Source organism: Girardinichthys multiradiatus, chromosome 2, assembly GCF_021462225.1.
Source record: "Girardinichthys multiradiatus isolate DD_20200921_A chromosome 2, DD_fGirMul_XY1, whole genome shotgun sequence".
Taxonomy (NCBI): Eukaryota; Metazoa; Chordata; class Actinopteri; order Cyprinodontiformes; family Goodeidae; genus Girardinichthys; species Girardinichthys multiradiatus.
In genome coordinates, this window is record NC_061795.1 from 44,359,024 (window position 1) to 44,640,715 (window position 281,692).

General features: G+C 41.3%; 18 protein-coding genes, 4 long non-coding RNA genes and 2 other non-coding genes across 38 annotated transcripts in view; 11 read left to right on the forward strand and 13 right to left on the reverse strand.

Annotated features, from left to right (window-relative positions):
• The first annotated feature begins 17,832 nt into the window (after positions 1–17,832).
• Positions 17,833–40,844, forward strand: rbl2 (retinoblastoma-like 2 (p130)). The gene is made up of 22 exons (XM_047349065.1): positions 17,833–18,147; positions 19,915–20,045; positions 20,136–20,336; positions 22,388–22,452; positions 22,723–22,851; positions 25,361–25,521; positions 27,090–27,154; positions 27,239–27,410; positions 27,492–27,655; positions 28,541–28,653; positions 28,736–28,839; positions 29,318–29,455; positions 33,651–33,809; positions 33,915–34,023; positions 34,129–34,374; positions 34,450–34,634; positions 34,705–34,881; positions 35,444–35,515; positions 35,644–35,740; positions 38,091–38,317; positions 39,522–39,692; positions 39,795–40,844. Exons 1-22 carry the CDS (start codon positions 18,010–18,012, stop codon positions 39,960–39,962), a joined length of 3,192 nt encoding a protein of 1,063 aa, XP_047205021.1. The 5' UTR covers positions 17,833–18,009; the 3' UTR covers positions 39,963–40,844.
• On the reverse strand, positions 22,863–39,535 carry LOC124857702. The gene is made up of 3 exons (XR_007035658.1): positions 38,828–39,535; positions 29,303–29,448; positions 22,863–23,403 (listed from the first exon to the last, which is right to left on the reverse strand). It is a non-coding gene; the product is annotated as an uncharacterized LOC124857702 (long non-coding RNA).
• A 2,190-nt stretch (positions 40,845–43,034) lies between the features above and the next one.
• actr6 (actin related protein 6) lies at positions 43,035–67,423 on the forward strand. Its single transcript, XM_047385923.1, has 11 exons — positions 43,035–43,242; positions 53,041–53,158; positions 53,248–53,316; positions 53,412–53,535; positions 54,709–54,844; positions 54,938–54,994; positions 55,081–55,179; positions 55,273–55,351; positions 56,612–56,783; positions 56,954–57,092; positions 67,092–67,423. Exons 1-11 carry the CDS (start codon positions 43,175–43,177, stop codon positions 67,219–67,221), a joined length of 1,191 nt encoding a protein of 396 aa, XP_047241879.1. The 5' UTR covers positions 43,035–43,174; the 3' UTR covers positions 67,222–67,423.
• Positions 67,424–68,368: 945 nt separating this feature from the next.
• LOC124880620 (L-fucose kinase) lies at positions 68,369–87,398 on the reverse strand. The gene is made up of 23 exons (XM_047385899.1): positions 86,616–87,398; positions 83,951–84,102; positions 83,508–83,558; positions 83,308–83,433; positions 83,098–83,170; positions 82,391–82,488; positions 82,218–82,298; positions 81,838–81,957; positions 79,954–80,125; positions 79,699–79,805; positions 79,456–79,557; positions 78,486–78,659; positions 78,185–78,258; positions 75,896–76,251; positions 75,408–75,642; positions 75,172–75,338; positions 74,817–75,044; positions 74,590–74,733; positions 74,389–74,508; positions 74,127–74,314; positions 73,809–73,908; positions 73,356–73,579; positions 68,369–68,776 (listed from the first exon to the last, which is right to left on the reverse strand). The coding sequence occupies exons 1-23, from the start codon at positions 86,695–86,697 to the stop codon at positions 68,699–68,701; spliced, it is 3,252 nt and encodes a 1,083-aa protein (XP_047241855.1). The 5' UTR covers positions 86,698–87,398; the 3' UTR covers positions 68,369–68,698.
• Positions 87,399–87,530: 132 nt separating this feature from the next.
• On the reverse strand, positions 87,531–92,936 carry pclaf (PCNA clamp associated factor). Of its 2 annotated transcripts, XR_007041427.1 has the most exons (5): positions 92,779–92,936; positions 89,581–89,667; positions 89,320–89,497; positions 88,613–88,767; positions 87,531–88,302 (listed from the first exon to the last, which is right to left on the reverse strand). XR_007041427.1 is itself a non-coding variant. In XM_047385939.1 (4 exons), the coding sequence occupies exons 1-4, from the start codon at positions 92,822–92,824 to the stop codon at positions 88,260–88,262; spliced, it is 354 nt and encodes a 117-aa protein (XP_047241895.1). In that variant the 5' UTR covers positions 92,825–92,936; the 3' UTR covers positions 87,531–88,259. The 2 variants fall into 2 exon arrangements, 1 of the variants encoding a protein (XP_047241895.1); XM_047385939.1 differs by lacking the exon at positions 88,613–88,767.
• A 7-nt stretch (positions 92,937–92,943) lies between these two features.
• Positions 92,944–109,657, forward strand: nedd1 (NEDD1 gamma-tubulin ring complex targeting factor). 5 transcript variants are annotated; one of them, XM_047385908.1, is made up of 16 exons: positions 92,944–93,028; positions 97,912–98,055; positions 99,182–99,276; positions 99,539–99,655; positions 99,731–99,871; positions 100,517–100,746; positions 100,931–101,132; positions 101,283–101,406; positions 102,531–102,674; positions 103,702–103,755; positions 103,829–103,918; positions 104,076–104,239; positions 104,325–104,520; positions 104,600–104,747; positions 104,880–104,946; positions 109,222–109,657. In XM_047385908.1, exons 2-16 carry the CDS (start codon positions 97,920–97,922, stop codon positions 109,324–109,326), a joined length of 2,013 nt encoding a protein of 670 aa, XP_047241864.1. In that variant the 5' UTR covers positions 92,944–93,028; positions 97,912–97,919; the 3' UTR covers positions 109,327–109,657. The 5 variants fall into 5 exon arrangements, with proteins under 5 accessions (XP_047241864.1, XP_047241862.1, XP_047241866.1 ...); XM_047385906.1 differs by lacking the exon at positions 92,944–93,028 and adding an exon at positions 93,608–93,790; XM_047385910.1 differs by lacking the exon at positions 92,944–93,028 and adding an exon at positions 93,608–93,790 and having other exon boundaries at positions 104,088–104,239.
• Positions 109,658–110,673: 1,016 nt separating this feature from the next.
• On the forward strand, positions 110,674–112,303 carry lyrm5b (LYR motif containing 5b). 4 transcript variants are annotated; one of them, XM_047354843.1, is made up of 3 exons: positions 110,674–111,008; positions 111,514–111,569; positions 111,933–112,303. In XM_047354843.1, exons 2-3 carry the CDS (start codon positions 111,522–111,524, stop codon positions 112,164–112,166), a joined length of 282 nt encoding a protein of 93 aa, XP_047210799.1. In that variant the 5' UTR covers positions 110,674–111,008; positions 111,514–111,521; the 3' UTR covers positions 112,167–112,303. The 4 variants fall into 4 exon arrangements, with proteins under 4 accessions (XP_047210799.1, XP_047210812.1, XP_047210822.1 ...); XM_047354856.1 differs by having other exon boundaries at positions 110,903–111,008; positions 111,960–112,303; XM_047354866.1 differs by lacking the exon at positions 110,674–111,008 and adding an exon at positions 111,049–111,147 and having other exon boundaries at positions 111,960–112,303.
• si:ch211-59o9.10 (uncharacterized protein LOC561841 homolog) lies at positions 112,184–117,645 on the reverse strand. The gene is given in 12 exon segments (XM_047354833.1): positions 112,184–112,419; positions 113,195–113,294; positions 113,375–113,493; positions 113,652–113,743; positions 114,136–114,211; positions 115,228–115,324; positions 115,326–115,376; positions 115,378–115,486; positions 115,586–115,937; positions 116,018–116,072; positions 117,025–117,261; positions 117,516–117,645. Coding segments are annotated over 11 exon segments (1,257 nt in total). The 5' UTR covers positions 117,159–117,261; positions 117,516–117,645; the 3' UTR covers positions 112,184–112,347.
• A 2,736-nt stretch (positions 117,646–120,381) lies between these two features.
• LOC124855291 lies at positions 120,382–124,048 on the reverse strand. Its single transcript, XR_007035056.1, has 3 exons — positions 123,891–124,048; positions 121,430–121,631; positions 120,382–121,303 (listed from the first exon to the last, which is right to left on the reverse strand). It is a non-coding gene; the product is annotated as an uncharacterized LOC124855291 (long non-coding RNA).
• A 2,224-nt stretch (positions 124,049–126,272) lies between these two features.
• sycp3 (synaptonemal complex protein 3) lies at positions 126,273–135,722 on the reverse strand. The gene is made up of 8 exons (XM_047344910.1): positions 135,321–135,722; positions 132,328–132,403; positions 132,052–132,086; positions 130,996–131,113; positions 130,304–130,403; positions 129,794–129,892; positions 128,704–128,808; positions 126,273–126,578 (listed from the first exon to the last, which is right to left on the reverse strand). Exons 1-8 carry the CDS (start codon positions 135,445–135,447, stop codon positions 126,525–126,527), a joined length of 714 nt encoding a protein of 237 aa, XP_047200866.1. The 5' UTR covers positions 135,448–135,722; the 3' UTR covers positions 126,273–126,524.
• Positions 135,723–137,845: 2,123 nt separating this feature from the next.
• On the reverse strand, positions 137,846–139,357 carry LOC124855257 (COMM domain-containing protein 9-like). The gene is made up of 3 exons (XM_047344980.1): positions 138,850–139,357; positions 138,479–138,582; positions 137,846–138,361 (listed from the first exon to the last, which is right to left on the reverse strand). Exons 1-3 carry the CDS (start codon positions 138,914–138,916, stop codon positions 138,224–138,226), a joined length of 309 nt encoding a protein of 102 aa, XP_047200936.1. The 5' UTR covers positions 138,917–139,357; the 3' UTR covers positions 137,846–138,223.
• Positions 139,358–141,320: 1,963 nt separating this feature from the next.
• LOC124855226 (COMM domain-containing protein 9-like) lies at positions 141,321–144,743 on the reverse strand. Its single transcript, XM_047344923.1, has 6 exons — positions 144,607–144,743; positions 144,051–144,167; positions 143,282–143,421; positions 142,325–142,359; positions 141,954–142,057; positions 141,321–141,836 (listed from the first exon to the last, which is right to left on the reverse strand). The coding sequence occupies exons 1-6, from the start codon at positions 144,688–144,690 to the stop codon at positions 141,699–141,701; spliced, it is 618 nt and encodes a 205-aa protein (XP_047200879.1). The 5' UTR covers positions 144,691–144,743; the 3' UTR covers positions 141,321–141,698.
• Positions 144,744–145,483: 740 nt separating this feature from the next.
• On the forward strand, positions 145,484–157,906 carry sh3gl3b (SH3-domain GRB2-like 3b). The gene is made up of 10 exons (XM_047344852.1): positions 145,484–145,738; positions 147,501–147,569; positions 147,653–147,725; positions 148,953–149,096; positions 149,304–149,437; positions 149,649–149,807; positions 152,725–152,828; positions 153,273–153,397; positions 155,020–155,073; positions 155,276–157,906. The coding sequence occupies exons 1-10, from the start codon at positions 145,694–145,696 to the stop codon at positions 155,485–155,487; spliced, it is 1,119 nt and encodes a 372-aa protein (XP_047200808.1). The 5' UTR covers positions 145,484–145,693; the 3' UTR covers positions 155,488–157,906.
• Positions 157,907–158,720: 814 nt separating this feature from the next.
• On the forward strand, positions 158,721–163,532 carry zgc:114188 (40S ribosomal protein S17-like). The gene is made up of 5 exons (XM_047344954.1): positions 158,721–158,851; positions 160,028–160,179; positions 160,259–160,364; positions 162,120–162,185; positions 163,410–163,532. The coding sequence occupies exons 1-5, from the start codon at positions 158,849–158,851 to the stop codon at positions 163,485–163,487; spliced, it is 405 nt and encodes a 134-aa protein (XP_047200910.1). The 5' UTR covers positions 158,721–158,848; the 3' UTR covers positions 163,488–163,532.
• On the forward strand, positions 161,696–161,822 carry LOC124861673. Its single transcript, XR_007036710.1, has one exon. It is a non-coding gene; the product is annotated as a small nucleolar RNA SNORA71 (small nucleolar RNA).
• LOC124861676 lies at positions 163,194–163,321 on the forward strand. The gene has a single exon (XR_007036712.1). It is a non-coding gene; the product is annotated as a small nucleolar RNA SNORA71 (small nucleolar RNA).
• A 272-nt stretch (positions 163,533–163,804) lies between the features above and the next one.
• Positions 163,805–168,222, reverse strand: cart2 (cocaine- and amphetamine-regulated transcript 2). Its single transcript, XM_047344968.1, has 3 exons — positions 167,964–168,222; positions 167,002–167,085; positions 163,805–164,018 (listed from the first exon to the last, which is right to left on the reverse strand). Exons 1-3 carry the CDS (start codon positions 168,081–168,083, stop codon positions 163,911–163,913), a joined length of 312 nt encoding a protein of 103 aa, XP_047200924.1. The 5' UTR covers positions 168,084–168,222; the 3' UTR covers positions 163,805–163,910.
• Positions 168,223–168,595: 373 nt separating this feature from the next.
• LOC124855290 lies at positions 168,596–170,381 on the forward strand. Of its 2 annotated transcripts, XR_007035050.1 has the most exons (3): positions 168,596–169,550; positions 169,693–170,216; positions 170,299–170,381. It is a non-coding gene; the product is annotated as an uncharacterized LOC124855290 (long non-coding RNA). The 2 variants fall into 2 exon arrangements; XR_007035049.1 differs by having other exon boundaries at positions 168,596–170,216.
• A 9,690-nt stretch (positions 170,382–180,071) lies between these two features.
• On the reverse strand, positions 180,072–183,486 carry c2h15orf40 (chromosome 2 C15orf40 homolog). Of its 2 annotated transcripts, XM_047344943.1 has the most exons (5): positions 183,291–183,486; positions 181,074–181,209; positions 180,869–180,996; positions 180,624–180,761; positions 180,072–180,512 (listed from the first exon to the last, which is right to left on the reverse strand). In XM_047344943.1, exons 1-4 carry the CDS (start codon positions 183,453–183,455, stop codon positions 180,672–180,674), a joined length of 519 nt encoding a protein of 172 aa, XP_047200899.1. In that variant the 5' UTR covers positions 183,456–183,486; the 3' UTR covers positions 180,072–180,512; positions 180,624–180,671. The 2 variants fall into 2 exon arrangements, with proteins under 2 accessions (XP_047200899.1, XP_047200891.1); XM_047344935.1 differs by having other exon boundaries at positions 180,072–180,761.
• A 4,978-nt stretch (positions 183,487–188,464) lies between these two features.
• Positions 188,465–236,733, forward strand: LOC124855159 (synaptic vesicle glycoprotein 2B-like). 4 transcript variants are annotated; one of them, XM_047344775.1, is made up of 16 exons: positions 188,465–188,710; positions 192,413–192,503; positions 205,833–206,347; positions 209,404–209,630; positions 213,577–213,757; positions 217,255–217,406; positions 218,854–218,987; positions 219,978–220,067; positions 221,202–221,315; positions 224,033–224,121; positions 224,307–224,382; positions 225,693–225,781; positions 228,686–228,819; positions 230,725–230,925; positions 231,006–231,165; positions 233,177–236,733. In XM_047344775.1, the coding sequence occupies exons 3-16, from the start codon at positions 206,112–206,114 to the stop codon at positions 233,358–233,360; spliced, it is 2,067 nt and encodes a 688-aa protein (XP_047200731.1). In that variant the 5' UTR covers positions 188,465–188,710; positions 192,413–192,503; positions 205,833–206,111; the 3' UTR covers positions 233,361–236,733. The 4 variants fall into 4 exon arrangements, 3 of the variants coding, with proteins under 3 accessions (XP_047200731.1, XP_047200741.1, XP_047200723.1); XR_007035022.1 differs by lacking the exons at positions 188,465–188,710; positions 192,413–192,503 and adding an exon at positions 193,809–194,024 and having other exon boundaries at positions 233,177–233,438; positions 233,519–236,733; XM_047344785.1 differs by lacking the exon at positions 192,413–192,503 and having other exon boundaries at positions 188,614–188,710.
• LOC124855296 lies at positions 192,639–197,038 on the reverse strand. Its single transcript, XR_007035057.1, has 3 exons — positions 196,832–197,038; positions 195,969–196,055; positions 192,639–193,259 (listed from the first exon to the last, which is right to left on the reverse strand). It is a non-coding gene; the product is annotated as an uncharacterized LOC124855296 (long non-coding RNA).
• Positions 236,734–237,085: 352 nt separating the features above from the next.
• Positions 237,086–267,036, reverse strand: LOC124855143 (aminopeptidase N-like). 2 transcript variants are annotated; one of them, XM_047344740.1, is made up of 24 exons: positions 266,742–267,036; positions 266,147–266,244; positions 263,430–263,546; positions 262,717–262,903; positions 262,505–262,647; positions 260,249–260,385; positions 259,970–260,096; positions 257,936–258,090; positions 257,748–257,861; positions 256,088–256,231; positions 253,749–253,814; positions 253,572–253,637; positions 253,188–253,360; positions 251,887–251,966; positions 251,671–251,801; positions 251,481–251,536; positions 247,498–247,645; positions 247,317–247,408; positions 245,887–245,997; positions 244,893–245,060; positions 244,503–244,643; positions 244,252–244,333; positions 243,923–244,017; positions 237,086–237,614 (listed from the first exon to the last, which is right to left on the reverse strand). In XM_047344740.1, exons 1-24 carry the CDS (start codon positions 266,879–266,881, stop codon positions 237,608–237,610), a joined length of 2,778 nt encoding a protein of 925 aa, XP_047200696.1. In that variant the 5' UTR covers positions 266,882–267,036; the 3' UTR covers positions 237,086–237,607. The 2 variants fall into 2 exon arrangements, with proteins under 2 accessions (XP_047200696.1, XP_047200687.1); XM_047344731.1 differs by having other exon boundaries at positions 243,813–244,017; positions 266,742–267,035.
• Positions 267,037–268,238: 1,202 nt separating this feature from the next.
• Positions 268,239–269,067, forward strand: LOC124855263 (COMM domain-containing protein 9-like). The gene is made up of 2 exons (XM_047344992.1): positions 268,239–268,427; positions 268,554–269,067. Exons 1-2 carry the CDS (start codon positions 268,308–268,310, stop codon positions 268,689–268,691), a joined length of 258 nt encoding a protein of 85 aa, XP_047200948.1. The 5' UTR covers positions 268,239–268,307; the 3' UTR covers positions 268,692–269,067.
• A 4,971-nt stretch (positions 269,068–274,038) lies between these two features.
• Positions 274,039–281,692, reverse strand: part of LOC124855136 (aminopeptidase N-like) — a 17,202-nt gene continuing 9,548 nt past the window's right edge. Inside the window, exons 13-21 of the mRNA XM_047344718.1 lie at positions 281,406–281,542; positions 281,270–281,325; positions 280,589–280,736; positions 280,408–280,499; positions 277,104–277,211; positions 276,850–277,017; positions 276,633–276,773; positions 276,052–276,133; positions 274,039–274,845 (exon numbers count right to left, since the gene is read on the reverse strand). Coding sequence (XP_047200674.1) covers positions 274,684–274,845; positions 276,052–276,133; positions 276,633–276,773; positions 276,850–277,017; positions 277,104–277,211; positions 280,408–280,499; positions 280,589–280,736; positions 281,270–281,325; positions 281,406–281,542 — 1,094 coding nt within the window. The 3' untranslated portion in view covers positions 274,039–274,683. The remainder of the gene's footprint in view (positions 274,846–276,051; positions 276,134–276,632; positions 276,774–276,849; positions 277,018–277,103; positions 277,212–280,407; positions 280,500–280,588; positions 280,737–281,269; positions 281,326–281,405; positions 281,543–281,692) is intronic.

The following is a 281,692-nucleotide window of genomic DNA, read 5'->3' on the forward strand; positions in this document are numbered from 1 at the left end:
TTTAGGGTGTTCTCTGATTTCCATGTGACAATAAATTCTACTGTAATGACACAAAGATTACTAAATTATTAACAGCTTACTGCACCTGAGCTATTAACTGGTTCCATGTTGCCGCTAAACTGTTATTTTCTTCCACTGAAAAACTGAACAGAAATAAAACAGACAGAAAGAAGCCTTTAATCAATAAAAAACGGCTTCAGTTTTTCCAAAAAATTAAAAAGAATCTCACAAATTTTACATTTTGTTGCTATTTTTCATGATTTAATCACAACAATATAAAAATCACTTTCCTGTAATTTCTTTACGGTTTTGATAACTGAAATAATACATCATCCTCAACTTAAATTTGCCCTCCTGCATGGAGAAAACGTTTCTGTATACCCACCACACCAGGAATTAAAGTAAATTATTTTTTTGCTCCTAATAACCTGTAAATATTTTTATAATCTGCCATATAAAAATCTCTCATAAAAAAAGACAAATAAAATAAACTTTCTTGTCTCGGATTCGACATTTTGTTTCTATAGCAGCTTTCCAGGATTTCCTAAAATCATCTGTTTAGTTCGTTGAAACCATGTTTATTTTTTATTTTTTTAAGATTTCAGCTTCTTTTACACAACTGGTAAAGCAGGTCATGAGATACTCTGAGATCTTCACAAGAATATTAAATGTTTTACGGACCCATGCAGTGATAGATCAGGACTAACAAGGCTTCAGTGTGTCGCTTGATGGATTCCCAGCTCCCAACGACTCTCCAGTGCAGGGTGTCAGTCTGAAGCTGTGAATGAAGGCAGATCATCCTGCAGGCTGCTGACAGATGGTGACCCTGACAGCTGAATATTGCACAGTAGGAGGCTGCTCTGTGGGCTTCCTGCTAGTGTCATGCTTCTTGATTATATATGCACATCATCCCACATCCAGATCTCCAGTCAGCTGCAAACACACAGTCCATGGTTGGAAAAATGTATTAACACATAAATCTTTAACGAATCTGCTGAGTTTCAGTTTTATACGGATACAGTTTGGTGCTGCTGAGTGTGTGTCTTCATATGCAGAGATTGGAGATCTGATCTGTGTACCTCTGAGGACAATGCAATTTAAAAGTCCAACCCTGCCTCTGCCTCTGTCCCATGTTATGATCAGCTATAGGTTCCAATATTTCTGCAGCACCATACAGCTTATTGTTTCAGTTGAAATGGATCCACTGCTCGGGTATCACCAGAGCCAAAGGGACGATAAACAACTCCAGCTTATAAAACCTAGAGAAAAGTTAGAAGCAAAACGCTCTACAGACACTCTGCTGGCTTCAGTAGGAGCTCACAGACATCCTGCAAAGCATTAACTGCCAGCGGTGCAATGAGGGAGGCCAGGGAGGCTCAGCGCTGTAGAAATCTCTGCTGGCTAAAGCCCCACCTTTAAAAAGCAGCATCCTTCAAGCTGCAGGCTGCAGCACAAACCGAACTCTAGATTCAGCATGAGTAGCATCACCGACAACAAAATACCACCGAAACAACCAAAACCTGGCAAACTATCTCTGTTTGGTTCATATTTAACATTCAGACATTTTCTGTTAATGAGCTGCAACAACTAACACTACATCCTGAATAACTTGCATTTTATTTTCTCTTTTAAAACATTGTTGATTCCATTAAACGACAGAACAGGGAATTAATAATGAAACATCAGCATAATAATGCCAACTAAAACTGCGCAGGTTTCTGAAGCATCCTCGTGTATTTAGATCAGTGAATATTGCATGGAGTATATCTCATCAATGGAAGTAATTTGCACTGTACAGACCTACATCCTGTACTTATTTTAGGTTTAGGTTTACAAAGCTTTGTAAAAACAGTGCAATTTAAAAATTTGTTTCTTGTCCTTGAATTTGTTATTTTGTCCCAATGGTGATTATTATTTCTCAGAATTGTTTTTAACTTTTGAAAATACCAAACTTGTGCATAATTTTCCATTTTTTCCTGTCTGATTTCATCATTTGTAGAAAACGTGAATCAGGCATATATTGTGATTAAAGTAATTACGGAGTACTTGAGAAGTCTTGCCACATAAATGCTTTTTAACTCAGTCGTGATTTTTATTTTGGATGGCAACTTTTTATTTCTGCTTTAGTATAAATATCAATATCAACAATCACATTTCACTTTGGGTGCATGTTACACAAACCTGCTGAAGCCACAAGTCAAGCTTCATCTTATTAAAGGTGCAGCAACAAACAGCAAGTAGTTGTGTTTGTATATATCCCTGCCAACCTCGGACATGAACTTCCTTATGTTGTAAATTGTTTTTTAACTGTACAGTCTACTGTTATTAGTTCGGCTGTTTCTTTGACTTTCCCTTACTTTCACCAGAAAGTAAGGGAAAGTCAAAGAAACGTAAAGGATATTTCTGATGCCCCCCTAATTCTAGCATTAGTGGAGAAATGCATTATATTTTGCCCAACAAGCTATAATTACATTTTTCTTGTCAGTAATGTGATTTAATCTGTTATTGCATTAGTGCTAAACACTGTTTGTGGTGGTTTTCTCTCCATAAAATCCACATGCACATATTTCCAGCCTTGACAACCACCATGTAAGATCAATGAGGAAATAGGTAAAAAGTGAAATAACCATTGGGCCCCTGTCTTATCCCTGATTAATGGAATTGTTGGTGTTTTAACTCTCCGCAAGTTATGACCATTCCCACACCCCAGCGGTCCCCGGTTTAATCAATAACGACCCAGTTTGCTTTGCTTCATTCACAAGACCCGTAGGTTATTACATAGATATGAACACATGGCCCTTGGAGCCCCGTGTTTATATCTATGGGTTTTCATTTCTTACGTCATAAGCGTGCGCCGTAGTTTCTTTATGTGTGTGTAGTTTATGGAATAGTAATGGAGTCAGAGGGGGGCCCAGGTCTCTCCACCCTGTGCTCCATCCTCTCCCTGAACAATCCTCCTCTGCTCAGCGGGCACATGTTGCACCTGTGGCGGCTGCAGACGGCCCTGGTGCAGCGGACCATCTTCTTGTCCTCCATCACCGCTGTCCTGAGCCTGGTCGCCTCTACCCGAAGATCCGTGTGGACCACAAGTTCTGGTGAGGGCCGAATCAGTACCCACAATAATTCTGATCTTAATTCCAAGCCACAGACGTGATATCCTGATCCCAACCCACAGAAATTCTGATCCTAATCCAAAAATTACACAAATCCTGATCCTGATCCCAAACTACATAAATCCCGATCCCAACCCACAGAGGTTCTGAACCTGATCCTGAGTGGAAACTCAACACAGAGGTTCTGGTCTAACTAAGGGTTTCCTTAGATAGAAAAACGTTTTATCCAATTTGAATAAATAACTGAATCTGACTGCACTGTTCAATGGTTAGGATTAATTGGAATTTATGTACCTAACTGTTGTGAATTGGTGCTATATAAATAAAACTGAATTGAATTGAATTAACCCACAAAAGTTCAGCAGCGGCTTGCAACCCACAGAAGTTCTGGTCCAAATCCAGACCCACAGAAGTTCTAAACCTGTTCTCTACTCACAGAAGTTGTGTTCCCGATCCGAACCCACAGTGGTTCTTATCCAGATCCCATCTCAAAGTTTTTCTTTTTGTTTCCTTTTCCAATCATCTAGTCGCTTATTAATTTAAGGAGAAATTATTAAGGTGAACTGAGAGAAAACAGGTTCTGGGTTTTTTAAACTGTAAAAGTCCAGAACATCAGGAGCAGGCAGAATAAGTTTAGGTTTCTTTTATGCAATATGTGTTTATGACCAACTTTGAAAGCTGAATTTCAGAGTACCTGTCCCACAGAATGCCTAAACCTGCCTGTTCAGGGTAAATTAATGGAAAGGACGACCTACTGACAACAAATCCCGATGAAGATGGACTGTTTTGTTCCAATGAATCAAAATGTATCTTCAATTTTGCTCCTTGTTTGAGCTAAAATCATCTTTTCTGTCAAACTGTGTTTTTTGGGGAGATTTATAAAAATAGATTTAACTAAACAAATAAGAATAAATTGTGTATAGTTGGGAAACCTTTCCGATCTGGGAATCTGTTTATTATCATCGCAGACTCTGGAATGTGTTCAGGAATCTTTTCAAAAACTCTGCTCCCACCCAGGAATCTATTCAGCAGAGTTTAGAAGCAGCAATCGGATCAAAATCAGTCTGTTTAAAGACGCGCCTCGGTTTAAATTCAGGAATCTTTTCAGAATTATGTTCAGATAGAATTATTTCCTGAGTCAGGAATCTGTTCAGAATCGTTCCTTCCATTCCTAATGTTCCTTCTTTCCATTCTCTCTTCTGTCTGTCCTACCTTACTTACTGTTCCTACCCTCACACTCACCCACCCATTACATACAGGTCCTTCTCAAAATATTAGCATATTGTGATAAAGTTCATTATTTTCCATAATGTAATGATGAAAATGTAACATTCATATATTTTAGATTCATTGCACACTAACTGAAATATTTCAGGTCTTTTATTGTCTTAATACGGATGATTTTGGCATACAGCTCATGAAAACCCAAAATTCCTATCTCACAAAATTAGCATATCATTAAAAGGGTCTCTAAACGAGCTATGAACCTAATCATCTGAATCAACGAGTTAACTCTAAACACCTGCAAAAGATTCCTGAGGCCTTTAAAACTCCCAGCCTGGTTCATCACTCAAAACCCCAATCATGGGTAAGACTGCCGACCTGACTGCTGTCCAGAAGGCCACTATTGACACCTTCAAGCAAGAGGGTAAGACACAGAAAGAAATTTCTGAATGAATAGGCTGTTCCCAGAGTGCTGTATCAAGGCACCTCAGTGGGAAGTCTGTGGGAAGGAAAAAGTGTGGCAGAAAACGCTGCACAACGAGAAGAGGTGACCAGACCCTGAGGAAGATTGTGGAGAAGGGCCAATTCCAGACTTTGGGGGACCTGCGGAACCAGTGGACTGAGTCTGGAGTAGAAACATCCAGAGCCACCGTGCACAGGCGTGTGCAGGAAATGGGCTACAGGTGCCGCATTCCCCAGGTCAAGCCACTTTTGAACCAGAAACAGCAGCAGAAGCGCCTGACCTGGGCTACAGAAAAGCAGCACTGGACTGTTGCTCAGTGGTCCAAAGTACTTTTTTCGGATGAAAGCAAATTCTGCATGTCATTCGGAAATCAAGGTGCCAGAGTCTGGAGGAAGACTGGGGAGAAGGAAATGCCAAAATGCCAGAAGTCCAGTGTCAAGTACCCACAGTCAGTGATGGTCTGGGGTGCCGTGTCAGCTGCTGGTGTTGGTCCACTGTGTTTTATCAAGGGCAGGGTCAATGCAGCTAGCTATCAGGAGATTTTGGAGCACTTCATGCTTCCATCTGCTGAAAAGCTTTATGGAGATGAAGATTTCATTTTTCAGCACGACCTGGCACCTGCTCACAGTGCCAAAACCACTGGTAAATGGTTTACTGACCATGGTATCACTGTGCTCAATTGGCCTGCCAACTCTCCTGATCTGAACCCCATAGAGAATCTGTGGGATATTGTGAAGAGAACGTTGAGAGACTCAAGACCCAACACTCTGGATGAGCTAAAGGCCGCTATCGAAGCATCCTGGGCCTCCATAAGACCTCAGCAGTGCCACAGGCTGATTGCCTCCATGCCACGCCGCATTGAAGCAGTCATTTCTGCCAAAGGATTCCCGACCAAGTATTGAGTGCATAACTGTACATGATTATTTGAAGGTTGACGTTTTTTGTATTAAAAACACTTTTCTTTTATTGGTCGGATGAAATATGCTAATTTTGTGAGATAGGAATTTTGGGTTTTCATGAGCTGTATGCCAAAATCATCCGTATTAAGACAATAAAAGACCTGAAATATTTCAGTTAGTGTGCAATGAATCTAAAATATATGAATGTTAAATTTTCATCATGACATTATGGAAAGTAATGAACTTTATCACAATATGCTAATATTTTGAGAAGGACCTGTATTTACACTATGACTCTTTCTAACATAACAAACCTTTATTTAAGAACCAGTCAAATATTCTGTGAGATGGGATGATTTTAGTTCTGGATTCAGAACAAGATGCCGCTCCCCTGCTGCCTCATTACCTAACACTCAGTTACACTGTGAAGGAGGAAAAGTGATATCTGAATATAACTGTGAGTTTAGATCATGTTTTGTTTTATATAATAAGAATTATAAATTTAATGCACAGCCTCCCCTGGCACTGAAGCAGCCTTTATTGATTGTGTTTCAGTTTCACAGACATGTACACTGGCTGGCCCGGAAGCACAAGCAGCGCCGTGGTTGTCAAATCTGTACCACTTTGTTTGGTCATGTGATAGTGAGAGCAATGCAGTACCGGATTATGGGATTTTTAACTAAAGCACAGGAGCATTGTCCAAAAGGGTAGGGCAATATACATATATATATAACATCGGTAATTATCAGTCATCTGCCATAACAGCAATATTAATATCGGATATTGATATCAGCCCTAATTTTCATATCAGTGCATCCCTAATTAAGGATACTACAGAGTCCTCATTGGTCCAGGGAAAGTTGGCCAAGTTCACAGTTGATCAAACGTGACACCAATCACCAGCCAATCTGTTAGGTATTATTTAGTCAACTCAGAGGTAAGAACGATACAGTCATAGTTACTTGTGACAAGGGTAGCCCACTTTGCAGTGAAACTACAAAGTTTTGACACCCTATCTCTTTATTTATATGCACAGTTCAACAGACAGTTCAGACAGGGTGTATGTGTGTGAGACAGAAAGGAGGCTGGTTCTCACAAAGATAACAATGATCTCACACACACAGGGAGGAAGGCATAGTGCAGGTGCCTTGCAACCCAAGGTTTTTACATGAGTGATAACAAGTTTTTGCACCCATCCAACAGTCCCTCCTTTTATCACAAGTAAAAACATTTAATATAAAAACGAGTAAGAAAAATACTTTGTATGAGCGAAAACCCACGGACGGTAAACAGATTATATTTTGTGGGAAATACTCATACGGCCCCGCCGCCCTCGGCGACCATTAAAAGTTAAATGTTGATTAATACTTGAAATCATAAAAATAAAATAATGATACTTGAAATCATAAAAATAAAAGAATAATACTTGAAATCATAAAAATAAAAGAATAATACTTGAAATCATAAAAATAAAAGAATAAAGAAATCTGCCCTGTTTATGTCATCATTGTACTTTTTCTCATTTCACTTAAGCAACAACTTCTTCCGATTTTCTGCTGTAAGGTTATTTTATGAAATACAATGTATGAGTACACTCAGGCTTTTGATGTGATTTATTTACAACATGTCATCATAATCGTCCCCTTCATTTTTGTGCATTTCTACCTAGTTCAGTGTTGCATATGCCACCATGAACAATACCAGAAATTCTGTAGGAATGGATGTGCGTCATGTTCTTCCGTCAGTGTTCTGAGATGGGTCCAGTCTGATGTCCATCTCTTCTGGTTCGGCATCACCTATTGTGGATCCTGCTTTAGATAGAGAAAGAGTCCTGCTACCAGAATTAAGCTCAGGCTTATCAGTCCTGTCCACATGTTACAGAGAGCCATTTTATAATTGGGCGCAGATCAGCTGTTTTCTTCACCGGTTTGAGACGCCGGGCCATCTTTGAACCCGGACTTCCTCTGCTACCCCGTCGGTTGGTTTGGCTCCTGTAACGGCAAAACTGGCTTACAGTGGCTTTTATGGATCCAGGAAGGCCTCTCTGCTATTTTCAGAACTGTGGGCGTTGTCAGGAGTATTTGAAACGGCCCTTTCCACCAAGGAGTGCTCCAATCCTTCCGGTGGAGTGTCTTAATCAGGACCAGGTCTCCAGGCCTCATTCTGTGGGATAGGAGCAGAGATTATCGGCAGACCACTGGACATTTGTTCTTCTTTTGTCTGCAACATTTTATTCATCCACTCAGCTAATGAAGGTTCCTGTTGTGCTTTCTCTATTTCATTCATGTCAGAGGGCAGAGAAAACGGTCTGCCATGTACTATTTCTTTGAGAATACAAATTCACATCAGCAACTTGGTGTCACGTGATCTCAGACTCAGAATATAGTGGGTGGAGCCATACAATGATGTACAGTAGGTGGCAAATGGAGTAAGACCAGTTTGATTTGGAGTTATTCTCATCCATAATTAACCAGGGATAGGCATTCGGGCCATGGCCTCCCTGTTTCTTCCATTGTTTTCCTTAATCTTTAACTGAAACCCTAATGCATTAGAACTTAGATCTATTAATTTATTTACAAAATGAGTTCCATTATCTGACCTTATAATCTGTGGGATACCATATGTGGGGAAGAAATGTGTCACTAGGTTCATCTATTACAACTAGGCAATATTTCTTCCCCCGTGTTTGCAACAAATTATGCATGATCTGCAAAAATGATTTGCATAGTCAGAAATATTTATAGTGTAGCATTAATGCTTTACCAGATGTGACATATTCCCCCCTTGACACGTGGGTCTTCCCAATGTGTCACTGTAGCCGCTGTGTTGTATAAATATTTTGGGAGGATTGGTTTATCTTCTATCTGATTGATGTCATCTTTTTTCTGTGCTCCTCTCTTTAGCCAGGCCTTTATTTCTGTCTTGGGTGCTGACTGTTGGGCGTCTTTCAGCACGTCTGTGTCTATAAATAGCAGATCTGACATTTTCTCTTTAATAGGTTGAAATGAGTTAGTTCTGTCCCTGATGATGTTTTAAAACCTCTATTTTGCCAAATCTTAGCATGGTGATGTACTGATCCGAAAACGTATTGGCTGTCTGTGTATATAGTAAGTATTTGTCCCTCATGTAATTCACATGCTCTTACTACAGCATATAATTCTGCTGTTTGGGCTGAGCATGTATTGGGTAGAGATTTAGCTTATATTATCCTATCGATGGTTGTTACTGCATAACCAACTCTATTCTTTCCATATTCATCTTTAGATGATGAGCCATCTACAAACACAACACATGAATCTGGTATAAGGGTTTGAGAAATGTCTTGTCTGGGTTTGGTGTCTTCTTCAACTTTTGCTTTATAAGAATGTGGTTTTCCATCTTCTGCAGTAGGTATTAGAGTACTTGGATTTAAAGGGCACATCTTTTTAGAGTTATGTTTGGCTGTGATAATAATAGCGATGTCAGTGTGATATGCCTTGCATGTAGCGTCAGGTGCTTCTCTTAATATTCCTGACTTCAACATATCTTGTATTACTGGCTTAGTATCTTCTTCAGCTTCTGGCTTTAAGGGGTATTGGCGGACTAATGGCCTTTTTTCAGATATTAGTTTAACCTTGTATGGTGGGAACCCCTTTATAAGCCCTACATCAGTTGATGATTGGGACCACAGTTCAGGTGGGACAGCAGATAGGGCAGGATGCATGTTGCTCTCAGCTAAGCCCTGTATTTGTCCCTCTGCCTCATCTAAATGTGTCCTTGGATGGACTTTGACTATCCACGCCAGAATGAGCTTCCAGATTCCTGTATGAGGATCTACCTTTGACAGTGTCAGTGCTGTTCCTGCAGAGGTTTAAAGCCTCTGTTTTTCCAAATTCTTATTATTCTTTTTTATCATATATTATAAAGTAAGTCCTTATTACATTTAAAAATGAGATCACTATTTTTGGTAATTGCTATTATTATAAATAATGCTTGGTTTAGTTCTTATTAAAAATACAAATAAAAACTCACTCACTGATGAACACAAAAAATGAAGGGCATATTATATCTTATAATCTTAGTTTGTTTTACCCTGTTTTATAGATACAACATACAGTTTCAGTCAGCTTTGTATTTAGTTCAAGTAACTAAAGTTTGTTTCAATTAACTCAAGTTTTCTCTATTTCAGTCCAGTTCAGTAATTCTGTTAAGGTTCATTTCATCTTATGTTAAGTTTGAGTCTAATTCAATCATTTTGAACCTGACTGGAAAAAGTCTAAACATCTGTTAAAATCTTTTTGTTTTACCATAGAGAACTGACCTAATATTATTATGGTAATGTTGAGGACTCTAATTTTTACATAACATGAAACAGACATTTATTTCACAAAAACAGAAAGTCAAATACAGACATTTGGCCACATGAAAGTTTAAATAACCTGTTTGTAAAAGAATTAGGAAAAATTCAAGACGGGTCTATGAACTTTCTTATGGTTATCAGTATTTTCAGTAGAGGTAGAACCTTTGCCATCTTTAAATGATTTTTTGAAAAAGATTCTGGAAACCTTATTAAGATATAAATTTGGCAAAGATCATCAGAACATCAGACCTTTATTAGCGCTTTTAAGGTCCCTCAAAGATGCATTACAATGAAATCAGTCATTCCCATTCACACACATTCACACACATTCACACACTACTTACTTATTTCTCTGTCAGAGTAATTTTATTTGCAAAAATTTGAACATAATTTGACTTCTATTATTCTTAAAATGCACATTGTTTCCTCATAACCCCTTTTGTTTCCACTAGGTCTGTTTTGAACGCTTCAATTCTTTTTTTTTTTTTATTCACCAAGAATCAATAAGGTGGTCTTAGTGGGGTCCACCTTAAAGGTGTTATCTGTTGGGTGTCATGTTATCATTGTCAGGTCAGTGAGGTTCATAAGTCAGTCAGAACCTTGGTCATTTGGTCTGTGCTCATAATGTTTCATAGATCCAGCCTATGATTAGTCAGCAAAACTTCCACCTATAGGAGAAAAATTGATTGTTAATGAATGAGCTGCATTTCCTAGGAACACTGTCTTCCTCCTGGATGAGCATCACCTGTTGGAAAACTTTCATCATTGTTTGTTTCACATATTCAATCAGATCTTTATATTATATCAGTAGGTGAAGTTGTTAGTATCTCATGTAGACTGACATATACTGTTGCATTTGGAGAGGATCTCAGATTAAATAAACATAGTTAGAGCTTCAATCCAGGTTCATTTTGTGTCTGCAGACTTTAGCCAATTTTTCTTTTCTTTCTTTTTTTTTTTATACATAAAGAGCAAGATTCAAAACATTTTCAAAAGGCAGATTGTGGCAGAATGTAGACAAAACTGCTTATTGATTGACAAAATAACATTCAAGCACACAATCACCATATTAAAAGGCTCTACTTCTAGAGAATCACTAAACTTCTGAGGTCCGGTTTTGGCCCGCGGACCTTGAGTTTGACACATGCAGGGTAGAGTTACAATTTCTTTTTTTTTCAGACCTTTCAGCAGAGACAGGCTTAGTTTTATCTTTGTTTTCAGGCAGCTGCATCTCTTTGTCAAGGTCGTTTCACAGAGCTGAAATTTAACTTCTCTCAAAGAGGAAAAATCAAGAATGCACACAATCTGAGCCAAATATGGAATTATTTCCCTGTAAAATGAATCTTTTGCATTTTATCATGATATTGTTAGTAGTATAACACCATAGAATGATTTTTAAAGCACCTGTTTCTCACTAATGCTTGCCTACAAAATCTTTTACTCTCAGATTACTTCTTTAACAACTCTAGTCATTGTTCACTGGGTTGTCCAGTTGGACAGTTTCCATGTTGTCCACATTGTCACCTCCTCTTTTAACTTCTTTTACCACGTCCTCTAAAACCACCTCTTAGTCTTTATAATTTGGGGCTACCTTGGTATTCTAAACTGGGATGAGTGGCAGTCCGCCCCCCTTTATTTGTTTTCAGTTAAGCTGAAAGTTTTTTCCTGTGCTTTTCTTAAGGCCTCAGTATTATGGCTATGTCAGTTAAAAGCTGCTCTTATTGTTGTTTTTTTAATTCATCTTTTTGTTTTAATCTGTTTATCAACTGTGAGCACTCAGGGACTGAAAAGTCCCCTTTGAAATTATAATCTGGCAAGGTTTTTTATTGTCTCTTGAATCTTTTGAATGCATAATCTCCAGTTTAAGATCCCCGTGTAGTTTTAGGATTTCAGTGATAATTAAGTTACCTGAAAATCCGTATTTTTATGCCATCGTGTACATATTTCTGTTAAATCAGAGCTTTTTCTCTGTTCTTCCCCATTGTTCTTTGTTATTTTCTCTTTTTAGTTTTCATTATTGCTAATTTTAGATCCCCTTGTAATTTTAAGACATCCTTTGTATCTAATTTGCCCAAAAACCCATGTTTTTTATTTTTTATTCCATCTATGACAGATCATACCTGCTCCTTTTACATAGTTCTCCATAAACTTTACCTCCCATTCTAAGTCAATTAGTTTACTTTGTTTCTTCCCCATTATGTTTTATGTTAGTTTAATTGTAGTATAAATGTCCCAGATAAAAGGTCACTGACATGAGACTTTAAGGAGAGGACATTAACACGGCCTTCTACTGCGACTAATTCACAGCGGTGTTAATTTTCTGGAATGAAATCCGACCTGAATCTCCAAAGTCACCAGTACGTAGTTTTAATCTGGGCAAAAGAAAACACAGGACTAGCAGAATCCTGCTGATTCTATTAAAATGCTTAGTCCTCCAAACACACACAACACAGTCACACAGTTAGTTTCAGGTACCTTGTAATTTTTCTAAGTTAACTTGGTGTTATTTTATGAGCTCAATTTACTCCGTTCTTTTTACTTTTATAGCGCTTATTCTATTCCCTCGCAGGGGAATAACCCTTAGTCGTTTTATTTGGCCCTACCTTAATTTGTCACTATTCCTTTCACGGTGGAATAAAACCATCCCAATGCAGCGTCCTTACCGGCGACGCACTACCAACGACTGTTAAGTACTTTTCTTCTTTTATTTATATAGCGCTTACTCTATTCCCTCGCAGGGGAATAATCCTCAGTCGTTTTCTTTAATCCCCTTCACGGCGGAATTGTACCTTAATTTGTCACTATTCCTTTCACGGTGGAATAAAACCATCCGAATGCAGCGTCCTTACCGGCGACGCACTACCAACGACTGTTAAGTACTTTTCCTATGAACTGTATTTTAAAACTGTCTCACCTCGGAGTTGACTTCTTGGTGACTCTTTGGACCCTGTGAGAGTCACCCCGCGCCGAGGAAGGCAATAACCCACTGGCCAGGTGTGAATTCACACACACCGGGACTTTCAGCCACTCCGGCTAAAGGAGGCTGTGCAGCGGTGCTTCGCTCGACGTCAGGCTTCCCCCACGGATCCCAGAGTCACTGTTAAAGCAAAGAGAAATAAGGTTATTGAATTAATCCGGCTTCGAAGGACCAATAAATGTTAGGTATTATTTAGTCAACTCAGAGGTAAGAACGATACAGTCATAGTTACTTGTGACAAGGGTAGCCCACTTTGCAGTGAAACTACAAAGTTTTGACACCCTATCTCTTTATTTATATACACAATTCAACAGACAGTTCAGACAGGGTGTATGTGTGAGACGGAAAGGAGGCTGGTTCACACAGAGATAACAATGATCTCACACACACAGGGAGGAAGGCATAGTGCAGGTGCCTTGCAACCCAAGGTTTTTACATGAGTGATAACAAGTTTTTGCACCCATCCAACACAATCTATCTCTGATCGGGTTTTACTCGGACATCTATTCCCATTCCCCAGAAAGTTTTTACAGCACCCTCATTACTGCCATATTAAAAATACTTCCTTCAGAGCTACAGTGGCTCTCTAAAGTGTACACACCCCCGGTGAAATACCAGGTTTTTGGGTTGTAAAATAACGGGACTTTGATTAATCATTTCAATGCCACCTTAAATAGGATCTATATCTTAAACAATTTAGATGAAAAGCCAATCCTTTACAAGGAAAAAATTAAAAGGTTCAGATAAGCTGATTGCATACAGATTTGCATACACATTTAAACCAATACTTAGTTGAAGCTCATTTTCTACTTCATCCAGTCTTTGGTAGGAGTTTATCAGCCTCCTACGTCTTGCCTTGGAAATATTTGCCCACTCTACCTTCCCAGGGTTCTCCGAATGTCTCAGATTGCGAGGACATGTCTTCTCCACAGCCTTACTCAGGCGACGCCACAGATTTTCTATCCGATTTAGTTCTGAACTCTGGCTAAGGCTTTCAAGAACATTTTTCCTGCTCATTAAGTCATTCTCTTGTCTATATAGATTTTGTAAGGACTCACTGTGATGCTTAAACTAAAATTCATCTTCTTCATTAACTTGGGTCAAAACTGACCAGTATGTAGAGAAGCTTATAGTTTCATCCATATTCTATACCTGCTTATCCTTGCATGAACACTCTGGACACACGGGACAGAAAACCATGCACGCACTCAATACAATTTAGTGTAATCAGTTAACCTAACAGTCATGTTTTTGGACTGTGGGAGGAAGTCAGAGTACCCTGACAGAACCCATGCATGCATGGGTAGAAAATGCAATCTACATGCATAAAGACCCCAGGCTGGGCTTCTCTTGACTGATACATTTATGCAAGATGATACCTTTAGCTAAAGGGTGCAAATGGGCCTCCTTCAGGAAAAGAAGCTTAATTCCAATTCATACATTTCCACATAATTAATTGAAGCCGTGACCTAAATAGGACTGAATGCCGAAACTGAATCCAAAGGTGCTTCAACAAAATATAAGTTTAAGGTTATGCACATTTATGGTATACAACCAGATTATTGCAGCTTTTATTTTTTTTTAGATTTTTTCTTTAATTTAGGTTTTTTACAATGTAATGTACTGCATTTTTTTTCTGTCGCAGTGAGAAGTTTTGTATTATTTTTAAAAAGGAGAAGTGGTCCTCATGTTTGTAATCAGTAGGGTTTTTTGCTGTCAAGGTGGTGGTAGCATCATGCTCTGGGGCTGTTTCACTGCCAGTTGCCTGGAAAACAGCACTTGCAGTAAAGTTCGGTGAAGGTAGGACTGGGGTGTACAGTTGTTTCTCAGGAGTTGGACTCAGTCCCTTAATTCCAGTGAGAGGAACTTCTAACGCTTCATCATACCAAGACATTTTGGACAATTTCATGCTCCTAACTTTGTAAGGGTAGTTCAGGGATGACCACTTGTCATGTTCCAACATGACCTGCACAGAGTCACGATTTCAACTCAACAGAACATCATGAATTCCTCTGTGCTCTGCTGTTCTATTCATATGCAACAAATGGCAATACAAGAAAACATGCTGTACATATTTTACCAAATAAGATGACATTGGATATGTGAAGCCTTATCTTACCAAACCAAGTGAGAATATAGAAAATTACAAAGCCCCTAGATTGGTACCTTGAGGAACACCAGATGTAGTTTTGTTTGGTAAACTGAAGTTGAAATTCCAAATGGAGGATAGGAAAATGTTCTTTTATTTAGTGTTAATCCAGTCGGTTGAAAATCATTTGTCATTCCTAGTTTCAAACACAATGTACCGATGAATGAGCTGTATGTTTCAGAAGTCTCTGCTGTACGACGGTGTGGAGATCCCCGTCCACCTGATTGGTGACGCCTCATTTCATCTGAAGCCCTGGCTGATGAAGGACTACAACGAGGAACACCGGCTATTCCCAGAGCAGCAGCGCTTCACCTTCACACTGGCCTCGATGCGCTCTGCGGTCAACACGGCCTTAATGCAGCTGAAGGGACGCTGGAGGTGTCTGCTGAAGAAGAGCGACATCAATGTGTCCGTGATGCCGCGGGTGGTGGCCGCCTGCTGCATCCTTCGCAACATCTGTGAGCAGAGAGGAGATGCCTTCCTGCCCGAGTGGGGCTTCAACATGGCACCTTGTGGATCCTGCCCGATCCAGCCAGAGATGGAGTCATATGGAGGAGACACATACGACACTGCAGAGGAGATCCCAAGCACCATCGCCTACAACTTGCTCACCATCCTGCAGTAAAAGACTGAATTTCCAGCTGCAGCTCCAGCAAATTAAGAGAACATCGGTTTAATTTCTTACTTGTTGTTTTATAATTTTGTTTTTATTTTTATTATTTTTATTTCTAAGACGGTTTACTCTTCTCATTTTTTTGTAAAAGGCAACCAGTTTCTGTTAAGCTTTTTTATTAAGTGAGACCAGTTGGATGTTTTTATTTCATAAACCAGCAAGTGTTTGTGAGGATCCATTTTTAAGAAGATTTTTCAGAAGGAGTCTTTAGTTTTCTGCAGCTGAACATTTCTCCAGAATAACTTTAAGTTCTTCTGGCCTTAAAAGGCCGAAAGAACAGGTTGGTCTCTGCTGATGTTTCTGCAGAGTTAGATCTGTTTTATAAATGCATTTCAAAGCCCCTCAGTATTCCTGCTTTTTGTTCTGATTTAGGTTCTGTCATCCTGTGAAGGTGATGCGCCACTGCTCTGGGGACAGCTGGTGCTCCTGTCATGGATTTTGTTTTCCACAATTTTCTTTTTTTTGTTATTTATTACTGTCTTTGTATTGAATCAATACTGAATAGTTTTTTCCTGTTAGAAACGATGGGACAGAACTCATAGTTAAAGCTTATTTTGTCAGTCTGGCGATTCAGTAACAAAAGTATTTTAAACTTTGCCATTATTGTATGGCTTTGCATTTACTAACTTATGATTATAAACGTTTTCCTATATTACAAAAATGTTGGGTATTTGTCAAAGCTCTCCACAGCTCTGCTTTATTCATGCTAGCAATTTCAGCAAAGAATTCTTATCTCAAATTCTCCTTTACATCAACGTAAATGATGGCTGTTTCAAAATGAAAAGGCCTCATCAAACATTAAAGATTTACTTGGGTGAACCCCAGTCTACTTTAAATTAATTTATTTAGCAAAGTTTAGCTAAATATAGAAAGTGTTTTCAAAGTAAGACCCAAATCCAGTTCTTAATGAAATGGCAAACTTGCAAAACCATCTGGATCTACAATATTTACACACTGCTTTCCTAAAAGATGTGACTGATTGTTTAATTAAAATATTGCTTGCTTAGTTTCTTGTTGAGTAGGTAAAACAGTCAAAATATATTTTTTTAATTCTATTTTTTTGTTATATTTTTTGCCCCACGAGTAATTTAGACTTGATCATTTTGGACTACGTGACAAAATGTTTGGATACAACTACCCGACAGAAAGCTAATTTGAGCTGCTTCTCTCCAGGATCTTGTCATATCTCAGGACCATAGATGAGGGTTTTAACGTAGATGGAGCAGTAAATCCAGAGTTTGAGGCAGACCTGAAGGGAGCACCTTCACCTTTTTTCCTGATGTAAAATGATCTTTCATTGATCCTTCATTTTAACCATTGCATTAATAGTTCCGTTATTATGAACGGCTTAATTTTTGATCCCACTGTGTGTTAGCTTTAATCTTCCACTTTAGCCAATTCTTCAGGTTAAAAACTTAATTTAGTATGCTGGGTCAGTCCCACAATCCAACCTGGTAAATCAACCTAGGTCTGGGCTGACAAATAACTCAGATTGAGCCATTTCTTTCTCACTTTATTTTCTCTTTAAGGGGGTAAAGACAGAATGAGGCACTGAAACGAGAGTGGCCATCAGAAAATTGAAACTAAATAAATCCAACCCATAGCGTGATTTTTTGGTGGAATAACGGGAGGAACCGTGTTTCTGGTGTTGTTTTTCATATATATACAGTTTTATATACAGAAGTAGGTATTTTAGTGTTTAAACTCAGCCGTAAATAGAGCTGAAGCCAGAGCTGCCATATGAGTGTCAATGAACATGTAATAAATATATAATATTGATGACTTCATGCGTTAAGAACAAAACATTTACAATTTTGTAATGGACTTCCGGAAGAACAGCCGTCAGAGAAAACAAAAATAACCGGAAGTAGTAGTAGTAGTCGGCTTTTCTACGTACTTTTAGTGGGCTGGGGTGAGATACGCTGTTCATGCTATTCTTCAATCGACATGCGCACAGATGTGACGTCCCCTGCTATGTAGCTGCGGGCTGTACGCCAGCAGCGTCTGGGCTTCTGTTTGTGTAAGAGGACATTTAAATGGCCACACCGTGAAGTCACGGAGCTCCGTAATAACGCATCTATTCAGGCAAACAGCCCCGAAAACAGCGCCTCAGTCTGCACTCGGCATCGTCTCTACGCTTAAGCCGCTCAGTTTGTCCGCAGAGCTTTAAAAATGAGCGACGAAGAGGACGTAATACAGAAAGCCCGAACCAGGTTCGATGATCTGTGCCGAGCCCTGAACATGGACGAAGAGGCGAGTACCGAGGCATGGAGGAGCTACGAGAGCATGAGCAGGAACTTTACTCTGGAGGTAAGCACTCAGACGCAGAGCAGGTGAACCGTTTTCGGCCCGCAGACCACCACCCCTGGGTTGCAGGGGCTGTCAGTGGGTCCGCCATATTGTGAGTGGCAGGTCCACCTTAGAAACCAGTAACAAATTTGCTGGAACCTGGGTTTTCCAAGACTGTAAAGTTCCAAAGTTTATGTTCGAGAAGCTTAGATTTTTATGCACAACAATGTATCTTCACCTTAGTGCAAATCATGGTTATACTTATGTAACAGTTGCTTACCCGTCCCTTCATAAACACTCTCAAAGACCAATAGGTTGGATGATGAGGTATTTTACTGAAAATGTGTGGTTCAGAGCACAAACATGATGTGGTTAGCTCCTCTACTGGCATAGACATCACAACAGGAAGTTAAACAGTGTAGGAGAATTTCGGGTTTCCTGTTACATTTATAGCCTACCAGTAGGGGGTGCTAAAAACCACCCATCACAGGACAACCATAACACCTATTTTAGCAGGAATTTCACTACAATAATTGAAGTATTTGTTATACCCGTTACACTTAAGAAAAAATAATTTAGATCTGTACACCAAACAGTCCAACCAATACGAAACACAGTGTGCTTAAAATGCTGTTAAACTAACCTTAATTCACCTTTGAAACTGATATTTACAAATTTTAATAATAGTAACATGTCCTCTAATTGTTATTAATATTATTATTACAAATAATAATAGGATTATTGATATAATAATATATATAATAATATAGGATGTACCCTGCCTCTCGCCCATAGACTGCTGGAGATAGACACCAGCTCCCCCCGCGACCCACTATGGAATAAGCGGTAGAAAATGACTGACTGACTGACTGAATATAGGATTATTGATGTAATTATAAACATGACATCTGTTGGTATGCCCTCCCCTAGTTTTGTTTGAGATTTCGTATTTATAATTTTTTTTTAATTTACTATCTAATATGTATGGGCTTTCCTGTTTTGCTACAGTAATGTCACAATTTATTTTTATCTGACCTTTTTTTAACCAGGTAAAATAACCTCATAAAGAATAAAATATCTTTTTCAAGAGGGACCGAACAAGACAGCAGACCTATAGTTCCAATAAAAGGTAAATATGGGGGCGACGCTGACAGACAGTCTTGAGCTCATATGGCTTCTATTGCACTGTCTGTGTCTGTCTGTGTGCTGCACCATAGGTTTGTATCTAAAGGTTCTGACTCACAGGGTTAGGAGGACGTGAATGAGATGTTAAAAGCTCCTGGAAAACCGAACTTATCTTCTGAAATCAGCATTCAACAGAAACTGGACAACTTCAGCTCCTGCTGTGGAGACACATCCCTGTTCAAACTTCCCAGCTGCTCTCACACTAGTAAAACTTTAGAAGATCAGACTAGATCAGGTCTACATCTAAAACCTGCATGAAGTACTTGATCATCTGGACAGAAAGAACCAAGGAGGCATGTATAAAGTAAAGAAAACCATAGTTTGACATTAATGAGAGTAGTGATCAGTTGGATTAGGCCATCTTCAATACTTTCACCAGTCACATCTGGACTGAAACAAAAGATATAGAACAGGTTTTTACATTTAGACCATGTTCTGATTAAAAACCGGTCCACTTACATATGTCGGTTTGGCACAGTTTTAAGCTGGTGTCTATTTTGGGTTCTAGCTTAACAAAAATAAAAATCCTGCCCACACTTCTGGTTTTACGGAGCTTTTAACAGTGATGATAATCAGTAAATCAATACTCCCTCTCTGGTGCAGGGCAACGAGCTGCACTGGTTGGGGTGTGCTCTGTACGTGGCTTGCAGGTCTTCAGTGCCGACGGTGGGGAAAGGTACGGCTGAGGGGAACTACGTCTCTCTGACCAGGATCCTCCGCTGCTCAGAAATGAGGTTGGTGTGTTTGTGTGAGTTTGGTGTCTGACTAATAAATCAGAGCATAGAGGCAGCTGCTGTGATCTGATCCGAGTGATTCTCCTCCAGTCTGATCGAGTTCTTCAGCAAGCTGAGGAAGTGGCAGGATATGACCAACCTGCCCCAGGACTTTCGTCAGAGTACAGACAGGTTGGAGCGGAACTTCACCGTGTCAGCCGTCATCTTCAAGAAGTACGTCCCCATCTTCAAATCCATCTTCAAGGCACCATCAGAGGAGCCGCCTCGGGTTCACCGCAGCCGCAAACAGAGGTGGGACCCTGTAACCTCTGACCTCTCCTCTGTTACTGTCACTGCGTCATCAGAGTTACAGTCAGACATGTAGCTGCAGAACTTAAGTTTTAGCTTTATTCTCCTTTATGAGACAAGCTGAAATATACATGAAATTTGCAACTCATTCAGGAACAGTGATTTTTAGCAGTCGTGTGTCAAACATTTTTTCTAAAATTTGCCAGAAACTAAAGAAATTCCTTGTATATAATAATAGAATCTGGGTGAAGGGAGTGGGAAAATCCAGCCTTGTTTTGAGCTCTACAGTTTAGCCGAACGTACAAGCAGAAATGCTATTCAAAGTTTAACCGGCTCACTTTCATGCCTAGAGTTTTTATCTCTACATGTACAGTTTATAAATCAAAACACAGGTATTTTGGTGTACTTTCACCCAGTTTGTCTCTCACTGCTATAGTAAGTAAATTGTATTTATATAGTTCTTTACAATGTGGCTGTATGGTGGCGCAGTTGGTAGCACTGTTGCCTTGCAGCAAGAAGGTCCTGGGTTCAATTCCCGGCCAGGGGTCTTTCTGCATGGAGTTTGCATGTTCTCCCTGTGCATGTGTGCGTTCTCACCAGGTACTCTGGCTTCCCCCCACAGTCCAAAGACATGCCTGTTAGGTTAATTGGTCACTCTAAATTGCCCTTAGGTGTGTGAATGAGTGTGTGCTTGGTTGTTTGTTGTGTTGCCCTGCGATGGACTGGCAACTTGTCCAGGGTGTACCCCACCTCCCACCCATAGACTGCTGGAGATAGGCACCAGCTCCCCTGCGACCCACTATGGAATAAGCAGTAGAAAATGACTGACTCTTTACAATGTGCTTTTTAAGTTAAAACATTAAAACAACACAAAACAATAAAGGAGAGTAAATTGAAAGTAGTATTACCATATCTATCTAAAAGCCTGTTTAAAATGTAAGGTCTTTCTGTCAGGTTTTGTGGGGTTGGAGCTTAAATAAAACAGACAATAACTTGAGATGAGCTTGGTGAAGATTTTAATACTAAAAATGGAAACGTTACAGATGTAGCACTAGAAAAACAGGATACAAAGCTCAGAGTATCGTGAGGATCCACTAAAGATCAATGGCAACCAGTAAGCTTAAATACTGAGGGAAGTGTGGATAATGACATTGAATGCAGGTGAGTTAATCAGGGGAAAATGTGGAGCAGCTGAGGCAGAAGGCAAGCAGGGAGTCTGATTAATACAGAGAGAGCTGAACAGATACATCTAACCAAGGGGAAAAACCAACATTGAACAAAGAGAAATAAATCTAAATGCACAAAGAATAAAACAGAAAAATAAACAAAATACAAAGAAATGAACAAATATGGTAACAATATTCAATTCATAAAAAGAAAAACACAAATGAAAATCCAAGCACCTGTGGATCATGAGTGTTTTTTAAAACTATCAAGTGTTAAGACAGCGAAAGGAGAAGGGAAGGACTTTTCTGTCAGATCAGCTCAGAGTGCAGATAACGCACACCCAAACTTGAATTCACTCCCATTATATTTCAGCTCTTAATTTTGTCTTTCAACCTGTCATTTAAAACAACATCGCTGCACCAAAACTCATTGGCCTAATAGACTTACAAAGTCTATTACGCCAGTGACAAGTAAGAACTTGTCCCCGAAAAAACGTCTGCATATATTCGAAAAAGGAAGAAAGGCAGTTTGTTTCTTAGATTGATTTACAGTGTTTTACTCAATCAGCTCCAAGCTTCTGTGGCTGCATTGATGGACAGTTTGATTCAGAACAGGCTGACGGTTAAGCTTCAAGCCACTGCCTGTATTGTTTTAGATTAGGTGAAGGATGAGGGAATTCTGGCTTGAGTAATGAAGGAATGTTTAAACTATGATTTTTCTCTATGATTTTTTTAGCTCATTAAATTAACATTGAAATGTTTTTATGCTGATAACTTTGTAACAAACTGTTTTTTGCCTCCATCAGTAACCCTGAAGGTATTACAGAGAAGATTTTCAGACTTGTTCCAGTTTTACATTTAATTATCTCATATTTCTGTTTTTTACAGACGCCATCCATGCACTGTGAGCGAAGTCTTTAACTTTTGCTGGGTGCTGTTTGTCCACGCTAAAGGTAAAGGAAGTCCTGTTTAATCTGCAGTTTGGAAATGTGCTTTACAGAACTGCACAGACAGTCTGGGCATTTGCAGTTATGCTGTAATGTTGAAACTAAAATCTGGAGTGGAAACTGCCTTCCCATTTCTCTTATTTCTCTCCAGAGATGAGTCTGAGCGTGTCCATTCAGTCTTGGCAGTGTTTCTGAGATGGTCATCCGTGCCAACTTTGCCTGCAGACATGATTTTTCCCTCATATTTGGTCGTGTTGTTGCTTGTTTCCTGCGCAGGGAACTTCCCCATGATCAGTGACGACCTGGTGAACTCTTACCACCTGCTGCTGTGTGCCTTCGACCTTGTCCTTACTAACGCGCTAATGTGCAATGCCAGGAAAGACCTGCTCAACCCTGACTTTAAAGGTAATGTACATAAAGGAGAAATTTTGGCTGAAAGCTCAGTGAAATCAGTCATCTCAGCAGGGGACAATAGCCATTGTTAAAACTTTGTTTAATATCCTAATATTTTTTACAACTTTAAATAAATATTCAGCATGACTCTTAAAGAAAAGCAAATTGACACATTTAATATAAGACACAGACTTTCAAACTATACTGCAGAAGACTAAATATTTTAATGGCTGTGTTGAGACTCGTGTTTTTACCAACTATATAACTATATCATCAGCATACACTTGCAACTTTGCATAAGGACACGAATCATTTAATCTAAACAGTGGGCCAAGAACTGAGGTACACCTGTGATAATTTAAAAAAATTATGATTTCTCACCAGGATAATTCAATGTTCAAGGTAAGGTAGACATAGATGCGGCGCTGGTGGTGTAGGGGTGAACCGCGCGACCATGTGCAGAGGATATCGTCCTTGGTGTGGCTGTCCTGGGTTTGAGTACCCGACTTGGCGATCTTTGCCGAATATCTCCCTCTCTCTTTGCCCCTCTTTCCTGTCTCCCTACTATCAAAAAATGAAAAAATAAAGGCTTATAGTGCTGCAAAACAATATTGAGAAAAAACGATATATTTACAAACTAATAAACGTATTCTAGGAATATCGAAATTTGCTGTTTTCGTAGGAGAAACATCATGCTTTGTTGCATAAAATGACTTTCTTTTGTCTAAAAACAACCTATAAAAAATCTAACTTTGTTTCAGTTTTTGGTCAGTTAGGACACAAAAATAAGTTATTCTATTCATTAAACAAGACAGTAAAATACCTCCTCCACCCAACGTACGGTCTGATGTCATCCTTGGCAAAGTCAGCCACTCCAATTCAGTGAAAGAACAAAAAAGGCTAAATTCTTCACTTTCCAGTGTTTTTAAATCTGATTTCTTTGAGTGTGAGAACATACTACTAGCACTTGGATTCACAATTAAATCACTACTAGTTCAAAAGTAACAAATCTGTTAACACCTCACCGAACCAGTAGAGCATCAGCTACAACTGAGTGTTAGTTGTACATCTCTAGCTGTTTGTTATCTTACACGAACAGATTTTCTACTGGCCCCATATTTTTCTACATTTTTCATCCCCAGATCCAGAATTCTGCTGCGATCAGCAAGAAACGTTGCCACCCAATAGACCATGTGATTATGTTTTACCTTAATTTATGTCAAGCCTTTGTGCTTTGCTTTTGTGGATGCAAAAATTTAAAAAATGGCCCTATCCCAACATGGTGAAGAATCCTGTAATACAAATCCTGCATCCGGATCAGCACAAAAATGTAATGGATTCTTCCTTGGGCAGAGACACACCTATGGTAAAAGATTTCGAGGATTTGTCTGTAATCTTATTCATAAAGTTGCTAATACACACACACTTGGGCTTTTTTGTCCTTATGGGGGCTTTGCATTGACTTCCATTAATTTTTTATTCAGTTATATGGTCTAACCCTCACCCTAAACCTAACCTAAACTCAATTCACAACTTACTCCTAACCCCTAACCCAACAGCAGGGGGTCCTCACAGGGGGTTCTTGACAAAATGACTCTGGAAATGGGTTTCCAGATGTGGTAACATTGACTCATTTGAAATGCATCTGGAAGGTACAGTATGTCCAGACATTTAGCTGATTCTTATTATTGAGTTCATGTGAATATTTGACTGAGCATTTGGCTGTTTTCAGACTAAAACTATTATTGTTCTCAGAGTCAGAACATTTTGCTCTCTGAGTTGAGAAATATGAGTTTGAAGGCTCATAAACCTAAATCTTTGCTTCGGCAAAGGAAGTCTGCTTATCGGTCCGTGTTTAACACATAAATATGTCAAAAAGTGAAAGGATTTGAGCCGACCGACTCACAGAAACCCTGCAGCTTAGTCTATCAGCTCTGTCCCCACTTCCCGTTGACTCCTGTGTTTCCTGTAGCCGGCAGACCCACCTCTGTCTCTGAACCCAGCGTTTAATGTGTGTCTGAATCTTCAGTGTGGAAACTGCTCCACCCTTTGTAGGAAAAACAATTTCATGCTGAAGGACAGGCACAATTAGTCCTACAACACTTGGTGACAACAAACTGACCAGTGGGTTGAACCTTTTTTGGACCTGTTTCTTCCATCAGGAGAATGGTCCTAAACTCACATCCAAACATGTCCGGGAATGTGTTATGAGCTATAATATAAATTTTCTATCTAACAGTGTTATCTTTGGTATTCTTTAGAGATTCAACTGAAGAAATGAGAATAAATATTGTGTTTGTGACAGGCTGCCTGTAACAAGTAGCCTGAAGCTCTTTCCTACGGTGTCTGTTGTACGGCTCATCCATTTAGCAGCGTTTTCTACCTGAATGAGTAAAAGATCAGACTTAAGTGGCTAACAAACAATGAAACAGACCATTCAGAGGTGATCCTAACAAAAACTTTATCATGTGCTGGTCATTTCAGTCTCCTCTGAGCTTTCTCTGTTTCCTGCATCCTTCAGGTCTTCCTGAGGATTTCAACAATAAGGATTACAGACCGTCTGCAGGTCATTTCTGTTTCATCCAGCAGCTGTGTGAGCTGCATGATGGCCTGGTGTTAGAGGCTAAAGGAGTCAAAGAGCATTTTTGGAAACCATTCATCCGGAAGCTGTTCCACAAGCGGGTAGGTCCCACCTCCTTTCACTCCAGGCTCATGGTGTTTCTTTTGTTCTACCTTAGAAAGTGTTTAACGAGACTTCATGAAAACGTCCTGCAACAATAATCTCTGTGACCGTTGTTTGGAAATGTGCTCCGATCCACTCAACTTCATCCACAGAACATATTCTGAAATAAAAAAATGCCAAAGCAGAGGCACTTTATTTAGTGTATAATCTTCCCTTAGAGAAAAGGGAACTTGCTGCGAAAAAGACAAAAATACACTTTAATATGGAATTGAAAATGTTTCAGCCCGTTGTTTCCAGTTATTACTTTTGATGAAATGTTGTGAGAATGGATCTTGTAGAAAAACACGTGTTAAATGTTTTCAGTCTTGCTGAAAGGAAACAGAGAAATTAGCAGCCAAGAGTGAATTTTAAGGATGGAGATGTCTATTGAAATTACTTTAGTAACTCCAAAACAGCATATTACCTGTCACTCCTTGTCCAGTTTAAAGCTCTGCTTACAAACACAAATACATTTAAATATCTAAAAAAAAAACTTAACTGAAATGAGAAATTCATTTCAGAACTGAAATCTGTATTATATTGATACTTTAAACACAGATTTGTCTTTTGTTTCATTTTGATTATTATGGCTTACAGGTAATGGAAAAAGTTAAAAGAGTAACCAAGACCAATAAAAAACTATGTTTAATGCAAAAGTGGTATTTTCTGACCCACACAATGATGCTAACTTGTCAGTTGTCTAGCGGCAATCATTGACAACCCCTTGTTGTAATTATTATTATGATTCTATTATTTAATATTTAATAATATTTTACCATTTTATTAAATAATAATTCAGTCTGTTAAGTGTTGTCCGGTGAATACCAGCCCACCATGGCGGTGGTATTAGGTGGTATTGTTCAACAGGTTATTCCACGGGCAATCAGCTGTGACTCCTCCTCCTTCTGCTGACAAGCTTTATGGAGATGCTCATTTCATTTTCAGCAGATCTTGGTACTGGCCCACACTGCCAAAGGTGCCAAAACCTGGTTCCATCACCATGGTGAACCTGTGCTTGATTGGCCAGCAAACTAGCCTGACCTGAAGAGAATATATGGAGCATTTTAAAGAGGAAGATGAGAAATACCAGACCCAACAATGCAGATGACCTGAAGGCCGTTATCATAGCAACCTGGGCTTCCATTACACCTCAGCAGAGCCACATGAATATACAGCATTTTTCACTAGACCCACATTTCTGTATCAAAAATCTTTTTTTCATTAATTTTGTCATTTTCAGCTTTCTGACAAACTGAACTTTGTTTTTATTATTATCTGTAAGCCAGAACCTTAACAAATGAATGAATGAATGTGATGTGTTTTAATTTTTGAATTGAATTACTGAAATAAATTAACTGTTCGGTGATATTGCTGAAAGCTTGATATTTTCGATGATTTGTTGAGATGTGCCTGTATGATTGAGGAATTTCTGTCATGCTGCAGTTTGGATATTTCCTAGAGGAACAACAGGAAATCCTGCTGTATGTTTTTGTGAATCTGAAATTCAGTTTTCTTCTTTTCTGCACAGATTCTCAGGGGAAAGGAAGACAGTCTGACTGGTTTTCTGGACCCTATGAATTTTGGAGACAGTTTGTGAGTGTCGTCAAACAGAGGTCAAAGTACTGTACGTTAATCAGACGTCTGAATAATGTGTGTTATCACTGATCCCTTCCTCAGCCTGTCGCTCAGTCGCCTCTATGAGGAACATGTTCTGGCTACAGGGAGTCTGGATGAGAGGATCTTCACTGGAGAAGGGGCGAATGAGAATATCGGGACCCCTGGTCCCTGCCTCTGTGAAGGGATGGAGAACCAGGACAGCACCACCTACAGACTGAGCACAAACATCCCTGTAGGACTCACCCTCGCTTATTCTGTTTCCTCTTTTCTTCTCTTGCAAAAATGATAAATACGCCATCTTTGCTCACACCAGGCCTTGGCTCTGAAGGTCTCCACTCCTCTGACGGGGAGGAGGTACATCCAGGAGGTCAGACTGTCATCTCCGCTCTCATCCGCCATGAAGAGCTTGGGACGTCTTCACACTCTGCTGTCAGGGACCAAACATGGGCCGAGTGCTAAGCTGACAGAAACTTTGAGGTATGTTTAAGGAGACCTGAATTTGATCCAAGACAAGTTCACGCCTGCTTTGTGTGCATGTTACCTCAGCAAATATTGCGGTTCTGTTAAACTGCATTACAACACACACAGTCGTGATGAAAGTAAGTAAAACTACTTGGCAGCAACAACTCCCAGAAGTGCATCGCTGTGCAAGGATTTTAACCCACTCTTCTTTCCAGTGTTGCCTCAGTTCATTGAGGTTTGCAGATATTTATTTCTGCACAGCTCTCTGAGAGGTTCCCACCAAAGCATTTCAATCAGGTTGAGATATGGACATTGCAAGCCCAGATCATCAGTCAGGTACCCTCTTACTTAGTATGAGGTGTTTATGCTATGGTGCTGTGTTTAGTTTTATCCACAATGGAGCTGTGCATTATGGTTAGACATCTCTGACCTCCTCTGTTCACCAGACAAGAAGATTTGTGGTTCATTCAGATGCAGCTTTGCAAACCTATGTCATGCCATATTGGTTTTTTTAGAGTAAAGACCCTTCCTCCTGAGACGAAGCTCCGGGGTTTTTGTCCTTTCCCTGACCTAAGGGTAAATTTGTAGGACGTTTATTCTTGGGAAGTCTGGTAACAGTTTAAAATGTTTTCCACTTGTGTAGATTTTGTTTTCTGTGGAGAGTGGTCCTAATACTTGTGGAAAGAATTACCTGGGAATTTACGCTGCTGTACTTTGACTCTGTGAAAAAAAGGCTGAGGTATTTACAGGAGCTTAATGAAGCTCTAACAGAGCTCTTTTAGAAGGTAGGTTTTGTTCTTGTGTTGAATACTTGAATCCCAATATTTTTAGGTTGACGTGTGTTTCATTGAATTTCTGGTGTAATCACAAAAACGTTCCCCCTGTGTATTTTAACCCTAGGGGCTGTGCCAGAGACCCCAGCGGTGTTATCAGCCAGCGCCTGAAGGAGATGTTTGACATCTATTCACAGCATTATGAAGACAGTGGAGCTGACAGCAAAGTGATGGAAAAAGGTGGAAACACAAGTTCTCATCAGTCAACAACTGATCTGCTGTCTTCGTCTGCCTGTTTGTATTAATAAAGTTTTCCCAACAGAGTTGGCAGTAAAGTATTTCCACCTGGCAGAGGCTCTCTACTACAGGATCCTGGAGTCCATCATAGAGAGAGAGAAGATGATCCTGGGAGATACTGACCTGTCCGTGAGTACAGAGCTAATCTGATCATTCCTCCTAGTTTGAGAAAGACTGACAACAGATTGACACCCTAGATTTACAGCCTGCACTGAAGACAGAGCGATTATTGCATAGAATAGTTCAGTGAGGTGTTTAAAACCTGACAGTGGCTTATTTTAACCAACTTGTAAAATGACCTGTGAAAAATCTTCAAGAACCTTATTTATTGTGCACATTTCTTAATCCATCCCTCATTGGTTGTGTTTTACTTGTTCAAATGTTTAAAGTGGTATAAATAAATACTCCTCCAGACTTTCTGAGTGATTTTAGTTTTTTTTTTTTTTGCTATATTCACACTCACGTTTCTGTGTAGCTGCACCTGCTTGCTGGAAGCCAGATATAAAGAAATTAGGAATATTCAGTTCTTCTTGTTTCTTCTTTGACTGGAAAAAGAATAAACGTGTGAAAGACTGGAGTTAACTGTCTTTACCTGTGTGTGCTGTAGTGTATTCTTGAGCAAGACATCTTTCACCGCTCTCTGCTGGCCTGCTGCTTGGAGATCGTCACTTTCTCCTACAGACCTCCAGGAGACTTCCCCAATGTGATCAACATCTTCCAACTCCCTGCTTATCATTTCTATAAGGTACCAACATGTAAAACAAATGAAGAACAATTGTTAAAAAAGAACAAATGCTAAAAACTAAAGGATTGGCTAGATGGCCATAAATGAGCTGAAAGCTGACCTTACTTTATCTGAAAACTAAATTTAGATTATTTCACATAAGGTAGCTGATGCTGAACCTAGCTTATTTTAACATACTGTAGAAATTACTAAAAACTACTTAAAATCTGACAATATTTTATGTTGGCATACCTTAGCTAAAATCTGATGTTAACATATATTAGCATAACCTAGATTAAGGTGTCCAGATTTCTAAAATCTAAACATTTCCCACTTGGCTATGCAAAGAATTAAATGTTATCAAGATATAATGGAAACATTGGTACAGTTATTTTAAAATATCTATGATTAAACAACAAAAATCAAGTGTAATAGCAGGAAAATGTATATCCACACTGTTGTTAGCATTTCCTAAGAGTAATAAAATTAATAAAGTAATAGTAGTAGTAATATCTGTCTTCTTTCTCCTCTTCCTTTTTCTAACACTCTTTCTTTCTCTCCTCTAGCTTTACTTTTCTTTCTATCAGTCTATTTTCCTCCTCTCTCTTTAACTCTTCCAATTATTCTCTGCTCCTTCATTCCTTTTTTCTGTCTTTCTACTTTACTCTCCCTTCTTCTATCAGTCTTTCACTTTTCTGAAACAGAGACATAATATAATCACAATCCTCTCCAAAAACATTATATTTTGTTTCAGATACCCTTTAGAAGTTGGTTATGTTTAGATGAGAAACTAGGATAATCCTAATATAGTCATAAATATTAACGTTTCTTGAATTCTTTGACCAGTTTACTCAGCTGATGAAAGGTCAAAATTGCTATATTTAGCAAAGAAACCCCTCTGTTGTTACTTGGAGCTACAAGCTAATACAGCTGAAGAGATGCACATTTAACCAGGTGATTATCTCTCCCTCTTCATCATTATCAGTTCATGCAATTCTTACCTCATTCAGTTTCCCTGTTATTGACTGCTTTAGTTTCATATGGTAAATGGCCGGCACTTGTATAGCACTTTATCAAGTCCCAAAACACCCCAAAACCCTTTACAGTACAATCAGTCATCCCCCCATTCATACACACATTCACGCTGACAGTGGTGAGCTACATTGAAGCCACAGCTGCCTTGGGGCAGACTGAGAGAAGTGAGGCTGCCATACACAGGCGCCACCAAGCCCTCTGACCACCATCAGGAGTTAAGAAGGTTGAAGTGTCTTGCCCAAGGACACGACTGAGACAGACTGAGCGGAGGTTCGAACCGGCAACCCACCGGTTACAGGACAAACCTCTACAACTGTCGCTACCGTCGCCCAAACTGATATGTGTCCAAAATGAGTAGACAAACTCAGCCTGAAAGTCTGTGTTCACATATTACAACAATAAATTAACAAAACAACTTATAAGTATATCTGAAAACATAAACTAAAGGTCACCAATGAATTCTTGAACATCTTACTTTGGACAAACCTTTGTTGACAATGTAGCTCCACTTTCCTAAAAAGTGATTTCTCCCTCTCTCAGCAGCAGCTCCTCCCTGTGTTCTCAACCCAGTGCATTTTGTTGTTCTGTTCGTTCATAAAAGATTGGTTCATTTGCATTTGGGTCCTCTTCTTAAGTAAAACAACACTAGTAATGTTTCCTACAATGAACCAAACCTTCTTCACAGCAAGGATCAGCCCAGTCCAAGGCAGCGCGCTCAGTGCTTCTTCTACTCAGTCTGTAACCTCAAAGTGCCTGTGACATGCTTTTCCCACAAATGCAGAAATTGAAAACATCTAGACATTGAAGGAATTGGGCAGTCATTGACATTATATTAGGATTAAAGACGTGATAAAAGATAATTGAGACACAAAATAAGCATATTTCAAAGAATATTTCAATGTTAAATTTTGCAAGTCCAAAGTCGCCCAGAAATTACTTCAAAGGGGAAGTCTCCAGTCATTTATTGTGTGAGCGTCAATGATAAACGGTTCGGATAGAAGACAAGTTGCGTTAAAAACCGCATTAATATGGTGAAACGGTGCATTGCCGGTGGTGGCAGCAATACTACGACAGCAGCCATTAGTCTGCACTACTTTCCTGCAGCGAAGAGGATCAGAGCTGCCTGGATCAGAGCTGGAAAACTGAGGAGGGACAGATGGGCTGGTCCCACAAAGAACAGCCAGGTGTGATCGGAGGACTATTCAGAAAACTGCTTCGAACAAGAAACCTCTGAATTCACCAGAGAAATTACGTCAGATGTCAGGATATCTGACAGACGGAGAATGTTGATGCAGAGTCTATAGCTGCGATGTCCAGAGCATCTTATGTGAAAAGATCGCCAAAAAAAAGGCTGTTGTTGCTGTTGGTAAACGGATCAAGACTCAGCAGCTAAGAACACTTCCTTGTTGCAACATACATTTAGATATCGGCAGTTATTGTTAATAATTCAAAATCAGAAATTATTATTTTTATTGTTAATTCATAATAGTTTGAAATTATTATTATTAAAATAAGATCAGTCAGTCATTTTCTACCGCTTATTCCATAGTGGGTCGCGGGGGAGCTGGTGCCTATCATAAATGTTTCTCTAAAGATACTAATATGACGTAAAAAAATGACCCACCGGGTAGTATCTTCAGATCTTGAATCATCTCTAGTGTCTGTTGCTGCTGCTCCGTGCTGCTCACTTCGACTCCGGTTGTTTCACTCAATGCCATATTTACTGTAACCCAGCACTGTATCTGCTCCGGTCCGTTCTGGCCTGCTGCGAAGCCCGAAGGAGCTCCAAGAACCATACACAGATTGTGCAATAAAAGCCAGTGATAAATGTGGTAGCAAGTCCAAAACAACTAATTCTGTGAAAGTTAAACCAGTTCAACTGCTTCATTTTTCGTTTTATGCATCCAGATATTATTATATGTGTTTTGTTCTACAATGGGTGAGTTCACTGAGTTCATTTGTTGCCGAATGTGGTGCATTTAATTTTTAATTACTCAGTTTATAATATCTTAGTTAACCCAGTAACTGATCTAATTGATCTAATGTTAACTGCTAATATATACAAGTGTATATATAAATTTGTGTGTATCTATTAATATAGCGAATTCTAGTCCATCTTTAGTGAATTATTTAGAAAATCCAGATGTTGTGCTGGTTCTGTTTCCTGGTGGTGTGGTATGATTCATGCATATTGACTCCGGCCGTGTTCTGACATCCGGCAAAAATAGACTCTGGTGAAATTAGATGGCTGTCAGCACGCCGCAGCACTTGTGCTCTGCCATCTGCTGAAAGCTGACTGAAAAATATCTACAGAAACATCTGATTCTACGCTGCTGTTTGTGTTGCTGCCATTGCAGCAGCAGTCAGTTTACCTGCAGGGGTTCCCCTCCGACGTCATAAAAGAGCATAACAAAATCATAAAGGAGTGGTCTGGAAATGCCTTTTTAGTTAAATTTATGACCATCTATCACAACAACCGATCATTTCAGTAGCATGAATTTACTTTTTAAAATATTTTATCAGTGTTTCCTTTCTATAAATGTAATTGGATTTATAATGAAAATTCGATGTTACAGACACTTTAATAGCAGCTCGACCAGCTCCTGTAACAGCTGTTGTTGCACGCAACATGCTTACTCTCGCTTTCTACACCCGGCTACATTAGCATAATTGAGATAAAACCTGGACTTATTTTATCTTAGCATAGCTCATCTGAAGCATTTAGCTTGTCTTATCTTAATGGAGTTTTGTCTTGAGTTAATTTTATTCTGCCTTGCTTATAACTTGTCTTAGCTTACCACTGGTTTATTTAACCTATTTATCCTAAGATATTATAGTATTATACAAATTTTACTGTATTCATGTTTGCTTACCTTTTTGGAAAACCTATAAATTGTAGAAGAAAAAAAAGCAAAACTTACTCTACGTATTAAAAAGCGGTTGTTTTATAAATGTGGTATTTTAAGTGCCTTGTTTATGATCTGATTACCTAATGAAAGTATTCACACTTCAATTAAGCTGAATGAGTGACGATTATCAGTCTCTTCCTTTGTTAAATATGAATTTTCCACAATAATGGTTAAGCTTAAGATGGATCAAAACAAACCAGCATGCTGAAAGTTAAATATAAAGACAATACTTTAATTACTATATTATTTTAATTATATCTATCTGTGTGTAGGTGATCGAGGTCTTGGTGCGTTCAGAGCAGGGTCTGTTTCGGGAGGTGGTGAAGCACCTGAACCAGGTGGAAGAGCAAGTTCTGGAAAGTCTGGCTTGGACCAGCGACTCCCCACTGTGGCAAAGCCTCCAATCAGCCAAAGTGCCTTCATGTCAGGAGGTCAGTAAACGGCAAGACAGAAACGTTAGCTGCGCAGTCATCTTTTACTAGACAGACAAATAATTCCTCCATGGTGTTTTAATTAGCTATCAATTTATGTTTCAGGTGATGCCTCCTCAGTATCTGGAACAAAATGAGGAAACCAACACAGGGAGCATTCCCCTCACACCTGTCAAGTCCGGACCTGATCTGAGAACCAACAGCATCGTCAAAGGTGACCGTTTCTGTTGTTTTCTGTTCCACAGATACTCTCAGAATCCATCCATCCATCCATCAGGACCTCAGTGTGTAAACTAATTGGCCCCTCACCCTCCTACAGGTGTGTCTCCCTCCCCCACCAGCCTGCAGGACAGGTACAGCTCCCCTCCCACTGGTGGCTTTCGTCGCCGTCTGTTTGTTGACCCAGTGGAAGGTGAGACCAGTGTCACCTCCACCAGCTCCAGCGCTCCACAGACCAGCATCCCAAAAACGGCTCAGGCGAACATCGTCACTGCCATCCCAGCAGGACAGACTGTGTTCACCGTCACCACCAACAATGGGCAGACGATGACCATACCTTTGCAGGGTTAGGGACTGAGAGAAATGACTTTACCTATGCCAGGTTGAAATACCTGACCACTGACCTTTGACCTCTTTGCAGGGATAGCCAATGAGAGTGGAAGCATCACTTTGATCCCTGTACAGATGGGTGGAGCCACACTGCAGTCACTCTCTGCACAGACTCTGACTGGCACCCTCGCCATCCAATCACCCATCACCAGACCAGCCGCCAAACCAGCTAGCAGCTCGCTTAGGAAAGGCTCTCTGTCTCTGTTCTTCAGGAAGGTGAGTCTCCCCTGTCTGCACTTGCTTACTGGTTACTGTCATGCCGACTGAGTCACATGTCATCTCTCAGGTGTATCACATGGCCAGCGTTCGTCTCAGGGACCTCTGTGCCAAACTGGACATCTCATCAGAATTGAGGAGGAGGATCTGGACGTGTTTCGAATATTCTGTGGTTCACTGCACCAACATGATAAAGGACCGTCACATGGACCAGCTGCTCATGTGTGCTGTTTATGTCGTGGCAAAGGTGTGTCTATAAGGTTAACACACATAAATGAAAGTCTTCACATGTTAGACGTTTGACATTTGGTTAGAAATAAGGTGATCTGTCCTAAATAAATTTCACAGAAACAAAATGTAAAGACCTGAACAGATTTTGAATGGATTTTCTGAAGATAATTAGGGTCCAAAAAAAAATCAAATCCGAATCAGTGACTGGTTCTTCATTTGGAAACTGTGATATGTAATTATATTTCTAGTTTGAGCTTTTTATGTATTTTTTGCAGCTTGATTCAAAATAAGAAGAACCTACTAGAGCTTATTAGTGTCTTACATGCTGATGTGTACAGATAACAGAGTCACTGTGGTTCTTCTGCACAGATTAGTGATGACTGGCTGAGAACTCTGCATTGAAATAGCTGGAAAGAGGAAACTGAAGCCAGTTGCATGTTTTGCTTTAGCAGACTGTGGCAGGGAATTTTCGAGTATTTTTCTTGATGCAAAAGTCTTCATCCAGCCCTTGATGTTTACTTCCAGGGTTGATGTGTGATCTTGTGGACAAACGTGAAGTAACGATTTGTTTCTATCAGGTGACCAAAGAAGACAGGTCCTTCCAGAACATCATGAAGTGTTACCGTTCTCAGCCTCAGGCCAGCAGCGATGTAAGAGCCCAAGGCCTGAGTCGTAATTCCACACCAAGCTTGCATTTACGTCCACACTCTGAGAAAACAACTGATCAGCAGCTGGAGCTGCTTTTATACGCACTGACTCCTATGTGTGTGCGTTTTAGGTATACAGGAGCGTGTTGATTTCAGGGAGAAGTCAAGCCTCCGTTACCAGTGACCCGAACAAACAGAGCTCAGCAGCTGATAGCAGCCAGGATCCAGGTAGGACACAGACCAGTCTGTTGTCTGTTTTAATTCTCGTACTCGTCGTCTTCCGCTTTATCCCGGACCGGGTCGCAGGGGCAGCAGACTCAGCAGAGACGTCCCTCTCCCCAGACACCTCCTCCAGCTCCTCCGGGGGGAGCCCAAGGTGTTCCCAGGCCAGCCGAGAGACATAGTCCCTCCAGCGTGTCCTGGGCCGTCCCCTGGGCCTCCTCCCAGTGGGACGTGCCTGGAACACCTCCCAAGGAAGGCGTCCACGAGGCATCCGGTATAGATGCCCGAGCCACCTCAAATGGCTCCTCTCGATGTGGAGGAGCGGCGGCTCTACTACGAGCCCCTCCTGGATGGCCGAGCTCCTCACCCTATCTCTAAGGGAGTGCCTGGTCACCCTACGGAGGAAGCTCATTTCAGCCGCTTGTATCCGGGATCTCGTTCTTTCAGTCATGACCCAAAGTTCATGGCCATAGGTGAGGGTAGGAACGTAGACCGACCGGTAAATCGAGAGCTTTGCTTTTCGGCTCAGCTCTCTCTTCACCACAACGGACCGGCACAGTGCCCCCATTACTGTGGCAGCCGCACCGATCCGTCTGTCGATCTCCTGCTCCATTCTTCCCTCACTCGTGAACAGACCCGAGATACTTAAACTCCTCCACTTGAGGCCTGGAACTTCCTCCAACCGAAGAGACAAGCCACCCTTTTTCGGTCCGAGAACCATGGTCCCTCGGACTTGGAGGAGCTGATTTTCATCCTGCTGCCCGCTTCACATTCTGCCTGCTGCAACCACCCAGCGCATGCTGTAGATCTTGGCGAGAGGGGGGCCAGGCCGGACCATGTCATCTGCAAAAAGAAAGGACGAAAATCCACTGGCCCCAAACCCGAACCCACCCTGCTGGCGTCAAAATGCATAAGTTATGAACAGGACGTAAAGGCCCCTGCTGAGTGCACATGCGACCGGAACAGTCCGACAAGGCCGCATGCGAACCAACTCCTGCTCCACTTGTACAGAGACCGGACAGGGCATCACAAGGGACACAGTCGAATGCTTTCTCCAGGTCCACAAAACACATGTGGACCGGTTGGGCAAACTCCCATGAACCCTCGAGTACCCTATAGAGGGTATAGAGCTGGTCCAGTGTTCCACGGCCGGAACGAAAACCACACTGTTCCTCCTGAAGCTGAGGTTCGACTATCGGCCGGACTCTCCTCTCCAATACCCTGGCGTAGGCCTTACCAGGGAGACTGAGGAGTGTGATCCCCCTGTAGTTGGAACACACCCTCCGGTGACCCTTCTTATGAAGGGGGACCACCACCCTAGTCTGCCAGTCCAGAGGCACTGACCCCGACCGCCACGCAATGTTGAAGAGGCGTGTCAACCATGACAGCCCCACAACATCCAGAGACTTGAGATACTCAGAGCTCTTTACCCACCTCGGTGACATCAGACTGGGTGATGAAAGAGTCTAACCCCGAGTCCCCAGCCTCTGTTTCCATCAGGGAATACATGATGGCAGGATTGAGGAGATTCTCTTCTTAAATTGATTCATGAATTCATATTTCAGTTTATTCTCTTATTGCTCTAACATACAAAGTTCCTACAAGTATCTGCTCTTGTTAAAGGTCCTTTAGTGACGTCTTCATGTCAGAATTAATTCTCACTGCTGAGGGGATTTAATTTTCAGTTAGAATGAAGACAAATCAGTTAACAGAAACAGATTCTTCTTTTGTTTCTGGGTCTGTTTGTTGTAGACTGATTATTTCTTTTTTTAACCTCATTGTTTTGATGGAAAGATATCTTTGTTTTTTAACATAAAAAGTGTTTTCTGCTGTCCTTCCACTTCTGCTCTGAGCTTCTGATTCCCATCTTCTCTGCATGAATAATTTTCTAAAGCTAAATGATTTATGGTTCTGATCATATTCACTCTTTTTCATTTACCCTCTGCCACATTGAAATGTTTTAAATAAAATTTCTGATATTTCTTTAATTTTCAACTATAGGTTTTGTCAGTCCAGAATTGCAGCTCTCTTTGGAAAAAAAGCAAATTACATTATTTGACTCACTGCTTTTGGTACTTTGCCTGAATATATTTAATGCATCATAAACTCATGTGAACCTGCGGTCATGGAGCTACTATACACAGCTGAAAGAATGCTGTCTGCATTTCAGTTTATCCTCTGATCCAACAGTCAGATTGTTTTGACTGTTTACCAGTCAGAAGTATAATCTTACAGCTCTTTTAGCTAGGATTTTTTTTATTTTTTAGCAGATGAACATTCTGACACCATAAAACCAATGAAATTGTGCTTTAATTTGAATCCGGCCTAACTTAGTGTCCCTCTGACGTTTTGGCAGCAGGTGGAGATATCAGCCCACTTCCTGTCCGCTCCAACAGCACCTTGCCGACACCCAAGTCCGGCAGCACCCTCTCCATGCCCGCCAGCGCCTCCAACAGAATCTCCTCCTCTGTGGGTGAGGGTGAGGACGAGCGAGGAGATCTGATCCTCTTCTACAACAACGTCTACATTAAGCACATGAGAAACTTCGCTCTGAGATACTCGCCAAGCTCGCCGTCTACAGGGGTACATGTTCACTCACAGGTTTTATAGGAAGACATTGACGCTGCTGTAGAAAGATACAAATCATTAAGATGTTTTTGGAATTAAAATGGTTTAAAATAGGTGCCTAACTGTGGGTTTTAGCAATATTCTAACACCATGTTTGGATCACATCACATTTCTCAATGTTTCAAAAAGTTTTGAATATTTCTTGTTTTGTCAGTGATAACTGTTGGATGTCGGTGTTTAGATTGTGGTCATCTGGAGATTCCTGAGAACATCTACAGAACCATCTTGGCCAGAAGTTTCTACAGTGACACAAACATTGTCTTTTAGGTTTAACATTGTTTTAAAATCTTTTTCCAATCATCCACAGGTTACCGTAGAGCAGTTCAAACATTTCATCCACCTCATATGTTTTTTGTTTTCAAAATCTACAAGATTGTTTTCTCAGGGTGACCATTTCCAGTGTTGGTCCATCTTCTTCCTAATTCTCTCTGACTTGCTGGATATCAACAAATCCTGATCACTTACCTATTCTTGTCTTCTGGTGGTTAAAGTTGATCCCAGTTTGGCTTCTGTTTTTCCACTTGATTTTTGAGACCACAGGTTCTCAGTGGGGGTAAGATCTGGGCATTTTTCTGACCACAAGTCCACAATTTTAATTTTCCAATCTTTGAGCCACTTCATTGGGAGGATATTTGGTCTCACTCTATATAATTGGAAGAGTTCTTGGAAGGGGAATAAACTCCCCACATGGTTTGGATCAGGAGGATGGTTAGCTGTTGGCACCACAAATGTCCCAATCAGAAGGAGGATTCATCTGAGAAAATAACGCTGCACCAGTCTTCTTACTTACATGCTGGATTTCGTTCTGTCCTTGATTGACTTCTTGATCAGATAGGCTTCTTGCTGCCTTTTTTGTGCAGTCCTGCACTCAGACTCGTGCAGTGCAGTGCAGCAAGCTCTGTGACCTGACCTGTGTCTCACCTGTGCTGCTGGCTCCAAACCTCCTTATTTTTGTTTTGTGGCATTAGTTACCTTTTATTTTTTCAGAGTAAGCAGACAGGAAGAAAGGAGGAAAACATGCAGGAGAGGTCTCCGGGTCGGGACTCGAACCCAGGACAGCTGCGTTGAGGACTGAGGCCCCTCTACCGCTATGAAACACAACGTGCCATGGCTCCAAATCTTAAAGTGATGATGTGTTAATCTTGTATGTTGTCTGTAGACGGAGACCCCCCCTCTATGTCCCTACCCCACCTTAAGGACGGGCTCTCCTCGTCGGATGCTGCTCTCCAGCAAACACTCCATTTACATCTCGCCTCACAAGACAAGCTCCTCCCCCTCGCCGACCCCCCGGGATCGGCTTTCTTACTATATCTGCACCAGCCCTCCACATGTAAGACCCTGCAGAGACCCTCATGGAGTCACATGATGCAGATTCACTGCTCAGTCCTTCATCTCAAATGTGTGTTTGTCCCGTTTCCGTGTGTACCTGCAGCGTCTCCAGGAAATCAACAGCATGATCCGGACCGGAGAGACTCCCACCAGGAAGCGCAGCATTCCCCTAGATGAGGAGACCTCCCCTAAACGGGTTTGTCCCGACAACCACACAACTCTGCTGCGCCGCCTGCAGGATATCGCCAATGACCGCAGCTCCTCCCACTGACATTATCACCATGGTAACATGCAGATAAACCGGTGACCCCTCACTCACGATCAGCTGCGTTTGGTCTCCATCAGTGAGAAGATTGTGAGGACATGTGGATTTTTGAGAGCAGCCGTTCTGCTAAATGTTTTAAGAAATATACCGATTTTTTTTTTTCTCTGAATCGATCTGAACATTCTTGTTTGTGTTCAGTTTCGCAGACTGTTCTGTTTGTTCTAACCAGAAAATGTTCTCAGAGGCACAAAACAGCAACCTATTTTATGTCTTTTATTGATTATTTTAATCACTGAGTGACTAACACCTCCACCTAGGAACTGCAGATCTAGTTTTTCTGTAAAAGAAAGCGTCATAAATAACCTCGTCCAGCAGAGCTGCTTTGTTCGTTTTGGCCTGGGTTAGCTGTTAGCTTAAAACATCTTTTTTTTTAAATTATTATTATTATTATTATGTGATGAAGCCATTTGAGCATTTAGTTGGTTTATTTTGAGTGAAGAACAGCAGTTTCCAGCCATATTTAATCAATTTATTCTGATAAACAAAGATCTTTCTAGATTTCTTTGTAGATTTAATTACTTTTTTTGTTTTTGTGTATTGTTTTCTTATACATCTGGTACTAGATTATAAACAACAGAAGTATAATTGCATTTTGTTCCATTTAACTCCAGGTAAAATGAAAGTAAAACTTGAGATTTAGTTTCTGCTTGTATCTGCTTACCATCACCTCCGCTGTCAGAGAGAGAAACATGTAAATATTCTGTAAATAAGAAGAAAAGAAAGCTATTTAAAGGAGGTGATGTAAAATAAGTGCCTTCTTTTTTTTTTTTTACACCCTGTAAGTTTTTTGGAGTGTTCAAAAAAAGTTTAATAAAATATTCCAACAGACCTGATTAGAAAAAACTATTTTATTGTGGCATCTCTAAAAATCTCTATTACAATGTCGTTTATGTAAACATAAGGATGAAAGGTAAAAAGGGACAGGAGTAATTTAAAAAAGAAACGCAACACATTTAAATGTGAAGAAACATTTTTGATTTAGCCAAAAAGATTTAAGAGTGATAAACGTATTTATCATACCTATTTTTTTTCTAAAGTGGCAGTTTACAAACTTTACAAACTGTAATTCTTTTTTTTTTTTTTTACAAAAACACAAGTACTGGAACTGGCCAGATGTATTTTCAGCTGTAAGCAAAAAACAGATCCTAAAGGTAATGGCAGGCAGCAGTTATTGCAGATAATACAATAATGGGGAGTAGTAGGAGAAAGTAGCATAGTGAGGAACAGCTATCTCAGCACAACTACAGAGATAGCTCAGGAAAACCTAAGCCACTTTAACTACAAGCTTTACCTAAAAAGAAAGTTTTAAACCTAGCCTTAAAAGTAGACAGGGTGTCTGCCTCACAGAATAAAAATGGGAGCTGGTTCCACAGGAGAGGAGCCTGATAACTAAAGGATCTGCCTCCCTATATGGAAAAATAGGTATATAGGTAATTCTTTAATTACCTGGAAGTCCCCCCCAAAACAAATTTGTAGAAAAAGCCTTGAAATTAATGTCTCATTTATTGCAGTAGCATATTCTCACTCTTTAGGATCTAGAAAAGTCCAAATTTTGTTGTGAGAACATCTATTCAGTTGGAAAAATATATATTTTTAGCACAAATAACTGTTCTGATGCATATTATCACACCTGCTGTTCCTCTTTTTGAAAACGTGAATCAGAATCAGAAAAGCTTTATTGCCAAGTACGTTTTTGGACATACAAAGAATTTGTTTTGGCGTAGTCGGTGCAATACAATACAAATTAAACAGTATAAACATATCTACAATATAATATAAATATATGTGCACAGTTTTAAGTGAGTGAGAGTAAATGTAAAGCAGTATTGGGTGCGAGAGCGGTACAACAGTGCAGATGATCATTGTGCAAGTAAAGCAGGAGTCTATGCTGAGCGTTAATGTAACGCATAGAGTTGCAGGTTACAGGTGTCCTGTCAGCAAAAAAGGGTGGGTGTGGGGGAAAGGGAGAGTGTCAGGGTGGTTTCCGGGCTTTGTTAACCAGGCTGGTGGCAGATGGGAAAAAACTGTTCTTGTGGCGTGAGGTTTTGGTCCGGATGGACCGCAGCCTCCTGCCAGAGGGGAGAGTTTCAAAGGGTCTGTGACCGGGGTGGGAGGGATCAGCCAGAATCTTCCCTGCCCGCTTCAGGGTCCTGGAGGTGTACAGTTCCTGGAGCGACAGTAGACTGCAGCCAATCACCTTCTCAGCAGACCGAATGACACGCTGCAGCCTGCCCTTATCCTTGGCTGTAGCAGCGGCGTACCAGATGGTGATGGAGGAGGTGAGGATGGACTCAATGATGGCTGTGTAGAAGTGCGCCATCATAGTCTTTGGCAGGTTGAATTTCTTCAGCTGCCACAGGAAGAACATCCTCTGCTGGGCTTTCTTGGTTGAGGCCAGTAGCGATGTCAACAGATATCTGTCTTATCTGAATGACATGTTCTCTTGTCTTTCCAATTTTGAGGTGTAGCTGAGAGAAATTGACCTCTGTCTTAAGTTATATTTCATCAGGAAAACACAAAGTTAAATATTACTAATTTAAGTTTCCAGAAACTATTGTGTCTTTCTTTTTCAATTTATATTGAATCATTGTCTTTTCTTTGTGTTCGAATTTACGCCTGGGGTCTATCAATGTGGAGTTTGCATGTTCTTCCTATGCATGCATGGGTTATCTCCAGGTACTCTGGCTTCCTCCCAGCACAAACATGACCGTTAATTGATTAATTGATTATTAATTACTTGGTTAATTGATTACTGTAAATTGCCTTTAGGTATTAGTGTGTACGAGCATGTTTCTCCATCATGTTTTGCCCTGCAAGGTTAAACCGGGGTATGATGGACAATTGATGGATGAATTATTTTGTATTAGTTCAATGTTCTATTTAATCATATTTAAAGGGATTTAGAAAATAAAGTCATATAAAAATAAAGCTTATGCCTCACTTATTTAAAGGCACTGATAAGGGTGCCAATAGATGTGCCCCCAGTGATTGTTTAATGGATGGGTGAGATAAAAACGGAACCAGTGAAGAGTCGTGTTTCCACCCGGACCCATTTCTTAGCTGGAAACAGGAGATGTGTCGCGGTCAGTAAATTTGCCGATAAATATTGATAAAGTGATGCTTTATTAAATTAGAGGCCATCAGTTCAGGTTTCCAGGATGGCCACGCTGGTTCTGGATAACGGAGCTTACTGGGCGAAGATCGGTTACAGTCAGGAGAAAGTCAGGTGAGCACACAGGCAACACAATGTAACAGAAATAAATCCTTCATGGACGAATCTAGCTTGGAAAATATGAATACCGGACGGCATAAAATACAGCAAATTATGATTTAGCTCATTTATTGAATAATAATAACTTCTATTGCTTCTAATGTATAAAAACGGACACAAACAAAGATAAAGAGAGAGTTTCCTTGTTCTTTTATTTTTTTTAGTTGCCAGAAAATCATGCAGTATTCATAAGCATGCGAGTTCCATATAAACATAAAAAATAAAATTATTCTTTTAATGACTTATGTGAAAACTTAGTATACAAAGCAAAATAAATTAATAGGATACGAGTTTTCCCTTTTATTTTGCAGGGGAGTTGATTATAGATTAGAGAAATGCTTCAAAACAATTGCAATAAAATTTAGGGAAGGTATATCCCAAGGTGATCCCAGATCAGAAGGACTCCTAAAAGTATTATTATTATTTTTTACAAATAAAACAATTTAAGTATTTATTTTTACTATAAATGACCCATAAAAACCCCAGCGCAACCAATTTTCTTAAGAAGTTATCTAATCAGTAAATAGAGTCAATCTGTTTGTAATTTAATCTCAGTATAAATGCATCTGTCCTGTGAAGGCCTTTAGAGGTTTGTTAGAGAACATCAATGAAGAAACAGCATCATGAAGACCAAGGACCACAGCAGATAGGTCAGGGAAGAATTTGTGGAGAGACTTAAAGCAGGGTTAGGTGGTGAAACAATATCCCAACATATCACAGAGCTCTGTTCAGTCTATCACATGAAAATTTAAATACATGGCCGTCCACATAAACTGAGAGGATGAGATTTAATGAGAGAAACAGCCAATAGGTCCATGTTAACTCTGGAAGAGCTGCGGAAGTCCTCAGCTCAGGTGGGAGAATCTGACAACTGGAAGATTATTAGTCACAGCATGAACACACTGTCTCCACAGAAATGTATGAAACGTGGTGGTGGCAGCATCATCCTGTGGGAATGCCTTTCTCAGAGCTGATAAGAAGATGGATAGAGCTAAAGTTAGGACAATCATGAAAGAAAACCTGTCAGGCAAAAGACTTGAAACTAGGGTGGTGGTTCCCCTTCCAGCAAGACGCTGACCCTGAACATACAGTCAGAGCTACAATAGAATAGTTTAGATCAAAACATATTCATTTGTTAGAATGGCCTAGTCAAAGCCCAGACCTAAACCAATCTAAAAATATGTAGCAAGAATTGGAGACTGATGTTCACAAATGCCCTTAAACCAATTTCTGACTAAACTTGATTTATCTAGCATCTTTTTGACTGTGCAGAAATCTCAGTCTCTAGACCTTCATCCAAAAACCTTTGAAAAGTATTACTTATTTCTTCCCAATTCAAAACTATGCACTACTTTGTTTTGATGTAGCACATAAAAGCCCAGTAAAATACATTTGAGTTTGTGGCTGTAATGTGACAAAATATTGATCTTTTTTGGAAGTCACTGTAGAGTCCCTCAGTCATGTTCTAGGTCTTAATCAGTTCATCCTTGTAGTTTGATATCTCTGAAAAACCTGTTCAGATGAACCTCCTGTCTCCTTTTAATATTGAGGAGTAGCAGCTTTACAGGTCCTTCTCAAAATATTAGCATATTGTGATAAAGTTCATTATTTTCCATAATGTCATGATGAAAATTTAACATTCATATATTTTAGATTCATTGCACACTAACTGAAATATTTCAGGTCTTTTATTGTCTTAATACGGATGATTTTGGCATACAGCTCATGAAAACCCAAAATTCCTATCTCACAAAATTAGCATATCATTAAAAGGGTCTCTAAACGAGCTATGAACCTAATCATCTGAATCAACGAGTTAACTCTAAACACCTGCAAAAGATTCCTGAGGCCTTTAAAACTCCCAGCCTGGTTCATCACTCAAAACCCCAATCATGGGTAAGACTGCCGACCTGACTGCTGTCCAGAAGGCCACTATTGACACCCTCAAGCAAGAGGGTAAGACACAGAAAGACATTTCTGAACGAATAGGCTGTTCCCAGAGTGCTGTATCAAGGCACCTCAGTGTCTGTGGGAAGGAAAAAGTGTGGCAGAAAACGCTGCACAACGAGAAGAGGTGACCGCACCCTGAGGAAGATTGTGGAGAAGGGCCGATTCCAGACCTTGGGGGACCTGCGGAAGCAGTGGACTGAGTCTGGAGTAGAAACATCCAGAGCCACCGTGCACAGGCGTGTGCAGGAAATGGGCTACAGGTGCCGCATTCCCCAGGTCAAGCCACCTTTGAACCAGAAACAGCGGCAGAAGCGCCTGACCTGTGCTACAGAGAAGCAGCACTGGACTGTTGCTCAGTGGTCCAAAGTATTTTTTTTGGATGAAAGCAAATTCTGCATGTCATTCGGAAATCAAGGTGCCAGAGTCTGGAGGAAGACTGGGGAGAAGGAAATGCCAAAATGCCAGAAGTCCAGTGTCAAGTACCCACAGTCAGTGATGGTCTGGGGTGCCGTGTCAGCTGCTGGTGTTGGTCCACTGTGTTTTATCAAGGGCAGGGTCAATGCAGCTAGCTATCAGGAGATTTTGGAGCACTTCATGCTTCCATCTGCTGACAAGCTTTATGGAGATGAAGATTTCATTTTTCAGCACAACCTGGCACCTGCTCACAGTGCCAAAACCACTGGTAAATGGTTTACTGACCATGGTATCACTGTGCTCAATTGGCCTGCCAACTCTCCTGACCTGAACCCCATAGAGAATCTGTGGGATATTGTGAAGAGAACGTTGAGAGACTCAAGACCCAACACTCTGGATGAGCTAAAGGCCGCTATCGAAGCATCCTGGGCCTCCATAAGACCTCAGCAGTGCCACAGGCTGATTGCCTCCATGCCACGCCGCATTGAAGCAGTCATTTCTGCAAAGGATTCCCGACCAAGTATTGAGTGCATAACTGTACATGATTATTTGAAGGTTGACGTTTTTTGTATTAAAAACACTTTTCTTTTATTGGTCGGATGAAATATGCTAATTTTGTGAGATAGGAATTTTGGGTTTTCATGAGCTGTATGCCACAATCATCCGTATTAAGACAATAAAAGACCTGAAATATTTCAGTTAGAGTGCAATGAATCTAAAATATATGAATGTTAAATTTTCATCATGACATTATGGAAAATAATGAACTTTATCACAATATGTTAATATTTTGAGAAGGACCTGTACTTAGAGCTCTTCCTGGATGATGGAACTCCTCACCATATATTTTAGGCAGATCTGGCCACACTACAAAGGAAGTTCATTTGATGGTTGGAATGTAGATGGAGCAGTAAATTAAGAGCTTCACCTTTCAGATCAGTTCCATCATGTATGCATCCAAAAACAATGGTTTCTATCTTTTCTGCATTACTCTGGAGGAAATGTTGACCCAACCACTTACAGGGGTTGGACAATGAAACTGAAACACCTGGTTTTAGACCACAATAATTTATTAGTATGGTGTAGGGCCTCCTTTTGCGGCCAATACAGCATCAATTCGTCTTGGGAATGACATATACAAGTCCTGCACAGTGGTCAGAGGGATTTTAAGCCATTCTTCTTGCAGGCTAGTGGCCAGGTCACTACGTGATACTGGTGGAGAAAAACGTTTCCTGACTCGCTCCTCCAAAACACCCCAAAGTGTCTCAATAATATTTAGATCTGGTGACTGTGCAGGCCATGGGAGATGTTCAACTTCACTTTCATGTTCATCAAACCAATCTTTCACCAGTCTTGCTGTGTGTATTGGTGCATTGTCATCCTGATACACGGCACCACCTTCAGGATACAATGTTTGAACCATTGGATGCACATGGTCCTCAAGAATGGTTCGGTAGTCCTTGGCAGTGACGCGTCCATCTAGCACAAGTATTGGGCCAAGGGAATGCCATGATAAGGCAGCCCAAACCATCACTGATCCACCCCCATGCTTCACTCTGGACATGCAACAGTCTGGGTGGTACGCTTCTTTGGGGCTTCTCCACACCGTAACTCTCCCGGATGTGGGGAAAACAGTAAAGGTGGACTCATCAGAGAACAATACATGTTTCACATTGTCCACAGCCCAAGATTTGCGCTCCTTGCACCATTGAAACCGACGTTTGGCATTGGCAAGAGTGACCAAAGGTATGGCTATAGCAGCCCGGCCGTGTATATTGACCCTGTGGAGCTCCAGACAGACAGTTCTGGTGGAAACAGGAGAGTTGAGGTGCACATTTAATTCTGCTGTGATTTGGGCAGCCGTGGTTTTATGTTTTTTGGATACAATCCGGGTTAGCATTCCTTTCAGACCACTTCCTCTTGCGTCCACAGTTAATCCTGTTGGATGTGGTTCGTCCTTCTTGGTGGTATGCTGACATTACCCTGGATACCGTGGCTCTTGATACATCACAAAGACTTGCTGTCTTGGTCACAGATGCGCCAGCAAGACATGCACCAACAATTTGTCCTCTTTTGAACTCTGGTATGTCACCCATAACGTTGTGTGCATTTCAATATTTTGAGCAAAACTGTGCTCTTACCCTGCTAATTGAACCTTCACACTCTGCTCTTACCGGTGCAATGTGCAATCAATGAAGACTGGCTACCAGGCTGGTCCAATTTAGCCATGAAACCTCCCACACTAAAATGACAGGTGTTTCAGTTTCATTGTCCAACCCCTATATTTATATTATAGACACACACTTATTGACTGTAGTTCTATTTCATCCCTACTGACCGCCAGAGGCGGTGCTTCAAGCACTGAATGATTATTCTTGCGCATGTGCAGGTCGAGAAATTAATAACAACATGGTCACATGTGACCTACAGGTGGCTCACGTGAGTCTATATAGTCACATGACACCGGGAGCCCAGTCCCTTCTTTCTTCTCGCGCGCAGGTTGATGAATGCAGGTGTATACGTTGCTATTCCTGGTTGTCTGACTCGCCGGTAGCGTTTTCTGCTGATTCTTTCTGATTACTTTCTTCGGGAGAGGTTTTGCTGCTCTCTTTGATTTGGCTCGCCAGTGGCATTTTCTGTTCGTGCTGAGTCCGTTTAGTTTCGGCAGTAGTTTACTGCTCGCTTTTGTGTATTCCTGTTTGTCCGCCCAGCCGGTGGCGTTTCTGCTCGTGCTGAGTCCTACGGCTTGTTGTTGTGACAGGGTCTTGACGGCGTTTTTTCTGCCCGTTCGACCCCATCGGTCCACTGGGTCATGGACAATCTTTGTTGTACGTCCTGTTCGGCTCCCCTACAGCCGGAGGACGGTCATGACATGTGCCCTCCCTGCCTTGGTGTTGACCATCTCAGGGAGGCGCTTTCAGATTATGCCGGCTTTAATTGCAGCGTTCTGCCCCGAGCGGTGCGGTTGGCCCGGCTGTCCTCAGTGGAGCAGCTTGTTGACTGGACGGTCTCTGTCCAGCAGGATCCGTTGCCGCTTGGACAGGGTGCGGCCTCCACAAAACGGTCTGCTGAGGATGTGCCCTTGGCGTCTGGGAGGAGAGCCAAGCGGCGAGGGCCCCCGGGACTGTCCTCTAGAGTGGACCAACTTTCTACAGAGTTGGCCCAGATGAACCCTCCTTTAGTCTCTCTGGGGGAATGGTGACCGCAGTGAGTCTTCCCCTCCTCAACAGGCCGGGTCCTCGCATTGCAAGGATGATGTTATTTCGGTTGCGGCCTCGGGTACCCTCTTTCGAGAGGCCTTTCCGGAATTGGGCTCCCGGACCTCAGGTTTGGGCTCTGGTGCCACCCTGGGAGGTGCGGGGGAACCGGTGTCTGCAGCTATTAAAACGGCTCTGGGCCGTTTGCAGCTGGACGTTCCCCTGGCCCAGCCTGCTCCATCTAGCGCCTTCTTTAGGCGCCGTGATGCCGAGGCTGCCTTTGTTGTTCCTCCTTCAGCAGAATACGTCCAGGAGCTGCATGCTTGCTGGACGGACACAAGGGCCTTTTCCCGCCCGACAGCGGATGGCAGGGCCCTGGCTGTCATGCACGAGGCACCCAAGTTCGGGTTGGGCTGCATGCCCCCTGTCGAGTCTGCCATTGCCTCCTTCATCGTTCCTCCCGATGAGGCGTTGAGGACTAATGCCCGTTGTCCACGACTGCAATGCCGTTTCACGGACGATTTGCTGTGTAGGGCCTACGACTCAGGTGCCCGGATGGGCCGCATGGGGAACTCACTCTCCCATCTGATGTTGGGCCTCTCTTCTTTGTTGGAGTCGGTTCCCTTGGACCAGTCAACTCAGGGCTTGTTGGACGCCTCTCTGCAGGCCTTCGCCCTGATGACACGTGAGCTTGGACGCACGCTCTCTACATTGATCCATGTTCGGCGCCAGGTGTGGCTGGCGCAATCGCCCCTGACCGAGCCTTGCAGGAGAACGCTGGGGCTCTTCCTGTGGTTCCGGGGGACCTCTTTGGTTCTGCCGCGCTGGAGGCCTTGGAGCGTACATCCCAGGCCTCAAGAACACGGCAGCAGCTGGCGGGTCTCCATAGACTTCCCCGCCGGCCAGTTGCTGCTGGGGCAGCTAGGGACTCGTTCCGGGGTTCCCTCCCCCCTCCTGTCCCTTTCTTGGGGTCCACAAGCACGGCTCCTAGACCGAGACTGACTAGGGCCCAAAGGGACCATGGTCTCCCCGGACCAGCTCAGTTATTGGGCTGTTCACGCCCCGGACTCGTGGGTGTTGTCTACTCTGTCCCGAGGATACCGTCTTCAGTTCCACCGCCGGCCCCCTACCCCCAGCCGGGCAAGATGACGGTCATATGCAACCCGATGAAGGCTGGGGCCCTGGACCGGGAGATCTGCACCTTGCTGGACAAGGGTGCGATTGTTCCGGTGGACCCCCTGCAGGATCCCGGGGGTTTTTATCCAGTTTATTTTCTGGTTCCCAAGAAGACCAGCGGTCTTCGTCCAATTCTGGACCTCCGGGGTATGAACACTTTTCTCAAGGTTCTACCTTTCCATATGTTGACCACCCGGGAGGTTCTGTAGGCGATCTCCCCGGGAGACTGGTTCACGGCTATTGACCTGAAAGACGCCTATTTTCATGTCCCCATTGCTCCGGACCGTTGGCGTTTTCTCCGCTTTGCCTTTCACGGGAGGCACTTCCATTTCCGGGTTCTTCCCTTTGGTCTTTCCCTTTCTCCTCGGGTGTTCACCCGGTGTGTGGCAGCGGCCCTTTCCCCCCTGCGGGCACGGGGACTGCGGATCCTGCCCTATTTGGACGACTGGCTCATTTGTGCTGCAACTGGCGATCAGGCGATCCGAGACACCCGGACGGTGCTCGCCCACGTATGTCAGCTGGGTTTGAGGGTTAACCTGGAGAAGAGCAGCCTGCTCCCCTCCCAGGTGACTATTTTCTTAGGCATGGTTCTAGATTCTGGTCCCATGATCGCCTGTCCTTCTTCTCGGCGCGTCGGCGATATCCTGGCCATGCTTCCGAGCTTCCGTCTTGGCAGGGCTCCACGGTGTGTGGAGTGGCTGCATCTTCTGGGCATACTCACTGCTGCGTCCAGCGTGGTGCCTCTGGGGCTTCTTTCATTGCGGCCCCTGCAGATGTGGCTGAACGGGGTCAGCCTGGACCCCTCCCGGCGTACTCACCGGCTCTGACGGCTTCGGGTTGTGCCTCGGTTCCCACAGTCTCTGTCCCAGTGGCAGAACGGGTCCTACATCATGGCGGGTGTCCCGCTCAGCCCCCTTCCGTGTCGGAGGGAAGTCGTCCATACGGATGCTTCCTCCAAGGGTTGGGGACCAACCTGGCAACACCGTGTGGCTCAGGGGGTGTGGTCCCCGCGGCAGTGCGGGGTCCATATCAATGTTCTGGAGCTGATGGCTGTGTTCCTGGCGCTCCGTGCTTTCCTTCCAGGGCTGCTGGGACGACATGTGTTGGTCCGGTCGGACAACGCCACGGTTGTCTTCCATATAAATCACCAAGGGGGGTCCAGCTCTCTGAGACTACTGTCCCTGGCCCGGCGGCTCCTGGTCTGAGCGGCGCCACGCCTTGCCAGCCTCAGGGCAGCCCATATTCCGCGTCCGCGGAATGTATCCGCGGACTTTCTGTCTCGGCAGGTGCCACTTCCAGGGGAGTGGCGACTTCACCCGGAGGTGGTGGATCGCATTTGGGCCACCTTTGGCAGGGCGGAGGTGGACCTGTTTGCCTCCAGAGATGCAGTTCACTGTCCCCTCTGGTTTTCCCTGATGGACAATGCCAGTCCTCTGGACTATGGCGCACGAGTGGCCCCGGACCCTTCTCTACGCCTTTCTCCCGTTTCCCCGGATCCCCCAGATGCTTCTGAGGGTTCTTCAGGACAGGCACGAGCTTTTGCTGGTAGCCCCCTTTTGGCCAGGGAGGACCTGGTTTCCTCTGCTCCAGCTTGCCGATGCGCCTCCCCTCCAGGAGAGACCTCCTCTCCCAGATGGGAGGCCGGATTCTCCACCCCGATCCGGGCCGCCTGAAACTCTGGCTTTGGCCTCTACAGGTGCAGGCTCTGCCTTCTCCCATTATGGAAGCAGGGTTGGACAGACCATGTCTGGTGCATGGGCCCCGTCCACGCGAGCTGCCTATGGTGCTAAATGGGCGGTCTTTGCCGGCTGGTGCCGAGGTAAGGAACTGGACCCTATTCGCTGTCCTGTTTCCCATTTGCTGTCCTTCCTTCAGGAGTTGCTGGATCTAGGGCAATCCCCTTCCACCTTGAAGGTGTATGTAGCAGCCATTTCCCGTTGGCATGTTGGGTTTGGTGGTTGCTCTGTTGGCCGGCATGGGGATGTCGCGCTGTTCCTGAAGGGTGCCAGGCGCTTGTGTCCGCCCAGGCGCCCTGTGGCCACTACGTGGGATTTGTCGCTAGTGCTTGCGGCTCTTCAGTCCCCCCCTTTTGAGCCCGTTACAAGGGCGGACCTCAAGTGGCTCTCCCTGAAAACCGCCTTCCTGTTGGCCATAGTTTCTGCCAAACGGGTGGGGGAATTGCATGCTCTGTCTGTGTCTGAACCATGTTCTCGATGGAACCTGGATGGCTCCGGTGTTACGCTGTGGACTAATGCTTCCTTTGTGCCAAAGGTGCCTGCAGTGGCTGGCAGTGTGCTGCCGCTCTGGCTTTCCCGATTTAATCCTGGTGCCCCCTCCGAGCCTCTTTGCCCTGTCCGAGCGCTTGAGGCGTATGTCCGCTCCACAGCACCCATTCGTCGGACTGACTGTCTCTTCGTTTGTTATGCTGGCTCTCGGAAGGGTCAGGCCCTTTCTAGACAGCGGTTGGCACGTTGGATTGTGGAGATGATCTCTGTGGATTACTCCATGCAGGATCAGCCCCTGCCGGGCGGTGTGCGATATCACTCCACTAGGAGCCTCTCCACCTCATGGGCTGCCATGAGCGGGGTACCTCTGGAGGCCATTTGTGAAGCTGCTTCCTGGACGGCGCCAAGCACCTTTGCCAGAAACATGGTGAACGTCGTCATGCCGCATCCCCTGCAGGGAATACTGGAGCAACCGCCTTCTGCGTCCCGCTGAGGTTAATGGTGTTGCTGTGTTCCTTGGGGCCTCCGTAGGATCCCTCGGGACCCTGTTGGTATGCGTCATCCAGTGCTTGAAGCACCGCCTCTGGCGTTCAGTAGGGATGAAATAGAACGAAAGTTACGTATGTAACTACGGTTCTATGAATCCCGGATGACCGTAGTTACATACGTAACTTTCGTTATGTGCTGACCCAGAAGAGGGTATAGAAAATGGATGGATGGAGTCCCAGGAGTCTTTTCTTTGTAGCAGCCATGTAAACAGTTATTTCCTGACTTCTTTCCTTCCCTCTCAGTGTCATCCCAAACTGTCAGTTTCGCTCAAAGACATCCAGATTAAAAACGTTCACCGCCAACCAGCTGGATGAGATCAAGGATCCCTCAGGTCTCTTCTACATCTTGCCCTTTCAGAAGGTGAGCGTTACCTTATGTTCATATGTGAAAAACTCTGTTACTACTTCAAAATTAACAAAATAAGCGCAATATGTTCTCTGCATATGCAGGGTTACTTGGTCAACTGGGATGTTCAGAGGAAAGTGTGGGACCACCTGTTTGGAAAGGAGATGTTCAAGGTGCCGTTGCTGCCTGTGTTTACCCTCAAACAGGAAAATATCTGAATGAGTTCTCAGTTTTAGAAGCTGTAGCTGAGCGTGTTTTCTCTGAGCAGGTGGAGTTTGCAGACACGAGCATCATCATCACGGAGCCTTACTTCAACTTCACATCCATTCAGGAATCCATGAATGAGATCCTGTTTGAAGAATACCAGTTCCAGTCGGCTCTGAGGATCAACAGTAAGTCTCAGCAGGAGACGTTGTGGCAGCAGCAACCGAACGATCTGGGGATGATCTAATCTTATCCAAACCTTCAGTTTCTGTACAGTTAATAACTGTTTATCTTCAAAGGTTTGCTATATAACAAAAATGGAATTTCTCTGTATTTTAGCCCGAACTGATGAGGTAACTTCATGTCAGTGCATTCCAGTTATGATCACGGGCGAAGCTGTGAATGAGTCCATCTGAAATCACTCCACCAATCTAATCAGCAGAATGATTGCTATTAAAGTAGGGCAGATGAGCTGAAAACCATTGTCTTGTCCAATTAGTTTGTCTGCAAAGAAAAGCTGCAGCCATCATCATTTTGCATCAATGTTGTGCCTCAAAGAACTTCAAGCTTAGAGATTCAGGTTCTGATACTAAGGATTCATAACATCAAAGAGGGTCCAATAAGATCTAGGACCATCTCCTGCTGAGGGTCGTGCTGCAGAAACATGTTACCACCAGTGCAGAGCTTGCTCTAGCAGATGGTTGTGAGTTCCTCTGAGCGCACTGTGAGGGCAGCAAACCAGCCACTTCTCTCTACGAAAACCCTTAATGACGGACTGATATTGTGCAGGAAGTACAGAAGGATGGACAACAGAAGATCGGTGCTAGTTATTTATCATCCTTTCTGATTGTTTGGGACATCTGAAGAAGAAAAGCTACCATGAGTACCATTAGTGAAGCATTTTGATCCAATCCGTATGTGGCGTTGCTTCTGGTGGGCTTTCTTCCAACTCTGCCATCAAATGTCCTCCAAGAGGAACCTCTTCCAATAGTCTGGGAACAATTTAGGGGAGCAGCTGAAGAAACGGATGCTAACAAAGTATGATCAGTTCAAAACAAGTAAGAAGATGAGAATGGGTAACTATCACCAGGCAGATATAGATCCATCTATTGGAAAGGAAGACCACATCTGGGAGTATTCACAGCAGTATTCATTACCACAGAAACCTGGTGAAATTAAAATGTGCAGAAAAATTTGGTCATGATGTTTTAAAGAGGTTTATGGTTATATCAGCGTGTTAGTCTGTTTACAGCCAGAATGATGGTTGTCATTGCAAATGTTTGGAGATTACATATTTTTATTAGTTTGCTGTATTTGTTGTCTGTGTCTATTTTGGCTGAAAACTCCTTATTGTCCTCCAGCCGGGTCGCTCGGCGCTCATCACTACTTCCACTCGAAGCCATCGGAGCTCTGCTGCCTGGTTGTTGACTCGGGGTTCTCCTTTACCCACATCGCCCCCTACTGTCGCAGTAAGAAGCTGAAGGAGGGCATCCGCAGGTCAGAGAGCAACGACCTTTAGAGAGAAATGACTCTGAGAGCAGCAGCAGGGACACTAACAGCAACCTGTTGCTTTGTTTTGTTACCTTTCAGGATCAATGTGGGAGGGAAACTTCTCACCAACCACCTGAAGGAGATCATCTCGTATCGGTACGGAGCTCCCTGCGTCCTGATGGGATTCTTACGGCATCTATTTGTGCTATATATGCTTTATGTCTTTATTCTTTTAATTTCAGTCAGTTACATGTGATGGACGAAACATATGTGATCAACCAGGTGAAAGAAGATGTTTGCTACGTCTCTCAGCAGTTCTACAAGGACATGGAGATTGCACAGTGAGACACACTGATGTTCTGCCTTATTTTACTACTACCTGAGCGTAATGAGTAGATCCATGTCACCATCTGAGCAACGGTTCCTGTTTTCAGGATGAAAGGGGAGGAGAACCCGATAATGAGGGATTATGTTCTTCCAGATTTCAGCGCCATCAAAAAAGGTTTCTGTAAGGTGAGACTGATCGTCTTCTCCTTAGTGAGAAACACTTTGTTCTTAAAAGATGAGAATTTACTGTTTACTGAAAAACAAAAACTTAACTCTCAAACTAATGCATGCCGTCTGTTAGTTCTACAGTTTATATGTATGTGGACTTAATAAAGCTCATTTAGTTCTTACCATTTCTTGTTTGAAGACATTAATTTCTACACAACTCTCTGAAGGTCCCACCACAGTATTTCAGCCAGGTTGAGGTCTGAACTTTAACTAGGCCACTGCAACACATTGATTGCTTTCTTTTTCAGCCATTCAGTTGTAGATTTGCTGCTGTGTTTGGGATCGTTGTTCTGTTGATGACCCAGTTTGGGCCAAGCTTGAGCTGTCAGACAAATGACCTCACATTTGACTCTAGTATAGTTGAGCCCATGGTCGACACTGTGACTGCAAGATGCCCAGGAACTGGGGCTGCGAGAAAAGCCCAAATCACCACCCTTCCACCACCATGCTTGCATTATGGCCAAACATCGCTATTTCTGTCTCATCCAGAGGACATTGTTTCAGACGTCTTGTGGTTTATTCAGATACATCTTTGCAAACCTATTTCAAGATGCCATGTTATTTTCAGAGAAAAGAGGCTTCATCCCTTCCTAACAAACCATACTTATTCACTTGTATGTTTAGACACGCAAGAGATGTTCTGTAGAGGGATTTCTAAATGACAAGGTATTTATCCTGTTATGAACTTTAACATTTAACCTGCAAACTAAGGTCTGTAGAGTCTGAGATGGAGCTCTTGGGCTTTTGGTCATTTTGCTCTGAGCATTGCACGCTCTGACCTTCAGGTGAATTTGCTGGTAGGTCCACCCCCGGGGATTTTTCCTAAATGTTTTCCACTTGTCAGATACTCTTTCTCTCTGCTGAATTTCAGATTGTTTGGAAAAGACCTTCCCTGATTGATGAGCAGCAACAGTTGCTTCTCTGAGGTCATTGCTGATGCTTTTCTGTTTTGGCATCGTGTTGACACACACCTGTCTGCTGCAAACCAGCAAAAAGCTACAACTCCTTTTTTTGTAGAGCTGAGCTCCTGGATTTAGGATTTCACTCTTTGGATTTGGATTTTTTGTTTATCAGAGTTAGTAATTTAAAAAATCATAATATATTTAATTTTGATGGCTAAAACCGCATGTTTGTTTGGTGTTCTGATCTCTATTGGACCTTCATAATGTTTCTGTGAGAGCAGTTAAGGGCTGATTCCACATCTTCTCTGCCCTGCAGCCGCGAGAGGAGATGGTCTTCAGTGGAAAGTACAAGACGGGCGAACAGATACTGAGGTTGGTCAACGAGCGCTTCGCTGTTCCTGAGATGCTCTTCCATCCGTCAGACATCGGCATCCAGGAGATGGGAATTCCAGAGGCCATTGTTCACTCAGTCCAGTCACTGCCAGAAGGTTTGTTCTTCAAACCCAATGTCTCGGTGTGTTCAGATGTTGGAAAAGAGGGTTCGGTCTCTATTAAAATTCAAATCAAGATCCATCACAGCGAGGTTTCCAGAAGTGTCGGAGCTGAGCTTTAGGTTGTAAAGCTTAGAGGTATGAACATGTGGTTATCTGTCTTTTAGAGATGCAGCCTCACTTCTACCAGAACATCGTCCTAACTGGAGGGAACTCGCTGTTTCAAGGCTTTAGAGAGCGTCTGGAGGCAGAGCTTCGATCCCTTGTCCCCGCCCACCTTCCAGTGTCAGTGTTTCTACCTGAAAAGTAAGACCTGGTTCTGATTATCTCTCTGTAAAAATCTGTTCCAGCTTATTGATTCAGGTCTACCGTCTGAGTGTCAGAAAAGCTCAGACTGGAGTTAGTTAGCCTGCACAGATGTCAGAGTTTTCCTGCAGCTTCAGGCCCGAATAGAACTAGACATTAGAGAGGAACCCTGCTGCAGTCTGCAGCCGGAGTTTATGATGCTGAGCAGCCTGATGGAGACATTAAAACCCTCATGAAGGTGATCCAGGTGCCTCGTCCAGACAATCTGTGGTGTATAAGCATGTTTCCTTTCATCTGTGCTGAAATAATTATAGACAATGTATTTAATATTCAGCTTAAACAGTAACGGGTAACCTCCCGCTGTGTATGTAAATCTCATAAAATTGTATATTTGTATAGTGAAAATAAAGGTTGTCTATTCTTTAAGAATTTAGCTGATAGATGTGATCGGACTGAAACTTTAAAAACCTCAAATCAGCTGCCTGATTACTGTTCCCAGACAAAATGATTGGATTTGGTCAACATCCAGTGTGTAGAATGGCCACCAGAGGGCAGTAGTGGCATCACAACCCTGAGGAAAGGTAGTCATTTTCATTCCCATCACTGGTCTGGACGTGGACCAGTTTATATCCCTCTGGGTGATTAACTGCTTGTGTCAGCATATTTGTACCCCAAAAATTCATTGCAAATGTTGTATTTTAGCCTCCATATATACAAATTGGCTTAAAAATGCTGCTTGGGGGAGCAAATGGAGTTGATGGGTGCGTCAGAGCCTCTCTCCCACCTTAATATCAAAAGATCCCGTTCAAAACTTGTTAATCTGCTCACTGTTTCGAAAAAATAACTTATGAACTGGAGGAGAAACATGTGGAGCCATAAAAAAATCGATAACGATGCCCAAAGCTCAGGACAAAAGTGCCCAGATCACTAAAGCTAACACATGTCTGAATCAAGCTAGCGACAGCATGGCTAGCTTGGAGGCTGAGAGCACTGGAACGAACCTGGACTCGGAAGGAATACTTAACTTAAGGCTATCGACGATTTGAAGAGTGTCTTGAAGGGGGATAATGCAAAAGGACAACAGAATATTGACCCTCTGGGACATGAGATCAACGGTAAGCTGGACAGTATAGCCACTGAGGTACAGGGCCTGGCAGAGCGGGTTGACGAGGCGGAGGCCCGCGTTCACCAAGTGGAGAATTGGGCAAAGGAGGCAACTGAGGCGCTGTGCTTCTGCATCGAACAACAGAGGAAAACACAGCTTAAAGTGCTTGATTTAGAGTCCCGTTCCAGAAGAAACAACGAACGTATCTTTGGGGTGCCAGAAGGTCAGGAGGGGAACTCCACTACACAGTACAGGTCCTTCTCAAAATATTAGCATATTGTGATAAAGTTCATTATTTTCCATAATGTCATGATGAAAATTTAACAGTCAGTCAGTCATTTTCTACCGCTTATTCCATAGTGGGTCGCGGGGGAGCTGGTGCCTATCTCCAGCAGTCTATGGGCGAAAGGCAGGGTACGCCCTGGACAAGTCGCCAGTCCATCGCAGGGCAACACACAAACAACCATGCACACACTCATTCATACACCTAAGGGCAATTTAGAGTGACCAATTAACCTAACAGGCATGTCTTTGGACTGTGGGAGGAAGCCGGAGTACCCGGTGAGAACCCACGCATGCACGGGGAGAACATGCAAACTCCATGCAGAAAGACCCCTGGTCGGGAATTGAACCCAGGACCTTCTTGCTGCAAGGCAACAGTGCTATCAACTGCGCCACCATTGCAGCCCCAAAAATTTAACATTCATATATTTTAGATTCATTGCACACTAACTGAAATATTTCAGGTCTTTTATTGTCTTAATACGGATGATTTTGGCATACAGCTCATGAAAACCCAAAATTCCTATCTCACAAAATTAGCATATTTCCTCCGACCAATAAAAGAAAAGTGTTTTTAATACAAAAAACGTCAACCTTCAAATAATCATGTACAGTTATGCACTCAATACTTGGTCGGGAATCCTTTGGCAGAAATGACTGCTTCAATGCGGCGTGGCATGGAGGCAATCAGCCTGTGGCACTGCTGAGGTCTTATGGAGGCCCAGGATGCTTCGATAGCGGCCTTTAGCTCATCCAGAGTGTTGGGTCTTGAGTCTCTCAACGTTCTCTTCACAATATCCCACAGATTCTCTATGGGGTTCAGGTCAGGAGAGTTGGCAGGCCAATTGAGCACAGTGATACCATGGTCAGTAAACCATTTACCAGTGGTTTTGACACTGTGAGCAGGTGCCAGGTCGTGCTGAAAAATGAAATCTTCATCTCCATAAAGCTTTTCAGCAGATGGAAGCATGAAGTGCTCCAAAATCTCCTGATAGCTAGCTGCATTGACCCTGAACTTGATAAAACACAGTGGACCAACACCAGCAGCTGACACGGCACCCGAGACATCACTGACTGTGGGTACTTGACACTGGACTTCTGGCATTTTGGCATTTCCTTCTCCCCAGTCTTCCTCCAGACTCTGGCACCTTGATTTCAGAATGACATGCAGAATTTGCTTTCATCCGAAAAAAGTACTTTGGACCACTGAGCAACAGTCCAGTGCTGCTTCTCTGTAGCCCAGGTCTGGGGAATGCGGAATGTAAACGGATTGAGTAGTCCAGCCAAATTGAAAAAAGATGGGATACAAATTGCTCTTTTACAAGAGACACATATGTCTAAACAAGAACATGACAAGTTTAAGTCATTTGGTTACTCAAATACATTTTATAGCTCTTGTAGAAATAGTAGAAAGAGGGGGGTAGTCACCCTAATTTCTAATTCACTGAACTTGAATTTATATCTGAGAAGGGAGACAAAGAGGGCAGATTTGTTATTATAAAGGGGAGAATTGATAATGTTGTCACGATTGCTAATATATATGTACCGCGAGAGAGTGACAGGACTTTCTTAAAAACTTTCTTTGACACCATTATCTCATTTAGTGAAGGAGTTCTTGTTTACGCTGGAGACTGGAATACAATCCCTAATTATGCTCTAGATACAACAAGCTATAAGAAACAAAAAACTGGTAGGTCAAAAGATCTAAATATTCTGATCAGGGAGATGGGCCTGTTTGATGTCTGGAGGGGTCTCCATATTAAAGAAAGAGAATTTACACATTACTCTCCTGCCCACAAGGTTCACTCCAGGATCGACCTGTTTCTGATGAGCACCATTGATAGATCTAAAGTGAAGGAATGCTTAATTGGTTCGTTCGTTCGTTCGTTCGTTCGTTCGTTCGTTCGTCGTCTTCCGCTTATCCAGGACCGGGTCGCGGGGGCAGCAGACTCAGCAGGGACGCCCAGACGTCCCTCTCTCCAGACACTTCCTCCAGCTCCTCCAGGGGGAGCCCAAGGCGTTCCCAGGCCAGCCGAGAGACATAGTCCCCTCCAGCGTGTCCTGGGCCATCCCCTGGGCTCTTCCCGGTGGGACGTGCCTGGAACACCTCCCGAGGAAGGCGTCCAGGAGGCATCCGGTATAGATGCCCGAGCCACCTCAACTGGCTCCTCTCGATGTGGAGGAGCAGCGGCTCTACTCCGAGCTCCTCCCGGATGGCCGAGCTCCTCACCCTATCTCTAAGGGAGTGCCCGGCCACCCTACGGAGGAAGCTCATTTCAGCCGCTTGTATCCGTGATCTCGTTCTTTTGGTCATGACCCAAAGTTCATGGCCATAGGTGAGGGTAGGAACGTAGACCGACCAGTAAATTGAGAGCTTTGCTTTTCGGCTCAGCTCTCTCTTCACCACAATGGACCGGCACAGCGCCCCCATTACTGTGGCAGCTGCACCGATCCGTCTGTCGATCTCCCGCTCCATTCTTCCCTCACTCGTGAACAAGACCCCGAGATACTTAAACTCCTCCACTTGAGGCAGGAACTCCCCTCCAACCTGAAGAGGACAAGCCACCCTTTTCTGGTCGAGTACCATGGCCTCGGACTTGGAGGAGCTGATCCTCATCCCAGCCGCTTCACACTCGGCTGCGAACCGCCACAGCGCATGCTGTAGGTCTTGGCTAGAGGGGGCCAGCAGGACCACGTCATCCGCAAAAAGAAGAGACGAAATCCACTGGTCCCCAAACCAGACCCCCTCCGGCCCTTGGCTGCGTCTAGAAATCCTGTCCATAAAAGTTATGAACAGGACCGGCGACAAAGGGCAGCCCTGCCGGAGTCCAACATGCACCGGGAACAGGTCCGACTTAGTGCCGGCAATGCGGACCAAACTCCTGCTCCGCTCGTACAGGGACCGGATGGCCCCTAATAAAGGGCCCCCGATTCCATACTCCTGGAGCACCCCCCACAGGGCATCACGAGGGACACAGTTGAATGCCTTCTCCAGGTCCACAAAACACATGTGAACCGGTTGGGCAAACTCCCATGAACCCTCGAGCACCCTGTAGAGGGTATAGAGCTGGTCCAGTGTTCCACGGCTGGGACGAAAACCACACTGTTCCTCCTGAAGCCGAGGTTCGACTATCGGTCGGACTCTCCTCTCCAATACCCTGGCGTAGGCCTTACCAGGGAGGCTGAGGAGTGTGATCCCCCTGTAGTTGGAACACACCCTCCGGTCCCCCTTCTTATAAAGGGGGACCACCACCCCAGTCTGCCAATCCAGAGGCACTGTCCCCGACCGCCACACAATGTTGAAGAGGCGTGTCAACCATGACAGCCCTACAACATCCAGACACTTGAGGTACTCAGGGCGGATCTCATCCACCCCCGAAGCCTTGCCACCGCGGAGCTTTTTAACCACCTCGGTGACTTCTGCCTGGGTGATGAAAGAGTCCAACCCCGAGTCCCCAGCCTCTGTTTCCACCACAGAATGCGTGATGGCAGGATTGAGGAGATCCTCGAAGTACTTCCACCGCCCGATAATGTCCTCAGTCGAGGTCAGCAGTCTCCCGCCCCCACTATAAACAGTGTTGGCAAAGCACTGCTTCCCCCTCCTGAGGCGCCGGACGGTTTGCCAGAATCGCTTCGAGGCCAACCGGTAGTCCTTCTCCATGGCCTCACCGAACTCTTCCCAGGCCCGAGTTTTTGCCTCTGCCACAGCCCGGGCCGCAGCACGCTTGGCCTCACGGTACCCGTCAGCCGCCTCAGGAGTCCCACAAGCCAACCACAGCCGATAGGACTCCTTCTTCAGCTTAACAGCATCCCTTACTGCCGGTGTCCACCACCGGGTTCTGGGATTGCTGCCACGACAGGCACCGCAGAACTTACAGCCGCAGCTATGGGCAGCAGCATCGACAATAGATGCAGAGAACATGGTCCACTCAGACTCTATGTCTCCAACATCCCCCGGGATCTGGTCGAAGCTCTCCCGGAGGTGGGAGTTGAATACATCCCTGGCCGAGGGCTCCGCCAGGCGTTCCCAGCAGACCCTCACTATTCGCTTGGGTCTGCCGAGTCTGTCCGGCTTTCTCCTCCTCCAGCGGATCCAACTCACCACCAGGTGATGATCAGTGGACAGCTCAGCCCCTCTCTTCACCCGAGTGTCCAAAACATGCGGCCGAAGGTCTGATGATACGACAACAAAGTCGATCATCGACCTCCTGCCTAGGGTGTCCTGGTGCCAAGTGCACTGATGGACACCCTTATGTTTGAACATGGTGTTCGTTATGGACAATCCGTGACTAGCACAGAAGTCCAATAACAAAACACCACTCGGATTCAGATCGGGGAGGCCATTCCTCCCGATCACGCCTCTCCAGGTGTCACTGTCGTTCCCCACGTGGGCGTTGAAGTCCCCCAGCAGAATAATGGAGTCCCCGGGAGGGGCACTATCCAGCACCCCCGACAGGGACGCCAAGAAGGCAGGGTACTCTGCACTACCACTCGGCCCGTAGGCTGAAATGATAGTCAGAGACCTCTCCCCAACCCGAAGGCGCAGGGATACAACCCTCTCATCCACTGGGGTAAACCCCAACACGAGACGGCTGAGCTGGGGGGCAACAAGCAAACCCACACCAGCCCGCCGCCTCTCCCCGTGGGCCACTCCAGAGTAGAAGAGAGTCCAACCCCTCTCAAGGAGATGGGTTCCAGAGCCCACGCTGTGCGTGGAGGCGAGCCCGACTATTTCTAGTCGATATCTCTCGACCTCCCGCACAAGCTCAGGCTCCTTCCCCCCCAGCGAGGTGACATTCCACGTCCCTAGAGCCAGCCTAAGCATCCGGGGATCGGGCCGTTGAGGTCTCCACCTTCGTCCGCCACCCAATCCTCTTTGCACCGGTCTCTCACGGTTCCCCCTGCAGGTGGTGGGCCCACTGGGGGATGGCCTCGCGTCTCTCGTTCGGGCTTGGCCCGGCCGGGTCCCGCGAGGAGCAACCCGGCCACCAGGTGCTCTCCGACGAGTCCCGACCCCAGGCCTGGCTCCAGGGTGGGACCCCGGCTCCGCCGTACCGGGCGACGTCACGTGCCTCGATATTGTGTTCTTCATGAGGGGTTCTTGAACCATTCTTTGTCTGACCCATCACCTAGAACTTGTTTGCCATGGGAGACCCTACCAGGGGCATTTAGGCCCCAGACAACATAGCCTCTAGGATCATTTGAGCACTCAAACCCCTCCACCACGTTAAGGTGACGGTTCAAGGAGGGGCTTAATTGGAACATCTGATATTTCAGACATTATCTATCTATCCATCGGTTTGTCTAATAGACCTAAAACAACATTATGGCGTTTAAATATGGGTATCCTTAATAATGAAACCACAACAAAGGAGATTAGAAAACAAATAACAGAATGTATAACGGACAATAATAATGGGCAGGTAAAGCCCACCTTGGTCTGGGACACAGTTAAGGCAGTAATGAGAGGGAGACTAATTTCTAGAACTGCTTATCTTAAAAAAATAAAAAGGTTAAAATACGATGAATTGGAGAAAACATTGAGGAAATTAGAATTAAAACAGCAAATGACCAACAATGGAGAATTTTCAGAACAAATATTGAAATCTAAAAACAATATAAATGATATGATACTCGAGGAACTTGAGGAAAAATTACGATTCTCCAAACAAACATTTTATGAATCAGGCCCAAAAGCTACACGAATCTTAGCTAAGCAACTTTGTAAACACCATTTGAAGCATTCAATTACCAAAATTAGAGAATCCTCAACTGGTAACTTAACCTATGACATGGATAAAATACATAAGACCTTTGGAAAATTACTTTAAAACACTATACTCTGTCCCAGGACCGGTTAACATAACTGCTATTGACCATTATTTGGCAGTTTTGGACCTACCTTCACTAATCCAAAACAAAGCTTTATCTGCTCCCATTACCCAGAAAGAATTAGATACAGTTATTGGACATTTGAAAAGTAATAAGTGCCCAGGTGGTGATGGGTTTCCAAATGAGTGGTACAAGATGTTCAGGAAGGAGCTTACTCCTGTCCTGCTTGATTCTTTGAACTGGACATTGAGCAGAGCTGAGATCCCACCATCTTGGAGAGAGGCTGTAATATCTGTCCTCCCTAAAGAAGGGAAAAATGTTGAATACTGCGAATCATATCGCCCAATCTCAATTCTGAATGTCGATTTATAAAATTTTTACATCAATAATTTCTTGGAGAATGGAGTGTTACTTGTCTGATCTAATACACGAAGACCAGACGGGATTCATCAGGGGCCGACAAACTCATGACAGCATAAGACGAACATTACATATACTAGACCAAGCCAAAAGGCAGGTCCTCAGTGCCGCATTAGTTAGTCTAGACGCAGAAAAGGCCTTTGATCGGGTCAACTGGACTTTTCTATATAAGGTAGCGTCTGGGCTTTAATAACCAGTTTATTAGGTGTTTGCGGTCACTTTATGATGAACCACGGGCCAGGGTAAAAATCAATGGGCACCTAACAAGTAGCTTCCAACTACACAGAGGAACCCGCCAAGGATGTTGTCTGAGCCCGTCGCTTTTTGCAATATTCATTGAACCCTTGGCACAAGCCATTAGAGAAGATGATGGGCTAAAGGGTGTTAGTTTTGCAAATATAGAACACAAAATTGGTCTTTTTGCAGATGATGTAATCACATATCTTCAAAATCCAAATATAACGCTTCCCAGAGTTATGTCGGCTTTAACTGAGTTTGGTCAACTGTCGGGCTACAGTCTAAACATTGCAAAAACACAGGTTCTGACGATTAACTACTCCCCTAGTAAATTTATAAGAAAGACCTATGGACTTAGGTGGGATGCCAAAAATACCTAGGAGTATTTATTTCCTGAGATTTGGATGAGTTATTTAGTTTGAACTTTGGTAATCTTACTAAAAACATACAAAAAGACATGACAGCCTGGGCAAGGTTACTGTTGGATTTCACAGCTAGAATGGAAATAGTGAGGATGAATCTGCTTCCTCGATTTTTATATCTTTTCATGTCATTGCCTATTAGAATATCTAGCGCACAGTTTCATGCCTGGGACAGGTTGATCTCCAGATTTATTTGGTCTGGGACCAGACCAAGGATAAAATTTAAAACACTCCAAATTAATAGGAATCAGAGGGGTCTGGCCCTTCCAAATTTGAGGGAGTACTATTACGCATCTCAGATGAGATTCATGGTCTGCTGGTGCTCCTCGGAAATAGAGACTATATGGAAACAGATTGAATTTATGCAGGGTGGGGTCCAACCCCAAACACGACTGGGAGGTAAAATAGTTACAAACAAAAATGGGAATGGTATAGTTGAAAACACGTTGTTAATCTGGAAAGAAGTGGTCGATAGGTATAGATTGGCAGATGTCACTGGACTCCTGATGTGGCCCTCCTGTAACTCAAACTTTCGGCCAGGAGAATTAGATTCCTCTTTTGTGGGCTGGAGAGATAGAGGACTTGTGGCTTTGTGCCAGTTTAAAGATGGTAACACCTTTAAAACATTTGAGCAACTGAAAAGGGAATATAATCTCGAGAACAGAGATTTATTTAAATATTTTGAGGTAAGACATTTTTCCAAAACCAAAATAAAAAATGGTGTTCCTCTAGAAGGTAATACTATTGTGAACATTTTTACAAATGCTTATACTCACCTCCCGTGTAAAACTGTTTCCAAACTATATAAAGGGTTGCAGAAACATAATGGAAATAACACCTTGAATATTAAGTCTAAATGGGAAAGGGAATTGGGAGTAGAAATTACAGAGGGTGATTGGCTTTCAATGTGTGTGACACCACAGATATCTACCAGCTCTAAAAGATGGAGGGAATTTGGATGGAAGTGCTTAATTAGATATTTTATTACACCTCAAATTACTAGTAGACATAAAGGAGAAGAACAGCAATGTTGGAGACAATGTGGCCATCAGAACGTAAATCACTCTCATGTATTTTGGTCCTGCCCAAAGTTGGCAACTTACTGGGATGGAATCTGTCAGACTACTGGGATAATTTGGGGGTATGTCACCCCCAGGAATCCCAGAGTTTTTCTGCTGGGGCTGATATCTGGAGAAGTGTTTCAAAAAGAAGATGAGTATCTTTGTAAAGTTCTATCAATTGCAAGCAAAAAGGCAATTACACGGTCTTGGCTAAAGAAGCTCTCTCCCCAGCTGGACCATTGGTGGGAAATCATGGAGGAGATTCACTCTATGGAAAAACTGACATGTCTTTTACATATAAAAGGACATTTTTATAACAACGCTGGTCTAAATGGCTGGCATACAAGAGCAAGGAAGCATAACTAGGTGTAACACCTTGTAATGTTTTTTCTTTTCTTTTCTCTCCCTACTTAACTAAGAATCAGTGCCCCAATTTATGTATGTGTTGTATGTCTCATTGTAATGAAAAATGTTAAAGAGTATAAAAAAAAATAAAAAATGCTGCTTGTTGCTGTGTAAAGTAAATGACTGTGATGCAGCTTGATGCTGAACTGAAGAAACCCGTCTTCTTAGTAGAGGAACCAGTTGTCTCGTGTCTTCGGTTCTGACCCTAAAGTCTAACTATGTTCTTGCTTTCCAGTCCGGTCTGTTATTCCTGGGAAGGAGGGAAGCTGCTGGCTCAGAGTCCGGACTACGATGAGATGGTGGTGATGCGGGAGGACTACGAGGAGAACGGACACATCGTCTCTGAGGAGAGATTTGATATTTGAATAAAAACAGTTTTTCAGAAAACTGCTGATGGAGAACATTTCCGATCAGGAAGAGAAACCGTCTTCAGATGGACTCCAAGATTAAAGGAGGAAACATTTTTCCTGCAGGAGTGTTTCAGTGCAGAAGAGGATTCTGTTAAATAGTGATGGTACACACACCCAAAACCATATTTTTTACAGACTAATAAAACATTTAAAATTGTCTTTTTTCTCTTTATTACTGATTTTGAATCCCCCATCTTCTATTAAAGTACCTGATGAAAGATATGTCTTTAAACTCTGACTACAGTAAATTACTAACAATGTTTCCTCTGTTCTGAATCTGTAAACCTTCTGGGTCAAAGAGAGAAACTCGGATTAGGTGGTGCTGCAGCTCAGGAGGAAGACTGTTTGTCAGCTTTATGGCTGCTTTCTCCAGGAAGAAGATTTTAACATCCATCAGTAAATTCCTCCCTTTGTTTTATGTATTTTAGTGCAAACATTTCACATCTAGGCCCCTCCATATCCTGTCCTAGACCCTGTATTTTTTCCTGATCCAGATCTCCCTGTTATCTGGATCAACAGTTCTTCTGGCTTTCTGAAGGTGTTTTTTCTTTGGGGGGGGGGCTGCTTTTTAATAATTTATGCAGAAGATAAACAGTATAGTGAACAGACCCAAGGCTGGAGATGATCATTCTTCAGCTGTTCATTTACTGTCCCGTGAGATCTCACCAGAAACGATCTCAGTTAAAGGTTTCTGTAAAGACTCCATGAATGGAAACAGGATGATTTTTTTTTTCCTCAAAGGCCACATTTGTCCAGGTATTTGTCCATGTATGGAGTCAGTGAAAGCAGCGGTCCAGCTTCAGGTTTTCTTCCATTTCTAAAACAAGATGGAGGTCTGGTGTGGTTTGGAGCTGAGTTTTAACAGGTGATGTTTATGATTTTTTCCTACAAATATGAAGCCAATATACTGTCTGGCCTTTCCTTATTAAAGTTGTAAGTGTTGCTTCGATGATTAGAAGCCAGAATCCTCAGACACAGAGCCTTATAAACAACTTACAGAAGATTTTAAGGAAAATCATTCATCAAATTTGAACTTTAACTGCATTCCTGTAAAGGTACTTCAGTAAATATCATCACTTGACAAAAAAAAAAAAATCTAAACTTTTGTATTAGTATTTATTTAATCAATTAGCAAATCAAGAATGCTGATTGAATGCTGGATTAGAAAACGCATCTTTGGACCAAACAGAAAATACTTAATTTATATAATAAAATGGTAATGTTCAGCTAGTTTCAACAGGTGAACACAATCAATATGATTATATCAGCCCTCGAAGGTATGTTGTAAACTGCAACAGGTGATAACGTGGTTTCAGAGCTCAAACATAAGTCTATCATCCATGAAGGACTGTAAAAAGTCTGAAAAACAATAATTATTATTTTACTTCAGTGTTACATCAGATTGAATCAAAACTCCTAATTTCACTGGCTGTTAGGTAACGGGTGGCAGCCGGACTGCGATTCCCTCCATATCCAGCTCCACTGAGTGAACGCTGAAGTCTCCCAGATCCTGAAACACAGAAAATTATGGGATGGCAATAAAAGTCAGGATGGTTTTGTGTTTTAAGGGTTATCAGGGCAAAAGCATCAAAGGAAAAAAAAAAAGCATACAAAAGATTAAAATCTGTATCTTGATCTCTCCGCTATCTTGGGCACAGGACTGCAGACCCTCAAGCCAAAGACGAGGAATCTGAGGTTTGAGGCTCTGCGTTTCCGTCCGCCCATCTGATAACAATAATAAATTAAATGACAGGAATAGATGGTGAGCTCTACTCTCTGCCTAATAAACATCCTTAAATATTCACAATCTTTGAACATTCCTGTTATTTAATGTGAGCTTCTTGTTGATTTGAGCCTGTTTGCGACAGAAAATCTTAACCCCGATTCTAGTACCACACCTCAGATTTCTATAGCACCTCGCTTATTATTCTGGTTAAAATTTGGCATCATAAACTCTATATTTTGTTTTCATTTCCATGATCACCAAATAAGGAAGACTCTGTATATTTATCTACATTTTTAGATCAAATAAAATTGAACTAAGTACACTTTCCTGTGGAGTTCTTTTCTAAACTTCAAAGCTCGTTCTTAAATCTTTTAAAGCCACAATATTTCAACAAGTTATAAGGTCTCTAATTCACCAATACATTTTTCCCATGTGGTACAAATTATTTCGAAGCCCTTCTTTCCAAATTATGTTGTATGCCCCCCCAACATCTAAAAACAGCTGCTACCCTTTCTTTAATCACCAGAGCCCATCTTATTTCATCTTCTAAACACAGAACCAGATGTAGTGGACTTTTTCCTTTTTGAAAACCGCTTTGATAACATTTGATCTTTAGTTGTAGTAGTAGTAGTAGTAATGGTTTCTTTATTTAATTTTTTATTCACCATTTTGTTCCATGACCTTACCTAAATGAGTGGTTAAGGCCGGGGGTTTATAACTCTCAGCCGAACTGGGATCTTCACCTGGTTGACATTTTGGGACAATAGTAGCCTCTTTCCATAGTTCAAGAAACATTCCTTTCCCTTATATTCATCCATCCATCCATTTTTTATACCCACTTCTTCTATACTGGGTTGCGGGGAGCTGGTGCCTATCTCCAGCGGTTTACAGGCGAGGGGGGGGGGGTACACCCTGGACTGGTCACCAGTCCACCACAGGGCAACGCAGAGACATACATGAAAAACAACCATGCACACACCCATTCAGGGCAATTTAGAGAGACCAATTAACCCAACAGTCATGTTTTTGGACAGTGGGAGGAAGCTGGAGTACCTGGAGAGAATCCATGCATGCACAGGGAGAAAATGCAAACTCCATGTAAAAAGACCCCAGGACCTTCTTGCAACTGCGCCACTGTGCAGCTCCTTCCCTCATATTGTATAACATATTTTTTAATGTTATATTCCTGATGTCAGACTCTTTAGCGTGCTATAACTTATTTAACCGCTCCCAGAGTTCTACTGAATTACCAGATTTCTTTTAACACTGTTTAACTCTGTCATTGAAAACATTTAATTAATCAGGTTTTCATGTTCTTCCTGGTTCTACTGTATCTCCAAGTTTTTCCTTCCTTAGTGCCTGTTTCCTCTGCAGAAGCAGGTCCCACTCAGCAATCAGCTCCAAGAGCTCTGAGGATTAAATAAAAGAAGCTCCTGCAGGTTGGAGTCACTATCAGAGGGATATGGGGTCTATTTTGTGCTAAAATGAGGTGAGGGCATGTCTGACAGAGCCTCTAATACTAATTAATGAGTCAGTTTCTTAAAGATGGTACAATTGGATCTTATCTGCAAAATTTTGAACTTCATGACCTTCTGTCTGGAATATGTTGTTAATTTAATGATCTGAACCCTCCATATTTTTGCAGTATGTTGTGGATTTCTCTCCTGCTGATTGGAAGCATCACCTGTGCTCCTCAAAAACCAGGTAAGCTTTAATCAAACACAAAGTCTAAGGAGCTGTAAATGTTTGCTCTGACTCCTCCTTTCCTCAGGTGAAGGTGAACCACCAAAGTGGTGGTGGAATATCGCTTCACCCTCTCAACAAGAGCCATCCAAGCCAGTCTACCAGAACCCCAGTGGACAAGTTGGTCCTGGTGACCACAGCAGTTACCCAGGAGTCTACAGGTCCTTCTCAAAATATTAGCATATTGTGATAAAGTTCATTATTTTCCATAATGTCATGATGAAAATTTAACATTCCTATATTTTAGATTCATTGCACACTAACTGAAATATTTCAGGTCTTTTATTGTCTTAATATGGATGATTTTGGCATACAGCTCATGAAAACCCAAAATTCCTATCTCACAAAATTAGCATATTTCATCCGACCAATAAAAGAAAAGTATTTTTAATACAAAAAACGTCAACCTTCAAATAATCATGTACAGTTATGCACTCAATACTTGTTCGGGAATCCTTTTGCAGAAATGACTGCTTCAATGCGGCGTGGCATGGAGGCAATCAGCCTGTGGCACTGCTGAGGTCTTATGGAGGCCCAGGATGCTTCGATAGCGGCCTTTAGCTCATCCAGAGTGTTGGGTCTTGAGTCTCTCAACGTTCTCTTCACAATATCCCACAGATTCTCTATGGGGTTCAGGTCAGGAGAGTTGGCAGGCCAATTGAGCACAGTGATACCATGGTCAGTAAACCATTTACCAGTGGTTTTGGCACTGTGAGCAGGTGCCAGGTCGTGCTGAAAAATGAAATCTTCATCTCCATAAAGCTTTTCAGCAGATGGAAGCATGAAGTGCTCCAAAATCTCCTGATAGCTAGCTGCATTGACCCTGCCCTTGATAAAACACAGTGGACCAACACCAGCAGCTGACACGGCACCACAGACCATCACTGACTGTGGGTACTTGACACTGGACTTCTGGCATTTTGGCATTTCCTTCTCCCCAGTCTTCCTCCAGACTCTGGCACCTTGATTTCCGAATGACATGCAGAATTTGCTTTCATCCGAAAAAAGTACTTTGGACCATTGAGCAACAGTCCAGTGCTGCTTCTCTGTAGCCCAGGTCAGGCGCTTCTGCCGCTGTTTCTGGTTCAAAAGTGGCTTGACCTGGGGAATGCGGCACCTGTAGCCCATTTCCTGCACACGCCTGTGCACGGTGGCTCTGGATGTTTCTACTCCAGACTCAGTCCACTGCTTCCGCAGGTCCCCCAAGGTCTGGAATCGGCCCTTCTCCAAAATCTTCCTCAGGGTCCGGTCACCTCTTCTCGTTGTGCAGCGTTTTCTGCCACACTTTTTCCTTCCCACAGACTTCCCACTGAGGTGCCTTGATACAGCACTCTGGGAACAGCCTATTCGTTCAGAAATTTCTTTTGTGTCTTACCCTCTTGCTTGAGGGTGTCAATAGTGGCCTTCTGGACAGCAGTCAGGTCGGCAGTCTTACCCATGATTGCGGTTTTGAGTGATGAACCAGGCTGGGAGTTTTAAAGGCCTCAGGAATCTTTTGCAGGTGTTTAGAGTTAACTCGTTGATTCAGATGATTAGGTTCATAGCTCGTTTAGAGACCCTTTTAATGATATGCTAATTTTGTGAGATAGGAATTTTGGGTTTTCATGAGCTGTATGCCAAAATCATCCGTATTAAGACAATAAGAGACCTGAAATATTTCACTTAGTGTGCAATGAATCTAAAATATATGAATGTTAAATTTTCATCATGACATTATGGAAAATAATGAACTTTATCACAATATGCTAATATTTTGAGAAGGACCTGTAATACAGCAGCAGTACTGAAGGTGCTGACAGGAGTCCTACTTATGGGGTCCAACATGGCGGCCATCAGCACAGCCAGCATGCAGCTCCAGGAGACGGCAGCTTTCAGTTTGCAGAGGAGAGCTGGAGCTCTTCATCTTATACCCGCGGAAAAGATGAGCCAGTCTTCTCTCCTGTAGATGAAGAGGATCAAGTGTACGCCTACAAGTCCAAGTCACGATACAACCGTAAGCAGCTGAGGTTCAGCCAGTTCCGCTACACACCAACAGAACCAATTGTTCTCCAGCCACCAGTGTTTCCCCATCATGGGAAAACTTCCCATCATCCAGGCAAAAAGGGCTACTGAAGATCTTGTGGTGAAGCTCATTTCAGTTAGCATGTTCAGACTGCTACTGATGATCTGGCTCTGGGCTTTCTTTTTCAGATTCCAGACAAGCTGCTGCTTCTGAGAAATAAACTTTTAATCGGTTTTGACTTGGTTTTCTTGTTTAAAGGCTTGGCTCTGTCTAAAGGGTGCTAAAAGACACTTAAAAGAATCTGGTGTAAGGTATCAGTGCTGTAAAATTTGACTGTTGTCAAAGCTTAAAAGTAAAGGGCTTTAGGTCAATGCATCTGAGCTTAATTGAACTCCTAAACCATTAGGGGTGTCTACAATTGACATTAACAAATGTAGTTTACAGTGGCACTGGACCAATGACTATCACTGTCAAGTTCAACACATTCTCTACAAATTGACTTGAGTACAAGGACACTAAAAATTTTGTACTTTTCTGGTACAATGACCATTTTCCTATAAATACTTTCTGAAACGCATAACTGGGCTTAAACTCTCCCAATGTGGCGACACTTCTCACCGGTGTGTTTCTGAGGACCTGCAGCACAGTCTCCTGCTGTAGGGGATCCTGGGTCAGCAGATAAAGGAAGCCGCCCCCTCCAGCCCCAGCCAGGCTCTGACCCAGGACCAGCGGCCTCAGAGCCTCCATCATGGTTCTGACTGAGGCCGGCTCGCATCCAGGAGCCATCAGCTTCTTCTGCTGCCAAGAGCAGTCCAAACACTGACCCAATCTGGACAGAGAACCTGGAAGGGAAAGGATTAATGGGTCTGTTGCTGTCTCAAGGCATTATGGAAAATGTAGGAAGTGGCCAGCTTGAGTCTTATCAATTTGGTTTCAGATGAATGTGTACTCTTTAATAGACAAGTAGTTTCATTTACAAGAGAAACCTGTAGAATGGACAAGACTGTTACATAAAATAACACCATCATACTCGGACTGTTTATTTCCTGACTCTCTCCTGTGGTAACTGACCATCTGAACAGGCTCTGGCACATTCCTCAGAGTTGGACACCAGCTGCTGGGCATTCTGGACCATCGACGGCAGACGGCTGTACCAGCTGCGTACCACATCCTGCACAAAACATCATTTTGAAGCAGACTGGATCCAAACAGGACTATAACTGGGTGACTGTGTAAAGACCAACTGTGATCCAGACTGATTTAAGACGTTACATATAGAATTAGCTACTAAAGACGTCATCTCATAAAGTTAAAAGGATACATTTTTATGGAGAGGAGTAAAACATCTTCTAGTAAGATCTTTGAGCCTACACCTGCAGAGATACTGACCTGCAGCAAGTTTCGAGCTAGACGCGTCTTTCCAGTGTAAACCAGCAGGAGGTGCTGCTCCAGAGACACTACAAACTCAGGAGGAAGATTCAGACACTCCACCTCCACCTGCAGGGGCAGAGATGCTTTGGAACGACCCACCTTGACTCCACCCACCAGACCTCCCACCTGGTCCTGCCAGCCTCCACCTGGTGGAGAAGCAGAAAGTGATGAAGACGTAGAGGATGAGGATGAAGAGGACCAGAGCAGAGTAAACCGTGACCTGTGGTGAGAATCTGCTCCAGGTACAGGACTGCGTGGATCAGGGAGTCGGTGTCATACGTTCGGCCTGTACACCTGTAGATCGCTGCCAAAAGCGCCCCCGCCAGAATGCTGCTAGTACCTGCAGGACAATAACAGATCGACATTTTTATCATCTGCAGAGATTTTAGTTCTCCGCTCTTCGCATTTTATTATTTCTTACCCAGTCCGGATCCAGTCGGCAGCTCCGACCAGCTGTGCAGCTCTACCCCAGAGCCCCAGCGTTGCATCAGCTGATGCCCTAGAGGATCCTGGGAGGACAGAGATACCAGGCCACTACACACACAGACTGCCTTCAGCAGAGCTCCTGAAGCACAAACACACTAACAATCAGTCTTCAGTGACTCTCCCAGTTCACCTAGTTTAACTAGTAAACCCGTAGTTCTGTACCAGGAGCGTGAGGCTGGCAATAGTCCTTCAGGTCATTCAGACTCTCACACACTATCTCGGTGGAAGCCCCACTGCCCAACCCTCCACTGTAGCTGACCAGCAGGAGGTGGGATTTCATGATGCGACGGGCTCTGGCTCCGATTGGACGTTTCCCATCGACCTTCACTGCGACGTTTGTCACTGATCCGCCATGCTCAAAGGCGATTGGCGGGGTGTCACTCCAGCCACCTGAAACACAATCACTGTTAACTGATGGTTCAAGATTCTGAAGACCAGCAGCTCAGGAGCTGAAAATGCTTTCTCCAACATGTGAAGCTACACCTGAATGCAACAAATAATTGAACCTATTCCTCACCTGCCAGATCCAATCTGGCTGGACACTCCACTTCCTGCCACTCCCCGATAGGCGGGGCCTTCCCCTGCCCAATAGAGATGAACCTTTGTGATGACATCACAGCCTGCCGCAGAAGCACTTGGCCTGCGCCCTCGTAGTGCCGGGCGGCTCGCACAAGCAGGTCCGGCCTGCAGGGGGCAGTAACACAGATCTATGCACATTCAACAATAAGTCAAAAAGGAAAGGGAGATGCCCACCTGCTCAGCCAATGCTGTCGCTGTGCAGCAAGGGCATAAACTCCTCCCCTCAAGTTTCCACCCTCCAACAGGAAGTAGGCGGAGCTCCATGCCTCATTAGCGGCTGGACCGCTTCTCAGACCCCCCTTCCCCTGCGCCATGCACACCAGCACATCAGCTATGCAGGAGAGACAGCGAGCAGCCACGCCCAGTTGTGCTCCTTGCTCCACCCTTGGCTCGACGCTCCCTGCAGCAACTAAAAACAGGAGAACATTTTATTCACTTTTTGATCCTTTTCTGATGTGGCTCATCAGGACATATATGGACATATATGATGTTTTTACTAGTTAACATGATGTGATATACTGCAGTTTCAGACCTCCAACAACAGGAGGCACCATATTGATCCAGTTAATCTAAAACCGTATATCAGAAAAAGTAAAATAAATAAATAAATAAAAATAAATAAAGGAATATCAATCAGCAGGAATAAACAGGTTGTAACTCACTCCTGTCCAGAGTCTCTAGTAGCACCCCCTGCTGCCCTCCCTGCACTGCCGCCTTGAAGCAAGGCAGCAGACAGACGTCGGTGTGACTCCGCAGGGCATCTGTCATTCTTCTCCTCCCCACCAGGAACAGCAGCTCCTCCCTCCATTGTAGCTCCGCCTCCTGGTGAGTGAGAGATAGCACCTCCCTCAGAGAAACTCTCCACGCCTCCCTCCACCTCTGCAAGCAGCCTGGACCCCCCAGCAGCCAGCCCACACCTCCCTCAAGACCCACAGTGCCTCCTCTGGGGTGGAGGACTGGGAAAAGCCGTGCCTCCAGGAGGGAGCACTGTTCTCCTCTCACCCACAACTCCTCCGGCCTGAGAAGGAGGAGAAAGGAGGTTATTGAATAGAGGAGCCACAAAATGAACACAAACGCAATAAACAACACAGATATACAGTACAGACCAAACGTTTGGACACACCTTCTCTTTCAAAAAGTTGTAGCTTCACACTGAAGGCATCAAAACTATGAATTAACGCATGTGGAATGATATACTGAACAAAAAAGTGTGAAACAACTGAAAATATGTCTTATATTCTAGGTTCTTCAAAGTAGCCACCTTTTGCTTTGATTACTGCTCCACACACTCTTGGTATTCTGTTGATGAGCTTCAAGAGGTAGTCACCTGAAATGGTTTTCCAACAGTCTTGAAGGAGTTCCCAGAGATGCTTAGCACTTGTTGGCCCTTTTGCCTTCACTCTGCGGTCCAGCTCACCTCAAACCATCTCGATTGGGTTCAGGTCCGGTGACTGTGGAGGCCAGGTCATCTGGCGCAGCACCCCATCACTCTCCTTCTTGGTCAAATAGTCCTTACACAGCCTGGAGGTGTGTTTGGGGTCATTGTCCTGTTGAAAAATAAATGATGGTCCAACTAAACGCAAACTGGATGGAATAGCATGCCGCTGCAAGATGCTGTGGTAGCCATGCTGGTTCAGTATGCCTTCAATTTTTAATAAATCCCCAACAGTGTCACCAGCAAAGCACCCCCCACACCATCACACCTCCTCCTCCATGCTTCACGGTGGGAACCAGGCATGTAGAGTCCATCCGTTCACCTCTTCTGCGCCGCACAAAGACACGGTGGTTGGAACCAAAGATCTCAAACTTGGACTCATCAGACCAAAGCACAGATTTCCACTGGTCTAATGTCCATTCCTTGTGTTCTTTAGGCCAAACAAGTTTCTTCTGCTTGTTGCCTGTCCTCAGCAGTGGTTTCCTAGCAGCTATTTTACCATGAAGGCCTGATTCACACAGTCTCCTCTTAACAGTTGTTCTAGAGATGTGTCTGCTGCTAGAACTCTGTGTGGCATTGACCTGTTCTCTAATGTGAGCTGCTGTTAACCTGCGATTTCTGAGGTTGGTGACTCGGATGAACTTATCGTCCGCAGCAGAGGTGACTCTTGGTCTTCCTTTCCTGGGGCGGTCCTCATGTGAGCCAGTTTCTTTGTAGCGCTTGATGGTTTTTGCGACTGCACTTGGGGACACTTTCAAAGTTTTCCCAATTGTTCGGACTGATTGACCTTCATTTCTTAAAGTAATGATGGCCACTTGTTTTTCTTTACTTAGCCGCTTTCTTCTTGTCATAATACAAATTCTAACAGTCTATTCAGTAGGACTATCAGCTGTGTACTGTATCCACCTCCAGCACAACACAACTGATGGTCCCAACCCCATTTATAAGGCTTGAAATCCCACTTATTAAACCTGACAGGGCACACCTGTGAAGTGAAAACCATTTCAGGTGACTACCTCTTGAAGCTCATCAACAGAATACCAAGAGTGTGCGGAGCAGTAATCAAAGCAAAAGGTGGCTACTTTGAAGAACCGAGAATATAAGACATATTTTCAGTTGTTTCTCACTTTTTTGTTCAGTATATAATTCCACATGTGTTAATTCATAGTTTTGATGCCTTCAGTGTGAAGCTACAATATTCATAGTCATGAAAATAAAGAAAACTCTTTGAATGAGAAGGTGTGTCCAAACCTTTGGTCTGTACTGTATGTAAATAATGTGTTATTGAAAAGGAAAAAAAGGCATGAAGAGAAGGGCAAAATGAAAGCAACTCAAACAGAAACTCCTCTGAACCTGCTGACTTGAATAAAGTTATAATAAATCTTTATATTTTGGTCAGATTTATGCCCAACGTTCCCCTGAACTGTAACTGTGAGGTTGTTTCCTGTGTTTGTTTGCTGGTTAAAGCCTGAAGCTTTTCGTGAGAATTATCAGAGAGGAAAAGCTTGGATCTTACTGTATTCCTAAAGAGCTGAAAAAAACACTCCAGCTCTGGTTGAGGAAGGAGGCGCTGCTGTCATTAAAGGAGACCTGAGGAGAAGGAGAACAAGGTGGAGGAGTTTCTTACATCATCATAATTGTGATGATCTGAAACATCTGGCCGCAGTTTAAAGTGTTTTATTTACATCTTGTTTAGTTCATACAAAAAAGACGGAAGAGTCTAGGTCTGCTTTCATCAGCATCGTATCTCCATGACAACCATAAGACCACCCTGAGGGCTATGGAGCAGGCCGATACATGGACCTGCTGTATTTTACCTGCAGGTTGTCGTGCGCGCCCATCACTGTGTACACATTTAGCTTTAGCTCCCCCAGCTCAATCCGATGTCCCTGGATGATGATGTCACTGCTAAGCGCGAGCCGCCTGATGCACGCTGACATCAACACGTCTAATCCTGAGAGCAAACAACCTGATGGGACGTCCAGAGGACCCTGATGAACGCCAGAGGACACACAATATCAACCTTAAACTGAACCTAAATACAGACCTGATTGAGTTTTAGCTTCTCAGCTGTATTCAGATGAATTTGTTTGACACCCAACACAACTAATTTACTTTTCAGGTACCAAACATTTTCAGCTACTGTGTTTTTTAACCAACACAATAATCTGTTCAGCATCAAGGCATTCATCATATTTGACACAAATATCAATTCTTGAAGTGGATTAAATTTCACAAAAATTTTTGGAGCTAAATTAAAATGACAGGATACTTAATTGGGTTTCTTTTGTAATGATTCTTACTTTGTTAGAATTTAAATGACTTTAAACTGCTTTGTTCTGCAGATCTGAGCATTAATAAAACAGAAATTGGCAAATGTCTCCACAGATATTTCCACTTGAATGTTTCTTGCATGTTATTATCAAAAATAACAGCAGAAGTCCTCATGGACAACAATTGGGCTTTTATTAAAGTAAGGAGCGAACCCAGCCCTGTTTGGAGCTCCATATCTTAGCCATACTTTCCAGCAGAAACATCATTAAAAGTTTAAAGAGCTTACAAGAAGTTGGACGTTACATGAATGAATTTGCATTTTGATACCTTTTACAGTTTTTTCACAATCACAGTTTAAATTATCACAAACTAGAGTGTGATGATGTCACACTCTAGATTCTGACCCTGGGAAATCTTCAGTAACGTTTTGATTTAGACTAGTTTCATGCCTAAGGTTTCATCTCTTTTGGACCAGAACTTTGAGTTTATTCCTTAGTCAAAAGTCTTTCTTACTTGTAGGTGGCAGTGCTGCACCACTGCCCGGGTTGCCACAGCAACATCTCCATCCAGAACACTGTTGATGATCCGAGCTCCCTCGCTGAGCAGCCTCTCAGTCTACAGGGATTAAAGCAGGTTAAACTACGAGACCTTTGTGGTCTATCTAAAGTGTTTAAAGTCTGGTGGTCCCACAGGGACCTGCTTTGAATTCAGTTTTAATTTTGGATGACATTGTTGCAGAAGAGTGAGACGTGTCACCTGAATGTGAGACAGAGTGTTTCGATCCGTCCAATCAGAGGTCAGACGGTCGACATGCTGCTTCCCTGACAGAGTCAGGTAGTCATAGCGACTGCCAGAGATGTACACTGTGAGAACGAGAACATGCAGGATATGTTTCATTTCAGACTACATACCTACAGATTTAGGAAACACGTTCTATGTTTGGATTCTTTGAACCAAATAACTGCTAATAAATCCACGACAACAGGAGACAGAGGAGGACCAGATCCTGACCCAGTGAGAGTGGAGCTCCTCTAAGGATCCTCCACAGCTCCGCTCTGCCTGTCCTCACTGCTGGCCCATGTGGACTGGCTGGGGAACTCCAGCCAGCTCTGTCCTCGCCCACAAACTGATCCTGGGTTAGATCCGAGCAGAGACACTTCAGCAGGTCCAAGAAGAGCGAGATCTGAGGACAGAGACACAGAGCTGTGTTCAAACATCTGAAACCGGTAACATTTCAACTTTAGCTTTAATTTGAGCCACTAATCAGTTGAACATCATTAACAGATCATTAATCAACAATGATGTTTGTTTATTTTTGGCTATTAATATGTGCATTTATTTATTTTTTGTTTCTTACATTTTTCACTTCTAACTATTTTTCTTTTCTCTTCTTTTAGCTGCTACCTTTAGGGGTCTCCTTAAAATCAATTAACAGGTTGCATTTTCTAATTTTCATGTTATATTTCCAGTTTTTATTTTTTATTTTTCACTTAACTTTTAAGATTTTATTTGGTGTTTTGTTTTAAAATATTAGAAATTAAATGGTAAATGGACTGAACTTATATAGCGCTTTTTTGGTCATACAGACCACTCAAAGCCCTTTACACTAGAGCCACATTCACCCAATCGCATTCACTAACGCTCACACATTCATACACCGATACGCAGATCGGTAGGCAACTTGAGGTTAAGTGCCTTGCCCAGGGGCACATCAACATATGGCAACAGGAAGCTGGAATCAAACCCACAACCTTCTGATTGCAAGACGACTACTCTTCCTACTGAGCCACAGTCGCCTCATTAAATTAAAATTCTAGGTAATTTTAACATTTATTTTTGACATAATTTAGTTTTTTTTCCTTTTTTAAATGACACCTTTTTCAAATATCCATTAATTTCCCTATACTCTGCAGTGAGCGGAGGCACTTTCAAATCAGGTTAGCAGAGATGGGCCGTTACTGTATCATTTATCATTATTGGGAAAAAACAGAATAGGGTTGTGAGTCATTGAGATAATGATGATGTTTGCAAACTCTAAAACCTGACAGTGTGGTTGCAGTTGTTACCTCTGATGTTTGAACTATTATTCCAACAGTTGGTAAGGCTGCATTAAAATTAAAATTAAAATAACTGGTTATAGGTTACCACATCTTTCCCTTCTTGAATTAAAGGGAAGAATGTCAGGACAAGCAGCTTGAAAAGAAATCTTCTGAGGTTTTTGGCTCAGACCGAACAGCAGGTGTCAAACTCACCCATAACACCCACAAGATACCTTCAAATGTCTAAGAGAGCTGCACCGCTGGTGGACAGCACATGTACCACTAATGCTATACATCCCTGAATGCTCTGCTGGTGCACTGGTGCATCAATCAGGACCCCCAGTCCTGCCTCCTCTGTTGAAATTCAATAGCAACCTCAGGTACAAGATAAGATGCCAGGTATCTGGTTTGTACCAGTGTGCATAAATGTAGATCAGAGTGTAAAATTGAGCTTCAACAGATGTTTTCTTTAAGCACTTTGCATTGCTCAGCCAAAGCATGGACAAGAATGGTTGGATTTAAATTGAAGAAATGATTCTTAGTATTGTTAGCCAGTGCAAAAAGGCTACCATTGAAATTTAACTAAGAATGAGACAATCAAAAAGATGCATAGGACTTTTAGAATGTTTATTGCATCTTTTATTTGAGATTTGATTTCACATGTGCTTAGAGTATTGGGATTTGCTTGTTTTTATATGAGAAGGTTCATCGTAATATCTGGAGAAGGAACATTTCCTCAGTGGTACACATTCATGTCTCATATCTGCATGCATGCTTGCTGTGAAAGTTGTTTCCTATCAGACTTGTGTCCTGCCAGCAGACGCCAGCACTGATGTGATCTGATCAGGGAAGGTACCTGGAGGGGCGGAGCTCCAGAGTCCAGGCCCAGGTAGGTGCACCCGTCCAGAGGAGGACTGACATGAGTCTGCAGGAGCTTCTCTGAGACGGATCTGCAGAAGAAGACTGGACCTGAAACCTGCAGATAAAACACATCTCACTAAACTACTTTAACTAATATCCCGGCTTTTACACGCCATGAGTTATTCATTGGAAGCCAGTATTGATCTGTGAAGTTCAGACAACTCTGAAAGACCAACGTTAGGCTGTTTGGGATGTTTTAATGGAGTTTAGCTGCTCAGACAGTTTAAAATCTAATATTTTAGTGTATTTATTTTACTGCTGCTTGTGGTGGTGGATCTATAAAACATTCATCTCAGGAGAACAATGAGGACGCACCAGTGGGACTTTCCCATCAGGCATCAGGGCTTGTTGGATCTGCTCCCTGGATCCTTTGTAGATGATGTCCCGGACCCGACCCTGGAAACAACAACCCACCAGCTCACTTCATCAGCTGTTCCATGTCACAGCAGCCAGAGAAATTACACAGAAAGTTTCCACAGAGTGGGTACCTGTGAGTCGGTCAGGTATACTCCGTGATCGGCTGCGTACGAGACGTCACCTGGTACCGCTAAAACCCGAACTCCAGAGAACCCGTCCCAGGACAAAACTGGCAGAAAATCAGGAGCAGAATCAAAAATGATTCTCAGTCAGGAGCAGAGGAGGCTGTTTTTGAACAATCAATAAAGTGACCAATAAAGACTGAGATTTCTATCGCCATGCGTGACGTGTAACAATAAACTGTGACTTTTCCTGATCCAGCCCTCATTTCTATAAAGCTTCCAGTCGAAGGATGATGTATCTGTCAGATTCACTGTCTGATTCTAAAAAAATGACTTTCGTATATTGTTCATCTGCAGGAGAGAGATTTTTTTCCCCAGGTATCAAAATATTGTTGCCCAGTTTACTGAGATTTTTTAAGAATAATCTGCATAAAATGCTTTTAAATGTCCTGTTTTAGAGTATTGTAGTTGTCTGCTCCTGCCAGCAGGGGTCGTTCAGCCTCATCACTTACACGGTTCTCCAGCTCTCTTCCCATAAATCTGCAACTTCATTTCACGATTAATTTAGTACAGATGTTTTTTTTTTTACAGATGTTCCGATACAGGAACGGACCATTCCGTTCATATCAGAAATTCATTTATCAGGTGTGAATGGGTCAGAACCAGATTCTTGTTCCCTTATTACATTACAGCTGCATCAGTAATGGCACACTAACCAAAGTCTGTTGGGACCCTGAGGATCATGTCGGTGCTGCAGACCCAGACTCCAGGAGGAGAACCAGGACAGATCTGAAAGTGTCAGAGGCAAAAACCCAAAACGGGATTAATAACTGTACAGAACTCTGTGGTACCCGTGTAATGTTGAAGCACAGCTGGTATTTATTTATTTTTTATACTGCTGTATGGTCCGGTTTCACTGAGCAGACCTGGATGCCGAGGTGGTCCAGCAGCAGATCCAGAACACAAACCGGTGACTGGACTTTCTGCCCGGGCTTTTCTTCGGGAAGCCAACAGAAGGCTCGACTGCAGGAGCTCCAGGGAAAATCCCGACCCTGATAGAAGAAAATCTGTCATCAACAACGAGGAAACACCAGAACATCAGAACAGAACTCAGTTCTGGACTCACTGTGTGAAGGATGAGGATGTGAGCTTCATCCAGGACGTCGGCTGTCACCACCTCAAAACAAACAGGAAGTAAAGGAGGCACATTAGCTTGTGTTCAAACGGAACGACCTGAAAGTCGTTTAAAATGTTTGAGAATAAATTCCTGCCTGAAGATCTTCATCTAAATATCTGTCCTGCTTGTGAAAAATGCAGAACAAAGACTGAAACATTGACGAGCTGAATAAGAATGTGAGTTTGTTGTTGTGAAATTGACCTTAAAACCACTTCAAACTGTAAGAATCTGGAGGTTCTGATTCAAAAGACCTGATGGGCTTCATTGGGGGCCAAAACTCTTATTAAAATAAGTCATGAGATCATAGAAGATATGAGATATTCTGCTGTGTTTGTTTATTTTCAGGCTTTGAGATTATCCATAATGTGTGTGAACAATCTTCTCGGACTCACTGTGTGTCCGGCTCGGCTGCTCAGGTGTTCAGCTGCGACCAGTAGAGCGTTCAGCGTGGCCCCTCCGCTGCCCAGCGGCTCCTGGCGGTCCCTAACAGTCAGAAGCAACGCACCCCCAGGAAGAGCGCCGCGCTGCTGCCGTAACTCCAGCTCTACCTCACAAGGCCACAAAATGTTGGGACGTTGGAAACCGTTTGTATGCTGCAGCACCTCTGGACACATAACCTAATCTATATCTGCTCTACGATTTTTCTTTGGATCCAAACATCAGAGTTAGAGTTTATAAAATACAAGAAACTGTCTCTGAGGTGTTACGAAGCACTGAATCGACGTGGGAAGGATTTGCTCATTCACTTTATGTATTTTAAATTTTTTTTACAGTTAATAAATTATGTTCTAAACACCGGATCCACCGCCTGCTGAACTCTGTGTTCCTTCATGTGAATCTAGTCTTTTCTGTAAGGTCTCTCAGACTTTGGCTGCTTTTTCACCAGAGGTGGACAATCCAGGTCCAGAAAATAAAAACCCTGCCTAGTTTCCCTCATACTGTTCGCTTGTCTATGTAATGGAGATGGAAATGTAAACGGTTAGAACTAATCTCTCTGCAGAAGCATGACATCTTTCAGTTGCTGCGTAAAGTACTTGCTGGATTTTCTCCCTGTTTTTAAAGACATGACTTGCATACACTCTTCATCTGCTGAAAATCGTTATTTTGAGGCCTTACTTTTACATTTGTTTCCTAATATCCCTAATATACACTAATACAATCTCTTTAGCTATGTAGAGATTAAGACAGATTTATTTACCAACTTTTTTTTAACTTGATTTTATGTTATTCAAAAAACAAGAAATGTGGGAATCAAAATCCATATTTATACACAAATAAAAATGTGTAATACGGAAGATTTTGATACCAAACTTTGGGCGTATAATGATCAACTCACTGATTAAACTGTAATATACATGGGTTGGACAATGAAACTGAAACACCTGGTTTTAGACCACAATAATTTATTAGTATGGTGTAGGGCCTCCTTTTGCGGCCAATACAGCATCAATTCGTCTTGGGAATGACATATACAAGTCCTGCACAGTGGTCAGAGGGATTTTAAGCCATTCTTCTTGCAGGATAGTGGCCAGGTCACTACGTAATACTGGTGGAGGAAAACGTTTCCTGACTCGCTCCTCCAAAACACCCCAAAGTGGCTCAATAATATTTAGATCTGGTGACTGTGCAGGCCATGGGAGATGTTCAACTTCACTTTCATGTTCATAAAACCAATCTTTCACCAGTCTTGCTGTGTGTATTGGTGCATTGTCATCCTGATACACGGCACCGCCTTCAGGATACAATGTTTGAACCATTGGATGCACATGGTCCTCAAGAATGGTTCGGTAGTCCTTGGCAGTGACGTGCCCATCTAGCACAAGTATAGGGGCAAGGGAATGCGATGATATGGCAGCCCAAACCATCACTGATCCACCCCCATGCTTCACTCTGGGCATGCAACAGTCTGGGTGGTACGCTTCTTTGGGGCTTCTCCACACCGTAACTCTCCCGGATGTGAGGAAAACAGTAAAGGTGGACTCATCAGAGAACAATACATGTTTCACATTGTCCACAGCCCAAGATCTGCACTCATTGCACCATTGAAACCGACGTTTGGCATTGGCATGAGTGACCAAAGGTTTGGCTATAGCAGCCCGGCCGTGTATATTGACCCTGTGGAGCTCCCAACGGACAGTTCTGGTGAAAACAGGAGAGTTGAGGTGCACATTTAATTCTGCTGTGATTTGGGCAGCCGTGGTTTTATGTTTTTTGGACACAATCCGGGTTAGCACCAGAACACCCCTTTCAGACAGCTTCCTCTTGCATCCACAGTTAATCCTGTTGGATGTGGTTCGTCCTTCTTGGTGGTATGCTGACATTACCCTGGATACCGTGGCTCTTGATACATCACAAAGACTTGCTGTCTTGGTCACAGATGCGCCAGCAAGATGTGCACCAACAATTTGTCCTCTTTTGAACTCTGGTATGTCACCCATAATGTTGTGTGCATTTCAATATTTTGAGCAAAACTGTGCTCTTACCCCGCTAATTGAACCTTCACACTTTGCTCTTACTGGTGCAATGTGCAATCAATGAAGACTGGCTACCAGGCTGGTCCAGTTTAGCCATGAAACCTCCCACACTAAAATGACAGGTGTTTCAGTATCATTGTCCAACCCCTGTAAGTAGGGTTGCATTGGATTTGGATCGGAATGTGACTACGTGATTGGACTGGAATTAGCTGGATTGCGTTGAAATAAATTAACTCCTATATAACCGGATTGGAACTGGGCCTGTTTGTCTTGTAATGTGCTCTAAGATTACATTTGTTGTCCTTTAGAATTATATAAATAAAACTCATTAAACTAAATCTCCAGTCCAGATAAATACCAGTATAACATTCCCAGGAGCCAACAAAACAGTTCAAGTTTAACAAAAGTTTATTTTATTTACTATTTTAAATCAATCAGTTCAGCACATAAATTAACTCAGCTCTAACTGATGTGACTTGTTTTATAGTCATTTATTCCGTACATCAGCGACACCCTCAGGCCGACTGATGGAACTGCAGAGCAAAAACATTCTACGATCGTCAATTGAACAGATTCGCCTCACCTCTCTGGAAAGCGTAGACGCTGTCCTTGTGTTGGCAGGTGAGGACGACCACCGTCCACGGAAATCCGCCGTTCTGCGACATCTTCCCCCAGTTTTGAAGCTGCCAGCGGTGCCCTGAATCTACCCGGAGGTTAAAAGCAGCCCTGCAGCCGAGGATAGAGGCTGTTTGACTGGTTTAACCACTGCCACTAACTCTCCTCACGAAGAAACGTCAACGGCTAGCTAGCCAAACTGACTAACAGAGAGAGCGGGGCAGGGTTAAAGAAGCTGCAGGGAGACTACAGTAAAACTAATACTTGTTTAACAACATTATTTAAAGTTAAAAAAAGTATAAACTCATGTCATGGCGCCTGTTCAATCATTGCCCGTTTTCATCGGAATGCTTTGACTGCGCGGGTTTCCGTAGCCGTGTGGTTTCTACAACTTACTCACCCGCCGGTGCGGTGGATCAACGCACAAAGGACTTTATTTCTGACCAACGGGACCGATTTATTCTCAAATTAAATACGAGACATTTATTTCATTATTAAGAGCCCCAGCTGGTTTGTTTTACAGTTCGTCTAGTCAAAAATATTAGTTGTAATTGTTAATTACCCTAATTAAAAAAGTTCATGTATGAGCTGTTTTTTTTTTTTTACTTCTCATTTTCACAGACCATAAATACAAGGTTGGACTCTCTTTACTCTAGTAGTTTATTATTAAGTTACATCAGTTAGATATACTATCCAGAGCTAATCATGGGACTTATTTCTCCCAAGAAATGACAACCAGAAGAGAGCCTGGATTGATCAGACCTGAGAAATCCTGCCTTTATTTTTATCAGCATTTTACCCAAGTCAGATTTTAATACTACTGAGAACACAGAGCTCTCAAAAGATAGTCAGTAGATTAACTGATAAAGTGCAGCTTCTTTCCTCATTTTAAATGAGCAGTTTATTGCAGATGTTTATGACAAAAAGCTTTAAAAGGACAAAAATGAAGGAACATCAGCCAGTGTCTTTTTTTTTTTTTTTTTTAAACCACCAGCAACCTGACTTCTCAGGTTATCCAAAAAGGAAAGCAAGAAAACCACTTCTGTCCTAAACAACTGTGAAGGACAGACTGGAGGTCTGCATGAAGCACAGGGAGACACCTGGTGCAAAGTTCTGGAGAAGAAAGGCTGAGAGCTACAATAAGCCCAGTTCTTAAAACAACCAAGGGAGTTTAATTATCTGTTTTTTTTTTTTTTTAAATGATGAAGCACTCCGTACAAGTCTAGTGATAAGGTAGCTCAAAATTCAGAAGATTACATTTTTGGATCAGCACCACACTGAGGTAAGTTCTCAAAAAGCAGGGGAAGAAACAAAAGATAGCACAGAGAAGACACAAATGGGTCAGTTAGGATTTGATCCACAAGTTGTTATTCAGCATGTGACAGAAGTAAAGAATTGAGTAAAAAGTATTAAAACATACAGTTAATGGTTAATCTTTAATAAAAAAAAAATAGCTGGACAGAAAATGATGCACCGATCACTGAAACATTCCTGCCTCTCTGCATGGCTTAAAAAATAAAGTCACGTTTAATGAACTTTACAACAGAATTCAGTAGAAAATATATACAGATGTACATTAAAAGTCCCTCCTGTATCGAGACTGCGGACAGGCTCAGTCGTCTTCCTCCTCATCCTCAGCGGGCAGAGGCTTGGACCTGCACACAAACCAGCAGGGTGATGTAACAATTACATGTTCTCTGTAAACAAGATGCCACGGTAAAAACTAGTGAGACAAACACGAATGGAGACAATCCACCTCTGCTGTTCTGCTAACAATCCGTTTGCAGCATGGACCAAAAAGCCCTTCGGTCCAATCATGTATTAAATGGTTTCCACAAAAGCAATTACCAGATAGTTTGGATCAAACCTAAGTTATTGTCCCACCTGAGCTAAATCTACTCTAAATTCTGTTCAGTAAAAGTTCAAAAAAATGTGTGTGCAGAGGTGTCTGTAGCAGCGCCGCACCTTTTACAGACAGATAAATGACAAATAAATGCCTCTTTTCTCAGCCGCCTCTCAGTGTAACTTGGATAATTTCACTTGATGAGAAAGATTCTTCGGAAAATCATTTGTAGGAGTTGGCAGAGATGCAGAGCGTGCCAAAACGATGCAGGTCAAGGCTGCAGATCACAAAAACAACAAAAGGCCTTTCAATATAGAGGAAATAAACATTTCCAGACTCCGAGTCACAGATTTCTTGGTTCACTGTTGGTTTGTTTTCAACACACAAGCATAAAGGCACCAGAAACTACGGATATTTCTGCGGGTTTCACACTTGGTAGAAATCCTGGATTAATGTGTGTTGATTCTTCTACTCATAACTCAGAAAAGCATCATCTTCGAGTCAAATGAAATGAAAACCTCATTAACAAACAAGCCATTCGATTGAGTTTTCTAAAAAATTAAAAAAGGGTTCTGCAGGAACTCTAATGACAGTGTTTAAGTTTACAGTAAGCACCTCTCACTGCACTGACACCACACAGCTTTCATCATATTAGTTGTTTTTGCAGCTGTAACCAATCCATGAGAACAGAAATCTGAATCAGCTCATTGTCCTCATATCACAGAAGCATCTTTTTACTACATGAACTCAAGCTGCTGCTTCATCTCAGCTAAGCCACATAACTTGACTGAACATCAAGAAAAGACCTGCTGCAGTTTAGCAAACATACTTCCTGCTGGCCTTTGACATCCCGCTGCCGCCGGCCTCCTCCTCATCCGACTCTGTGGGGTTCTGGTTCTCCTTCTCAAACTTTCTGGGAGGCCCGCCGAAGAAGTCCCCAATGCCTTTCTGCCAGGTAGGGGTGGGCCGGGGACACACAGGGTTTCCACCCGCATATTTGTTCTTTGCTGTAAGACACAAACTTCAAAGTGAGTTGCATCATGTACAGTCAGCGTGCTCTGCTGTGTTAACTCTGTTAACTCGGACTGACCCAGAGTGGACGAGTTGCTGCTGGATGGTGATGACACGTTCGCCGAACTGGAGCCCAGCGACTTTCGAGGTGCAGAAGCTGCAACAGCTGTAAAACAAGATCCAACATACTGATGAGGGGAAGAGAAAACAGACTGAGGAGGGATATACAGGTCCTTCTCAAAATATTAGCATATTGTGATAAAGTTAATTATTTTCCATAATGTCATGATGAAAATTTAACATTCATATATTTTAGATTCATTGCACACTAACTGAAATATTTCAGGTCTTTTATTGTCTTAATACGGATGATTTTGGCATACAGCTCATGAAAACCCAAAATTCCTATCTCACAAAATTAGCATATCATTAAAAGGGTCTCTAAACGAGCCATGAACCTAATCATCTGAATCAACGAGTTAACTCTAAACACCTGCAAAAGATTCCTGAGGTCTTTAAAACTCCCAGCCTGGTTCATCACTCAAAACCCCAATCATGGGTAAGACTGCCGACCTGACTGCTGTCCAGAAGGTACTTGACACTGGACTCCTGGCATTTCCTTCTCCCCAGTCTTCCTCCAGACTCTGGCACCTTGATTTCCGAATGAAATGCAGAATTTGCTTTCATCTGAAAAAAGTACTTTGGACCACTGAGCAACAGTCCAGTGCTGCTTCTCTGTAGCCCAGGTCTGGGGAATACAGGTGCCGCATTCCCCAGACCTGTAGCCCATTTCCTGCACACGCCTGTGCACGGTGGCTCTGGATGTTTCTACTCCAGACTCAGTCCACTGCTTCCGCAGGTCCCCCAAGGTCTGGAATCGGCCCTTCTCCACAATCTTCCTCAGGGTCCGGTCACCTCTTCTCGTTGTGCAGCGTTTTCTGCCACACTTTTTCCTTCCCACAGACTTCCCACTGAGGTGCCTTGATACAGCACTCTGGGAACAGCCAATTCGTTCAGACATTTCTTTGTGTGTCTTACCCTCTTGCTTGAGGGTGTCAATAGTGGCCTTCTGGACAGCAGTCAGGTCGGCAGTCTTACCCATGATTGGGGTTTTGAGTGATGAACCAGGCTGGGAGTTTTAAAGACCTCAGGAATCTTTTGCAGGTGTTTAGAGTTAACTCGTTGATTCAGATGATTAGGTTCATAGCTCGTTTAGAGAGCCTTTTAACGATATGCTAATTTTGTGAGATAGGAATTTTGGGTTTTCATGAGCTGTATGCCAAAATCATCCGTATTAAGACAATAAAAGACCTGAAATATTTCAGTTAGTGTGCAATGAATCTAAAATATATGAATGTTAAATTTTCATCATGACATTATGGAAAATAATGAACTTTATCACAATATGCTAATATTTTGAGAAGGACCTGTATAGCTCTTCCAGGAAGTTTGGGTCTGCCCCAGACTCTGTTCCCAGTGAGATGTTCCTTCAGTGGGAGATGTCCAGGAGGCATCCTGATTAGAACTACCTCAGCAGTAGCTCCACCCCAACTCCCCCTGATTGGTGGAGCTCTTCACCTCATCTCTAAGGTGGAACCCAGCCACCCTACAGAGGAAGCTCATTTCATCTGCGTGTGTCCAGGATCTCCCTCTCCCTGGTCATGAACCCTTTTTAATGATCAGTTTATTTTGCTAATCGATTAATCTGTTGACTGTTCGATTAATAATTGGATATCATAATGTACTTAATAGGAGTAAAGCTATTTCACTTGAAGGGTTCTGAATAGAGCATTTTTACAGACAAAGGTTTTTAATTTTCAATGCAAAATGTATAGATTTTTTTTGTACATTTTTGGGTCAAATACGGCTCTGAGTGGGCTGTTCTGTCAACAAATGGCATGTTTTTGAGTCTGTATACTTCAGTTAATTATTCAATTACTGAACTAATTGACGATTATTTCAGTAATCGATTATTCACAATGAATCTAATTAATAATTAATTGTTTCAGCCCTATATAAGAAACTTACATACCCTGATTAGCATTCACATGGTGTAAATTAAAATAAGACAAAAATTATTTAGTTTTATAAAAAGTGTATTTTCAAAAAGGCTTTGAAACAAAGTAAGATTTATCTTCTATGTATTGTTGCTAAACCAAAGGGACTTTTCCACTCTGGTGGGCCTTAAAGATCTATTCAGTTTTATTATAGAAAATGAAAACTTTTGGAAATAGACTAGATAAGTCATATTTTAATTTCTTATTTCAGGATGTTATTTTATCATCTCCTATTTATGCACTTCATAACTTTGGTGAAAATGTATCTGACTGGTGTACAGAACATGTATTTTTGAAATACAGTCAAACTAGTAATTGTTATTCAATTATTCAAAGAACTGAGTTACAATTTATAAAAGAAAAGAAAAGCTCACAAATGAACACAGTTGGTTTTTCACAATTTAATCTCTCATTTATATATTTATCAAGACCAGCAATAAACCCAAAACAGTTCCCATGCCTTTGTGGATTAAATAGAAATGTACCCATAAATAAGGCGTGAGCATTTATGCGCGACGGTCCAGTAAATACAGGAGCTTATAAATGGACGACACACTGATCAAATTGTACAGTTTAAACAAACTAAAGAGAATAGAAGCGGTTTATTTTCACACCGAATTTGCAAGAGCATTTTAATAATATAAAAATATATAGGCTATGTTAATTAGTCATCACTCGATCTCTTGATACAAGATTGAACAGATATAATTGTTAAACATCTGAATGGAGTTTGGTGGAACCTTCCAACAGAGACGCTCCGAGGCGCTAAAAACTGGCGCCAGTTTGGCAGAAAGCTGAAAACTAACCAAGACAAACATTTTGTCAGCTGACAAGTGATCATATAGGATTGAATATATAGGATTAAACACATTTTTGTTAATAAATCGACTTTAAACTGTTTAGATATGTTGTTTGGTTCAGAATGAACCAAAAAGAGCGGATCCAGCCTCCTGTTGGCGGGAGGCTGTTGATGAACAACCAGCCGATGACTTAACTCATTAACGGTCATAATAATCACATATGGTCTGAAATGAAACACATCCGCCTATACAGACTTAATCCGAAGAAAACTATCTACGATGTCAGTTTTGTGCTGCTTTAAGTGAGCTTGTCTGACTGCTTCCAGCCCACCAGTTTCAATACAAAAAAAGGCGAAGATTTTCGTAAAATAGCAAATAAACAATTATTTCGCAGCAGTTAACTAAAAATCGTTACCGTACCTTTTCTGTATGATGCAGGAACGCTGTCGGCCTTAGTCCTCACCATGCTGGCGGCGAACCTGTGCAATAAATTGATGTTTCAGATGAAATTACACCGAGTACAGAAAAAGCGTCCCGCCTCTGTTTAAAACCATCTACGGATGGGGCGGGAGATTTCTTCTTCTCCTCTGCTAATGGGGCAGTTTTAGATGCAACATCCCGCAACGTTGTCCCCTAGCGGCGTGGATGTGCTACAGCAGCTCTACGTAAGGTACGTGTCACAGTGGATCATCTGCTTCCACCGCTTCGTATTCATATCTTCCTGCTCTGTCACACCAACCATTTGCAAATCCTTGAGTCCTTCTTTTTCCTCTTAATGGTTGATCTATATTCATCTGCAGATTAGCCTTGCCTCTCTATTTTGTCCCAAAACAATTTAAACTATTCTGTCTTACTGATATTTTCATTTATTGTCAAGTATTCTGTAAAACAAATTAACCATGGGCTGATTTATATCCCATTAAATCAGCTAGTGTTATGTTCGTTAGTTGGTTTCAAATTTTTATTTTTTTAAATTAGGGAAATACCTTTGAGGTAAAATTTTGTAGCGCATTTTTATTTGTGCTGTCAACAATTGACAAAATATCAAATTTTATTAATACGGCTTAAAATGAAGAACTTAAGTTAACAGATAGTTTGATTAGGCAATTAACAGCTTTATTCTGTAAACCAGACAACATAGTTTGCTGTGATAATATCTGTAACCAAACAAGATAAATATATTCAACACCCCAGAAAGACCTGATGCTGAATTATATTTCATAAAGAGGTCATCTTCAGATGAGCTGGTAGGTCTGCGGGTTGGCTGTTGTTTCCCTTTCCAACATGGCGACCTCGATGGCGTTTCACTGCAGCTGAGACAGTCGACTGTTGGGTGGTTTGTCCGTCGTGGTGTTCCGTAGTGGCGGTTAGCGGCTGCAGGAGGTTCGGGGACGAAACATCATCCGTTTTAAGGGATTTTTTAACTCTCCGGGTTCGTATAAACTTTTTCTACAGAATCTTTTAAAATTCCAGACAGCTTCCCTGTTGTTTGGGACACTTTGTCGGTTGTTTGCAAACTTTAAGCCTCTCGAAGCTCACCGAAGTTAGCTAGTTAGCGTTAACCAGTTGGCGCTGGTGTTGGGTTTCTCAGGATTAACCCACGTTTATCGGTTAAAAGTTACAATCTGATGTGTGAGTTCAATACGATTTGTTAAGGCTGTTTGCATTCTAAATGATTTTGGCAGCAAAATTAGAACTACTTTTAATATGAACAACGAAAATAAAAGTTTTAGCTCCTGAGGTTAATTGTAAAACACAAATTATACACACAAAGCATTTAACAAGATTAAAACAAAACATACACGGAAAGACAATAAACTGCTTTAGTTCAAATGTTCATACTAGAACAATATAAGTCAAGTTTAAGGCAAAATACTTCCTGTTCTGTATTTTTGTCTCATCTGTTAAGATTTTACAAACAGTCCAGGAATTCAGGCCGGAAAACTTTCCAGAATCGGTTGTTTGAGTGCAGTTTTTTTCCTGCTTTCAAATGTTCCCTTAAATCATAGTTTTTTGTGGTATTTTGGCCCCGTTTTTCCTGCACACACGTTTCAAGGTGTCCAACAGTACAGTTCTTATAAGGCCAAGACTGAAACTCAGTCTTAAACATTTCTGTGGTTGATTACTTCCATTTAAGCAATAAAACCCACTAGAGTCAAGAAACCAACAAGGAACTCTCCTTACACCTTCCCACATCCTAGAATAAAAATAACACTTAAGTTTAAAAACAGTTTTCTGTACCAAGAGTTAAACCCTTAACTGCTTTAAAACCTTTAAGTCTCCAGTTCTGTTTCTGTGCCGTTTTTCCTCGTTTTGTCATGTACCTTTTCCTTCTTCCAACACCCAAATCCGTCCTGACTCCAAGGATACCCAACCATAAAAGGTTCCAGGTGCTATGTGCCCTTCAGCCTCCAAACATATGGAAGCAAATCGTTACCATATTTCAAATGGAAAAGCATTTCCAGAAATGCTTTTTCATTTTAAGAATGTGGCTGCATTATTTGACCCATAAATAAAATTAGTAATCAATCATCCTATTTGCATTTGCTTCTTCACGACTACACATTTTATGCCTTAATCAAAAAGAAAACAAAGCAGACATTGCTTTTTCGTTTTCGTGGTCTGCCCGCAAAGTACTGCCGAAAAAGCATTCCGAGCGGCGGGCGCAACGGAGTGACGTCAGCAGCCATCTGTAAACACGCACATGTTTTGTGCCGTTTACGGCTGCTCCAATCGCTCCAGCAGAAAAAAGGAAAAGCATTATTATCGAGTGCCAAAGGTCGTCATTCATAAAGGTGAAAGATGTAAAAAAAGTAACCGAAAACGACTTAAAAAGTGGATTACAAATTACATCTGCGGTCGGGAGGAGCAGAGTCTGCTAATGCGAGTGTCTGTAGCAACCACTTCGTCAGCGGTAAGTAGCAGTCCAACTTCTTTTTTTGTGGTTTGAATTGGATTGAATTGCAGCAGGGCCGAGCTCAATTTGTGGCAGTGGCAGGCAGAACTGGCAGTTCTGACGTCACTCTGCTGCGCCCGCCGCTCGGAATGCTTTTTCGTTTTCGAGTTCTGGGCAGTACTTTGAGACCACGAAAACGAAAAAGCAATGTCTGCTTTGTTTTCTATTTGATTATGGCATAAAATGAACAGTCGTGAAGAAGAAAATGCAAATAGGATTATTGATAACTAACTTCATTTATGAGTCAAACAATGCAGCCACATTCTTAAAATGAAAAAGCATTTCTGGAAATGCTTTTTCATTTGAAATATGGTAACAATTTGCTTCCATACAAACCTGCCTTAAGGTGTTCAGCCATACCGGGCTGTCGTCACATTGTGGGTTTCTAAATCCTCCATTGTTTTCTCTTGAGGCCAGGTGAGGAGCGGAGGTCAACCGGTCCAGTAGCTTTAGCCTGTTCTTCCTCTGCTATGCATTTTAATTGTGGACAGTCAGGTTGTCTTGGTGAACAACGCTGGACTTTTCTGCATCAATGCTGCCATTACAAAATTAGAAGTGATATATTCCAAGCACACTGATTCAAATTCAAATTAAAAAATACTTTATTAAATGTTATAGCTCATATTATGAAGGTTTCTTCAAAGAGCCGTTGTAGATGCTGATGGCTGTGGGCAGGAAGGATCTCCTGTAGCGCTCCGTCTTACAGCAGATCTGAAGAAGCCTCTGACTGAAGACACTCTGTTGCTGTAGGACAGTCTCATGAAGAGGATGCTCAGGGTTCTCCGTAATGTTCTTCATTTTATGAAGAATCCTTCTTTGCACAATGATCTCCAGAGGTTCCAGAGGAGTCCCCAGAACAGAGCCAGACTTCTTTATCAGCTTGTTGAGCTTTTTTAAGTCCGTGGCTCTGATGCTGCTTCCCCAGCAGATGATGGTAGAAGAGATCACACTTTCCACAACAGACTTATAGAAGATATGCAGCATCTTGCTGCAAACACCAAAGGACCTAAGCTTCCTCAAGAAGTACAGTCTGCTCTGTCCCTTCTTGTAGACAGCTTCACAGTTGCATCTCCACTCTAGTCTGTTGTCCAGGTGAACACCGAGGTATTTATACTCCTCCACCACCTCCACCTCTTCTCCCACGATGGAAATAGTTTTTGACTTATTCCTCTTTCTCTTAAAATCTACAATCATCTCCTTTGTTTTATTCACATTCAAGATGAGATGATTGTTTCCACACCATGCCACAAAGCGGTCCACCACCTTCCTGTACTCAGCTTCTTGTCCATCTCTGATCCACCCCACGACTGCAGAACCATCCGAGTATTTCTGCAGATGACAGGAGTCTGTCTTGTACTGGAAGTCTGAGGTGTACAGAGTGAAAAGGAATGGTGAGAGTACAGTCCCCTGTGGTGCTCCTGTGCTGCTGACTACCTGGTTAGACTCACAACCCTTCAGTCTCACAAACTGTGGTCAGTTTGTCAGGTAGTCTTTGATCCAGGAGACCCCATAGGATCACAGAGGCTGGCTGCAGGGACTGGTTGCTCTTTTTCCATTTCTAGCAGCAAACATCTGGAATACTGATCCGTCTGATCGCAGTCCATGTTCTAACTGCGTGATGGCCCAACCCAGATGCCTCAGAGCAGAGAAGAAAATAGACCTTTTTTCTGCACATAAAGTTTGTGAATGTAAATTCATATAGTAGAGTTGGACAAAGAGTCATTGAAAGTAATATCTGGTCCATGAGGTTCTGTGAGCTGTTGATGAATACCTGTTCTTGACAAGGTATCGTCTGAGGGATCGAAGGTGACCGATGTCTGTCTTAGGCTTGTTCCCTGAAGTTCCTCTATGTTCCTTGAACAGTTTCATGATATTCTACACTATAGAGGGAAACATGTTCAATTCTCCTCTGATTTTTCACTGAAGAACTTTGTTATTAATCAGTTCAACTGTTTTTCTCATACATTGATGTCCATTTGGAGATCCTAGGAATATCTTTGCTCTTCAGAGGCTAAGCTACTTTAGGAACAAATGGGGATTATTATAACATTTCTGACATTGTTGAGTCTTTGTTTTCTTTAAATGACCAAATCCCATCTTTTCTGTGACGTTTGCAGCCAGAAACATACAATTAATTTTTATTGTTGGACGAGAGAAACTGATGAAACAAAACAGGAAAAATCGCAGGTTTTTTTTTAACTTTTCCAAGGTAACAAATATACCAGTTTTCCTGGAGTTGTAGCAGAAATCAGATTTGTACTTAAATGTGAGTTTTATTGACAGGAACGATGTCCGTGTACAGCTTGAAACATGTTTTTCTTTTAGTTTAACTCTGAACTTGATGAACCTGCTGGTAAAGTGAAATTTATCTGAGGGCTGTCAGGTTCATCGTTAAAAACACCGGCTCAGATCTGCTGCTTTTTATTGTTGATATTTAAATGAAATGACATCCTGGTTCTTCAAACTGAACGCAGCTCATTTTAACATCATTGACTTCCTACTTTTATTTATTCAGCTTTACATTTGATTTGTAATGAAATGATTTTCATTGGTTTATGATGTTCATCACATCGATATGTGTTTGTTTTAACCTCCAGCTGCTGCCATGGAGGAGGTGACGCGCCTGGTGTCGACTGGAGACTGTGTGAAGATCTGGGATGCGGTTTCCATGGCGCCGCTGGAGCAGTTCAACCCCCACAGCAGCAGCCACCCTGTCGCTCGGGCCTGCTGGAGCTCCAACAGTATCCTGATGGATGGTTGTAGATGTCAGCGTGTCGCTGATGTTAATGATCTGATCATGATGGTATAAAATAGATGAGGGAGAAAATTGTTCCTGGTTTAGTTTTATTTCTGTGGTTAAACTATTATTAGCAAGCAATATGCCCAGATTACTCTCTCATATAAAAGAAAAATCTGTTAATAAATCCACAAACATTTTCATAAATAATAATAACGCCTCTGTTCTGAAGCAGGTCTGCTGTTGGCTTGAATGCTGATTTATGAGTGAATTAATAGAATATTTCTGTTGAACTGAAACAAGTTCATCAACAAGCAGAACTCAAATCAAAAGAGGAAACGAAACATTTTATTCCGGTCGAGTTTGACTAGGATCACTCACCATGTTCGCCTGCGCGGTGATATTTGGACAATGGATCTCTTCTTGTATATATTGTAATTTAACTTGTGTGTGTTTTTTTTTTTAATGAAATTTGCAACAAAAACACAAAGGTTAGGTTTTAAAGTAGACTTTAATAATAAAAAAAAAGCGCTTTCTAAGACTTTTAATTTGATAAGGAAAATCTGTCAGATGCAGATGTTTATTTCACTTCACTCAAGCTGTGTTTGTTTTATTATTATTATTATACAGCTGTGGGGTTTCAATAGGGCTGCATGGTATCAGGAAAACCTGTTATAATATTGGTGGATGATGTGATGAAGATATGACTTAAATAACCATCATTAAAAAGTGTTAATGCTGCTTTAGGTCCACAGCAAAGGTAGAACCCAGATAAAGAATTAAACTTATTAGTTAAAAAATAAGTACAATTAATTATTTCTGTTTTAACAAGGTTTTATTGAAAAAGTAGCTTCTGGCTGATGTCTGCTGTTTCTTTATGACGCTACCAACTCATTACCTTCTTAAAACATCTTGTGTTGCATTAAACAGCGGCTGTCAACAGAGATATTACATTCAGAGAGTCTGAATCCATGGTACCTAAAAACGCTTGACGTGCAGCTCTAGTTTTACAGACTTTATGTTCTCATCTAAAAACAATGCAGTTTGTTTTTGGCGTAAATTCATGTTTTTTATTCTTTTTGTGAGCTGACCGAGTTCAAACGGTTTCTCTCCTTGACCAGTCCTGTCAGACCAGTACTTGGTGAGTGCCAGCAGCAGTGGAGACAAACTGGTGGTTTCCAGTCTCAAGTCAACTCCTGTTCCAGTGGTTGAACTGGCTGACGGGGTGAGTGCACAGACTGAACCTGCTCTCGTCATCGAGTCCCGCCTCTTTCTGCCATCGGCGGGCGCGTCGATTCTGAAACGTTTGTGTACGGAGCTGCGGCTCTCCTGGTCCTCTTCATTGGCATCTTCTACACGATCCCACAGATTTTCAAATCTGTTTTTATTGTAAAGTTTAAATTGGAGCTAAATTTCAAACCTGTTTAACACCAGAATTAAAGAGAGAGTTTTAACAATTTTTTTTCACACTCTGGTTTCTGATCCAGAAAAAACAGACCCGTGTGTGTCTGAGTTCCTCATCTCAATTTCTGGTCAGTGGAGGTCTGGACCGCTGCGTCCATATCTGGGACCTGAAGACCAAGAGGCTGCACCGCTCCCTCAAAGTAAGGCCTCGCAGAACCACATCCCGATATACCAGCTGAGAGTCTGAGCTGGTAATGCCTAAATCTGTCTCTCAGGACCACAAAGAAGAAGTAACCTGCGTGTCCTTCAACGCTAACGACAGCTACGTCGCCTCCGGCTCCACCAGCGGTGACCTGGTCCTCCACAGTCTGACCACTAACATGTCTACTAGAGCCTTTGGCCACGGCAGCAACCAGGTGAGACAGATCCTGCAGTAAGTGGTTGCTTGGGGCATCACACACACACACGTATTCTACCCTCACTAGGACTTTGTATTGACTTCCATTCATTTTAGTAACTTCATTTATGCTTAAATCTAACCGTATTTCCCACCATACCTCTAAACTTAACCTAAAGACGGGTCCAGCGCATTAGGACCGGGCTTTGGTCCCCCATAAGGCCCATCAGTCTTCAGAAGGTTCGTCTATAGAGCAAAAAAGGCCCTAAATAATTATGTACATACAACCACAGCAGCTTTACATGCTTTCGATCAGCAGCCTGAGAATTTTTAAAGCTACATAAACATTATTTGTTTCATTCATCTGGTCAAAAGTTCTGTCTGGTCCAGCTGTGCATGATGGTGTGAGGAAATGATAAACCCTCTTAAATGATGGCCCAATAAGTTTCTATTTGAAATTTAGTCAGTCTTATGAAATAAAACATTATTTTTATATCAATCTCAGAAATTCTCAGAAGTCTAAATAACTTTATTCAGCACTGGTTTTGTAATGAAAATAAAAATATCCCTGAAATAACAATGTTGTCATAATGTGATGAAGCAGAGGATCAGGGACCATGCAGCTGCGCTCCACATGAACACCCCCCTTGTTCTTCCTCTGCAGCCCATCCATGACCTCCGGCTGTCCATGTTGAAGCGCTCCTTGCTGGGAAGCATCTCTGACAGTGGGACCGTGGTGCTGTGGGACTCCAACACCCAGAGGGAACTACACATGTTCGACAGCGCCCACAAGGCCCCGGGCTCAGGCTTGGCGTTCTCCCCGACCAGCGACCTGCTCGTCGTCACCGTCGGCCTCGACAAGAAGATTGTCTGCTATGACACGGCCAGCAAGATGTGAGTTCCTGTTCTGTTCAGTGTGAGGCGTTGGTCCAGTTCCTCTCTCTGGACAGCTGCAGCTTTCAGCCTCCTTCTTGCCCGCTGACGCTGTGAATGACGTAAACTCAGCCATCTGGCTGTAGATCAGGCTGCTGTTGTTAGCGCCGCCTCAGAATAATATGATGTCCGTGTTTGTCTGCAGAGTCCTGCGGGCGATCCGTGTGGAGAGTCCTCTGACCTCAGTGGACTTCATGCCGGACGGAACTGGTCTGGTGGTTGGGTCCACTCAGGGGAAGATCTACCAGTACGACCTGAGAAACTCGAGCACACCCACCAGAATCACAGTGGCCCACAAAACCTCTGTCACCTGCTTGCGCTTCCAGAGTAACACAAGCAGACATAAGGTAGCTGCTGGTGGATTTGGTCCTTTTGGTTTTATCAGAACCTGTCCATGAGTCGTTAGCCCATCTGAGGAGATGGGTGGGGACCATCATCACCTTCAGTTTGAGTTTATATGAAGAATTATCAGCCTCTCTCTTTCTGTTCAACTTCAGACCAGTAAACTGGGGTCTGCCAAGATTTCCAGTACAAAGAGATCCAGCTCCAAACTGTCCAGCAGCCAGCCAGACCCCGCCTCCAGTACAGGCTCCGCCCCCCACAGACCGGTCACCAGCACAGGTAGGTTGGACTACCAGTTACATACTGCTGTGGTTTTCAACCCTCCATGTTGAAGGTGTTTCTCTGCTGGCTGATATAAATGAAGGTGCGATTCTGCAGCTCTTTATTGCAACTGAGGAGGTGATGCAGTGATTTTAATCAGGCGTGATGGAGCAGAGACGCATGTAAAGCATGCAGGACTTTGGGCCTTGAGGAGCAGGGCTGAGAACCACAGATTAACTTAATTTCCCAAATAACATCATGGATAAACAGAATGTATCTAGTGGGATTAACATTAAAAGCAAAAAACAAATGTCTCCATCAGTTGCCTGAATTTCCAGTAAAAGGCCGGCAACCATTAAAATAGAAATTATGAGGAGGAAACCATAGGAAAATAAATAATCCAGCTTTTACTCAAGACTTCCACCATTTTCACTGTTAAGACAAAGTGTTACAATAATCATTACTTGTTGTAAATTTTCTATTTTCCATTTTTGATTTAGTCTATTTATATCTTTTAATGAAATGTATTGTCTCAATTAAATCGGTGCTGTGAGACATGAATCCTAGAAGCTTTCTCCAAGCAGGAAGGACAAACCTATTCAGAGCATAACGATGCCTTTCTCCTGGTGCCGATGAGCTACAGGTTCACGATGATTCTCACGTTTTATTTCCCGTTTTCTTTTTAATGCAAAATCTTCTGAATTTCAAGAGTAATGGGTGCAAAATAAACTAAAAATGAAACAACAAAGCCGATCCACATGTTCTTGTCTTAGTTTTTTGTTTTTGTAGATAATGTGTAGAAATGTTCCAGCTGTCCAAACCCAGGAGTTCTTCCTTCAACATAGAAGAATGTATTGGAACAATAAAATATGTAACTGAACAATATTGTTATAAATATTTTTTAAATGTATGGTAATTGGAATATTAAATAAAAACTTTTCTGACTTAAACATTTTAATCAATAGGGGGCACTGCTGAGAAATGAAGCATTTTCCAAAACATTTGTTTGGCATGTTATAGCTTTTTAAGGAGTTCATCACTTTAAATCGCAATAAACCTCTGTCTGTGCATCTGTGAGGGTTTTTCTCTTTAAAACTGATGCAACATCCTACTGCTGTGAGGATTTTTCACAAAGAGTGAAGTGTTTTGTCCAGCAGGAGGCGCCGATGGGGAGGTGATGTGTCGTGAGGCTGAAGGCCAACAGTGGCCGGAGCAGCATCCTCCGGTGGAGAAGTTCGGAATCGTGGGACGAAACAGTCTGGACATCTTCTCTCCTGCTCGTGAAGGTCCAAAAATCTGATGTTTTTCTGAATTTGGCTTTATGTCTATAAACAGATATGAAATCAGTGCTCAACTTTCTTAAAACTGCATTCTATATAATGGCCACCAGAGGCCAACCTCACCCGGTAAATTAAACCTAAACTTCTTTTTCCAAGTCTCTGATGTTTAGTTAGTGAATTATGGTGAAACTTAAAAGGTTAGTTTGCTTTTCTGGAAATGAGGTTCTGGTAAATTATCTGTAATAATTCACTAAGGTGTAGGAGAAAGATGTCGGATCATTGCGAGCTTGTGCAGAGCTCTAGTGATTGACTTCCTTGAGACCACAGTTCCTGGCTTGCTTAAGTCATTCATTAGTGTCTTAGCAGTTGTCCTGGGGGTCTTTAGAGGCACCTTCTAATAGTTTTCTTTTCTGGGACTTCCTCAGAGTTCACCTTGAGCTTCTGGACGATACTTCTCACTCCAGTTCCTCACATCTGTAAACGCTGTGATGACTTTACGTTTATCCTTCTCCTGCTTTGTGAACAGAAACAGTTGTTTTCCTCGTATCCAAACCGATTGGTTTTGTGTCTCAAAGCTCTACTGAACCTCACATCCTGTGTGGGAATTGGAAGAAACCCCTCAGTTTTAACTTGATTTTTCAAACTTGAGTTGTACAGCGTTAAAGGCCATCATTGCACAGTAGTGGTTTGTGCTGCTGCTCAACTAAAAGGTCCGTTCTTAGGGCCGGTAAAAAGTTTTGGTAGTTTTTGTTTCGTTTATTCATTTATTTTCGGTGATCAAAGTAAAATAGTGTAAACATCCTAAATAAACGTCAGATTTTTGAAAATGTTTTTTTTTCTCCATTTAACAGCTCTTGGGAAACTTTTAAAACAATCAATTTTTTTATAAGGGGGGTTAATAATTTTATCCTAAACTGTATTAATTCCCAGCTGCACACGGATGTGTTCATGTTTTAGTGTTTGATTCAGTTTCTCCATCTCATGTAAGCATGATCTTACATGTAGGACTCTCCTTCTCCTGCCGCTTCTGTAGGTCCAGACTCTGGGACCCAGGGTACTCCATTTGGAAGATCACATAGTAACACAGGTAGTCTCTTCTCCACCTGACAGAGGCTGTCATAAAACAGCTGATTTTGGAGTAATGCTGAGTGTTTCCATAGTTACCAGTTTGGAGATGTTGTCCAGAGAGGGGGAGGGTCAGCAGCTGGTGGGACGGGCCAGTCTGGACATCTTCTCTCCAGTCAGAGAAGGTCAGAGTTTCTCCATGTTCTACTGAAACCTGTTCTGATACATGTTTTCAGCAGCTTCTTGAGATGATTCAACATGTGTGTGTGTGTGTGTGTGTGTGTGTGTGTGTGTGTGTGTGTGTGCACGTTGTCGTGGAGATGAATAATGGCTGTGTGTCAGTCTCTCACTCAGGTGGTGGATCACAGCGTAAGACCCCTCTGGGAACGCAGCTGGGGGCGTCTGCAGGGCGAAGCTGCAGCCCGCTGTCCGTCTTTCAGTCCCCGCTGCCGATCAAAGAGGAGGAACCAATCGCCGCTGCCGCTGCTGAACCATGTGACAGGAAGGTGATGACCTCCCTTAGTAGGGGCTCATATTGCTGCTATTGTGCCAAACATTTCATTTCAGGCATCTGATAAACTCCTGTTTCAGTCGGACAAGAACAGCAGCTCCAGCATGGAAGGGGAGCATCAGACTCCGCCCACCACGTCCCAACAGACCAATCAGAGTCAGCCGGTCCCGTCTTTTCTTACTCCAGAACCCAGCCTCCGCAGAGCGAACGGGATTCAGACTCAGCTCAGTTATGACTCACCTGTCTACGGGGCTCCGCCCACTGCAGCAACTGCAGGTACAGAATGGTTTCCATGGTGACAGCCTCAGTCTGGGTCTGTTTCTGTTAAATCTGATGTCCTGGTTCTGGTGTAAAGGTTCAGGTTCAGCCGCGATGGCAGCGGTGTCCTCCTCGCTGTCCCAGAACATCGCAGACGTGGTTGGACAAGATGGAGCCGCTCCGCTTACTTCCCTGCAGATCCACTTCATCCAGAACATGATACACGAAACGCTGGAGGAGTTCAGGTCCGGCACCAAACTCTATTTATATGAAACATTAAGAGTTTAAAAGTTTCATCACCTGAACATGCCTTTCAGTTTAAAGAAGAAAACTGGGAAACACTGAATTTGAAGGTTGTTTTTTCTTCCTGTCTTTAGGACCTCCTGTCACCAGGACATCCTCAACCTGCAGGTGGAAATGATCCGGCAGTTTTACATCCAGCTGGTAAATACTTTTTATCTTGTTTCATCTTGAGGATTTTGTGTCTTTCAGCTTTAGACTGAATCTGAGGGGTTTAGGGTCGTTGCTCATCAGAGCTTCGGTTTTAGTCGGTCCTTCCAGGCTGCAGGAGCCTTTTTAATTTTATCTGAGGCATCGCTCTAAAGCCTGTCGGACACCAGCGGGCGACATGATACCGCTCATGATCATCATCAGGGAGCTTTCTGTCGCTTAGTGATACGCTAACGAAAAAAATAAAGTGTAGGGGAAATCCGGTAGCCTTTTCCAACCTTCAGATGGAGATCTCTGTATCAGGTTTATGTATTTATACTAATACTACCGGGTCAAACGGCAGTCTGTTTAGTTCCTGTTGTTGAGATCTACAGAGACAGCTTCACCAAACACAGAGCACCCAGTTGGCCTTGCAGAGCCCTCCTCTTCCCCTCCTGCTGCCGTGGAGCATTTCCAGCAGTAGCCGAACCTTCTGCGATGCAGCTGATTAACACAGGACAGTAATAGGACCAGGACCAGAACCAGTCAGTGCAGAGACAGGAAACTGAACAGAACTTCTGCAGCTCTTCAGGGTTCAGCCCTTGTTGCCTGACCTTTAGGACTTAGCTTCAGCCTGCTTCCAAACAGTTTTGCAGTTAAAGGAACTATACCTGAATTTATTTTTGTCTGGTTAAGAAAAATGATTTTTACACAATGTATTATGAACTAAAAGATGTGCTTTAATAATAACAATTGACTAATTGATAGCGCAGTTGAGCGAGTCCAGGCTTATTTTAGTGGGAATACGCAGTGAACTGGGGACAACACGGGACGACTGTTCTCTGCCAATGGCACAACGAGGGGCGGAGCCTTTGCTAGGCAGCAGCTCCTTCTAGCGCGTGCTCCACAGGGTATGTAAACAGAACAGCATGGCTGCCGAAGCACGAGGGAAGGTAGCGATACCTCCACTGCCTAAAATATCATTTACCCGAGATTTAACCATTTTTATGTCAAGAAAACTAAGTCCCTCAATGAAGCCTTGTTTCTTCTGGAGGACCGTGCATGCGCTTGAGGTGTTTAGTCTCCTGCATGTCGACGGGGAGGAGACCAGGAAGGACAGAAGGAGTGTTTTTCGTGGGGAAAGACGGTTGGGGGTGGGGCTTACACCTCCCTGTCCCAACACTTCCACCCTTGTGTCCCTGAATTGGACGTTCCCGTTGATGGGTCGAGTGTGTAGTGTGTCCCAATTTTCCAGAGTGGTCCTTAGCCCCGCCCCCTCTGTGCCCTCAATCCGCCCTTCGGCGAAGCCCGCATCTAAGAGGAATTCGCGGAAGTATATTACCCACAATTCACTGCTGCAGATGACGTTCTGAGCAAAAACCATTAAATTAGAATAATAAGAACTGCGTAAACTTTAGACAGCAAGCCGACAAATATAGATTTTCTTTACTGGTTTTCCAGGCTCAACATTGTAAGATACCAGTGGGTTCAGGGTGAGTCTGGGCAGTCAGTGGGTCATAACACTGAAGTTACCTTTCAAACAAACACTGACGCAGCGAGAGTCTGGTGTATAAACCTCCATCACTTCCTGCACTTTCTTCTCCTCAAAACAAATGTTCTTGTTGCAGTTTTAAAGTTTTTTTTAGCAGCCAGATGTGAAAACAGCGCTGGTTCTCGTCCTTTTTGATGTTGCAGTTACGGTGCAGAGGTGCAAGTTGATGACGTAACCTCTACTGTCCCAATTCTCCAATTTTGCAGCTTGAAACCTGAGCACTTCAACCCCTACATGCACTTGTACAAAGTAAACACTTCATAGAGGGGCGTAGGGTGTAGTGTGGGTATTGGGACAGGGCCTAAACTGTTCTTCTCACTCATGGTTCGAATTTGTGCAGGATTAGGGATAGTTCCTTTTAGGCCGGTCATTTTAAAATCAGTTTAAAGTAAAGCTGAAAGCTGTAGGTTTATGATCCCCTGGTTAGGCTGCACAATATATCGACATCACAATATCAGTGTGTGCAATATTTTTATCATAAAGGACTGTTTGGAGCGCAATAAATGATGGCTGATGTATCCCAAGTGTTTTTAGCTTGCATTTTACATGCTAATGTAATATTTAGCTAGCTGGACTCTGCAGCAGATGGTCACACCAGACCAGATGACATTCCCCAAAATGCTGAAGGTCACAGATCAGAAGGAGAGGACAGAAGAAAGCAGGCATGACTGACATTGTCATCGCAATATTGAATATTATCACCATTGCAAGATTTTCTAATATCATGCAGCACTAGTCTCAGTTTACATTGCGTTTGGCCATTAATTTATTACCAGTAGGTCAGGATTTTTGATGGATATGTTCTATATCTGCTTTTATTGATGAAGATGGTTGAACTTTGTAATTTGTCTAATATATTTGCTTTATTTAATCTATTTTCTGCAGATATTCTGGTTTAGACCTGGGTTGCTTTGCTTTTGGCTCTACAAACATAAATCAGTCTTGAACTTTATCTGCTTACTGTAGTTATCAGTTATTCAGTCATCAGTCGCTCTGAACTTATTATTTTAGTTAATTTGGTCTCATGACGCATTCTGAATCCGCTTCTCCTGAGGCATGTTTGAAGTACAGGTCCTTCTCAAAATATTAGCATATTGTGATAAAGTTCATTATTTTCCATAATGTCATGATGAAAATTTAACATTCATATATTTTAGATTCATTGCACACTAACTGAAATATTTCAGGTCTTTTATTGTCTTAATACGGATGATTTTGGCATACAGCTCATGAAAACCCAATATTCCTATCTCACAAAATTAGCATATCATTAAAAGGGTCTCTAAACGAGCTATGAACCTAATCATCTGAATCAACGAGTTAACTCTAAACACCTGCAAAAGATTCCTGAGGCCTTTAAAACTCCCAGCCTGGTTCATCACTCAAAACCCCAATCATGGGTAAGACTGCCGACCTGACTGCTGTCCAGAAGGCCACTATTGACACCCTCAAGCAAGAGGGTAAGACACAGAAAGAAATTTCTGAACGAATAGGCTGTTCCCAGAGTGCTCTATCAAGGCACCTCAGTGGGAAGTCTGTGGGAAGGAAAAAGTGTGGCAGAAAACGCTGCACAACGAGAAGAGGTGACTGGACCCTGAGGAAGATTGTGGAGAAGGGCCGATTCCAGACCTTGGGGGACCTGCGGAAGCAGTGGACTGAGTCTGGAGTAGAAACATCCAGAGCCACCGTGCACAGGCGTGTGCAGGAAATGGGCTACAGGTGCCGCATTCCCAGGTCAAGCCACTTTTGAACCAGAACACGGCAGAAGCGCCTGACCTGGACTACAGAGAAGCAGCACTGGACTGTTGCTCAGTGGTCCAAAGTACTTTTTTCGGATGAAAGCAAATTCTGCATGTCATTCGGAAATCAAGGTGCCAGAGTCTGGAGGAAGACTGGGGAGAAGGAAATGCCAAAAATGCCAGAAGTCCAGTGTCAAGTACCCACAGTCAGTGATGGTCTGGGGTGCCGTGTCAGCTGCTGGTGTTGGTCCACTGTATTATCAAGGGCAGGGTCAATGCAGCTAGCTATCAGGAGATTTTGGAGCACTTCATGCTTCCATCTGCTGAAAAGCTTTATGGAGATGAAGATTTCATTTTTCAGCACGACCTGGCACCTGCTCACAGTGCCAAACCACTGGTAATGGTTTACTGACCATGGTATCACTGTGCTCAATTGGCCTGCCAACTCTCCTGACCTGAACCCCATAGAGAATCTGTGGGATATTGTGAAGAGAACGTTGAGAGACTCAAGACCCAACACTCTGGATGAGCTAAAGGCCGCTATCGAAGCATCCTGGGCCTCCATAAGACCTCAGCAGTGCCACAGGCTGATTGCCTCCATGCCACGCCGCATTGAAGCAGTCATTTCTGCAAAAGGATTCCCGACCAAGTATTGAGTGCATAACTGTACATGATTATTTGAAGGTTGACGTTTTTTGTATTAAAAACACTTTTCTATTATTGGTCGGATGAAATATGCTAATTTTGTGAGATAGGAATTTTGGGTTTTCATGAGCTGTATGCCAAAATCATCCGTATTAAGACAATAAAAGACCTGAAATATTTCAGTTAGTGTGCAATGAATCTAAAATATATGAATGTTAAATTTTCATCATGACATTATGGAAAATAATGAACTTTATCACAATATGCTAATATTTTGAGAAGGACCTGTATGTTTTAATGGGATGTTTACACGCAGAAACCAGTAACGTGCGTGTGCGACATATTGTGTTCCAGACGGAGATCCACGGTCTGATTGAGAAATATTCTGTCAACGAGTCTCTGGTGGAGGAGATCGAGAGGCTGCGAGAAGAAAACCGCCGGCTCAGAGCGAACTACTGAGCTGCTGCCATCCAGCCCCACTTCTGTCGACTGAGCCCCGAGTCGAGTCTGACAGGCTACAGTGCCTTTATCCCAAACTGCTTGTTGTTTGTGTATCGCTGCCTCAGAGCTACGTCTGTTTCAGTTTCACCTGAAATGACCAACAGAAAGTTCTGCATGAAGTGTGGAAAAAACGCCGTAAACCAGCAGTTCAATTCAAAGTGTTCTGTTATTGTAATTTAATATTTTGTCTGTCAATCCCTGAAAATATAAGCAGTTTGTCTGTGTGTGTTTTGTGAGTTTATCAAGAAACATTTTTGTGTGAATAATAAAGACAAAATTGTGACAAAAAGAGATGTTTTTTTTTCTTAAAAACAGAAGGAACATTTTTTTATTCCAATTTCTGATGCTCATTCAATTTGTTCTGAGCCTTTTTTAGTATGAACACCTCTGGTTCTTAACCTGTAGTCCAAAAACGATCTGCAGTCTTATTTCACCTACGAATATGCATGACATCAAAATAAGAGGAATGGAACATTTTTAAGTGAAAAACGGGTGATGGAAAAAATATATACAGTTGAAACCAAATATTTACATACTCTATAAAAAGACAACTTCTTTAACATCAAAGGTTTACTAAGATTAATACGTGTTTAAACCATTAGGTAGAGCTATGGTGATGTTAGGTAAGTGGAGGCAGAGCTGTGGATGTAACACTGGACACTGCATCCTCAGAATCATCAGGAAGAGCAGTGTGTGGACCTCCACAAGTCTGGTTCATCCTTGGGTACAATTACCAAATACTGGAAGGAGCCATGTTCACCTAGGCAAAATAATACACAACAGGAATGTCCAGTCATCATTCTGTCCAGGAAGAAGGTTCTGTGTCTCAGATATGTGTGACTCAACTCCAGAACAAAAGCAAAAGGCTTTGAGAAGGTGCTGGCTGAGGTTGGTGAAATAGTTTTATTGTCCCCAGTGAAAAGAGTTCTGTACCAACATGGACTGAAGGACATTCAGCAACCTGAACATCTGTGGTTGTTAGAAGTTTGGGTCCGTTTTTGGAAGGTTAGCCCCTTGACCTTTCTTTGGTTCTTAGACGTTTGGTTTAGTAATTGTCGCTCTTCGTTAGATGTTCTGCCCATTCTTGAGGAGGGATACCTCTTGACCTCTGAGACGTTTGGGCCTGACCTCCACAGCTCATTGGCAGTTTTAGGAGGTTTAACATTTTAAACTGCGTGACTCTTTGGATGTTAATTGTTTTGATCAGTTTTGGGAGGATTAACCTGTTGACCTTTGATTGTTAGTAGTTTATATGAATCTTCAGAGGATTAACATTTTGACATGCGCGACTCTTTGGGCATGAGATGTTTGGGTCAGTCTTTGGAGGATTAATATTGTGACCTCCATGACTTCGATTGTTGGTCATTTCGATGAGTCTTAGTAGGTTCAACATTCTGACCTGAGCTGTTTGACGTTTTTGAGTCAGTCTTGGAAGGATTATCCTCTTGACTTGTGAAATTTGACCTCATTGTTTGATTTAAGACGTTTGGATCAGTCTTGGGAGGATTACCATCTTGGCTTGAGTCACTCATCGTCAGCCATTGGTGTCAGTTTCAGGTGGTTACCATCTTGATATTAGCGACTCTTTGGTTGTTTACTCGTTCGAAGCTGCAGACTGTTTTCAAAGTTCAAATTTACAGGTAAAGTTTTCATTTTAAATCCTGCTGAGCGGCTCACCTTAAGTTAATTTTCCAAACAAACAAACAAACAAACTAAGGCCGAATCGGAACATTCTTCCGGGTTTAACCGGGTTAAAGTTCGCAGAGGTCACCTGGACAGGTGAGAATCTGCTGGTTTTAACTTGTCAGAGATTCTTTAACTACTCTTAGTCCAACTGAACCATCTGGTTAAAGTCAGCTGAGTGAACTTCCTGCTTTAACGGGTTTTATCTTCACTCTGGAAACGGTGCCGGTTGTTCTGGATGTTGGTACCGAACATTGACACTTGATCTGAGCGAACCGAATACAGTTTCACTCCTGCATAGAGATGCCTGGTTGAGGTTTCCCTGCTCAGACAACAAAGTGAAATGGACCTGGCTGCCACGTTATTTATCTACATTGATTTATTTTCTGGTGCACTTTGTTTTGCTCCTTTCTGCTGGGGTCAGAAGTTCAGATCAGTTGAGCTTCACGTTTTGTTTTGCAGCTGATTGGATGATGGCGAACCCCCTGAGGGCTGAGGTGGTTCGACTCTACAAGAACGTAAGTCTTCTGTTACTCATTACCAACCAATCAGTTGATAGATTATCAGTGAACTCACAAAGGTCAAGAACATCTGAAAGAGCTTCCTGAAGCAGTTTCAGTTCAGCTGATAATTTCTTTAATTTTCTGTGACATTAAACAAGCTCAGGGTGAGTCAGAACTCAGGTCCATATTGGAGGGGGTTCTGTTGTATCCAAACATATTTTTCTTCTAATCAAAAAGCAAAACAATCCAACCTGTTAACACAACCCTCAGCTTGAAGCTCTAATAGATAAAAAAATCACCAGTTGGGATGATTACAGAACATAGAGACCCAATATAAAAGCTCCGTAGTTTAAATCTGATCCACTAATCACTGTACAGGTCCCTCTTCTTCTTCGTCCCCCACAGCTCCTCTACCTCGGTCGGGAGTACCCCAAAGGTGGTGACTACTTCAGGGACCGCCTGAAAGCGGCGTTTACTAAAAACAAGTCGGTCCAGGACCCGGAGCAGATCAAGGCCATGATTGCCAGGGGGGAGTACGTGGCCCGGGAGCTGGAGGCCCTCTACTACCTCCGGAAGTACAGAGCGTTGAAGGAGCGATACTACGCGGAGTGAAAAAGCTCTGCAAGGACTGACAAACAAACCAAAACATTTTTATTTGTTGTAAGGAACAGGGCAAACAGCAGCAGCTTCAACAACTCCTGCTGAGTCCAATCAGAGAAACATGGAAGGAATAAAAATATAAAACTCAACAAGTCGATCAGTAATTCTTATAAAAACAGCGGTCGGGTTCCTGTCAAAGTGTGGGGGGCACCAGAGAGTCTCCGTCCGCCAGGTTGACCCTGCAGATCGGACAGGTGATGTTGTCCTGTCAGGAGGGAGGAGGAGGCAGGTTAACACTGGACAGAGATGTTTCTCACAGTCAGATATCTCACTCTGTCAGACAATATGCAGCAGCAGGGTTGATATAAAGCCTGGAAACAATTCGCTTCCAGGTCAAAACCTTTTCATACATTCATAATAGAAACATTAGACCTTTATCAACTGCAACTTAAATCTTAAAAATGGCCTCATCAGTTAGTTAGGACAACACTAGAAAACTGGCCCCCCAGAAGAAGAATCACATCTTAACACTAAATCTCCAGCAGACGATTGGTGTCTGAAAAACAATCTAGAAAAGACCAGAAACAGATCATCCTTCAGCTGATGAGAAGAACCCTGAAAGACCTTCAGAACTATTAAACAAGACCACTTTACAGAAGGTAGGATCAGGAGGTGTAAACGGTGATGCATCCTGTTACATGTGTTTCAGACAGTGGAAACCTCAGGTTGCTGCCATCTGTTCTCTTCTCCTTTAACCCATAAATCAAATAAAAGTCCCTCATCGTTCTGCTGAGAGCTTTTCAAATAGCTTGATAATTTCTAAAGGGAATATTCCCATTTCCAAGCATTTTCCACACATTTTAATGCAGCACATCCTAGAAAACAATCTGATCTCTTATGTGGACACTAAGATTAATTTGTGGGTGCTTCAAATCATTTAGGGTAAAGATCACATCACAATCGAAGAGTTTAGAAAGACTTTAGCAACAACTTAATTACGTAACGTCTCCGATTTATCCAGATTTTCTCTGTACTTGTACCTTTAACCACCTGTCGATGCACTGGACATGATAGTCATGGAAACAGGGTAGCATCCTCAGCTTCTCCCCATCAGTGTAGTCACAGAAACATATCTGACACCTGTGGATCAGTCAGACAGAGACGGGTTAAATGTGCTCCAGGGAAACAATGGTTTGGATCAGACTGGATGCTGGACTCACTGGGTATTCCCGGTGTTGGTCGCGGAGCAGAAGGTTTTGGTTGGAAACCTCTGGATTTCCCTGCGAGTCATTTTCTTTGACACAACGGCACCTTGTCGCTCTTCAAACTCCAGAAGAGCCTGCCAGGAACCAGGAAAACAAGAGGGTCAGCAGATGTTCCAGTCGTTCTGTGATGTTGAAGGTGTTAAAGGGTGGAGGAATGACAAACAGCTGGATGTCCTGCATCTCAGGTTTGAAGAAAACCCCAAATTCTGAGCATCTCCTGATCATTTCTCACCTCGTAGTCATCTCCCTGGAGATCTTCTGCAAAGTCTGGTAATATGTTCCTCCTTCTGCCTCGGCCATGTCGCCTGCGCTGACCAATCAGATCTGTAAAAAACAAAACGGCTGCATTAAATCAAATCAGATGAATGTTTATAACATCTCAATGATCTGTAATCTGATTACTGTCACTGCAGACTTGACAACTCCTAAAAGGTTTCTACAGTTCTGATCCATTTCAACAACCAGCCCTCCTTTCCTTTCTTCCAGCGATCCAAACTTTCCTGTAATTTTCCTGGTCTGGACCAACAGCTCTTCAGGCGTTCTGGAAGCCTTCAGAGTTTTCTTTGGACCTTTCCTGCTTTTGACTCAGCTCTCCTATACATTTCCAGCAAAGAACTGAGGACCGGACCAGAACTTTTGGACACTGATGCGTATAAAGAGGAAGTTAGTCAAACAAGCCATCATGAACCATTAAACATGACATTTTCTGATCGTACCATCTTCGAGTCCAACCAAAGGAGAGACGGCAGCCAACACCTGAGACATCCAGCTGGGCTGCATGTAGGAGAAATACTGCACACAGAGAGAAGCCCACAGTCAGTACACCTGGACCAGAACCAGGTTCTGGATTAAACAAAGGGCAGCATGTGACTGCCAGAGATCCAACTGGAGCAACATTTCAGCTGTTAAAGTAAATGTAGCTGCAGTTTTAAAAATTATATTTGAGTTTAAATCTATGAAAAGGGACTGTTTATATTTTTATCTTAATTTAGATTTTGAACCTATAATTCTACCTTTCAGTACATCAGTTTAACTTTTATTTTATGCAAAAAAAAATACTTGATATGCAAACTAATAAACATTTCCTGTTATTTGCTTTTCCCCCTCTTATTATTAAATTAAGTTTTGAATGTATGCATTTTATATAACTTATACTAATGTTTTTTTAAATAGGCATTCTTTCATAAAGAAGCAAAACTGAGCCAAAAATAAATAAGTTATTGATGTTTCAAAATAAAATAAGATTCAAATGATCTCTTTGGTCGTTTCCCTTCCAGTATTACTTAGTCAGACAGGTGGACCCGGGTTCTTTAACGGTTCCAGGAGAGGAAAAGAGGTGTTCCTGTGCAGGGGTGGACAGGAGGAAGTAGCGGGTGATGCTGGGAAAGTTGGCAGCAACAACAGACCTCTGACAGACGATGTGCAGATTGTAAGTTACAGCAATCCATTCAGACTCTTCCCTGTCTGCTGGTGGCAGCTGGCGAAAGTTAACCGTGGAGCAAGAAGCAGCTCAGGGTCTCAAAGGTATTCTGCAGTTTGCATGGAGATGAAAAACGAGTCGCTTTGGACCGTCAAGATTAACAAGCAAAACGTTTACCGCAAAGACTGAGAAAGATGAGGGGAAGAAACTGGACCAGATAGCAAGTCCTTATAAACGCTCTTCAGCTAATACTAAATGAATCAATAAGGCTTAATTACACACAACGCAGACGAACATGGCTGCCTTCATCGCTCGGTCCTGGTGACCTTCCTGTGTTGTATGAAAACGCTGCATCAAGAATTTTATTTTCAGGAATCATTCGCCTCACCCCGTGTTGGCTCTGCTGATGATGAAGATGATGGTTGTGGTGGTGATGTCTGCTGAGCGACTGTTCTTGGTCAAACTGAGCCTGAAACAAACAAACGGAAACAGGAAGTTGGTTGAACCTGTTCAGGTGAGCTGCTGGTGTCTGGAGCAGGAAGGAACTCTGACCTGCAGGCTCCGAGCCAGCGCCTCGTCTTCCTCCATTTGTAACGTGCGAATCGTGGCCTCCTCATCGTCGCTGATGACAATCTGCTCCACCACGTCTGCAGCAGAAACAGCTAATCAGAAGCAACGTACCAAACAGAAGTAGTACTGCACATCTAAGCTTCAGGTGTAGTTTAACGTCCAAATTGTGTCCAGACCTAGTGAGGTGTCTCCTTGTCCTTCGTTCAGCCATCTCTTCTCCTCATCAGTCAGGAAGGACAGAGATTCTGAACTGGATGATGCTGTTGCTGTAGAGGGAGATGCTGAAGATGTCATGTGAATCTGTTTGGACCTGAGGACTGAGTCTGGTGTGAGGTAGGAAGCAGAGGAGGAGGAAGACGATGATGAAGATGGGGCCTGCAGCCAGCTGCCCAGAGGGTAAGTCCTGAGAGATGATGCTGGAAAGAAGCCGACGTTCTGATCAACTAGCCGCCGGCGTTTGGATTTATGTGAAAAACCTCGATCACCTCCATTGGGTTTCTCTGGTTCCAGAGAACCACCGACCGCCACCTGAGGTCCAAAAACAGAGAGTGAGCCCACAGGTGTGCTGACCACAACAAGAACAGGCCTGAAGCAACTAACAGACTCACAGGGCTGTAATGATCCTCTGTGGTACGGCGATGTCTCCGTTTGCCAAGCTGTGGGCTGAAAGAAGAAACCGAGACAGAACCAACCATTTGTTCGACATGTTGAGATGGGTTGGAGATGCCTGACAGAACCAAACTCAAAATTCAAGTTTTACTGCTGTCATTCCTCATATCTCACCTAATATAAAAAGTGGATCCCAGGCATATGAAAGGATCAATATAAAATATCTATATTACACAAATGTTAGAAAATAATGAATCAAACAACTAAACTCAACTGGAGAATATCTCCAGGTTCCTTCCCTGATCGTCTCTCATTTAAAGTGTGTTGATGAAGATATCTAAATATCTAAAGAAGTTTCTTTGGACTTTGGTTGCTTTTCCCCTCAGTTGCAAGTGTAGTGTGTTTTTAAAGGAGTGAGGAACGTGGAAGATAACCGATGTCAGGCCCTGAAAACTCTTGGTTCTCCAGCCGATGAACAATACCTGAAAGTCCATCAAAGAGCTGACAAGGGACCCGAGAGATGCATCGCCCTTTACCTGATCATCTCAACAGCTAATTGTGTCAGGTGTCTGGGTTCAGGCTGCTGGTAACAGAACCTAAAGATCCAATTTAAAATCAGTTGTCTGTTATGAAGACCACAACTCTGGTTCATCCATTAGGTTTAGGAGCATTTTTCTCAGATATTCAGTGAGTTTTTACAGGACTATATAACCTTTCTATGTGAAAGAGTGGTAAAAAAACTGAAAAGGGAGTTTTGGAGTGTTGACAAAATGGACAAAACACTGATCGGAACCAAAATCTGTGGCCCAGAAACAGTGAACGAACCGATCCAGGTGTAAATAGGTCTAAAACGGTTCAACTGCAGCCACAGATGGGCAGCAGTTTCAAAGTGAAAACGGATCTGTGTACTGTCAGGGTGTGGTTTCTGGTATTCCCACTCCTCAACGCATCCATGGGTGTGGGTTGGTGTCTCTATCTACCTGTCCACAGGTGTGTGTCTCTGTACCTGGGGGTTTCTGGGACAATGATGGAAAGATCATGGAGGAGGGTCTCTCCGGGGTCCAGCAAACATCCTCGGTTCAAGCCTCCAGGACTGTCCGGTTCTGAAGAGCCGGGGCTGGCAGTGGACCTCTCAGCCATCACGTCATCCAGCGTCTATCAAACCCCTGTCCCCAAACTGGCCAATCACCTGCGGTCTGGGCTCATATCAACGTGATGGTGATGATGATGAAGAGCAACTCGCCTGTATTAGAGAAACTGATTTAATCCAGAGAAATGATGGATTATCTGATGATCTGAACCCTACAACATTCGCATTAAACTGAACAGAAAGTAGAGAAAATGTTTCAGTTTAAACTGAGAGCAGCTTAAATGCTAACTATTAGCTTAGTTCGCTCTAAGAGGCTGTTAAAACGGCTGTTAAAACACCGGAGATCAATTAAACATCCCTGCCCTCACCAGTGCAGACGACATGAGCAGGATTAAACAGCATTTTACCTTAAAATTCTGCCTTTTCTCGGGTTGTTAACGGACATCCAGCCGGAGAACCGCCACTTAGCTTACAACAGAAAGCTCCTTTCAAAATAAGGTCGGCAACTTCCGCTAAAGGAAAAAAGTACCGAAAAATCCCCCGTCAAAATAAAATACTTTCTGTTTTCATATGATACTTTTTTAACCCTCCTGTTCCCTTTGGTCTCAATTTGACCGCATTCTAAATACATATTTGAGGTTATTGTTTTAGCTTCATATCCGACGTTTTCCTCATTTAATGGGGACATCTGGGTAAACATAAAATTAACGTGACATTATTTCCAATGTCCTGTACACATATAGGTCTTCTTTGGGATTAATTTGACCCCAGGTTAACTGTAAAAAACATAAAATAAATATCAATATTTTGCACACATATGCTTAGGATATTGATGTTGCGATAACATACATTTTTTAATCTTCAAAAAACGTTAGGGCCGTGACTATGGAATTAGTTTTGTGCCTAAAAGATTGCGAAAAACTCTTAGATGATCAAACAAAAATAAGAATTTGAGAAAAAGTATCATTTCAAAAGTAAAACATGCTATCTGCGATCAATCTCTTAAAGCAATACTGTAAAGTCTTTGTCTTGTCTTTGTTAGACTGAATATATTTTTGTTATCATTTTCTGAGAAGTCTTTTGCCATTGGACAGAGATTTCTTGATGACATATCAGTGACCCGGAAATTGCGTAGCGTACGTGGCCACCAGGGCGTTTTTTTTTTTTTCTTTAGTGGACAAATACGCTGAGATTCCAACCGTTCTGCACTAGAGGCTGACATTTTTTCGGGAATCCCGCGGGACGGGAGACAGCATCCGTAAAGATCACGTGATCGGGACGGTACATGATAAAAAATTAACGGGAGCGGGAGCTAACTAATAGGAGGCAAATAAACTAGGATCAATTGTCTTTGGAAATGTAAAACTGAGACTTTGTTATAAACTTTAAGAAAAAAAAAAAAACTTGGATCGACGCCGCCATTGTGTAGTTTTTTTCCAAGAAGCCTAAACTATAATGTGAGTCAAACGAACTACACGACCCACAAGCCAACAGTGCTTCTGATCGATGTTTTCCACCTGCGTTCAGGATGGAGGGAGCAAACGCAGGTGGAGAACTGGACGTGTTAAAATTGGATTTGTAACGTAAAGTCAGAAATAAGGACTTATCTATTAAACTCATAGAGCTGACAGGAAAGTCGTAAATATTACCGAACTTCAGGAGAGTTGAATGTAGCGGTTTTAACACGCAGTCTGCTGCTTGTAAAACGTGTTTAGTTGTAATCAAGTTCACCAGTGATTAAAGGGACACTTGTAAAACAGATTCTGGATTAAATCAACCCTGCTTCTCTTCATTCATCAAACCAAAAGTACCAACATGTGTCAAGTCTCATCTGACCGACAAAATTGCTGCATGTGCTCTAAAGATTTAAGAGGTAAGGTACGGAAGCCCGTGAGGGGACATGGGGAAATTTATTTCTTTTGCGTCTCCACGCAATACTTTGCATTCGGCATTTTGGAACAACAGCACAGATGATAAACTGCTCATAAAACAAACAGCACTGATATGGTTTATTTGTCATATGCAGGTTAACACGCAGTCAACAATACGATTAAATGCTTAGGATAAGAAGAACCGTTCAAATCACGATAAAAACAAAAACACTAATGGTGTGCAAAAAAAAAAAGTACACATCATGCAGCAGTAATAAGCAAACAAAGTGTCACAGATGTGGTTTCGTACTGTTTTATTGTTCAGTGGTTTGTTTGACAGCTTGTAGATAAAAACTGTCTTTTAGTCTGATTTGAAGATAATTTTATTTAAGGCAGATTTCAAAATAAAACTCAATAAATCTCAAAAGGGGTGTAGTGTTGGTTTCATTTTTGCACTTATCTGGTTTGGAAACTATCCCACAAAGCATTGCGTGAGAACGCAAAAAGAGAAAAATTCCCCCATGTCCCCTTGTGGACTCCGTATAGAAAGGCTTCATCAGAGGGAAGATATTATATAAATATGTTGTGAAATAGAAAAAAATTGAATGTACCATTAAATGTACAATTTATTTAATACATCATTAAATATTAAGTGTACCACTAATTACGTCATGTCGTCTTTAAAATTATACTTAATTATTCAGTGGCATATTTAATTGCATAATAGTCCATTTCATGATATAATGGTACATTTATTGTTTCTAATGATGCATTAAATAAATCAATGGTACCTTTAATTTAATGGCACATTTAATGTTACATTTCTTTCATGTTACATTTACTTCACTAATGGGACATTCACAACATTTATTTATTTAATGATGATTTTATTGTATTAATTTTGTCCAGTTTGACCCTCCATTCTTGATGCCTGTATAGGAGGTCATGTCAGAATTTGAATCGGGTGTTCTGGAGCAGACAAACATCTAAAACCTGCAGGGAAGGGGTCCCTGAGGACCAGGGCTGTGTATCATTGAGGTACAGTTTCTAAATTGTGAAGGTAATGCCTTTTTGCACTTTTGTTCACCAAGTACAGTTCTCTTACTAGGTGGATTTTTCTTTTGTTTCAGCAACTTGAAACATAAAAGTTATGTCACTGTTCAAAGGAAACGATCACTTAATAAATAAGTAAAATACAACTATGTACATTTTGTTTATTCAGCTAAGATAGGCATGGTCTGTTTCCTTGTTTGATATTTTATTATTTCTTCATTATTATTCTTTTTACTTTAACTGGCCTTTACTACAGCTAAAAACAGGGACCTAACTGGTCCTTCAAAGAAAGAAATTGCCAAAAGATTAAATGAAGAAAACAAAAATGTCGTTCTAAATGGGAGTGGGAGTCAATTTACTAGGAGTGGGACGGGACAGGATTTTTTTCGTTATGCTGGCCTGGGATTGGGATGGAACAAGACATTTTTCTGTGGGAGCGGGATGGGACAGGAGAGAAAATCCACTTCCGTGTCACCCTCTATTCTGCACAGAGGATCAGAGTTAATGGGCATTCCGGCTCTTTTTTGAGAGCCGGTTCTTTTGGCTCTGTTCACTAAAAAGTGCCGGCTCTTTCGGCTCCCAAGTGGCTCCTCAGATTTTTTGTTTATTACATGAATTCATTACCAAAAATAATATCAAATAGTGTGTAAAATGAAGTACTAATATAAAAAACATGCATTATATGAAATGTTTTTTTTAAATCTACGTGGCTTTATTTGTAAATTAAAAATGTGTCTACTCTTTGGCAAAAAGAGTGAAAGTGGGACTATTAAAAAATGGAAACCTGCATCAAACGATTAGAGTTGGGAAATCAACAATCTCTGTTCTGAACACATGTGCATTTGATGCGTTTTGTCAGTGCTTATGCTGTGCTTTCTGTGACATTTCAAAATGTTGTCAGGAACAACAGTGACAACCCTATCTTGCTGCTGGTAAAAGCCATTGCTACAGATGGTGTGACCCCAAAGATCTATTCACAGAGGGCAGAGGTGCTAAGTGCAATGTTTGAAAAAATCCAGTTGAGGTCTGGTGCCCATCAAATCGATGCCCAGTGCAATATCTCCACGGTCATTGGAAAAACAATGAGAAATATAACTAGCGTTTACGTCTCAAAACACTGCTCTTCACAGTTCTGCCAGCTAAACAAAGGAACAAGGGAAGTACCATTTGTTTCTCCTGACATTTCTGTGCTGATGGACTGTGGCATGGCTCAGCTTGACATTTCAGTGGAAAACGGACTCTTCCTTCCGGAGTCTCCCTGCCTTCGCCCACTACCGAAGGAATCAGAATGTCCAGTTGAATTCAAAACAGGAGCCAGCACCTCAGGAAAAATGCTCTGTGCTGGAACTGTTACTCACAGCTACAGCATTGGAGAAATAACATGGATTGACACTGACCTTGCAAACACAACTCAGTTTCCTTTGAGTGAATTTCCCCCCATTGTTGCTCTCCAAGGAAAGACATTCACTTTGAGAGGAGTCGTTGCTTTTAAGGGAAGCTTGACTAAAGATGGTCTGGGACATTACATTGCATACTGCCGAAGAGCTCCATGTGTGTGGGAGCTTCATGATGACCTGGCAAATATAGTGAAGACTGTGTCTGAAAAGAAGACAATACAACCACATGCAGTGTTATACACAGCAGACTGAATGCTGTGAATCAACACATTTTGGGGGAAAATTTCTGAGAAGCTCAGATCAAAAGGCAAATACATTTTGCCATGGTTTTATATTCCTGACCAGAAATAGGTTCTATTTTAATGTTCTTTGTTACAAGTTCTTAGATGGTTAAGTATGCCATATTTTACCTGTGGTGATTTATAACATAAAGTTAATTTTCCAAATCAGAAGTGTTTATTCTTCTTTGAAAGTATAATGTAGATTACATTTTCAAACAGTAACTTGGTTATGCGTGATCTCAGAAGTCATGGTTACCTCTCTCAATTAATTAGAATAGAAAACCTTTATTGTTCCACAATAGGAACATTTGAGTGTGTCAGCACCAAACCATAAGGCAATGAAAGTATACAGATTCATATTTATCTAAAAAACTAGAAAACTTACCCAAACTAAAAGCTATAAGAAACAAAGTGCAAAAAACAATCACAAAAAGGCTGAAAGGGATTTACAGTAAAAGAGAGGAAAAATACAATACTGTGCAGTTATCAGTAAGGTATAGGTTATATATATTAAATTAGGCATGCAGAACAATCAGGTGACAGTGGTGACAGCATTTATGTAAACACTTGATCAGATAAAAACTTGATCAGATAAAAACTTGATCAGATAAAAACTTGATCAGATAAAAACTTCAATATTGGCATGAAAGTAGAAAACCTATTGTTTGTTGGAAGCAGTGATGGTTAGTCTATAAAGTCTAACAGCAGCTCTGATCTGCAAAAAAGTACTTTTGTCCACTTAAGGTAAAGCTTCACTTAGGCTAAAGTACCTCTCCATGTCTTTACTAGCTTCATGCATGGAAATACTGTCCAACTATGAATATATTGGTCATGTGTCCTCCTCATGCCCTGAATAAAGTGCAAAACAATATAACAAGGCATACATTTTACAACATCGGATAAAAACACAATTTAACTTGCATGATGAAAGAAAAACACGAAATGAATAACTGCTTGCTTTGTGGTGATGATGTTCAGCGCAGGCCATAGACGTCATCGATTTAAGTCGTCAGTGATCGCCTGAAAGAAAGTTATATAGTTTGTACATAAAAGCGGCACAAACAGCATTAAAAAGGTAGACCACTCCGGTTCAAGTCGGAGTAAAATGGGGGGATGGTGACCTCTGGATGACCTAAAAAATAATCTTTAATATCTCAGAAATTAAAACAGCACAAACGAAGCACTAACCATTCTGTCTATTTGCTAGAATTTCTCAAGTGGGCGGGGCGTCAGCTTCACGCAGCTCAGCGCGACGGTTCCGAGTCTGCAACAAGCACGCGCCTTTTTTGCCGCGTGAGCGGCAAGGAGACGCTGGGGAAACGCAAATCGACGTAACACCTGTTTGGCAGCCCCTGGCATCCTCTGGCATCTTCTGGCATCCCCTGGCATCTTCTGGCATCCTCTGGCATCTTCTGGCATCCTCTGGCATCTTCTGGCATCCCCTGGCATCTTCTGGCATCCTCTGGCATCCCCTGGCATCTTCTGGCATCCCCTGGCATCTTCTGGCATCCCCTGGCATCTTCTGGCATCCCCTGGCATCTTCTGGCATCCTCTGGCATCCCCTGGCATCTTCTGGCATCCCCTGGCATCTTCTGGCATCCTCTGGCATCTTCTGGCATCCTCTGGCATCTTCTGGCATCCCCTGGCATCTTCTGGCATCCTCTGGCATCTTCTGGCATCCTCTGGCATCTTCTGGCATCCTCTGGCATCTTCTGGCATCCCCTGGCATCTTCTGGCATCCTCTGGCATCTTCTGGCATCCCCTGGCATCTTCTGGCATCCTCTGGCATCTTCTGGCATCCCCTGGCATCTTCTGGCATCCCCTGGCATCTTCTGGCATCCTCTGGCATCTTCTGGCATCCCCTGGCATCTTCTGGCATCCTCTGGCATCTTCTGGCATCCCCTGGCATCTTCTGGCATCCTCTGGCATCCTCTGGCATCTTCTGGCATCTTCTGGCATCCTCTGGCACCCCCTGGCTCCCTCCGGCAGGTTGTGGCAGTTGGAACTGCCTCTGCCACAAATTGAGCTTGCTGTCTGTCCCCTGTCCTGTACGTTAGCACTGGCTACTTTTGATAGCTAGTTATCTGCTTAAAGTTAACTTACAAAATATCGATTGGCTTTACTTAAAGATTAAAACACAGAGTGTCTGAGAAGACATTGAATATATGGTCAATACTCACCTCTGATCCTCTGTGCAGAACGGTTGGAATCTCAGCGTAGTTGTCCACTAAAGAAAAAAAAAAAACCGCCCTGGTGATTATGGAAGCAAATCGTTACCATATTTCAAATGAAAAAGCATTTCCAGAAATGCTTTTTCATTTTAAGAATGCGGCTGCATTATTTGACTCATAAATAAAATTAGTAATCAATCATCCTATTTGCATTTTCTTCTTCACGACTGCACATTTTATGCCATAATCAAAAAGAAAACAAAGCAGACATTGCTTTTTCGTTTTCGTGGTCTGCCCGCAAAGTACAGCTCAGAACACGAAAACGAAAAAGCTTTCCGAGCTGCGGGCGCAGAAGAGTGACGTCAGCAGCCGCTCTTCCTCAGCTCCCTGCTGACCGAGCTACCCATCTTGTTCGGTGGGAGGCGCTGTGCACGTCTGCATTGCATTACATTGCAAACGTGCCGAGAAATTGAATTGCAGCAGGGCCGAGCTCAATTTGTGGCAGTGGCAGAACTGGTAGTTCAGGTGGCAGCCTCATGGCCTGGGACATCCAGCGTGTTTTTAAGCTTTTATTTATATTTTTCTGTGAGTGACGATTCAGAATAGCCGCTCATGCTCTATAATAAACCGGCTGTTTGTGCAATAAATCTTCGTCATCCTTTCAACACGTCACACATACAGTGCTATTTATTTTCCATGTCAAGTAAATACAATCACCTTATGTTATGGGTCTAAAGCTGTTTATTAAATAATAATCAATAATGAAATCATTATTTCAAGGTAACAGGCTATAACAACAATGACATCCCATTTGCCGATAATCAGCATCAGCTTCCACAAAAACAGCGGCAACCGCATTGGCAAGTTTTACGGCCGGTCTGCCACCTTCTGGCATCCTCGCGGAATCCCGTGCCACCGTGTGGCAAGCTGTGGCAGTTCCGGTGGCAGCTTCGGTGGCAGGATGTGGCGGAACTGAGGAAGAGCGGCTGCTGACGTCACTCTTCTGCGCCCGCAGCTCGGAATGCTTTTTCGTTTTCGTGTTCTGGGCAGTACTTTGCGGGCAGACCACGAAAACGAAAAAGCAATGTCTGCTTTGTTTTCTTTTTGATTATGGCATAAAATGTGCAGTCGTGATGAAGAAAATGCAAATAGGATGATTGATTACTAATTTTATTTATGGGTCAAATAATGCAGCCGCATTCTTAAAATGAAAAAGCATTTCTGGAAATGCTTTTTCATTTTCAAATTTTACATTTCAAATTGAATTTTGGTATCTATTTGCTGGGGTACATTTTAAAAAATAAATCTCAAATGTCTTTTTCATTTTAATTAAGTGAAAGAATGAGCAGTCTTGAAGAAGAAAATTAAAATGCAAATAGGATTATTGATAACTAATTTGATTTATGAGTCAAACAATGCAGCCACATTCTTAAAATGAAAAAGCATTTCTGAAAATGCTTTTTCATTTGAAATATGGTAACAATTTGCTTCCACGTACGCTACGCAATTTCCGGGTCACTGATATGTCACTCAAGAAATCTCTGTCCAATGGCAAAAGACTCCTCAGAAGACCCCCCCAGAAGTGCAAAGAAAAAGTGAAGGAGCGCAAAGTAGAGGAAGTGTAATTGCAAAACTGATCAGCCAGAATGAAACAGAGGAAAATGACAAAAATATATTCAGTCTAACAAAGACAAGACAAAGACTTGACAGTATTGCTTTAAGAGATTGATCGCAGATAGCATGTTTTACTTTTGAAATGACTTTTGAAATATTTTTTCTCTAATTCTTATTTTTTGTTTGATCATCCAAGAGTTTTTCGCAATCTTTTAGGCACAAAACTAATTCCATACGTGACCCTCATGTAACTATGTAATGCTATGTAACCATGAGGAACCACTGATTGTTCACATGACAGAAAAGGGGAAACACTGTGAGAAGATTACAAATTTTCCATGCTGTGGAGGTGGGAAAATACTGTTCCTGTGAGATATGGTTACTTCCCACAATTTAGGTGTGGAGCAAACATAAAAGCTTGCCCAGCAGCCTTCTCAACCATCTCTTTTGGTGTTCTGTATGCTCTCTATTTCTGCTCGCTTCTCCACACAAAATTACTTCTAAGCAAAGGTTTTCTGTGAATGAAGTGTTGTCAAACTCTTTGACTACGAAGATGACATAGAAGAGACATGTCTGATGCAGAGGATAACACTGACCCTGATAATGAGGCATCCTCTGATGAGAATGAATCAGTGTTGACCCTCCTGACGTCTCTCAATTTCCAGCCAACACTCAGCCACAAGTTACTGTGTTCTATCTCCCCACTTCCACATCAAGGTAGATTTAGTACTCCAACATCAATAAATACAAAAAGAAAACAAAATCAAACCCAACAAAAACACTTGAAAATGTTTATTTTTTACATTTAACTCATTTTTACTAAATAAGAGGATATGAACAGCACCACCTGCTGGCAATACAAACACACCACAGCAAGAAGAGCTGAAACAAATCTTTAATAATCTGAATTTTTAAATGTTTATTAAAATAAAGACAGAAGTGGTTAATACTGAAATGTTACTGTAATAACGAACAAACGTGCAGCAGCAACATCTTAAACACTGGAACAGTCACCGTGGCAATAGCTGATTAGAAAAGCATGGACTGCAGTGACTTGCGGACTGTGGCCATCTCCTGCTGTTGCTGTGGAAACACACAACAATATGGCATCAGAACCTGAACAGACAAAACCTTTCAAAATAACTTTAATGTTCATTTGTACAAATATGAATACAGAAACAAAAATGTTCTCATGAATCGTACAGCGGTGTAATATGGAGCCGCAAATTAGGAATAGAAATAACAAATGAAGCTGGACACGGAGCATTGAGTTTTCCTGATGTCGGCGAGGAACTAAAAAGCTTTTCGTAATGAAAACGTGCAAATCCCTGATTCCAATGAAGTTGTGTAAAATGTAAACAAAAACAGAATACAATGATTTACAAATCCTTTTCAACTGTTATGCAATTGAATAAAGATAGGGTGAATATAAATTTTATTGGTTTTTTTTGTGCAAATATTCTCTCATTTTGAATTTGATGCTTGCAACACATTCCAAAAAAACTGGGACAGGGCCACCAAAAGACTGGGAAAGTTGAGGAATGCTCAACAACACCTGTTTGGATCATTCCACAGGTGAACGGGTTAATTGGAAACAGGTAACAGGAAGGTGGTGGACCACTTTGTGGCATGGTGTGGAAACAATCATCTCATTTTGAACGTGACTAAAACAAAGGAGATGATTGTAGATTTTAAAAGAAACATGAATCGGTCAGACACTATTTCCATCATGGGAGAAGAGGTGGAGGTGGTGGAGGAGTATAAATACCTCAGTGTTCACCTGGACAACAGACTAGAGTGGAGATGCAACTGTGAAGCCATCTACAAGAAGGGACAGAGCAGACTGTACTTCTTGAGGAAGCTTAGGTCCTTTGGTGTTTGCAGCAAGATGCTGCATATCTTCTATAAGTCTATTGTGGAAAGTGTGATCTATTCTACCATCATCTGCTGGGGAAGCAACATCAAAGCTCAACAAGCTGATAGAGAAGGCTGGTTCTGGAACCTCTGGAGATCATTGTGGAAAGACGGATTCTTCATAAAATGAAGAACATTATGGAGAACCCTGAGCATCCTCTTCATGAGACTGTCCTACAACAACAGAGTGTCTTCAGTCAGAGGCTTCTTCAGATCTGCTGCAAGACGGAGCGCTACAGGAGATCCTTCCTGCCCACAGCCATCAGCATCTACAACGGCTCTTTGAAGAAACCTTCATAATATGAGCTATAATAACATTTAATTTCCCTTTGGGATGAATAAAGTATTTGGAATTGAATTGTAAATGTCATGATTGGGTATAAAAGGAGCATCTCTGAAAGGCTCAGTCGTTCACAAGCGAGGACGGGTCACAGTTCACCACTTTTTGTTAAACTGTGTGAGCAACAGTTTAAAAATAACATTGCTCAATGTACAACTCCAGGAATTTAGTGATTTCATCATCTACAGTCCATAATATCATCAAAAGATTCAGAGAATCTGGAGAAATCTTTGCATGTAAGCTGAAAACCAACTATGAATGCCCTTGACCTTTGACCCCTGTGGAGGCACTGCATTATAAACCAACATCATTCTGTATCGGTTATCACCTTGTGGGCTCAGGAACACTTCAGAAAACCATTGTCAGTGAAGACAGTTCGTCGCTACATCTGCAAGTTAAAACTCTACCATGCAAAGCCAAATCCACATATCAACACCACCCAGAAACGGCGCCGGCTTCTCTGGACCAGAGCTCATCGGAGATGGACTGACCCAAAGTGGAAAGGTGTGCTGTGGCTAGACGAATCCAGATCGCATTTCCAACTTGTTTTTGGAAATAATGGACGGCGTGTCCTCTGGTCCAAAGAGGAAGAGTACTATCTGGATTGTTATCAGCGCAAAGTTCAAAGACCAGCATCTGTGATGGTATTGGGGGGGGGGGGGTTGCTGCCCATGGCATCATGGGTAGCTGGCACATCTGGGAAGGCCCTATTAATGCTGAAAGGTACATAGAGGTTTGGAGCAACATCTGCTGCCATCCAAGAAACGTGTTCTTCAGGGACGTCCCTGCTTATTTCAGCAAGACGACACCAAGCCACAATCTGCAGGTGCTCCAACAGCGTTCATCATTTTCAACACTGTACGTGCTTTTAACTTATACATATGCCCGACAAAACGTCACTCTTCAGTTACAAAAAAAACGTAACTGAAATGTAACAAAACACCCTGAACTCACTGTGTCCATGAGAATCTTCTTCTGCAGGGTGGCCATCTCCTTCCTCAGCTCCTGCTGCGTTCCTTGCAAGAACATCTCATGGTTCTTTTCCATGTCCTCCATGTTCTGAAGACAAACAGCAAGAACTTCAGATTTTTGTTTCATTTAAACATGACAATTACAACTAAAAGTTCTCTACAATTTACAGAATATTTCCTCTCTGCAACGGGTTCATGACCAGATCTTTCAAGGTGGAGTCCTGCTACAAAATGTCAATGTCGGTCATTTTTATGGATATTTATTTGCTTAAGACACAAAGATCATATAAAGTCATTTAATTATTATTGTCGGGAAGCCCCAAAAATTCTGTAAAAAGTCTCCAAAACGCTACAGTTCTGAGAATTAAAAGGGGATAATATTTCTACAACCTCACCGACTCTTCATTGGCTTCCAGTTAAATTCAGAACAGAATTAAAAAACATCCTTCTCACATGTAAAGCCTTTAATAATCAAGCAAGAAATTATCTGACTGTTCCATATGTTCTAAAAGCAGAACGGGAGGCAGATCCTTTAGTTATCAGGCTCCTCTCCTGTGGAACCAGCTCCCAGCTTTAGTCCATGAGGCAGACACCCTGTCTACTTTTAAGGCTAGGCTTAAAACTTTCCTTTTTGATAAAGCTTATAGTTAGAGTGGCTTAGTTTATCCTGAGATATCTCTGTAGTTATGCTGCTATAGGCTTAGGCTGCTGGAGGACATAATGACCACCGTTACTTTCAATTCAATTCAGTTCAGTTTATTTATATAGCGCCAATTCACAACACATCGTCTCAATGCACTTTACAAAGTAAATTCAATTGAATCATAAAGATTCCAAGTCAGGTACATACATTCCAATTAATCCTAACTATATACAGTGCTGTCAGATATAGTTAATTATTACGATGTGGAACCCAAAAACATTCAGGATGACCCTGCAATCTTTTACTTCTTATAGGTAGATCAAATTAAATGATGTGGTTATTTCACGTGAAGGATAAGATCCTGTCACACACACTAACAAACCAGACATCATTCAGATAGGAATTATTTACTGAATATTAAATGGCCCACCTTCAAAAACTGCTCATACAACTCTCTGACCGCTTTCAGCTTCTGGTTCTGCACAACTCGGGCCTGCTGCAGGATTTTCAGTTGCTGCCGAAACAAATTCTGGGAACACAAACGGCAAAACATAAAAGTCTGGGGGTTTAAAATCTTTAGCATAGTGATTTTGTTGAATTCCCTTTTCGTATTCGTGCCAGCCCAACCAGCAATAAGCTGCACCAGAGGAAAAAGAGAAGTACAGTGGCGTCATGTGAAACACTTTCTGTATGATTACCAAGAGATGTGTTGCTGTTTTTTTCTATCATGGATGGTGCTTAGGATTTTCTTTATATCTGTGCTTTAAGAAAGCATAACTGAAGCAAAGTGCTCACAGATAAACCATAAAAAAAACCATCAGACCATCCTCCTTTCTAAATGGGAGCAAACCACAGCTGCTGAAGTTCATGTCAACACTGGCCAAGTTGTGTTTTTACAGTCTATATTGCAGAACAATGTAGATGAAGTCAGTAAACTGACATTGAGCTTCTCCTCCTGCTCCTCGGCTCGCTGAGCTTCAACCTCCCACTGCTGCAGCGCAGAAGAAACCTGCTGATGGTACTGCTGAGTCATCTTCTTCCTGCACAAACAGGTTTTGGTCAAAATACAATACAAATAGATTCTACTACAGTACACAGATAAATATGGAAAAAGCACACCTGCTATTCTAATTTTAATATAAATACAACATTTCACTGGTTTTACACATTTACTGTTTAGCTGTAAACTCCTGATTCTTCTCCTCTTTTCTTTTTATTTGTTGTTGCCCTTATCAACAGTTCCCCAGTCTTTCTGTAGGTCTTTTTGAGTTTTTTGTTGGATTTTCACTGCCTTTTCACCCAGTCTTACAGGTTCTTGCAGCTATGAATAAATTATGGCGATTAAAGGCTTCTTTCTAAACTGAAGGGTTGAACCAGTGTTGCGTCGACAAACATTCTTCTTTGCAGTAAGATCTACCATGGAAAAAACACACATCAGAGCCTGCAGATAAACATTATTAAACCATTGTCAGGTCATCTGACAGAAAAGACGACATAAGCTGGAGAACGTCTGGAGAACAACTTTTAAAGGTGCTTCAGGAGGCCTGGAGAACTTTACACTAATTATAAAACAAATACTGGAACAAAAGTGGCTCGGTGCTAGTTTTAGCAGTTCTTCTCCAAGTTTAGAACCTCTGTCCATGGTAGTTGGTCCACAGCTGCTCCAGTTTGTGCTGGCTTCCCTTCATGTAGTTTTTTGTGAGACACTCCAGACGTTTCTTCTTGGCCTGCATCACTTTACTGATATCAGCTGCAAGTAAAAAAAACCAGACAGACGCATTTCTATGAAGCGTTATTTGGATACAAAGTGTGTCTACTTTATCCAATAAGCCACACAGCAACAACTACCAGGCCGTGGATTTAATCTACAACAGAAAATGAGCTTGATTAAGAGAAGGTTTTATGTAAAAAACAAATGACACATAAACAGACGCATTCAAGGCCATCAAGTCTCTGGTTTTGCGTTTATGTAGCTACGCTTTTACTGACTGACATTTGATGACAAGGATGTGAATTAACAGCAACACAAAGTCAAAAAACACGAATAAAATTTTATTGCACAGCCTCAGTTGGTTGCTCTCTGTGACCCAATTAAAAATAATGAACTTAACTATTTTTAAACTGGACAATACTCCAGTTTATTAATCAGTACTGAAATGGTGAAGGCACTGCTAGTACAAATAAAAAAGGATTTATTCAGCCTGGACACTCATTGTAGAACTAAAAGTAAAATGAATGTTATGGCATTCTTCATGCATTTACCCAGTGATGGTGTCTTCATTTTTCATCATAAAAATACGGCACTTTATTTGAAAGAGAAGATTTGTGAGAACAAAATATTAATTCTTCAATTTGGACTTTGGCATCTTCAGATGGATTTATTACAGACAAATAAATCCTTTCCGTTTGTGATTATCTTTCTTTGGCTGAAAACTAGAAAAAAAAACAAAAATTTAATTGTCAAATAAAAATTCCCATTCCTGGATCTGTGGCGTTTAATGCGATGAAATAACTGTGCAGCAGTCCCTGTTTCAGTCATCTGACATAAACAACATGTCACCATGATTTAATATAATTGCAATAAAAACAAACATTAATTAAGTGTATTTTCTTTAATGTTTTCATCTATTTGGTATTTAATCAATCTAAAAAAATACAAAGAAAAATCAAGGAAAAACAACTGCTTACCCCCAAATTTCTCCAACATAGACTGGACTTCATTTCTAAATGAATAAAAGTAAAACATTGTGTGATAAATAAACCAGTAAAAACACTCATTTATTCTGTATAGAGTCTTGAACCTTTATTGAACTGAATCTAATGATTCAGTTCATGTTTTACATGTTTTCATATCCTAATATTATGCACTCAAATATCTGGAGCCATTGCACAATTGTTTATTGACATAATTTTGACATACTTAAGGTTACTGTGTGCAGATGAATAATGTAAGAGAAACAGTACCCCACGGCTGTCCCCTCCTCATCAAAATCCGGCGCAGGCCTCTTCTTTGTCAGCTTGTCCACAATTGGAGTTTCATCTTCAGACAAAAACAGGTGTCAAAATGTTAGTCTGAAACAGTAAGCTTTTACATCACAGGCCACAGCTAAGAAAGGAATGCTTCTCTCCCATTTTAACATTACACACTTGGAAATTTATAAACCTCTAAGTTTATTGTTGAAAAGGTCAATTTTACAATACATAGATTACCCTTAAATTAAAACTACTTTAAAACTAATTTATCTAATTTCTTCCACTTCTTCACACAGGTTGAGAAACCTGAAAATAATGGGAAATCAGAAATCTATCTTTCACAGAAATGCTCCCAGCCTCCCACTGGGTGATATCTCACTGGTATTCCCTGACCAGATGTTGATGCAGAGAGATGGGTCTTATCCCTGTGGTGCACGCTTGGAAAATCTCTAAAAGGTGGCATCCAGGAAGTCAGTCATTTTCTATACCGCTTCTTCCATAGTGGGTCGTGGGGGAGCTGGTGCCTATCTCCAGCAGTCTATGGGCGAGAGGCAGGGTACACCCTGGACAGGTCGCCAGTCCATCGTAGGGCAACACACAAACAACCATGCACACACTCATTCACCTAAGGGCAATTTAGAGAGACCAATTAACCTAACAGGCATGTCTTTGGACTGTGGGAGGAAGCCGGAGTACCTGGTGAGAACCCACGCATGCACGGGGAGAACATGCAAACTCCTTGCAGAAAGAGTCAAACCCAGGACCTTCTTGCTGCCACGCAACAGTGCTACCAACTGCGCCACCGTGCAGCCTGAATCCAGGAAGTGTTCTAGTCAAATGCCTGCTAAAAATAAATGACCTCCTTTTGATATGGTGGAAGCAGTGGCTTTACTCGTAGCTCCTCGATCTCCTCACCTTCTCTCTGAAAGCCCAGCCACCCAATATAGGGACCTCAAGTCAGCTGCTTGTGTCCACCGGTCTTTTGTAATCTATGCTAAACTCAAATGCAGTTTTGAATCTTTCTAATCAGTTTAAGTGGTTTCTAAATTAATCAAACCCATTAAAGGTAATTGCTATAGATAAACCAACATCAAGATTAACTTTTTATTCTTTTCACAGAAATGTAAACGGAGCCATGTGAAATAAATCTAGGAATGTAATTCATGAAACCTTCCTTCTACAATAAAAAAAAAATCTAGAAAGTTGATATTTACAAATTTTTGATCACCAGTTGTCAAATCTGAGGTTAAATAGATAAAAAAGAAGATAGTTCACTATATTTTAAAAAAGTGATCTATGATTTATTGGCATTAACATCGGTATCGGCCAATCTTAGTAATTTTTTAACATATTGGTATGGGTCCCACAAGAAAAACTAAGCCAATATTAACCGATATTTATTTCCATCTTGTTGCCTGTGAGGCATATCATCCTAGAATGAATGAAATATTCTCATTGAATACTTTGTTCTGTACAAAGTTGAATGTGCTGACAACAAAATCACACAACAACCATCAATGGAAATCACATTTATTAACCAATGGAGGCCTGGATTTGGAGTCACACACAAAATTAAAGTGGAAAAACACACAACAGGCTGATCCAACTTTGATGTAATGTCCTTAAAACAAGTCAATGAGGCTCAGTATTGTGTGTGACCTCCATGTGTCTGTATGACCTCCCTACAACACCTGGGCATGCTCCTGATGAGACGGTGGATGGTCTCCTGAGGGATCTCCTCCCAGACCTGGACTAAAGCATCCACCAACTCCTGGACAGTCTGTGGTGCAACGTGACGTTGGTGGATGGAGCAAGACATGATGTCCCAGATGTGCTCAATCAGATTCAGGTCTGGAGAACGGGCAGGCCAGTCCATAGCTTCAATGTCTTCATCTTGCAGGAACTGTTGACAAACTCCAGCCACATGAGGTCTAGCATCGTCCTGCATTAGGAGGAACCCAGGGCCAACTGCACCAGCATATGGTCTCACAAGGGGTCTGAAGATCTCATCTTGGTACCTAATGGCAGTCAGGTTACCTCTGGCGAGCACATGGAGGGCCATGCTGCCCTCCAAAGAAATGCCACCCCACACCATTACTGACCCACAGCCAGGCAGCAGATCTCTCTCCACGGTGTCTCCAGACTCTGTCACGTCTGTCACATGTGCTCAGTGTGAACCTGCTTTCATCTGTGAAGAGCACAGGGCGCCAGTGGTGAATTTGCCAATCCTGGTGTTCTCTGGCAAATGCCAAGCGTCCTGCACGGTGTTGGGCTGTGAGCACAACCCCCATTTGTGGACGTCAGGCCCTCATACCATCCTCATGGAGTTGGTTTCTAACCGTTTGTGCAGACACATGCACATTTGTGGCCTGCTGGAGGTCAATTTGCAGGGTTCTGGCAGTGTTCCTCCTGTTCCTTGTCTATTCCATTTGCAAAACAGCATTTGAAATTGTCAATCAGTGTTGCTTCCTAAATGGACAGTTTGATTTCACAGAAGTTTGATGTACTTGGAGTTATATTGTGCTGTTTATCGGATAACTATATCAGCCTAAATTTTCATATTGGTGCATGCCTACTTTTAAAGTAGCAGTAACATTATCTACTAATTCTTTATAAAATGTATAACTCTGTTGTAAAGCATGTAAGTTCAGATATTGTGGTTTTTGACGTGGAACTAAATCTGAATCTATTTTTAACCCACATATTTTAGTTCATATGTTATATCTCAGATCACAAACTTAGACATAAAGGCCTTTACTCTACATCGGCGTCCTAAACATGTTTTGAAAACTGAGTAAAAGATTCTGATCACACCATCTAATCGCCATTCTTGTACAGACTTAAAATCTGACACTCTTGTGTTTTGTTATCTTTAACTATGTTTTACCAGTCAGGATTTATAAATAGTCAAAAATTAAATGTCCTTTTAGTTTCACCCAAACTGCGACTCAGACGCCATCTACAGCTAACGTCAGCTAGCTTACCTTCCCTGGTATCATCCTCTGAACCACTTAGCTCCTTTTTTTCATCTTCTGGGGTAAAATCAAAAACCTTTTTCTCTGTTTTCTCCTCAACCAGCTTTTTCTTCATCTGTTTTCTTGCTGTTGCCATTTTGAAAAATTAAAATAATCAGTTAAAAAGTAATGCCTGTGCTAGCCTCTGTTGGAACAACACAATTACACATAAAAAAAAAAAAACTGTCTAACGTCGAGTTAAGAGTTTCGCCGGATTTTGAGTTATACAATTAAGTCAAATGGGTCTTTATATTGGCGTCAGCTTTATGATGCTGAGCGAACAGACGTGAGTAAACTAACCTAAACTTAGTTAACAAGATAACTAGCTACAACTCCACCGGTTTCCCGCCACAACAAGTGCCTGCCGCGGGAGCGCGCATCACAGACTGCACGGGAAACCGCCTGAGAGAGAAAACCAGGTGCTGTAGGATTTCTGTCCAATAGGGAACTCTGTAATTATACAGCAAAAATACCACGTTAGTTATTTTTTATGTATAATTTTTTACATATCTGAAATGTGTACCGGGCCATATACTGGTCCTTCTCAAAATATTAGCATATTGTGATAAAGTTCATTATTTTCCAAAATGTCATGATGAAAATTTAACATTCATATATTTTAGATTCATTGCACACTAACTGAAATATTTCAGGTCTTTTAATGTCTTAATACGGATGATTGTGGCATACAGCTCATGAAAACCCAAAATTCTTATCTCACAAAATTAGCATATTTCATCCGACCAATAAAAGAAAAGTGTTTTTAATACAAAAAACGTCAACCTTCAAATAATCATGTACAGTTATGCACTCAATACTTGGTCGGGAATCCTTTGGCAGAAATGACTGCTTCAATGCGGCGTGGCATGGAGGCAATCAGCCTGTGGCACTGCTGAGGTCTTATGGAGGCCCAGGATGCTTCGATAGCGGCCTTTAGCTCATCCAGAGTGTTGGGTCTTGAGTCTCTCAACGTTCTCTTCACAATATCCCACAGATTCTCTATGGGGTTCAGGTCAGGAGAGTTGGCAGGCCAATTGAGCACAGTGATACCATGGTCAGTAAACCATTTACCAGTGGTTTTGGCACTGTGAGCAGGTGCCAGGTCGTGCTGAAAAATGAAATCTTCATCTCCATAAAGCTTTTCAGCAGATGGAAGCATGAAGTGCTCCAAAATCTCCTGATAGCTAGCTGCATTGACCCTGCCCTTGATAAAACACAGTGGACCAACACCAGCAGCTGACACGGCACCCCAGACCATCACTGACTGTGGGTACTTGACACTGGACTTCTGGCATTTTGGCATTTCCTTCTCCCCAGTCTTCCTCCAGACTCTGGCACCTTGATTTCCGAATGACATGCAGAATTTGCTTTCATCCGAAAAAAGTACTTTGGACCACTGAGCAACAGTCCAGTGCTGCTTCTCTGTAGCCCACGTCAGGCGCTTCTGCCGCTGTTTCTGGTTCAAAAGTGGCTTGACCTGGGGAATGCGGCACCTGTAGCCCATTTCCTGCACACGCCTGTGCACGGTGGCTCTGGATGTTTCTACTCCAGACTCAGTCCACTGCTTCCGCAGGTCCCCCAAGGTCTGGAATCGGCCCTTCTCCACAATCTTCCTCAGGGTCTGGTCACCTCTTCTCGTTGTGCAGCGTTTTCTGCCACACTTTTTCCTTCCCACAGACTTCCCACTGAGGTGCCTTGATACAGCACTCTGGGAACAGCCTATTCGTTCAGAAATTTCTTTCTGTGTCTTACCCTCTTGCTTGAGGGTGTCAATAGTGGCCTTCTGGACAGCAGTCAGGTCGGCAGTCTTACCCATGATTGGGGTTTTGAGTGATGAACCAGGCTGGGAGTTTTAAAGGCCTCAGGAATCTTTTGCAGGTGTTTAGAGTTAACTCGTTGATTCAGATGATTAGGTTCATAGCTCATTTAGAGACCCTTTTAATGATATGCTAATTTTGTGAGATAGGAATTTTGGGTTTTCATGAGCTGTATGCCAAAATCATCCGTATTAAGACAATAAGAGACCTGAAATATTTCACTTAGTGTGCAATGAATCTAAAATATATGAATGTTAAATTTTCATCATGACATTATGGAAAATAATGAACTTTATCACAATATGCTAATATTTTGAGAAGGACCTGTAGTCTGAAAGCCAGGTAGAGAGTCCCTGCTTTTCTGTTAAAGGTATCTTACTCCAAGAATCATTATATGGTGAAATGTCAAGAGCTCTATAGATGTAACAAACTATTCAAGAAACTTTGTGACATTAAATTGCCAAATACATAGCATAATATATAAAGATTTAAATGTAAGGGAGTTTCAGCGTGAACACACCAGGATCAGGAAGTTAATGGTTTAAATGTCTCATCAAGGCTGGAAGGCCTTTTTTGAAACCTGTAAGTCTGTTGGTGTCCATCATTATAAGTGAAGCCTAAACCCCATCAAAATACATTAAAACAGGAGAGGATAAAAAAGATGCATCACTCAAAGGCTCTGACTGTGTTATTAGTTTATTTTCATAACAGTAAAAATGGAACAAAACACATTTACACATGAATGATGTTTGAGTAGAATAATCTATGACATTAAATGTATATACAGAATGTGAAATTATAATTTTTCAAATATTTAATGAATGTTAAAAAATTTAACTTTTCTGGTCTGATCTGCAGCTAAATGAAACAGCAGCAGGTTTTTGTGGTCAGATTCAGCAAAAAAAAAAAAAAAATCATCAGAATGATAAACCTACTGGACCCATTTGGGAAAGAATCTGAACTTCATCCACATTTTCAGGTGTAAACCATGAACAGGAGAAACCTTTAGTCCAGATAAGATACCAGGGGACGACGCTGTGGGTCCACAGAATCATCTCACTTCCCAGCCACCACAGATAGCTGGTCTCTGATACGTCCCAGTCCGTCCAGTATGGTGTCCAGTGACTCCCTGCTCAGCTCCACTGTAACTGTAGAGATCGACTCTCCACCTGCTGACGGACATGGATCCTCCATCTAAAAAGGTATCGCATATGAGACTCATTTTCACGTAATGTATAATTAATGTTTCCATTGATGCAGAAATTCACATGACCTCTGTAGATATTATTATTATGTTATTCAGGTTCTCACCTTCAGCTGAACCAAGCAGGTTGGCAATGCCATCCGACTAACCGAGTCAGAACCAGTTACCAAGTCAACTCTCCAGTCCAGCTCCTTCAGCTGAGGGAGGGAGACTGCAAACACAAACATTTATTTGTTTTCTGTTAGATTATGCACTCATCCATCTGGATACACTTGACTATAACCTGAAAGCAACTCTGCAGCTTCTAATATTGAGTGAAATAAATCCATCTATTTCAAAGGTTTAGCAAAGCTCCAGCGCACCTGATGCCACGCAGTCGTCTCCCAGCACGGAGAGACCAGTGCCAGAAAATTTCCACAAGAGTTAAAACTCAGCTGTCCTCACAAAGACGGTAAAGAGAAGAATAAAGTTTCCTCACCCTGATGACTGAGAGCTTCTGTCCTCCACGCCGAACTGAAAAACAACAGGAGACGTGATGATGTCATCACTCTGAGTCAATCACTAATGTAATTCCTGATCAGTTGAGGATAACTGAGGTATCTGAGACACCGTGATGCATTAATGTGCCGCTCCCAGCGCTGATAAAGAGTAAAACGAATGGCACCTGCAGCAGCAGTAAACTGCAGCGTTCCTACACATTTTCACTTTAAAGTGCCAAACCTTTCCAGACTCAAGCTTTTTCCAGCATTTCTTACAACATTCTGGGCACTTGAGTTCAAAGTGTTAACCTTGAACCTATTCGACTAGCAGTATGATTAAATTATCTGTGGATTTAACAAATAAAGGAACGACAAAATGCTTAAGTAGTCTTTTGAACTGTGATAGGGAGCCACTTCAGTGCTAACTTAAACCAGCTTCATTTTATAATATAAGTCTTGAACTTGAACTCAAATAAGAAAAGGCATATTTTAGACTAAATGCAGGCTGTTTAAAGCACCGTTTGTGAACTTTGGTAACTTTATTTTGTTTACAGGTCCTTCTCAAAAAATTAGCATATTGTGATAAAGTTCATTATTTTCTATAATGTAATGATGAAAATTTAACATTCATATATTTTAGATTCATTGCACACTAACTGAAATATTTCAGGTCTTTTATTGTCTTAATACGGATGATTTTGGCATACAGCTCATGAAAACCCAAAATTCCTATCTCACAAAATTAGCATATTTCATCCGACCAATAAAAGAAAAGTGTTTTTAATACAAAAAACGTCAACCTTCAAATAATCATGTACAGTTATGCACTCAATACTTGGTCGGGAATCCTTTGGCAGAAATGACTGCTTCAATGCGGCGTGGCATGGAGGCAATCAGCCTGTGGCACTGCTGAGGTCTTATGGAGGCCCAGGATGCTTCGATAGCGGCCTTTAGCTCATCCAGAGTGTTGGGTCTTGAGTCTCTCAATGTTCTCTTCACAATATCCCACAGATTCTCTATGGGGTTCAGGTCAGGAGAGTTGGCAGGCCAATTGAGCACAGTGATACCATGGTCAGTAAACCATTTACCAGTGGTTTTGCCACTGTGAGCAGGTGCCAGGTCGTGCTAAAAAACGAAATCTTCATCTCCATAAAGCTTTTCAGCAGATGGAAGCATGAAGTGCTCCAAAATCTCCTGATAGCTAGCTGCATTGACCCTGCCCTTGATAAAACACAGTGGACCAACACCAGCAGCTGACACGGCACCCCAGACCATCACTGACTGTGGGTACTTGACACTGGACTTCTGGCATTTTGACATTTCCTTCTCCCCAGTCTTCCTCCAGACTCTGGCACATTGATTTCCGAATGACATGCAGAATTTGCTTTCATCCGAAAAAAGTACTTTGGACCACTGAGCAACAGTCCAGTGCTGCTTCTCTGTAGCCCAGGTCTGGGGAATGCGGCACCTGTAGCCCATTTCCTGCACACGCCTGTGCACGGTGGCTCTGGATGTTTCTACTTCAGACTCAGTCCACTGCTTCCGCAGGTCCCCCAAGGTCTGGAATCGGCCCTTCTCCACAATCTTCCTCAGGGTCTGGTCACCTCTTCTCGTTGTGCAGCGTTTTCTGCCACACTTTTTCCTTCCCACAGACTTCCCACTGAGGTGCCTTGATACAGCACTCTGGGAACAGCCTATTCGTTCAGAAATTTCTTTCTGTGTCTTACCCTCTTGCTTGAGGGTGTCAATAGTGGCCTTCTGGACAGCAGTCAGGTCGGCAGTCTTACCCATGATTGGGGTTTTGAGTGATGAACCAGGCTGGGAGTTTTAAAGGCCTCAGGAATCTTTTGCAGGTGTTTAGAGTTAACTCGTTGATTCAGATGATTAGGTTCATAGCTCATTTAGAGACCCTTTTAATGATATGCTAATTTTGTGAGATAGGAATTTTGGGTTTTCATGAGCTGTATGCCAAAATCATCCGTATTAAGACAATAAGAGACCTGAAATATTTCACTTAGTGTGCAATGAATCTAAAATATATGAATGTTAAATTTTCATCATGACATTATGGAAAATAATGAACTTTATCACAATATGCTAATATTTTGAGAAGGACCTGTAGTCTGAAAGCCAGGTAGAGAGTCCCTGCTTTTCTGTTAAAGGTATCTTACTCCAAGAATCATTATATGGTGAAATGTCAAGAGCTCTATAGATGTAACAAACTATTCAAGAAACTTTGTGACATTAAATTGCCAAATACATAGCATAATATATAAAGATTTAAATGTAAGGGAGTTTCAGCGTGAACACACCAGGATCAGGAAGTTAATGGTTTAAATGTCTCATCAAGGCTGGAAGGCCTTTTTTGAAACCTGTAAGTCTGTTGGTGTCCATCATTATAAGTGAAGCCTAAACCCCATCAAAATACATTAAAACAGGAGAGGATAAAAAAGATGCATCACTCAAAGGCTCTGACTGTGTTATTAGTTTATTTTCATAACAGTAAAAATGGAACAAAACACATTTACACATGAATGATGTTTGAGTAGAATAATCTATGACATTAAATGTATATACAGAATGTGAAATTATAATTTTTCAAATATTTAATGAATGTTAAAAAATTTAACTTTTCTGGTCTGATCTGCAGCTAAATGAAACAGCAGCAGGTTTTTGTGGTCAGATTCAGCAAAAAAAAAAAAAAAATCATCAGAATGATAAACCTACTGGACCCATTTGGGAAAGAATCTGAACTTCATCCACATTTTCAGGTGTAAACCATGAACAGGAGAAACCTTTAGTCCAGATAAGATACCAGGGGACGACGCTGTGGGTCCACAGAATCATCTCACTTCCCAGCCACCACAGATAGCTGGTCTCTGATACGTCCCAGTCCGTCCAGTATGGTGTCCAGTGACTCCCTGCTCAGCTCCACTGTAACTGTAGAGATCGACTCTCCACCTGCTGACGGACATGGATCCTCCATCTAAAAAGGTATCGCATATGAGACTCATTTTCACGTAATGTATAATTAATGTTTCCATTGATGCAGAAATTCACATGACCTCTGTAGATATTATTATTATGTTATTCAGGTTCTCACCTTCAGCTGAACCAAGCAGGTTGGCAATGCCATCCGACTAACCGAGTCAGAACCAGTTACCAAGTCAACTCTCCAGTCCAGCTCCTTCAGCTGAGGGAGGGAGACTGCAAACACAAACATTTATTTGTTTTCTGTTAGATTATGCACTCATCCATCTGGATACACTTGACTATAACCTGAAAGCAACTCTGCAGCTTCTAATATTGAGTGAAATAAATCCATCTATTTCAAAGGTTTAGCAAAGCTCCAGCGCACCTGATGCCACGCAGTCGTCTCCCAGCACGGAGAGACCAGTGCCAGAAAATTTCCACAAGAGTTAAAACTCAGCTGTCCTCACAAAGACGGTAAAGAGAAGAATAAAGTTTCCTCACCCTGATGACTGAGAGCTTCTGTCCTCCACGCCGAACTGAAAAACAACAGGAGACGTGATGATGTCATCACTCTGAGTCAATCACTAATGTAATTCCTGATCAGTTGAGGATAACTGAGGTATCTGAGACACCGTGATGCATTAATGTGCCGCTCCCAGCGCTGATAAAGAGTAAAACGAATGGCACCTGCAGCAGCAGTAAACTGCAGCGTTCCTACACATTTTCACTTTAAAGTGCCAAACCTTTCCAGACTCAAGCTTTTTCCAGCATTTCTTACAACATTCTGGGCACTTGAGTTCAAAGTGTTAACCTTGAACCTATTCGACTAGCAGTATGATTAAATTATCTGTGGATTTAACAAATAAAGGAACAACAAAATGCTTAAGTAGTCTTTTGGACTGTGATAGGGAGCCACTTCAGTGCTAACTTAAACCAGCTTCATTTTATAATATAAGTCTTGAACTTGAACTCAAATAAGAAAAGGCATATTTTAGACTAAATGCAGGCTGTTTAAAGCACCGTTTGTGAACTTTGGTAACTTTATTTTGTTTATTAAAAAAACCCCAAGATATGGCATTTTTAGTACCCTGGCATTTTAGACCTATTTCAAAAACAACAAGTCCGGTTCAACCTGAATTTAAGTAGTCTATGCAGGCCTATTAAATGGCTAGGCATTAATTAAGTAACTCAAGAAACAAAATCCTGATATTGTTTGATTTAGCAAATTAAAGCATGCCAGATGAATATAAATCAATATGAAAACTGCTACATTAGACTTTTGTGCGTTAGAAAAATGGGAAATGTAAAAAACATGGAAAATCAAAAATCCTTCCAGACTGTTTTTGTTTTTCCATCCTTAACCAGATCTGGAAAATAATCAAAGCAAATTTAACACTTTTCCAAACGTGTCATGACTGCACAGAAGCCCTGACTCTGAGAGGTTTCCATAAGGCTGACCTGTTTTCCAGCAAGATCTTAGTGATCAGGTTCTTCAGATTGGAGTGAAAGGACTCTGGGAAGACTGCGAGGATCTGCTCAGGAGATGTCAGGTTGTAGAAGAGGATATGTTGTGACAGAGTGTGGAGGGACTGGATCAGCTACAGAACAGATGATTGGGGCAGATTTAGGTTAAAATCCAGAGGTAGAAATGTTCCAACACTGTGTTTTTGATGCATATAGCAGAACTGAACATATATGAAGATCTGGGAAGATTTTTATGAATGAACTTTTTTATGAATAATCCAGGATGCAGATTTTTGAAATTTGCATTTAGTTAAAAACCTCTGCTTGTTGTGTAAAAGTGATGTCAAACCAGTAGGTGGTTGTTTAATAAAGTGTGCATCGCGTTTAGTTATTATGGGTGAAATGTTCTCAACTCATCTTGGATGTGTTCATATTTCCCCAAAGAGCAATTAGATTCGCTATATGGTCAGAAAATGAGACACAGTGATATCCATAAAGAAGGAATACAGTTATCCAGGGATCCACAGATCAACAAGTAGATCTGGTAGTGACAGAATCTTATGTCACAATTGATTACATATTAATAATAAATGAAAACATTAAAAGCAACCATCCTAATTAACGTGCAGTGTCATCAACTGCAGATCTGGAACGGGTCAGGTCTGTACTAAGCTCACAATAAAACATGATCCATAACTACTTGCTTTTAACCTCAGTCCTCATAGTGTGGTTGAGCACACAGTTGGACAGGTGTGTGTGTTACCTGGGCAGCCTCTACTGCAGGGACGCTGAATGTGGCTGCAGTGCTTTCTGCCAGCCTCCGGCTCGGAGCCCTGTAGCTCTGAACACAGACATCTCTCACTGCATCTTTAGATGGAGCCTGAAACACAACAAAACAAACAATCATGAGGACACACAGGTGTCCCACCGTCAAAATGTGAAATGAAGACAAACAGGGAAATAACACCATAAAGTGCTGCAGTCATAAAGCCATCATTATATGCACTTTCTCTAAGAATCAAACCTAAAACCAACATTTCTAAAGATAAAACTAACTTAATATGTTTGACCTGTTTAACTTTCCATCTGCAGCAGTTCCTGTTGTCTAAATTACCTTTAACCTCACCTGCAGTGCCTCCGAATGAAAAGCAATTCTAGTCTAAACCAAAAAACATCCGCAGAAAAACTGCTGAGAGCAGATAAAAACGCACAAATAACCCATATTTATATTTTAACCACTTTTTTTAATAGCAAACAGGCGATCATTAAACGTTCCCCATCGAGTCTAAGTTAAACACATTTAAATGAAAGTTTTTTACCTTTAGCAGAAGCTGCAAGTTGGTAAAATCTTCACTGCTCAGCCCAGCAGCCATGTTGACATGTGACGTTGGCGGTGAGGTCATGTGACACAAAGGTGACGCTATGACTGATGGGAACTGAAGTGCAAAACGAGATGTAGGTCATTAAACGTTTAGGTAAACAGGAGAAGAAAACGAATAACATTTTAGATTTGACTAAAACAAAATCAAAACTATTTGGAATTATATGTACAAAATAAAATTAAATACAAACATAAGTAAGAAAAAACATCAGAAAGTAAAAATAAATCTTTGTCAAAACAACAGACAACAAGATTCTAAACTAAAGATAAAAAAACCAAACCTCAGCTACAACAAAAAAAAAAACTTAAGCATAATTAAGCATAGTTTGGACAGAAAAATTACTAAGCTTCAGTGCATACAAAAGTTCTTCGGCAAAGTTTTGTCATACATTCATCCTACTTTAATATGGGTCTTTATATATATATATATATATATATATATATATATATATATATATATATATATATATATATATATATATATATATATATAAATATATATATATATATATTTATATATATATAGTTAATGTTTCTAGCAGCACAAAGACAGTAGATTAAAAATCACACTAGTTGCGAGATAAACTCACCGAAGTTTAATAAAAAACAAACTCAAGAGGATTACTTATTGCAAAGTTTGGAATAAAAGCAGAAAAATACAGTTATAACACATTTGATAACAACAATAAGTGAAGATTTAACACATTTGACAAAGATTTAAGAAATATTCTGTCCTTTGGGCTTTAACCTGAAAATATCCGATTGAGATCATAAACCACGATCTCTCAGAGAGATTAAAATAAAATAACCTGCTTCAAGCTACAAAACTTTCTATGGTGACTTTTTCGTGATAGGTTATCTTATGCGGAGCGATTTCCGGTAAAAATTTCCGGTCCTGGCCTGGTTCTGGTTGCGGAGGTGTGAGCAGGTCGCTGCAGACACTCCCTGCGGGGGGATAAAGCATCTCTGACGGGCTGCAGGCTCTCCGGACCCCAGCAGCAGCTCCGCCACTCGGAGCGGTCGAGATGTCCGTCTCCGGAATGAAGAAGCAGCTCCACAAAGCCAGCCAGGTAAGAGCCCAGCCGAACCGAACCCGATTAAAACGACTGGTGCTTCAGTGTCTTGGCCCTCGCGTTCGGTTCAGCGAGTCACTGCGACACAAGGCCTGATTCTGGTCTCCACCTGAAAAGCTACTCCTCAGGAATGATGCAGGACTGGAGATTCTATTTATCTGTTTGCTGCGGAAACATCTGAGTTTACTGCAGGCTGCAGATTGCACTTTGTTTGGCACGTAATTACAGCTTAAACATTAATTATCACTAAGAGAGGTTAGGAGTTAATTCATCTCTAAAGGTTGGATGGAGCAGAAGACTTTTATAAAGCTCTGGTTCAGGTCTAACAAGGCCTTATAAACTTTTCCTCTGCAGAGATCTGAACTTGGTGATTCACCAAAATAATACAATCTGCCTATATAAATAATAAGAAAACAACCAGAACTGCAGAAGATCGACGCTTTTCCTGAGTTTCCAGGTCATAGTTGATCTGGTTAGCTGCAGTTTTAATCATCCTAAAATAACATTTAGCAAACTTCATTCCCAAGAGAAAAGTTCTCCAAATTCTAACAAACGTCTGGGAACACTTTGGTGGATGCTCCGATTACACCTGATCTTGACAAACCTCGCTGGTCCTTAATCTATCTTAGTGTTAATGTTTCTGCCTCATTTTACTCTCTAAGCACTCTGTTTGAGTGTGCAGCTTCATCAGTTTAGCATTTGTGATTATTTTCTCAATACAATGCATTAGTTGAGACAGTTTGTGTGATGCTCCAGCAGTTCTCAATCCTAATTTGGGAAGATTTTCCCCCTTTCTCCATCTTCAGAGCCAAATATCCTTAAAGGATTCAGTGATTTTGATTAAAAAAAAACCTTTGTGCATAGAGGTAAGAAACCCCTGCTGGGTGACTTTTAACTTCTCAGGCAGCTTTAAGAAACCCCTCAGGTCTCTATCAGTAGTAAATCCATATTTTCAACACAGTCATCTTCTGCATCCTGAAATGTATCCTGAAACTGTATTCCACCTGAAGCCAAATATGAACTCTGCAGCCGAGTTGTTTAAACATGAGCTTATTTCATATGTTCGGGAAGAGGAGTCTGTGTTTCAGCTGGATCTCTGGGAAACACCAACCGGACTGAAGGCCCACATCTGTGGTGGGATGGGAGAACATCAGCTTCTATGGCTTCAGAAGATGAAAAGAAGGTTTTGGATTTTTTGGACTGACGTGCTCCTATAAATTTACTTTGTTCTTCTGAGAACTCCAATGATTTTCATAGAACCAATTGTGCTACTCTTCTATGGGTGCAAATGTGTATATTTATTGTACTTGTAGGTCTGTGTTCTGGTTGGTCCTCTTTGAGTTGCAGTTTGATCCAGAGGGCCGATGGATTTTAAATGTAGGTTTCTGCTTTGTAACCTGGGTTCTGCCAGGATCTGTCTTCTGTTGGAAATGTTGGAGCATCATGAGGAAGAAAGTCTGCTGAGCTGCTGAAGTCTGGGAGCAGGATGAACACAGATTCCCCTGAAGAACTGCTGCAATAAGTGTCTAGAGTTCATTAATGGTTAAAAAAGCTTTGTTGATAGAAGCAAAGAAAGTTTTAAAAATATAAATACCTGCATCAAATGCCAAATTATTTTCTAGTTTCTGTATTATGGGAAACTGGTCAGAAAAGACACTGAATGTCTTTGTGCTTCTGTTTGTAGAAGAAATATGTAAAACAAGGTTTTGGTTTATTTCAGAAAACTCTAAAAATGCTTTAATATGATTTACTCCTGCAGTTTCTGAACGAGCGTCTGATGGGAGCTGAAGGAACTAAGCTGGATGAAGATTTCCTGAAGATGGAGAAGGTGGGTTACATGACTCATAAGCACTGAAAGCCTTCCTTAGAGCACACTGAATGAATGAACCTCTTCCTGTGTGTGTTCATCAGACTGTCACAGTGATCAACGTTCTGCTGGCTGAGCTTCTGTCCAGAACCACAGACCTTCTCCAGCCAAACCGAGGTACTGCCTAGAAAACAACAGAGAGGCCTGACCACCATCAAGCCAACAAACATCTGAACCAGTACAGAACATGGAGACCATAACGCATTTAACCTGATTAAATTTGATAAGATAAAATCCTGTTTATTTCAGATAGATTGTGATGGAAATTAGCTGGCTGCAAAATTTAAAGCTAACAAGTGAATCTTTGGGAGGGTGTGGGATCAGACATTATGCGGAATATATTCCATACCTATAATATCCACCCATCTCTAATCCTGATTTGGGTCCAAGTCAGTATCCATGGAAAGAAGAGGATCCTCATTTAAAAAAAAATATGTGTCTGGAAATCATTGAAGCAATTAAAAAGTTCTTCCCAGAAATATTAGAAGGGCGTTGCATGTTTCTCCATCTCCAGAGCAGAACATCATAAAACTGTTTAAGGAATCTGGAGGAATTACTTTGAGCAAGCCTAAGATGAAGGACCAAAAAACTAATAGAACCACCTGGACAAGGGAATACGTTGGGGAACCCTTGTCCAGTTCTGCAGTATGGAGTTACATTCAGAAACTTTACTGTGCCAAAAAGAAGCCTTTTGTTGAAATTTCTAGAGGTGGCGTCCACTTCTTTGGCTCAAAAGCATCTGGGATGGAGCATTAGACAGTGGGATTGTGGTCCGAGGGATCAGTATTCTAGACACGGAGTGATGACAATTTTAAACATTCTGCCTGTTGTCAGCAGCCAGTCTCTGCAACCAGGCTCTACAATGGTAGTGTTGTATTTATATCATCAGCAGAGCTCTGTTCCATTTCTGTGAGGGAAGCATTAATTCAGAAAGGTCCAGCAGAGATATTGGAGGAACATATGCAGCCTTTAGGACCACATCTTTTCCATGGACCTCCATGCATTTTCACCACAACAATGGAAAAGCACATTCTGCAAACAACCCAAAGGAATGGCTGAGGAAGAAGGTACGGCTGCTGGACTGGTCTGCCTCCTGCACCTTAAGACATGCTTGCAGGAAGAACGAGACAAACAAACGACTGAAGCTCTTTATGACCTGGTGTCCTCAGTGACAGAGATGTTGGGAGAAGTAAGGGGGACATTACAAATGGGGGGGAAACTGCACTGAAACAGCTTTTTCTGGAATATGCTGCATCCTCAAAGGCTAGAATTTGAGATAAAGCTGTTGAGACAAATTAAGACAAATTGAAAAAATTAAACTGAAGCATCTTTGTGTCTCTGTAGCCTACAGAGCTAAACTGAGCATGCTCAGCACAGTGTCCAGGATTCGAGGACAGGCGAGGACAATGGGATACCCGCAGACAGAAGCAATGCTGGGGGAGTGCATGTTGTTCTACGGCCAGGAGCTCGGAGCAACCTCTGAATTTGGTACCATGCGTTTCTCTGAAACTGTGTTAGATTTGTGTCCTTTAAAACAGATGTTTGAGACACCAGCAGAGTTGTTGAAACTTCTGCAACTTGTTGTGTTTGAACTCTCAGCTTCATTTTATTGTATCTTTGTCATTTTGGAGACACTTGCCTTGACTCTCCTGCTGTTTTTCTGTATGGTCGTCCTCTCCCTCGCCTCCCGTTCAGGTGGCGCTCTGATGGCCGTGGGTGTAGCTCTGCAGCAGGTCAGTCAGACCAAAGATATTCTGGATGTCAGCATCAAACAGACATTCATTGATCCTCTGCAGGAGCTCCAACGGTCGGAGATGAAGGAGATCAAGGTGAGCCAGCATGAAATCTCAGCTGGTACCTTGGTTCGAACTAAATTATATAAACTCATCAGTTATTGGAGGGAGGGAGATTACTGATCCTTTGCATTTTTGAACTGTTGAACTTGGATAAAAATCCGTTTATGTGAAATATCATGAAGTCTAACGTTTAAGATTATACATTTACTCTTTCTGATTTCTTGTTTTCTTGTTGCTTCCTCAGTACCAGCTAAAGAAGGTCAATGGCCGCCGGCTAGATTTTGACTATAAGAAGGGACGAAGAGGAAAAGTGGCAGCAAAGGAGCTTCATCTGGCATGGGATAAGTTTATCACGTCTAAAGAGTTGGCTGAGAGGAGCATGTTTGTCCTGCTGCAGAGTGACGTGAGTTAGAAACCAGGTGTAGTGTTTTTTTAAGCTCTTACTGTTGCTGCTGATCCCTGATCAGCTCTAATTGTGTTCCACCTGTACAAAAGAACACTTTAAGAAATATTTACAGGAAGTATGGGACTAATTGGAATCAATACCTCTTCATGGCTTGGTTTCCTCGATGCCAGATGGTGTTTCAGAGAGACGTGCTGCACTGAAACAACTTTTTCTGGACTGCGCTACATCCTGACACGAAGCTGATCAGAGAAAAAACTCTTTTCTGCAATTTATATCTTCCAAAATTTCCAACCATTATAATTCTGCTCTAAGTTTCAAAAAGCAAATAAGTCATTTTTATAGTTGGAATTTAAAACAATTGTTAAAAAGAATTTTCTAGTTTCTAGTTATTTAATAATGCAATCTAGTTCAGTTATTATTCCAACTGGTGAAATAAAATCGAAGGAAATCCAGCAGACTGCATTAAGTCAGTGACTTTTCAGAAATAACTCATACTGGGCATGCATGTGACGACAGATGACGGGAAAACTCCCCTTTAACCGGAAGAATCCTCCAGCAGAACCAGAACCTGACTCAGTGCCACGACTGACTGGGGGGTTAAGAAAACAGAGCTTGGATCTGTGTCATTGGTTGTTATGGTGATTCCCTCCTTTTTCTTTGGAGCCCACAGGACCTCTTTTTTTTTTATCAGACAGGCAGGTGGCAACTAAGACAAGAATTAAGGGGAAAACTACATGGTCTTGAAGAAATAGTGGCCTCACATGTAGATTTATGCGTATTTACCGTGTTTCATGTTGGAAATGTTGCAGGTTAAAGAGGTCTGCTAATTCCAGTTTATACAGAAAATATTCAGAGCTAAGTTATGATGGGAGTGATTTAGAGTTTGGATGCGTTCTCTCTGCACTCTGGGCTGATTTGATAAAAAACTGTAAGTCCTACAGCAGTGAAAGCAGACAGAAATACCTTTGTTTCGATATGTAAACTGTACATGTGGAGAAACTCTGAGCATGAAAGTGGTTTAAACCAAAAAAGCTTCTGAATAGTTTGTGTGTGACATCATCACACTCTAAGCTGAACCTTCTGTAGTAAAAATCATCAAACCTAAGCTGGTTTTGTTTAAAAATGATCAAAGCTTTTTTTTTTTTTTACTTAGATTTTTATTGATTGATTAACTTTTCTCAAACAGAGATAGAACAGAACAGTTGTCGGCATTAGATACTATTGAGAGTCAAACAGAAAAAACAAGTGGATAAATGTATGAAATATGATTCACAATTGACTCTTTGGAGCAGCTTACAACATTTCAGAAGAGCAAGAAACAATTTTCAGTTGTTGAGCTCGAGGAATCTATTCCATTTGTACCATCTTTTTTTAAATAAAATTCAGATTGTAATCTCAGCATAAATGTTAGTCTTTCCATTTAGTGTATTTCCGCCGTCAGTTCCAGCCAGTCCTTAAGCGTCAGTGTTTCAGGTTGAAGCCATCTATGAGTGATCATTTTTTTTGGCGCTGGCACTAAAGATTTTTAATAGATTTGTCACTCGCATCCAGACCGTCAGGAGTGAGTCCTATTAATAATGACATGGAGGGGTGCTGAAGTTTAAGATCCAAAATCGACTCAATTTTTCCCAAAACATCCGCCCAGTAAGTCTTAATTTTTGTATATGTCCAAAAGATGTGGGTGTGGTTTGTCTCATTGTCCCCGCAACCTCTCCAACATTTAGATGCGTTGGAATTTTTATAAAACTGTTGCTGTGGTGTTTTAATGAAACATAAAAAATTTTTCCAACTGAACTCAACTGAAGCCCAACTTAAGAGGAAGTTGAGGCAGCAGATTCACACATATTATCTATCCCATTGTTCTTGCGATATTTCAATTTTCAACTCTTTCTCCCATCTTTTCTTAACATAGTGTGTTGACATTCCCTTGGTACTCAACAATCCCTGATAGAGTTTAGAAATGATAGATCTACATGGCTAAGAGTAAGCCTGAGAGACTAGTCGAATTATCTCATTGCACTCTGAGACAGGTTCTTTCAATATTGTTGCAGGTATCTAAAAAAAAAAGTCTCCTTTTTCTAAGTCACTTTTTTGTTGAAGTGCTTAAAAATTGGGTAAAGTATTTTTATCCAGTACCTTGCAATATGCCGTTATTCCTCAGTGTGACCAAGTTTTAAAGGTTGACTCGAACTGGTTGGGGGTAAAGTCAGAGTCAAAAGCAGCCTACCTGAGAATTCGTATTTGGTTGAACAACTTTAGTTCCCTCACCATTTCAAACCAGGTAATTAGGGTAAATGATACCAATGGGTTTAGATTTCTTTGACATGCTGTTGCAAGTTTCTGATCCCCAATCAAAGCCTGTATTGGGATTGTTCCACACATGTTTTCCTTTTCTTTCCATTTAGCCTCACAAATATTCTCATACCACTGTATTACTGTTTTAAGTTGAACTGCTAGATAATAGACGCGGAGATTTGGGAGAGACGGGCCCCCTTTTTTCTTTTCTGATCATGAGAGTACTGTATTTAATGCTGGGAATCAAAGCTTTTGAAATTATAATTGACTCGGGTAAGGACCAACTTTCTTTGTGCCGTTTAAACTTTGAATGGTTTGGCTGAGCTGAACAAAGCTATAAACAGGGCTGGGTTTTCTTACTCCTTTGACCAAATCCCATTAAAGTCTGTTCGCAGTATTTAGGTTACTTTCTAGATCCTGAAAGATGTCGCAGCCTGAAGATGTGTGACACCTTTTTTATGTGGCCCTTTGTCTGATTAACACTTATGACACAAAGGAGAACATAAAGTGGAAATGAGGAGTTACACATGATTCACGCATGTAGTGAAGCAGTTATTCCTCACACACATCATCCTCAGGAAGCCGTCCGACCGATCCGTTCTGACGCTTTTCCCTGCAGGTGGATCGGATTGGCCAGCTGGATGCTCTGATAGCTGCTCTGCTCGACTACCACTGCAATGCCCAACGCATCCTGCTGGGTCTCCAAGGCGACCTGCAGGCCAGGTGAGTCTGGCTTCAGCTTCAGACCTCAGAATCATCATGCTGTGTTAGAGCTGTTCTCGGCTGATTCACATTTGAGCTGTTATATTTAGTCTGAAAGCTCGAGAACATTGCAGAAGGCTTAGTGGGACACAATCAGAACATAGAAAATAAATTTTAGTCTCTGAGATGTTTGTGAAGATCTTGGTCTAAGATTGAGTGATTACTAAACCCAACCTTCAGCCATCTCCTGAGATAAAAAGTTCTAAATTCATACATAAAAAAACTGTTCAGTTTGTTCTATTATTAAGTTTTAACAGTGTTGAATCATGACTTTTATTGATTCTTCTTCCACATCTGGTTATCAGAACCATCAGAATCAATCTGTTGAATCTGTCTTTGGATAACCTTTGACCTCTCTCTTACATTTCCCTTTAAATTTGTTGTGTATCCTGTGTTGTACGTCAGGTTAACTGCTGCCAGTAACAAACCAGCACGACGGTTCAGATCCAAAAAGATCCAAGTCGGAGACGACCACAGCGGTACCGTTGGGTTTTACCACCAGCTGTCAGCTGCAGCTCCTCGGTCCTCAGGTCTCTCCCAGAAACGTCCTGCATGTTGAACCTTCTCAAAGAAGGCGCAAACATGAGTGGAGATCAACTGTCTGAATCTGAACAAAATCAAAACATGAATTCTTCAGATTCTGGTTCTGACAAACAAACTGATCGGATCAGCTGTGAAGAACTTCTCAGTTAGGTTAAAGCTTGTATTCCACTTCAACAAAGTGAGATAGTAATACACATCACATCCTGTTTAGATGACTGCAGTTCTCTCCATCCAGGCCTTAATCAGTCGTCACCAAGATGTCTTCAGAACGCAGAACCTGGAGCTCTGACCTCCCTACACTGGTTTCCAGTCCATTTCAGGATCCAGTTAAAATGTGTCCCACAAACCAGCTGCTGCTGAGCATTCCCCGATCCAGAACCAGAGGGCACTATCTTTCCCACTGGAGTCGCTCAGACTGTTGATCATCTTAAATCCCTCCTTAAAACCTTTTTAATCTAGTGGAGTCTTGGCTTCTGTTTAAGCTGATTAATTTATTTTATTTTGGTAGTATTTTATTGTATTTTTATTATTCTAAACTATTGTTTTGAATTTACTCTTTGCAAAGCATTGGGTCAATGAAGCACTTTGAAATGTACCATGTACATATTGTAGTAAGTAGGTTCTTTGTTCGAATCCAGATCATGCCCTTTCTGAATGAAGTTTGCAGGTTCTCCGTTTCCATACTTGAGTTCTCTCTGGGTGCTCCGGCATCCTCCCACAGTCTGAAAATACACACAGTATGTTAACCTGTCTCTAACTTCCTTTTAGGAGTAACATTGACCAGATAAGTGGGTATAGATGGTTGAATGGATTAAAATCCTAGAAATCAGCCATAACATTATGACCACTGACAGATTATCTGGTTCCAGCTGATGGGATACATCAGGCAGCAGGTGAACTTTAGCATTTCAGTTAAAGCAGTAAAAATGTTCAGTGTGAGGATCTGAGGGACTTTAACAAGAACCACAGCGTGGAGGTGAAATGATTGGGTCAGAACATCTCCTCGCCCTCTGTGGGATGCTCACAGTCTGCAGAGCTCCAAGGAAGAACAGAAAACAAGAACAAGAGATGGGGTCATGGCCAGCCAGGGATTAGTGATGCAAACGGAGGGTGAAGTCTGACCCGCATTTTATAATCAAATATAAAAACTGGTGTAGTCCAGTAGGTTCTAACAGTGCAGAATCAGAACAAAGGGTATCAAGTTTGTGGCTGCAGACCACTGTCCATTCTGACCCGCATCCACCAGGTGCCTGTGCTTCTGACGTTGCAATGCATGGAACAGTGGAGCTCCAGTCTGATGCACCATATGTTGAATGCGTGTGTGTCTCCTACCCGACTGCACCACACTGCGTAATGGGGAGACGGGAAGCCGACAGGGGCAGCGTGGTGCTTTGGGTCAGTGTTCTGCTGGGAAAACTTTGGAGCCAGAAAGCACGGCAGACTTTCAGGGTCCACAGGAGACCACAAGGAGATGGGTTGGGACTGTTACAGGCAAATGTTAAGGTTTTAACAGGTTCTAATGTTAAGGCTGTTGTGTGTATGTCTTCTAGGTACCGTGCAACTTGGAAAATGTAAATCTTATTTCTGTTTTCATCCAATCTGCATTCAGGTAAACAGTTCATGGTGGTACCATCCAAACCGGGCAGCCCCATCTCCAGTTATGGTGAGAAAACCCCAGGTTTCAAACTGGTGCCAGTTCATTCTGAGGTTCCATATTCATCCACTTTGACACTCTCAAATAAAGTCGAGTTTTCTTTTTTTCTGAGAAATTTGAGTGTTTTCACCTGGTTTGAATCCAACATTCAGAAGCAAAAGGCATTTTACTGTCTGACGAGCTCTCTTCTGTTCCTCTGATTTTCTCTCAGTTGACTGTGGGCTGGTCCTGAATCAGCCCTGCTGCCGGGCGATGTACTCCTTCATGCCGAACCGTGAGGGCGAGCTGGACTTCAACGAGGGAGACATCATCATTCTCACGGGTCAGGTTGAGTCCAACTGGTACGAGGGCACGCTCGGGGACCGATCCGGGCTTCTTCCTGTCAGCTATGTGGATGTGCTGGTGCCTCTGCCGTTGCCATGATGACGTCCCACCAGACTCTGGAGTCAGATATTAGATCTGACTTCTCATAATATGCAAGTTTCTAAGCTTCTTTTTGCACTTTTCAATAAGTGAATGAGTCTGTAATAAAAAGAAACAGGGTCAAAGTCTCTGCAGCTACGGGGAGTCTTCAGGAATATCTTGTTTATTCCCTTTTTGTTCCTTTATTTTTCAGTTCAATTCAATAATAAAAAAAATTAATCCCAAAGGGAAATTAAATGTTGTTATTGCTCAAATTATAAAGATTTCTCCAAGAGCTGCTGTAGCTCTGGGTAGGAAGGATCTCTGGTAGCGTCTGTCTTACAGCAGATCTAAAAAAGCCTCTGACTGAAGACACAAGGATGCTCAGGGTTCTCCATAATATTCTTCATTTTATGAAGAGTCCTTCATAAACGACATTTTATGAAGTACACAAAGAAATAAATGACATCACATAAAGCCTGGTGTTGGTACATAAATTCCTACCACACCTGGTTTCATGCTCGGTTTTTTGTCCTCAGAGATACAACTTCTACAAGTTTTCAGGTTTTGTCTTAGAATAATATGGCCTTCAATGTAAAGTGACTTAAATCCCTGAAATACATAGAAAAAAGTAAACCAACATTTAGAAGCTGTGTGTGAAAAACTAAGTCCACCCCATGATCCAGCAGTTGGTGGAACCACCTTCAGCAGGAATGACTCTCATCTGTTATTTTGTTCTAAATTAATCAGCCTATTGCATTGTTGTGGAGGTAGTTGGGCTCACACTTCTTCCAGCATTGCTTCAGTTCATTAAGGTTTGCAGAGATTTGTTTCTGCACAGTTCTCTCAAGGTCCCTCCACAGCATTTCAAACAAGTTGAGGTCTGGACTTTGACTGGGCCATTCCAACACCTTGATGCTTCTCTTATTTGGCCTCCTGGGTTAGATTTGTGGCTGTGTTTGGGATTATATTAATGTTGTTTAATCAGTTTGGGCCAGGCTTCAGCTGTTGGACAGTTGGTCTCACACTTTGGTATACACAGGAGTTCATGGTTGACTCGCTGACTTCAAGGCCTGGGTCTTTGTCCTGGGGTCATGTTCACTCCTTAGAAGATTCACAGTTGTCTTAAATGTGTTGAACTTGTGAATAATGTTTCTCTCTTTAGATAGATGGACTTCAAATAGATTGAAAATGACCGTATAACTCTTCTGAGATTGATGGACAGCAGCAGTTGCTCCTCTAAGATCAATTGATGTCTTTCCTTCTTGGTAATGTGTTAATGCACAATATGCTCTCTAGCAGCAAACCACTAAGGCCCCTGCTTTTATAGATGTGATAACACTGATGTGATCAGCAGCATCTGGCTTAATCTTTTCTTCTGAAACCCTGTGATGGCAGCAAGCGTGTTCTCTTTCCACAGATGGTCTTTCTGTTTTAGTTTAGTTTCTGTTAAATAAATATTCACATTTTTATGCATTTCAAAGTTTCTGAGCAATGAGACTTTGGGGAAATCTTGTAAAAATCAGACCAACAGTAAACTCTTTAGTTTGTTTTATTTATTTCAAGCATATTCACATTCATTCTCCACCATACACATTCACATGGTTATTTGCTTGAAAGTTGAGGAAGCATTTAGACAAAACCACATTAAAAAGGGTTGGTAAGGTAAATAAATCAGCTTCTGTTCTTAGGACCTCTGGGTGATTTGCTGTGATTTTCTTGCAGTCCTCAAGTCACTGAAATGTCCCTGTGAACATAATGCACATAACTGTAATTTGTGAATGTTGTCTTCTCTGCTCTAAAGTGCTCACCGTGTCTTAAGTATTTATTTATTTATACTCTGTCACCTTATCTAGTTTAACTGCATTTTTTTTGTTTGCACTACATCCTATGAGGTGTTTAAAGTTGAAAGCACACGTACAAGAATGAAGTATCAGGTCAGTTCTGCACAGGCTAAAATCAGGGAAACTTGTGGTTCTGTTGATTGTAAAGGAAACTAAATCCAAGAGCTGTTCAATAATTTAATTTTGCTTTAAAGTCTGAATAAGCTAAAATAGTCCATTTAGAGCCAGAAACTGTATATGAATCATGCAATAATCTTCAGTGTAGTTACTGAAATGGTGAACTGTCCCTTTAATAGAAAGCTACATAATGTATGTTCGTTGTAGTAGATCTGTTTTGTAGATTTGTTTTACACTAAATAAGTTAGATCACATGACTAGCAGATTATTATGGTGTTGGTTATTGTTCATATGGAGGAGACAAAGCAGAGAACTGAAGAGAAAAAACAATGTTTTATTTTCTCATTCTTGGTAAAGTAAAAAAAAAAAAATCTGATGAACATCTTTCTTTGTTATATGTATTCTTTAAAGTTCTGCAGCTTGTCAGTAGAAAATCATTTCTTCATGGACATTTTAATAAAGGTTGAAATACACTCTCAGGTATGTGGTGATTCTTAATAACCTTAATAAGTCTATTTGTGTATTTTAAATTCTTATTTATTTACTGGACAGAACCAGCATAGGTCAAAATTGCCTTTTCTTTGTTCCCCTTAGCTTTTTTGTACTTTCTTGTAAATCTGCTGCAACCATAAACTCAGGACTGATTGATATGAATTATCTTTTTGTATTTTACCAGAATACAATATATTTTACAGAATACCAAATCAATAGCTTTTTTTTGACAGGCTGCTGATAAAGTGCAACAAAAGTAAGGACAACTCAAATCAATGATCTCTACAAACTAAAAAGAAGCAACATAACCAATGGAATACAGTTTAGGACAGGAATGTTTGTGAGTGAGGTGTTAGAAATCGATAAGGAAAAAATAATTTTGGTCTAGAAAAGCTAAACCACAACCATTATTACCATTTAATCAGAAAAAGCAGAATGGAAGAAGACTGTATACAGTTTGCCATTTGCACAAGAAAGTCAAAGTATATGTGCACTGGAATCGTGAAACAACAGCAATACCAAATAATATAAATATCAAATAAAATATAAAGTCAACTCAAATCATCGTTCACGAACGTTCATGCTTTGCAGTTTAAGCGTTTTGAACATCGCCCCATGCAGCTTGATTGATAAAAAGGGTTATTTTTAAGTCAAGTCTGAAAAATTCAAGCTATCAGAAAACACGGGAGTAAAAACTTTTTTTTTTCAATCATGTTTCCGATGTGTTTCAAAAAAATATTGTATTCCCCTAAGTAGGTAATCGTCTTAAAAATGCCACTGATTTAACACATCACTGAAGTGGTCTGTAGTGTTCTTGTTTTTGTAGTTGCAGCCTGTAGCCATGAGGTGGCGCTGTGGTTAAACGTCCGTGATCGGTTTTTAACTTCCACCGGAAGTCTTCTCGGTCTCTTCTACCAGGCCGATCCAACATGGTGGGTGATATCTTCATGGCTTTCTGTTTTATCCACATCAATCCTCCCGTTTTATCCGTTTGTTCATCCTGATAGTCTTATCGCTAAACTCCAGAATGTTAAAGTTAAGGCTTCACCTCAGTATTGATCTTAGATTGCACAATCCAAGCGGATTATTGGCAGTTAAACCGTGCCGCCGTTAGTCTTAACGAGCCTCGGTTCTGATCAGATTCATGTCGGTTCAACCTGAGAAGAGACCGCAAACATCTGGTTCTTACTTGTGTGTTAAACATCGGTTGATTGACGGTTGAATTGACGTGAAATTGAAGCCGCTGAAGTCTTTTTGTCTGCCTTGCGAGGCAGCGGGCACAGTCCCCGGACAGAGTAACCTCAGGGCGAGTCAGACTCGAGGCTTTCTGGCGGAGAAGGTGTCCCTGGTACTCGGGAGTAAAAAAGGATAAAGTGAGCCGTGCATGACGTCCCGGTTGTAGACAGGGCTGTCAGGGGTTAGATCTAAAAGCTGCTCTAACCTTAAAGGGTTGGGAAGCTGATCTTTTTTTTTTTTTTTTACTGATACGAGTTAATATCCTGGGAGATTACACTGAGATCATACAGCTGTTAAAGCCCAGTGTTGAAAGTTAACGGGTTTAAGGAGGTTAAAAGGTTAGATAACACTGTCAGATTTTAAAATATAGGAGAAAACTATTGATGTGTTAAAAATGTGTGAAGATCCTCAAAGAGGAGTTTTGCCATGGTTTTATTTCAGATTTACAATTTAGTTTGATGAAAGAATCAGGAAGAGATGCTCCCATCATGCTTTGTGCCAGCAGTTCAACCTGCAGGGGGCAGTGGTATGATCTATGGTTCCCTAAGCTCTGCAGGTAGGAGGACAGAAATGTTACGAGGTCAACTGACTCTGAAACACTAAATAATGTGGAGCTTCCATCAATGGATTCTGTTACTCCTTCACGATATGAACATGTTCTACTTAGGCCCAATAGGTATTATTCAGTTCAAAATGTGAAGGAGTAATAATGGAGCTAAATGATTTAAAGAAAAAGTTCTCCCAACACGATGTTCCACAAGAAACCAGAACAGTTTTTAACTTGTACGTAAACTCAGATGTAACAGTGATGCGTGAAATTGGGGTTAAAAAGCTCTTCCTGACCATTAAAACTGAAATCTTTGCATCTGCAGGGACGCGTCAGGACCAAGACGGTGAAAAAGGCCGCCAGAGTCATCATCGAGAAATACTACACCCGGCTGGGAAATGACTTCCACACCAACAAGAGGGTGTGTGAGGAGATCGCCATCATCCCGAGCAAGAAGCTCCGCAACAAGATTGCTGGGTGAGTTGAACGGTGGGGGGCTTTGTTAAAGATAAAATGACCAAACCGACGTTTTGAACGCGAGCGTTTGCTCCTGCAGGTATGTGACACATCTGATGAAGAGGATCCAACGGGGTCCTATCAGAGGAATCTCCATCAAGCTGCAGGAGGAGGAGAGAGAGAGGAGGGATAACTACGTTCCTGAGGTCAGTGAACACATCGTTAAGCAAGCTAAACTTTAGTGTCTGGATGAAAGGACCGTTTAGAGAAATATTGCGGTTTGGTCAGTGTTTAATATTAAAAGATTGCTTAAGTTTAATGTTGGGAAAATTTTCAGATTTTTATTTGGTTGATTTAAATGAGTTTGTTGAACTGTCTGTGGAAACTTTTAAAAAATAAGGAAGAGAAACGTTCACGTCTGGACTTGGACTTGACTGAACTTGTCTTGTGTTAATTTTGTCACTTTGTTGCTTTTATTTTAACCTTTGAAATATTGGATTGAAGCGTCTTTGCTTCTGGTGTTATATAAAACCTTGTATGGAAAGACGCCAGTGTTTCCACACTTAACTGTGTGGAAATAAAAATTTCTTAGAGATTTTATTTAATGTGTTGTCCGTCTGTCCTTCCTCATCTGCCCCTCCATTATGATCTTTGTTCTTGCCCCCCTTTAGTCCTTCCCTTGTCTTTTTTCCTTCTTATTCCCTCATGGTCCTTGTTCTTTACGCCCTTTGTGCCACGTGCTGTGATTTCCTTCCTTTCTTGTTCTTTCCTCGTGTCTTTCCATCTTTGTCCTACATCCTCTTTCCTTCATTTCTTGTCTTACCTCAATCCGTTCATTCCTTCATTCATTTTACGGTTCTCCCTTCCTTCTTTCCTTCCTTCCCTCCCTCCTTGGTCCTTTGTGTGCTTGCTACTTTCCCTCTAACCTCTACTAATTTGTGTAGGAATTGATGGTGAACTTTATCATTCTATTACTTAAATGAATGCAAGGGACTCTGAGAACTCTGGAAAGTCTGAATTTTTTAACATTAGAAATGTTTACTTGCAGACCATTTGCGTTTTTCAAGACAAGCTAGTCACAGTCCAGTCCAAAGACATGAACCGTTTCGTTTTGTTCTCGTTTAATTGGGAACACAGACACGAGAAGACTGAATGTACAGCCTGTGATTAAAACTCATGATTGAACAGCCCAAGTGAGTTTCACCCCCAGTAGTTGTCTTTTCTCACCGATGGTCAGTTTTGTTTATTTTCATTACATGTGAGGTAGCCTGAAGTCTGACCTCTTCATTTGAGTCTGGAACAGTTGGGAAGTGTGTGGATGGCTCCGTTGTAAAGATGTTTTTGTACCAACATAAAGGAAATGCAGCTGTGTGTTCTGAAAGCTTAATATCAACTTGTTTTCCTGTAAACCATTTGATCTGAGGCCTGCTGCACGTTGTGCTTGTTCCTTAGATTTATCTGAATTTTCTCTTTCCGACCTGCTGGTTTCTGTCTGATCCAAGAATGGATTCTATTCATTTTCCGCCAGTTAGGTGTCGCCTGTATCGAAAGTGATCATGGTGTGTCTGTCGCCAGGTCATTGATACTACAGGTACATCAACCTGTGAGCATTTCCCGTGTTTGAAGGACTTCCTGTTCCTCTCGAACCCTGGCGCTTCCAGACAAAATGTAACTTCAGACTCAGTTGAGATGTTTCGCTCTTAAGTTTCTTCATTGAACTTCAATTAAAACACTTTGGGAACATTTTTAATGTAAACTTTAAAAACCTCTGAGAAATCTTCACATTCTTTACTTCCTGAGGATTTAAATTTGTGAAATGTCTTTTTAATGCTGGATTTTAGTTTAAATGAACAGCTAAATGCAGTAGGAAAGGTTCCAGACTGAAGATCAAGTTCTTGGAGAGGTCCTGCAGAGACGATGTGTGTTGAACCTGAACGTCTGCTTTCTGTTTACCTGCACAGGTGTCTGCTCTGGACCAGGAGCTCATCGAGGTTGATCCCGACACCAAGGAGATGCTGAAGCTGCTGGTGAGTTTCTTCACCATTTCCTCTGACTTCAGACTATCCAGGAGAGTAAAACAATCTCTGTTGGTTCTCGACCAGATAACCTTTATCGCTCTAAGTGGTTCTGTTGTTTTGCTGAGTTGAAATCCGAATCCATTGTCAGATTTCTGCTTCTAGTCGTTGCTCAGAATCAAAATGACCTGAGAGATTGTCGGATCGTTTCAGAACTTATTAGTGATATCACAGATGGAAAGTGTTGGATCAGGTAACAGGACCTCAGAACTTTCTGGAGATAAGGATGCTCGCTGATGCTGCAGCGGCATGATTCATTAGCGGTTATCTAATCACTGTTACCGTGGTTACTGTGATGGTGCTACATCATGTTTAGGGAACTCTAGATCTGAACTGTTAGAACCTTTCTCCTGTTTCCGATTGGTAGAAGCCTTATTGGGTCCGATCGGCTCTATGGTAAAGATCAAACAGAACTGGGCTTTGCTGTAACAATAAGGTACAAGAACCTGCTAAGTGGGTCCAGGGGTTGTTTTTTTTTTGCCAATGATTTCTTTTTTTCACTACAAAATAAAATGCATATGAATTCTGTGTAGAAAGTGCCGCCTCCAGCAAGACTAAATAACATGACATAAATGATCAGAAAGTTAACACTGATGAGAATTAATTTGCAATAAACAATTTTAAATATTTAGTGTTTATTATTCAGTCAATTGTCTAAATCAATAATTCACATCTACACACTAAATGTGATTAAAACCATGTGAAGAAAATGTAATTTCGGCCACTGCTTCCTGATGTGACATCAGAGGAGGCGTAGTAAGCTGATGGTCCGTCAGTCAGACTGATTCATCTGGTTTCTGCTCTCATGCCACCATCAGATTACCATTTAGGTGCTAACTGTAACAGATGTGGTGCATTGACCTGCAAGAAGATACCGAACCTAAAATGAATTTTGCAGCAGTTCCTTTCTGATGACTGTTTAACTTCATGCGTTGCTCAGTGTGTGTTTTTCTCCCTCCACCCTGTATCGAAAGGTGATCGCAGCGTCCTTGTGGCTGCGGTCATTATTAATACAGGCAGATAAACCTGAGAGCTTTCCCGTGTTTGAAGGAACGTTGGTTCCTGTCAGACCCTGATGTTCTCGGACAGATCCTGACCCAGAAAACTGATCCTGTCCTGCTCCAGCACAGATCTCACACCCACCTGTCTTCTCTCCCTCTCTCTCTGGTCCTGCAGGACTTCGGCAGTCTGTCCAACCTGCAGGTCACCCAGCCCCCCGTCGGCATGAACTTCAAGCAGCCCCGAGGAGTCTAGACGTCTGTAAACTTTATTCCTAATAAAATCAGTTTGGGACAAAAAGCCTCAACTCTGCAGGACTGCTGATTTCTGATGTTTTAAATTATGTTTTACTGGAATAAATTTAGATTGAGTTTAAAATAAATCCTGTCACCTCTCAGATCTTTGGCTGTTTATAAGACAGGAGTCGTCGGGTAGCTTCAGCATGTTATCAATTATTAAAGCAAACTTGTTTTATGTAGAAGTTATTTCTCGGAGTGAGTTTAGGTTGCAGTTTTCCTCGTTTTATTTTCTGCTCCAGTTTAAGTTGACTGTAAAATGAAGTAGAGTCACAGTTTAAAGCAAAAACATCTTTAATGCATTGATTCCACACTGAAAGCTCCTTACAGAGAGTCTGAAGACTTTACATTTTTAAAATATACTCTGGCGGTGTGTTTTGGCTCATAAGCACTTCAGCAGAAATAAGTTGCAGAAAGCTCCTCTGGGACAGTCGCACATCTTCCCAATGCGAGATCCTTTCCTGATGGCGCAGTGCTCTCCGAGGTCGCACTGAACACAGAAGACGTGGAAGCGTGTCAGATCACATGTTTAACACACGAATGTGGTGCTGGGTGAGATTTAATGGCACATCTGGGCTTTACCCTGCAGATCTGAACCTGTCACAATGTTGGTGCTCGGGTTTCAGTCCACTGATCGATGGAGTGTCATTGAATTTTTGTTTTTCAGGATGGAATGATAATCAGAAAATTACATGATTTTGAAGATGAATTATGTGCTGAAGTTCAAATTTTGGGGGGATTTCCTTTATTTTCCACTAGGGATTCACTAACATCAGTATCGGCAGATGTTGGTCAGGTTTTAACATATTGGTATCGGGCCGATATTAACAACCAATGTCTATTTCCATCTTGATTGGGACTTGTGATGCAGCGCAGGATTGTGGGTAGGATAATTAAACTACCCATAATCCTCTACTGCATCATTTAAAGTACTGACAGTAAACTTTTAAAGTTACAAAATAATTCTATCTGTTCACTCATAAAATGTGTCTGACTTGATTTTACTTTGGGGTTATTTTTTTTGTACAGGCCTAAATACATTAGTATGGTGAGGAGTGCCGTCCAAATGAGTGTGTTCTCCTAAACTTCGGGCTTCCATGTCTCTTTATTGTTCAAATATTCTTCTTGGGGCGCAGTAAGTCCCGTCCCTGGCAACTTGGACATGCAGGGGTCAAATATCACTCACATAGATGCAAACGATGACCAGACTGGAGACGATGCCACCAGCGATATAAAATGTTGTCCTTACAAAATAATTTCATGAGGCTTTCACTTGAGGAATAAAGATGATAAAGAATTTAGACCGGACCGACTGGATTTTAAAGATCCAGCAGCAGGCACCTTCCAGCTAAATGTTGCCAAGTTATCCTGTTTACTTTTGGTTAGTCCTCACCATGGACCACAGCTTTAATTTCTTTGCAGCATTTAAAGGATTTATTTGGCAGCAGTTACTGGACTTACCACCAATCATACGATCCAAAGGAACTCCATGAGGACCTCAGAGGGAGAATTGTAGATCATACAAGTTTAGAAGGTTTTTGTAGCCATTTCAAAGCAATTGCAGACTCTCAAGATCACCGGTTTAAACAATCATACTTCGGGGATTGGTCAGAGGCTCAACTCTGCTGTTAACTGGAAACCATTGGCGCACCAGTGTCTCACCTCACAGTTTAATATAAGAGAAGGTGTTCTTTTATTGACCCAATGTGGGGAAACTCAGCTGTGACAGGAGCCCAAACACTTAAACTGCAGATAAAATAAGGTGAATAAGACTGACTGGCTCTAACAGAAAGTGTACAGATATTTTAAAGTGGTGCAATAACGTAACGTCCAATGAAAATGGTGAACAGCGGTAGCATCAGCAAGATCTCATGGACTGAGGTTGCTTACCTAGAAAGATGTCCCTGCTCTAAAATCAAAGCCTCTGAGCTGCCCAGATGGTCGAGCCAAATCCGCTTTGGAGAAACGTTTCATGGTCGGATGAGACAAAGATTAAGCTGTTAAGCCAAAATGGAGGGGCCAAGTTGAGGCTTTCTAACCTATGAAGATAAACCTCAAGCCTGGTGGAGGCAGCATCATCCTGTGGGTCTGATCACCAGTGGTATTGGTGCACTTCACAAATTGGATGGAATAATGAAGGCCTACCTACAAATACTTCACCTTAACCTCAAATCTTCAGTTAGATGGTTGATTCTTGGACACTGGTTTTGGACTGGGTGAAGCAGGGCTAACATTTATCTTCTGGAATGGCTTTCTCAAAGCACCAAGCTTAACTGGGGTAAACATGTATGAATAACGCTTAAAGGTTTGTGTTAGGAAATCAGTTTAAGTGCACTGTACCACTTCTGTCGATAATAGAGGTCAAATATCCAACCAGAATGCTGAATGCTGCAGGCTTCCAGAACATAAAGTATTTATTTATTTGAGCCTGTATGAATAAGTCTGACCCTATGTGGATTGGACCTGATCTATAACTTCAACTTGTGCACCCAATTCTTGTTTTTAAAAATAATTTTAGCTGTGTTATATAATCACTTCACCCTGGAAAAAGAACGGTTCAAGACTAAAAATGATATTTATGCTGCTGATGGGTGGGTGGGAACTACTTCTTACTGCAGCCGTAACTCATCAAACCTCAAGTTTTACATTTAGGCATTTTGATCTTATGACAGAATATTATAAAACTGAATGTACATCATTTCTCTAGATTATATTGAATCTTTTAAATATATGTGAAGAAATGAAGCCTAAGAAGAGAGAAGTTGCAGGATTGACCATCATCCATCACCTCTTCAGTCTGCAGCAAAGATCTGGTTCTGGTCTCCTCTGAAAGCTAACTCTGTAAAATTTCTTCCTAAACCTTATTATCCATGTAATTATTATGAAAGTAGATGACTGGGGTTAGAAAACCCAATCAGAGCACAGCTTTTTCCCAAAGGAGTGGTTAAGGTCTCCAGAGGACTAAAAACATATATTCATATTTAACTCCATATTTCTGCTGTTACATGAGATGGAGTGATATAGATATTTATTTAAATCACACATGCACATCTCTACTTTATGAAAGTCACTGATCTGTTCAGAAAAACGTCACTCAATAAAAAACTCCGATGATGGTTAATCTGGATGCTCTGCGCCATCTGCTGGCAAGAAAACATCATTGCAGGTCGTCTGTTTACACCAGACCTGCACCATTCTTCAGAACAACAAAAGGTGTAAATATTTTCATTTAATTATTTGTTGATTTTTAGATTATTCTCCTGATTGGTTTTAATATTTCTTAAGCCATACGTTGTTTAGAAATCCTTAAATAAAATACAGTTTTGAGGCAGGAATGATAGTTTTTCTCTTAAAAAGACACCTGCCTCTGAACTCTGTAGATGTTCTGGATTCTTTTGTCAGTATTTTAGTTTTAGTTGTAATGGAGCATTTCTACTCTCTGATCAACTGGAGTAAATGAGCTGTAGACTCACAGAGGGAACCTGCCCGTACTTCTTCTCCCAGGGATTGATCCTCTTCGTCTGGAGCTTCTCCAGAACTTCATGCAGAGCTCCGAGCTGCGGAAACACAATTAGTGAAACTGCAGAAGCTTTAAGACTATAAATGTGTGCTTCCGGGGGATTAACACCCAGAAATGTTTTTCTTTCTCCAGGGAAAATAATCTGGATGCCTACAAAGAAACTTAGATTATTTTCATCAATTTACAAAATATTTAAATAAAATCTAATCAGAATATCCAAAGATGAACATCATTATAGTAGCTACCTGTGCTTTATAGAGATAGCTTTTTTATTACTGTATTTTAAAAATATATGTATATTTTAAACGTTTTTCTCTTTTTATTTAAGAATTTAAGAAAATAAAATTCTAACAAAGACAAATATGTTGAAAAAACTAATTAAAAAAAAATATTTACTGTTATCATTTGTTGACAAAGAACTTAATGATTTAAATACAATTACAGTTAAGCCCAAAATTACTCATATACCTGGCAAAAGTAGGTTTAGGGTAATTGACCGACATGATTCTTATGACTGGACGTAATGTTAAGGTTTTTTAAGGAGTGGCCCAGCCAGATAATCTGCTGACGGAGCATAAAATGTCAATAAAAGCGAATTAATTGTTTTTCTTTAAAATTGATAGCCATTTTACATTATTTTACAATCTTTTGAGACTTGCCTGTCTCGATTAAAACTAAACTTCTTAGTTAAAGGGAAATATTTTTCATGGTTGTGGGCTTAACTGTATACACAATATTATCTAAAAATAACAATTGAAACTAGTTTAAAAACGTATAATATTAGTTAATGTAAAGTATGCTGAGATTGGATTTTAAAGAGATGAATCGGGTTGAGAGCTCTTGTTCGCTTGTTCTGTAAGTTTTTCTTACGTACGTTTTACATTTATCTTAAACTAGTTAATTGTTGTGGCTCACCAGTCTGTTGGAGTTGTAGCGGTAGTCCTGCACTTCTCTCTCGTCCCTCTCGGCTTCCGTCGAGCCGGCCGGAAACAGAACCGACAGTAGCGCCGCGCACAAGACCGCTCGCGCCCACATGCCGACAAAACAAGTCAACAAACAAACCGCGGGAAAGTTAAAGATCAGAGTCCGCGAGCTGATTTCAGCGTCCTCCGCTTTGTGTCTCACGCGCTGAATGCCGCGCGCTGCGCACCGCGGGGCATCTTTGGACCCCCTCCAGATGACGTCGTCGGCGTGACGTAGAAGCTGTGTTGTTCGTGTTTGTTTTGTTTGTTACGTGTATTTAAACACTATATCTTCTGCTTAAATGTAAGGATTAGATTTTAGTAGAAGAGGACCAAATCTATTAGATGAAACAGGGTGAAGATGTGATCAGTTTCTGTCGCCTCCTGAGCTTCAGAGAAATATCGTCAGTGAAGAAAAAAAAAAAAAAAAAGAAATCATCGTCTTTAACAAAATCTTCTGCAGAAAGACAGAAATCCGAACCTAATTCTTCGGATTAATTCACTCCTGAATGATATGGCAAGTTTGCAAAGTCAGCTGCGTGTGTGACACCACAATGCCAAGTCGGAAAGGCATAAACAATCACCTTAGAGTAGCAATTTCTGCTGCCCATCAATCTTTGAATCAGTTTCAATCAATTTCACTCCAAAGTGAGAGCATGCAATACTCCAAGAAATGATAAAACCTCAATTGCAATGATGTTGGGTTGTTATGTAAAATGTAAACAAAAACATTATAAAATGATTTACAAGTCATGTTCAACTGTTATGCAATTGAATAAAGAAAGATAGGGTGAATATAAATCTTATTGTTTTTTTTTTTTTTGCAAATATTCTGTCATTTTGAATTTGATGCTTGCAGCATATTCTAAAAAAGCTGGGAAAGGGGCAACAAAAGACTGGAAAAGTTGAGGAATGCTCAATAAACATCTGTTTGGAGCATTCCACAGGTGAACAGGTTAATGAGGTTAATGTGAACAGGTGAGGGTCATAATTGGGTAAAAACGGAGCATCCCTAAAAACCTCAGTTGTTCACAAGCAAGAATGGGGCGAGGTTCACCACATTGTGAACAACAGTTTAAGAACGTTTCTCAATGTACGGGAATTTAGGGATTTAACCATCTACAGTTCAGACTATCATCAAAAGATCCAGAGAATCTGGAGAAATCTCTGCACGTAAGCAGCAAGGCCGAAAACCAACAATGAATGCCCTTGACCTTTGACCCCTCAGGAGGCACCGCATTGAAAACCAACATCATTCTGTATCGGTTATCACCACGTGGGCTGAGGAACACTTCAGAAAACCAGTGAACACAGTTTGTCACTACATCTAGAAGTTAAAACTCTGCCATGCGAAGCCAAAACCACATAACACCCAGAAACGGCGCCGCCCTCTCTGGACCAGAGCTCATCTGGACATGGACTGACTCAAAGTGGAAAAGTGTGCTGTGGCCCGACGAGTCCACATTTTAAATTGTTTTTGGAAGTCATGGACTTAGTGGATTGTTATCAGCGCAAAGTTCAAAACCCAGCATCTGTGATGGTATGGGGGGGTGTGTTAGTGCCCACGGGATGGGTACCTGGTACATCTGAGAAGGCACCATTCATGCTGAAAGATTTTGGATTGTGACTGGTTATTTGTGTCATATCCATGGTGGCTTGTGTGCTGTGTTCTCTCTGTGCAGGGTGTGACTGGCAGGTGCTGCTGCACAGGTGTTGCTCATCTGAGAACATTTAGCTGGGCTACTTATGGAGTGGAAACCCAGAAGGAGGAGTCAGCTCGTTTTCTCACGTGGCGTGGTAACAGCTAGACTGCTGCTTTGCTGCAGTCCTACTTCCAAGCAGATTTTCTGATGATCTTGTTTTTCTCCCCCTGCCTTGCAGATCACCCTTCGTCGAAGGAAATCATGGAACCTTTCTGGTCTCGTGTCACTTTCAGAGGAGTTTGGGAACTCCAGCCTTGACACCTCAGCCGTGAGCCTCCTCTCTGCTTCCAACTCCAAGCCCAGCTTCTCAGGAGCCACCTGAGAACCACCCGTCAACCTGCCTGTCCGCCCTCCAACGTTAAAACTCTCCAACCATAGCGGAGTTTCCTGGAAGAGAAGAAGCAAAGCACTTCATCCTCCGAAAACTGTTCACAGCCTGTCAGCCTCAAGCCACCGTGGAGAAGGACTTATTTTCCCCCGGTCTTGCCAAGAACCCAACCCCTGTAAGTCAGCATCTAAAGAACACATTCACAGTTTCTCCATTTCCACCCAGAGTGTTTACCAGCTTCCGTCTTTCTCCTTCAGAGAGACCCCGCGTTTCTCCACCAGCTCCAGTCCTTGTTCCAGTCCAACCTTTATCTGTGTTTCTAAATAAACTGTTAAAACGCTGTCTTTGTCCTCGTGGTTGTGTGTCTAAGAAAGCCCCATTATGACAATTTGAGGACAATTGATTTTAATTAGTTTTAAAACTAAGTTACCTTGTGTCCGAACTACTCGAGATAAAGCTTGGTTCTTAAACAAAAATATCCACATTGAACTATCATATCATTGCATCATTTTATTATCCTTTTCAACCATTTTATTTGTTCCATTTTCCTTTATTTGTATAGAGTCATTGGTTTTCCATTTTTATTTTTTATTTTCCTTGGTAGTTTGTTTGATCTAGCCTAGCAGAGGGTTTGTTAAATGAAATATTTCAACTTGGAGTTGAATAGTGTTTTTTTTTGTTTTTTTTTTCATAACAATTCTTATATTTTGAAGATCCATTTTTGTGAATTTATTCCATTTGTGTGCAGAGTTTGCTGTTTTGAGAATGCCAGTCTCATCACTTTTTCATGTATGGTTCTAATACCACCGCCATATTGGGCCGGTATTCCCAGGACAATACTTGACAGACTGAATGGATATTTAATTAAGTATTAAATAACTTAAGCATATTATTGCACAACATCTGGATCAATGTCCTTTGGAAAGATTAGACCAAAGTAGAAATATTTCGCTATTTGCCACAGCACCATGTTTGAAGGAAACCAAACACAGCATATCAGAACAAACAACTCATTCTAAATATCAAGCATGGTGGTGGGTGGCGGATGATTTGGGCTTGTTTTGCATCCACAGGACTTGAATGTCGTGCAGTCATTGAGTGGACCATAAACCTGAATACTAAAGCATTCTAGAGTCAAAACCAAGGCCATTTGTCAGCTTAAAACCTGACCTAAACTGGGTGATCAAGAGCACAATTATTCCAAACAGAGCAGCAGATCTACAACAGAATGGCTGAAAAAGAAAAGAAGCCAGGTGTTGCAAAGTCCAGATGCTGTGCAGAAACAAATGTCTGCAAAGATCAATGAGAAGGATGAAGCTTTGTAGGACAGAGGAATGGGCTGAAATTTAATGTAAGAGACTGAAGTCGGACAGAAAATCATTGCTGAATAAAAAACAGCTGCTGAAAGTGGTTCTACCTTTTAAAGGCTCATAATTGTTTTGTTTTTTCAGTTTTGAATGATCAAGTATGTTTACAAAACTAATTGTTAACAGCTGTTGAACCAATGTGGAAATGAGCTGAATGTGACAAAAAAAAGCTGATATCTTTGATGCAGCAACATGTTTTCCTTCCTGATAAGCATTAAACTGATTCTCTGAAGCTTGTTTATGGATGAACCATTCAGCTCTGAGGAATTCAAACACATTGCTTCTCAGTTACTGCAATAAAACAAACTTGTTCAATTTCCTTTTTATATAACAAATTTTAAAGCAGAGAAGTGGCAGTCATTTTATGGCTGCAGCACTTCTATTTATATTTCCCATCAGTTTGCTGGGATGAAGGTATTACTGTCGCCGCCTTTCAGCCGAACACAACTTAAACCCTTCTGACAGTCGGAGTAGCTGCATCTGAAAATCCTCGTCTCTCACATCGTAAACAAACCGGAAACTTCAGTCTGTTGATCACACCTCATTCATCACTGTCACACAATTAGCTTCAGAGAAAAAAAGTTCAAAATATAGAGACAAAATACCTCTGGATCAGAAATAGAAACCCTGACTATTTGGTAACATGAGAATCATCTAAGCGCATCTGTTTTGTTTCCAGCTGCTATACTAAATGGTTAAATTATGCATTTATCTGCTAGAAATCCACAACTGCAAAGGAGTGATGTTGAAAGAAGGGATGTAAAATCTTCCTTTTGTCTGCCAGAGGAATCGGTACCTGGAGGCCCACAGAGAAGAAAACACAATAAAAAGATCTGAGACCTAAATTAATAAAAGGTGAGAATAATATAACATTTTGAGAAAATCTGCCTTTTTAATGTTTTTAGCCCAAACGTTTTACATTTTACCTCAACCTCCCTGGTAAGGCCTACGCCAGGGTATTGGAGAGGAGAGTCCAGTCGATAGTCGAACCTCGGCTTCAGGAGGAGCAGTGTGGTTTTCGTCCCGGCCGTGGAACACTGGACCAGCTTTATACCCTCTACAGGGTACTCGAGGGTTCATGGGAGTTTGCCCAACTGGTCCACATGTGTTTTGTGGACCAGGAGAAGGCATTCGACTGTGTCCAGCGTGATCCCCTGTGGGGGGTGCTCCAGGAGTATGGATTCGGGGGCCCTTTACTAGGGGCCATCCGGTCCCTGTACGAGCGAAGCAGGAGTTTGGTTCGCATTGCCGGCACTAAGTCGTACCTGTTCCCGGTGCATGTTGGACTCCGGCAGGGCTGCCCTTTGTCACCGGTCCTGTTCATAACTTTTATGGACAGGATTTCTAGGCGCAGCCGAGAGCCGGAGGGGGTCTGGTTTAGGGACCAGTGGATTTTGTCTCTTCTTTTTGCAGATGACATGGTCCTGCTGGACCCCCTCCAGCCAAGACCTACAGCATGCGCTGGGGCGGTTCGCAGCCGAGAGTGAAGCCGCTGGGATGAAAATCAGCTCCTCCAAGTCTGAGGCCATGGTTCTTGACTGGAAAAGGGGGGGCTTGTCCTCTTCAGGTTGGAGGGGAGTTCCTGCCTCAAGTGGAGGAGTTCAAGTATCTCGGGGTCTTGTTCACGAGTGAGGGAAGAATGGAGCGGGAGATCGACAGACGGATCGGTGCAGCTGCTGCAGTAATGGGGGCACTGTGCCGGTCCGTTGTGGTGAAGAGAGAGCTGAGCCGAAAAGCAAAGCTCTCGATTTACCGGTCGGTCTACGTTCCTACCCTCATCTATGGCCATGAACTTTGGGTCATGACTGAAAGAACGAGATCCCGGATACAAGCGGCTGAAATGAGCTTCCTCCGTAGGGTGGCCGGGCACTCCCTTAGAGATGCCTCCTGGACGCCTTCCTCGGGAGGTGTTCCAGGCACGTCCCACCGGGAGGAGGCCCAGAGGACGGCCCAGGACATGCTGGAGGGACTATGTCTCTCGGATGGCCTGGGAACACCTTGGGCTCCCCCCGGAGGAGCTGGAGGAGGTGTCTGGGGAGAGGGACGTCTGGCTGTCTCTGCTGAGTCTGCTGCCCCCGCAACCCGGTCCCGGATAAAGCAGAAGACGACAAGTACGAGTACTTTTTACATTTTTTCCTCATCAGTCCGCCAGTGGTTAATGATGTAAAAAACTGAATATTTGTAACATTTTTTGCACATTATTCTAACTTCTTTCGCTCCCTGTACTAGTCGTCTAGTAAATCATAAGATATAAAAAAAAATAGCACAAAATGTGAAACCCGTTTGAACCGGAAGTTTGCTGACTAGAGACCCAAGTAGATGTTATGTGGTACAGCTGTGCCTCCCGCAGATTGAAGTTTATAAGCCTCCATGGTAGCTGTCCCTTCAGTGTGTTTCAGGAACCATGGGAGGTGTTTGGAATCAATTTATTTGTGTTATGGCTGTGTGGTTTGTAAAAGGTGAGTACTTTGGACCTAACAGGGTGCACATAAATGGGTTAAAGTAAACAAAGATTGTGGGATTGCCGTGGTCAGTCACTGACTTGTAAATAGTGTATGCTGCAGAATCTCTGGGCTATTGGATAACCTGAACACCACGGTGCTTCCCATAGGATTGTGTTGGCCAGTTAATGCAAATGGAGTATCTAATTCCCTACAGATGCTACAGACTGGTAAGAACCTGCTGAAAGGGTAAATGCTCACTTGACCTCCAAAGATCATATATAACTTTGTGGCACTGTTGTCTATGCTTACTAGACCCATCTGAAAATGACATGTCTTTGAAGAGGACAATTGGCTTTCCCCAGTCAACGGATTCCATGTTGCTGCAACGTGTTAAAGAACGTAAACTCTCGTCTGTAAACTTTAGTTTACTCCAGTCCTCAAGGGCCTGTCCCCTGGGTTTTGTTGAAGGCATTGTTCAGCTGAATGCCTTACTCTGCCACAATGGACCACAGGTGTGAAAAGACCAAGCAGATTCCCATAGTAGTAGATAGTAGAACTGAAATGGGAATATATGGAACAATCTGGTCTCTGTATCATGGAGCTTGAATATTCAGGTCTTTATATGTAAGATGAAACGGTTTAAATTTAGTTCTGGATTTAAGGGGGCCAATAAGGGGTAGAGCTGAAACAATCTCTTTTTTTAAATTTAAAACAGTTGTTTATTGAAGTATGATTTACTAAGAGTATCTTTTGTTAGATTAAACAAAAAATAATCGCTAGATTAATTGATTACTAAAATAATTAATAGCTGTAGCCCTAAATGGAGTAAAAAAACGGGAGAAATGTGGCCTCTGTAATTTTTAACTTGAACAGTGGGCTTTGAGGGTTATTGTAGGGTTCAAACCGGATTTCCTGTTCCACCATGCTCATGATCTGACTCAATCTGCTTTGCAGGATATTATACCTGTGTAGGTGCAAAGACGGGTATAATTCTGCAAATGAGTCAGCTGTTCACCTGCAGACCTTGACAAGCTGTTGCTGCAGCTTATTGACAGGAATCATGGTTTAAGAGCTGTCAGTTGAAACAATAGGACTGTAAAACTCCTTAGAGAAACGAACTTGAATATAAATGTAAAATATGTGATAGTAAAAAGAGCTTCAAATAAGCTCAAGGACGTAGGTAGCAAACAAGCTGGAGCTTAATTAAATATAATGGAAACAGGCTCCATCCTGCAGAGCTGACCTGTTTTACAAAGCAACCATGTTCAGGTGGGAAAATAGATCTGATTTATTTTTCATTGAAAATGAAACAGATGCCTGAACATCGACCAGGAGGAGCGATTCCAGATTTTTAGAGTTGAAGTACCACAGGATTCATGTGGTCCTCCAGCCTCACAATTCCTCTGGATTGAGGAAGAGAAACTGGATCCTCTGAAACTCCCTCTGCTATGATAGAAATGAGGACATACTTTTTTGAGCTTACCATGTGCTCTGGTGGTACATAAAAAAACAGTGGAACATTTGTTTTTGTAGAATCTTCCTATAAAATGGAGCAAAAAGACATAATTAGCTAATTCCCTCAGACTGTGCCAGAGCTGAGCATAAGTATCAACATCCATATTCCCAATTTCACTCTAATCCAGTCAGGAAACATTTACCCCACTCCATCACCTCACTCTGTCCCATCAGCGCAGATGGCTAATAACCTCACGTTATCTTTTAATTGATGCATTTGACCAGGATGACCCATCATAGGCTGATGGAGAAACATCAAGATTTTAAGAAGGAAAACTTGCTGGATGGGTTGGGATCCTGCAGAGTTTAAAGGATCACATCCTACTCTGGACATGAAAATATCTGGTTGAGAGGTTTCATGGTAAAAAGATGAGAAACGTCCAAAATATTGTTTTAGAAAACTTTTTTTTTTTGGTAAAGTTGTAAATTGGTTCGATGTAAGTTAATTTATTTGATTTGAATTACAAATTCTGTAAAGCTTTTATTTTCTCTCAAACACAAAGCCAATATTTACCATAGCAGTTTTATTTAAAAGGCGCTTTCAAACATCTACAGCTGAAAAAAGTGCTGCACTTAACACTGTAAACATGTAAACTGTAAACATACATTAAAAGAAAAAACATAACTGTGACAGAAGACCTATAATGGTAGCACAATAAAACCATTTAAAGCAAGGTCAAAATAAGTCTCCGTAATTTTGAAAGCCAGGGAATAAAAAAGGTTTTAAGACGAGTTTGTAAAAAGGCAGTGAAGGAGCCTCTCTAATGCGCAGGGGTAGATTATTCCACAGTTGAGGAGCAACAAGAGAGAAGGACCTGTCCCTCTAAGCGTCCCCCTAGACCTTGGTCCAGGGGAACCAAGGACTGACTCACTCCAACATAAAGTCCTTGACATTAATCTAAGTGGGATGAAAAAAAAGCGTGGATCAATGTTTCAAAGAGCTGCCAAGACATTTCTCTTTACAGCTGCTTTAACGGATAAAAAGCAGAGCTGTTTCAAATAGTTTAACTGAAATACTCCAACATTTTACAGAATCCCTTTCTAACAGAATGTTTTTGGATCATATCTGTTAAATCTTAGGTAAAGCTGGTTTCCAGAACACTCTTTTTTGCCGGCACAATATTGGCTTAATTAAAAATATCCTGTCCAGGAGTGACATTCTACTTTAGAGATCTGATTGTTCCATATATTCCTAACAGACCTTTGTTCTCAGACTGCAGGTTTACTGGTGGTTCCTAGAGTCTCTAGAAGTAGAATGAGAGGCAGATCCTTTAGTTATCAGTCTCCTCTCCTGTGGTACCAGCTCCCAGCTTTAGTCCATGAGGCAGACACCCTGTCTACTTTTAAGACTAGTATTGAAACTTTCTTTCTTGGTAAAGCCTATAGTTAGAGTGGCTTAGGTTATCCCAAACTATCTCTGTAATTATGCTGAATTGAATTAAATATGCTTGGGCTGCTGGATGACATACTCACCACTTGTCTTCACTGCTACTTTCTCCTACTACTCTCCCTACATGGGTTATTTACAAGAGTAGCTGGCATTAACTTTAAGTTCTCTTTGTTTTCTTTTCATTGAAAGTGTTTTTTTTCCATGGATCTGCTTTCTGTCCACTCAACCCCTAGTTGGTTTTGGCAGATGACCTCACATTGTCTGGTTCTTTTCAAGGTTTCTTCTCCACTATCGCTGCATGCTTGCTGATGCTATTTACAATTGAATTGGACTGTAACTGGATGTGAATGTGACTATATAAATGAATTGTCCTAGAAGAAACAGGATTGATCTGAATCCAATTTGGAGCAAGCTGGATTATATATGACTGGATATAAACTGGACCTGTTTATCTTTTAGGGTGTTGTGATTCGCCAGTATGTAATTAAACATAACTGAATTTAACTTTTATGTCCCCATAAATCTTTAAATGCAATAATCTGTGAATAAAAAAACAGCAAAAATATGCATGATCAGTTCTCACTGACAAAACATTTTGATTAATCAAATGCTACAAAATGTAAATTAAAATGTTAAAAATTGTCACCTCGTAAAGTATAAGCAGTTTGTGGGAAATACTTTATTTTAATTGACTTAATGAATACATGTGAATGCATTCTTCTGTTAAATGTCTGCACTTGCATAAGTCTGAGTGTGTGTGTGGAGGGGGGTTTACTTTGGCCCCCACCAGGGCTCCTGGGGTTTCCAAGGACTTGAACGCCTCCTCGTCCAGGCTGTCTCTGATCAGCATCAGTCATCAGCCTCAGAATCAGAGGAGAGCTGTGAATTAGTGAAACTGTAATGAGGATCAGATTGTTCCTGTTCAAACTAAAAGGCTTCAGAGAGTGGGACATGAAAGGCTGAGCAGATAAGGACTGAATTTCAAAGGTCTGCTGACTTTCATTCTGCAGCCAGCTCTGCAAACAAACTTTCTGCTTGGTTAGGAAGCTGCAGGATTACATAAGAACCATCTCGGAGTCAGTTTTTCCGTCTGTCTTCCTCTGCTGATTCAGGATCAGCAGCTTTACGCCTGCGGCTGTCAGGCTAAAGAAGGGTTTCAGACACTGCCTTAAGCCTCAAATGACTGAACAAACATTTTTCCTCCCAAATGTAAAGGATTCAGAAGCTTATGTGCTTAGAAGCTCCTCATCTGCTGCTGCTGGACCATGGATCATCTCTGCAGTCATGTAGTGAAGGTTACAGACTGAAAAAGTGTCTCTTTCAAATCAGATACATGTTCAGTTTGAGCTTAAAGATGAACACAGTCCTGTTAAAATGTCAGGTTTCATGTTTATGCCACATAAATCATCTCAAAACTCTTCCCACCTTTAATATGAAACGTCTCCTTACAACTGACACTAACTTATGGAACATATAATTAGAAAGCTGTAATAACCTGGTTGTATAAGTGTGCACTGCCTTTTTGTTTAAAAACTTTGCCAAAGCAGCATTTGATTTAATTGCAGCATTTAGGATTTTTCTTTTTGCATTTGCTTATTTGCATGGTTTAGCTATAGTTTGCAGATAAATGACAAAGAATCAGAAGGATCTCATTGTAAAATTGTATCAGGAGAATAGTACAAAACTATTCTAGAACCTTGTATATATGGCATGGCACAATGAAGACTGTCAACAATAATGTGGAAAAACAGAGACCTTACAAAACTTGATGGACAGGGACATGTTGCCAAGAGACCAACAGCAACACGGAGGAAGCTACAAGTTGTGGTTATGTTCTACATGTGAAAACAATCTGCTGTAATCTCCAAATTACCGATCTAAGGACTGGGGTTACAAGTCGGTATCCTTTTCTTCAAAAGAAAACATCCAGGCCCGGCTAAAATATTTCAACACATTCTGGAGTTGTTGATAGTCTGATGAAACCAAACTGGAAGGATTGTTTGGCATAAAAACAGAAAGGAAAAGAACACCACACTCGCAGTGAAACGCGGTGGTGGCTCCATCAACTGGGACTTTTGTCAAGACCAAAAAATCTCCAGATTTCTGCTAGACGGCTGAAGATGAAGGGCGATTTCATCATCACTGTTATTATTATAACAAAGAAGATCTCTGCAACTCAGCATGCTGCTCCCGAGCGTTGATCTGAACGTTGGTCCAACAAATACTCAGCATTATATGAAAATGGTAAGAGATATGCTCACTGTCTGAGAGATTTGGAGAACTTTTATGAGCTATGGGCAAATATAACCAAGTGAAGATAAAACCTGCTGATCCTCTTCAATAAGAAGGCTGAAGTCTGAATTCAAATCATAAGGTGCTTTCACGTGGTATTTTTGAAACCAGGTCATTGTGCATGTTCTATGTTTTTATTCTTATTAATCACCTTTTTTCTAAAGATGGAAACAACATAAAGTTGATTAACACAGGGCAACCAGGTCAGGAGAAGATGCAGCCAACCTGGGACTACACTTTATCCTGCACCACCATGACCACCCAGGGATGTACGCCAGGATCCTGTTTGGACGTCAGCTCTGCCTTCATCACCATCAATCCAGACTGCCTCCGCCAGAAGCTCACCCAGTTCACAGTGGGCAGCCTTCACCTGTCACTAGCTTCCTGACTGAAGCAGTTAAGACTTTTCAGCATCGGACAGATTTTTATAACATGCAGTGTTGCAAAACACTCATCACTGGGGTATAAAAACAAAAAAGAAATTCTTTACTTGCTCTGAGGAACCTTAGAAGGATAAAAGCAGCTCCAACACAGGGTGTCGGGTTCGGTCTGGCGTTTAGGGGTGGGGCTCCATCAGCTAGGGGGAGCTCAGAATAGTGCTGCTGCTTGTTCATATCTGAAGGAGTCAGCTGGACGGCTCCTTGTGGAGATTTTCCAGGTACTACAAGGACATTCCAGGGTAGACACAGAACTCTTTGGAGCAGCCAGATTTATTTTCCAACAGAATACATCTCCACCTGTTTTTTCAAGAACTGGACTCAGTCAGAAACCGTGGGTTAACTTATCAACCATCATCCGCAGCGCTGCAGTTATGAGGAAAGTCTGGGCATGTTAAATTCATCTCTGATGTACTCCAGGCAGTGTCTGAGAAAGCATGTCCATCATAAAAAGCTTGCTGATAATCACTGGACATATGGCATCATTTGTATTTCACATTTCAGAGGCTAAAAAACCAAAAATAACTTTTACAGTAATTAATATTTAACTGCATATGTTGTTAAAATATTTTTAAATGTGGCTACTCAAGGCAAATGTGACACTTTATTTATTTATAATCCACATTAAATCAGACACATTTTTATTTAGAAACATAAAAACAAGTGATCTTGTGCATCTTCAGGATTTTGTTTCGAGGCATCCAAGTGAGTAAAAAAATATATCTTACAACAAAAAAAGGCCTCCTATAAAAACCAGGAACTTGGTTCTGAGTTAAATTCAAGAACTGGTCTTTATTTAAGGATGCCAATCCAGATTTAAGGCTGTTATGGATCATCTGAGGTTAATAGTTATCCTTGAAAACAAAGATTTTTCTGTGTATAACCAGCATCATGACACCACCCGCTGAGATCTGACAGGGTTTATTTAACCTGAAGATACTTTGGATGCTTTGGGAAACGGGCCTCTGGTCTCCTCACTTCCTGTTTCTATGTTCGGGTCCATTCCTCCAACCTTTGATGTATATGCTAATTATAAAATGAAAGAAGGAAAAGATGAGGCAAATCTCAATGTGGGAGAGGTTCTGCTCAAACACATCCAATACCGGTCCAGCTGATGGAGGAGAAGTTATCTGAGACCTTTGTTCCATCCAGTCTTGCAGTTCGCTTCCCTGTGCTCTTCGCCAATCAGCCAGCAGCCTGTTGGAGCCTCCTCAGCACCTCCTGTGGATCCAAAGAGGAGTCCACTCTGATGACTTTGTCTCTGGATCTAGAGCCCTAAAGGAAATAGACGGAAAACAAGATGAAATGTTGATCTATTAGAATAAAATTTACAGGTTAACAAAAAGCATTTAAATAGGAAGGAAAGAGAGGTAGTTAAGAACCTTGTTCAGTGATATTTGGCTTTTCTTCAACTCCAGGACTTCTGCAAGGTAGCGGACAAGCTCAGCGTTTGCTTCTCCATCTGTAGGTGGTGCTGCAATGGAAACACCTACAGCCTGAGCAGAAACATCTGGAAGAGCAGCAGAACAAAGTGTGAGCTGTTAAGTTCCAACCACAGAGCAGATGTTGGTGCAACGCAGGGCCGACCTGTGATGCTGCTGTGTTTGGAGCCTGGCTTCGCATGCACTGTGATAGCTACAGTTCCACTCTTGTCACGGGTTACCGGACCAGCAGCCGGTGTCTCTGCCGTTCCACCTCCAGCCGCCTTCACCTGTCCTTTCACCTGTTTAACAGCACAACGTTAGTGAGGTGTCAGACCTTTAGCTTTATGATGGATATCAATACATGACTGCTTCACTGTGTGACTGGATTGTCTTATGTTAATGTAGTTAAATGTACCTAATGCCTAAATCTTTGTTTAATTTCAGAATGTAAATTTAGGATTATTTTAGTCCGCCCTAGATTATCTTGGGGAACTTTAGCTTCTTTTGAAATAGCTTAATTTACCAGAGCTTACATTAGCCTAGCTTATCTTATTTTAGTTGAGCTTAGCTTACATTAACTTAGTGTAGTTAGCTTATGTAGGCATCCGATAGCACAGTTGTCCTACAACTTCTTTTAGGTAAATTTATTATATTTTAGCTTTCCATAAGGTAGCTCAATGTAATTTCTCTTTTCTTAACTTGTCATCCCCTATTTCACTTACATTTTAATATTGCCTTTTATATTAACTTCTAATTCAACTTGTTTTTGGGTCACTTTTAATTAGCCTCAGATTAGCTTAGTGTAGTTTTGCTAATTTTAGTTTATTATAACTTCTTGCATCTTAACTTGTTTAGCTAAGCATATCTTATTTTAGCTTGACTTTGATAAGCTCGGTGTACTGTAACTTCTAATTTTAGCTTGTGTTATCTTGTGTTTATTTTTGTACATATTAGCATAATTCGTTTTAGCTAAATTTATCTTATTTTTTCCTGTCTTAGGTTAGGCTTGGTGTAGTTCATTTTATCTTAAATTAGCTTTATCTTAGTTTAGCTTTATTTTAACTTGGCTTAGTTTTATTTAGTTTACTATACCTTAGCTAAACCTAGCATAAAATCAGCAAATACAGAATTCACTAACCTGGTTTGTTAAACTAACTAGCTGTCATGTTGTGCATCAATGAACATTGCTTTTGTGTCAATGTTAAAATTGAAGCAAAATTGTTAAAAAGCATGGTTTATCCTTTCTTGTTTTCTGTCCATTGTATAAATACCTATTATATTTTCACTGAATTACCTTGATCTCTAAATGTAGCTGCACGTGTAAAATCAGGTCTCATCAGAGCTGTCAGCGGAAAATTTGGCATCCATTAGATTATCAGCTGAAGGATGATGAATCTCTGAGGTCCTGAGTCAGGTTTTTTCTGCTGCTTTATTTAACTTATTGTTTATTTAAATATTTTACCTTATTCTTTCACCTCCACTTTCTTCAGATTTATGAAAATATTGTGCACATCATTCTGAAAAAACACAGAAGTTGTAGCTAGCAGCTCTGTGGCAATCATTTTGTGATAAGAAGTGTTACCCCACCACTTGTGCTTCAATTCAGTGTTTTATGACCATAGAGGAGATACCTCCATGGTGCAATCAGGTACTCCCTGTAAATATGAGAATATATTTTGAAATAAACAGGAAACAAGTGAGGCTGGCATAATTTCTGCATAAAGAGGAATGTGTATCTTCAACAGTACAGACAGTACATCTGCATAGCTTAGTATATGGTAAAGCAATGCTATTACTGGGTCAGTACAGCTACATTTAAGTAGAATTTGTGTTGATTCCAGTCCACAGTGAAGCTGAAATCTAAGGGTGTTGCTGTCCATGGTTTTGCACTCAGCGAGTTTGACTACTAAAAAAAACAAACCATATGCCAACATGCTGCAGTAGAGTAGTCTAAGTCACAACTGATTTAAAATTTTCTGAGAAGAAAATGTGTTATTGTGTAGCTTTAAGATCTGACAGGAGTTTTAGTTAAATTGAACTATTTAATAAATGTATAATGATCTAGGATGCTGGTTAAGAGGTGCTGAAGAAGTCATGACATTTTGAAGCTAATATATATTTCAGTCATTTTAATAAATATTGTAATGCAGAATGTGTACATGGAGCCCAAACCACCATTTCTGTTTGTTCCATATAGAAAGACCCAGTTCAGGTTCGGATCAGTCTGAACCACAACTGGGTTTCAGGTTTTAATCAGAGGATTCAATGAAAGTTAAATAGCCAATTAATGCAAGTGAGAATCAACCACGGATGGGTTAAAGATTCTGACAAAAACACTGGACCATCCCCGGTTGAGGTTCGGACTCATTTTCGGACTAACCTCCTTCTGCTTCCGGGACATCGCCCTGGTTCTTGATAACCGTCGGGTGGAGCAGGAGAAGCAGCCATACACCGGGACCAAGTCAGCTGAAGGAACACGGGTTAAAGGTCCGAACCGATGCTGCTGGAAACACCGAATCAAATCACTGCCGAACCGGGGAAACATCTGATCCAGGTCCTAGACCGAGATCGTCTCTGCTTACTGCCCTCTGCTGGACAGGAGGAATAGTTTATTCAGTCAGTAAAGGAACATGCAGGTACATCTCAGTACATACTGGATCTTCCGATAAGGCTCGTTTGTCAGAATAAAAGTAACTTTAGAAGCATCCTGCCTAAACCACAATTAATCAGGTATTAAACTTTTCATTAAGACTACATTTCTGTATTAAAATGGTTGTTTTCATTGGTCTGATGTAGTAATCTAAATTTAAACGTCATGTATTCTTTAGCTGTAAGTGGTAAATCATCACAGTTAACAGAAAATAAAGCTTGAAAACACCTGTCTGTTTTAAATGTTTCACTTCGTAAATTCAATTACTGAAATAAACCTTTCAATAAAATTGTAATTTATCAGAATCAGCTTGTTTGTAATTCCTTGTTTGTACAGACAAACAAGTAATTTGACTCTCAGTGTATATATAATAGTGAAGATAAAGAATATATTTTTAAATGTACATACAGTGGTTTGTAAAAGTATTCATACCCCTTGAAATTTTCCACATATTGTCACATTACAAACACAAACATAGATATATGTTATTGTAATTTCATGTGAAAGACCAACTCAAAGTGGTATACAATTGTGAAGTGGAACAAAAATTATACAGGATTTCTATTTTTTTTTTTTTTACAAATAAAAAACTGAAAAGGGCATTGTGCAAAAGTATTCAGCCTCCTTTACTCTGAGTGCAACCAATTGCCTTCAGACGTTGCCTGATGATTATTATGGAAGAGTGGCAAGAAGAAAGCCATTGTTAAAAGAAAACTGTAAGAAGTTTTACATAGTTACATAGTTTTACAGGCCACTGTATGTACACAATTGACTTTTCAATAGAATACAATGGGAGATCAGTCCAAGTATGCATGTTGTTCGTCTGGAGCTCTGACTGTCAAGTGTTCATCAGAGAAACAGCCTGGCGGAAGAAGCTGTTTCAGTGGCGGCTGGTTTTAGCAGATGGCGCTCTGTAGCGCCGACCTGAAGGTAAAAGCCTACAGTTTGTGTGCAGGGTGTGTGGGGTCTGCAGAGAAGTTAGCTGCCCCCTTCCTGACCCTAGACCTGTATAAGTCCTGGATGGAGAGAAGATCAGCCCTGATTGTTCGTTGCAGTGATGGGAGTGTAAAAGATGACCAGCAGCTCGGGTGGAAGGATGTACTTCTTAAGTTTCCTCAGGAAGTACAGACTCTACTAGGCCTTCTTCTGAACATTGACTATGTGTGAGGACCATCTCAGGTCCTCAGAAATGGTGATTCCTATTGGTTCATGTTCAATGAGATGCAGCTGTGTTAATGGGTGAGTCTTCAGAGATTGCTGGGATTCGCTCTGATGGCTCACTCTGGGAGGAGGTCCGGACAGCTGCCAGAACCGTTTCTGTTTGTTAGTAAGAAATTATTAGCAGCTGCTCTGAAAAACCCAGATGTGAAAAAAGGTTTTTGGTCCTGGTTAAAACTAACGAGTTGGTGGCAGAGTTTTGTGGAGGATGTATCCGAGTTAAAAATAATCCTCTTACACTTTCTGTCATATTAATTGCTGTCTTTTAATCATTTGTTTGAATTGGCCTATTTCCAGAATGGAGCTTCTTTCCCCACCTTCTTTGTTTGGTGCCTAATTTGTATTATTAAAGGTCTTTTTTCATTTTAGGGCATATTCAAAATGCCTCAAGGAAAATCCTCCTGTAAAGTACTTCTAGCTTTTAGATGTTAACACACTAATATAAAATTATACCACTGGTCGAAAGAAAAGTAGTTTGAATATTATGTTAACCTTCTTGTAAATAAGGATTCGTCTAAGATTTCTGATTTTGCTGAAGCCTGATCTTTTTTTGACTCCAAGAAATTTTTGATCCTTGTAAAGCAATGTTTTATTAACAGTTTCTTCATCTTCCTCAGTTATTTGGCAGCACCTTGTCCGAGCAGGTGAGAAAAACAGGGGAATCCCACCTGGACCAGGTGATGGTGATGCGAACTAGGGAGCGGGGACGCTCACCTCACATCTCAGAACGTTTTTAGAAAACACATTGGTTTAAAGCATCAAAGCAAAGATTTCTCCGGCTCAGAATCATCTTCAACTTGAATCTAAAGACACCATAGCTTGTTAGACTGTGTTAGTCTCTTTCAGACTATTTGAAAACAAGAATTGGTTGAACGTATTTACCTGTTTAGTGTGGAACTGTTCATTCCCCTCCTGCAGTTGTTTCACCTCAAATTGTTCCTTTTTTTCTGTTTAATGATTGTTCTTCATTTTTCTCTGCAACAAGTTATATCTTGGTATTCCTTTGTGTTCCATAGATGTTTCAGTGGTTCTGAGTTGATCTTTGTTTCTAAACGGATTTTAATGCTTATTGGTCTTTAATGTGTTCTCTAACAATATTTGAATCTGACTGCATGCTTTCTCATTTTATTTCTTATTTTTTATGTTGATTTTCTAGTCAGTGTTGATTTGGGCATCTTTTTGCAATCTCCACTCAAGCAACTGCTCTCTGTGGGTGTTTGAAGGAAAGTGAAGTAGATATTGAACCACTTTACTGAACATTAATGAGCTTAAAGACCTACTAAACCACTTTATATTTAGTGACTTCATTCTGTTTGTCAGTTTGCCTCCCTGTCCACTCATGTTGGGAACTTTAAGCACAAACCAGTCCTGTTGACTTCTCAATATTCCCTTAAAAACCCCAAAGTCTTCCTGAACAGAAAATAACTATCTGGTTTCCTGTCCTCTTTAACGAGTCTGTAAGTTAAACTACAGAAAGCTTTACCAGGAGACCTAAACAGATTCCTTGTTTTCCTTTTTGTCTTCTAATAAATATTTTGAGTCCAGGCAGGAAAGTGGAGGTGACCAAATGCTTCTCACACATCATCTGCCCCTCTTTTGCAAGTGCTTCCTTGATAAGTGCTCTTCTATTTCTGAATCTTCTGCAGTCACTGTGTTGATGTTCTCTCTGGCCTTCATACTGGATCAAGATGAACTCTAATCTGTTCCCGTTCCAAGTCTGTACATGTCTAGTTTGTTAGCGACATCTTGTGGACAAGCAAGAAAATGCTTTAATTTCCAAAAAGTGAAGTCTGAAAATCTTGAACTATTCAGGTAAATGTAACCTTTTAAAGACTTTTAGCTTTACCATCACATAAACGCGGTTTATGTTATTAAAAAACACAAAGAAGAGTAAACAAACTTTGCATCTAACAAGTTATTCATTTTACATAAAATAAAACACACAAAATCCTTTAAATGTCTGCTTAAAATCTAATCAAAAACAATTCCCTGGGTATCTCTCATATAATATATTTAAAAAAACGTTTTTACTTTGGCTTTAACCCTTAAATTCTCAAAACAAATGTGGCACCCTCCTTATGAAGCAAAACAATTTTTTTTGGCCAGAAGTGACTTCACCCTGTGTGCAGATGTGTTCAAACCTACCTGCTGTTGAAGCTGAGCAAGTTCTGCACTGGTGGCAGCATGACTGCATCGCCCCCCTCAGGAGGACACAGTTGTAGAGCTTCCTAGACCCTCTTGGGCATCATGAGGCCTTCTTATCTGCAGGTGAACCTCTCAGCTTTAAACTCCCGCTGGTCCCAAAAAAAAAAAACAATTATTTCAGCTGCAACATTTGAAGCAGCAGCTTCTGTATGTCAGGCAGCAACGACTGCTGCATATCTCTTTGGAGGCAACCATTAATTACTCAAGAAGACAATGATTTGGCACATCTGCTTATGCTTTCACAAAAATCAGTATGCTGATTGGTTGATAGAGTGATTTCTGCTGAACCCACAACTGCCTGCTTTTATACAGATGGATCCACATCCTTTATTTAACACAGTATAGCCGCTTTTGTTCAACAAGGACTGAGGCCTCTGTAATGGGGTTGTGCGCTACGCCACGCGCCGCGCCCTCTCGACATGGTTTGACCTTTGCAAACCTCATGATATAGCGACACAGCTTAGTTTTCCCAAAGCAGGAAGAGAAGTTAGAATTTAGGATCAAAAACAGATCTTTATTTATTATTTCTTTGTTAATCATTTATTAGGTCAACTCTCTGGCCTGTCTGGCTTCCTTACCTTTTTTTCAAAGCATAAGCTGAGTGATTGTTATTGGCTAAGTGTGAAGTTATTGCCTTATGTCTCACTTTTCCCAAACTACTTCACCTAGAGCAACCAAAAGCAAAGAACTTTGCGGTCCAAGGGTCATGTGCTCCCATTACCACTCTACCACAGCCACAGCTCTGCAGACCATGAACACCCAGGGTTTGCATGTCGAGTAGAGGTTCAGGGCTGGCCCCTGGTTGTTCTGGGGCCCCTCTTCCTGTTGAGAGCATGACCACCACTAACAGCATTTTAATACAGATTTGGTGGAATCTGAGTGTTTTATTTTATCTGAAGTTTTATTGGCTGAGCTTAGAAACAATCACAGTTGATTTACTGAGATGTATTTGAGAACAAACTGCGCTCAAACACAAAGAAAAGAATAAAACATTTAGGATACGATTGTAACTATGGTAACACAACAACCAAACAATGATGATTCTTTGCACCGTTACAAAGTATATTTGCCTTTAGATTTTAAATTCAAATTTAAAATCTTTGAATGTATCTATGCTGAGACCATCAAATGAAATTTAATAGTATTCTCATTCTCAATAAACAAATCTAAAAATCTACAATTTGTGTTAAAATCCAAGCATTTACGGGAAGCACTGATAATTTGGGGGCAGCAGCTTAGTTCACTTATGCCTTGGGCTGGCTCTGTAGAGAGTAGATCACAGAAAATACAAATCCTTGTGGGACTTGCAATTTTTTAAAATGTTTTTATCCTAAAAGTTTATCTCATTTGGTCAAGGTAAGTATTCTGGTCAAGAACCAAAGTCAGCTTGTGTTAAGCACCCCTACAGGTCAGGTCCATGATTTCATTTCAATAATTTCAACCTTGAAGCCCACCCCAGACAAATAAATGAACAAAATTTTAATGGATTCTCAGAAGCATTTAAAGATATGTGTGGAGAATGAGGGGCAGTGCAGGAAACTCAGGATGCTGATATGTATTCAGACCTTGTCTAGACTGCATCGGGATAGAAAATACCCCTCCTCCTTCTCATCTTCCTCCTCCTTTCTGCGTCAATGTATTGGGATGTCCTTCATCTAGGGAGGACAAGAGGGAAGCAACGGAGGGAAATCCCACTTACCGTCTCCATCCTGGAGGAAAGAAGGCAGGTAAATGAGCTCTCTGTTGTTTTTCATCTCGGCTCTGCAGCTCTCATTCATTTAAATCTAAATATTTTATTCTGCTTTGTAAGACGGCTTGTTTGGCTGCTTTAGAAAAACAGTTTTCATGAAGTTTTTTGAAGCACATGCTGTTTTGCTCTGTCACATAAACTCACTGCAGTGATGCATCAGGAGAAACAAAATGTGTTTTTAAAATCCATCTTTCAGCTGTTACATAATGTGGTGCTTTGCTTATTGGTATGGAATACAGAGCAGCTGTTCAGCTGCTTCACATCTGTAATAAAACACACTTCCCACCTGCAAATAAACCGCATTGTCAGATTTCAGTTTAAGAGAGAAATGTGAAACGTATTTGGTGCTCTGGATTTTTGTTTCTTATTATTAATGTGCAGGTACTGATTTCAGTCCTCAGTCACAGGAGCTTGATATGTTCATAAGGCTAAATAGATTGCAGATATTATAATTGAAGTAACTACACCTTCAGTGGACTTTGGACTCTGTACATGACAATTTTAATGGCCAGTGCAGTAAGTAATGATACCCAGCCTACACCCAGATTTATCCTCTGCAAGTATGATTTTATGAAAAGGGCACTGCTCCGGTTCTCTGTTCTTGATTTACTGCTTCGTCTCCATTCCGACCCCATTGTAATGAGATTTGGATCATGACCAAAAGTACGAGATCCCAGATACAAGTGGCCGAAATGACCTTCCTCCACAGGGTGGCCTGACTCAGCCTATAGAGATAGGATGAGGAGCTCCGTTATCCAAGGGGAGCTCAGTGTAGAGCCGCTGCTTCTCCTCATCACAAGGAGTCAGCTGAGGTGTTTGGGCATGGATCAGTTGTTCAGTAAAAGACACAAATTTCATTATCTGATTAAAAAAACTTTCCAGAAGCTTTTGAAGGGGTAATTTAATGTAATTTTCCTTCACTTTTTCAACAGATAGAAAAGAATCGAAGCTCCTTAAATCTTCATGATGTTTTGGCTCTCATCTGAAGGTTTTCTTCCTTTCTCGAAGGGTGTTATAAATACAAATCTTACATTTATAACGAATAAATACACGAAGTAGTCATTCCTATGATTTAATTCCAAATACAGCATTAGGCTGGTAAATACATTCATAGTGAAACAGGTTGTAGTGGACCCCCTATGTTCTGCATATTTTTCGTTGGAGCCCCTTCAGATTAGATAATGACCTCAATAAACTCTCAACAATCAAGCATTTAATGGCATTTAATTCATGAAATTTCTGAGGAACGAACAAGGCTTCTAAGATGTCATGCATTGTTTTAAAGGAATCCTGCTTCCCCGAAACTGCACAGAGCTTTCCTATTTTCCTCCAAGTCCAAGAGCTCCCCAATTAATTCATGTATTTTATGAGGAATAAGCCCACAGTACGGCAGGCTGCAGAGAGTGCTATTTGGGCAAGGCCTGATTTATAATGCATGGAAGGGAAACAGATGGGGGGTGCAATCAGAAAAAAAGACAGCGGGTAGGAGGCGAGGAAAAATGCAGGGGAGGCAGGAAAAAGAGGACAAGAAATGAGGGATTTATTTGCTGCTGTGGAGCTGTTTGAGTGAGCTGATGTTCCAGCTTCAAGAAACCAGAGGTGTCTCCTGATCTTCTCAGGTCTTCTGTTTTATCAAGTTAAGGCTTGCCTTAGTTTCTTTGGGGAAAATTTAGAACAGTAATTAACAAACACCTCACTGAAAACTGAGTACAAGCTAAATCCAATGAGGAGGGGGATCAGTGAGCTAAACATCCACGAGTTTCTGGGCAGTCTGTCTTTATCATGGAAACTGATTTAAGCAGGAATTCAGATGAAACGTTCACATGCTGTTTTTTCTATTATTAGTATTACTATTATTTCTGCAACTGAAGAAAACAGAATTCAAATGAACGATAAGAAAATGTGTCAAACTGCTGAATTTGCTGTTTAAATCCTGATTTTATATGTAGTGCTCCTGGTATTTGCGTCAGAAATCTCTTTCTTTGTGTGGATGTGGTGATACCCTGGTCCTGGAGACCTGGTGCATGATCGGAAGGCTGCACGGGTTGCAGGAAACCAGCCAGCAAGGATTGTTCCAGTGGAAGGGGTGGGGGTGGTGTGGTTGTATTTTAATCAGCATCCTTCTCGTTGGTCAGCATTCGCTCCCGTCTGCTCGTGCTGAAGAATTGTTTGGCAGCCCGGTCCAATCCAACCTAATGTGCTGAGACGTGCCAAATCAGGAAGATCAATCTCAGAAATTCCAGCCTTTTAGATCCAACACAATAAATAATTTGCAGAGTCATGGATTCAGCTCTTGTTTAAGTCAGGAAACTCTTTCCTTAGCTTGTGTGAGGATCCGATACGAAAAGCAGGAGTCACAGGAATTATTTAAAAATAGGGTTTTTCATTTTAACCCCAAAAAGTTCTGATTACAAAAACAAGCAAAAGTAAACTCTGAAAAAATGTGAACGCACCAACTGACTGCACACACGATGGTATATACATTGGTTGATCAGACCATTACAACACAATAAGGGTAACTAAAGAATACAAAGACCAACTACAAGAAAACAGCAGAGTACAATTAAGTTTGTTGTTGAATTAAACACTAAGGAAGGAAATGAAAACCACTAAATGTTGAATACCAATCTTTAGTTAAATACAAAAGATCTATGTTAACTAAAGAAAATACAAATTCCCCCTCTCCAGCAGGATTTGGTGGTGCAGAATTAGCAAAAATTACAAATGAAAGATCAGAAATAAGTCGATAAAAATACATAACAGCTTGTCTCGTCAGTTATTAACTAGAAGATACAACAAAAATAGTAAAGCATCTGCATTTATAGTTGTGATGTCAGAGTTGTTATTTTTTACGCGACGCTCAGGAGGTATTTCTGGTCGCAAAGCACAGAGAGATTTGTTTTAGATCTGCTTTTAATTAGTTCAGATAGCAGATGTGAGTATTTACACTAGAGGTCTCCAAGACCAGTCCTCAAGACCTGCTGTTCCAAAACCTTTACATGCATCCTTGCTCCAATACAGCTGAATCAAATGGTTGAATTTCCTCTTCAGCATGCTTCAGGTTTGGCAGAGGCCCTGTCACTCGATTCAGGTATGTTGGAACAGGGATGCATGTAAAAGCTGTAGGACAGAAGCTTTTAAAGACTGGAGTTGGAGACCCCTGATGACTTTGAGTTGAAAGCCAACAGGTTTACAGCTGAAATCCTTAACATTATGAGGTCACATGTGGTGACATGAGAGCGGTGGACTCGTAGTTTTTTCACTTGGATGGCTACGTCCATGTAATCCTGCTGAAGTGTGCCACTGGGATGTTCCCCATCGCCCGATTGTGTGTTGGTGTTTGAACATCAACAGCTGGTTGGACCGCAGAGCCGGAGTCACTCCGATGGGAGTGAAGGGATTAAGGTCAGCTGGTCCAAACCAAGTACGTTTATGAGGGGGGAGGTTGGTGAACCCAACCGTACAATGAACTTTAACCTTTTCAGAATCAAATCTGAATCACAGAGTTCAATTCCAAGTGTAGATTAAATTTATCTGACCAGATCAATAGAGAATAGATATTTTTAAAAAACATTTAAAAACAATATTTTAAAGTCTTTAAAATCATTTCCTTTGGTTCTATTTGGTGCAAAGTGGTCTGCAAGGTTGGCATGTTCACACACATGCATCTTTTCTCCAGGTTTCTAGGTTTCCATCCAAACATTTCTATCTGGAGCTGAAATATTTGGTTCCCTGATGGTCCCCATCTGCATTCGAGACCTTCCAGTACGGTAATATTGCTTCTGGTTATTAGTTCTCAAGGGAGTTTTTCTATGGACTCTGGCTGCTTTGTCACTTTGTTAAATAATTAAACCTCATATTGCTCATATGTCTGTTGTTTTTAAAAACTGACCTTTATTTGCAGGTTGCATTGAATGCTGTCTGGAGATCTTCTACTCTGAACCAGACTCTGTTTACAGTAAAACTTCGCTACAGATCAGACCAGCTCATTTTTCTGTTTGTGCAGATTTTGTCTGATCATTAAAAGATAACAAGTTTATTGCTCCTTTCCGACACCTCTTTTTCCACCTGAAGGTGAAAACAGCCCCTCCCAGCATGAATGCGCTAATGAGCCCAGCGGAAATGCTCCATATGGCCTGCTGTTAGGAAGGAGGCTCACTCTGACTTTAATCACACCTAAACCAGGTTACAGACCATAAACAGATCTGTTTTTCCATTGGAGTTGAAATGATGATGGCAGGATTTGTATTCATGCACCCGAGGGCAGAAGACAGCTTCAGCTCCAGGAGATAAACTGGGCCGCCCTGTTTAGAGAGCTGGTTGGACCTTTTCCTTCACTTTATCATTATTTCTCTTTTCCTTGCTCTGTGCTACTGCTGAATCATGAGAGCAACTATCACCCAGAAATCGGTTCATAAGGTTGGACAGTAGATTCCACCTTGCTCAAATGCAATAGAAAATCCCAAAGGATCTTCCTCGGCTTCCTCCTCCTCCCAGCTCCTCCCAGCTCCTCCTGCTCCCTCCTCCTTGGAGAAACAGAAGCAGAAACAGACAATATATCTCCCAACTGGATCCCACTTAAAATTTCAGCTAAAAACAAACAAAAATAGAGAAAAATCATTTCATCTGTTCGGGAAAAATTAAAGCAGAATGTACAGACGACAGAAGGAGACTGCTAAATAAATCTCTTCTCAGTTTTCATCATCTACCTCCTTCATCAATTAGTAATGATGCCTTAATGAATAAAGAAATGGCCTCTGGCAGCTGCATTCAGGCAGCAGATGTAAAGTGTAAAACAGGACAAAGAGAACAGAAGTCTGTGAGTCCCGAAGTTGATTAGAAAACAGAGAATAAATATAATTAAAGACAAGCTAGAAGAAAAGGGGTAAAAATAGTGATTTGTTTTCTGAATCACATCAATCATCTCTGCTCTAAGTCAACACATCTGTCGACCTTCCTCCTCCTCTTCTCTCCATCCCTCCATTCCCTCCCACCAGTCGACCATCTGTCTCCTTGAATCCCCCCTCCTGGCAGAAACGTGGGACGTTCCGGCTCATCTCAGAGTTCAGAGGAGGACTGAACCACTGAGGGCGTGGCAGGGAGGAGGGGGCTGGCGGGGTCGGCAGCAGGGAGGAGCGCTGCAGTGAAACAGGAACGGCTGGCAGCATCCTCCTTTAATCCCTTAGTCCTGCCTCAGCGTGGGATGCTCTTTATGAAGTCCACAGCAGATTTTTACTTTCCTGAAAAAAGGATTTACTCTGAGGTCTGAAGCTTCGTTTTCACTTGGCCCGGTAAGAGGAGGGATTTCATTATTTTAATGCTGCTGTTTTTATTGTTTCAGTTGGAGCTTTAAATTCTGTCTGGGTGCGATGTATTACTGGAGCAAAACCCACGATTTTATCAAAACAAAGCATGTGAGATCTGGGTCAGAACTTTTCCCTCTTGTTCAGGATGTAATGCGGGAAAATAAAAAGTTGTGTTGACGAATGATGCAAGGACTTTCAGATTTATATCTCTGACAATATATCAAATCAGAACATGAATCTGTTTCTGAGGAGGTGCAGGAAGCTTTAAAGCATCTATTCAGCAGGGATTTATGTAATCACCCACCAGAGCAAACACTGTTCTCACGTTACAATCCTTTTCATGCTGTATGCCAACTCTGGTAGCAAAGAAACTGTTTGTTACTGTTGACTCATCTGCTGTTTGTGGAGCAGACCTTCAGAGACCTGACTCCAGCTGAGAGCAGAAACATGGAGCGCCAAACCCTTCTGGGAAACCAGGACATCTTTGTGCATAATGTTTCACTACAAACAGGATTCCTGGGCTTTACTCTCCAATGATGACCCGCTTTACTGTCTGAGAGCCGCTGTTAGAAACTCAAAGCGTTGACACTTAGCAGATATTAGTTTTTGTCTTTTTATGCAGTTTAAAATGCTACATTCAATGAGTTCTCAGAAAGTTTAAAGAGAATTTAAAATCAGTTCAGACTTAAACTGCTTGTTCATGCTGCAGTTTTCTGTTCAAAATTTAAATCCATCTGCTAAAACTGCTTTTTTACAGTTTATTTCATTATTTTTCAAACTGAAAATGTTCTTTTTTTAAACTTGTGGTTTTCATAAAATGTCATGTTTTGGTAAAAATACCACCAAAGCAGTTTCAAATCTAGTTATGGTGCTAGAGCTCATCCATCCATCCATCCATCCATCCATCCATCCATCCATCCATCCATCCATCGTCTTGTGCTTATCTGAGGTCGGGTCACAGGGAGAACAGGTCCAGGAGGGAACCCCAGAGGACAAGCTGCTGGACACCAGTGGTGATGGAAGCAATCAGGCTGATGAAAGAGGCCCCTAGGGCTTTGCTGTCCTTGGGGACTCCTGAAGCAGCTGACAGGTATCTGGTGGCCAGAAGGACTACGGCCTCTGTGGTTGTGAAAGCAAAAACTCGGGCATGGGAGGAATTCGGAGAAGCTATGGAGAAAGACTTTCGTTTGACTCTTAACTAGTTTTACCAAACCACAGAAAAAATCCAGTTCAGTTTTCCACAGCTGGAGAGCCAGCTAGGACCTGCTTCGTTCCCTCAGTAAACTGTCTTGTTTGTGAACGCTCTGCATGATTTATTACCAGCAGTTCCACTCAGCATTTCAGTTAGGATTTATAAACCCTGACAGAGTTTGTATATTCAGCTGGAAACATTGACTGTGAATGCAGGCCTGTGCGGTGCATTGACTTACTTGATAGTAAAACAGCAGGAAGGTGAGAGGCATTGATCTCATCTATTCCAGAAACAATCTGAGGTTTTATTTATGGCGATACTAAACTAAAGTGATTTAAGACAATTTCAGTTAGTTGTTGGTCCCTGTGAGCCTGTCTTCAGCTTCTCATGAAACCACTTCTTTCCTCTGACCCAGCTAAGAGTTGGTGCTGACACAGAACCAGTTTAATTGTCCCACAGAAGAGAAATACCTGTTGCTGAGCAAACACTGGAACTGGTGTGGTAAAAAAAAAAAAACACAGGGATTTAGTGCATCTGCTCCTCTTTTAGTTGTGTTTTTTTCCTTCTGAAATCAGTCCTACGCTTTGAGCTCGATTGCAAACATAAATGTGGTCATAAATACTCCTCTGAAGCTCTTGAAGCAAGGACCATCTGACTGAGCAGACGGACTAGCTGGTTCACAGCATTCATCCATCGTCTAAACACACCTATCCATGTAGGGTCACACAAATGCATACCTGAAGGGTATAAGTGCATGACTGAATGTTTTTGGGTCCCTGGTCCACAGCTCTACCACAGGCTGCTGGTCCTGATCCAGGAACAATCTGGTTAAAAACACAATAACTGACTGTTCAGTTATGTTTCGCTATGATCCACAGTCATGAAAAAATAGGACACCCAATGGCAATCTTTTTTTTTCTGTTACATTTTTGTACACATCTTTTATATCAATTTCAACACTACTGTGTAAATTAAACTAACATAAATAAACAACAAGAACAGAAGAAAAGACCATTTAAAATACTTTGTAAAATATAGTGACTTTTTCCAGGGAATAAAATAGGACATCCCCACACTATTCCCACTTGAAATGGTTAAAATGGTTAAAATTACATACAGGCAAGCCCAGATCTTTATTTCCCTGAGGTTCTGAACATGCAGTAAACCCCTCAAACATCTCACAGCTGAAAGAATGGAGACTGGTAGAGGGCTACAAGAAGCATCTCCCTCAAGTTACATCAACCCAAGGCAGTATCACTAGCTGTTAGGGGGTAGGGTGTACTAACTTTTTCCTCAGTAAACATATCATTGTTGATATATTGAGTTTAATGAGTAAAAACATGTTAATTTATGTTATTTAAATGCAGTTAAATCCCTTTAAATATGTTAAATATGACACCTAAACCTAACAATGATACTACTTTTTTTCCACATATTTCAAATCATATTAAACATCTTCATTTTGAAACAGCTAGAAGTAAGCTTCCAGCTCAGAATGGTCAGGTATCTCTGAAGCCTGCTTACATCAACAACATGATGTTCTTCTAAATGAGGTCACGTGAAACGAAAAGACGAGTTAGTTGATCAGAAGCATCCGTACCAAAGAGCAGCTTCCATCCTTTTAAAGCAGCTGCCAGCTCAGGTTTGATGGTGATGTAGGACTGCAGCTCCATTCTGCTCCTCTTTGAAGAAGTAAAGCTCCTTCAGTCCATGTTTGTGCACGTCTCCCGCTGTAGATAGAAACTCGATGCATTATTAATCTGCTCTAAATGACTGGGCTGATGCTGTTCTCTGCAGCAGCCTCACCTCCCCCGCTTTACCAGGCTGTTTCCACCATCGTCAGGCTGGAAACAGGAACGGGCCACGTGTCCCGGTGAAGGTGTAGCTTTTATCTCCCAGAACAAAACGTCTCCTTTTTCCTGATGAGAGAAGCCCCAAGTAGATCGGTTCTCCTCAGTCTGAAGCTTGTTTCAGGAAGCACAGAGCTTTCCCAGTTCTGCTCTGATTTCTGTTAAGATGATGGACTAAAACTGTTCTGCGTGACATTAATAAAATGTCTTAGTTTTACTGTAACACAGAACATGAAATAGTTGCATAAATATGTGTTTTCATTTGTAAAATATAGCCTGCAGGCTATTTGTTAACAATATGGAACATAAGTAAAAATCTGAAAAGAAGCAAGTCTTTTGCTCATGCAAAGGTGTATGATGGTGTCTTGTTGCTGAAGGAGCTGAGCTGACAGGTGAAGCTTTGGATTTTCTTCCTTATCCATGTTGCAACCCTCACATGTAGTCATAAGTTCATGACTGAAAGAACAAGACCTCTCTGATGAGCTTCTCTGTAGCGTGGTCGGTCTACCTTACCTGCTGATTGTGGTCAGAAGACCCAGTGGAGCCGATTGTATGGCAGCCTCACTTCTGTCAGTCTGCACCAGGACAGCTGGGGCTACTATGTAGCTCACCACTGTCAGTGTGTGAATGTGTGTATGAATAGGGGGATGACTGATTGTGGTGTAAAGCACTATGGGGTGTCTGGGGACTTGATAAAGCACTACACAAGTACAGGGCATCTACCATTTACCTTAGACAGAAGGTGAAGAGCTGGAGGGAGATAAGAGAAGAGCTGCTATTCCTCCACGCCGTGCAGGTGTTTATAATCCTCGAAGATGCATTACAAACCAAATTTCATCATTGAAGCTGATATTTATCCTCCACTGTTACACAGTTTGTTGCATTCTCTTTAGTTGTGTGTTTGCTTGATGCAGCTCAGTAATCTAAGTCCTCATCAGGGTTGCTAGAGTAGAGGTTGACATGACTTTTGGGCAAGTCCTCTTTCCATCTTTCATTTGTTTCTGCCCAGCTCTCTGAAGGTCCCACAACAGCATTTCATTAAGGCTGAGCTCTGGACCTGGACCAGGTCAGAACAGCAACTAGATTCTGCTGATTTTCAGCCAATTTGTTATACATTTGCTGCTGCGTTTGGGATTACTGTCCTGTTGGTGACCCAGCTTGGGCCAAGCTTCAGCTGTCAGACAGATGGACTCACATTTTACTCTTGAATACGTTTTCTATAGAGGACTTCATGGTCAACTGTGGCCCATTTCTGGTAATATTATTTTGTTTTGTTGATCTATTGAAAGATCCCAACAAGGAATTCCTTGTTTTTTTTGCAGATAGGGGCTTCTTAAAAGAGACTACTAAGTCCCCTTGTCCTGTGGCTGCAAAACAAGCCCAAACCTTCAGCCCTGCACCGTGGAGCTTAGCAGTTGGTATGAGGTGTTTGTGCTGGTATACTCGGTTTGGTTTCCTCCATACATGCCGCCGTGTGTAATTGCCAAACAAATCTACATTGGTTTAATATCCCCAGGTGACATTGTTAAGGATGTTTCGGGGGGAATTTGCAGAAACCTCCAATTCTGGGGAAGATTGGGAGCTGTCTTAAATATTTTCCACTGGTGAACTATCTTTCTCTTTCCGGTTGAATGGACTTCCGGTAGTTTAGAAATGGTCTCATGAAGCTTCCCAGATGGATGGACAACAATAGCTTCTCCTACTTACAGCGTGACTTTCTTAACTATGTTGTCTTCTATAGGACTGTAAGCTGTTGGTCCTGAAGCTGCTAGCAAGGACATGGCTAATTTTGTGTTCATGTTGAGCAACAGCCTGACAGCAAGACTGATAAACTTGGTTTAATCTTATGATGCAGTCAGGATGAAGGCGCCGTCTGAATAAGTCTGTTTTAATTTCCTGCTGAACAACCTGTGGCTGCATCACTGTTTATCAGATGGTTTCCAGCCCTTTCTTTATCTCCATCTGCCTCGGCTTTCAGCAGATATTAAACAGATGAAAATGTTATATTTTGTTATGCCTAAACATTAGAACCACTATCCCAATACTTCCTTGTTTTTTCAGCCTCATGGTTTGCACTGTTTAAACAAAAATAATCAAACCCTTCCAAACATTTTTAACATGTTACCAAAGACCCAAATGTCAAATTTAATTCATAGCTCAAATTACATCATCTGTATTTATGAAGTGTATTCAACACAACCTGAGCAGGTCATAGGTGATGTACAGCAAAACCCATAAATTAACAATCAGAACCAGAATATTTCTAGTGATATTGTAAAAATGTAAGTTAAAATGCAATCCTCTCATAAAGACACATAAACTTCCCTTCAAGTAAACAAATTTACACACAATAATAAACAATATTATTATATAAAATGGCTGTTAAAATTTTTAAAATTCAGGTCTGAGTCCAAAACGACATCAAGACCTTTTCCATGCCATGCGGCCTTTAGGCCCATATAATCTCATCTTTAGCTCAACTCTAGTCTTCCATTTTTGGGACCAAAAACAATTACTTCTATCTTTTCTGCATTGAACTGGAGGAGATTCTGACCCACCCAGTCATATTTTAGAAACACTCTCATGGATTAAGGTTTCATGGTGACGCAGAAGTATAAAGTTGTATGTTAGCAGCACAGATATTGTAAGAGATGTTGTAGTGCTCCATGATCTGAGCTAGGGGGATCATGTAGATCAGGGGTCCCCAACTAAAATAGCAGGAGGTCCACTACCTCCATCATCGGGGTCCGAACATTTTAATTCAATTGACAAATATACTTTCTTTCATTTTTCATTTAACATTTAATTAAAGCTAAAGTTTTTGCTTTTTAACTACTGATCAATTATTATTATGAAATCATCTGCTGAACAGAAGAGTGCAATCCAATTTATGTACCATTATTAAAAGCACTTTGAATGATGCAGGTGAGCTGGGTTTTCTTAAAATCAACTGTACTTGCAGTGAACACTCGTATGCTCGCTGTTGTTCTGTAAGAGACGTGCTATCAGCCGTGCAACTTGCTCATGCTGTCCCCTCAGTTCATTGATTCTTCTTGTCCTACCATCAGACCCTGGTGGATTGGTTTGGCTGAAGTTCTTATGTTTGGTTTTATAATGTTTCTTGAGATTTCCACTCTCCTGAAGTGATTTCTGATTTCTGAAGGCAGACTGGCCTTACACTCACAGAAGTTAAAATGAAAGCATATACTTTTGTCTATTCATCTTTAAAAGTGTGATTTTCATGGTCCACTTTTTGTATTTTTGACAAAGCCATCTTCTTGTACTCACTCATCTGCGCACCACTAAGTCATTGTACTGTCAGCAAGCATGAGGTTCCAAGCTAGTAACTGAGCAACCTGCATTCAATGACTTCCCATAGCTTATTCTTCTTTGTTATTTTCTGGCAGTTGGCATACAACGATGTGGTGCATTACCGCAACCAGCTGGCTTGGAGTGTGGACAAGAATATCGCTGACCCACATAGTTGCCTCTCGCGCCAGTTTAAAAGTCAGACGCGGCAGCCGGCAGGAATAAAATGTGTATACCTACATAGCAAATGAGAAAATACTTTGCGGTCTGGACAAAACGCTCTCTCTGTCCGGATTTGGGCCAGAGTCCAGGGTTTGGGAACCCTGGTGTAGATGTTTTAATAACGAATAGAGCCTTGCGGAACCCCACATGTGGTCTTTGCTTAGCTGAATTTATAATTACCAAATAACACAAGGTAGGTTCTATCAGCCAAGGTTTATCATAGTCCCAGAAGGTTCACTCTTTTTTCAATTAGAAAGTTATGATCAACTGCGACAATCGGAGAACTGAGATCCATTAAAACCAATACAAATGTTTAGATTCATCAATGCTAAGACATATGTCAGTTCAAAGTGGTCAACTGGACAACATTAAAGAAATCATTTTTATATTAGAAAGGATAAATTTGTCAGTATATCATAAATATATACAATATGTGAAGAAATTCTGTAAACAACAAATGCTTTCAGAAATATAAGTGATGATTGTTTATTTTGATCAATTTACAAAATGCTAAGTGAGTGAACCCAAACATACAGCCACAGTCATTAAGAACTATCTTCAGCGTAAAGGAGAACAAGACATACTGGATGTGATGGTATGGCCCCCTCAGAACCCTGATCTCAACATCTTGGAGTGTGTCTGGGATTACATGAAGAGACAGAAGGATGTCAGAAAGCCTTCATCCACAGAAGATCTGTGGTTAGTTCTCCAAGATGTTTGGACCAACCTACCAGCCGAGTTCCTTCAAAAACTGTGTACAAGTGTACCTAGAAGAATTGATGCTGTTTTGAAGGAAAAAGGTGGTCCCACCAAATATTGATTTGGTTTAGATTTCTCTTTTGTTCAATCACTGCACTTTGATGATTGATGAAAATAAATGATTAACACTTTTATTTTTGAAAGCATTCTTTGTTTACAGCATTTTTTCACACCTGCCTAAAACATTTGACAGGTAGTGTATATATATATATATATCGAGATGGTTTGGGGTGAGCTGGACCACAGAGTGAAGGCAAAAGGCCAACAAGTGCTAAGCATCTCTGGGAACTCCTTCAAGACTGTTGGAAAACCATTTCAGGTGACTACCTCTTGAAGCTCATCAACAGAATACCAAGAGTGTGCGGAGCAGTAATCAAAGCAAAAGGCGGCTATTTTGAAGAATCTAGAATATAAGACATATTTTCAGTTGTTTCACACTTTTTTGTTCAGTATATAATTCCAAATGTGTTAATTCATAGTTTTGATGCCTTCAGTGTGAAGCTACAATATTCATAGTCATGAAAATAAAGAAAACTCTTTGAATGAGAAGGTGTGTCCAAACCTTTGGTCTGTACTGTATATACTGTATATATGGTTTAAGGGTTTTCTTTATGTTTATGACTATTTCCAGTGTTCGTAGATTGTCACTGAAGGCATCAAAACAGTGGATGAACACATATGAAATTATGTAACAAATGAAAAATTGTAAAAGGACTTTAAATATGTTTTATATTTTAAAATCCTTAAAGTAGCCGCCCTTTGCTGTAATGATTGAAATATTAATCTTTGACCGTCTCTCAATGAACCTCTGGGAAGATCTTTCAAGACTCTTTGGAAAACCATTTCAGGCGACCACCTCATGAAGCTCATGGAGAGAATACCAAGAGAGCAAAGCAGCGATCAGAGCAGAAGGTGGCTATTTGAAGCATCTAAAATAAAAAAAATGTTTAGTTATTTCACACTTTTTGTTTACTATATAATTCCATGTTTGTACATTTATAGTTTTGTTGCCTTTGGTGAAAATCTACAATGTAAATAGTCATGAAAATGAAAAGACCCATTAGGTGAGTAAGTGTATCTAAAACTTTTGACAGGTAGTGTATATAAACACCCACAACCCTGTACTGCATCACTACATCACTATCACTGTCACATGACCAAACAATACCACATGGTCCCTCAACACTCACACACACACACACACACACACACACACACACACACACACACACACACACACACAAACTATGGTAAGATGGTAATAAACATCGATTGTTAATACCAGCCCAGTTTTACTTGTTGGACCGATACCGATATGTTAAAGATGACTAAAATTTTCCGATACCGATGTTAATGCCGATATATCGTGCCTCCCTAGTCTAAAGAAAATGAACACACTGTAGAGGAATACCTTGTGGGCACCACACTACAGCACTCTGTCAAATTAGCCCAAGCATGAACCAACGAACCTCATCGGGCAGATAAACAATGCTGGTTTGTGTAGAACAAAGTGCAGCATTAACTCCAACAGTTTTTACCCGACCACTAATGGTGCTCTGCTGTTAAACTAATGGAGTAATGTTGTGTGATCACCATCAGCCACGGGGGGAACAAAAAAACCACACAAGCTTATTTTTCTAACATTAACTTGTTTGCTGTTGTGGCTGATGAACAAAACTGCTCAGCATATCATCTTGAAAGTAACAGTGATAGAAAAAATATCTGCTTTTTATGTTTAGCCTCCACAGCTCAAAAATATCAACATTAGCAGAGAGGAACAGAAAAGCAGTTTTATGTAATAGAACATTAAAATACAAATTATCTGTCCTCATCAGGTGTTAAACTGACTGAATCCAAATCGTTTTCCTTTTTACTTTCTCTAGTCAAATACCAACCCACACTTTTTTCCCCTGTTAAAGATGAGAACATATGACATTTCAGCTGTTACTGCTGTACAGACGTTTTAAATGTAACTATATAAAATCTAATGGGAAATAAACATGTTTTATATACATACTTCCATAAAAACATATTTTTACATAACATAGTTTTTCATGTAAATATGTCTATATACAGTGCTTCTACAAACAAACACTAAAAATTATTAGGGTAGTTCAATTAAAAAACCTAAGTTAACTTAAATTCACGGAAATACTTTTTTTCAATTTACACAATTAAATTGCTTAAGTTACTGGATTCATAATCATGTATTGTTTGAACTTGATACTTTTGAGTTGGGGCTACTGATGATGTTGTATAATTCAATAAAGAAATATTCTATGTCCTGTTAAGTTAACATACATTTATGTACTATTTCAACTCTCAGAACTGTTATACCAATTAATTAACTAATGAATATTTATTGTTTGAACTTTATACTCTGAGTTGAAATAACTGTATTATAATATCTTTAGGAGAAAACATGCTTTCTTTTGTCATAAGAACATACAATTATGTATCCAGAATGCTCTTTGTAGACCTCAGCAAGACCATCAACAGGGTAATCCTGTAAACCCACAAACTAGTCTGAAACCCACTAACATGGACTCTCCACATCTTTGTGTTAATGGATTATCGATTTCCTAACCAACAGACTTAGGAACGTCAGGATAGAAAACCTGACTTCTGACACTATAATCATGAACACTGGCACACCACAGGGCTGTGTGCTTAGTCCAGCCCTCTTCATCCTCTGCACCCAGGACTGTGATGCCACTCCACCAGCAATGTAGTTAAATTTGCCGATGACACCATCTGGTCTCATTACTGACAATAATTAGACCTGGACAAGGCAGAAAATGCACAATCTGGTGAAATGCTGTGAAGACAACAACATGGTCCTCAACACCACCAAAACAAAAGACGTCATCATAGACTTCAGGAGGACAAGAAGAGCTTCAGCACCCTCCCCCCTCTATATCAGCGATGGTAGAGAGAGTAGACTCAGTCAGGTGCTTTGGCATGTACATCACCAAGGATTTGACATGGTCACTTATCACACCTGACTTGGTAAGATATTTTACCTGAGGAAGCTGAAGCAGGCTGGTCAGGCACCACAGTTGCTTCATAACCCTAATAGAAGTAGCACAGAGAGTATAGCTGAACAGTGTGGTACGGAGGTGCACAGCAGAGGACAGAGAAGATCTGTTCTGTGTGATGAAGGCTGCACTGAAGACTTGGAGAGCACATCCTTTATTTGAACATCACCTCCATTTACAGCTTTCTTCTGTTTGTACAGTACATTACTGCAGCGTATGAGCTCCATCTGAAAAAATAAATACAGTTGGGACATAGAAAAGGGATTGAGAAGTTTCTGTGTAATTCTGAGTTTGTATAGAGTCAGAAAGACTGCTCTAAAGCATAAGGATCTCCTTTCTGATCTCAGCACAGACTTGCATTTCCAAAACACATTATGATCCCTGTAGGTATCTGAGCATATCAGATTGTATTTTCAAGAAGACAAGATTGAATTGGTGCGAATATCCATGATATCAATCTGGGCACTCCAAGTGTTCATCAGAGAGACAGCCTGGGGACAGAAACTGCCTCTGTGGTGGCTCGTTACCACACAAATAGCACTAAGCTGCGCTATTTGCGTTATTTCAAAAACAGTTTGTGTCCAGGATGTGTGGGATCTGCAGAGATGTTAGCGCCCTTTTCCTGACCCTAGACCTGTACAAGCCCCGGATGTTGGGAAGGTCAGCCCTGGTGAACCTCTCTGCAAATCTGATTGCTTGTTGCAGTCTGGACTGGTCCTGTTTGGTGGATGAGCCAAACCACACAGTGATGGACAAACACAGGACCGACTGAATAAAGGCTGTGTAGACAATGACTAGCAGCTCATGTGGAGGTTGTAGGCTACTACTTGAGTTGCTGCACGAAGTACAGTCTCTCCTGTGCCTTCTTCAGAACAGTGTCTATGCGTGAGGACCACCTCAGGTACCACGGAAGGGTGGTTCCTAGGAGCATGAAGTGATCTACAATGTGGAAAACTAACCAACATTAGGAAATGAAGGTCTTATTGTATTAACTGGTGCACACTTATTGACATCCATGCGGTCAACACTGTGCAAACACTGTGTAAACAATGTTTGCGTTGATTTGGCCATATGTTCTGTATTTCCTGCTGAAAGGCCTAAGGATTAACCATTTTGATTACTTTTCCTTTTTCTGGTAGAGGCCACCAGATTTTTATTTTAAATGTCCTGGTATTTTAAAAGGTTCATGTTGCAACACACTCTAACAAAGATCCAAGGGCCTTTGGAAAAAAAGAGGCCCACAGCATCACAGGTCCTTCACTGTACTTAACAGTGGACATGAGGTGCCTTTCCTCAAACTGATCCTTAGTTTTACCACCAGATGCACCTAAAAGGGCAGCAATGAGGCCAGCACTTTGTGTGTTTTTATACATACCCTTGCTGTGAAGTCAGAATGAACAAATGTGTATTTTTCTGTTTTCAGGGTCGAAGCTGATGAAGACACCAGACAGGATTCTCGGCTTTCATTGCCACAACTTAGATTTCATTCTCTGAAGCAAATGATTGGGAGGCACAATAAGGTGTATAAATAAATGATGGGCGATCTCTGCAGAGTTTAGTCTTTGGCCACCGAAAAGTCCCAACACCGATATCCATTCAGATACCTTACAGTTTGAACATCAGAGGAGACAAGAAACAAGCCAAAAGAAGCCTTTTAGTTACCTCATTGTTAATACTAATTTGGCTGGTCTTCCAAGCTGAGATGGCGGACCATTACCAGAACAACATATACCACCAGGGAGGTGAGGACCGCTATGGGACTTACGGAGAAGGCGGTGATCATGGTGGATACGGATACCAGGCAGATTATCCTCCTCAGGAAGAGGATGCAGCGAGCGACGTGACTGAAGGACATGATGAAGAAGATCAGATGTATGAAGGAGAATACCAGGGGATCCCACATCCTGACGAGGAGAAGGCTGCACAGAGAGCCGCACGGTAAGGCACTGCAGTTCTTCTCACATTACTCTGAGTTCCAACCTTAAATTTCCCACTGACAAATCTCTTTGCAGCAAATTCCTCAGTCTGTTCATGGTCAAACCTTTACAATAACTAACATCAGGCAGTGGGCTAAAAAATCAGGTCCAAGAAAGACCAAATTATAGTTATAGTAGAGCCTACCCATTTTGCAGAAGGTTTCCTAAACAAATAAAAAACTTAATTTTGATTGCTTTTCAATCAGAGTTAGATCTGGGCTTTGATTGGGCCATTGCAACATCTTAAGTTTTTTGCTCCTCAGTCATTCCGAGGAGGCTTTGTTGCTCCGTTTGGGATCAATTGTCCTGTAGATGACCCAGTTTAGGCCAAGCTTCACCTGCCAGACAGACAGCCTCACGTTTGATTCTAGAATACTTTGGCACACAATGACTCAACATGACTTCAACATGTCCAAGTCATGTGTCTGCAAAACAAGCCCAAAACATCCGTCCTCCTCCACTCTACTTGACCATTGGTATAAGGAGTTTCTTCTGGTATGCTATTTGGTTTTCCAAACATGGTGCTGTGCATTGTGCCCATCAATTCAAAGGATGTTGTTCCAGAAGTGTTCTTTTCAAATTTAAGTAGTCCTGCTGTAGCATTTTTAAAAAGAAGATTTTTTTTTTCCATGAACACTGATCAAACAAGCCATGCTTTTGGTATAAGAGCTCATGGCTTTTAAACATGGCCGGTGCTTTTATTCAGTACGTTAAAAGATGTAGTTTTACCTTTTGTTTGCCACATTGTGGGTACTAACGTAAACTATTCTTAGTGATGTTTTTAAGTTCAGTATATTCTGAATGAGGAGTAAAAAATCTTATTCATCACCCTGATTCACACTTGAAACATTTAAACTAGCTAAACCTGATGTTCTTTAGTAATCATTAAATCTGCGGCACATTCTTGAATATAAAGCTAATTATTATATAGGAGGAAAGGTGATGTCTTACCATGTATGAGACAGTAGTTGGTGTAAAACAGGGTTTAAATATTTTAAAACAAATATAAAATGATCATGCAGTTCACATTTTAAACTGTTTTTAGTATCTTATATCAGCCATTAGTGCAGTTAGCATTATGAAATCATCTTTCTCTGTGTTCATTCCTTAGTATAGATCCCTACCTTAACTCTGAGATTTACAAAAGGCTGCCAATGTTTCCAAATGCTGCACGTTCCATGACAGGCAGGAAAAAACAGAAACAGTGCCATAAGGCCTCCTACCCTACTGTTATCTAGTCAAAGTCTTGCTCTCTCTCACTTTCTCACAGCCTGGCAACCTTTGTTTCCAAAACAAACGTAACTAATCTATGACATTCTGCTGTTAAGATGGCTACAACATCACAAGGAATCTTTTGGCTTGAAATATCAAAATAAAAGCATTTCCTGTTCCGTTCATTCAGAAGTTCAACACTCGTTAATTTACTTAGTACACTTTGCCTCGTTCATTATGTTGTAATTTATACTTTATACTTGAACATTCTTACTATTCAGTATTGAGAACAAAGATTTCAAATGAGGATTTAGAAAATCGGTTCTCAAGATTATTAAAACTTCTCCAGCTCAGAGTGAGGTGAAGAAAACCCTCCAGACCAGATTTAGTGTGGTATATAATGAAGGAGTGAACAATATGAAGGCGGGGATAAACAGGTGTTAACTTTTATTACAAAGAAAGAAAACACACTTTGATTTATTCAGCAATTCAACAAGAATAGGTTTTTCTTAGATGAATCCATCCATTTTTCTATACCCACTGCTTCCATACTGGGTCGTGGGGGAGCTGGTGCCTATCTCCAGCAGTCTACGGGCGAGAGGCAGGGTACACCCTGGACAGGATGTCAGTCCATCGCAGGGCAACACACAGGACAAACAACCATGCATACTCCCATTCACACCTTTTAGAGCAACTTAGAGAGACCAATAAACTTAACAGTCATGTTTTTGGACTGTGGGAGAAAGCTGGAGTACCCAAAGAGAACCCAAATATGCACGGGGAGAACATGCAAACTCCAAGCAGAAAGACCCCTGGCAGGGAGATGAACCGGGGACCTTGTTGCTGCAATAGTGCTACCAACTGTGCCATGTGCAGCCCAGCTGCTGAATTAAATGTAAAAAAAAAAAAGAAGACATAATTGTTTATGAAAATTAATAGATCGAAAGATAATTATTGAATGTTCGTGTAATAATTTAGACCTAAGGACAAACAGTTCGGGTTTGAATTCCTAACCTACAGCGAAGCAGGGTCAGAAAATGTTTATTTTAGTTATTAGAGAATTGACTTGGACTTGGCTCTTCAAAGACTTGATTCTTGAATTCCTTTTACTTATATTACTTGTAAACAGCTCTGGTTGGTATAGTGTTTTATCTAATTGGAAAAACGATCCGGTGTTTTAGTGTCCGACTATCCGCTCTGCGATGAAGGTCAATCAAACTGAAAGTCGCCCGATTCTGGTCACAATTGGCCAAATTTCTCAGTGCATCTCAACTTTTTATTTTATTTTATTTTTTTTAACCTAAAATAGTAATTGATATAAGGATTTAGAAACTAATCAGTCAGTCCCTCTGTAAATTGCTTTCATGAAGCTTCACAGTGTCTATCTATGATTATATCTGAGATTTAAAGGAAGTATTTAAGAACTGTTGTTGCTTTGTTAGCCCTATTCAGTGAATGGTTAAAATTATTCTGCAGCCAATCAATATTTTACTCTGAAACATAAAAAGCCCAGGCTGAAAGTTGACAGACTTTCTGTGTAACTGGAGCTGTTGGGATGAAAAGTCATTCTATCTCATCTCTGATGATTTGGTTACTGGTCACTGGTTTTACCCTCTTTGGCCCATCATCTGTTTTATCCTCTCTTAACCATTTAGTGAAAATCACAGTTCCCACATCCATCCCAGAGTCTGAATGTAGTCTTCAGTATTACACACGCCTGGCTGCTCTGAGATAGTCAACTTTTATCTGTAACCATCAGAATGTGAACTTATCGAAATGTTGTTGTTGCTGTTTTTCATGTTTCAGAGCAAAGTCTAGAGAAGGTGGCAGTGCAGCTTCTGAGTTGGAGGAGTTATCAGAGCAGTATGAGGACATCATGGAGGACTGTGGCCACGGGAAGTTCCAGTGGACACTCTTCATTGTGCTGGGTTTGGCTCTGATGGCTGATGGAGTCGAATGCTACGTGGTTGCGTTCGCTCTGCCTTCGGCAGAAAAGGATCTTTGTCTCTCCAATGCAGAGAAAGGAATGCTGGGTAAGAGCTGAGATGATAATTCCCACTAAATTATTCTTGGACTGAACAGTAGAGTAGTAGTTAGCTGCTTGCAGCAAGGAGGTCCTGGGTTTGACTCTCAGCTATGCTTCCCTGTGTGGAGTTTGCATGTTTTCCATGTATATGTGTGGATTCTCCCAGGATCCACACATATGTAGATGGAAAACATGTCCAGGCTCTTCTATAGAGATACGGTGAGGAGCTCCATTATTAAGGGAGGAGCTTGGTGTAGAGCTGCTGCTCTTCCACATGGAAAGGAGTAAGCTGAGGTGCTTCATCCAATCATGATGCCTCCTGTTGCCTCTTTGTGGAGCTTTTCCAGGCACAGGCAGCCATTCTATTCTTAAATAGTTGAATTAATTGTAATATATTTTTCTCACTTGTTCTTAAATTCTGGAGCCACTTTTCTATTTATTGTATTTTATTTTATTCTTAAAAGATCCACGTCTGCTCTTGATTTTTGAGTATTGTAGTATTAAACGTGGTTGTCTTTGTGATGTTTTAAGTATGAATTTGATTTTTCTTGGAAATTAAATAGTCTGTTTTGTCTGCAAGACAAATCTACCCAAAGGTACTAATAAAGTCAAACCACCTTACCTTATATTCCTCCGGGAGGAGATCCAGGGGCATAACCAGAACCACTGGACTCTTTCTGAAATTTGGGATCGGGATCTCCTAGCAGGAACTGGGAAGCAGGATGTCTTGGTTATACTCCGGAAATTGTTACCTCTGCACACCTATCATCTGATAAGTGGAAGTCAATGGATGGGTGGATGATCTGAGTATCAGAAGTCAAAATTCATATGACGTTTAATTTGTTTTACTGTCACAAACACAAACAAACCAATTTAAAAAATGTGAATTGATCTAATAAAGTCTGAAAACAGAGTGGCTGTGATGTGATTAGGGCCAGAGAGCTTTTTAGAGAGAGCTGTTAATTTTCTTCTGCAGTTTAATTAGCTAATAAGCAGCAGTGACTCAGCTGGATGGATGGTGGTAGTGCGGAAAAAGGAAATGCAGCTTAGACTGTTTATCGTTCTTACTGAAAGAGATGGTAAAACAGAGATTTTGTCTTAGGCATTTTGTGATGGGTGAAGAGAAGGACAATGGGATGGAGGAGAGTCACAGAGGAAACAGAAGCTGAGGGTTTCTAGAAGACAAGCAGAGGAAAAAGTATAGGAAACCAGCAAAATTTCATTACAAGCATCATCTTAAAACATTAAGGATCCATCCATCCATCCATCCATCCATCCATCCATCACAATGTCTCAAATCAAATCAGAACATGAACCTGTTTCTGAGGAGGTGCAGGAAGCTTTAAAGCATCTATTCAGCAGGGATTTATGTAATCACCCACCAAAGCAAACACTGTTCTCACGTTACAATCCTTTTCATGCTGTATGCCAACTCTGGTAGCAAAGAAACTGATTGTTACTGTTGACTCATCTGCTGTTTGTGGAGCAGACCTTCAGAGACCTGACTCCAGCTGAGAGCAGAAACATGGAGCGCCAAACCCTTCTGGGAAACCAGGACATCTTTGTGCATAAATTTTCACTACAAACAGGATTCCTGGGCTTTACTCTCCACTGTCTGAGAGCCGCTGTCAGAAACTCAAAGTGTCGACACTCAGCAGATATTAGGAACAGTTTCTGTATTTCTATCCAGTTTAAAATGCTATATTCTATGAGTTCTCAGAAAGTTTAAAGAGAATTTAAAATCAGTTCAGACTTAGTGCGTGTTCATGCTGAAGTTTTCTGTTCAAAATTTAAATTAGTCTGCTAAAAAAAAACCAGCTCTTTACAGTTTATTTCATTATTTGTCAAAATGAAAATATTTTTCCTTTTTGTAAAACTGGTGGTCTTAATAAAATGTCATGTTTTGGTTAAAATACCACCAAAGCAGTTCTAAATCCAGTTATTGTCATGAACGGCTCTTGGAGTGGACCCAAATGCAGACAGGCAAGAGGCAGCATGGCTTGGTGAGTAGCAAGGTTTAATTTAACAAAAACGTTCAGGCAGTCAGGTGGAAGCAGTTGCAGGCATTGGCATGGCTAGGCTTGGCTTGGCATGGTAAACTGGCATAAACCGACATGGACAACAGAGTTAGCATGAATGGAGGAGAACAGAATAAAGCAGCAAGGAATAAACAGAAATGAGGAGTAGATATGGGGCATGACACAGGTGACGCAAGGAGACTGATTGACAAAGTGCAGGTGGACCAAATGAAGCTGATTGCAAGCTGACTGTGGCACGGAGTGGAAACAAGACATAGCTGGAACTAAACAGGAATACAAGGAACAAATCTAAGGAGCATCTTACAGATAAAGCAGCACTGGAGGGTTTTGGTGCAGATTTGCGTTCAGAGTTCAGACGTCTTTGATTTGGATACTCCAAAGCCTCCATTTTGTTTTTGAGTCATTCAGAGATAGTAACTTGCTTTAGATCATAGTCCTGGTGCATAAGTCAACTAAGTCACTAACATTAACTGAGGCAAGTAAGGTCTGCAGAGCTTTAGATGTTGTTCTGCGTCCTTTTTTTTCTTCTGTGTTCATAGATGGAGATGATCCATATATCATATCCATAGGTGGGTTTTGGAAATGGAGTCCAGAGCTTCATCTTACAGCTCAGCTCCTTCTTCTCCATGACAGACCATAGTAACACCCTCATTACTGCAGATGAAGCTCTGGTTTATCTCCTCCCTCATGAACGTTTGAGGCTTTTGTGCATTTTTCTGGCTTCGTTTTTAGGAATAAACAACTCATGATTTTGGACAAACATCCAAAGATGGATGGAAAAACAATGTGATAACAGACAATCTGAACATTTCCAGACTGGATCTGGAGAGAAGATCAGAGCTGAGCTTCAGAAACATGAGACACCGACAGATTGCAGACACTGTTTTTATTTTAACTCAATATGTCTCTGTTTATTATTATACTGCGTTTCATTTTAAACTAACAGAATCTGATAATAAATCTGGATGCTTTAATCATCAGGATGAACATACGTATTTTTTTCTTTTTACTGGAAATATTACAAATAATTTAACACTTTCTCTGTGTCTCTTTGTTACAGTAAAAGTCAAGTTTGTAATGTTAGAAATGATTTGTATTTAAGTGTGTGTTTATGGGTTTTTAACAGTTTGCATTTGAGCCTTGCTCCCTCCTCCTCCTCCTCCACCAGATAGGAACCTTGCATAATCCTGAGGGCTCTATTTCTGTTCTGAAACACTGATCTCCTCCCTGCTCTTTTGTTTTTTACATTCTGCTTCTGTCCCACGCCTCCTCGGTCCACCCACCTTCCAAAGTTTCGATCCAGAGCTGTCTCCACCTGCTTCTGTGTTTCTGTTCTGAGTCAGCAGCGGGCCAATCAATGCTGTCCGTGCTGACCTTGGAAAAAGCCATGCAGAGTCTCCGTGCAGCATCATTCTAAGACAACAGATATATAAAAATGGTTTTTATAACTTAGGGCCAGTGTGCTGAGTCACGCTGTCGGTTCCCCCCTGTTGCACGACCATCTGCCCACTCAGGTGAAATGTTTTCAGCCAGCTGGTTTCTGGCATCGATCAGCCTCATGCTTGGCAGAGGCTGCAGCACCCAGCTCAGAGAGGTCTGGACATTTCAGAAATGGCTGAGTGAGCAAACGTGATTCATACTTAATTGGTCGAATCAGCCTGACTGTCTGACGAGATGAAAAATAGTATTGAACTGGGTCGAGTTCATTTGTGAGTTCTATTAGAGTGCTTTATTCTTAATAGGCAGAGTTAATTCTGACTGGAAAGTTGACACTGAAATTGAACAAAGCAGCAGTTTCTTCACCACATGATCAATTGCATGAAACAAAAAACTACAAAACCCTATAATTTAATTGCCTTTAATTATGAGAGAAAATGTAGACTGACCTGACTCTGTGTGTCTGTTGGTGTGCAGGTCTGGTGGTCTTCCTGAGCATGATGGTCGGAGCGTTCCTGTGGGGCGGTCTGGCAGATAAAACTGGTCGTCGGCGCTGTTTGATCTTGGCATTGGCCATAAACTGCATCTTTGCCTTCCTGTCATCGTTCGCTCAGGGCTACGGCTTCTTCCTGTTCTTCAGGCTGTTGTCTGGCATTGGGTAACTCAACTTACTAACTATATGTCTGTTGTTCCAACTCTAGTAGTTGAATGTCTTTTTCAACTACCGGTACTAAAGGTCAAGGTTCTCATTTGTTTTTAAGCCTATTTATCAAGTCTATAAATCACTCAAACCTAAAACAGCCTTCGGAACCATATAATGTAAATCCCTATCTCCTAAAACATCCCTATAACTTTATTGCAGAGCCTATAACTCATATCTTTGAGCTTCTAATTTTATTCCTAAAATTTAGAAAGCTGCCTTAGTTCTGCTCTTGATGAAGGGTGGGGCTCCCTCTGGTTGAAATAACCACCACCTTTATTTTCCTTCTATTGTCAAGATTCTGAAGTCTGAATTAAACACTCAACTTAAAAAAAAACTCAGTGGACTTCAACAGCATCTCTAATGAAACTCTAGCTTTAGGTTGAGTTATAGTGCCACAACAGTGACTGGGTTGGTAACAAATAATATCAATAATGCTTTGGACAGGAAGGAGGATTGTGTTGCCCAGTTCATTGATCTGCTAAGCACAAAAGTCTGCTGTTAAGCTGACTTTTGTGATATTGGTTTGAGTGATAGGGCTTTAGGCTGGTGCAGTTTTCTGAAGATTTTAAAAGATGTCCCCCAAAGCTCAGTTTTAGGCCCCATATTATTTGCTATTTTAATAATAACATTGTTAAGAATATGTCTGTTGCTAAAGTTCCCTTTTATGCAGATGACACAAAGCTTAACTCAGTTGGTTTGACTCCAAAGCAGGCAGTTGATGAACTTCAAACTGCCAGCAGCTGTCGCAGGCACTATATGATTTAAAATTGGTTTAAAAGTGAGGAAAGCTATATTAACATTGTTTTGCAGAACTAAATCTACATTTGACTAGATGGCTTTGGGATTGCATATTGAACATTTAATAAAAAAAATATGAGCTGGCAGGAAAAAAAACTTGTCCAGGCCACATTTCTGGACCTTTTTGATTATGGTGAAACTAGTTATTTGCAGCCTGCTTCGTCAGTATTACACTCTTCAGACTCTGTGTATCACTGCTCTTTATATTTTATAGCATATGCACTGTACAGAATGCACCCCTATGTGCTTTATAGTCTGTTTTCATGGCTCTCTTTAGGCATAAGGAGACAACAGCTATGGTATATTTTCAGCATAAGGCTTTACTGGGCAAACTCCCCTCCTATTTGAGCTAATTAACAAAACATATTTAACGCTTGCTGTGATTTATGACCCACCTGCTGGTTTCTCTTTAGTGTTATTTTTATAGTCGGGTCCCCTAGAAAAAGAGATAGTAATCTCAGGGGATTTCCTGGTTAAATAAAGGGTAAATGGCCTGCCCTTGTATAGCACTTTATCAAGTCTGAGGACCCCAAAGCGCTTTACACTATAATCTGTCATCCATCCATTCATTCACACATTCACACACTGAAGCACACTAAGCCACATTGTAGCCACAGCTGCCCTTGGTCAGACTGACCATCAGCAGGCAAGACGGGTTAAGCACAAGGACTCAAAGACTGAGACAGACGGGGTGGGGGTTCAAACCAGCAACCCACCAGCAAGCCCCTACTACAATCCCCATAAAGTAAAAATAAAGATCACACAAATAAAAATAAATAAACCTTTAACATACACCTTTATGCTATAACATCAAGATCACATGAGAGTAGAGCTGTAGTTGTTATCATAATATTAATTCTCATTAATATTATGCATTAAAGCAGTCTCAAAGTACTTTAATACAATATTTGTATCTAATATTATACATTAAAACTGTGTTTACTAATAATTTATTTGGCAAACTGGAATGGCTTTCACTGTCTTTTATAGACACACCTTACAAAGATCTCAGTGTTAGAGATGTTAAAGCTCAAAGAGAGTGGTGGAGTCATTGTTATGGTGGAAAAGAAAGAGAAGTGAAGAAAATGTGAGTAGTTTGTTCCTCTAGCATGACATGACGGGTAAAATGTACCCTTCCCATCTGTCATTGGGTGGGATACATCAGCCAGCAGCTGAAGCTTCTGAACCTGAAGCTAAAGCAGGAATAATGTTCAGTCTGTCAAATCAAACTGGGAGGGTATTGATCCCAAAAACCTGGTTTAGGGGTCAGCATTTTTATATTGAAAGATCATTACTTCAGGAAGATGAACAAACACTTGTTTAAACTGGTCCCAGGAGACCCATTCAGCTTCTAACTGTTTTCTTCTGAATGCCTGCTCTGCTACCTTTGGGGATCATAGATGACTGAGAAAATAATGCATCCATCCGTGTTAAAGCAGAGAGGAGGGTGGAGAAACCTCAGCTTTTTATCCAAGGTCAAAAAGTCGGATCAGAGCATTTTCCCAGGTGCAGTTCTGCAGAATGTTCCTGGTCCACAGGGTTTAGCAACTAGCAGAGACAGGGTGATGTATGACCAACAATCATGTGAAGGCTGGCCCAGGTGGATCCAATAGAAGAGATACTGTAGCTGTAATTGGTTCTGATAGAAAGGTGTCCGGACACACAGAGCATCCAAGTTTGATGTTCGGAGTCGTGCAGCTGAAGACTGATCAGAAATCCAATCCATCCAAAACATCTACAACAAATAGAAGAGCAATAAAGGTGGACCATGGACGGTAGAAAAACTAGGGTTTAACATTCATGTGGATGTTCCTTTGATCAGTAGTGTCGACATAAACAATGTTAATAAGCAAATCTTAATGAGCCTTAATGAAAAGAGCACGATGATTCTTCCTGCCGTGCTGCACAAATACGGTGGTGTTGACTCAACCTCCTGATTCCCCAGATCCCAATCCCATCAAACATTTAGGGGATGTTCTGAACAAACAATTCCTTTAAAATATCTTGTAATTAAATAATTACTATACTCTACTATAACTACGGTCTTCTATCGGCCATCTACCCTAAATGTAACATTTAAAATGTGCAAATCAAATATATATGATAAAGGATACTCTTAGGCAATAGGTTGATAAAGATGCAAAACTCAAAAAGGTTTGCTGTCTTGTATCCAAGTATCGAGGATGCAAACCGAGTTGAGCTCTGAGCACGCAGCTGTAGCCGGGCCAGTGTTGGATTGCAGTGATGCAGCAGAGTTGCTCTCAGAATAACTGAGGTCCACAGGGACTCAAAAACAAGGTCACAAACTGAGCTCAGAACAGTAAAAACGGTCTGCAACATTACAGAGGCATGTACAGTTTGCCCGCTGAAAATTAAAGACAACATAAGATTTATTCATAGAAAAGACAAGAAACAGATCAATAAACTATCTTTAGTAAATAAAATATTTTTAAGTAAACAATTACAGCTTGCTCATCTTGAATCTGAAATGTTTTTTGTTTTACCTCTCAACAGTTTTGGATTAAGGTCATGATTTATCCCACCTTTCTTTCATTTTTCCGTTCTGTTATCTGTTTTTTCGCTACTGCGTTTCTTCAGTTAAATTCCTTTACTTACAATGCTTTGTTTTCGGTGTTGTGTGTCTCTGCTGTCAGTATCGGTGGCACGGTGCCCATCGTCTACTCGTACTTCTCTGAGTTCCTGCAGATGGATAAGAGAGGGGAGCATCTGTCCTGGCTGTGCATGTTCTGGATGATCGGTGGGATTTACGCCTCGTTCACTGCATGGGGAATTATCCCCAGATACGGTATGATATCCATGCTTTTTGACAAGCAGCACTGTGGTCCATGGTCCAGGGGTTTACTCTATCATGTTTTGAGTACTTGCTTAGGAAGAGGTATTGCTGCCAAGTCATTAACTCAATGCAATCAGCTGGGGTTCCTTGGAAATGGCTACATAACGTTTTACCAGTTGGCATTGTGTGATCAGATGACTGTGGCTGTACTCTATTACAGTCATTATGAAACTGTTTTGTATGCACATTGATTTCAGGTACCGACTGATTTGAACTGAATTTGGACCAGGTGGATTCAGTATCACTATGAATAAATTTCTGTTTATCTTGCAAAGCACCTTGAGATTACATTTGTTGTAATTTAACAAAACTGAATTGAATTGAATCAAACTGAACTAAGGCTGCAAGGTGGGGAAGGTGTTAGCATGGTTGCCATCTTTCTACATGCAGTCTGCATGTATGGGTTATCTTTAGGTACTCTGGCTTCTTCCCACAGGCCAAAAAACATGACTGTTAGACTAATTGGTCTAAGTTGGCTTAGATGTGAGCATGGTTGGTTGTCCTGTGTGTCCCTGTGATGACTGGGGACCTGTCCAGGGTGGACCCCACCTGTTGCTCACTGGCTTCTAGAGATAGACCCTGCATGATCATAGAGAATGGATGGATGAATTAAACTAAATACATTTATCTGCTGGTGAAAAGGAATGCAGCTAATTGCTCTTTCATTACAGAATAACAATGATTGGATTCTTTTACATTTTACAGGATCATAAGGGCTGACCTCCACCTAGGACTTGCGCAGGTCTCGAGTCAGGAAGCTATAGGCAGCGAACATCTCTGCCGACCCCGGACATACCGGACACAAACTGACACAGACTTTTACCTTCAGGTTGACACTAAAACCAATTGCCACAGAGACAGTTTCTTCCCCCGGCTGTCTCTGATGACCACTTAACAATCCGAACGCCCCAGATTGATACCAAACATCCATCCATCCATCCATTTTCTATACCTGCTTTTTCCATACCGGGTCTCGGGGGAGCTGGTGCCTATCTCCAGCGGTCTACGGATGAGAGGCGGGGTACACGTTGGACAGGCCGCCAGTTGATACCAAACATGTCTTTCTCTTTTGTAAAAACACTGCATATATATTTAAATATATACACACACACACACACACACACATATATATATATATATATATATATATATATATATGTACATATTTACAAAAAAAAAAAAAAGTGCTGCCCTTTTATATATTTAAAATGTCTTCATTGAGAGCACAGTGGAACCAAAGTCAAATTTCTTATTTGCGTCACAAACTAGCGTGTTCTTGAAGGTCCCTCGGTACAGCAGATGTTCAAATGTGCTCAGACGTTTGGTTTCCAACTCTTAAAGGTGTAGACCAGAGGAGAGGGGTTCCCACCTTATTGGCATATTGTGTGTGTTTGAACAGGTTGGGGTTTCAGTATGGGCACAGAGATCCAGTTCCACAGCTGGCGGGTTTTTGTCCTTGTCGCAGCTCTTCCAGCCATCGCCTCCCTGGTTGGACTCACCTTTATGCCTGAGAGTCCCCGCTTCCTGCTGGAGGTGAGACCATGCGGTTACACCCGCTGACACCTTGCTTTTTAATATGCATGCATCTCCGCATTGAATGACCTTCCTGCAGCTGCTGGCATTTATCAACTTTGGCTTCAGTGCAGACATTAATTTATTGATGTTGCTTTAGGAGCTCCAAGAGAAGCTAATATCAAAACAAATTTTTAAGTTACAAAGAAAGTAGTTTGTAATTAATGTCGAAGGGTTTTGGACTAGACGGCTTCTGTGAGGAGTTTCAGTCAGGTTTTAATGACAGTTTTTCACAGTTCACTCTGTTGTCTGTGTGCTTTTACACTTAACTGCAGCACTTTATGCCAAGAGGTTTGTTAGTTTTTGACAGCGTAAGTATAATGAGCACTCTAATTTTGTACAAATTTTTTAATTACACCTGATCAGCTGTAATAATTTGATCTATTAATTAATAGAATGATATTCTTTGCAAACAAAAATGAACCAAACTGAACCTGTGGGGCCGCCTTGCTATTGACAATCCCGCCCACATTGAGATGGTACTGAATTGTAATGGAAAACGAACAAACCTTGTAGAGTAGAACTGACCCGAGACAAACCACGCTGAGTAGGTACTAATGGAAAAGGGGCATAAGACACAAAATGACCTACAAACCGAAAAGGTCAAAAGCCAGAAACTAACATGAGAGAAAAATCGAAAAGAGGGGGGACAAAAAATAAGAAACTTGAACTTCTGTGGTAAAACCACAACATTAATAAAAAAAGAGAAATGAACTAAATATGGAAAGATGATGAACGACCCAGAAATGATCAAAACACAAACACCATTGTATCATGACGGTTTTATTTTTATTAACGCTACTGCTTCTGGATCAGTCTGTCTGGGTCTGAGTTTGGTGGATTAAACATCGTCCTGAAACTACCTTAGGTACTGATGGATTGCTGCAGGAGCTATCCTTTGTTTTTTATTATAAATGGTTACATTTGTGTGTTTCTGTGTGTGTGGAGCAGCATGCCAAACACGACGAGGCGTGGATGATCCTGAAGCAGGTCCACGACACCAACTGGAGAGCCAAAGGACAGCCGGAGAAAGTCTTCACTGTGAGTGCTTGAAAGAATAACAGAAAATTACAGCCTAACGAAGCAGCTCATCACACAAGCAGAGGGAGAAGCAAATTATTAAAACATTATTTTACACATTTTAGGACCCTGTACATGGATCATGTTTTAGATAAAAAAATATACCTGTCACTCTTTGATCTGACGGGTGAAGCATAGTTTTAAAAAGCAAAGCAGATTTTTCCGACTGAGATTTCCGATTCCAAAAATAGATTCCTGTCATGCATATCCCTGCTGTCCCAGTTTTTACCTGACAAATAAAAGGTAAGGTGAGACGAGGAGCCGCTCAGTGTGCACGTCTCATTTGTATGTCAACATGATATATTTTTAGGCTTTAGATCCTGTTTTCTTCCAATTTAAAAATAAGATGGTGCATATTCTGGAGGAGCTGATGTGAGCTTCTAACAGCCACAGATCAGAACCAGAATATGGGTCCTTGCATTTTTTTTTATTGCTGCATCCAGGCAGAGACAGCGCCTTTGACAGAAGTGTCAAAAATAGAATAAATCAACAACAGAATAAGACGATAAATGAGAAAATATCAATGAAAAAAATATTTTGGTAGGGCTGATTTACATGCATGTTTTTATTTTTTAATAATTTTTTATTTTCCCTAAATTTTGTTAATTGAAGTCTTAAAATAATCTAAGATTGACTTATTTAATGTTCTTTTTAGTTTGAATTTCAGACAAAATAACTTTATTTGCAGATTCCTCTTTGTGTTTTCTGACAGGTGTTCTGACTGTACCTCTTAGACCATCTTAACTGTTCTATAAAATCAGTTTTTAAACATGTTTGAAAAGGGAAATTATCATTTATATTATTACTAAAAAAATATTAGAATGTTTTCCTTTTGAAATTTTCTTTGAAAAAACATCAATAACTGTTTCTAAACTAGTTTTATGCTTTGAGAGGCAGAATTTGCATGAATAAAAGAAACGTTTGAATCATTCGCATCTAGTCCTTTAATGTCCGTTCATGTTACTTTCAACATAAAAAAGATGTTAATATTTCATGAAATCATGCAGGCTACTTTAGGTGATGGTGAACCAGTCAACCAGTTTAATGCTGGTCTGAAGCACCAGTGAACCCACTTCTTTTGTCCTGTTTTTTTAGGTGACTCACATTAAGGCGCCGAAGACGGCCGAGGACGAGTTTATTGAAATTCAGAGCGCCACGGGAACGCCAGTGCAGCGATGGGCCGTACGCTCGCTCACACTCTGTAAACTGGTATGCTAGTAACACAAACTGATTCAAACTGGTTTGGTCTCACTGATAAAACACTCTTTATGGAGCATTAAACATCCTTATCCTGACTTTGAGGTGTCTTCTTCCTCCTCTCTAGCCCAGTATATCATATCAATAAAGACATTCAGAACAATCTGAGGCTCTGATAATATTTTTTTGCAGCATTTGTCCCCGAAATCTGATTGTGTTCAGAGTCTCATTTACAAAGAAAATAGATCTGATTATATGCCAAACATTCCAGTCCTTCATTTGCATAAATATACATAGCAATGGACAATTTTTAGCCTGAATCAAATTGAACAAACTGCATCAGAGAGAAGCTTTCTGTGTTGCAGCACAGTTTCATGAGATTTACGACAGATGCACAAGTTGTATTTTACACAAGTTTTGCCCTTGGTGAAGCAGTGCAGCCCTTCAATGAAAGATCCTGAAAGACTTTCACTCTGCTGCTTGTGACTGTTTGGCTGGCCCATAATCTCATGCAGGGTGTGATGTGTATGAGCAAATAAAATATAAGAAACCAAAAAGTGAAATAATTATCTGGACATTACTTACTGCATCCCCGATCTGAGTCCGAGTGGTGTTTCATTATTGGACTTCTGTGCCAGTCACAGATTGTCCATAATGAACGCCATGTTCAAGCATAAGGGTGTCCATCAGTGCACTTGGCACCAGGACACCCTAGGCAGGAGGTCGATGATTGACTTTGTTGTCGAGTCTTCAGACCTTCGGCCACCTGTTTTGGACACTCGGGTGAAGAGAGGGGCTGAGCTGTCCACTGATCACCACTTGGTGGTGAGTTGGATCCACTGGAATAGGAGAAAGCCGGACAGACTTGGCAGGTACAAGCGCATAGTGAGGGTCTGCTGGGAACGTCTGGCGGAGCCCTCGGCCAGGGATGCATTCAACTCCCACCTCCGGGACAGCTTTGACCAGATTGCGGGTGGAGTTTGGAGACATAGAGTCTAAATGGACCATGTTCTCTGCATCCATTGTCGATGCTGCTGCCCGTAGCTGTGGCCGTAAGGTCTGCGGTGCCTGTTGCGGCGGCAATCCCTGAACCCGGTGGTGGACACCGGCAGTAAGGGATGCTGTCAAGCTGAAGAAGGAGTCCTATCGGCTGTGGTTGGCTTGTTGGGCTGTCATGGTTGACACGCCCCACAACATGCCTGGGACGGTGCCTCTGGACTGGCAGACTGGGGTGGTGGTCCCCTTTCATAAGGAGGGTGACTGGGGGGTGTGTTCCAACTACAGGGGGATCACACTCCTCAGCCTCCCTGGTAAGGCCTACGCCAGGGTATTGGAGAGGAGAGTCTGGCCAATAATCGAACCTCAGCTTCAGGAGGAGCAGTGTGGTTTTCGTCCCGGCCGTGGAACACTGGACCAGCTCTATACCCTCTACAGGGTGCTCGAGGGTTCGTGGCAGTTTGCCCAACTGGTCCACATGTGTTTTGTGGACCTGGAGAAAGTATTTGACTGTGTCCCTCATGGTGCCCTGTGGGGGGTGCTTCAGGAGTATGGAATTGGGGGCCCTTTACTAGGGGCCATTTGATCTCTGTACAAGCGGAGCAGGAGTTTGATCCGCATTGCTGGCACTAAGTCGGACCTGTTCTTGGTGCATGTTGGGCTACCCTTTGTCACCGGTCCTGTTCAGAACTTTTATGGACAGGATTTCTAGGCACAGCCAAGGGCCAGAGGGGGTCTTGTTTGGGGACCAATGGATTTCGTCTCTTCTTTTTGCAGATGACGTGGTCCTGCTGGCCCCCTCTAGCCAAGACCTACAGCATGCGCTATGGCGGTTCACAGCCGAGCGTGAAGCGACTGGGATGAAGCTCAGTTCCTCCAAATCTGAGGCCATGGTTCTCGACCGGAAAAGGGGGGGCTTGTCCTCTTCAGGTTGGAGGGGAGTTCCTGCCTCAAGTAGGGGAGTTCAAGCATCTCGGGGTCTTGTTCACGAGTGAGGAAAGAATGGAGCGGGAGATTGACAGACGGATCGGTGCGGCTGCCGCAGTAATGGGGGCGCTGTGCCGGTCCGTTGTGGTGAAGAGAGAGCTGAGCCGAAAAGCGAAGCTCTCGATTTACCCGTTGGTCTACATTCCTACCCTCACCTATGGCCATGAACGTTGGGTCATGACCGAAGGAATGAGATCCTGGATACAAGCGGCTGAAATGAGCTTCCTCCGTACGGTGGCCGGGCACTCCCTTAGAGATAGGGTGAGGAGCTCGGCCATCCGGGAGGGGCTCGGAGTAGAGCCGCTGCTCCTCCACATCGAGAGGAGCCAGTTGAGGTGGCTCGGGCATCTATACCGGATGCCTCCTGGACGCCTTCCTCGAGAGGTGTTCCAGGCACGTCCCACCGGGAGGAGGCCCAGGACACGCTGGAGGGACTATGTCTCTCGGTTGGCCTGGGAATGCTTTGGGCTCCCCCCGGAGGAGGTGGAGGAGATGTTTGGAGAGAGGGACGTCTGGGTGTCTCTACTGAATCTGCTGCCCCCACGACCCGGTCCCGGATGAAGCGGGAGACGATGAGTACGAGTACCAGTACTTACTGCATCACCGAATGAGGGTGATCTTTCAGAACATTTGCTGTGTTTCTTTCTGCTGTCTGGTGTAGGCTGAGTTCACACCACGTTGGTATTGGTGATATGTTGATCAGTGGGAGTAAATGTGAAGCAAATGGGTTATTGTGTTTGCTGCAGGTGCTGAGAAACATAGCATCCCTACTGTCTGCAGAGCTGAGGTTTGCCACACTCTTCATGGCCGTCATCTGGTTCTGCATGGCCTTCAGGTTAGTGTACCATTCATCATCCAGCCTGAGGACAAGCAGACAGAAGGGCTGGGCAGGTTATGACCACAAAGTTTAGTTTTTTGTAAAATAATTGTCTGTGCTGTGCTGGTGTAGATGTTTATGTCCAAATTTGCCAAAATCAATTAAATTTGTGGTGTTTAGCATCACATGTTGTGTTTTTACAGTTACTATGGTCTGTCTGTGTGGTTCCCCGACATGATCAAACACCTGCAGTACGAGGAGTACAAGGCCAAGGTGAAGGTGAGCAGAACAACATAGATGGCAAAAATAAGTAACTCATCTTAATAAAGAACATTTTATGTGATGTTCTTCACTGGACTCACCTTTACAGAAATATTTCAATATGTTTTCCCAATGTCTTGAAAAGAGGCCAAAACACATTTGTTTGGAAATCTGAGCCAGATTACAGAACCCTGCAGCAGCTCTAAGCTTGGCAGAATATTTTTATACACAAGGACTTGATTTTTATCATCTCCCACTAAGGGGAAAAGCAGCAGTCAGACGGAAGATTGTGAATTTAGGCATTTAGACAGATAAGTTTGTTTTCGACGAATGTATTAGAAACTTGACAAATGACAAAGCCCTATAAATTAATAATATAATAAAGACGTCCAGCGAACATGTTCACAACTACAGTGGTTGGACAATGAAACTGAAACACCTGGTTTTAGACCACAATAATTTATTAGTATGGTATAGGGCCTCCTTTTGCGGCCAATAAAGCATCAATTTGTCTTGGGAATGACATATACAAGTCCTGCACAGTGGTCAGAGTGATTTTAAGCCATTCTTCTTGCAGGATAGTGGCCAGGTCACTACGTGATACTGGTGGAGGAAAACGTTTCCTGACTCGCTCCTCCAAAACACCCCAAAGTGGCTCAATATTTAGATCTGGTGACTGTGCAGGCCATGGGAGATGTTCAACTTCCCTTTCGTGTTCATCAAACCAATCTTTCACCAGTCTTGCTGTGTGTATTGGTGCATTGTCATCCTGATACACGGCACCGCCTTCAGGATACAATGTTTGAATCATTGGATACACATGATCCTCAAGAATGGTTCGGTAGTCCTTGGCAGTGACGCGCCCATCTAGCACAAGTATTGGGCCAAGGGAATGCCATGATAAGGCAGCCCAAACCATCACTGATCCACCCCCATGCTTCACTCTGGGCATGCAACAGTCTGGGTGGTACGCTTCTTTGGGGCTTCTCCACACCGTAACTCTCCCAGATGTGAGGAAAACAGTAAAGGTGGACTCATCAGAGAACAATACATGTTTCACATTGTCCACAGCCCAAGATTTGTGCTCCTTGCTCCATTGAAACCAACGTTTGGCATTGGCATGAGTGACCAAAGGTTTGGCTATAGCAGCCCGGCCGTCTATATTGACCCTGTGGAGCTCCTGACGGACAGTTCTGGTGGAAACAGGAGAGTTGAGGTGCACATTTAATTCTGCCGTGATTTGGGCAGCCGTGGTTTTATGTTTTTTGGATACAATCCGGGTTAAAAGAAAATTCTGCACAAATTCATATTGTTTTCTGTCTGTTCAGACATTCCACAGAGAACGAGTGGAGAACTTCCATTTCAACTTTTCCTTGGAGAACCAGATCCATAAAGAGGGAGAATACATTCGGGATAGGTAAGTTTAAGTCTGTGTAGCAGTGAGTCAGACAGGATGTTCTTTATTTAATTGTCTTCCTCCAAATCTCCCTTCAAACCTGCATGTTGGACATTATTCAGTCAGCAGACTGATACATTTGAACAAGCATTCTTATCCCTTTATGGAGCAGCCCATTAAGGGCAGATAACAGTCACCGTCCATGCAAGAATATAGTAACATACAGTGTGAATTGTTGCTTAAAATGTGCAAAACCCTCTGCAGTTTTCTCTGAAACAGTGGGAGCTGATAGTGAAGAAATCATACAGAGATACCACAGAAGATAGCTGATATTACTATTTTACTGATAATCTTGAAAATGAGACCGAGGTGTGTCTGGTACAATGATATTAAGGTATGAGTAAATCAGACTTCATACATTCCTGTACCTCAAATCACATTTTGGCTTTTGTGGCAGGATCTGTGAAGCGTGTGTGTGTGAGTGTGTGTGTGTGTGTGTGTTTGGATGTACTTTATTATGAACCTTATCTCTAAAGAGCTTTAGTATTTTAAACTTAACATTACCCTGTTAGTTTTGAACAGGTTGTCACAGCAACCGACTGGGAAAAGTTACGTATTTAAAATGAACTGAAAAACAAATTTCAGTCTTTGTTGTTTTTGTTCTGTTTTTTGCTTCCTGTTTGCTTTTAAACATTCATGAATCATCCATATTTTTACAGTAGAACTTTGACTTTTGCTGTAGTTTCAGTTTTTCTATTGTTTGTTTTACCAAAGGATCAAAGATTTTGCTCTTCCTCTCGGAGCAGATATACAGCATGCACCACTGCTGTATATTTTGAAACTTCTATGCGTCTTGCAGAATGTAACAGATAGAATAGGCCCTTTACCGGGATTACAGCAGAATGTTCTGTAATCCACCATTCTCAGCCCCAACATGCTGCTGGAACATGAAACATGTTGGCTTTTCCACACTAGGCCTGTTCTCTTCATTCTGCAGCAATAGAAGTCAGCTCATGTTGATGGTGGCCTTTCTCAACCTGCGTGTCTTCACACGTGTTCTTTGGGCTTCATGAAATGCTATCAAAAGTTAACTTACACCAAATGACAGAACATGTTCTTGAGTAGCACATATTCGTATTGTTTGAGGACCTAAATGCATTCAAGGAATGAGGCAGCCTCATGAATTTTAATTATTAAAAATGTCTGGAACTTCTGATCCAAAAACAGAAACATTTAGGGAAAAATTGAGAAGAACCAGGAAACATAAAGTAGAACAGAACATATTGAACTGAAAATGAATTAACATCTTTGGGGAAACAGGAACCATAGCCTAATAACATGAACAGTAACCAAAACCAGGTAGATCTTATTCAACTTTAAACAAACACAGACAGTATATATTGAGAACCGAGTTAGTCACTTAATTTCTTAAGAGTTTTTTATTAGAAAATGTGATTTAACTTGCGTTATACATCAATACAGACACAGTAGCTAGAATTGGTTGGCTCTGCTTGGTTGGGGATTTTGTAATTCATTTCAAACTGGAAATTGTTCTAAGATATGACAGTTTTTCAAGTTAAATAATCTGATAAAAGTTCAACATCTCATAGGTTTAACAGGTGCTTCTAATGGGATTGGTATCCATCTTACCAAAGTACCAGAGACATGTGGTGTGCTTAATCACTGTCAGTAATCTTTATACCACAGCTTCCTCTGGTGGGAGAAGCTTTGCAAGCAGAGCTGAAACACAGCAGAGAGTGACGGGGTACACGATGTGCACAAATATTGCACTTTAGGTAAAACAGCATTCATTTTGTTCGGTTATTTTCATTCATTTTTATTATTAATCAGTTTAAAATCTATTTACTATTAATTTAATTTAATATAGACGTAAAAATAAAGACACCACGTTTGATTCTACTGTACAGCTTATTTAAGATAAACAGAGAAGTATTGTGAAATACAAATTGTATGTTAAAGACTTTAATAAAAATTCCTATTATCTCAGCACATTAATCTGAGTGGGTAAGAAAAAAAAATAAGGTATTTAGCGTTTCAGAACCCTTTTCAATCCATCAGTTTTAAATTCTGCAACCACCACTAACGAAAGAATGGCTAACACGGTGCTGTCTCTCAGCTTGACTGATGGAAGAATCTCAGCTGCTGTAATACGCCGGTGTGGTTCTCAGTCAACCAGGACTGAGAACACGGGTGTTACAGTCGCTCTGGGACGGGAAAGCTCTTAGTCCTTTGGATGCTTCGGTGGTACTTCTGTTGGATTTGGAACCAAGTTGGATACGAAGGAAAAAAACACTCTTTAAAAAAGTGATGACGTGGAGGAATACATTTATATTTTTTTTTTACAAATGATGACAAAAATAGACAAACTTAACGATGCAAACAAAAATATTCTTTGCAACCAAATCTCAACATAATGATCAGACCTGGCTCCAAGACGAGACTTCGAGCTCTAGTCCTTCTTTTCTGTATCTCCCTGGATTCGGCTCTCCCATCAGCAGTGTGCTTGCAGGAGAGGAGACATCATGTGAGCTGATCCCCCAATCAGAGAAGGAGTTGGGTTAACAAGAGAGATACGTCATGTTTCCTTTTTTTTTTTACAACAACATTCTTTAGATTCAGGAAGACCAAATATGTCAACAACCCATTACTGAAGAAATTATAATTTTAATTTAACAATGTTGTAAACATACATTTATTTGAAGACTTTCACACCTTATTTGGTGTCAAAGTGTGTGGAGGGCTTAGTACAATCAACGAGCCTCCTGATCCTACAAACATATTCCAAATCACTCTCGCTCCTGAAGACTTGAAAGTTCCCAGAGTTCCAAAGACACGAGTTGGAGTTGTGCACTGAGAAAGGCCCTGTGTCTGTCTGCTGGTCTGTGTCCCATCCCATTCTGATAGGTTCATCGACATAGAGATGAAATCAGTGAGATTTGAGGACTCCCTGTTTGAAGAATGCCACTTTGAGGACATCTGGTCCACAGACACGGTGTTCAAGAACTGCACCATCCGCTCCACGCTCTTCTACAACACAGGTGGGTTCAGCTGGAGCTGCATCTGGGAGGAGGTGGAGCAACACGTTTCTGTTAAATATTTACAGGGTTCTTCTTAAATTCATTTATTTAATATATTCACAAGATATTCACTAAGATGACTTAATTCTTGTAGTCAGAGTCAAGTGAACGAAACACTTGGGGAGAATTTTCTGCTACTTTTTTTGTTGCATTTTTTAGCTTTGTTCTAAAACGTTGTGTTTCCAATCAGCTCACTATTAGTAAGCTGTTTTTATTTTGACCCAGCTTTCTTTGACTGTCAGTCAGTTCTTTCACACTCTTCTTGTTTGACCCTAAACGTTATCATATCACCCACAAAGTGACCTTACAGCGTTCAAAAACAGTTCAAAAACCCATCTATCATTTTATTAAATTCTTCATCTAAGGAGCTGGACTTGGTCGTCATCCTCAGATGTTTTCTGTCTGAAGGTCTTTAAAAGTTATTCTTTCAAAATGACTTTTCTTCTCTCTATCTGGTCATGTTGGCAAAATCTGAAGTTTTATCGTCATGCAGTTTTCACTGGAGGGGAGGACTGACAACATGTCAGCTCCAGCTGATGAGCGGTAACTGTAAGTCACGATTTTATAAAACATGGGAAGAATCCAGCAAAGAGCCGAAACAAAACCTGAAACGTATGATTCTCCAGTGGATCATCTACTGTTTTGCCAGTTTTGGGCTCAAAACATTTGGGGAATCACCTTATTGGAGCCAAATCCTAATTTCTGTTTGTCAGACTGTGTTACGTTTGGGATTTTTCATAGATTCAGGTAAGGAAATGTGAACAGTGTGACAAGCTGCTAATAACAAAAAGCCCCAAAACCAATTTAAGACAGGTTATATGAGTTTATCCATAAATGATCCATAGTCAAATTCAATAAATTTGACTATGGATTAGAATATGCATTCTGATGCGGCTAGTACCTTTTGAAAAGTACCAACCTTTAAGCATGTATTAAACACGCTTTTTATGAAGCCCATATTTCTGTATTAAAATTTTGTTTTATTAGTCCGATGTAATAATAAAACCCTAAATGTTGTGTTTTAATAGGATGTAAGTGGGAGTCTGTGTGTAATTAATCTATATAATGTGTTTCACTGAGTGAATCGAGTTACTGAAACAAATGAACTTTTCAATAATATTCTAATTTATTGAATATGACTGTACATGTTGTCATTTGGGCACTAATTTTAGCTGAAAATATTATTTAAAAAAAAACTGCTTCTGTTACGGGTCAAATTGTTTGGTTTGTCCGACAATTTAACTCACAGTAAAAGGGGAACAAAACACCTGCAAGTGTATCAAAACCAGAAAATATAGGATGGAGATACTTTCTCTGAGCATCTTACGCTCTGACCTTGGAGTGAATTTTGTTGGATTTATTTGAAGAGTGGCAGCTGTCTTTAATGGTTTTGACTTATAAATAATTTGTTCTCTCTGTAGAATGATGGACGTCTGATAGCTTGCAAATTGACTTATTAATCTTCCCAGATTGATGGCCAGCAACAGCTGCTTTTCTAAGGCTATTGCTGATGTCTTTCTGCCCTGGCATTGTATTCACACACACCACTATGGTGCTGCATAAACACAGGGATGCTCACATGCTGCAGAGGGTGAGATACTGTTAAAAATTGCATCGTTTTAAACCAAGTAAATAAAATTTTAGACAAAACATCTCAAGTTGTCCTGCTTTACAAGTAGGAAGCTGAATCATCAGCAAACAATGATATCTTACCTTCACAGCAATCCAGGCAGAAGTATCAGAATCAGGGTACGTTATTAACCCCAGAGGGAAATATGGTATTATTATCCTCTTAACACTAAGGGGCCCATTTCTGGGGCTTGGGGGCCACTGCTGTTACCCTGAATCTTCTCATGTTCTCTGCAGACCTGTGGGAGGAGAAGTTCATTGACTGCAGGATGGAGAACACCACTTTTGAGCACAACAAACAAGGCTGCCACCTGGACATGGTGGAGGAGAACGATGTGTTAATCTACCTGGTCAGCTTCCTGGGCAGCCTGGCCGTGCTACCAGGCAACATCATCTCAGCGCTGTTCGTGGAGAAGATCGGCAGGGTCAAGATCATAGGTGATGCCTGGCATCTAAAGGATGATTACTGAGATTTCAAAGATTACAGCTGTGTTACAGGTGATCTCTGATCTCCTCAGGTGGCTCCATGCTCATTTCTGCTTGCTGCTCCTTCTTCCTGTTCCTGAGCTTCAGCCAATCAGCGATCATTGCTCTGCAGTGTATGTTCTGTGCTGTCAGCGCCGCTGCGTGGAACGGTATCGAGGTGGTGACCGTTGAGCTCTACCCCACTTCTAAAAGGTAACTCATTCACCTGGATTGACAGAACGGTGATGAAGCAGAACCTTAAAAACCAAATAAAAGTCCTTCAGCTACAGGACATGAAGCCGTCCACTCAGAAGGTTTTTATTTAGTTCTGCAGTGCAACAGTTCATCAGTTAGTACTTATTGTTGGCTAAATGCTCTGTTTTCATCTGAATCTTGGAAGAACTAAAACAATGACCTCTGCGAAACATGACTGAAGTGCAGATTGAGTTTAATTTAAAGTCAGCTGCAGATATTACATCATCATCGTGTAAAATTTACAACAAATTTTCTCTGCACTCCCATCATCTCAGGACTCCATCCTGAGACCACAGTCCATATATTAAAGCAGTTTTTTATGGTCAAGACTTGATTGCAGATCCCTGCATGCAGTGACTGCTTAAAGTCCTTGATTCATAGACATCATCAGGGGATGTTCGGCAGAGTCTTTTCTGTAGCCACCTTCAACTCCTGCCTGTTCTGGGGTATTGCCTCCTTACTTTTCTCTTTCAGTAAAACGGAGGCATACCTAGTTTTCCATGACTTAAAGCATACCTGAAATGATTTCAAGCATACTATCATGTTGCCTCTGCAGGATCTTTGGGATCATTGTCTTGTTGCAGGATGAAGGTGCATCAGTTCTATTTGGGATCTTTGGTTCTGTTCTGTCTCTAAACCTTCCTCTCATCACTGTGATCCAGGTTCATCATAGTCTTGTATGACCATAACATCTTTTTCCAGAATCCTCCAGCCTCTTTTAAAAACTTTTGTACCCAAACAGTAATCCAATCGTCCTGTTTTTGCATCTTGCTGTGCAGCCTCTATGTTTTGATTCCAGAGCTCTCCTTTCCTCCTCTTTTGTTGCTAATCCTGCCTCTGATGGGTTTGTTCTTGTTTCTTCAGCCTTCATTTTCACACCTTTTCTCCTCATATTGAACTGATGAAGGACTGAAACATTCCTGAGGGATCACAAACACTGTGGAAGCTGATTGTTTCTAAAATTTCAGCTTTTAACTTTATGTTTTCTCTCTGTTTTTTCTCTCCCTAGAAACTACATCTAGCCTGGCGATGTGTTTAGCTGTGGCACCTTACTGGTGGGGGTCATCGGCTGAACTGCTGCTGCCAACAACTTAATGTTCTCCTTCTACAGATGATCCACTTGGCCCTGTCTTTCAGTGTTTAACCCTGTCTCTCCTAGACATAGCTATTAGCTGAGCTTTTTCTGTGCCACTAAAGGAGCTACTGCCTTTAACATTTTACTTTTCTTTAAGATAGAAAGTAGACCTGGATCAGTGCTTCTGTGCTGTTTTGTGTGTGCTTTGTCTTCTCATACCCCCAATCAGTCGTGGCAGATGGCCGCTCACACTAAGCCTGGTTCTGCTGGAGGTTTCTTCTTGTTAAGAGGGAGTTTTGCTCTCCACTGTCCCCACATGCATGCTCAGTATGAGGGATTGCTGCAAAGTCAACCACACAATGCAAGTGACCGTCCACTGTCTCTTCATACTCATACAGGAGGAGTGAATGCTGCAAGTCACTGACTCGATGCAATCTGCTGGGTTTCCTTAAATAGAAAACTATTTAACCAGTTTGAATAATAAACTGAACCTGACTGCACTGTTTGAAAGTTAGGATCAATTTGGAATTTGTCTGTATGATTGGATTGAATTGACATTTTCTTCTGTAAAGTGCCTTGGTGCTATATAAACCCGAATTAAATTGAATGATGGAGCTCTTAGATGAGGAGACCTTGGATAGAAGGTATGAGACTTTCTGCAAGGATGAACCGAAATGTTTGCAGGCAACTTTATATTCAAACCAGGAATATGGATGTTAATTACATCTAACTTTAACACTTATGAACCAAGGGGGAACTTAGAGAAAAATGTCTCTTAGTGCAAACGTTTCTGCAAAGATCTGTAATGTTGGAATTGAAGATCCGAGCTTTCCAGCTTTTGACAGAGTTGGTCCGGCAGAACCTCATATTGATCAGCTTGTGTTTTTGTTGCAGGGCGACTGCGTTCGGCGTCCTGAACGCTCTGTGTAAGCTGGCGGCCATCCTCGGTAGCTCCATCTTCGCCAGCTTTGTAGGGATCACCAAAGCCATCCCCATACTTCTGTCCTTCACGGCTCTGGTGTGCGGTGGCCTCGTGGCCCTCAGACTGCCCGACACGCGGCAGAAAATCTTGCAGTGATTTGCCGAAGTGTCCGGGGGCGGAGGGGCTGAAACACATCTGCTTCATGTCAGAAGCTTATGTTGCTCTCTGCAGAAGGCAAGAACAGAAACACCTCAGCTGTTCAAGTCAAATGCCAAGCACTTGTTTCTTCATGTGACCCATTGTCATCTGTACAGGGGTGAATAGGGGGGAGATTTTCTCAGCTCGGTCACACCAGAAACCCACTGAAGTGGTGGACCTACTGATGACTGATCACTCGATCCATCCTCTGCATCTGTCAGCAGCAGCTCCATGCATGAGGAGGAACTTTGCCTTCCAGCTGTTTTAGAAAATTGTCTATATGTTGATGCTGTGAACAATGCAAGTTTAAGTTTTCAACCCCTAAGGTTAAAACGTAGAAGTTAAAACCTGATTTACCCTAAAATCTGCCAAGAATAAGCGTTTGTGTGCTGAGACGTGACTTAAAGACTGTTGAAACACCTTGAAAAAGATCTGAAATCACTTCTCAACTGGGTTCACACTGTGTGATTATCTTTAATCATTGAAGAAAATCTTTGGTTATGAGGTTGCACCGACTACTGATTTGGCTCTATCATCAGCAAAAAAAACCTTAGAAAAAAATCAAGCAGTGACAGAAACGTTCAAGGAAAAATGCAGAGTGACTGATTTTTGTCTTCTTTCCTCATTTCTGTGTCTGACTTAAAGTGCAATAAAACCCGTAACTTGCTGTCTACGCAGTTGGACTGATATATCAGTCAGACCTTCCCGATGCAATTAAGCTGCAGCAGCAAATCATGCAGTCAGCCATCTTTCATCATGTGGTGTGAAGTAAGTTTCTATCAAGGTTTTATGCCGTCCATCTTGCACAGTTTCAAATGTTAAAGTCCCAAACCAGTTTTTGAAACAGCATAGTTTTTGGGGATGTTCAATGAGCTGCTAAAGAAAAGACAGAGATGTCCTCAATGAAAACAGTTTTCATTAAAAAATTTCACAAATGTAATTATTGGCACAACCTCAGATCAACATGAGGGAAACTGAAGGAATCAAGAGCTAAATCCATCTTAGCCTATCAGTCTTTTGTTGCAGCTTCTGTGAGTTTTCTGATTGCTTAAATTCTCTGGGGGATTCACCGCTAAAAAAAACAACTTAATTAGTCAATTTACAATATTATCATTTAACAGCTGAAGCTCAGCTCTGGGGGATGTGGACTTTTTCTACTCCAGTTTTTCCAGTTTCGTCTATAAGCTTCCAGTCGGGTTGAGACCCGGGCTGTTTACATGTCACTGAGTTGGTCTTTGTTTCCATTATCACTAACATTGTTGCTGTTTTTCTTTACTCCTTCATCATTATATCTTTCATTGGGATTGTCACAAATATTTCGGAATTTCTAGGATTCATCTATGACTCCCACTGTCCTCCAGTAATCCACAGTCTATAACATCTTCTCCATAGTGCACTGGAACCTAGTTTTCTTCTGTTTAGGCATCAATGATGGTTCTATTTGGCTTTTCTGGACCAAAATATATTTTCCTTCTGCCCGTTTCTTAAAAAAATCCCTTCAAGACATTGATTCCTGTTTCTGCCATTTTGTCTATCCTTTCTTTTGCTATGCATTTTCTATTGCTTAGATTTTCTGTTTATTGTCAGTTTTCTGACAATCTACTGCAACAGCTTGTTGAGGTCTGCAACCTCTCTAACTGTTGACTTTAATGCAGTTTCAGAAATTCGAATTAAAGACTGACTAGTAGGGATGGACGGTGCAGACTTTAAATTTTGTCACAACATTTTGTGCTATTTAATCAACCAAAGTGATTGAAAGAAAAGTATTAAACAGTAATGCATTTTTTTAGTAACTCCTGTCCCTGTAGAAACACAAATGCTGCTTAAAGAGGGTTTCGCAGTCCATCACTTACATGAAGTAGTGCATTTCTGTCATTAAAAAGTACACAATAATTACAGAAAGTCATATTTTTAAATATATTGATATTTATTAATGCTCTTAAGGAAAAAGCAGTCCAAAGCAAATTGTTCAACAGCAGAAGAAACAATCAAAATTGTCGGTTTGTTGGATTTGCAAACATCATTACTTATAATTTCTTATTATCCTGATAAATCATAATTCCTGTTACAATAATTTCCCCCAGTATCAATAAACAACAGATAATTACCCGTCCCTGCTGATGATGTTATGTTTTTCTGTCTGGTATGAATTACAGCAATGTCTACAAAATCTTTTCTAAGTATGTTTTGCCAATCGGAATATTCATCTGGTAAATAAAAAGCTTGGTATTAATTTATTTTGGCCTTAAAGTAAAACATCTGACTGAACATCTTCCAGGAGTGATTCCAGATTTTTTTTCTCCAGAGCAACAGTTTTACATGTTAGGTGGATGAAATTAAAATCAAGGCTCATTTGTCCCCAACCAGCGAGCAGCATTTTGGGGTGACTGATATTTCCTGGGTTTTGGCGGTTTTTTAAAGTTTTAGGTTAACATACTCTAAAACTTTAATGCTAATTTCTAAGTAAAGTGTTAAAATCCAAATGCAGCCTTTGCTGTTGGAGCCTGACTCAGCGGCAGTTAAATGTCCAGCTGTCTGCACCTCATAGGAGTGTGTTTGAAATAATTTCGCCTCAAATTGGACTCACTCTTTGTTTGCTCGGCTGTTTCATCCCACCAGCTGATTTTACCTCTCATTCCATGAAACTAACAGAAGCTTCTTGTCAGCAGAATAACTGAACAGCTGTTTATCCGTGTGTGTTTCTTCCTGTCCTGTGTGTCCTGCATGAGAACCACCATCTGAGCATGCTGGAGCTTCTCAGAAAGACCTGTGAGTAACTTTCTGTGTGCTCGGAGATCACGGAGCAGAACCTGCTCACAGTTTTTTTTTGTGTTTACCCTCCTGCTGGTTTTTTCTCACATTTTCACTTTCAGCCTATTATGTTTTTGGTTTCAATCTGAATGCGATTACAGCACCATCTAGTGGAGGAAATAGATAGTGCGCATCCGAGACTGGGGGATTTTTTTTTCTGATTTTCTCTGAATGGAAAATTGAAGCGGGGTCCAACAGAAACCAGGACACAAGAAGAAATGATAAAATCCCCGCTATGGGCACCTTTGCCATCAATTTACTTCAGCTTGTTACTTGTTTTTGAGTGTTTTTTGTTAGCCTCTCTGATCTACGAGCGATTCACTGTTGAGCACCGGGCATGCGTTTGTTGTTTTCTTTATGTTGTTTAGTTTGATTTTTGGTCTGGTTCTGGTTGTGTAGGTGGCTGCATGTCTGTCTGGTGTTTTCTCTTGGCTCTGTGTTTTCACCATAATGTATAAATGTCTGAGTCTGAACTGTGTTTTTACTCAATAAAAAGGAGAGATGAACACTGGAACACAGATCAATGCCTGGATCTATTTCCACAAGATGAAAAACTGCTGACTTACAGCATCTTGCAAAAGTATTTAAACCCCCGTTTCACATGTTTCCATGATACAAACACAAACTTCAATCTACAGGGTGGGCTATTTATATGGATACACCTTAATAAAATGGGAATTGTTGGTCATATTAACTTCCTGTTTGTGGCACATTACTATATGTGAGGGAGGAAACTTTTCAAGATGGGTGGTGGCCATGGCGGCCATTTTGAAGTCGGCCATTTTGAATCCAACTTTTGTTTTTTCAATAGAAAGAGGGTCATGTGACACATCAAACCTATTGGGAATTTCACAAGAAAAACAATGGTGTGCTTGGTTTTAACATAACTTTATTCTTTCATGAGTTATTTACAAGTTTCTGACCACTTATAAAATGTGTTCAATGTGCTGCCCATTGTGTTGGATTGTCAATGCAACCCTCTTCTCCCACTCTTCACACACTGATAGCAACAACGCTGGAGAAATGCTAGCACAGGCTTCCAGTATCTGTAGTCTCAGGTGCTGCACATCTCGTATCTTCACAGCATAGACAATTGCCTTCAGATGACCCCAAAGATAAAAGTCTAAGGGGGTCAGATCGGGAGACCTTGGGGGCCATTCAACTGGCCCACGACGACCAATCCACTTTCCAGGAAACTGTTCATCTAGGAATGCTCGGACTTGACAACATAATGTAGTGGTGCACCATCTTGCTGGAAAAACTCAGGGAACGTGCCAGCTTCAGTGCATAAAGAGGGAAACACATCATCATGTAGCAATTTCGCATATCCAGTGGCCTTGAGGTTTCCATTGATGAAGAATGGCCTCACTATCTTTGTTAACCTCAGCGACATGTCAATGGCTGTAAACAAAGAGAAACTTGTAAATAACTCATGAAATAATAAAGTTATGTTAAAACCAAGCACACAATTGTTTTTCTTGTGAAATTCCCAATAGGTTTGATGTGCCACATGACCCTCTTCCTATTGAAAAAACAAAAGTTGGATTCAAAATGGCCAACTTCAAAATGGCCGCCATGGCCACCACCCATCTTGGAAAGTTTCCCCCCTCACATATACAAATGTGCCACAAACAGGAAGTTAATATGACCAACCATTCCCATTTTATTAAGGTGTATCCATATAAATGGCCCACCCTGTATTTTATGTAAACTGTCAGACCCCCGGTATGCACCGGTATGCAGTAAAAAGTGGAGGAAAACGATCACGGTTGTGATGTTGACCTGGCTCCAAAAAGGTTCGGGACACAAACTGGAGCAGAGTTTCTGGTGGCTGACAGGTGCAAACATGCATCAAACGGCTAGAAAACACATGAATGATGCAAACTTCAAAACGCAAACACACAAAAACAATGCAACAGTAAAGTGCTGTAAAAGGAGCAAAAACAATAGCATTTTTTTGTCGGAGCATTGTTTCCTATTGCATTGTTTTTTTGTGTTTTGGAGTTTGCATCATTCATGTGATGCAGTGCGTTTAGCCGTTTGCTGCACGTTTGTACTTGTCGGCTGCTGTAAGAGTTAAATAATGAAAATAGCACTCTCGAACAGTCCTTCCCTACACAAGAAAACAGAGGTCAGACTCCGCAAGCTAGCATTAGCGCATCCAATGGAGAACCTCATTCTGTACAAACGCCTGTTGCTGTCGATTTTGCCGCCAAAAGAGACGTCAGTGACAGCACAAGACAAGATGGCCAGTGGCCAGACTGTTGGTCAAAGGATCAAGGGCAGTATTTTTGCTCATAGAGTAGCTAGCTTATTGCCAAAGACAGAAAGCTTGGCCGCAAGGTATGTTACAAAGTAGGCTCTAGGTGCTCAGACAAGGTCTTAGGATGTCAAGCGAATGAAGTGGGTGTTTAATCTCTGCATTTGGGGATGACAAGAGGGAAAAAGGTAATTGCAGAAGAAAACAAAAGACCAACTGCATTGGAGATTGATAAGATGGCATCAGACATTGAAATGAAAAAAAAAAAAAAAAAATTCAAGACATGCACAAGGTTGAATATGACTTTTCTTTACTTTCAACATTCACTTATGTGAGAAAAGTGGAAGTGTCCAAGAATTTGGGAATACAAGGAGCAAAGAGGTTCAGGACACCAGTGGGCCTGAAGCCCCTTCTTCAAGCTTTGCACATCTACAGACCAAATTGCTTCCCAATTCTTCTTTGTAAAACATCAGTTTCTAAGTCTTGCTACAAATTGGATTTAGGTCTGGACGTTGACTAGGCCATCCTAGCTTATTAATATGCTTTGATCTAAACAACTGAAAATAGAGCTTTGGCTGTCTCAAGTCTTGTGCTGCTTCTAGACCTTTCTCATCCAGGATTGCCCTGTTATTACCTCCATCTTCCCATAACTCAGACCAGTGTCCCTGTCCCTGAAGAGGAAAAGCCAAAAGCATAATGTTGCCAGCACTTTGTTTCATCATGAAGATGGTGTGTTCAGGGATGGTGTGTTCAGGGTTTTTCCTGAACACGTAGCATTTTGCATGTAAGCCAAAAGGTTTCATCTGACCAGACCACCTGTTTTCACATGTTTTCTGTGTTCCTTACTTATGGTAAACTTCTTTCTTCCATAAGGGCCAGCTATGTGGAGTACGTGACTATTAGTTGTCCTGTCAGCAGATTCTGCCACCTGAGCTGTGGATCACTGCACCTCCTCTAGAGTTACTCTGAGCCTCTTGGCAGCTTCTCTGATTGATGGTTTTCTTGCCTGGCCCGTCAGAGTAGGTGGATAGCCATGTCTAAGTAGTTTTGCATGTGTGCCATACTTTTTTCACGATCAGATGATAAATTGAACAGAGCTCTATGAGATGTTCACAGCTTGGTAAATTTAATAATCTAACCCTGATTTAAATGTCTACAGAACATGTCTTCCTTTCTGCTACTGGAACATGGTTAAATTACACATAGCTGGACTCTGTTTACTGATTTAGTGACTACTGAAGGCTGTTGGTTGCTTTGGGTTTTATTAAGCGGTATCAGAGTAAAGTGGGAAGAATACATGTCTCCTTTGTTTTACACTTTTATTTGTAAAAATATTGAAAATCATTAAACAATTTCATGGACTCCACAATTTTGTGCTACTTTATGTTTTTTTGGTTGTAATGTGACAAACTGGAAATGTGGGGTGTCCATACTTTAGCAATCAACTCTACCTCAACACATTGAACTCTACTTTAAGAAACAAATGGTTGAGTTTGTTTCTTCAAAAACAATTCAGATGAAGTTATATTTCTTTCATAATTTACAGTACAGACCAAAAGTTTGGACACACCTTCTCATTCAAAGAGTTTTCTTTATTTTCATGACTATGAATGTTGTAGCTTCACACTGAAGGCATCAAAACTATGAATTAACACATGTGGAATTATATACTGAACAAAAAAGTGTGAAACAACTAAAAATATGTCTTATATTCTAGGTTCTTCAAAGTAGCCACCTTTTGCTTTGATTACTGCTCCACACACTCTTGGTATTCTGTTGATGAGCTTCAAGAGGTAGTCACCTGAAATGGTTTTCACTTCACAGGTGTGTCCTGTCAGGTTTAATAAGTGGGATTTCAAGCCTTATAAATGGGGTTGGGACCATCAGTTGTGTTGTGCTGGAGGTGGATACAGTACACAGCTGATAGTCCTATTGAATAGACTGTTAGAATTTGTATTATGGCAAGAAAAAAGTAAGTAAGTAAGTAAGTAAAATTTTATTTATATAGCACCTCTCAAGACACAGATCACAAAGTGCTTCACAACACTAATACAAAGTACAATTGGAATAATATATTTATATATGTAAAATAGAAGAAGATAAGATAAAATCAAAAATAAACTAACCAAACACAAGCCTAAAAAGATGAGTTTTTAGCTGTTTTTTAAAAGACACCACCGAATCTGCAGTCCTCATACACAAGGGGATAGAGTTCCAGAGTCGGGGAGCTACTGTTGCAAAAGCTCTATCACCCTTAGTGATACAATCCGGGGGGATTGTACGGATATAAGAGTTCACTGACATAAGTTGGGGCTTGACCATGAAGACCTCTATAAGTCAGGACCAGAATCTTAAACTGAGCTCTGAATTTAATGGGGAGCCAGTGCAGCTGGTTGAGTAACGGTGTGGAGTGGGAATACTTACAAGATTTTGTCAGAAGTCTAGCAGCAGCATTCTGCACAACCTGGAGACGTTCCAGGGAGTTTTTGCTAAGACAGGTAAATAAAGCATTACAGTAATCCAAACGTGAGGAAATGAATGCATGGATAGCAATCTCAAGTTCAGAACGTGACACAATGGGACTTAACTTAGCAAGGTTACGTAAATGATAAAAACAAGAGTGAACCAGAGATTTGATGTGGGTATCTAAGGAGAAAGCAGAGTCAAAGGTTACACCAAGGTTCCTGAAGGAAGATTTAGCAAATTTGCCAAGAGGACCAAGAGCTTCCATTATCCTGGATATAAATCTATCAGGGGCACAAACAAGGACTTCAGTTTTTTCATCAAGTTGGAGAACGTTATCAGCCATCCAACTTTTGATAGATTCAAAACATACAATCAGCAACTGTAACTTAAAAACATGTTCAGGCTTAAAGGAAATATACAGCTGAATATCGTCAGCATAACAGTGATAAGAAAAACGCTAAGTAAAGAAAAACGAGCGACCATCATAACTTTAAGAAATGAAGGTCAGTCAGTCCGAACAATTAGGAAAACTTTGAAAGTGTCCCCAAGTGCAGTCGCAAAAACCATCAAGCGCTACAAAGAAACTGGCTCACATGAGGACCGCCCCAGGAAAGGAAGACCAAGAGTCACCTCTGCTGCGGACGATAAGTTCATCAGAGTCACCAGCCTCAGAAATGGCAGGTTAACAGCAGCTTAGATTAGAGAACAGGTCAATGCCACACAGAGTTCTAGCAGCAGACACATCTCTAGAACAACTGTTAAGAGGAGACTGTGTGAATCAGGCCTTCATGGTAAAATAGCTGCTAGGAAACCACTGCCGAGGACAGGCAACAAGCAGAAGAGACTTGTTTGGGCTAAAGAACACAAGGAATGGACATTAAACCAGTGGATATCTGTGCTTTGGTCTGATGAGTCCAAGTTTGAGATCTTTGGTTCCAACCACCGTGTCTTTGTGTGGCGCAGAAGAGGTGAACGGATGGACTCTACATGCCTGGTTCCCACCGTGAAGCATGGAGGAGGAGGTGTGATGGTGTGGGGGTGACACTGTTGGGGATTTATTCAAAATTGAAGGCATACTGAACCAGCATGGCTACCACAGCATCTTGCAGCGGCATGCTATTCCATCCGGTTTGTGTTTAGTTGGACCATCATTTATTTTTCAACAGGACAATGACCCCAAACACACCTCCAGGCTGTGTAAGGGCTATTTGACCAAGAAGGAGAGTGATGGGGTGCTGCGCCAGATGACCTGGCCTCCACAGTCACCAGACCTGAACCCAATTGAGATGGTTTGGGGTGAGCTGGACCGCAGAGTGAAGGCAAAAGGGCCAACAAGTGCTAAACATCTCTGGGAACTCATTCAAGACTGTTGGAAAACCATTTCAGGTGACTACCTCTTGAAGCTCATCAATATGGAAGCAAATCGTTACCATATTTCAAATGGAAAAGCATTCTGCCACAGCCTGCCACCGAAGCTGCCACCGGAACTGCCACAGCTTGCCGCACGGTGGCACGGGATTCCGCGAGGATGCCAGAAGGTGCCAGACCGGCCGTAAAACTTGCCAATGCGGTTGCCGCTGTTTTTGTGGAAGCTGATGCTGATTATCGGCAAATGGGTTGTCATTGTTGTTATAGCCTGTTACCTTTAAATAATTATTTCATTATTGATTATTATTTAATAAACAGCTTTAGACCCATAACATAAGGTGATTGTATTTACTTGACATGGAAAATAAATAGCACTATGTGTTTGTGTGACAAGTTGAAAGGATGACGAACATTTATTGCACAAATAGCCGGTTTATTATAGAGCACGAGTTGCTATTCTGAATTGTCACTCACAGAAAAATATAAATAAACGCTTAAAAACATGCTGGATGTCCCAGGCCATAAGGCTGCCATGAGGATGCCACAGCCTGCCACCGGAACTACCAGTTCTGCCTGCCACCGCCACAAATTGAGCTCAGCCCTGCTGCAATTCAATCAATTTCTCAGCACGTTTGCAATGTAATGCAATGCAGATGTGCACAGCGCCTCCTACCGAACAAGATGGGTAGCTCGGTCAGCAGGGAGCTGAGGAAGAGCGGCTGCTGACGTCACTCTTCTGCGCCCGCAGCTCGGAATGCTTTTTCGTTTTCGAGTTCTGGGCAGTACTTTGCGGGCAGACCACGAAAACGAAAAAGCAATGTCTGCTTTGTTTTCTTTTTGATTATGGCATAAAATGTGCAGTCGTGAAGAAGAAAATGCAAATAGGATGATTGATTACTAATTTTATTTATGGGTCAAATAACGCAGCCGCATTCTTAAAATGAAAAAGCATTTCTGGAAATGCTTTTTCATTTTAAAATTTTACATTTCAAATTGAATTCTGGTCTCTATTAGCTGGGGTACATTTTGAAAAATAAATCTCAAATGTCTTTTTCTTTTTCATTTTAATTAAGTGAAAGAATGAGCAGTCTTGAAGAAGAAAATTAAAATGCAAATAGGAGTATTGATAACTAATTTGATTTATGAGTCAAACAATGCAGCCACATTCTTAAAATGAAAAAGCATTTCTGGAAATGCTTTTTCATTTGAAATATGGTAACGATTTGCTTCCATACATAAACAGAATGCCAAGAGTGTGCGGAGCAGTAATCAAAGCAAAAGGTGGCTACTTTGAAGAACCTAGAATATAAAACATATTTTCAGTTGTTTCACACTTTTTTGTTCAGTATATAATTCCACATGTGTTAATTAATAGTTTTGATGCCTTCAGTGTGAAGCTACAATATTCATAGTCATGAAAATAAAGAAAACTCTTTGAATGAGAAGGTGTGTCCAAACCTTTGGTCTGTACTGTATATCAACTCCAATAATACAGGCACACTTACATTATCAATGAAAAAACGTCGCAATAATTCATATTTAATAGATTTTCTGTTGATTTCCAGTTTGGCTGCTGAACCAGTGCAGAACCTCCTGTTTGTTCTGGTGCACCCACTTGATGTTGGCCTTGGTCCTTTCCACGGCCTGATCCACTGCCAGGGCTGCAGAACCGAATCCTGCATCTTTGTGCTTCTCCATGAAGTCCAGCAGCTGTAAGGGATTACAAGACAGCAGTTTAGACTCCAGATCAGACGGAAACTCCAGCTGCAAACTCATCTCAGACTCAGCTTTGAAGGCAGTTCAGACTGTTACTCATATTTTGCAACTCAAACTGCAGATCAGACTGCAAACTCATCCCAGACTCCAGCTTTCATCGTAGATCAGCTGAAACAGCAGGTTAGACTTCAGCTCAGCATATTTGCTAGTAAAATCACAATCACATACCTGTTGTAGCTCAACAGGTGTTGAGAACCTTGCTGTGACCCCACTGATCAGAGAGGCAAAGGAGAAAGAGCCCACACCGTACCTGGAAAGATAAACCCAGAAGATGTTGACATCTTACAAAGGCTTTAAAAAATCTCAAACAAACAAAAAAACACATCAGAAATTCCATCTGGACACAAAGTTTAAACTGAGAGGTTTAAAAACAGCACAACAAAACAGATTCAGTCTCATTCTCTGAATTTGATGCTCACTCTGTGAACATGTATTCCCAGTGATCCCTGACAAAGTCCCAGGCCAGACTCTGTCCCGCTCTGTTACTGGCCACGGCTGTGATGACAGAGGTGGCGTCTTGTTTCCGGATCATGGTGGTGTTTAACGTGTCGCTCAGATACCTGCAAGAACAGAAGAGGCAGGAAGGGATGTCAGGATATTCTATAGTTTCACTTTACTAAAACCTTAAATTGTGGTGAAGGGATTTTAGAGAAATCTGAGATAAACAAGTTGTGAGCCTTACATTTAAAAACTGTTCAAACCATCCGTTTTATGCTCTCAGCAGTAAAACATGAAGAGAAACAACATTTACATGTAAAAACTAAAAACAAATTAGTGGAAATTACAGGATTAGTGAAGGTGAGGCTCACCTGTCTAGCAGCTGTGGGTTGGTGCTGCAAGCCAGAGCTGACATGAGTTTGCTGGCCTCGCTGGCCACTGTAGCCATCCTGAACTGCGACCATGTGAAGTTCCACTCGGCCTTGCCACCTGCAGCCACGGCGCTGCAGTACACAGTGGAGCGCAGGTTTGGGTGGATGCTGAAGGGAGGTGCAGCAGATTAGCTTTACTTGTTCACAAAAAGGTGGATTACAGCATGATATTGTACTTAGATTAAACAAAAAATAGGCAATAAAGGACTCAATTTAAATAATACAAGGTAAGAAGGTGAATCACAATAGCTTGCCCAAGGTATGAGCAAACTAAGATGCTGCGTAAGGCCTCCAGACAACAAAACATCAGCTTTATAATAACGACGATGAAGAATTATTCTTTTTAATTCACTTTTATAAATACATTATATTCCTTTCAAACCTAAAATATGGATTTATTTAGTATTTAAAAGATCAAATGTTCTAGTTGTAATCATAGAAAGGAAAATCCTCATAGTCTGAATAACAGTCATAATTTAATGCCTCTGCTTACAACCTCTACCACATCAGCCCTGAAAACTGTTCCATCGACATGTTTATAAAATTAAATGAATACGTAGGAAAAATTTACTTATCAAAATAAAATGTATTATCTGCTATTTACCTAATAGGTATAGTGAAATGACTATAGTGAGGGTAAAGCAAACACATTCTGTGGTATGATCTAGTAATTTAACTTAAGCAGCATTAAGTTTCACCCTAGGAAATACTCTATTGTTACATAAGAGTAATTAAAGTAACATTTTTATTACTTTGAATACTTTGAGTTCCCTGTCTGAATCCTTTTGGGACTTTTGTTGAGGTTCCTTGAATTCTTCAGTTGATGCATAATATTGTTAATCACCTTTTTGATAAATAATGATTTCATTTGTCTGTGTTACCAAGCAGCCAAACATAAAGAAACGTGATGAAACTTTGCAGAAACCAGACCCACGGGTTGTGTTCAGGGTGGTCCATCCACTCTTTGAACCACATGCGGGTCAAGTCCTGGCACTCTGTTAGTCCGGTCCTGCAGGCTGTATGGAGTGCATTTACATGATTGTACCTGCAGGGGACGACACAACCTGTTAGAGAAGGAAGTGCTCCACATGAAGAGCTGTCATGTATGACCAAAGGAGGTGCTGCAACTTGTACAGCCACAGATCTGTGTGATCTGAAGAGTTGTTATGTTTTAGCCTCAGAATCATTTCTGTTAATAAAATTAGATAAAGTTTTACTTGAGACCTTACCCCTCCTAAGCCCTGTTCATCCATCCATCCATCCATCCATCCATCCATCCATCCATCCATCCATCCATTCATCCATCCATCCATCCATCCATCCATTCATCCATCCATCCATCCATCCATCCATCCATCCATCGCGTGAGAGGCATGGTACATCCTGGACAGGTCGCATTTCCATCTCAGGGCGACACAGAAGAGAAGCAAACCTGCATGCAGTCATACTTAAGGTCAAACCCTTTGAATGAAGTTAATAAGTTAAGGAGCTTATAAGCTTTATACACAATCCAAACTTAGGTTCAGGAGCATGGCTACACTTCAACCACACCTCTAATTATCTGCAGTCTCCAAATACCCACCTCATCTATCCTTCGCAGTCTGTCACATTCTTTCAACCCCACCTTCCCTTACCCTCAACCCCATCTCACCTCATCCCTCTTCCTCCACTTCACCCGATCACCCTAATCCATACTTCCTCATTCTTTATCATCTCCTCTTCGTTATAGGTTCCATCTGCGGGTCCTAATTAGGCTGAAAACTGCACCTCAACATTGAGTCTCCTCCTCCCAAGCCTTCAAGCAAGTCTCCCCAGATGATCATCCTGACTCCCAATTACTCCACCCTTCCTTCAAAAAAACCTTTAATATCATATGTTTTAGGTGTGGTCCTTGCTAGTGAATCAGGAGATAAATACATTTTTACAGATGTTTAGGAAACTTTATGGTTTCAGGAAAATAATGACGTTGCAGAGTACTTTGCCTGGAGCCACACTGACTTTGCAGGATGAGTGTGTGATGGAAACCACAAAAATAATGCTGCCTCGTACAGTATCTGCTACATCTGGCTGATTTACTCTTGAGTGTATCACCATCACACTTCTGCTGTATACTGAAAAGAGTTTAGAGAAATAACTGAGGAAAAAAGGTCAACCACTGTTGTTTTCGCTCCCCTTTGTCAATTCAAATTTCTGATTAAATGGTTTTATTGTGTTTGACTTTTAAAAGCTAAACTTTCTATAAGATCTGAGTATCTTCAGACTAAACTCTTTAAGCCTCCAGCAACCAGTTTTCCTGAGCTATAGGTACCTCACCTAAGCTAAATGTATCTGCATGTATTTATGTTCATGTGTGAATAAACTCACTGGTCAGTGTGCTTCTCAGGAACTTTGGTCCAGTTTGATGTCATATTCTTGAAGTACACGAAGAGTGGAGTCACCTGTTTCCTGATATATTCCTGATGAAGCACAGAAACGTGAGAAGATGGCGGCTTATCTGTTTAAATGCTCATAATATCTAAGCAGCTAAACTTTGAGAAGTCTTTACCTGCATGGGCTGATAGACTTCAGTTTGATCCAGCATGAGGTCAAAGTAGTGCAGGTTGTTGAGCGCAGACTGCCACGGCATGTACTCAGTCTCCTGGGACAAGTAGGAGGTGGTCCTGAGAGCCAGACTGGTGGGCACCATCTGAGCCCTGCAGAGGGGGGATATCACATTCAAACTAGAGCAAATTTTAAGGAATTATGGACATTTTATTAGGAGAATCCGCATTTCTAGAGTCTAAACTATGTTTTCCTGGTATAGATTCCATTTTGCATCTGATTCAAATTTATTTTAAGATTTTAGATGTGTTTGCAACATGCAGTAAAATATGTTTTCATTGGAAACTACAACAAGAAAGCAACATGTACAAAACAAGCCAACAACTAACCATCTTGGCCACATGCAGAGGGTCGAAAACTGCAAATCATTTTCATGGGATTTTGTTACAGGAACACGGAAAAATCCAAATCAGTTGGGGATCATTACTTTGTCGAGTAAACTAATTCTGATTGACCTAAACAGAAAGTAAAAAAGGTGACAACGATCAAAATTGGACAAGCTTGGCCAATATATGCTATTTTAATTTATCGTCACGTTGGGTCTGCCTCATCTTTCTGCCGGACCAACAAGACCTTTCATCTTTTCCATTAAACTAGGCTGGATCATCATTGTCGGAGACTTTAACATTCATGCCAAAGACTCATCACATAGTACCCACCAAGTAGTTTCTCAGCATCGTGGACTCTTTTAACTTTGTTCAACGTGTATCTGGCCCTTCTCATACAGCAGGGCTCCTCCTTAATTATTTTAATGAACACTGCCTTGCCATTCTCCATCAGGTTGCTCTTTGCAAAACTAGTCGTTGCTCTGTTATTTCTCGCTCACCCTGGCTCAATCAATCACACTACGTTCCTGTCAAAAAGGACAAAGAAGGTGGAGGCCCATGGGTTTGGTTGTACATCCTGAATACTTTAAAGAGCTTCTTTATTCCTATAATGAGGCAGTGAAAGAGGCTAGATCACCAGGGTATTATTTCACACTATCAACATGTCTCCTCCACCTCAGCATACTGTGTTACTTTCTGATGACGACTGCAACACATTTCTCAATCATTTTGCAAATACGCCAATAGAAATCTCAAAACTTCCTTTTTTAGTAAATTGTTAGGAAAAGTTGTAGAAAGTCAGTTCAGAGATCTACTATGTAAGCTTCAGATTTTTGACCCTTTTCAGTCTGGCTTTTAAAAACTGCATTCTACTGAGACAGCTCTTGAGAAGGTTTATCATTTTTTTTAATGGCTGCTGATGCAGTGAATTGTTCTATACTGATTTTACTTGATCTTATTGCAGCATTTGATACCATTGGCCGTAACATTTTACGGAATAGGCTGAGGGTTTTAGCTAGCATCTCTGGTTCTGCACTACATTGGTTTCCTTCTTATTTATCTGGGAGGACTTTCTCAGAGAGGAGGAGGACGATACTCGTCTTTCTCAACGCAAATTTGCCAGATGATAACAAGGTGAAACAGAAGAACTCTTAAAGCCTTTTTTTATGGCTTTTTTATTTTTAGGTTTGCACACTTTATTTGGTTAATGTTTACATTTAAGTGTTGTTTACCATTAGCGCTTTGCCTTAGTTATATTTAATGGTGCGGGGATTTTGTCACGGAGTGACATTTTGGACTTTGCTTTATGGTTTCTTTTGATGGTTTATTTTGTCTAGATGTTTCTATTATGTTATTAGTTTGTTTTGCTCCCTCTACCATCTCCTTGTGTGTTTTGTCTCCCTCTAGCACTTAGTTTCTTTTGTGGTTGCTTTCTTATTACTTTTTGTGGTATTGTTATTATTATTATATTATTATTATTATTCATCCTTGGATTCTTAGTTAGTATCTCTGTGTTTTTAATTATGGTTAGATATTTGTTCTTATCCCAGCTTTAATTATTGTTTACGTTTGGTTTGTTTATTTTTGTAATTTAGATTCTTCTTGTGGGCTCTTTGTTTGTTCTTGGGTTATTGATTTGGTTTCTATATTTTCCTTCTAGTTTCTCTGTGTACTTTAGTTCATAGTTATTCTAGTTTTTTATTTCCTCCTCTAATTTATTCTCTTGTTCAGTTTGTGTTTTCTGTTTATTCCTTTCACTCTTCCTCAGCCTTTGTATTTGTTTCACCTGTTCCTTCTGCTTCCCTAACCCTCCTTGCCGCACCTGTTATCAGTTCCCTTGATTACCTGCCCTTTGTCTCCCTCAGTATATTAGTTGGTTTTGTGTCATTGTGTGTTGCTGGTTCCTTGCTTGTGTTTGTCATACCTCGTTCTCGTCCATGATTATGGTTTGTTTTTTGCCACGCCTTGCCTTGGGAAACCTGCAGTGATTTTGCTACGTTTTTTGACTTTGTAAATAAATTGTTGAATTACAAAGATGATCCTGCTGAGCTCTTGTCTGCACTTTGGTCCGATCCAAAACCACAACGTGACAGATTTTTGTTTCTGCCAAAGCAACTCAAGTGAATTTGTTTGTCTTCTATTTCATATATATAATATTAATCTTACTTAATACAGGTGATACAACTTTTCTGTGAACATTACCCACACATGCCAGATTTCCAAAAACAAATATATTTAACACTAAATTGGGATTTTTTTTTTGAAATACGTACATTTAAAAAAATGGGTAATTTCAACGGCTCTTTTAAACAACTCTTTAAAGTGAACGGATCCTGAAGATTCGGTTCCCTTCAAAGCGCCATTAGTCCCATCACTAATTGTAATGCCCTGTTGACTTTTGATATATCATTCTTTTTACACCTCCAAGCCATACAAAATGCTGCAGCCAGACTTCTTGCATGCTCCAGCAAGCGACCTTACATATTCTTTACATTGTCCACCAGTAGATTTTAGGATTTCTTTTCAAATCCTAACAGTAATATGAAGAGCACTACACGGCCAGCTTCACAAAATACACTGCTGCTCGCTGTCTTAGTTCTGAGGCTCAAATGTTTCCGGTTGTTTTGAGCACCAGACTGAAGACCAAGGGGGACCGAGCCTTCCAGTCTGCGGCACCAAGGCTGTGGAACAGTCTACCTCTGCAGCTATACTTAGTTGACTCTGTGGACTCTTTCAAAAGCAGTTAAAACCTTCCTGTTTAAACAGGCGTCCTGTTGAATGTTTATTTATATTGTGTGTTGTATTATCTTTCTTTATGGCACCTACTTTTAATAGTTATTTTACTGGTTTTCTGTACAGCGCTTTGCGACGGTTTTGTCTGTGAAAAGCAAATAAACTCAACTTACTAGATTGGATAACTAAGCCTCTGTAAACTAAGGCGAGTTTAGCTAAAGTGTGGCAGACTAAACTAAACTAAGCTGAAATAAGCTAAATAAATTGTCAGCAGTTTCAATTAAACTAAAGTAAGTTAAATGAAGTGAAGACATGTTTAGATATTCTAAGCAAGCTAAGATAGGCCAAGCAAAGGAAATTGGATTTGATCTGCTGAATCTCTGCTTTATTTAGATTAAAAATGTTAAAAGTTTAGTTCTGCTTGAGAGTCGTTCCTTTAAGAGAAAGTTTTATAGATAGTGGGGTTGCTTCTGTGGAAAAAGATCCGGAGGAACTCCGAGGTGTCTAACCGCCAACAGGGTGAGGTAGTTCGGACAATGAGCAGTGTTTTTGTTTGATTATCTACTCTTTACCCAAGTTTTCAGCTAGTAGTTCTTTGGAAATCATCTTGTTTTAGCATAAATCTGATTTTCTGTCAGTCAGGTTTTTCCGAGACTTAAAAAAGAGATTTTGTCTTGGTTTTTGTTAACAAGAATCTTAAAGATCCAATTTAAAAATTGGTTTCTTGTTAAATTGTTCACTTGCTGATTTGAAGGTAAATTCAAAGAAAAGAGGACTCCAGAGATCTGGCCTGATCTGTAAATGTAATGAGATGAAAGACATTTGTTATTTGCACCGAAATAAATTCAACAGACTTGACTGGTCTCACCTGGCCAGGTTGAATGCATCGTCCACCAGCTGTGCTCTGTTGATCAGCGGGATCGCCTGAGTTGGGATACAGAATCATGAGATAATCTGCAGAAGTTGAAATATTTTTGGGGATTAAAGATGAATAAAGGCTAAATTCATCAGCAGCCAGATGGGCTGCTGCATCCATCAGGTAAAGTGTGACTGGTAACCTGATGGTCTGTGCTGAGCTGAGAAAACAGCCGCTCCCAGTTCCCCAGGTCGTAGTTCACCCGATAATAACCAGTTACATTAATGTTAGCCAGAACCCATGAAGGCCCAGTCCTCATGCCCACATTCAGAGCTGACAAAGACAAACACATAAAAAAAAACCATTGTATTATCTTTAGCATAAGTTCTCTATAGATTTAATCAGTTTTACAGCACACCTTCTTTCTCCATGAGCCACCAAATGTCTTCACAGATGTTTCCGTCTTTCATCCAGCGCACAGGGATCACCCACTCATACCTGAAAGACTCAGTGCTGTCAGATTAACCTGTGGAGCTGCAGTGGAACATGTGTTGCACAACTACTGGCAAAAAAGATAGAATCAACATTATTTGAGGATGCTAGTCAATCTGTTTAAGAAAAGCTGACAGATAGGCTTTGCAGGATGGACCCTTGTCAATGCTAATGTTTTTCCAGTTTCCTCCAAAAAAGTTACTTGGGACTGTAATCTGAATGGTCTGCAAGCCATGTCACTGAGTTAATCTGGTTCCTGGAGAAAATGTTTCAGTGCACTTTCCTCTGTGTGTAGATATGTTGTAATCCTGAAAAATGCCTTGATGATCAACACACTTGATCAACAAATCTTTCCATTGATGGAATGAGAAAAGTTTCGAAAATTGCAGTATCCATCTGTGCATTTCCTGCAGAGGTCCTGACTCCCATCTGCCCTGCTTTTTTACCTGACTTGCAGCCCCAGATCATCATTGACTGCAGATGTGCTGCTTTTCATTCACACACTCATTTTCAGGCGTTTCCAAACTGATTTTCCAACATTTTCTTCATGGTCAATGCAGCTTAGGGATTCAACACGGAATCCCACTTTCACATAATCATCCACAGTCTGTGACTTCTTCAGTTTTACACACTGGAACCATGTTTTCTTCATTTTGGGTTTCTATTTTTCATTAATTTTGTTTTTAATTTTCCATATTAAAACCATTTTGCTTTATGTTTTCTTTGCTGACGGTTCATCTTTGTCCCTGGTGTAACAAGATGTTTCACTTTTTTAGAGCCTCTCTACACAGAATTAGGACCGTACTAAATCTGCCAGAACATGGATGGTCTTAGTGAAGTCTGGGAGAGGTCTTCAGGGGCTTAAGGAAACACAGATGATGCTAGGATGGTCTGGTTTGGTCTTCAAGAATTTGAATGCGGATTTCTAATCTGATAACTGTGGCATTGTGCAAATGTGGATGATCTCCTAAAGTTAGGCTACAAACCAGATTTCATCATAGAATTGTTTGAGTTTCGCTGTAATTAAATCCCTTTCTTTTCAAGATGAATAAATAAAAAAACAAAATATCTATATGAGAACGTTTCTTTTAAATTAGCTCAGTATTTAACGGGGTGTCCTAGTTTTTTCACGAGTGGTCTGAAATCATCTAAGGTGGCTGATTCCATGTTTTGTTTGTAGGAGGTTGTGTTTTAGAAAAATATTCGTGGTGTGACAGTGTTGTGTACCTGTATGGTGATTGCATAGTGACATTTGATTCTGGATCCAGCAGAAAGTGCTTCTGGGAAACCTTTCCTGTGCTTGTATCTATGGTAACCACTGGGAAGCCCATCTGAAGCACCCAGGGGTTCATGATGGCATTAACTTGATCAGGAAGAGTCACATTGTTGTCTTTCACAGCCTGCAGAATTCATGTTAGTGCGATGAAAAGATTCTCAAACTGAGCTTAAATAAATTATACTGATGTATCCCATCAGTAAATACAAGATATCTATGTGGTGCAGGGAGAAAAATTGTATTTATCTAACAGTAATGCAAATAAATCTCATCACTCACGAAAAGATGTAAACCTTTTACAATATGAGAAAAAAAATGAGAAGTCCTCATCTCACCATTTGCAGATGAATCCACAAGTTACTCCCAACTGTGTTGGCGTAGGAGAAATATCTGAGGTAACTCTGTGAACAAAGAAAAAAAATGTCAGTTTAAGAACAAAAGCCTTTGGCCAAATAATTAAACCAAAATAAGCTAAGTGATCTTCAATTTTTGTGTGGAAAAAAAATACATACGCTGAGTCCTTGTCTGAAGACCGACTCTGACAGGAAGTCCGACAGCATCCTAAGTACTGCAGCACCCTGAGGTGCACATGGAATAGGAATCAGCTAAAGCCAAAGGGTTAGTTTTCCATGTTTTAAAGTTGCACTTTAAGAAACTTGCCATCCCCTTCACATCCACACCATTCTGACTGCGCTCAAACAAGTTACTGCAACGCTCTTGAGATTCCCCTAGTGGCTGCCACAACCAATCCATGCCCTCCATGTTAACCAATAAATTAAAAAGGGCATGGTGTCAAAATCCAGCTTGCTGGACAATGAAGGAAGAGCACTGCATGTGGTTAATATTCTCCACTGAATACCCCTTTACCTGCATCCTCTTATGTTGCTGATGGTTTTTAGCCCTCTAGAGAAAGGACAAAACCCACAGTGGAAGCTCAGAAATCTCCAATAAATGTCCACAGATTTTGGCAAGGCCATGGAAACAACCCAGCACAGACATGGTGGTAGCATGACATGATCTTACAGCACATAGCGGCATCCTGGTGGAGTCTGACAAAGATGAGTCACAGCAGTGTTTGGGTCATGGAGAGGCATGGTGTGGTGGTGGGCATATTTGATAGTGTCGTCGTGGAAACATGCTGCTGAGCATATTTAAAGCCAAGGAGATCACCTGCGGCAAAAAACCTACTTGACAAGTACTGAGTGTAGCAGAGTGTAGCAGATTTTAGAGGCTCATTTATTAGATTAAAAGTACTTTTCTAAACAACCTTTAAGCAGGTATGAAATGTACATTTCATTAAGCCCACATTTCTACATTAAAAGAGTGTTTTTTTATTGGTCTGATGTAATATTCTACTCTTAAATGTCTCGGTTTCATTAGCTGTAAGTGAAAAATAATTAGAATTAACAGAAATACAGGCTTTAAAATATCAGTCTGTGTGTAAATAGTCTATGTAATCTGTTTTACTTAGTGAATTTAATTACTGAAATAAATGAACATTTCAATAATATTCTAATTTTTTGAATATGACTGTTTATATACACAAGACAACCTTGATCTCTGATCTCATAATCAACAACTGTCATTCATTGACAGTTGAAGGATTAACATGGCCAATTGACTGAAACCTTTATCAAGCACTACAATTAAAAGTTACATTTACAATTCAACTTCAAACTTTACTGTGCAGAAAATAGACCTTATGTTAACTTTGTCCAGAGACACCGTAAACTTTTCTTGTCTCAGAGGTATCTCGGATTGACTATGACAAATTGTTTACGTGGATTCTGGTGAGACAGACCGAAATTTCCGATCTTGTTGAGGAAAAATTTTGAAAGTTCTTTGTTCCCCAGCAGCAGGCTTGATCTTCAAGGAAGATGGCAATGTTTACGCTAAGTATAAGATAAGATTTATGCCACAATGTGCAGGGTTCAAATTCAACAGTCAACATGTCTAGGAAGGAATTACTACAGGTTTCACCTCAGCTCCTCTGTGAGTTTGGGTTTCATGGAAATTACTATAATTTCTACCTTTGAACAGAAAGCTAGGCGGACCTCGCTTTGTGCGATTTAGTGGCTAAAGACCTCTTCTGACCAACTGACCAACAAATAGAGCAACAAGGAAAAGGAGCATCCAGCATTTTGTATGGGGTAGCATAATGGTATAGGGTTGTATCAGTGCCCTTTGTAATGCTTATTTTCACTTCAGTGATGGCAACATAAATGCAGAAACACCCATTTGCAGCCATCAAGATCACATCTTTTCCAGGGAAACCAATGCAATCCTCACAAAACCAATGGAAAACCACATTCCAAAGGCATCTCAGGAAACCAGGGTATGGCTACCAGACTGGCCATTCTGCAGTCTTGGTCGGTAGAAAGTTTTAGAATTTAGGAACCAGAATTGCAGTGACGACGCCACACTGTTTAGACCAGTTAAGACAGGTTGGCATTCAAAATAAAAAAAACATTACTGGAACTCTTCGTGGTCAGGGATCCTTTATGCCAGAATGGATTTAAGCGTGGGGAATGGGAATGAGAACATTACAAAGTGGGGAAACATTTCAATAAAACTGCATCTTTTAAGGAATGTGTTGCAGCTAAAATACAAGAGTGAATTAAATATATTACAGGAAATTAAGTGTCTTGCCTTCAGACTTGCTGACAAGAAAGAGTCAAGAGAAATTCAGAAATCATTGTGGGATTTTTGTTGCAGCTTTTTTGACCTCGGAAGATTTTCATTGACTAGTTAAGGAGTAAACAAAGTTTGAGTGAACTTTGTTTGTACACTTTAAAACAATTAAACTTAAACCGGCATGTTGCTATTGTCTGGACAGCCTCGCTGTGTGTACCTTGCTGTAGGAGATGGTGTCAAACTGCTCCATGATCTGTCCTGGGAGGGTGATGCTGTCTTCTTTAGAAGTCAAAGGATGTGAGGATGGCAAGGCATCAACTGCAAAAACTTTGTGCACATCGTCCAAAACGATCAAGTCTTTCTGAATCAAACAGATGGGAATAAACTCAGATACGTGAATAACATGACTAAATTGTGCTGACTAAATTGACTAAACAGTGCTGTAAAACAGATTTCTTCTGGTTTTGCGTTTCCATCACACTTAAAGGTTTGAGATCATTAAACAACTTATAGTATTGGATAAAGATTACCTGAGTAATTACAAACAGCAGTTTTCAAATGATGATTTCATTCCTTAAGGGAAAAAAGCTTTCCCACCTGACCCTATCCGAAAAAGTAATTTCCCCCTAAACCTAATAACTAGTTGTGCCACCCTTGGCAACAACTGACATCAAGAGTTTGTGACAATGAGTCTTTACTCAGGAATTTTGACCCACACGGCTTGGCAGAAATGTTTCACTTGATCCATGTTGGAGGATATGAATGGCGTGTTGAAGGTCGTAGTACAGTATCTGAATTGGATTTAAGTCCAGACTTCGGCTTGGCCACTCCAAACATTTATTTAGCTTTTTTTGAGTCATTCAGAGGAGGCCTTGCTACTGTGCTACAGAACCAAAGTGTATGGACTTAAGGTTCTGTACTGATGGCTCGACTGTCTCCTGCAGGATGTTCATAATTCCAACAGTTGTGTAAAGCTGTCCAGAAATCAGCTCCAAACCATCATACTACCACCACCATGTTTGACTGTCAATAGGATGTTCTGTTCTGAAATGCTGTTAGTTTTAGCTCAGATGTAACCGGAACCACCACTCCCAAATGTGTCACTTGAGTCAACAGAATATTTTCCCAAAGGTCTTGAAGATAATCAAGATGTGTTTTGGTAAACCTGAGATGAAGCTGTATGTTTTTTGGGTCAGCAGTGTTTTTGGCCTTAGAAATCTCCACTGGACGCCATTTTTGCTCAGTCTCTCCTCCTTATTGTTGAATCTTGAACTCTGACCTTAACTGAGCCAAGTGAGGCCTGCAGGGTTTTAGATCTTCAATGTGCTAGTCATCAATGTGCTCTTGGAGTAATTTTGGTAGACCAGCCTCTCCTGGGAAGGTTCGTCACTGCAGCATGGTTTCTCCAGTTGTGGATTATGGTTCTCAATTTGGTTCGCTGGCATCCCTGAGTCCCAGAAAAGGCTTTATACCCCCTTACAGACTGATAGATGCCTTTATTTTTGTACCGTTTTGTATTTTTATTTTGAGGTGTTGCTTTTTGTGATGTTTTAGCCACTGGAGAGATTCTGTTTCAATTAATTAATATACCTGCAGGTCAGGTGATAATCAGGCCTGTTTGGCTTGTGAAATTGAGCCCAGCTTTCTAAAACATGTAGTTTAATCACAGTTAATTTATGACTGAACAAAGCAGGACAACTACTTTTTCCCAGAAAACTGTTCAGGTTTACTCAGGTTATCTTCATCTAAAATCAAGATTTGTTCAATTATCTAATATACTCAAGTGTGACAAAAACAGAAAAAATCTGTATTAAGGGATAAACTTTGACACAGAACTGTATGTACTGTAAAGCCTGAACATATTACTGCCTCCTTACCACATTCCAGTCAGGTTCTGCGTAGTCAGCTCCCAGGTAGGATACGTACGAAGCAAAGCCTTCGTTCAGCCAGACCTCATTCCACCAGTGCAGTGTCACCAGGTTACCAAACCACTGCAGCACACCAGGGAAACATTTGTTGGGTCTCTAATCCATGAGGTTTTCAGTTTAAAAAGGAAAATAATTACCATATGTGCCAGTTCATGAGCAATGATGGTGGCTGTGGTTTCTTTATCACTGTTGGAGGAGGTCTCTGGATCATAGAGGAGATTGGTTTCTCTATATGTGACCAGTCCCCAGTTCTCCATCGCACCAAAGTAAAAGTCTGGTAGAGCGATTTGATCTGTGAATCGGAGTTGAAAAACGCAAGACAACTTGAAGGATTTGTATGCTTTCAAAGGGGAAATTGAATCAAATCTGTAAATAGTTGTTTCACTAAATGATATTTATTGCATAAATATAATTTAGTGAAACTTCCTCTTCCTCAAAACATTCCATGTGACCCATTTCTCTGATGTAAAATGTAAATAGCTTGTTATTTTTGTCAATAACCAGAGAAAAGACGTGATTTTTGTGAGTTGGAGTTGAGTTGTCATCCTTGGTTAATGCCGGCTCCAAAAAAATGTTGAAGAGCAAGGAATGCCATTACTTTCCTATTGTTTATTAGTAAAAATGGAAGAAGAAGGCTTTTTGGAATATGAAAAAATGACTGAAGACATTGTGGAATTAATGGATATTCAGCCATACCAGCATGAACCTAAACAGCTGGATCTCCTGAATGAACTCGCTTTCAGGTTCGCGATGCGCCCAATGATTGAGTTGAGAAAGTGGAATGGTGAGAACCGATAACTCCCCATATCATCATACAATGTGTGGATTTAGTGCATTAATGGGAATTTCGATTCAGGCAGTTTGAAGAGGAATGCTAGTATTTTTTATAAAATAGCATATGACCTGTTAGCATGGCGCAGCTAACAAATATGTTTAGGTTTAGAAATATGTTCCGTTTGAGGTGCCGGTGCGTCTTTTCTTTTTCCTTTTTATAAACTGCATGAAGGATTTGAGGCCAACTGCCTGAATAGATGGATGTCCTATGCATACGTCCTATGAATATCTTCAGGAAGATGGTCCCGTTAGGAACAACGAACAATGTGATGAATATGTGACTTATTCCTAAAAACAAATTACCCCCAACAATTTGTATTTGTAACATCAACGATGTCAAGATAAAAATGTTATTAATAGTCATACATTAAAGTAATTAATTATTGATTGTGAATTATTAATAGTTAATAATAATAATTGGGCTGCACGGTGGCGCAGTTGGTAGCACTGTTGCCTTGCAGCAAGAAGGTCCTGGGTTCGACGCTTGGCTGGGGGTCTTTCTGCATGGAGTTTCCATGTTCTCCCCATGCATGTGTGGGTTCTCTCCGGGTACTCCGGCTTCCTCCCACAGTCCAAAAACATGCCTGTTAGGTTAATTGGTCTCTCTAAATTGCCCCTAGGTGTGAATGAGTGTGTGCATGGTTGTTCATCCTGTATGTCTCTGTGTTCCCCTGGATTGGCGACCTGTCCAGGGTGAACCCTGCCTCTCGCCCGTAGCCTGCTGGAGATAGGAACCAGCTCCCCTGTGACCCACTATGGAATAAGCGGATAGAAGATGAATAGTTGATAATTAATAACTGCATTTCTTTGTGTCTTTGTGGGTTATGTCTAGTTTGCAAATGGAGTATATTTGTTCATTAAAGCACCAAAAAAAATTGCAGTCTGTGTATTTATTTCAGTGTTTTCCTATTTCATTTTTGTTCAGTATTATGATGCGATCTTTTTTTGCAGAAGAGTTTTTTTGATACTTAAAATGAAGTCAGTACATTTTTTTTTATTTCTAAAATTTACAACTAGCACATTTTATGATTTTCTTTCAATTGATGTTAGTTTTCAAAACATTTCCCACTTTCTCACAAGCTTATTTCACTGCCCTTCTTTGAGATTTTCTGCTGTGGTTCTCTGACCTTTTATCTAACAAATGAAGAAAGACAAAATACTTCTAGCAGGGCATTTAGAAATTCACACCAAGGTTGAAAATGATAACTTAAAAAAAGCTTTAAATTTGGATTGGCCCAGAATGGCTGTTTTAAACCAGTCCACAGATGTGGGCTCATTTCCCCTTTAAGGCATGACTTAGCAGAGCTCCTTTATAGGACACCATGTGGAAGACTCACCTGACTTCCTCAGAGGGTAGGAGATGTCATAGTAGGACTGGAAGAAGTCCAGTATGGGTCCAGTTACATTAAGAGCGTAGTTGCCCTGTCCCTGCTCAATGGTCTTCCTGCGAGCCCAGATTCGAATCTGAACACAAAATGAACCAGGGAAAACTACAAACATCACAGGATAGAGATTGGTGAAAACATAAATTAACCAGTTTGAAACCAATTATCAATTTGATTCCCTGAAATCCCTCAAGATAATACGATACGGGATAACAGTGTAAGATGTCAGACCTGAATGTTTCCTTGTGTTGTGTTCAGGTGAGCGTAGTCAGACACGATGATGGCCAGCAGGTAGGTGGACATCTTCTTGGTCGCTTCAAACCTTGTCTGCAGCAGAGCCTGTCCGTCAATAGTGATGGCTGCACTATCTAAAGAGTATAAATAGTTAAAAGATTAAAATAAAATGGTGCTCATTAATTCCATTTGAATGATGTTGGAGTTAAAGATAAAACTAGGCAAGTTGTTCTCTCCAGGTACTCCAGCATCCTGCACCACCAGATCCAAATCACTGGTCTGTCATTTTGTTTATCCAGAACAAATGTTCTGATGAAATAAATAAAAAAAATGCTCATTCATCTTTGGCCCTAGACCCCTTGGTACCATAAACACCACCTAATGCTCAAACACGGTGTTTGTTATGGACATCCCATGCTGCTTGGATTCAGATCATGACATCTGTTCTTTCCAGACTCAACTTTCCAGACTTACTCCATAGATTCCCAGGCAGAGTTAAAATCCCAGAGAGAAGGATAAAATCCCTATATGTTATTTGCAGGTCAAAGCTGCAAAGAGGTGGTCCTCTCTCATTCACCAGAAAGAACGTCAACCCTGAGGCATTCAGCAATCTTAGGGAAATATGTACACATAACGTACACACCAATCTGATGCATCTCTCCGTTGGCAATCCAGAATAGGAAAGATGCAGTTTGTGGGTGGAGGTGAGTTCAAATACATGTAATAAGTACTTGCCAACCTCACACACCAGCACCGGCTCCTTTTCCAACAGTGCCTGGTGTCACATCCCCACATCCAGATTATAATGCTGGACATTGGCAAGCCCTGACCCCCACCCCCACCCCCACCATGTGCCATGTGAGTCAACTAGTTGACTCACATGGGATTTAACCCTGACAGGCTTCTTTATAGGTTGATGGGCCTATGTGGAGGGGACTTTTTGTTGCTTCTGTGGGCCGAGCCTTGCAGAGCCCCAACAATCAAGGCTTTAGAGTGTTAAACAAAGCAAAGTAATGGCAAGACAGAGCAGGAGATGGACATACTTGTTTAGGCTTTGTCAGTAATGGGGATATTGCTGCAGTCTGCTTGAATGAAGAAGAAGTTGAGCCAAAACGTCATGGACTTAGTAGTTCATCTTTGTTCCAAACCTCACCTACAGTCATGAGATATAGATCACAATATCCTAGTTATGAAATTTAAAAGTTTTCTCCGTAGGGTGGATGGTTTTGCCTTCAGGTCAAAATAAGAAGCTGCATCATAAAAGGAGCCAAATGAGGTTGATGTGGGATCTGAGGAGGATTCTTCCTGAGCACCCTCCTTTGTGGCCCACTGGGAGGAGACCCTGGGGCAGACGCAGAACCCAGAAGGAGCTGGACAGTGTGGCTGGGTAGAGGCCTGTCTGGATTTCTCTCCTGAACTTTTATCTCAAACGCAAAATCCCAGACAACACCGAAACAATAGACTGATAGATTGAAATGTGCACCTGTGCTGTTCGGGGTTGTTGATTATTTATGTAATTGGAGTTGCATTTTCTTTCAGAGGTTTTACCTTCATTTTATGCCTTATTTGTTGTTTTAATCAATTTAAGTGACACGTTAGTTGCTCTTGTTGTAATACTGTCTTTAAATCATGTTGCTCTGTCTTTGTGTTGTTTCTCAACAGTTTTTCCTCCATGTCCAGAATAAACACAGGTTTTCCCTGTGTGGTCCATTACTGGATATAAATCACTTGATTTATTTTGACCTAGTTGCGCAGCTGACTCACCTAAGCAGCAATAAATTAACTCTCTCTCATTAGTCCCTGGATCAGATATTTATCATTGCTCTTTTAAGTCCCTGATTCTCACATTTTCTCACAAGCTTATTTCACTGCCCTTCTTTGAGATTTTCTGCTGTGGTTCTCTGACCTTTTATCTAACAAATGAAAAAAGGCAAAATACTTCTAGCAGGGCATTTAGAAATTCACACCAAGGTTGAAAATGATAACTTAAAAAAAGCTTTAAATTTGGATTGGCCCAGAATGGCTGTTTTAAACCAGTCCACAGATGTGGACTCATTTCTGGTCAAACCATTGAAAAATAAAATGTTTACCTTTCCAGATCCTGTTTAATTAAACAGAGGTTGTAGAGATAAATCTGATATGACTTGTTGGAGGAGAACTGATTTAATGTTGACTTTCATTCCAGATCCTGCATTACACTGATAAATAAGGAATAAAGCTGCAGGTTTATGTTGTTAGAGTTTGTTTTCATACCTGTTTCCATGCCATTGGACAGGGCGATAGTTCCAGGTGGGTGAAGGAGGGTTATGTGGAAAACTGCTTTCATGGCCGGCTCATCAAAACAAGGAAAGGTTTTCCTGGCATGAGTGGGATGCATCTGGGAGGTTGCAATTATCCTGTGAAGAGTTTCAACTTTAAATCCAACTGTTTAAAAAGAAACATTGAAACAGAGCCAAAAAACCTACTTTCTAGCTCCATCTTCTTCATATTCGCTTCTATAAAATCCAGCCAGGTCATCAGCAAGCTCTCCTGTGAACTCAGTGTACAGCTGATACTTCTGTCCTGGAGTTAATTTGCTCCTCAGCTGAATGACCAGATACTGTGTTTCAAGCTGCAGCCAAACTGACTTGATGTTGGGAGCAGATTCAGCTCCTGGAAAAACACATTGAGAATGAGAGGAATATGGTGAATTACCTTAAAACTAGTGATCCAGCAGCTGGCAGAACCACATTTAGGGCAATAACTCTGTCGTAGTTTTCTTCCTGACTCTCATAATGTGGAGGATTTTTGTCTCACTTTGCTTCCAACATTGTTTCAGTTCATCCAAAGTTTGCAGGCATTTGTTTATGCTTTGCTCTCTGAAGATCATCACAACATTTCAATCTGACTGAGGTCTGGACTTTGACTGGGCCATTTTAGCACAATGGGACCGGATTATAATTTCCATTATTTATATTAAAACATTTCACCAGTTGGAATAAACTTAACTTGACTTCACTGTTTTATAAATTGGATTTGTCTGTATGATTGGAGTGATGTGACTATTTGATTTGTTTTCTTGTAAATGCCTTGGGACATATTTGTTGTTGGGAATTGGTTATACATTAATAAGCTGAAGCGAATTGAGACGAATTTAGCCGAATGAGAGAGACATGTTTTTCATGAATGCTTTCTGTACCTCCAGCAGTTAGCTTGACCAAGTGTCCATCTTTCATCTCTGTGTAGTTTAGTTTGTTAGAGTGAATCAGAATCAGATCTGTTGCTTTCACACATTCAAACTGCACGGTGGACCAACCTGGTGAGAGATCAGGAAAAAATGTGTGAAGACATACAAGGTCAACAGTATTTACACTGATTCTAACAACATAAACCAAACAAAATGCAAGACCCAAACAATTTTCTTCATATTTCATCTCCTGATCACCTATTGAAGCCAGTTAAAGGAAAATTGGCCTACTAGGTTGTGCATTACTATAGGAGTTATGAAGTATGTTTATCAGTGCATCTAGCAGCAGTTCTAGAAAGGCTACCTAAACTTTTCCTGAGGTCATTTAAGATGGACTGAGGGGAAGTGTAAATGATTTGTTTTAAAGGTCTACCTTATTTCAGCAGCACATACTCACATATAGCTTGGCTAAAAAGTATGTGTAGTTATGGTCGTTGGGTCACTGGGGTAACAGGTACAGGATTAAAACCCAGACCTTTTCTCTGTGACAATCTCTGGCTTATTCTGGGAGATGCCAAGGCATTCTGACTGAAAAACAGAAGTGAGCAGGGGGCAGGGAGCATCAACATTCAAAGTCAACTTTGCCAGGGAAGTTGACACTCCACAATGGTCCTCCCTGCCCTCCATACAACTCAGAAGAAGCAGGTTAACTTCAATATGCTCAGAACCTTTAGCATTTCTGACAAAATCTTTTTTAGCTTATGAACTCTCCTTCCACCAAGGAGGACATGGTGACCAGAAGAGCTCCTTCCATCACACATCAAGATCCTCAGCCCGGGTCTGCAGTTGGCCCACACCAAACACACCTAGCATGGTACTCTTCTTTCCTTGTCTGGGTTGCTGAACATTTGGGCCAACCAAACGACCGTCTCCATACCCTCTTCAAATTTCGACCCCACAGGTTTTTGCTTCTTCTACAGAAGCCACAATCCTTTTGCCACCCCATACCTTCAGGCTGTGTCAGGAGTCCCCCCACAAGCAACCAGGCCCTAAAGGCCCCCTTTTTCAGCTTGACAGCGTTCAACATGCTCAGTTTTCACCCAGGGGTCTTCTAGTTGAGCTTGTTATGAGAAAATTATTTTTTTAAGTGCTCTGACCTCTGTGTTTTATTACTCAGAGGTGACCTTCCCTTTACCTCTCTCCTCTGACCTACTTAAGAGTAGATGGACTCTAAATTCAAATGCTGGAGAGTTTTATGGTTAGCACTCCTTGAAGTGTTATAACTCAAGGGAGGGTAGATGGGTGCTCTCATGAATAACTTTGTTACCTCTGAGGGTCTGGGGACCATATTTCTAAACTCTTTTAAGTTGAGATAACACCCTCATTCTGGTATAAATTCTGTTCGTGGCTCTGCTTCTCTGACTTGCTCAGTGACAGAGTCTTCAGATGCTGTATGCCTTTGAATAAACTTATAAAGACAAAGTCTGGTCTTTCTCTTGTTAATGAGTTGTCTTCTCTCCCACTTTGATAAGAAAATTCATGCCAGAGCTTTCAGAAGCTTTATCTGCAGAGAGGATCTTTGACATGGCCCATTTACATACAGATTCCCAACCTTCCTGGGGACATGGGAGAATCTCTCCTGAAAGTGTGAGTTGAAAATATCCTCAACATGTCCCTATTCCAGGGTTACCCAGTTCACCCACACTCCTTGTTTGGATTTACCAAGTCTGTCCCGTGCCCTTACTTACCATCTGATTCAGCACACCACAAGGTGGTGATCAGTTGCCAGCTCTGACCCACTCTTCACCTGAGTGTTTGAGACATAATGCCTGCGGTCTGATGATACATCAGCCAAGGGGTTGTGGTACCTAGACTACTGAATCTCCTTATGCATGAACAAAGTGTTCATTCTGGACAGTGCATGCATCAGCATTAATACCAATAACAAAAACAGACCTTGAGATCTTTTAATGGAGGTCGTACCTCCCTCTCACACCCCTCTGGGTAGCTCCATCATTGCCTGCATGGGCATTGGAGTCCTTAAGGAACAAAAGGGAATCCTGAGATGCCCCCCTCTTCCAACACATCATCGAGAGACTCCAAGAAGCCTGGGTATCCTCACCAGACCCTCTCCAGGAGATAAACACAGCCCAGACTGTGTGTGAAGGTGATTCCAACTATGTCTAGAAAGGGTAGGCCTCAAGTCTTGAGAATCAATTGGAACTGGGACTAACATCACAATTCTCCTGGAAACGTTTAATTTACATTCAGAAAGAACTCTGGTTGACTAGCTCATTTAAACCACGTAAACATTTTTTACCCTGCCTCTTAGAAGAATCGTAAACTAGAATCACTAAGAACCAGAAGTGAAATAAGGAATTGGAACTGGACCCAGAATCATTCAAATTCAAACGATGCCAAAACCCTAATGTCCAGCTGGTACCGCTCATCCTCACATACCAGGTTTTGCTAGTTATGGAGGCAGATCGTGACACCAGGAATCAGCACACCCTCATCTGCCCTTCGGCTCTCACAGCAACTGACCTAGACAACCTTTCCGACAAATGATTGGCCTAAATTTTTACGTTTTCATTTAAAATGCAATTACAATTTCAACTGGAATCTTGGAACGTTTTACTAATGCTTCTGTACATTTTCTCCAGACTGAGGAATATATTGCCTTATTTACAGCAGTTTGTTGCAGTTTTAGGGTGAAAACGTTTACTCACCGGTGAAAATGTAGAGGCTAGAGTTTGGGTTGGGCATGAGTTGAGGCCACAGAGTGATGTTGTAAAACTCAGGGATTAAAACTGTGGGCAGACGATACCTGAAGGGATAAGTATAAAAATTAAACAAAATGACACTAAGTGTGACACTACCTAAAGGCAGGTTAGATGAAAGTTTTTCTTTTTCATTTTATTTTTGTTGGTAAAATTTCTTTGAATTTGGTGGGAATTCCTTTTTGCCGCTGTCAGACCTTCAGCTCTGCTTTCTGGATGCATTGGCGTATGAGTCTGATTTATTTACACATATGAGCAGAATAGGAAACAGAGAAAAATGATATTTTAGTCCTAAGCATTCCTCTGTTTTAGATACATTTTTCTAAACCCAGTCCCTGCAGAATAACCTGTTGCAAACTGTATTGAATATGAATAAGCTGACATATTTTAATGCTGATCAGCTCAAGTTTCCTTAAAAAAAAAGAGAAACTCTAATGTTGTTTTGTTGCATGACTCTTCTTCTGCTTGATGTGTGGATCTCCTGCACCTCTGCATGTTTCATCAGAACATCCTGTTGTCCTTCATAGTGACGTTCATGTCCTACCTGTCCCAAGGAGCTGTGACGTTACCTCCTTTTCCTCCTGTGAAAGCAATAGTCCATAATGTGACGATGGTTGCCACAGAAACCAGGGCCAGGACAGCACAGAGAACACACAGCCAGCTGACTTTGAATCTTTTCCCCATTGTACTCCTATCTGCTGATGCAGATTAAAGCTCAGCTCCAGGTTTCAGAAGCAGATCAGTCTCTGTTCTGCTGCAGACGGCTGAATAAACCTAAGCTTGTCTGGTTAGGTGAGTCCCTGGAGGAATGAAAAGCAGAAGTGCCTGACAGCATTTAACCTCCCCCTCTGCTCCTCCACAAGGAGCTGCCAGTCTGAGGAATCTAATGGATGATATATTAGGTCATGGAAACTTTGGAGGGAACTGACTGCTGATAATTAGTGATAAACTACCGAGAAAAAATGTGTATGATCACCCTCCGGTCGTAAAACTCTGCAAGTCTGCTGAGAGTTCACACCAAGTGACGCAGGGATTTTTATTGTCTATGTTTGTCGGAGTTTAAGGGTCAAAAACTTCAAAACACTTCAGCGAATAGCAGCACACACTGGAAGAGACTATAGGCATTTTTGGTGATTTTCGAATTTTAGTTTTTGCTTAACTTTAGGTGTGTTGATCCAAATGGCATAAGGTTTGTCCAGACTGTTTATTTTGGCACAGATTTTATTCTTTTATACGCCTTAAAGCAATCTGTGTCCCTTTAGCATTTTTTGTGCCATTGACTAAAATTCGAAATTCAACTGTAAAATCCAATTAGTTATCATTACTTAAAAAAAGCATGCAAACCGATTGCACTTGAAAAAACAAGTAAAGATAACTAGGTATATTAAGTTGTAATAACTAGTGCTTCCTTTGTAGAGTACACTTAAACATGAGTTTAAGCAACTTAAACAATGAAGTAGAATGTCCTTGATAACTTACTTTAGATGCAGACTACTCAGAATTACTATTTTGATCTACTAAATTACTGCATGTAAAATTTAGGGTGTATTCACACTTGCCACGTTTGGTCCGCTTTAAACGAACCAGAGTTTGTTTCCCCCCTTGGTCCGGACCTTCTGTGCAAGTGTGAATACACTCAAGCGAACTCTGGTCCGGACCAAACTGTCAGGGTTTGCGTAGCGAAGGACCCCGGAATGCACACTAGCAGGCAGCATGATGGTAAGTGGAAAAAATATTTAATAACAAAAAAACTCACTCACTAGGAGGCAGGAACCAAAACAATAAACGGACAGGCATAACTGACATGGGCAGGCTGGCAAGACAGTCTTAGCTTGAACAGCAGGACATGAGCATGATCCAGAAAGCAAGACTTGAGCATGATTTGACAATGTTTCCGCGATGAATAACTGAACAGGTGTGTATACAGGTCCTTCTCAAAATATTAGCATATTATGATAAAGTTCATTATTTTCCATAATGTAATGATGAAAATTTAACATTCATATATTTTAGATTCATTGCTTCAATATTAGAAGCTGCAGAGTTGCTTTCAGGTTATAGTCAAGTGTATCCAGATGGATGAGTGCATAATCTAACAGAAAACAAATAAATGTTTGTGTTTGCAGTCTCCCTCCCTCAGCTGAAGGAGCTGGACTGGAGAGTTGACTTGGTAACTGGTTCTGACTCGGTTAGTCGGATGGCATTGCCAACCTGCTTGGTTCAGCTGAAGGTGAGAACCTGAATAACATAATAATAATATCTACAGAAGTCATGTGACCTTTGTGAATTTCTGCATCAATGGAAACATTAATTATACATTACGTGAAAATGAGTCTCATATGCGATACCTTTTTAGATGGAGGATCCATGTCCGTCAGCAGGTGGAGAGTCGATCTCTACAGTTACAGTGGAGCTGAGCAGGGAGTCACTGGACACCATACTGGACGGACTGGGACGTATCAGAGACCAGCTATCTGTGGTGGCTGGGAAGTGAGATGATTCTGTGGACCCACAGCGTCGTCCCCTGGTATCTTATCTGGACTAAAGGTTTCTCCTGTTCATGGTTTACACCTGAAAATGTGGATTAAGTTCAGATTTTTTCCCAAATGGGTCCAGTAGGTTTATCATTCTAATGATTTTTTTTTTTTTTGCTGAATCTGACCACAAAAACCTGCTGCTGTTTCATTTAGCTGCAGATCAGACCAGAAAAGTTAAAATTTTTAACATTCATTAAATATTTGAAAAATTATAATTTCACATTCTGTATATACATTTAATGTCATAGATTATTCTACTCAAACATCATTCATGTGTAAATGTGTTTTGTTCCATTTTTACTGTTATGAAAATAAACTAATAACACAGTCAGAGCCTTTGAGTGATGCATCTTTTTTATCCTCTCCTGTTTTAATGTATTTTGATGGGGTTTAGGCTTCACTTATAATGATGGACACCGACAGACTTACAGGTTTCAAAAAAGGCCTTCCAGCCTTGATGAGACATTTAAACCATTAACTTTCTGATCCTGGTGTGTTCACGCTGAAACTCCCTTACATTTAAATCTTTATATATTATGCTATGTATTTGGCAATTTAATGTCACAAAGTTTCTTGAATAGTTTGTTACATCTATAGAGCTCTTGACATTTCACCATATAATGATTCTTGGAGTAAGATACCTTTAACAGAAAAGCAGGGACTCTCTACCTGGCTTTCAGACTACAGGTCCTTCTCAAAATATTAGCATATTGTGATAAAGTTCATTATTTTCCATAATGTCATGATGAAAATTTAACATTCATATATTTTAGATTCATTGCACACTAACTGAAATATTTCAGGTCTTTTATTGTCTTAATACGGATGATTTTGGCATACAGCTCATGAAAACCCAAAATTCCTATCTCACAAAATTAGCATATCATTAAAAGGGTCTCTAAACGAGCTATGAACCTAATCATCTGAATCAACGAGTTAACTCTAAACACCTGCAAAAGATTCCTGAGGCCTTTAAAACTCCCAGCCTGGTTCATCACTCAAAACCCCAATCATGGGTAAGACTGCCGACCTGACTGCTGTCCAGAAGGCCACTATTGACACCCTCAAGCAAGAGGGTAAGACACAGAAAGAAATTTCTGAACGAATAGGCTGTTCCCAGAGTGCTGTATCAAGGCACCTCAGTGGGAAGTCTGTGGGAAGGAAAAAGTGTGGCAGAAAACGCTGCACAACGAGAAGAGGTGACCGGACCCTGAGGAAAATTGTGGAGAAGGGCCGATTCCAGACCTTGGGGGACCTGCGGAAGCAGTGGACTGAGTCTGGAGTAGAAACATCCAGAGCCACCGTGCACAGGCGTGTGCAGGAAATGGGCTACAGGTGCCGCATTCCCCAGGTCAAGCCACTTTTGAACCAGAAACAGCGGCAGAAGTGCCTGACCTGGGCTACAGAGAAGCAGCACTGGACTGTTGCTCAGTGGTCCAAAGTACTTTTTTCGGATGAAAGCAAATTCTGCATGTCATTCGGAAATCAAGGTGCCAGAGTCTGGAGGAAGACTGGGGAGAAGGAAATGCCAAAATGCCAGAAGTCCAGTGTCAAGTACCCACAGTCAGTGATGGTCTGGGGTGCCGTGTCAGCTGCTGGTGTTGGTCCACTGTGTTTTATCAAGGGCAGGGTCAATGCAGCTAGCTATCAGGAGATTTTGGAGCACTTCATGCTTCCATCTGCTGAAAAGCTTTATGGAGATGAAGATTTCATTTTTCAGCACGACCTGGCACCTGCTCACAGTGCCAAAACCACTGGTAAATGGTTTACTGACCATGGTATCACTGTGCTCAATTGGCCTGCCAACTCCCCTGACCTGAACCCCATAGAGAATCTGTGGGATATTGTGAAGAGAACATTGAGAGACTCAAGACCCAACACTCTGGATGAGCTACAGGCCGCTATCGAAGCATCCTGGGCCTCCATAAGACCTCAGCAGTGCCACAGGCTGATTGCCTCCATGCCACGCCGCATTGAAGCAGTCATTTCTGCAAAAGGATTCCCGACCAAGTATTGAATGCATAACTGTACATGATTATTTGAAGGTTGACGTTTTTTGTATTAAAAACACTTTTCTTTTATTGGTCGGATGAAATATGCTAATTTTGTGAGATAGGAATTTTGGGTTTTCATGAGCTGTATGCCAAAATCATCTGCATTAAGACAATAAAAGACCTGAAATATTTCAGTTAGTGTGCAATGAATCTAAAATATATGAATGTTAAATTTTCATCATGACATTATGGAAAATAATGAACTTTATCACAATATGCTAATATTTTGAGAAGGACCTGTATATGGAGTGTGAACCAGGTGGAGCAAGGAGACAGATTAGCTTGGAGCAGGTGAAAACATGGCTTGAGCAGAACGAACATCCAAGGATGAAAACTAATAGAAACAAAACTAAAAAAAAACATGAAACTAAAGCATAACCAGATCCAAAAACCAAACTTGACAAAACATGAACAAGACTAAAACATGACCAGAAAAATAAACAGAAACATGATTCAAAACTCCAACTGTGAAATAAGACCAACAAAACCCAAAAACACCCACAAATCATAACACAAATAACCGGACCGAGACCCACTTTTTGAGTTGGTCTCGGTCCGCTTCCAAACGGACTCTGGTGCGGTTCGCTTATGGTCTGAATATGAACCGGCCCCGATCCGAACCAACTACAAAAAGCATACATCTCTTTGAACATAAAAAGCAACCATAGCCGGTAGGAAAGGTGTGTGCTGTAAGGTATTCATACCTGATAAGCTGTGTGTTGCTTAGCAACGCTACTGGCAAGTTGCGGGACAAGGCACGTAGAGAACATCGGCGTTCTGCACGCATTCTCCGACGGGGTTCCAAACTTATAAATGGAAAGTCTCAAAGTCTGTGTTGAATGAGCTGCTCTTCACTCTCACAATAATATTGCAATGCAAGTAATTGTCACTTAATGAATACAAGTCTTAATTACATAATGTTGATAACCTAGTGAAGTTAAATAATATATGTATGTCTGGGCAGCTATTACAGTGTGTGAATACACTGCCATAGCAATTTGTTTTCTGTTTAATTTTACTTTCAGTGGCCCCTTTTCCATTTTTTGTAGACAGGTTCAATCTTTTGAAAAGCCCAAGGCGTTTAAATACAAATTTACCCCCGGTAATTTTACTCTACAGGGTAAATAGTACTGGTCTTGTGTGGGTCTTTCCGCATTTCCCCGGTATTGTTAAGGGTTGTGTGCAGCGGGGCCATTGCACCACCTGTTGCTGTGAGGGCGGTGATCAACATACAGACTTTAAATTAGCACTGATGATCAAACAAGTACAAGTTTAGTGAAGATTTTCCTTATACGTAAAAAATACACATTTCGCTAAGATTGTCTTTGTATGTAAACCTAACTTAGTAGAGTGTGAACTCTTTAATATTTTTCATAGTTTTATGCAGACGTCTCTGCAGGAGGAGAGACAACAGTTCCGGGTTTGGATGCAGTTTCCCAAAAGCTCCCAGTGATCCTCTTCACCCTCGTGTCCTGCCATCGTCTAATGTCTACACATCTTCTACTTTATTAAATATGTGCCTATTATACAGTCAAGGTATCAATTCCCTGTACTTCTGGACTGATTTTTTTTATTAAATAAAATTCTTACTAAAAACATTTTTCTGTTTGAGCTGTAGATGCCTGATGATTGTAAAATAAAAATAAGTGTGTTAATCAGTGTTTAGCAGTTATTGTAAATGAATCATGCAGTTGTAAAGCAACAACTCTGGCCAGATGCAGGTTGGTAAAAAATTAAATGTTAAATAATTTAAACTTTTCCTGCTTATTGATCCAGTGCAACTTAAGGAATAATGGAAGAAATCAATCAACTGTATAACTCAAAAGCTGCTCATCATCTATTATTTATCAGTTGAGACAAAAACTAATTTCTTAGCTAAGAATGTTTTTTAAAGAAGTGGTACCCTCTGCTGGACTGAAGGTGTATTTCTTCACAACTTCCCCATACCTCATTAAGCTGAATTAAAAAATTTAAATAAATGGTCTGTGGCCATTCTGGGCAATGGAAAAACAATGTACACAATTCCCTGGGATTCCTATTACCCGTGTAAAACAAATCTTGGGGCTGTCAGTGGAAAAGTGGCTATACCTAGTGTTGATCCCTTCAAATTGTCATGTTTTACAAATTTTTTCACAAGGCAAAAATATATTTCAAGTTTTTTTAATCTACCAACTTTTATAAAACAAATTGAAAAAAATATTTGTAGTGACTTTTGTACAACAATAATGGATCAAAATCAGTGTTGCTGACAATTTTTGACTGTTACACACTCTAATTTGAACTTTAGCTGTGAAATCAGGGCCAGTAAAAGCCCAGTCCACAGGCCCAATAGGTTATTGTTATTCAGAGTCTCCATGTATGGCACGTTAAATATATTATCCAAATAAATATTGCATCAAAGATGTCTTTTGTTATTGCAATAGTGGGATTCAATGTGCAGCTTCAATTTAAAGTAAAACAAAGATTTAGATCCAATGTCAGTCAAGTCTCCTTCATTGTCTTATTATAGAAGTAATTTATTTAGACCCGATCTGTTTTAAGAAGTTACATTAACAGATTTAGTTAATGTAGGTGAAGGCCAAATATAAGTTTATGTAATCAAATTAGAACATTCATGTTTGCTTAGACCAGGGGTCAGCAACCTTTTCAATTCAAGGTGCAACTTTTGCTCCTGCTTCTACACAATAAAATGTGTCTAGAGCCACAAAGAAATAAATATGTACTGAATAATTTTTAAAAGCTAGGAAGATTAAACTAAAACAGATTTCAGAATAAAAGGATTAACCTTTACAAAGGAAAAAAACATTATTTTGTAGAATGAAGCCAGAAAGAATGTTCAGAGTTTCTTTGGATTTATGCTGCACTTTCCAATATGTTTAAATGAGTCTATTTGAAAAGGAATGGTTGTGTTTGTGAAGCTACTCAACTCTGACAACTCATTCAGGTAGAAAAAGCTTCCTAAACTCAAGGGATGAACCAGTCTTTTGTCAACATATGAATCAGCTAAGAACCAGTTTTAATTTGGATCTTTAATCTGTCACAAAGACATGATTTGTCCCCATTTCGTTTGCTGAATCCTGGAAAATCTCAAAGATCATAGTTTTACATACAGAAAATAGGGTTTTAGCTCCAGCAAGGCAATTTTTAGATGGGAAAATTAAACCAAAGTGTAAAATGGGGTTACTCACTTAATTTTAATGGGATTAAATGTGATGTAGAAAAAATAAAAGAACACACATAAAGCACAACAGCGACTTAGATATTTTAATTGGATTCTATACAGGCAGCAACAGAATAGGAACAACTGCTGGTTCAGGCTGGTGTGATGTTTAAAGACAGCTGTCATTACCAAAACAAACCTAATAAATACAAAACCTGCATTTAATAATAATCTACCGATACCATAAATCTGTTTAAAAATGTATTTCTGAAACAGTGAAGCTTTTGAGATTATGTTGATTAGAAGTTTATCCCCTTCATAACATTTATTCCTCTAAAAATACACAAGAAAATTCATTAGTGTTTATGAAAATGTACAAAGCCTCACTCTCCTAATACCAAATTTAGAAATAGTTTTATAACATTTGGTAAAAGTGGAAGGACCAAAAGCAACTGTTAACTGATTCCTTGTCCAACTTTAGGAGTCACGTTTTTAATGTTTCATAGGTACTTCTCAGTTTAACCAAAATGATATTTTTAATCTCAACTTGAACCAAATTAAACAACTATGTTTCAGTGGGAAACATTAGAGCTGCAGAACACTCAAAACTACTGTAGTGTGTAAAAAAAAAAAAAAAATCATTGGACCATAGAAAAGGTTCTGCTCCAGAAATGAGGAAGGCATAATGAAGAAGGCATTTCTAATTAAATAAATAGGACTAAGAAGATTTCATGTTTATGTCACATGTTTAGCTGGATTAGTGAACCAGTCCAGAACATTTTTTCTGTTCTCCACGATCCATTTCATGTTGGCTTGGGTTCTTTCGATAGACTGATCCACTGCCAGAGTCCCGGACCCGAAACCTACATCGGCGTTATCCTCCTTGAACTGCCTCAGCTGAAACAAAGCAGAACGTAATCATCAGGTCTGACCTGGTTATGCTTTTCAAGCAGTATTTTTAAGTTATTTAACAGACAAATGCACACACAAGCACACTAAAGCCCAGCATTCATGCCTCCTGCTTCCTTTCAGCAGCCATGACCAGAGCAGCTAAAGGTTCATACTGTCTGAGATTTTATGGCTTTACAGACTTTATCAGGGTAAATGTTTTCTAACAGCCACATGTGTTTGCATCGGCAGTGACACGGACAGTTTTACTAGAGAGCCGGAGTCTGCTGGCAGCATATGAGCATAAATTGTGTGCTATCCGCATCTGAGTGGATGGATCCTTGTACAGGACCTCGTTGTGCCCCAAAACCTCAGTTTTTAAACTTATTTTCATACATGCATTTCCATGTAAAATCAATTGTGTGTTGAGAAGGTGTCCAGTGGGAGCATGGTTTGTGACACAGAAAGACATTAACATTACTGCTGCCTTGATTACAGAACCAGTTTTTATCTCATATCTTAGCTTTTCTCCCCGCACAACGTCGAACTGCTTTCATCATTCAATCTCGGGTTCTTTATCTGCAGAACTTTATGATCAAATTCCTTAGGTATCAATGAGATGTCGCTCTGTAAGGAGCATGAACAGCCAAACTGCTGCGTCACTGCAGAAGACATTCAATTCAGTTTTATTTATATAGCGTCAATTCACAACACATGTCGTCTCAAGGACTTTCACAACGGGTTTGGAATGGTGCAGTGTTGTTTGGGAGGTTAGAATAAACTGAGTGTTAGAGTTTGGCCATTTTAGAATGAGCTAGTCAAATTCAATTCAAAAATACTTTATTAATCCCAAAGGAAAATTAAATGTTGTTGTAGCTCATTATGTAGGTTTCTTCAAAGAGCAGATGCTGATGGCTGTGGGCAGGAAGGATCTCCTGTAGCGCTCCGTCTTACAGATCTATGTGTAGGGGTACCAAGTAAAATAATAAACTGATAAAGTTTGTCCATCTACAGCCCACTGGTGGCCATTGTTATACTAAAAACCACAAGGATTGGGATACCTCTCTCTATCAGACTGATTATAACCATTGAAAAAGAGAAGGGGTCACACAGGTAGCAGAAATCACATAAATTACAACATGGCCCTAAATTCAACATGTCAACATGAAGGGAGGACACCTTTTAGATGTTAGTCATTTTGAAATGATCTCTAACCTGCTGAAGTTCAAACTCTGTGGAGAAGCGTTTTGTGACTCCATTGATGAGGTTGGCGAAGGAGAACGATCCACCACCGTACCTGTGAGAAGAAACACCGGACATAAGAGCCATAAAAAAACGAGCAAACAGAAGCAAAAAGCTGTAAGAAAACAGAAGGAAATTCTGAAAAATATTTCAACTTCTTTCACATTCCTCCAACATCTACTCTCTTGGGTTCAGCCATTTTAAAATCCCTCTAAGATTAGTCAATAAGTTTGACAATTATATTATACAATAAATCTCTCTTAATTCTGTCTGCTGTTAATGCTCAAGCTTTTATGATGTAGTAACAAATCAGGGGAAACAACAGACTGCAAATGGATTTATGAGGATTAAAGATCAGCAGAGGACCCATCTGAGCAGAATGATCAATGAAAACCTCTCAGTGATGGTAAACAGCCTAATAAAAATGGCTATCTCCCATCAGGAAGACAGAGTTTATGATTTTTCAGTTTGCAGATGTTACCCAACAGGTCATATATTTCTGTATGTGAACTTCACAGCAGCTAAGCTTAAGTTGAGTTCAGTGTCCAACTCACTGAGTGAAGATGTAATCCCAGTTAGTCCTGATGAAGTCCCACGCCAGAGGCTGACCGACCACGTTCTGGGCGATGGAGATGATGGTGGAGGTGCCGTCCTGCTTCCGGATCTTTTTTGGATCCAGAGTGTACTCCAGATACCTGAGCAGATAAAACCAGCATTAGATGCTGATTGCTTTCATGTGGTCAGTGTTAAAGAGGGTGATGAAGAGCCAACCTGTTCAGCAGCCATGGCTGTGAGGCACAGGCCAGCGCAGCACGCAGTTTATCAGCTTCTATAGCGATGGTGGCGCTTTCGAACTTCCTCCAGGCAAATTCCCACTCTGCGGCGCCCCCTGCTGCGATGGCATTACAGTACACAGTGGAGCGCAGGTTGGGGTGGACCCTGGAGAGAGATAACATCACCATGATGGACGGAGCAGTCTCTATACACGGCCTTTTAAAGCTCTGAGTTAATATTCTGTCACTCACGGGTTCTTGTCAGTGGTCATCCACTCTTGGAACCACTTTTGGACCAGATCCTGACATTCCTTCAGACCAGTCTTACAGGCCAGGCTGATGGCATTCACCTGATTATACCTGCAGGAAGATTACAGAAGAGCAGGAATTAAAACTAAGCATGAACCAGTTTCTCAGTTTGTGGTGACCCTCAAAAATCCGTACTTTATTTAGTGGTTCTTAAACACAACTTAAAAAGTTACGGACTGGCTAATAAGACAATCTGGGTTTGTGATAAATCCAGGTTTTACAACCTTATCATAATGGAGATCTGAAAATGAGAAACCTTCAAGGTAAAAGGACTAACTGAAGGATTTCAGCTATAAACCAGCTGGCAGCTCGCAGTCAGTACTGCTGTGTGAGCCGGTGTCCATTGTTCAACAAAAAAAAAAGCTAAACGTCTAAAATTTAGACATGACATCTGCAGGACTCACTGTGGATGTGTCCTGCAGCTTAAATGACGTATTGGAGGTGTAGCATGATTATACAACATAGAACTGCATGAATTTTAGTTCTTTATGGATCTTCCCTAATCCCACAGGGTCAAAAATATACATACTGGCCAAAATATTTATAGAAACCTCCAATAATATTTAGTTAAATGCCGTTCAGGAATTTTTAGGCATGAACAAGCTTCTGGCATCATTCTGGTTGGATATTTGGCCAGCCGTCTAAGCCAAACTGGCAGAGTCAAGTTAAAGTGGTCAGGTTTCTGCTCTTCTCACCATTCTAACAAGTTCATACCTCCAGGTGACAAATTCACACACACGAACCTACTCTACACACACAAACGTATATTCAAACCTGCGCACCAATACAAATACTCCGATATGTTGAAGGTCATCCAAACACAGGTTCCTATTTAATCAATGCAACCTATCTACTTTGATGCCAGATGCAACCCAGATTAAATAGACTTAAGGAATTGGGATACCATCTCCAGATATCCTTTTTGAAAAGTAAAGCTGCCCTGGCACATTTATTAAAAACAAAATGGTTGGGTTCCTGGCACCGCCCCGACTTTTAAGCATAATCTGTACATTTTCAAAAGGGTTGAAAATCTGCTCTCTTTCTCTTTCTTTCTGCTCTTTCTTTCTGCTCTCGGTGGAGGAGGACGCTTTTTCTCTGTCTCCCGCACCCCTCCAATATCTACCCTGCTTCAGCTCTGTGTCTTGTCTTCTTTTTGAAGCCTCTTTTTGCATATCTTCCAAATTCTGAGTTATGGATTTGGTCAGCTGGTCTCTCAATGCAATTGATCAAATTTTCCCGAAGAGAAGACATGGTGAAGGAGAGCCCAACCTGTCTGGACGGGACGTTTTTCTCTGGATACACGATGGACTCCTGGCAGAAGTGGAGGATTGTGTGTCTGTCGATAATGTCAGTCGAGGATGTGGAAGATATGTATATAATTGGATGTTTGATATCAGGATTTCTGCTTTTTGGAGTCAGCGGTTACCTGGCATATCGAGAAATTCTGAGAATGTCAGCAGCTGTTCTGGCAATTGTGAGGCTGCCTGGCATGTATGATGGGATCTTCAAGGTGATCAGCACTCAGACTGAGATGTTACGTGAGCTGAATCGCAGACTGGATGTGATCCTTACACAGGATCGCAGGCAGGTTGTGGTTCCTGGACTCAGGGGTGAAGTTGGATAAATCTTGGAGAAAGTTGTTTGCTTGGATCTGGCAGAAAGACCAGAAATTTGGCTGTTTGGATTCGCCTTTGAGAAGCACCAGCGAGACTCTCAAGGCTGATGGAAAATTAAGAGTCGGCCTGACCCAAATAATTATTGTTTTTCTGAATCTGGCTCCCCTGCACGGTCTTGATGGATGACTATCTTCAACTTCTCCTGGAAGTTATGTAAACATGACACTCTGTTCCCTCACTTCCCTGAGGACATCTGTGGACCTGCTCAGAACTTTGTGGCCGGTTGATGTACATTCCAACATACCATCAAGGACAATGGCCTCTGTGACAGTGCTTCATGGACTTACTTGCACACACACACATGCTCAAGATAAACATATGCACCCCTCATACCACCTTCACTGTTCCCGGCATGATGTTGTTTTGTCAACTTGTTGCTTCTTTGTGCTGAGGTTTTTTGCAATCTCAAACTGTATCCTGCTAAGGATAAAGTGTGAAATATGATTTTTTTCCTCTACTTTCCTAATGTGGCCACTTTTTTCATCTAGCAAGGGCAGCACCTGTGAGCGGGCAGCAAAGCCTCGGTGACCCGTCCCCCCTTTGTCTTGTGTCATGATGTCTGTTTGGATGGGTTGTACTGGAATTCTAATTTCCCCTCGGGGATCAATAAAGTATCTTTGAATTGAATTGAGGTCGGAGACACGCAAGTTGCGACCAAGTTTCAACCATGCAGCTGCTGATCTCATATTAAGTTGAAGAATTTGGAGGAAGTGCACATTCATCATTGCATCCAGTTAGTGTTCTTAGGTTTGAAGGCCCCATCTGGGACTCCTCCAAACATACTTCTTGTCATTTTAGCCAAATGGCTTCATCGTTGTTTCGTTAGGCAGTCAATTTTTTTTCTGGAAGACAATTAACTTGTTCACATGGGTAACTGGAAGTTTCAGTCCAGCACGGATTCCGTTCTTGGATGGAACACTCAGTCCATGGTGTTGTTAAACAGGCTTCACTGTAGACAGAGACAGTGGTGTTCCCAGAGTTTCCAGTTCATGGCAGGCTTCAGCCTGGCTGGTTCCTGGGTCGGTTCAGGAACCACCTGGGTGTGGCACGTCTGAATGACTTGGAAATCTGTACGGTTGTTGGAACTGATGATCTCAGAATCTACAGCTGTTTAGAAAACACTTAGACTCTAAAATTAGATCTTGATGTGTTCCTTGGACCTCCTCATTGTCCGGAATGGTGGTCAGTCCATTCTGCGCTATTTAACATGTTTGTGGTGCAAAGAGAAACTACCAGCGACACTAAACAAGTTATAGATGTAAGCCTGTGTACTAAAACTCCTTTTTATGTTGCAGTTTTATGTTGTATAATCATAATTTCTTTATCAATCCACCATGTTTCCAGTGTGACAACCATCCCAGGTTCGAGTCCTGACCCTGGAGGCCTGTGCTACATGTCTTCCCCCCTTCTCCACCTCACTTCCTGTTTGCCTACTTTTGAAAATATCTAATAAAGGCCACTAGTGTCAAAAAAAAAAAAAAAAAAAGAACCAGAATGATTTATTATGTTCATTTCGTCGACAAGGAGCTGGAAACTTCTAACTGAAACTGTATGCAATAATCTGTACTCACTGGTCCATGTGTCCCGATGGTACCTTGCTCCAGTTTTCTGTTATGTTTTTGTAGTGCTCGAACAGAGGGACGACCTGATTCTTCAGATAATCCTGCAAACATCAGAGCCAAAGTTCCCGAGACATAAAAATAAAGAAAGGTTGAAGAAAGTTTTGTGATTTTGTGGAGGAAAGAGGAGCACCTGCATGGGTCCATACACCTCGCTGCGATCGAACATCAGGTAGAAGAAATCCAGGTTGTTCAGAGCAGACTTCCATGGCATGTATTCCCTCTCATTCTTCAGGTACATGGTGGTTTGGAGTGCCTGCACCGTTGGGATGATCTTGGCTCTTTGGGACACAGAGTGAGTGCGATTGATTATAGTTCCTTCTATGGAAAGCCATCAGCTTGGTGTTTGCTAGTCTAAGCTCTTAGGTTTGGTATTTTATGCCCTCTTAGAGAGCATAAAAGATCATTTTGGAGAAATGTGTTTCTAATTTTGTGTTTTAACAAAAGCTCAAAGCTGTAGGTCCAACTTCTAAAGAGTAAGACCAAAGCATCTCTTTGGTTTGTTCACCATGGCATGTCCTAGATATTTCAATAAGACCTCATGAAACTGTGCCACCTAGTAGAAAATGTGTCAGAATAGAACTCTTTAGCTAAATCAAGAGAGAAATGGATACATCAAAAGTTTTTCTTTCTCCAAATGTCTGCTATCCGAAGCAATGGTTTTCTTTCTAACAGTGAAACTGTCAACTTTTGTCTCCTGATTGATCTTATTCCTGAATGCAACACAGACTTGACTCCTCGATAAAGACTCCAGAAAAAGACTTCTGGTCATTTTATCCCTCATCCCTGTTTTTGCAGTCAGCCTCAGACTTACCTGGCTAGGTTAAAGGCATCATCCACCAGCTGAGCTCTGTTGATCACTGGTATGGCCTTAAATACAAACAGTATCATGTTAGATAGAGTTTACCCAATCAGAATGAAACTGCCAAGCTTTAGGAAACAGTTCCTACCCCGTGGTTGGTCGTCAGAGCGTTTAGTAGTTTGTTCCAGTTGCTATCATCATAGTTGACTCTGTAGTAACCAACCACGTCAAGGTTGGCCAGCACCCAGTCAGAAGCCTCCGTCACCTTCATGTCGTTAATAGTTTCTACAGAAGAGCAGGTAGTTAGATTTAATTTCATTCCAGTGTGTCAGTTTGCTGAAGATCTAGGTTTTAGGACGACTTTCTGCCACCTGAAGTGTTAAATGTGCAGATTTGATTTAAAGCCCACCTGGTGTCACCTGTTCAGTTAGTTTT

Excerpts from the sequence above, each read along its gene's own strand:
- rbl2 (XM_047349065.1), top strand. The coding sequence starts at position 18,010 with ATGAGCGACGAAGAGGACGTAATACAGAAAGCCCGAACCAGGTTCGAT. Across the intron at positions 34,024-34,128 it reads AACCAACAGCATCGTCAAAG|GTGTGTCTCCCTCCCCCACC; the intron begins GTGACCGTTTCT and ends ACCCTCCTACAG. Across the intron at positions 34,375-34,449 it reads GATGACCATACCTTTGCAGG|GGATAGCCAATGAGAGTGGA; the intron begins GTTAGGGACTGA and ends ACCTCTTTGCAG.
- actr6 (XM_047385923.1), top strand. The coding sequence starts at position 43,175 with ATGGCCACGCTGGTTCTGGATAACGGAGCTTACTGGGCGAAGATCGGT. Across the intron at positions 53,536-54,708 it reads GTCGGCTCTGAGGATCAACA|CCGGGTCGCTCGGCGCTCAT; the intron begins GTAAGTCTCAGC and ends ATTGTCCTCCAG. Across the intron at positions 55,352-56,611 it reads TCAAAAAAGGTTTCTGTAAG|CCGCGAGAGGAGATGGTCTT; the intron begins GTGAGACTGATC and ends TCTGCCCTGCAG.
- LOC124880620 (XM_047385899.1), bottom strand. The coding sequence starts at position 86,697 with ATGTCGCAGAACGGCGGATTTCCGTGGACGGTGGTCGTCCTCACCTGC. Across the intron at positions 78,660-79,455 it reads TGCAGCACTGCCACCTACAA|GGTCCTCTGGACGTCCCATC; the intron begins GTAAGAAAGACT and ends GGCGTTCATCAG. Across the intron at positions 75,339-75,407 it reads CGACAGCATTGGCTGAGCAG|GCCGGACCTGCTTGTGCGAG; the intron begins GTGGGCATCTCC and ends TGCCCCCTGCAG.
- pclaf (XM_047385939.1), bottom strand. The coding sequence starts at position 92,824 with ATGGTGAGGACTAAGGCCGACAGCGTTCCTGCATCATACAGAAAAG. Across the intron at positions 89,668-92,778 it reads TCCTGCATCATACAGAAAAG|CTGTTGCAGCTTCTGCACCT; the intron begins GTACGGTAACGA and ends CTTGTTTTACAG. Across the intron at positions 89,498-89,580 it reads CAGCAACTCGTCCACTCTGG|CAAAGAACAAATATGCGGGT; the intron begins GTCAGTCCGAGT and ends TGTGTCTTACAG.
- nedd1 (XM_047385908.1), top strand. The coding sequence starts at position 97,920 with ATGGAGGAGGTGACGCGCCTGGTGTCGACTGGAGACTGTGTGAAGATC. Across the intron at positions 101,407-102,530 it reads CAGACCGGTCACCAGCACAG|TGTTTTGTCCAGCAGGAGGC; the intron begins GTAGGTTGGACT and ends CAAAGAGTGAAG. Across the intron at positions 104,240-104,324 it reads CTGAACCATGTGACAGGAAG|TCGGACAAGAACAGCAGCTC; the intron begins GTGATGACCTCC and ends CTCCTGTTTCAG.
- lyrm5b (XM_047354843.1), top strand. The coding sequence starts at position 111,522 with ATGATGGCGAACCCCCTGAGGGCTGAGGTGGTTCGACTCTACAAGAAC. Across the intron at positions 111,570-111,932 it reads TGGTTCGACTCTACAAGAAC|GTCCCTCTTCTTCTTCGTCC; the intron begins GTAAGTCTTCTG and ends ATCACTGTACAG.
- sycp3 (XM_047344910.1), bottom strand. The coding sequence starts at position 135,447 with ATGGCAACAGCAAGAAAACAGATGAAGAAAAAGCTGGTTGAGGAGAAA. Across the intron at positions 130,404-130,995 it reads ACCAACTACCATGGACAGAG|GAAGAAGATGACTCAGCAGT; the intron begins GTTCTAAACTTG and ends CTGTTTGTGCAG. Across the intron at positions 126,579-128,703 it reads AGAAGATTCTCATGGACACA|CAACAGCAGGAGATGGCCAC; the intron begins GTGAGTTCAGGG and ends GTGTTTCCACAG.
- LOC124855257 (XM_047344980.1), bottom strand. The coding sequence starts at position 138,916 with ATGACATCATCACGTCTCCTGTTGTTTTTCAGTTCGGCGTGGAGGACA. Across the intron at positions 138,583-138,849 it reads AGAAGCTCTCAGTCATCAGG|TCTCCCTCCCTCAGCTGAAG; the intron begins GTGAGGAAACTT and ends TTGTGTTTGCAG. Across the intron at positions 138,362-138,478 it reads CCTGCTTGGTTCAGCTGAAG|ATGGAGGATCCATGTCCGTC; the intron begins GTGAGAACCTGA and ends ATACCTTTTTAG.
- LOC124855226 (XM_047344923.1), bottom strand. The coding sequence starts at position 144,690 with ATGACCTCACCGCCAACGTCACATGTCAACATGGCTGCTGGGCTGAGC. Across the intron at positions 144,168-144,606 it reads ACTTGCAGCTTCTGCTAAAG|GCTCCATCTAAAGATGCAGT; the intron begins GTAAAAAACTTT and ends GTTGTGTTTCAG. Across the intron at positions 141,837-141,953 it reads CCTGCTTGGTTCAGCTGAAG|ATGGAGGATCCATGTCCGTC; the intron begins GTGAGAACCTGA and ends ATACCTTTTTAG.
- sh3gl3b (XM_047344852.1), top strand. The coding sequence starts at position 145,694 with ATGTCCGTCTCCGGAATGAAGAAGCAGCTCCACAAAGCCAGCCAG. Across the intron at positions 147,726-148,952 it reads CCTTCTCCAGCCAAACCGAG|CCTACAGAGCTAAACTGAGC; the intron begins GTACTGCCTAGA and ends GTGTCTCTGTAG. Across the intron at positions 152,829-153,272 it reads CAAGGCGACCTGCAGGCCAG|GTTAACTGCTGCCAGTAACA; the intron begins GTGAGTCTGGCT and ends GTTGTACGTCAG.
- zgc:114188 (XM_047344954.1), top strand. Across the intron at positions 160,180-160,258 it reads CTCCGCAACAAGATTGCTGG|GTATGTGACACATCTGATGA; the intron begins GTGAGTTGAACG and ends TTGCTCCTGCAG. Across the intron at positions 162,186-163,409 it reads AGGAGATGCTGAAGCTGCTG|GACTTCGGCAGTCTGTCCAA; the intron begins GTGAGTTTCTTC and ends CTGGTCCTGCAG.
- cart2 (XM_047344968.1), bottom strand. The coding sequence starts at position 168,083 with ATGTGGGCGCGAGCGGTCTTGTGCGCGGCGCTACTGTCGGTTCTGTTT. Across the intron at positions 167,086-167,963 it reads GCTACAACTCCAACAGACTG|CTCGGAGCTCTGCATGAAGT; the intron begins GTGAGCCACAAC and ends GTGTTTCCGCAG. Across the intron at positions 164,019-167,001 it reads AGTACGGGCAGGTTCCCTCT|TGCGACCTCGGAGAGCACTG; the intron begins GTGAGTCTACAG and ends TTCTGTGTTCAG.
- c2h15orf40 (XM_047344943.1), bottom strand. The coding sequence starts at position 183,455 with ATGTTTCCCCGGTTCGGCAGTGATTTGATTCGGTGTTTCCAGCAGCAT. Across the intron at positions 181,210-183,290 it reads TGTCCCGGAAGCAGAAGGAG|GTGAAAGGACAGGTGAAGGC; the intron begins GTTAGTCCGAAA and ends GCTGTTAAACAG. Across the intron at positions 180,762-180,868 it reads GCCAAATATCACTGAACAAG|GGCTCTAGATCCAGAGACAA; the intron begins GTTCTTAACTAC and ends TATTTCCTTTAG.
- LOC124855159 (XM_047344775.1), top strand. The coding sequence starts at position 206,112 with ATGGCGGACCATTACCAGAACAACATATACCACCAGGGAGGTGAGGAC. Across the intron at positions 206,348-209,403 it reads GCTGCACAGAGAGCCGCACG|AGCAAAGTCTAGAGAAGGTG; the intron begins GTAAGGCACTGC and ends TTCATGTTTCAG. Across the intron at positions 230,926-231,005 it reads CGGCAGGGTCAAGATCATAG|GTGGCTCCATGCTCATTTCT; the intron begins GTGATGCCTGGC and ends TGATCTCCTCAG.
- LOC124855143 (XM_047344731.1), bottom strand. The coding sequence starts at position 266,881 with ATGGGGAAAAGATTCAAAGTCAGCTGGCTGTGTGTTCTCTGTGCTGTC. Across the intron at positions 262,648-262,716 it reads GAAGAAGATGGAGCTAGAAA|GATAATTGCAACCTCCCAGA; the intron begins GTAGGTTTTTTG and ends AACTCTTCACAG. Across the intron at positions 253,815-256,087 it reads ACACCATCTCCTACAGCAAG|GGTGCTGCAGTACTTAGGAT; the intron begins GTACACACAGCG and ends TGTGCACCTCAG.
- LOC124855263 (XM_047344992.1), top strand. The coding sequence starts at position 268,308 with ATGTTTGTGTTTGCAGTCTCCCTCCCTCAGCTGAAGGAGCTGGACTGG. Across the intron at positions 268,428-268,553 it reads CCTGCTTGGTTCAGCTGAAG|ATGGAGGATCCATGTCCGTC; the intron begins GTGAGAACCTGA and ends ATACCTTTTTAG.